General features: G+C 38.9%; 1 protein-coding gene across 1 annotated transcript; it reads right to left on the bottom strand.

Moving 5' to 3' along the window:
* Positions 1–59,000: 59,000 nt before the first annotated feature.
* Positions 59,001–272,119, bottom strand: CCDC192 (coiled-coil domain containing 192). Its single transcript, XM_043586830.1, has 7 exons — positions 271,925–272,119; positions 267,024–267,075; positions 237,141–237,248; positions 212,661–212,792; positions 211,494–211,550; positions 128,588–128,720; positions 59,001–59,328 (listed from the first exon to the last, which is right to left on the bottom strand). Exons 1-7 carry the CDS (start codon positions 271,984–271,986, stop codon positions 59,042–59,044), a joined length of 831 nt encoding a protein of 276 aa, XP_043442765.1. The 5' UTR covers positions 271,987–272,119; the 3' UTR covers positions 59,001–59,041.
* Between the last annotated feature and the right edge of the window lie 16,239 nt (positions 272,120–288,358).

The following is a 288,358-nucleotide window of genomic DNA, read 5'->3' as shown; positions in this document are numbered from 1 at the left end:
TGCCTCAAGCTCTAGGAGCCTGCCACCAGTCCTTGCAGCCTTGGAAGTTCAGTGGAGCACAGCTGGGGACAAATGGAAACTTGAAGAATGAACCTCTAGTTCAAGGTTAACTAGAGAGCCTGAAGCTGGGTAATGTTACATCTTGTAATTAAAAGGGTTTGCTGTGTGGTTACCTGACATAGTTATTAAATGGCTTGCATGAAATAACATGCAGCCTTCTGCAGTCACTGTGCAATTACCTTATATCATCACCATGCAGGCAAAAGACAAAGAAAATGCAGGGAGAAGCTTTTAACAGCAATTTGTAGCAAAGATGTTTGGAATAAGAACACATTGCTTGTTACCACTGGCTCTTATGTTAATCACCTAATTGCAAATTGGCTTTCATTAATGTCTGGATACTACTGAAATAATCTTAAACCTCCTCTAGTCTGATATCCTGCTATTTATATTTATATAGAACATGCCTGTACATACAGATTTTTTTCTTTGCATAGGCATTTAATGGCTCCATTTTTTTTCCCTATCTATGGGAAGACAGTAAAATAAGAGTAGTGAGCCCTGGGGCTGTATTCTGAACCCACAGTTGTCAGGAAAACCTACCACAAAGTCCAAAATTCCAGAGGAGGTATTTCCTGCCTTTGAATATTGCTCTCCTGTTACCATGATCCATCTTGGCATTGTGACCTTTTCTCCTTAAAGATAGCGTAAAGCCTGACACTTTGCTTGCTGTATTCTAAAGGTGACTGCCATTTTCTCAAATAAAAAGGACACTAAATCACCTGTTGCTTGTGGTACTTGTTAGTACACAAAAACGAGAGAACAGTCTGCTTGGTTAGCCAGCTCCTAGGTATATACCATACCATATCCTCCCATAGGGCATGCAGCATGGACACCCGATTAAGTAGAGCTCAGGTGAACCAGTCTTCAGTTAACTAGTCACTGCAGTGTTCTGCCAAACAATAGTGTTCTACCAAAGGAAAGCTACCAACGTACAAATGGGGTTGGGCCGGTGTTTTCCTCCTTTTCCTTCTCCTCCGTTTTTTAAAAACTCTGCTCTAATGTAAAATCTGTTTTTTTATAGAAAATCATAGAATGATGAAGTATAAAGAAGAAAACAATTACCCTTCCCCTACCCTGAAATAATTGGTAGGAATGTTGTACAATTTTAAACCCATTTTCCCCCAAGATTTATTATTTCTACTTTCTGACACTTCAAGATACATTTATTAATTCATTATCTAAACTGAATGTATATGTTCACCAGTCAGGAAATGCTCTAAGCCCATAAGGACTAATTTAAAAAACCAACTTTGAGGTGAATATAACATGCGAATTACAAACGGTCCTTTTATGAACTCCTGGAAAACAAAATGCAAAGTTGTCCTATTTTTCCATTTGTTGCTTAACACAGTGCTAAAATATATCTCTGGTTTTTATGTGTTTTTGTTTGTGTTTTTTGGCCAGCTGAAATTCCATGTTCACTTTGATTTTTGAATCTACCTACTCCCATAATTTTCTTTTTCATAGCTTTGGGTCATAAACTTTCATTATCTTAATGAATTAATCTTATCTTGAAGTATATTTAATTCAGCATGTATCTTTTAGGAAAAACAAATTTGTCTTATAAAAGGTTAACAAGGAAATAAACAGAACACACACAAGTAAAGAAGCAGGGTAAAAGCAAAAGCTGTGAATGTAATTTGACTTCGCAGTCTCTTTCTGTCTTTTTTTTTTCTCCACTTGAGTTCCCACTCTTAACTGTTTACTTAAAAACTTTTTTATTCTCTGAACCATAGAAAAGAAACTATATTTTGTTGTTTTAAAATGCTGGCTAGGGGCGCCTGGGTGGCGCAGTCGGTTAAGCATCCGACTTCAGCCAGGTCACGATCTCGCGGTCCGTGAGTTCGAGCCCCGCGTCAGGCTCTGGGCTGATGGCTCGGAGCCTGGAGCCTGCTTCTGATTCTGTGTCTCCCTCTCTCTCTGCCCCTCCCCCATTCATGCTCTCTCTCTGTCCCAAAAATAAATAAACGTTGAAAAAAAAATAAAATAAAATGCTGGCTAAACACAACACCAACTTAACTGTTTCTAAAAAAAAAATCAACTAAAAAATCGTTTCCTCTAAAACAAAGGCTTTGCTCTTTTTAATGGGCTGAACTTATCATGTATTTCAAAGGCTTTCTAAAAATTAGTCTACTGAGTAAGGTGATAAAATCCTTTAGTTCTGCTTCAAAACTTAACGACAACAATGAAAATGTTGAAGGCAGTAAACAGATTTTTGTCAAGAATTTAAGCAGAATTAGTCACTGAATTCAGTATTTAGTCTGTGTAGGTTTGCCAGTTTAGGTTTTCCAGGCTTTCTGATGACTTTGACAAGTAATGATGATTCTGGAAGTATACAGGTTAATCTGGCCCCCAAACTGGTTTTCCTAAAATTCCTTTAAATCACGGGTCTTAGATTAAGCCTAAACTAAGTTCACCCACCATTCAGGCTCATGTGAACAAGTCTGAAAAATCAGCAGAAAGGAGGTAGGGAATATGCTGTTAATAAGTGTCCTGAGCAAAACTTCATTTACAGAAAGAAAGGGTAACCGATACTAGAGAAAAAGGGTGACATTGTGGCTACCCCCTCAAAGGAATCCCTAGCACCCAGGCTCATCCCTGGTTCCTATGTTTTAGTTTCAGCAGCTTTGCCAGAAATGGGCCCAGCAGCTTCCAGAAGTAGCTCAGGGCTCTGCAGTCTCATCATGGGGTCTTGTGCCTTTAGATGGCATTGGTTGCAGCCACTGATTTTCATGTCCACAGTAAATCTAGTTGAGAAAAGGAGTGCCAGCCAGGGTCCACCCAAAGAGTGGTTTGCGCAACCCAGAAAAAGCTGCTTTTGAGAATTTTCATACTTCTTGGGAGGAACTGAGGCTGATTGGGGCAGAGTCAGGAAATAATATTTGTGGTCATTGTTTGAATAACATATTTATTTTTCTGGTCACAGTGACCTAGGAAACATGAGTTTTTCTCTAACTTAGCACTTGTGCTAGAATAAAGATGAGCCAAGGAGAGTGGAAAAATCACCTTAGGTATGTAAATAGAATTAGATATGCATTTGAGACTCTGCCGTCCAATTTTTATCTGAGTGAATTTGTTTTATGTAGCCCATCTGTATGGTCCAAGTGCAGTTGCATATTGGGCAGGAAATATCACATCCTAATGTCTATCGCGTAATAAAAGATGATTTATTAAAAACGTTGGGAGAAAGGAACACCGTTAAATGCCAAGGAACACCTACATTAGCAGGATGAAAGCAAAAGGTATATGTGTCAAATGCTTACCTGCAATGAATGTACCCATAACTATGTCTTGATTATGGGCTAAATGGCTACCAGTAATTGTTAAAAGTTGTTACCAGTGCTGCCTTTTGCAGAAGATATGTATCTTTCAGGCTTCCATAAGCTGTTTAGTCTTGGGTCCCCATAAGCAGGAGTTTAGATGGCGATTCTGAGCCCAGGTAGCTGGTAGAAAGGGTCAGAAGGACAGGTCTGTAGTCAAGGAGATAAAGCTTATCAGGGGAGTATGCTATATGTAAAGTCCTGAGGCTAGGAGCTTTAGTAGTTGTGTTCACTACTATGGCTCCAGCATCTAGAGTAGCAGTGCTCATTAGTTACTGAATGAATAGAAAGACATGGAATGGGGTCATGTCAGACAGCAGACTGACTAGCTTAAAGCAAACTGGATGGTCACAGCTCAGTTTCTATTGCAATTAGAAGTGGTCGAACAAAAAAGAAGATGGTTTTGGTCCCAGGGTAGCTAGATGGAAGTACTCAGATCAAGGGCCACTGGAAAAAAACAAAAAATGTTGTAATCCAATGGGACTTTTTCATTAGCTATTTATGTCCCCAGTTGCCTCCCTCATGCCTGTAGTCAAGATGAGTTTTGTGAAATATCTACTATGAGAAGGCATACAGGCTGTGTAGTTACCTTAGTTATCTGTCGCTGAGTAGCAAAGTTACCCTGAAATGTAGCAACTTAGTTTGGAATCCAGGTGCAGTTTACCTGTGTGGTTTTGGCTCCCAGTCTTTGATGATAATTCTGCCAAGCCGTTGGCTGGGGCTGCATTCATGTCAAGGCTCGACTGGGGTTAGTGAGTCCGCTTCCAAGTTCACTCACAGAATGTTTGGTGGATCTCCGTTCCTCACTGGCTGTTGGTACACCAGTAAGTTCTGGTCATGGGAACCTCTTGATAAGGCTGCTTAGACATGGCACAGTGCTTTCCCTGAGTGAGTGATAAAGCAGGAGCTGGCAGGTGGGGAATACCCCAAGGAAAGCCACAGTCTATTATAAACTAATCTCAGAAGTGACATTCTATTACTTGCGCTGTATTCAGTTGTTCCCACTTTGGAACAAAGTGTCAGAGAACTAGAAAGCTAGATTGTGAATATCAGGAGGCAGGGATCCTCAGGGGGCATTTTAGAGCCTGGCTACAGTATTAGTTACAGACATTGTTCCAAGAATGTGTGTGGCCCCACAGGGCAAAGAGTGGCCTAATCTCGCCCCTCAAGGAGCCAACAGTTGATGCTAGGCTACAGGAATAAACAGGAAAGTAAGCTATCTATGAAATCAAAATAAAATCTAAAGATTCCTCCTACCGGTTTCTGCTACTGTATTGGAAATGGAATTCTTCTCAAGCCATCTAATTTTGGGCCCAAGGTCAGAGATTTATTTTCGGTCTAGCATCTCTGGATCACTCTTATCTGGTCAAATGGTCAGAAGGGGCAGAAAGGAGTCCCCTTTTCAATTCAGTTTTTATTACTTAATTTTCTGGGCAGGCCAGGTAAATAATTTTGATCATGCCTAACCCTCCTTTTCCAGCTTGCACGACCTCTTTTTGATACTGGGATTACTGTCTTCCCTGTACTCTTCCCTCTACTTCCTCAAATTTCTAGTACAGTCTCAAAGAAAAGCTGTATCTCCATCTAGAGTGTTAAAGTCACGACAGTATCTCACTTCGTCTGCAAATAATTCAGAAGTCACCAGACAGGTTTAGACTTGCACCTGTATCCTGGTGCAGCTGGAGAGACTTCTAAGATCAAATATTCAGGGTGCTTCGATGGGCTGAACTCGGGGGGCTGTCCCCTGTCAGGAATGTTATGTATGGGCCTGGCTTGGTGAGGTGTTGCTCCTGCGCCTGCATTTCCAAAGGTGGGAAAGTTCTGCAAACTCGTGGCATGTCCTGTTTCAGATTCATGTTTGAGCACACACACGGACTAAGTCCCCGATTCCGCTTGCATCGTGTTTCCTCCCTCCTGCTGCCACCCCATCCCTACTGTCTGGATGGGCGCTGCCCCATCTCTCCCCACAGTAGGCCTGGCTACACCACAAGGAGTTAAAGCTGTCCCTCTGCATGCAGGAAAGCCACAACGGAGCAAGGGAGTCTCTAATTGCTTCTCTAGAACCGACAGGGGGATCAGTAGATGGAGTGATCTAATAGTTTTTTTCCACAGCTATTGTTCTGATCACATGAGAGCTATTGGTTGTCCTTATAATCCAAATTTTCCAAACCCTGGTAATTGTCATGGCTTGAGTTTGAATTAACCTTTGAACCATTTTGTTCCTTAGATCCTTGAGGCTGTTACACAATGGAAGCACAAATGGCTAAACTTTAGCTGTTCTGTAAAACCACATAGTAGATAATAATTACAATGGTCTTTTCCATTTGTTTAGATAAGCTCTGCTGGTATGGACTAATAAACTTTATCTCAGCGTTCTGATGAGGAAGTAGTTTTATTAAATCACTGAGTTTGACTCAAGCAATATAATTCTTCACAGTAAAGTTAATGTAGGAAAATCTGATTCTTGTTTAAAGGGATAGTGAGATCCCTCATCAAAGTTTACTGGGATCTAAATTCCAATGTACTTAATACTGACTCTTCAGTAAACCTTAATGTAAGGACATTGTCCAATTTGCAGCCTACTTCTAGAAGCCATTTCTGCCAACTGGAAGCAGAGAAAGTTTCAATTTTAAGGACTTTGTATGTAGGTCTCTGATGAGAGAAAATAGTGCCTTCATTTAATGGGAAGGAATACACATGAATATTTTCGGTGACGATATTCTTTTCTCTCTGTTCTTCTTTGTCTCTGAGAGTTTATTGCCTGGTTTTACCCCTTGGCATGAGGTGAAACTGCTTATCAAAAGCCAGTGTGTTTCGTATAATCCAGTTTTTAAGGAAATACACAGAGATGGCCCTACCTTTAACAAAAATTAAATAGCCTTTGCACATAATACTCTAAGAACTCTACTGGGAACATGACAGAAAGGAAGGCTCATTTGGTAGTACAGGAGCATACTATCCCTAACAGAGGATTTCTTGTCCTATGGACAGGACCCTCCACTCTAGCCACTTTGAAAAAATGACCTTTACAAAGGTTACTTTATTCATCTGCTAACATTGAATGAGCTGTTGGTGAATTTTACTTTGTGCCAGGCAGAGAGGTAGGCACAGTTAACAAGAGATGTATGGCACAGTGATTAAGAGCTCAGATTGTGGACACTAATTACATGAGTTAGGTTTTTATTTCAGACACGTTAATTGGGTAGCCTTGGGCAAGTTTCTCAACTTGTCTGTGCCTTGGTTTCTTTAGCTATAAATTGGGGATAGTAATACTATTTCACAGAGTTGATATGAGGATTCAATGACTTAACATTTAGAACAAGGTCTGTCATCTACTGTAGGTTTTAATTATTACTGATAATAGAAATATTATTAGAAAGAAACATAATCCTAATCAAATGTTTTCATCTAAATCTCTCCCCAACTGGGGCACCTGGATGGTTCAGTTGGTTAAGCGACTGACTCCTGGTTTTAGCTCAGGTCGTGATTTCATGGTTCATGAAATCAAGCCCCGTGTTGGGTTCTGTGCTGACAGTACAGAGCCTGCTTAGGATCTCTCTTTCTCTCTCTGCCCTTCTGCCACTCACTCTCTTTCACAAAATAAATACATAAAATGTAAAACATAAATCTCTCCCCAACCATGCTTCTCATAGTATTTCTTAGAGTTAATTTTTTAGTATGTTTAAAGCAAATTTTCATGAGAGCTTCAAGAATTACAGCACTCTACAGTGTGAAACCCTTATTATATAGATGCAGACCAGCCCTGGAGAGGCTATATGAGTGGCTCAAAGTAAAAAACTCACTTGGTTGCATTGCCAGGATTAACATCCTGTTTATGCTTCTAATACCTTAATTGTGGCTTAAAGGTCAGAACGGCATAGCTTTGGGGGGCCTGAGCTCAGGCCTAGGCCAGAGAACTTCAGGCTCACTGCCCTGTCCGCAAATCAGCACCGATCCCTTTTCTACTGTGCCTTTGAATGCCCCTTAGAAAAGAGTTGTGACCGCTTTTCCCAGCCCCAAGCATTCTTAGAGCTAGCATTTAATCCAAGCACCAAGACAATGTGAGTTCCTCAGCTTTTTTCTATGGATGAGCCATTGCCCTGGTGACAGAAACCAATCCAAATTAGCTTATGCAGAAATATGTATTAGAATTATAAGATGTGCCTTGAGAGGTCTCCAAAAGAGTAGACTAGAAGCACTTCACCTTTCATTAGAATTGTCTGTCTCTCATCTCTGATAGAGAAACATAGCATTGGCTTAATTCTCCAAACCATTCTCTAGGTGGTAGGGACATGGTTACCATAGCTCTAGACGAAGGATCTTACAGCTTTCTGGTTATGTGACACAATAAAGCTGGCTTCTACTGTGTGCCCATCACTGTCAAGGGGAGTGGGGAGGTATTACCAGAGCCTGTTGTGGGGTAGTAGAGCAAAGAGGAGGATGGAAAAACCAACCATCCCTTTCTATAACAAAATTTTCTCTGACATAGAAAAGCCCAACCAACACCCCCTTCTGGATGAAAAACATAGCAACCTGCCTAGTGTTTAACATCACTTAAAATTTTACAAGAGCTTATATTTGGCAATACAGGGGCAGTTGTTTACAAGCCATTTTACAAATGAGAACAGTTGGGATCTAGGTTGCCAGTGGTTACATATTTAACAGCTAATCAAACATAAACTAGTAGTGGGCCATTTTGTCTCATCAGAGATTATTTATACATATTTTTCTGAATCAAGGCAAGCAACAGTACTTACTGTTCTTCAGTTTATAGGGAAAAAAAGCATTAAATACAGTGTGCTAGGAACCTGGTTCCTTGAATGAATCAATACTTACTTGTCGAATGAATGAATGTCTTGCCCATGTCAGAGAGCAAAGCCTTAACGAGGTGACAAATAGAAATGAAGGTCCATGCAACAAAGAAGCCCCACTCTGTTCCCTTGACATGTGTCCACCAGCACTGGCAGTCTTGTTGAGTTGAATGCTGGCTGAGGGAAGTTTTTCCTTGTTTTCTTTCCTGATTCGGGTTGACAGATCCTTGTGTTTGACTTTAAATTGATTATGACAGCATGTCCTGTTTACTTGGATTAGTTCACAATTATTCTTTTTGTCTTCTGTTCTGTAACACAAGGGTTACTTTTTCATACCTGCTGGATGCTTAACATCTCCTTTCTGTGTTTGACTTTGTATAGTTCTCGCAAATATGTTTCATAACCATGTTTAATAACCCAATCAGTTCATAGGATTGGGAGGTGGGGGTAAGGATACTGAAGTTCTACAAGCTCTTTTGTTTGGCTGTTAAAGAAATGATTCATTCCATATTGTGTTACTCAAAACAGTTCTTAAAGAGATATAGTTTACTAAATAGATCAATCATGATGTCCTGAGAGTTTTGGTTTCCAAAATCCAAACTTGATGCAGTGAATAGGGACTGGAGAATACAGTTTTGCAAAGAAACTACTTCTGTTTCAAACCTGGGAAACTGCTGACCAAGTCACAGAGAAGTTAGAACATAAACCGTAGGCTCCATAATTATCAGTGAAACCATTTTTAAAAATAATACCTCACCACCAAATAGCCAACAATGGAAGGATTTCATAACTGGCAGCAACTGACCCTTTTCAACTTTAATTGCGATAAGAGCGGAGATCAAATCTGTAGTTTTTCCTTTGAAGCTCCATGCTCTTTGTAAAGAAATGAATTTACTTTTCATGGAAATGAGGACCTGGCCCTAACTATACACTGTGGAAAATTTCCATGTGCCATCTTGTGGAGCTGTTGAATTAGTGCTGAGAGAATTCAGTATATATTCTGACCAGATCTATGACTGCTTATGTGGTTGACTCACTGTGCCACATTCCATTTTACCTAATTATGAATGCACCAGTTGGCTATATAAATACTTGCCTTGTACCTAAATGGAAAACAATTAGCTCTACACTTAGGATCTTATTTCTAGACTCTCACTCATTATCTTTTACCATACTAAATACATTTACATCTCTTGGATTGAGGAGTTTCCCCTTAAAATAGTATAATATCAATAGTTTTCTCAATGCATGTGTCATGTTTGGGGTACCTTTTTCTTTCTACCTTCCTTGTTCTCCTATATAATATTACCTTGCATTTCTTTCCTTGTTTTTTGTCAGTCTTTTTGAAAATGTCTCCTTTTTCTTTTTTCTTTCTTTAAGATTTTATTTTTAAGTAATCTCCACCCTCAACATGGGGCTCAAATTCACAACCCCAAGATCAAGAGTTACATGCTCTACTGGCTGAGTCAGCCAGGTACCCCACATGTATCTTTTGTATAAATTTTCTAGTGCTCTTGGTTCCTATCCATTCTTTTTTTTTTAATTTAATTTTTTTATTTTTTAAAATTTACATACAAATTAGTTAGCATACAGTGCAACAATGGTTTCAGGAGTAGATTCCTTAGTGCCCCTTACCCATTTAGCCCATCCCACCTCCCACAACCCCTCCAGTAACCCTCAGTTTGTTCCCCATATTTATGAGTCTCTTCTGTTTTGTCCCCCTCCCTGTTTTTATATTATTTTTGTTTCCCTTCCCTTATGCTCATCTGTTTTGTCTCTTAAAGTCCTCATATGAGTGAAGTCATATCATTTTTGTCTTTCTCTGACTCATTTCACTTAGCATAATAACTTCTAGTTCCATCCACATAGTTGCAAATGGCAAGATTTCATTGTTTTTGATTGCTGAGTAATACTCCATTGTATGTATATACCACATCTTCTTTATCCATTCATCCATTGATGGACATTTGGGCTCTTTCCATACTTTGGGTATTGTTGATAGTGCTGCTATAAACGTGGGGTACATGTGGCCCTTCGAAACAGCACACCTGTATCCCGTGGATAACTGCCTAGTAGTGCAATTGCTGGGTCATAGGGTAGTTCTATTTTTAGTTTTTTGAGGAAGCTCCATACTGTTTTCCAGAGTGGCTGTGCCAGGTTACATTCCCACCAAGAATACAAAAGAGATCCCCTTTCTCCACATCCTTGCCAATATCTGTTGTTGCTTGAGTTGTTAACATTAGACATTCTGACAGGTGTGAGGTGTTATCTCATTGTGGTTTTGATTTGTATTTCCCTGGTGATGAGTGATGCTGAGCCTTTTTTCATGTGTCAGTTGGCCATCTGGATGTCTTCTTTGAAGAAGTGTCTATTCATGCCTTTTTCCCATTTCTTCACAGGATTTTTTGTTTTTTGGGTGTTGAGTTTGATAAGTTCTTTATAGATTTTGGATACTAACCCTTTATCTGATGTGTCATTTGCAAATATCTTCTTGCATTCTGTCGGTTGCCTTTTAGTTTTGCTGATTGTTTCCTTCGCTGTGCACAAGCTTTTTATTTTGATGAGGTCCCAGGAGTTCATTTTTACTTTTGTTTTCCTTGCCTCTGGGGACATGTTGAGTAAGAAGTTGCTGAGGGCAAGATCAAAGAAGTTTTTGTCTGCTTTCTCATCAAGGATTTTGATGACTTCCTGTCTTACATTGAGGTCTTTCATCCATTTTGAGTTTATTTTTGTGTATGGTGTAACAACGTGGTCCAGGTTCATTCTTCTTCATGTCGCTGTCCAGTTTTCCCAGCACCACTTGCTGAAGAGACTGTCTTTATTCCATTGGATATTCTTCCTGGTTTGTCAAAGATTAGTTGGGCATATGTTTGTGGGTCCATTTCTATGTTCTCTGTTCTGTTCCTCTATCCATTCTTTATAATCTTCTTCACTGAGTCTCCTGGTGTTTTTATTTTACATACTTATTTATTTTCACTCAGAGATTTTTCTTTTTAACTATTTTTTTAATGTTTATTTTTGAGAGAGAGAAAGAGTATGAGTGGGGGAGGGGCAGAGAGAAAGGGAGACAGAATCCACAGCAGGATCCAGGCTCTGAGCTGCCAGTACAGAGTACAACATGAGGCTCGAACTCATGAACCATGAGATCATGACCTGAACCACAGTCGGATGTTTAACTGACTGAGCCACCCAGGTGCCCCTCTCTTTGGAATGACAAGTGGTGAAAAAAAAGAGGCATTTATTTGCAGTGGCACTGTGAGGTTTGACTTTTGATCTTCAGAGTCTTAACTTTTCTGGTAGCCTTTTTGATAAGACCTCTGAGTGTAGAGAAAACTTCTCTGTTTCAGGTGGTCCTACAAACAATTCTAAGTTGTATAAATCATGCCATTGTCCTGAAACTTCTAAGAATTAATATTTCCCCGTCATCCTAGATTTCATCCTGGACAAAGGAAAGACTTCCCTCCAGTCTTTGTTATCAAGCCTAGAGCTAACTTAGAGTAAGTGCTTTAGAAGTGGAAGATCCTAGTCATGGCCTGACTTGGGACCAAATAGATCATGTGTCTATTTGACTGCAAGCCACTATGGGTCTTGAACAACTCCAGGTATGGATATTCTGTAATGAAGGCATCTTCTCAAAATACTACTTAAAATGGGTCACTATCATCTAGGTCCTTTTTTTTTTTTTTTTTTAATCCATGTTGGTTGAATTCTTCTGCATCTGGGTATTAAGTTAAAGCCATCTTTCCTTTATTCCTTGCAAACAATCTTTTGAACCCTTTCTGTGTTGTTTACCTCTTTTGTGTCTCCAAAAACACTGGGGAGCAAGGAAGAGGCAAGAATATGACTTTAATATCCTAGCAAGGAGAAAAAATGAGTCTGATCAGCCCACATTTCCTCTGTCACATGATGTCATCGTTGAAGACTGCTCCCAGGGGAGATGGTGTTGGTTGTACTTATGATGGCTCTGTGGTTCTGTTCTAATCTAGACCTTGCCTAGGACTCTGAGTCCTTAGAAAGAGTCCACCTCTCTGAGTACTAAGTTTCGCTCCCACAGGTACCCTTCAGGGTATTAGTAGGCCTCAGGTGTGCAGGCTTGGTCTGGTCTGACATCTTGCCACTTAAAGCCCCACAACTATAGCTCCCTACTCTCCTTTGGATTCACTGAAAGAGTTTGATTTCCTCATACTAAGAACAATGCTCAACCTCTCTTCTGAGGATACCTCATTAACTCAAAGGTGTTTTATCCTCTAACAAGTTTTTAGAGTGATTCCAAGGTATGCATAGCTGAGGGAGGATCATTGTCCCCAGGACACAATCTCCAGTGATATTAAAGTTGATTTTTATGGCACTTTTCTAGATGACTTTATAGTTTAATTGGTTTCCTAAACTGGGACATTTCTGAAAGGGTACTATTAATAATTACATCAAGTCTTCAGTCATAGACAAGGCAAACTGGAATGTTTGGTCACTATAAACTTCTTTGAATATTGAGGAAAAGGAAAAAAAATCAATCTATGGTGGTCATTCTACTACAATGGACAAGAGTGTACTAAATTGTAAACCTCCACAGAAAAATGAGGGTTTGTCTTCAAACAGGAGTGGGTATTATACTCCTCAGACAAAGTCCCACAACTAAGTCTTCTTTATTTATGTAATCAACATTTACTGAGCAACAACTACTGCTAGGTCATACCAGCCACAGTGTGTGTGTATGCGGGGGGGGGGGGGGGTGATACATATATGAATAGATACAGTTCCTGTCTGCTATTTTGAATAAAAAATCATGTCAACTTCTACATCTGCTGTTTGTCCTGTGAAATTGCTGGTGTTGCTTACATTATATTAAAATTATGTTTGGTGCCTTAGTGAATTCTTTTTTTCTTCTTATTTTAAATTTCTTTTCACATACACAGCAGTTGAAGTAACGGTTTGGACTGGGGATAGGCCAATGTTTTGTTCACCTTCAAAGAGAAGAATGTGAGGACACAGAAGAATGTGCCTCCTAGATAGCATAACCTCCAGTTATTGGTTATTGTGGTTGCATTCAATGTAAATCTTGCCTAACATTCCATCTTAGAAGACAAAGTGTTCCTAGTTATATGTGACAGGACCTGGAGACTTAAGTTGTACCTCAGGCTGCTTCTGAGTAACTTGTGAACTGATAACCTTGTTCACATTGTAGATTCAATTGAGTATAAGTAGATTCAATTGAGTATAAAAAAATGTCTGGATTTAATTAATGAATTAATTAATTTGAGAAGGAGCACCAGTGGGGGAGGGGCAGAGGGAAAGGGAGAGAGAGGATCTCAAACAGGCTCCATGCCCAACACGGGGCCTGAGGCAGGGCTGATCTCACAATCGTGGTCTCAGGACCTGAGCTGAAATCAAGATTAGGATGCGTAACTGACTGAGTCACCCAGGCACCCCCAAAATGTCTGGATTTATTATAACTCTTGTGAAGATTGATCAACAATGGAGGCCATTTTGTTGGCATTCCACAAAAGATGATTTTTTGTAAAGCTTGCTCTGCAGCAGAGATTTGGGGCTGCCTTCCAAGATGACACAGCTCGGTGAATCAGTTACCTGGAAAATAATGTAAATTATTCTTACAATGGTAAGGTACAAGTAGGGACAACTAGCAAACAGGTCATTAGCATGCAGAAAAAGCCCTATCTATTAAGGTAGGCATTTAGGTCAACAGGTCATGCTGTGGAGGCAGAGTTATGAGCTTATACTAGTATGCATGTGTGTGAGTGTGTCATGTTCCATACTCCTCACAATGCCTTGACCATAGGCGCTGACCACAACCTTAGCTCTGCTAGCTCTGGAGAGGGTGGAACAAGGTAAGTATAAATTTATGATCAATCCTAAAAAATAACTCCCAGCTCTCCAAATGCTAGGACATACCATGTGGCTAAACAGCTAAATTACATGCCGTGTCATGTTTTCCTTAACTTGTTCCACATAGGACAATATTTGGTTTCCAAATAGATAGTTAGAAGGCATCATTGGCGGCAAAACTTGGAATTGTGGGGAGCTCGTGTTACAGTCTTCCCTCCTCTCTCCTGGAATCCTCCACTATGCCCTGAGTCTCCCAGGCTTAATATCATTAGTTGCGTCCCCTTTCCTCTAGTAGGACACCAAACTCCGGCTTAGCCAGTATGACCTTTACAGTTAGGCACATCTGGTTAGAGTTTTACCTCAGTACGTACTGCATGACCGGTGGCAAGTTCGATGTCTCCTGTGTTTCCTCATCTGTATGAGGCTAAAATGACAGGGTGGTTGTGAGGATTAAGTCGAGTAAAGTATTGAAGTGTCTTATGCAACGCCTAGTGCAAGTTAACGGCAAAACAAATGCTACTCTCTTGTACCTCTCCTTCATGTAATGTTCTACCAGTAATTCTACCAGTAATATTCTACCAGCACAGCACGCTATACTCACTGGGGCTTTCCTTAGGCCAGCTGTCATAAATTTCATCTAGTAAATGAAAATGAAGTCTTCCTGGATATGAAAAGTCTTGAGACGACAAGTTTTCCAGGAGTATTCCACAGGGCCTCAAGTGCCTGGGGAGAAGCCTACAGCAATGCCCAAAAAGTAGCGGTGATGGGGCTCTCTGGCCCTTGACTTCCTTTGACCAGAGAAACCTTGTTTTCATCAGTTTTAAATAGTGACATTTTTGTAAGATTTCATTTTTTAGAAATTTTTTTTAATGTTGGTTTATTTTTGGCAGAGAGAGAGAGAGAGAGAGAGAGAAACAGAGAGTGAGTGTTGGAGGGGCAGAGAGGGAAGGAGACACAGAATCAGAAGCAGGCTCCAGGCTCTGAGCTGTCAGCACAGAGCCCGACACGGGGCTCAAACTCACGGACCGCGAGATCATGACCTGAGCCCAAGTCGGAGGATTAGTAGACTGAGCCACACAGACGCCATCATAAGTTTCATTTTTAGGATTTAAAAGTATTCAAGAGAAAGAAAGAGTTGACAAAGCTGCTTTGGCCAGTAACTTCATTTTGTAGGTAAGGAAAAGGGGACTCAGAGAGGCTAGAGATCACCACCCTGATCCGTGCACCCTGCGAAGTCACTGGACTCTCCCCCCTGGACTTCTTCCTTTGGGCTTCTTTGATGCCACTTGACCAGACTCTATGTTGAACTGCGTTCATGGAATCCTTGTTCAGTCACGATTGATGAAATTTAAATTCCCTCAAAAGTTTGACAACTATCTAGCATTAAAACCCATCTATGAGTGTTCACATAATTCTTTGTAAGACATTGAGGATTATACCAGGACTCTAAGTGTCATTGATCATTATATTGAAATTTAAAAAGGCAAATGGATCTTTAAAATATTTTAAGAGAATTGCTGAAGTAATACATAAGTATATGTTATGAAACATTCAGACAATGTAGACATGTATAGAGTTAAAAAGTAAAAGTGCTTCTTTACCTCCAAGTCCCTACCTCACTGTTGAACCATTATTAAACATTTAACATACAGCTTACCAGATAGTATTCTATGTATCTACATACGGTCACATATAGTTTTATTCTGCTCCGCATAAAAAAGCCAGACTCCTCATAATATTTTATGACTTGATTTTCTCCCTCCTAACAACATCATAGAGATGTGTTCAAGCAAGTACATATATATCAATGTCACTATTTATGTGCTCCTTATCTTTCTATTATATTTTATGATATGTCACTAAAAATGGGCAAGTAGATGGTTTCCTTTCTCCCCCCATTACAAATATTCTTGAAATGAATCTTATTTAAAATTTTTTAAGGAGTTTTTGTTTACTTTGAGAAAGACAGTGTGAGTGGGGGAGGGGCACCTAGAGGGAGAGAGAGAGGATCCCAAGTAAGCTCTGCACTGCCAGCACAGAGCTGGATGTGGGGCTTGAACCCTTGAAACCACCAGATCATGACCTGAGCAGAAACCAAGATTTGCACACCTAACTGACTGAGTCACCCAGGTGCCCTGAAATGAATCCTTTTTATCTCCATGTACACATTTGAAGGGGTATCTCTAAGAATTTTCCAGATACTTATTCAATTTACTTAATTAAGAAAATTAAAGCATGGATATGTTGCCCTCAAAATTTGCATATTTATTTATATTCCCACTTGTAGAGTATGAGAGTATGTATTTCCTCATAATCTCACCTATTACAGAAGAGATTTGCTTATTTTTCTTTTATTTTCAGTTTTACAACTTTACATTTTTTTCCAGTCAGAAAGACTAAAGTGATACTTTGTCTTTATTTATTTGTGGGGCTGAATATTTTGGCATATGTTATTACCCTTTCTAATTTACCCTATCTGTTTATAATGTAGCATATTTTTCTATTGGGTAGTTTATCTTTTTCTTACTGATGTATAGCTTCTTTATTTTGGATATTAATCTTTTTTATACACTCCAAATATATTTTATCTTAACCCTTTGTTGTATACGTTACACATATTTTCTCTTAACTTATCATTTAGCTTTTGATTTTGTGGATGGTCCCTTTGATATACAAGATTGACATTCTCATACAGCCACATCCATTGATCTTCTTCCCATGGATTCTTCTCCCAAATCCAAACCCTTCTCTTCATTTTTCTTTTTCCCATTCTTGCCTAAGACACTCTCCCCTCTTTCCAAACCAGGGAAGTAGTCCTGAGCAGCCAGCTTTCACTCTTGCCTCTCTGCAGCTCATTCTCCACACCTGTTCCATTTGAAAATGTGTGTCTGATATTACTCCTTTTCTTAAAATTCTTCAATTGCTTCACATTACATTTAGAATGAAACCCATGCTTAATACCACTCGTTACCTATAAGTCCATTCAACTACCTGTCCATTCATCTATTTACCTATCTGTTCACCTCTCTGTGTACTTATCCACTCATCCATCGCTCCATCTATCCATCCACCCTCCATCTGTCCACCTATCCCTCATTCCCTCTACCCCTCCATCTATCCATCCATTCATTTATTCATCCATCTCTTCTCTTGGACCATGTGACTAATATTTAAAAAATGTATTTACTGCAATTTAAGTGGGGTTTGGGGAAGGAGTAGAACCAAGTATATAGGATTCATTGTAGGATGGACAGATCATTCATCATTCAAACCGGGGCACTTTGAGAGTAAAATTATAATTACACTGGTACAAGAGATGTAACCTGCAACTGTGTTAAGTATATACTTATCTAATTAACAATGAGAAGTTATTTTATTTAAATTACTGAAACTTCATAACATTTTTTATATCTGGTATGCTTTTAATTCCTTTAGTCTTCATTTAATAAGGCTATTGTCTATTCTAACACTTACATTCTTCATTTTGAACTTTACATTAATATTGTTGAATTGATATAACTATGTTGAGCCTTTTTTAGTTGGAATTAAGTTAGATTTTTGGGAGAAAAAATATTGTTAAGAAACATGATGTATTGAATTTGCTCAGAAATGACACTATGAAGAACCACATTATATAGCTCCCTTTTATTTTAGCTATCAAGCACATTTCAGAATATTTAACATTATCCTCATATGAATACTATATAATTAATAACTTTTATTTTAACTGATCTAAATTTGCCATATTTTTTCCACTTAATGTTTTTACCTATTATAGTTGATATGTAGGAAAATTCTTAATATTTGCTTATTTGTTTCATAATTATTTAGAGCCCCACTTCAGATATATTTGTCTTTCATCTCATGTTATTTGTGTAGAGAATATATTTGTGGTGACTGTGGAAGACGTTAGTTTTCACAGATGGCTACAATAGCATCTCCCATTCTGTGTACTCTTAAGAATGTGACCTTACCACTCTAAGAGTCCCATTCTATTGAATCTAGGCTTAATGACTCAGTTGGAACTAACAAAAAACGCTGTGTACCATCTGAACCATTCAGCTTCTGACTAACTCTTTGACACACCCTTCTTCTGGATATTCCCTTTGGGGATGCTCATCAATGCATAGATGGTATGCTGTGAGGAAGCCAAACCACATGGAGAGGCCATGGTGTATAGATACTCTCATTTACAGTCTCAGGTGAGTGTTGTAGTTACGCTGCTAGCGTGAAGAAGCTTCTAGAGAATTCCAACCCCAGTGATTTTAGTCACTCCAGACATTCTTTCTAGTTGGGGCCCCAGACATTGAGGAGCAAAGACAGGTCATCCCCTGCTGTGCCCTGTCCATATTCCTGATGCTTTGAATCTATGAGCACTAAGTTTGGGGTTGTTTGTTATACAGCAATAAGTAAACAAAACACTCCTGAATCCGTGCATAGAATAAGAAGTTATAATACCTTTTTCACTTACTAGCCTTCAAACCTTCATCATATCAATTAAACTTTCTTGGAGTCCAGCATTCTTATCTGTAAACTAGGGACAGTGTTACCTGCCTTTCCAAAACCACAGAGAACTGGTGAGAATCAAGTGATAAAATGATGTCAAAGCACTCTGTAAAAATGGATGTGACAGTGTGAAGTGCTCTCCATAAACATGAAGAGATGCGTAAACATAAAGACTAACTTTGAGTCAACTATATAGATATTTTTTCTAAGCTCAAACAGGCTTACTGATTTCCCTGGGCACAGCTGGCCTAACAATATGGGACAGGAGACTTTGATCCCACGCAACTGCATGCTGTGTCTCCAAAACGTGAAAAGAGCTCTTCAGGGTATCAGTGAAACGCAGAAATTTCTTCCGAGAAAGTTAAGATTTGTGTGGGTCCACTGAGGATTGAAGAAATCCAGACATCTCAGACATGACCTGAGCTAAAACCAAAACTGCTAGAGAGACTGGAACCCGTGATGAGGTTTTTCTTGACAAACTAAGGTCACTGCATTAAAAAAAGGTCAAAACCACTTATCAGGTGAGCTGCTTACTGTTACTTCATGGCCAATCAAGGCCAGCCAGAATGGCTTGAATGTCTGACAGAAGTGCCAGACTGACGGAGCCATGCCCCCAAGGCGATCAGAGGTTCATAAAGAAAGCGTTTGACTTTTAGAAAAACAGTGAGAGAGGGATCTCCCACTTGGTTTGACTCCGTTTTCTTGTGAATCTAAGAAAGGACAGTGTTTACAAAAAGTACAAAGACTTGAACTTGCTGATTTTAATGCCTAGGTTGTTTTCAGGCCCCGATGTTAGTAACCCTCTTTTTGATGCTATTAACCGTGCTATACCTAAAACGAATGGAGCAGGGCACCTGGGTGGCTCAGTCACTTATGCATCCCACTCTTGATTCTGAGTCAGGTCTTGATGTCACAGTTCCTGAGATTGAGCCCCATATCCAGCTCCACAATAATAGCACAGAGGCGGCTTGGGATTCTCTCCCTCCCTATCTCTCTGCCCCTCCCCTATTCAAGTTCTCTCTCCCTCTCTCAAATGAATAAATAAATAAATAAGTACTTTAAACAAATACTTTTAAAAAATTAAAAGGGAAAATGAATGGAGCATCCTTGCTAGTTGCTGGTTCATTTTAGAAATTTTCCAGCTGTGAATAGGCAAATGAAAAGGATTTAAGGCTTATAGGTGGTGTCACATACTGGAAAGGACTTTTGCTTTTTAGCAAGACCTTGGTTCAGATCATATTGTACACACAGTAGCTTGAACTTCAGCTATCTGCCTAAACTCTTAGAAGCTCACAAATGTGGTAAACAGGGGTAATGTTTCCCTCCTTGTCCTACTGTGAGGATTAAATGGCGTCTTTCGTTTGGGGGCGCCAACTCATGTCAACATCTCTATTCCAACTTCACCGGATCAGGTCCTTTACAAACACTAGTGTTGAGTATTCTGATTGTCTCCTTCCTCTTTCTCGCTTAACTCTGGATATTTCTTGAATTTCTTGGGTGTTTGTACCTGTGCTCATGCATCGATGTCAGGCCTCATAAAGTTGAGAAAAAAACAGTCTCTCGGCTTCAGCCTCTCAGACCATAGGCTTAAGGCTTAAGACTAGACATAATTTCTCCTCCATAATCCTATTTTCCTTTTCCTTCCTTGTTTACCTACATCCTCGTATTCATAACTCCCTCTTACTTGTATGCAAATCAATTCATGATATAGACTTGAGAATCACCAGACTTGCCAGTTCCTGAGCACAACCAGACCCTGAATCCTGACCTGGGCTTACTGGGACACCTGACACACAGATTCTCCCACATTGTCTCTTTTCACCCCATGAAAGGCCAAGTGACCCATCTAATATCGCAGTAATAATTCAAACTCCGGTCTTGGGATAACCACAAAGCCTCATTGATAGGCAGGGTTGGCTCTGGAGCTAGATTGCCTGGCATCAAAGCTGGGATCAGCCCTTCTGTCATCTGTGACTTAGGAAGAGTGTACTCTGTGTCAGTAGATTCTGAGTCTATTTTGAGGCTTAGCCTTGTAGCTGCCCTCCGTGATACTGACCTCTAAAGGTCACCCTGAAAAACCTGTGACACCTTCTTGGTAGGAAAAAAAAAATCCCATCTTTATTTTTCAGTCTCGGCAAATATGTGAGTGTACTTTTCCTGAGTAAATAACCGTTCTTTGTGTTTGATTTCTATTGTGTATTCAGTTTCCGTTTATGGGCAGAGTCATGGCTTAAATTAAGCCGACCTCCTAGGATTTCATGTTCAATACTTTGCCTTTCCTCTTACGTGTTGTTAAAGTTGCTGGGGTATTTCTGGGGAACGCTGGCAGAGAAGCTAAGTAGTGCTGTCACACACATCCATATAAAACCATCTGGTGATTTTTTTGACCCTCCCCCCAACCAAAGGAGCAGACCAGCTGGCTCCCAGATTAAGGTGCCAATGACATGGAGTTAGTGTTTGTAGGAGTTAGCTAGGAAGCCGGCTGACTCTCATGAACACTGCCCTGTAACTGGGGAAACTGACAGGTTGCAAATCAATAGAGCATTCCTTTCTAGTAAAGAAATTAGTAACTGTCAAACTGTCATAAGAGATGCAGAGTCAGTTAAAATAATCCTTGCAAGCCCCTCTTAGGCGGGAGATCTGCAGGCCTCCCCAAGTCTCGGGCAGATACTTTCTACCTCTGGAGGGTGTGGACCACAGGCAGCAGAAAACGACATGAAGCTGTTGGCTCTGTCCTGGGGACTTCGGAGAACTTAGTAAAAAATCTCACTTGTACTACTTTGTGTAAGAAGAAAGAGGATTCGTGTGAATGGAAAGACCATATAACTATTAAGTTATAACCAGGATGTTTATTATTAGGAATATTTGGTAGGAAATGTCTTCTGAAGAATTTATTTATGCCCTTCCTCATTTATATTAAGATGTCACTTAGTTTTTGATTCTTTTTAGACTTTTGGGCAGGAATTTAAACCAAACTGAAACTTGCATCAAAAACCCTAACTTGTGGGGCCCCTGGGTGGCTCAGTTGGGTGTCCACCTTTGGATCGGGTCACGATCTCAGGGTTCATGGATTCAAGTCCCGCATCGGGCTCTCTGCTGTCAACACGGAGCCTGCTTCAGATCCTCTGCCACTCTCTCTCTCCATTCCTCCCCTGCTTGCATTCATTCTCTCTCAACAATAAATAAAATATTAAAAAAAAAAAAAAGACCCAACATGACTACCAACAAACTTGCTAACCCTGAACCAAAGATAGATCGGTCAATCAATATTTGCTTCAGATACAGGTGAAATGAAAGGGTTTGTTTTAATTTTTTCTTTTGTTCAAGAACATCAAAATATTTTCAGAAATTAACTGAACAAAACACAGGGAGTTTTAATTCCAAGGTCTGTAATCACAAGGACAGATTGGAATCCCTGCTTAGGCTTTCAGAAAGATACATCCTATTACTGGGGACGGGGGAAGATTAGTAAGTTTTTTGTTGCCATGGCTCATTTCTTGCTAGTGCCCCAATTTCAGGAAGTTGCTTATCTGAAATTTGGATTGACTTCTACAACTCTCCTTGTGCTGTCTTGACTAGAAAATCCTTGGAATGGCTAGGAAAGTGTTAACCAATGAAATCATTGTTCTAAGCATTCCTTTTAGCTCCTGAAGCTTATAAAGGAGATTAGGTACAGCTCCGGCTTTCTGAAAAAAAAGAAAAAAAAGTCTCATTTCAAAAGGTATTATAGAAAAGCTCTCCCTCTTAATGCTTGCATTATTTAAAATAATTACTGTAACACCTGCACTTTGCTTTCTCTAAGGAGACTTCAATTTTTTGTACTAGGTAAAAATAAATCCCAGGTCCACTTTATATGCTGAAATTTGCAGGGAAACGAGACTCTCCATTCAGCCTGACGTTTCCATTAGTGTTCAAATGAGTGATAGTCAAGCAGCTCACATTAGAGCCCTCCAGCCTCCACTAAATGTGATACGAAATTACCCCTGATACTTCAGGGGACAATTGTTCTCTACCCCCTACCCATCTCTATATACTGGAAGTCCCACTGTGTCATCACCTGTGTTGATTTTGGTTCAATTTGTGCCAGAGATAAGAATTTCCATTTTAAAATAACGAGAATGACATCAATTGAGTGCTTACTGTGTGCCTGTTATTATGGCAAATACTGTGTATATATATTAACTTACATAATCTTTCACAGAACCTCATGAGGGAGGTGACATTACTCCCATTTATTTCACACAAGGAGAAAATAGAGGTGTGTTTTAAATTCCTTGAGTATGCTAAGCTCTGTGAGAGCCTGACTTGTTTTGTTCCCTGCTGTACTCTTTCAACATCTAGAAGAATGCCTGCCTCATAGTAGATGTTCAATAAATATTGCAGAACATGTAGAGGAACAAATGAATGCACAAACTGCCCCAAGGTTGCATAGCTAACTAGGACCCAGATGCACCTGTCTGACCCAACACCTGTATCCTTTGCAGCCTCAGCACATGGTTTCAGGCAGTATGGCTGTCATGTGACCTTGTTCCGTTCAGAAGAAGAAAATGTGGCTACCTTCACACTGACATAGGCTTTTTGAAGTCACCAGCCAAAGCAAGAAGATTTAGGTCCTTAGGGCTGTCATTGCTACTTGTTTGGGTTTAATATAGCTAGGTGACCTGAAGAGATAACACCACATAGTGTGGTAGAATGAGATAGAACTCAACATCTCAATGTTACTGTCCCATCACCTGTAAAACAGAAATAAGTATATTTACTTCATATAGGTATTGTGAGGAATAAAAGGAAAAAAATGTAGACACAGTATCTAGCACCAATGTCCTGCACACAGCAAGCAGCCATAATAGTTTACTTCTTTCTTCTATGCAGTGTGAGACTATGTCACCCAGTTTTGTGAGTAGGCAAGAAAATTGTCCGCTCTCTTCTTTTCAAGGAGAATATGGAGGGCAAATCCTGAACAAGGACAAGGGCCTTAGCTTACAGAGGAGCAAATGTACTCAATTTGTACTGACTGTTCTCCTGCAGGTATGAATGTTCCTTTGCAGATATTTCAGCCTGTGTGTAAAATATTCTGAGATAATGCTGGCATTCGTGTAGATGGAAAAAAGGCCAAGCTGACTGAGGGGTTGTGGATGCTGGATTAGAGCCTAATTAAATAGGTTATGAAACTTTGTAGGTGATGTACGAAGGCCCTCGCTGTTTTGAGTTAAGGAAGGCAGCCTTTTCAGAATTTTTATTAAGAGGGGGGATTATAATTAAACATTACAAAGGATTTGCATTTTAAGGACCTGGATTTTAAAAACTGTATTTATGGAGCTAAAAATACTTACCTGAAAATATACCTTACAAAAAAAAAAAAGTGCTTCCTCAATTTAATGGAAAGGCTTTTGACCCTTTTCTTTGAAAACAACATGTAGCCTGTCTAGGACTGAAGAGGAAAGGAGAGGATTGTGGGGAAAAGAGTTAAGTGGGGAGTTCTTTGAAAGTGGGGTCACCTGTGTTGCCTAGTCCTGAGCCTGTCACCTGAGCTGAGCCCTGCAGTGGGAGCTGATTTGGGAAGTGATTTTGAAGACCTTAGTTGGGAAGAAAAGAAAAAGGATGCATGTGGAAGCGTAGACAGGGGCCCTGAAAGACCTGCTTATGAGCTGCTGCTCTGGCTCACGAGGGCGGTGCTCTGAGTTTGTATCGTGTTGCAGTCCAAATCCAGAAGAGAATGTTACATCCCCAAGAGGACACTCAGCCAGAACTGAAGCACACTTCCCCAGACTGGGAAACAAGCTATCCCCTCTTTTCCTGTTCCCTCCACTGTCGTCACCCAAAGACTCAGCACCGTTGTTGGATCTCTTTAACTGGCTTGGCGAATCCAACAGCTGAAAGAAGGCCTGTAGTGGAATGTTTTCCCCTTGAGATGACGGGTATTAAAGCCAGATTTAGGAATGGGATTTAGGAATGGGAAAAGGAAAGTAAACACAAAGTCCCATTTGTCTCCTATCTCCCACAGGATGACATCACGTAGCAGTATGAGGTGGGGGGGAATGTCTGCTGTGTTTGTGTCTCATTTCCATGGCTACTTTATGTGCTGTCCTTTTGGCTGCCATCTTCTTTTATTCTTTCCTTATCTCTGCCCCTTTTCCAGCTGTTTAAATTTCCATTCTTCTCTTTTTCCCTAATACATTCTTGCTAAACTTTCCAAGCTTGATAGTTTTAGTGATAGCCCTTTTCACCTCTCCCAAAGGGTTAAATGCAAGAGGTTTTTTTTTTTTTTAGAGGTAATTTAAAAGAATACTTCTCTGAAAACTTTTTTTTTTTCCATTGGAATCCTTTTTGAGATAACTTAATATGGATTGGGGTGTAGCAAAAGGAGGGCCTCTGCATCCGAACACTGGAGATCTTGGTAGATCCCAAGCAAGGTAAAGTAAGTTTGTCGTCAGTTGGTACTCTGATAGCCTTAGAGAAGATAGAAGTGTAACTTAGATGGGGCTGAACATGTTTTCTGTGAAGACAGCAGCTGAGTAAATTATCAACTCTGTGCCTTCATAATATAATTATCAAGTTTAATAAGAATTTGAAAGATCTCTATTCATGTCTTAGTCCCAGGTACCTAAAACGAACTTTAAATTATTCATGCATAGTTAAACCAAAGCATTTGGCATTCTCCTATCAGCAAGCCCTCATCTCCTTCTATGACATATTTAGGCAAAATCCTAATTATGTTGCCAAATCCATAATATAGTCTCCATAATACAACTGCACGTCTATTTATTATTTTATTGGCTGAGTAACTGTCTTTGGGGATTATACCCTTTTCTCTTTCCCAGTAACCTTGTTCACTTCTTTTTTCTACCCAACCTGACTTGTTCATTTATTTCACACATGCTAAATGCCTGCCAGCACATGGTGCTCTGTGCTGGGCATTAGTAATAGAGTGGTGAGCAGGCAGAAATGGCTAACATTGACGTGTTGCCTCCAGTGCATTGTTTCTTAAAGCATCTCACTGACTTCAAATTAAAAAAAGCTCATTCCTTGACTTGGATATCAAGACTTTCAGACAAAGCAATGCCATTCTGCCAAATTCAATGAATATTACTTGGAGGATGGAACAGTTTGGCTTGTGAGAATATACCTTGAAATCAATGATTTATCAAGCTTTGTAAAATATCTACAGAAAGGGTGCGAATCACTGATTATGGTAAGATACACCCCAAGTAAAATCCAGATACAATTTTAGGGGAATGTATGGCATATATATGTATGTATTTTTACTTTTTTTCTCCTTTTGAGTTAGTTTCATTTTGAAGTTTTTTTTTTAGAGATACAATTTACATACAACAAAATGGATAGATTTTAAGTTGTCATTTTGAATTTTGATAAATGCATATGGTTATGCAATGCCTACCTCTGTTAAGATAGAAAACATTTCCATCAACCCAGAAAGTTTCTTTCCTCAATCTAGTCAATCCTCTACCTTTTCCCAATCCTAGAAACTACCTCTGCTCCAAATTCTCTCACCATGGATTAGATTTATCTGTCCTTCAGCCTGATGTAAATAAAATCAAGATAGTATATACTTTTTTGGTTTCTGTTTTTTTCCTTTATATACTAAGTTTTTGAGATTCATCCATATCATTCAGTATATCAATATTTCTTTCTTCTGAGTAACTTTCCATTATTTGGATATACCACAGTTTGTTTATCCATCCAATTATTGATGGACATTGGTGTTGTCTTTAGTTATTACAGTAATGCTTCCTATCATATAAGTCTCTTTGTGGACTTTCTTTTTGTTTTGTTTTGTTTTAATTTTTCTTGGGTAAAGGTGTAAAATGGGACTCCTGGGTCATAGAATAGGTTTCTGTTTAACTTTTTAAGAACCTGCCAAACGGTTTTTCAAAATAGTTATTTCACATTACCATCAGCACTGTATGAACATTCTAGTTGCTCCACATCTTCACCACGAATTTGTATGTCAATCTTTTTATGGCTGTTTTTATGAACACTTACATACCATGATTTAAGTCCTAAGTTGGAAATACTTACATGAATATTTTTTCCCAGTCTGTGGCTTTTTCTCATTGGTGTTCTCCCGAATCTGTTGCTATGTGCTATTTATTTCTATGTTTCATCCTCAATTAATTTAGGTTTTTGAAATAGAGGAGCTAAGAATTCAATTTTTCTTTTTTGAAGATTGTTGTAACATCTGTCCTCTGAAGAAAATAAACGTAAGATGCCTTTGCTAATTAAAATGAGGAAAGGCCAGGGAGTATAGAGCAATTAGGAGTTAAAATTTTTAATGTTTTCGTATCACATGGGGTTAGAAATTATTTTTTTTAAAAAGAGAATGGAAAGACCTATACACGGTTGTAGACAGAGAACAAAAAGAGAGTGATGGGAAAGACTCTTGAGAGAGATTCATGAGAGGTGAATGACTGATGGAGCCACGTGGATGAAGAAGTGGGAGGAGATGATCCAGGAGATAGAGATGGGGTTTATTTAGGAAAGATACCTGGCACTTGACCAGAGAAAGAGGTAGAGAAGGGAAAAGTGAAAATACAGAAATACATCGAAAGAGAAAAGGGAATTTGTAGGATATCCTGTCAAATGGCTCTGTAGTAAGTATAGGATAAGCCTTTGTAGAGACAGAAAAAAGCATAGTTGGACTAGGAACTTGAAGATGAGGTATTGCAACCGTAAGTCTGAAAGAGATGAGGGAAAGCACTGTCCATCAGAAATTAAGGGCAGTAATTTAAAAGGTGACCCATGGGTTCACTGGCCAGACCATGCATAATACTTCTTTTCAGATAAGGAGAAGGAAGGGGGTTAGTGTAGATGTAAGCACTTAAACAGGTAGACAAAGTAGTATAGGACAAAATGGTGAGGAATATCAACTGTTGAAAAAAAAAAAACCAATAAAATGGCAGACAAAAAGTCTGACTGTATCCTGAGGAAAGAGAAGTTCAAGAGCAGAAGAAGTATACAAAGTTCCTAAGAGCAAATGTGTTAAATGATGTTAGAGTTAGTTTGATTATGGGCAACCATACGTCTTGAAGCCCTATTTCTTTTTTTATGGGAAATTTTATGTAGGTATGGCCGACTCAGACTTTATTATGGCATTGTGGACATTCTCTATTTCAAGAAGGGAATCAAAAATATATTTTTGGAAATAGAATAGAGAAATTTTGCTGCAGTCCTATGAGCTCCAAGTTTCTCTATAATCTTTTATATGTAGGTCTAATAATTATATAAAAATGCAGTCAAGTGAATCCAGAAAAGGACAAAAATCATTTTACACCATGACCCAATGGTACTTATCTCAGGTATGCAAGTCTGGTTCACCATTCAAAACTCAATTAATGTAATCCATCACATCAACAAACTAAAAAAAAAAAAAACTCACATGATTGTATTAATAGATGCAGAAAAATTAGATGAGTCCAACACCCATCATGATAGAAAGCTCTCAATAAACTAGAAATAGAGGTCTCTCAATCAAAAACTATCTACAAAAAAATGTAGATCACACTTACTGGTAAGAAATTCAAAGCTTTGCCACTAAGATCAGGTACAAGGCAAGTATATCTCCTTTTACAATTCCTTTTCAATTTGTGCTGGAAGTTACAGCTAATGCAAGAAGATAAGAAAATACAGACTGGGAAAAATGACACAAAATTGCCTTTGTAGATGACATGATGGTCTATGTAGGAAATCCCAAAGAACTGACCAAAAAGAAAGCAACAAAACAAAAACCTAGAGCTAGTAAGTGATTTTGGCAAGGTTGAAGGATATAAGGTTAATATGCAAAAGTCAATTGCCAATCCTATATACCAGCAACAAAAAAGTGGTGTTTGAAATGAAAAGTACAATACCATTTATTTTAGCACCCCAAAATATGAAATATTTGTGTATAAATGTCACAAAATACATATAAGGTATGATGTATGAAATCAAAGAAGAACTAAATTCATGAAGAGATACTCCATGTTTATGATAGGAAGATTTAATGTTGTCAAAATGTCACTTCTTTTCAACTTAATCTATAGATTCAAAGAAATCTTAATCAAAATTCCAGCAAGTTATTTTACAGGTATGGGTAAACTGATTCCAAAGTTTATGTGCAGAGGCGAAAGGCCCAGAACAATCAACACAGTTTTGAAGCTGGAGGTCTAATACATGGTACCTGACTTTAAGATTTAGTATAAAGCTACAGTAATCAAACCAGTGTGGTATTGATGAAAGAATAGACAAATACATACGTGGAATAGAACAGAGAGGTCATAAATAGACCCCTATAAATATAATCAGCTGGTCTGTGACAAAGGAGTAAAGACAATATAACGTAGCAAAGATAATCTCTTCAAGTGGTGCTAGAACAATTGGATATCCATATGCAAAGAAATGAATCTAAAAGACATCATACATTTCAAAAAAAAAAAAAAAAACCTCAAAATGGATCATAGACCTAAATGTAAGACATAAAACTGTAAAACTCTCAGAAGATAATATAGGGAAAAATCTAGATGATCTTGGGTACGGTAATGCCTTTTTTTTTTTTCAACGTTTATTTATTTTTGGGACAGAGAGAGACAGAGCATGAATGGGGAGGGGCAGAGAGAGAGGGAGACACAGAATCAGAAACAGGCTCCGACCTCTGAGCCATCAGCCCAGAGCCCGACGCTGGGCTCGAACTCACGGACCACGAGTTTGTGACCTGGCTGAAGTCGGACGCTTAACCGACTGCACCACCCAGGCGCCCCGCGGTAATGCCTTTTTAGATGCAATACCAAAGACACTATCCGTGAAGGAAATATTTAAAAGCTGGACTTAATTAAAATTAAAAACTTTTGCTCCACAAAAGACAATATGAAGAGAACTAGAAGATAAGCCGTGCTCTTGGGAGTTCAGGGGAATGTGTTTTCTTTATCGTTCCGGTATGTCACCCCTGTGTTCAAGCCTCCTCTTTTTAGAAACAGCTTTAGTGGGATGCCTGGGTGGCTCATCTGGTTCAGTGTCTGACTTTGGTTCAGGTCATGATCTCATGGTCCATGGGTTGGAGCCCTGCATTGGGCTCTGTGCTGACAGCTCAGAGCTTGGAGCCTGCTTTAGTTTCTTTCAAAAAATAAACAACCTGATTAAAAAAGGGGCTGAAGACGTTAATAGACCACCTCACTGAGGAAGATAAACAGATGGCAAGTAAACATGAAAAGATGCTCAATGTAATACATCATTAGGGAAATACAAATCAAAATAACAATAAGGTCCAACTACATACCTACTAAAATAGCCAAAATCCAGAATACTCACACCAACAAATGCTGATGAGAACGTGGGACACAGGAGCTCTCACACTTTGCTGGTGGGAATGCAAGATAGTACAACCACTGTGAAAGACAGTTTGACAGTTTATTAGAAAACCAAACATACTCTTAGACCATACAATCCAACAATCATGCTCTTTGGAATTTACCCAAAGAAGTTGCAAACATATGTTCACATAAAACCTGCATATGGCTGTTTATAGCAGCTTTATTTATAATTGCCAAAACTTGGAAGCAACCAAGATGTCATTTAGTAGGCAAAGGTATAAATAAACTGTGGTGTATCCAGAGAACGGAATCCTTTTTGGCATTAAAAGGAGATGATCTATCAAGCCATAAAAAGACATGGACAAATGTTAAATGCATATTACTAAATGAAAGAAGCCAGTCTGAAGAGGCTACATATTGTATGATTCCAACTATATGATAGGCTGGTACAGAGAAAACTATGGAGACAGTCAAAGATGAGAGGCTGCTGGTGTAGGGGGAGGGGCAGGGAGATGACTAATTGGAACACTAGGATTTTTAGGGCAGCAAAAAATACTCTGTATGATAATATAGTGGTGTTTGCATGTCCTTATATATATGTCCAAACCCATAGAATTTACAACACCAAGAGTAGACCCTAAAGTAGACTATGATAAATCAGTGCAGGCTCATCCTTGGTTAAAAAAAATAAGTAACGTACTAATGAATGATACTGTTGATAATTGTTGATAATGGGAGAGGCTATGCCTATGTGGGGGCAGTCAGTATATAGCAAATCTCTGTACCTCCTTATCAATTGAATTGTAAATCTATAAATAACTGCTCTAGAAAAAAATCGAGTCTTTAAAAAAGCCAAGTGTGCCTTCCTGAAAGTGGTTCTCTCTTGCTGGTCCTACCCTTTTGAACAATCTTTTCCCGCTGGTAATTCTGTTTTATATTTGGTGCTAGTGAGCTTGCATATTAAATTTCCTTTTGCTCAGCGGCACAGCTCCGTATGTCTTGTAGAAAATGAGATGCTAAAAATAGAGGGAGAAGAAGAGGGAAAGCAAGACATATGGGATCTTTATGGGGCTCTAGGTGAAACAACGTTGTTCATAATGAGGCCCTCCTGGAAGGTTGAGAAGGTTCCTTTAAAAACTTCTCATCTCTTGAACATTCTTCATGCATTCATGTCTTGAGTACAAATTTCTAACAGTCACTGAACAAATTTCATCATCTGCTTGCTGCTTTTAATTTTCTTCAATCTCACAGTAAATACACTTAATTATTTTGCCAAAACATAGTCCCCTGTGAAGATAAGAATAAAAGTGAAGGCAGGAAATTGAACGTACTTTAGCTCTGGCTTGGTTGCAGGAGAGCCTCAATCTGATTTTCCTCTAATACTAGCTGACTATGCTTATTCATTACAAAAAAATTAATAAACCTCTGAATCAGTGTTTGACATGATAATAACCCAGAAGATTCCTTGACTAAATGTTTCCATTCCTCAGTCAATGGTTATTGTTATATGAATCCATGTTTTCCATCCAATTTATGTTTGGCCTAGGAGAAGTGGCTTGTCAGTTGTGTCTAATTTGAGAATTTTAGCATCTTTCTGGAGTCTGGTATTATTATCTATCTGTTATCTATTATTACCCCTCTGGAGTCGATTATTATGCTTCCAGCTTTAATTATTCTTTCTTTAGATTGTTTCAGACCAATGGACAAGTCTCCTCATCTCAAGGGAAGGACTTGGTCTTGGGATTTGATCCAGGGAGGCAATAAATTGCACTGTTCCCATTTAATAGTGAGGAGACATGCAAAGTCTGAAAATCTCAGTCTTCAAAGATGCAAGCATCTAGTTGGGAAGGCAAAACGCATGTGTGTGGAAAAAACAGCTAACCCATTAGGTTGTTAAGGACCTCACATTGGCTTTTATATATGTGCTGTAGAAATTTAAAAGCAAGAGAACTCAGTGACGGTTGGAGCATTCAAGAAAGATTTTGTGAAGAGATGAAGACTGGAGGACTGCAGTTCAGGTGGAAGGCATTCCACAAGTACGGCACAGAGAGGGAAAGGCATATGAGTACTTGGGAAATGATGACTGGAACATAAAAGCTAGAGAGGAGCACCTGGGTGGCTCGGCCGGTTGGGTGTCTGGCTCTTGATTTTGGCTCAGGTCATGATCTTGGGTGCATGATTTCAAGCCCTGCATCAGGCTCTGTGCTGACTCTGTGGAGCCTGCCTGGGATTCTCTGTTTTCATCTCTCTTTGCCCTCCCTATGCTGTACTCTTTCTCACTCTCTCTCTCAATATAAATAAATAAATAATTTTTTTTTAAAAAAAAGAACAGAAAAGCTATATAGCAAGATCAGAAATTGGGAGGTGAGATTGAAAATCTGAAGTGAAATAAACAGTGGTGGATCTTGAATATTAATAGTCCAGGGGATTTGGAGTTTGTTGTGTGAGATGTAGGAGGCTATTTTTAAGCAGGAGAGAAAATGATAAACTTAAACCCACTTTCTGTAGCATTCTCAGTGGACAAAAAATTGCTCTTTTGTCTTCTGTGTACTAAAATCTTCATTTCCTGCAACGTATTATTAAATTTTGTTTATCTGTTCCTAGAATTAGATGCATCTCTGAATCCATCTCGACTATTATTTTAAGGGTACATTCACCGTAATGAGAGCCTTGAGAAGGCATTATATTTATTGTTGTGCAGCTGGAGGTGTTTATGTAAGAACATCTGAGTCAAAAGGCGCTTGGGTGGCTCAGTCGGTTAAGCGTCTGACTTCTGCTCAGGTCCTGATCTCGAGGTTCATGAGTTCACCCATCAGGCTCTGTGCTAATAGCTCAGAGCCTAGAGCCTGCTTTGAATTCTGGGTCTTCCTCTCTCTCTGCCCCTCCCCCACCCATGCTCTGTCTCTCTCTCAAACATTAAAAAATTTAAAAAAAAGAACATTTGACTCAACCGTCAATTATTAAGCTGATTCAATAAGTCAGTGTCCCTGAGGCATGAACCATAGGATCCTAATGCCTGGTATTTAGTTTTATTTTACTATTGTTTTGTTATAAAGAAAGCTTTTAAAAAAATTTTTTTGATGTTTATTTATTTCTGAGAGAGAGACAGCGTGAGTGAGGGAGTGGCAGAGAGAGAGGGAGACACAGAATCTGAGGCTCCAGGCTATGAGCTGTCAGCACAGAGCCCGATGCAGGGCTCAAACCCACGAACCTAGAGGTCATGACCTGAGCCTAAGTCGGATGCTCAACTGACTGATCCCCCATGGGAGCCTATTCTATAGAAAGCTTTTTAAGGGGGTGCCTGGGGGCTCAGTCTGTTGAGTGTTTGTCTTTGGCTCAGGTCATGATCTCACAGTTCCTGAGTTCAAGCCCCACATCAGGCTCTGTGCTGATAGCTTAGAAACTGGAGCTGCTTCAGTGTCTGTGACTTCCTCTGTCTCTGCCCCTCCCCCACTCACACTCTGTCTCTGTCTCTCAAAAAATAAATAGGCGTTAAAAAAATAAAATAGAAAAAGGAAAGCTTTTTGAAGATTTGGTGAACTCTTCATTGGAAAGTAACAAATCAGTTTTCTTTGGTTGCTGTGAAATCCTCCCATATTGATGATACTAGTGAATCTCAGATGGCCCAACTGAAAACTTCTTGTGTCTCAGAAGAACAGAATTGTCTGAAAGCAGTTGTTCATGGGAAGGGGGGCAGGGAAACAAGGGCATACACTCTTTTGGACCTGCTATCTTTTGCAGTGACTCAATACTGGCAGTCGCAGAGATAAGCAACCTCTTGGTCTTAGCTAGAGAAAACTTCCTTTTTATTTGACCAGCCCTGTACTAACCAGGTCACTGCATCCTGTATTCATGGCTTCACAAAGCCCTGCTTTCATTCTTACTGTCGGCTGATCTCTATTCAGGACCTTTGTTGTTGATGACCACCGAAAGAAAGAACAGAAATCTGATGTTGGCCAGGCCAGTACCATCAAGTGGAAGCCTCTTGGTTTCAAAATGTGCCCTCTCCCAGCCCAAGCATTGCCTCTTGCTTCTACATCTAGTTTCTCCTAAGCTTCAGGTTCTAGAATAATGTTAACCCTGCTCTGTTTGATAGTGAAGCTATAACCCATCTATGTAATTTTGTTTAACTGATGCTCAGTGATTTAAAAATGTCTTCTACATTGGGGTTGCCTGTGTGGCTCAGTCTGTTGAGCGTCTGAATTTGGCTTGACTCATTATCTGACGGTTTGTGAGTTTGAGCCCCACATCAGGCTCACTGATGTCAGTGCATAGCCTGTTTTGGATCCTCTGTCCCCCCTCTCTCTGCCCCTCCCCTGCTCACACTCTGTCTCAAAAATAAATAAAATATTAAAGTTTTAAAAAAAAGTGTTCTATGGCAGAGGCTGTATATTTGAATAGATTGCTCTTTTGCTGCAGGGAAGACTGTATCATGCAAGCAGCCTCCTTTTTTTGGGGCATGTATAATTTACCTGTCTTTTGACATTTTAGACCTGACAGACTTTATAGGTCATTGATTCTAGTCATCACAACTATTGTGGTGACCAACCAACCATTATGATTTGCCCTCAGCTGCAATGCATTCAAATGCCAAAACTGGGGAAGTCTCAGGCCAATGGGGAGAAGTTGGCTATCCCAACAACCAAGTAATGAACTTAAAATATCAGAGCAATTGTTGATACACTATAGAATAAAATCCATGATCTCTAACTTCTGATATACAGTCTTTCCCATGACAGCCTAATGCAATAAAAATACTTCCTCATTCATGAGAAACTTATTAAGATTCTGGAATATAATGATCAATTTTACTTCATGTTCTAGGATATTTAGGAAAGATTTCTCCCACTTCTGATTTGGACCATCTCATCCCTAAGAACTCAGCATTAGCACATACATTTTTAACCTAATTTAAATTTAATAAGGATAGTAGGCTATTTCTGTCTTTAGTGGATGGAGAAAAAAAAATCAATGAAGCATATTGAGGATAGCCAAAGGAAGCATTTGTCCTGGAAATTCATTTAGGCCTATAGTTATGGGATCTAAAATATACAAGGCTTGGATAAAAGGCAGAAGACAATAGATAAGAGTTCTTCATTAATAAAAATGAGGACAATTAACCCCAGTGCTGTTACTAACAATTCTTCCAGCTCAAATTCTTGTGGACGTAGATATAAGTAGTGAAGGTGGTTGATACATGCACCTTTCAGATCACCTCCTGCAACTCTTGTGGCTCTTTGTGATAAGGATGGATGAAATGCTTCAAAACCCTTTCATAAAATGGTTGTTAAAACTTGCTAACCTATGTGAACGCCTTCTTTCATTCCTACTTAACTATTGGTGATCCGTTGGAGTCCTCTTAACCACCATTTTCTTCTCATGCTATGTGCTGTCTGGGGCGCGACTCATCTTCACCCGTGACTTCAACTACCATTTATAACACGGTGAGTGAGTGCACAACCTGCTTGCTACCACACGTTTATCCTGTGCCCATGGCACCCATGGCTGATCGCTCCTCATACCCATTCCTGCTCAACCTTGACTTGGTCTCATCGTCCGTTCAAGCGTTTGCCTTCAGCCTGAAACACTACAGACTGCTCAGAATGGGCATTAAATAGAATCTTGGACCACAGTTAATCTTACACCCAGAATACACTAAACTTGTTTATCTAACTGAGACCTCCTCCACGCTGTGTATCTCAATGTTCAACAGCCCATCTCTGCCTGGATGACTCAAGAGTATCTCAATTCCAACATGCCCAAACATGAAATCCTCATTTTTACCGGCAAACCTGCTTCTCGTCTGTCTCCCTTACACCTACCTTCCAATTAGTCATCAAAGCCTGCACTTTATTCATTCTTGAATCTTTTGTGACTCCTGCTACTTTCTATCCCAATTGTCATTGCTTTATTCAGGTTCCTACAAAACTTGCTTGGCTGCCATCTCTGACTTCATTTTCATTTTCCTATTTTCTTTGCACATTGCTGTATGAGGGATTTCTCTCAAACCGCAAATCTGACCCAGTCATTCCTCTCCTTACAAATCCCTATAGTGACTCTCCCATTGCCTTCAAAATACATGTCAGACCTCTTAGGTCAGCATGAAGATTCTTGTCATTCATCGGTGCCTGTCTTTCCAGAGGTGTTGACATGTTACTCATTTTTGTATTTGCTGCGGTTTTCACTAATTGGCCTTTCAGAAAGACAACAGTGATTTATTTTACTACTCAAGTCTTCTTTTACTAATTTGCAGTTTTGTATTTTATAACTATCTTCTTACATTCCTAATTTATTTGTATTTTTCCTTTAATAATTTTCTAAACATGATACTTAGATAATTTATTTTCAGTTTTAATGTTATAAATATTTTCAAGGCTCTGGATTCTCTTGTGCACGTTGCTTTGGCCACATCCTACAGGTCATTGGCATTCAGCTCTGACTTGTTTATACCTTTGAGTTTTACTTTGGTTTTACTCAGGATTTTTTATAGAAAGATACTTTTTTTTTCCTTTTTTGCTCTTCTTTTGTTGTTCATTTGCTATGCGTTAGGGTTAAAAAATGCACCTGAAATTCTCCATTTTGAAATGTATTAAATAGTATATGTATGTATGTCAACTTAATACATGACCAATTTTTTAAAATATTCCATGAAACTTAAAAAGAATGTATTTTCTCTTACTGTTAAGGATATTGTTCTCTCCACCACACCTTTCTCCTGTGCCCATTCATGGTGATATTCAGATACTGTTTTAGAAAGAGTTTGTTCAATGGTACCTTTTCTGAGTAGGAATACAAGTGCATGCTTCCCAAAAATGTACCTTGTTCTTACCTTTCTGTGAGACCTAGGTTAGGTATGGACTTCTAGGGTCAGTTGGCTTTCAGAATTCTGATGATATTCTTCCTTTGTTTTCCAGCAACCCTATTTTCAGATAAATTCAGTATTAATCTGATTCTGTCATCTTACTGATATGCTTTACGTCTCTCTGAAGTGTTTCCAGATAATATCTTTATTTTTGGGTGCTGAAATTTGAGTAGGTTTGAGGCTAGTAAGTTTTGCCATTGTTTTAATTTGGGGCTTTTCCTCTGAAGATTTGGTAAGTATATTTTTATTCTTGTTATTTTTATTGTTTCTTCCCATCCATTCTCACTCTTCTGAGTTGGTTTGTAAATTTAGAATTACTACTAAATGGTTGATTGTTCTTCCAAATCTCTTCTTCTTCATGTTCCTTAGGTTTCCCTCCATGTTACCCACCTCTCTATTTTTTTCCACACTACATGGATGGGCAATCACTTGTCTCTACCACTGATTTTTGACTCTTGAGCTATGTACCTTTTACTATTTGGGCCATCCTATTTTGATCATATTTTCAGAGATACCCTTCATTGCTTTTTCAATTCAATCTATTCTTTTGAACATAATATCCCTTCCAACCAATTTGAGGAAATTAATTATGTTTATTTTGCAGTTTGATTTCCTGTGTATATATAATTATAGTTTAATTTGCTGCAATTCCATCATTTCCCCAAGGTTCATTCTCCTACTTGTTGAGTTCAGAACTTTGTGATTATTATTATTTTTAAAAATTATGTTTGATGTCTTTTCTGTTGGTCTTCCTCAAACATGTAGACATTCAGGCTGTCTGTTCCCAGCTGTAAAAGTGAGTCCTAACTAGAATGAAAATCACTGCTTATGTAGCAATGAAACAGGTTCTGATTACAGGAGCCTAGCTCCAGCAGTGTTGGTGGAATGGTGGGGAAGCGTGTGTGGGATCTTAGTGCCAGGAGCCCCCATCCCTCCAGTAACCACAGGCTGACTGGAGTATTGCTCTGCTTCTCCAGTCTCTGCTACTCTGGAATTTCCTATGCCTCAACTTGAATCTGCAGACCAGTCAAGAGTCTGTAGCTCTAAGAAGTAACCACTCCCTTCATGACAACAGGGACGTGGGTGGATACTGATGTAAATGTTTTGTCATTCTTAATTAGTCACCTTACCAACTGCCTTCATCCTGCTCTTTCCCCTAGTTCCCACTGTTACTGCTCTTTGGATTATTTTGGGGCACAGTTAGGAAAAACACATGGTGTTTGACCTTTTCTTCCATAGGAGGCTGTGACTTCCTTAATTCTCAAGTGTTACTTTCAACCTGATCTGAAGTGCTGGGTGGGGATCTTCCAAAAATAGAGATGATGGTATCTCTTTCAAATCTATCAATCGAAGAACTATTCTTTTTATATGTACACATGTTTTTCTGTCATTTTAATGAGATTTTTTTTTAATGAGAGTAAACCTAGCATTTAGTTAGCTGTCTTGAACCTGAAAGCCAACTCTGTTTAAGCCTTTAGTATGTAACCACGATTTTCCATTTTATTGTTCCCTCTGTAGAAGACTTTATAACAAATGTCTCAAGGTCATGTCAGAATTATTTTGGGTTTGCTCCTGAATCTCTTCCCTGGTCTTGATCACTCAGAGTCCCTTCTGAGGCACATTTTAGATGTCTTCCTCCTCAGGGTGAGAATTTGGAGACCTACATTATTTCACCATTTAAGGAATATGATTACAAAGGCTCAAATTCAGAAAATGTCTTTGAAAATCTACGTCACATTTATCTCAGGAAGTTTCAAGACCTTTATACAGCAAGGATTCCTGGTTATCTTTTCATCCCAGAGTTTCCGAGGAGGCTATACAGATCATGTCCCCTTACTTCACTTCTGCTTGTGGAACACTTGTCACTTTGTCTGGACTTCCACAATGATATGTCATTCAAGCATTTTGACACATTTTCTCCATAGACATGGAATATTATCATTTAGCACATAAGGAAATTGATTCAGGCAAGTTATTCCTTAAATTAGACAAAAATGAGGATTCTGTCCTCAAATTGAAATTCTTTTTAAAAACATTTTTTAATGTTTACTTATTTTTGATTGAGAGAGAGCAGGGGAGGGGCAGAGAGAGAGGAAGTCAAAGACTTCAAAGCAGGCTCCAGTCTCTGAGCTGTCAGCACAGAGCCTGACACAGGGCTCAATCTTGTTAAGTACGAGATCATGACCTGAGCCAAAGTCAGATGCTTAACTGACTGAGCCACCCAGGCACCCCAAACACTGAAATTCTTTGCTTGAGTCCTCCTCATGTTGATTTCTTTAATGACCAAGATGAGACCAGGGCCCTTAGACAAAAACTGATTTCAAGTCTAGATAAGTATTCTTTAGGCTAGATGGAAATTAAATTAGACTGTAGGGGTTGAATTCAATATTTATTGAGAGCAATGTGTCTGATTATGACAGATTAGGTTTTTATATTATTCTAAAGAATTATAGAACCAATTATTCCTTAAAAATCTCCCCTGAGAAAAACAATTTCAAGCATGACTATAGGAATTATTTTAAGATGTTCAATTAAGTCCATATTTCTGTTCTTTTTCCCTCTATTGAGTGTATCAGTTATTTATTGTTGTTTTTAAATGACTTTTTAAAGTTTATTTATTTATTTTGAGAGAGAGCACAAGCAGGGGAGGGGAGAGAGAGGGGGAGAGAGGGAGGGACAGAAGCCCAAGCAGGTGCCATGTGGGGCTTGATTTCACAAACTCAGACATCATGACCTGAGCCCAAATCAAGAGTCAGATGCTTAACACACTGAGCCACCCAGGTGTCCCTACTGTTGTTTTTAAAGCTTTTAAAGTTTTTAAACCCCTCAAGGTTTGTGGCTTAAGACAACCACCATTTACTCTTGCTCCGGAGCCTAACCGTTTCCGCGGGGCACTTCTGCTGACGTGTCTAAGCTCAGCTGATCTTAGCTGGGCTGGCTGTGGTGTCTTTGTTGAGCTTGAGTGTTGATTGTGAGCTGGCTGCTCCCCTCACGTGACTGGCGACGGGCTGGCAGGCTGTTGGCTGGAGCAGCGTCTTTAATTATTTGGGCCTTCACAGTCTTGTTCGCGAGGTGGCATCAGCATTGCTAGAGAGCCTGTGGAAGCTCACCGGGCTTCCTCAGCCTTACGATTAGAACTAGCGCAGTGTCACTTCCACTATATTTTGTTGGTCAAAATAAGCCCGAAAGCCAGTCCAGATAGACAGGGTGGAGAGCTGCAAAGTCATATTGAAAGGAGCGCGGACGCAGAAGCGCGGACGCAGAGAGGAAAGTAACTTCTTGCAAGCAAAAACAATAACATTTGTATGCAACCTGCTCTCCCCAGCCATGGTACCAGTGCCTCTGCTGCTGAAGGCCTGCAGATGCCTCTCCTTTTCTGGAGAATTGCCTTCGGCTGAGGGTCTGCCTCCTTCTACCGATTATGCCCCATTTTTCACGGGAGGGGAAGGAGATGTGGTCCTCAGCAAATGACTGATGGACATTGGAACACAAAAGGCCAACCCCTTCACCTCACGCTGCAAATACTCTGTAGTGTGATGTAAGCTTCAGAAGCTCCCTATAGAGGCAAGACTAGACTTGACCTGAGACCGTATTTTTGCTCTGCTTTTACCCTTTCCCTGTCGTACTTTCTTCATCCCTTGGCATATTTCTCATGAAGAGTACTCACTCGGTTTATCACAGTCTCCCAATTCCCTGACTCAGGCCCTGCATCTAGGGGTCCCTCCCAGGATAGATGTTAATAAAACATGATAATATTAATAAAATACAATAATAAAAGACAGCCAACCCTCACCATCAATACGTATTTTTTTTTCCAACGTTTTTATTTATTTTTGCGACAGAGAGAGACAGAGCATGAACGGGGGAGGGGCAGAGAGAGAGGGAGACACAGAATCGGAAACAGGCTCCAGGCTCCGAGCCATCAGCCCAGAGCCCAACGCAGGGCTCGAACTCACGGACCGCGAGATCGTGACCTGGCTGAAGTCGGACGCTCAACCGACTGCGCCACCCAGGCGCCCCAGATCAATACGTATTTATAAACGAAGGTGCATGCGTATTTTTAGTTTAGTGGCACTCTCGGGGAGAGATCAAAATGCCCTCTTACACTTTGGTGAAAGAGTAGCAGCTAATGTTTGTAGAGTGCTTATGATGTACTAGGCTTTGTGCTAGGTATGTAATATATATGATGTCATTTAATCTTTACCATGACCATATGAAAGGGCTGCTATTATCAGTTACTATACTTGGAGTTTTTTTGAAATCATTTCGTGTCTGAGATCGTGTTGTACTATTCTTTACTCTAGGAACAAAAGACTTCTGAGCCTGCATAAATATAGCCTTTGACACATGACATAAGGAAACACCTGATAACTGTCACAAACCAGAAAGACAAACTTGACTCTCCCTCACCTGGGAGTATCAGGCTTCTCTGGTTCATCATTGAACAGTATTGATAGGAAAACCTGATAGGCAAGGGAACATCCCCGTTCACAACACTAAATCATTTTGTTAAAATCATTTGATCATTTGCTGTGCAATATTGATGTTGCAGAGTATTTTGCTAAATCATGCATTTGTGGGTCCAAGAGTGTTCGTCTTAGTTTTAAAAAACTTACGTGCTGTCACATTTCCATTAAGTAAGTTCTGTTTACCAATAACAGGTATTTACTAAGTTTTCACCACGTTAAGTATTTTCTCTCTATTTACATTTGTCTATAGATATCTACATAGATAGGTACAGGTAAATATATACACAGGTACATATAACATATGTATAATATATATAACATGCAAGTAAAAATATTAAAAAATGTATAAATATATAAAATAAGTATTGTGGATGTCACAGGAAGATGAGAAATGAGTCAATAGTAACCATTCATGTCAGTGGACCGCTAATTTCAGCAGCTGCAGCAGGAAATAGGAAATCTTATAAAGGGAGGGTCAAGGAACAGGCATTAATTCTTTGCTAGTTGCGTGGCAATGCTTTGTCTTTCTCAGTTTGGGTGGAAATGGCCTCTGACTCCAAGGGAAAACCCAGAGAGGAAGACCAGATAAGACTGTTTGCCATGGTACTAAGCCAGAAACAAAGCCTCGGAGACGTAAAAAGAACCATCCCCTTAGTCACACAGGTAGCAAGTGGTGCCGTCGAGATTTGAACCTGGCTGCTCTGTTGTCTGCCGAAATAGCAGGAAATGAAAGAGTTGGGCTAGGTGCTGTTGTGTGGGGGCGCCTTCTGGAGAGCCACTCATGCGGTGTGGTTTCTTCTATAGTAGTAACAGCGAAGAAGACAGCAACAGGTACCATCCCACGTAGCTGTTGTCATTCCACCAACCCGAACCATGCCTCTGCAAGTTTCATTTTTGAGAGATTTCAACTGGATTTAAAAGTTAACCATAAAAAAAAAGTTAACCATACTAGTTACTCAGAAGCAGAACAGATACTCCAAGAGAAAGAGAGCTTGAGAGACAGAACTGAATAACGAATGTGTCTCTGAGTCTGGCTCATGTGAAACGTCTGTGAAAACTGACAAGAAACTTCTAAGAAGCTTACACTTTGGAACTTTGGTAAAGAAAGCTTCTCTGGAAAGTGCTGTGAGGACAAAACTCTTTCAGTGAAAACAGCAGAGCCTAATTGAGCAGGATCTTGCTTACCTTGCTCTGTAGGGGACCAGAGCTTAGAAGCTGCCACTGGGACTCCCTGGTGTTGAGCCCATGAGGGGCCCACTGGTTTGCGCACCACACAGGAAGGATCCACAGGAAGAACTCAAGTTTCCAAACACCAGTTGTTTCATCTAAGAGAAACACAGGTCTCTGTGCAGGTCGCTTCTATTACCTAACATGCAGGAGGAACCTGAAAGAGAAAAATGAGAAAAGAAGTGAGAGCATGAGGCAAAAGGACTGGAAAAGATCAAAAAAGAACAATAGGGGCCTGGTGAGCAATCCTTGGCAGGATGCCCAGAGCAGCTTCAGGAGAGGGACAGAGCTCAGAAAGAGCATTTCCTGCTCTGGGTTAAAAAAATAAACCCAACCATCCTCTAAGAGGTGGTCTATTCATCCTGGGCAGCATTAGGTCATGAATTTGAAAACTGCAGGTAGTAATAAAAACAGCAGTCGGTTTAACACCTCTGTGAATGGCTTTCTCCCTGTATCACCCTCTGCACACCTGGGTTATTTTAATATTACCTTGTGTGTGAGCAGTTTCCCCAGAAAGTTTCAGTCTTGGTGACAACCTGAACAGCCTGTTGCTTTCTCTAAAACCTCTCCTATGTTTCCTATCTTTTATTTTTCCCAGCCTACCCTTATCTTTGATAGAAAAGAAAGGGTAATCACTGCAAAGGCTAGGGAGCAGCAATTGTTTATGACCACGATTATTGCTGGATTTAGCAAAATCATAAGTCTGCTTTTGTCACAGAACCCAAAAATGACTTCATGTTTTCCCTGCTCTTTAAAGTTCATCAGTCTCTCTCATCAGCAGTACTTTGGAAGTTTACAAAAACGCTTCACCCTGTCAGTCTCAATGGCTTTCCTTCAGGAAGCTGGTAGGACTGGCTTTCTCTTTGCAGTTTGTCAGACCAAGAAAGAAAACTTGGACTTGGGGAGAGGATTTGCCTTCGACCTCCAAGTTTGTTACTATGAACCATTTTCCACGTAAAATTCCCCTGATGCTTATACAAACCTGTGTAAGACCACAGTCCTTTGAACTCTGAGCAGGTGTATGGTTTTACAGCGCAATATTTTAAGATAGAATTTGTTTTAATCTCCCAGTTAAGCCTCTTTATGCAAACAGAACTGCCAAGAGAACAAATACAATTCACTTACAAGTTGTTTGTCTAGTTAACAGTAAGTACGCAAATCAGTTTCCTGTTCAGACAAAGGATTTTCTTGTGTTTGAAATCTTTGACCAAGGGGACATTGGCTTGGATTTTTATAGGGAATTCGCAATGTTAATGATCTATAGTACTCTGTGCACCGGGATGTGAGGTGACTTAGCAAGCAGCTGGTTAGCACCAAACAAATATGTTGCTGGAACTTCTGAAAAGGACCTTTGTGTGTGTGGTGCAAAGGCATCACAAAGGGTCTACATGGAAATAGAGGTTCAGTGCACAGTGAAAGATGTCAGGAAGTTGGAGGACCGCACAGACGAAAGGAAAAGGAAAGTCTTACTGTCAAGATAAAATTAAGACAAGGGTTTGCAAATGGCCCATTTCCCTCAGGGTTTGTGTTCAAGGTTTTCCTCTTTTCTTTTTTTTTTTTTTTCCACATGTATTTCTTCCTTTCTCTTCAAGAAGCATGAAAACATTCACATTCATAGGTATTTCAAAGAGTCTCTTCTGTCTTGAGGTTCCTGGCAGGGTTAGATGATTCTTGAAAGACAAACTGTATACAGCATTCACAGCTGAAGACCTGCCTGCTTTCAGAGGGATGGTGTCTTGGGAGCGCTGCTGAGTTATACCCTTGATACGATACAGTGCTACTTTATTGGTGTGATCCTCACCCACCAATGCATTAATTGATGTACTTTGTCCTTTTTGCTAGGTTCTTTAAATCTCTTCACTTGTTGACTCAAACATATTCCCCTTCAGCCTAGATAAGTTAGAAATAAGGTGCCTATTGCCTTGGGGAAAGGAAGATATATAGAACCTGAAAAACAAAGGTAACATATTCTTATTTCTTATATTCAAAACTGCTGGTTTTGATGGAAAATGGAAAAATTTACAAGCATCCATGTAGAACCAGTTTCTCTTGAGACCAACTCTAGGTGGATACAGACATGAAGGAACCACTTATAAATGTGCAGTTTGGAAAATAGAGACTTACAACCAGGATTCGGACCAGGAAACAGAAATTGTCAGGGCAGTGACACTTTCCCCCAACCATGCCATTTTCATGTGACAGCTGGCAGGTATCGGTGAAAACTGGCAGCACAGCAGATCAGGGTAGGAGCGGGGGCATGGTGGGGACAGTTTCCTCAGTTTTAGGTGCACTTGAAGTTGTGGATGAAGATACTCAAAGTACCCCAAATCTCCAGAGGAGATCACTGTTGTAAGCTGAGGGGAGCCCTTAGGTTCTGTAGGTCTAATGGCAGGAATGAGAGGTCATTTCATTACCAGGAGATTGAGGCCACAGTTAGCAGATAGATTCCAGGTTGCTATGTGGGAGCCAGATCAACATTTGCAGCCCCTCTAAGCCCCATGGAAATAAGATAGGGTGAGCAGGAAGCCAGGCCGGATGGGCCTGACACAGAAGTAGAAGCCTATTGCCTCCTGCTGCTTACATCCTCTCAGGGCTCATTAGCATCTGCCCCAGGAGGAGGATAAAGAAGAAACCATCCAGAGCAGACTGAGGTTTTTTCCTGTTAAATTTTTTATCTGAGATAATTGAAGATTCACATGCGATTATAAAAAATAATACAGAGAGATCTTGTATATCTTCTACGCAATCTCTCCAGTGGTAACAGTTTGCAAAGCTAGTATAATGTCACAACCAGGATGTTGACATTGGTACAGCAAAGGTGCAGAACATTTCCGTCACCATAAGGATTTTCATGTTGCCTTTTTGTAACTATCCCGACTTTCCTGTCCCATCCTTAACATCTGGCAACTGCTAATCTGTTCTTCATTTCTATGATTTTGCTATTTTGTCACCTTTCAGAATAATATTGCTGATATAAAATGCTAGGTTGGAAACTTGTTTCTTTCAACAGTTTAAACATTGCACTCTACTCTCTTCTTGCTTGTGTGGTTTCTATTGAGGAGCCCAGTGTAATTCTACTTGTATCTCTGTAGGTAAGGTGTTTTTTTGTTTGTTTTTTTGTTTGTTTGTTTGTTTTTGTTTTTGTTTTTTTACTCTGGCTTCATTCAATGTTTTGTCTTTTTTTTTTTTTGCAGTTTGATATGACGTGTGTGTGTGTGCGCGCGCACGTGTGCATGCATGCACATGTGTATGTTTTACATTTATCTTGGTTGGCATACTCTGATCTTACTGAACTTGTGATATGGTGTCTCTTGTTAATTTTGGAAACTTCTTGCCCATTGTTACTTCAGTCATTTTCAAATGGTTCCAGTTCCTTTCCCTTTACATATTTTAGGACAATCTTTTCTTTCTTTCTTTCTTTCTTTCTTTCTTTCTTTCTTTCTTTCTTTCTTTCTTTCTTTCTTTCTTTCTATGTTTATTTATTTATTTTGAGAGAGATACTGCACATGCAAGCAGTGTAGGGGCCGAGAGAGAGAGAGAAGGAGATTCCCAAACAGACTCCATGCTTCCAGCACGGCATCCAACACGGGGCTCGATCTCATGAACCATGAGATCATGACCTGGGTCAAAATCAAGAGCTCAATGCTTAACTGACTGAGACACTCAGAGGCCCCTAAAACAATCTTTTCTATATATCCGAAAAATCTTGCTAAGTTTTGATCAAAATTGCATTAAACCTGTATATCATTTTGGGGAGAGTTGGTGTCTTTACTATGTTGAATCTTCCAATCCATAAGCACAGTGTATCTCTCCATTTATTTAGATCTTCTTTGATTTGTTTTCTCAGCATTTTGGTTTTCGCATATAAGTGTTATACATGTTTTGTTAGATTTACATGTAGAAATTTTAAAAAAATTAAGTAATTTTTTTCGATTTTTATCTTGTATCCTGAAACCTTGCTGAACCCAGGAATTAGTCATGGGACTTTTCTACACATCTGCACTAAGGACAGTTTTATTTATTTCTTTCCAGTCTATAGGTCTTATATTTCCTTTCCTTGCCTTATTATACTGGCTATAACTTCCAGCACTATGTTGAATAATATTGGTGAGACTGGACAGTCTTGTTCCCAATCTTAGGGGAAAAATGTCCAGTTTCTCATGACTAAGTATAAAGTTATCTATAAGTTTTTTTTGTAGATGCTCTTAATCAAGAGAATAAATTCTTCATAAGAGAACAAGTTGAAAAAGTTACCCTCTATCACTATATCTCTGAGAGTTTTTAATTGTGAATGGGTATTAAGTTTTACCAAATGTTTTTTCTACATTGGTTAATATGGTTGTGTAGTTTTGTCTTTGGCTTATTAATATGGTCGATTACACTGATGGAGTTTTCAATACTGTATCAGTTTTGAATCCTTGGAATAAATCTCACTAGGTCATGGCATAATTATCATTCATTATTGCTAAATACTGCATTGCCAATATTTTGTAAGAGTTTTCAAGTCATTATTTATAAAGGCTATTGGTCATAGTTTTCTTTGTCTGGTTTTGACGTTTTCATATAAGTATGAACTTTATAAAATGAATTGGAAAGTGTTCCTCCTTGTGATCATTAATTTCCTATGTCACTGTGGCTAGTCCACAGCACTCTGGTATTTGGTCAAATATTATCTGAGAAGTTTCAGTGGAAGTGTTTTAAAACTTAGATTAACATTAGGGTGCCTGGGTGGCTCAGTCAGTTGAGTGTCTGACTTCAGCTGAGGTCATGATCTCGCGGTTTGTGAGTTTGAGCCCCGCGTCGGGCTCTGTGCTGACAGTTCGGAGTCTGGAGCCTACTTCAGATTCTGTGTCTCCCTCTCTCTTTGCCCCTCCCTGCTTGCTCTTTCACTCTTTCAAAAATAAATAAACATTTAAAAAACTGAGATTAACATTTAAATCTATAGACTTTGAGAAAGCAGATTATTCTCCATAATATGGGTGGTGGGCCTCATTCAAACAGTTAAAGGCCTTAATGAAAGAATATTGACCGTCTTTAAAGGATGTGGAGTTTTGCCAGTAGACTGCCTTTGAACTTTAATTGCAACATTAACTCTTCCTGGGTCTCCTGATTGCCAGCCTACACTGCAGATTTTGGACTTGCCATCCTCTTTAGTCACATAACTGAGTTCCTTAGAATAAATCCCTCCACCTACACACACACACACACACACACACACACACACACACACACCCTGTGAGTTCTATTTCTCTGGAGAACTCTGATACACTCCTGTATTCTGGAAGAGATTGCATAAATTGGTATTGATACTTCTTTAAATATTTGATAGAATTTGCTGGTGAACACTTTGGCACTCCTCTGTTTTCTTTCTCTTGCTTTCCTTTGGGTTATTTGAACATTTTTTAGAATTCCATTTTGATTGATCTGTACGAATTTGAGTATACCTCTTTGCATAGCTTTTTTAGTGGTCACTCTACATATTACATTATATATATAACTTAACAAATTCTTTTGTTTGAAGGGGGGAAAGTATTGCACATTATCAAATGCATTTTAGATGATAGTTCTCTGAATCATGTGTGGATTATTTTCAAAGTGAGAAGTATGAGTGCCATTTCATTATTGAACCCATTGTGGGTTCAAAATTCTTTCAGGGAAATTTTATCCATTGTGATTCTCTAAAATTCTTTCGAAGAAATGAAACAGAATGAAGACTCTCTTACTTCAACTGGAAGGAAAGTTAAGTTGTTTATTTTATAAAGCTTCCATAATACTTTTTTAATTTCAATAAAACTGAGGTCACCAGGAAGAATGAAAAAGCATCTGTGATGACCTAATATATATAAGACATGTTCTTTCTCAAGTTGTCTCACTTTATGGAAAATTCTAATTCACTTTACTCTGGGGAAAAATTCCACCAAATTCTTCTTACAGCAAACCTCACTATTACTAGCGTTGGCTGCGAGTGATATAAAACATGAAGTTTTCTCTTTCCCTGTAAGTGGGGAAGGGCTAAGAAGTTCAGATTGGCAGTTGCCTGTCCAGTCTTTAGCTATCATGCTTAATTATGCATATTCAAGACACATATGAAAGACCCATAACTTAATCAAACATATAGATGGCTAACTATGGTAGTGCCATTGGCTCGGAATTGGGGGGACTTATATCTCAATTTGTCCTTTAGTAACCTAGAATTTCTCATTTCATCTAAGGACTTATTACTCCTACAGAATGTTCATTAAAGCAATAGAAAGTTTGTGGGGACTTAAAACTCTTACAGATTTGCCACACATTTTCTTGGGGGAAAAATAACACAAATACTCCAACCTGTTAACGGTTAACACTAGTACAAAAGAGAACAGGATTTTGGGGGAGGGGGTTCATCCTCTGAAAGGGCTTTCCATCCTTGGTTTGTAATTCAAGTATTTTTTTTTCCAATTTTCATTACTAAAGAAAAGAAATTTCAATATAGACACAGGCTTACTTTTTAAATCTAATTCTCTTTTCTTAGTATGTGTTGAGTTCTCCAATTCTTACTAAAAAAGTTAACAGATGGGAATTTGTTCCCTGAAGTTATACATCACTCCAGAGGCCTATTCAATTTCAATGTTTGATTAGGTCCCAAGGATCTGTCAATATTCTCTGATGCTTGAAACAGTTCCCACCATTACAGATACCCCCTTCTCTGAGCCTGAGCTCCTGATTCTGGTATTTTAGGAGATAACTGCTGTGTTCCAAAATTGTAAAGTGAATAACAAGATGGAAAAAAAATTTTTTTCTTTCTTAGGATATCCGTTTGTTACAGTTCTTAGCAAAAAGCAATCTAGAAAAACAACTGCATGGAATGGGTCTAAGTTTCTATGGTAAAATAGTAGGATTGATTATCCTCCCAGAGGATAATCAGATTAATTTAAATTCTTGGCATCTTTTTGAGGTTGGAGGTAAAGTGAACAAAGGGAACCACATCCCTTCTCCATCTGGAGACTTTCCTGTAAGCTTCTGAATCTGTAATCTAGTTCAGATTGCACATGGCCTGCCTCTCTGAAGGTCGTTCACTCCTGCAAAGGAGCATTCATCCGCTCAAGAAAGTCCATGGAGGGTTTAAAAAAATACCTCCCACGAATTTCAAATGTATTTAGAAAAGGAACTGTGGCATAGGAAACCTGCCCCTCTCCTGATTTCTTTTTACCAGCCATTTCTTGAACTTATTATTTAACAAACTTAACAGGTACAGCAAATGCCTCTGAAGCAGTAATAAGCTCTGTATTTTTCTGTATATATTTGGGCTAAATCTACACATCTGATATGACTGATCGAGCATACAACAAGGACAAGTTCATAAAAAGCATGCAGTAAGTGTCTGTTGAGGAAGGGAAAATATACTTTGGATATTAATCTATTAAAAAGTGGGGAATTTTACCAAAAATGAAATGTGGGGAGAAGATTTTGACAGAGCAGTGGTATTGCTCTGTATCGTCTTCTAAATGGGAGAAGATGGTATGGCAGAGAAAGAGACTTTGTTTTACTATAAAAAACCCCATCTAAATTAGCAGCTGCATTTCTAGTGTTAGAATTTTAGTTCATCTTCGGAGAATCCTTCCTGTATATTAGAAAAATCACAAAAAGGCCCTTTAATTATAGGAATGTAAAGCCAATACCCAGTCTTCTTTTTTGAGGATCAAGTCACTGTATCTATGACTATAGATGTGCAGGCTAAGATATGTAGCATTTTATGAAGTAGTGTATATATTTTTTTACATTTTTAATGTTTACTTATTTTTGAGAGAGAAACAGAGTGTGAAAAGGCAAGGGGCAGAAAGAGAGGGAGGCACAGAATTGTAAGTAGGCTCCAGGCTCTGAGTTGTCAGCACAGAACCTGATGCAGGGCTTGAATCCATGAGCCGTGAGATCATGATCTAAACTGAAGTCCGACGCTTAACCGACTGAGCCACTCAGGCGCCCCTGTAAAGTAGTGTACATTGAGAACATGTCCTCCTCAGGTATAGAAAGTTATAAGCCTGTCGGTATCCCACAGAGAGTGTTATTTAAGCTTGAATAACTCAGGTTCTAGGACATACGGTTGGAGTCCTTGGAGTCAGACCACACCTTGTAGGTGGATGGAGTTATGTCCAGAAGAAGAATATTGTCACAATTAATCATCCTGGGATTCCAAATGAACAGCTTTGGGTTGGGTGAACTGGTGACCTGCTCCTCTCCCTGAGGAAGGAACAGAATGTCTGTAGTAAAATGCCAACAGTAGTAGCAAAGCTGATGTCCACCACTTGGAAAGAACATAGCAAGAACTTGAACTAACAGTGTAGTATTTTGCACCATGTTTTGGTTATTCCCAAGAATTTAATGAAGTTTTGTTAAATACCCCAGCCTAATATATTTGTTTGTGTTTTGGAGAGTTGAGGAAGCTGCTTCTCTTTGAGGCCTGAGCCCAACCCGGTACCAGTGGAGGCCTGGGGGCAGGAGGCAGGCAGTCATAACATGGCAGGGGGTGACAGCCGTTCTCTGAAACAGCAGAGGTTCAGGGTGAGGATGACAGACTGAGGTGTTGAGAATGGTGGGATCTTCATAAATTGTTAGGGGAACAGAACTCAATGGAATGTTGACTCCAACAGGAATTTTTGGATAGATATATGGAGGCTTTGTGATTTGAATTTTTAATGGGGACTTTTAATAGTATGGCTCATGTGAATCTCAGTCTGCAAACTCATGTCTGGACTAGTTCCTTTTCTTTCTTTTCTATAAATTATTGGAATGTTGACTCTAAGTCCTTAACCCACTAGGGAGGCAGGAAGTTTAACCTCAGTCATTTTACTATTTTTTTTTAATGTTTATTTATTTTTGAGACAGAGAGTGGGGAAGGGGCAGAGAGAGAGGCAGATACAGAATCTGAAGCAGCCTCCAGGATCTAAACTGTGAACACAGAGCCTGTGCTTGAACTCATGAACCACGAGATCATGACCTGAGCCAAAGTCAGATGCTTAACCAACTGAGCCACCCAGGTGCCCCCCAACCTCAGTCATTTTGAATCTTCCATTTTCCTGGCCCTATGCCAGGATTCTTGGTTCTGAGATCATTCTCTGTCACCTGATGATATGAGTTCCCTGTCTTCTCAGTCAGCTTGGTCTCCTCAGGTCTACTGCTTGGTCATATCCAAGGCACACACTGGTATGGGCGCTTAGCAGGGCCTAGCATCCTGGGCCTTCAGAAACCAACCTCCTTGGTCCTTCTGAGATTCTGCTACATCCCTAAAGCAATGTCCCAGAGCAGGGTCAGGCTCCTGCTGCTGCTGAGACACACATAACTCTCTTGTTCTCCTTTCAGCAGTGACAAGAACTGCCTTCCCTGTCTCCCAACTTCCTGTCAGAGGCAAATTTTCAGTCATTCTTTCTTCAGTGGGCTTAGTCTTTGGAAAGAAAAATCTAGAAAGGAAGTATCTCAAGGTCAGCTTCTCCTTATACTCTGCTACTTTTACACAGAGCTTCTGGGTCTTAGGCAAGTTCACACAGAGCAAGCTACCTGTCTATTGTGGGAATAAAATAGATCCATACTTGGAGAAAAATGTATTAATAATCTGAAAAGGCTTTCTGCTACAGGACAATAAAAGACATATGAGCCTATATTTTTAGCCATAGTCTAGTGAGATTTGAGGACTCCTGGGTGCATACAGACACAGACACACACACACACACACACACACACATATATATACACTGTATGTGTGTATGTGTGTGTGTGTGTACACATTTTTTATAAAGCCAAGTTGAGAATGAATCTGTGTAAAAGCATTAGTACTCTGATCACAAAGAATACTCCAACTGGAGTGAGAAAATCAGACTCAAGCCTCATTCTGAAACTTACTAGCTATATGACTTGGAGTATTTATTTAAATTTACCTTATTTTTATTATAAAGTCTCAGATATTTAGGCTTGCTGGCCATAGGTCTCTATCGTAACTACTCAACTTTGCCACTATAGCAGAAAAAGAACCAAAACAATATTTAAATGAATGAACATGACTGTTTTCTAGTAAAATTTATGGACAGCAAAAATTGAACATCATAGAATTTTTGTTCCACAAATCTTACTCTTTGATTTTTTGTTGTTGTTCAATCATTGAAAGATACAAAAACTATTCTGAACTCACTGGCCCTGCTAACAAAGGTGGGAAACTGTATTAGGCATGCTGACTTCTGTTGTGGACTCTAAGATTGTAATTCTAAAGTCTAGAGTTGTGTTTCCCACTTGTAAATGAGAAACCCATAACTCACAGGGTTGTCAGGATAAACAGAAGCATAATTTTTTACTTTGATTTATAAATTTAAGGCATAATTGCTAAATATGCTAAATGTGCTGAGGAGACCTAAAGCCTACCTTTTTGTCGAAGAAGGAGACAAAAGCAGGTAGAGCTACAACCAATAATCTTTGCAGATGTCACTGAACTGATTTTCTTTCTTTCTCCATGTACCATAGAATCCATGCCAGTGAGTTGAAGGGAGAATTTTGTTGTTTTAAAGAGTAGACTGTCTAGGGGCACCTGGGTGCTTCAGTTGGTTAAGTGTCCACCTCTTGATTTCAGCTCAGGTCATGATCTCACAGTTTGTGAGTTTGAGCCCTGCATTGGGCTCTACACTGACATCACTGAACCTGCTTAGGATTCTCTCTTTCTTCCTCTCTCTCTATGTCTGTCTGCCTGTCTCTCTCTCAAAATGAAATAAACTTTAAAGAAAAAAAAGCAAGTAGACTGTCTATGTGTGGGATTCCTTCCTTTAGAAAATTTCAGTTCTGATAATCATTTACCTACTTACTTGTGTTGGTGGTGTGGACAAGGTGACTTTTTACCATCAGTATTTCCTTTATCTATACAGCACACACATCAAAACAGAAAGATTCAGAAACTGTCTTGACCTCATGAGGAAAATGCAGTGGACTCTGGGTTAGTTACTTTCTTTAGGTCTTTGTTGTGTTGTCTCTGTTATGCAGAGGAGAACAAGCCTTAACACTGGAAGTGGGATATAAAATACTTTGAATGTATATATTAGATTATAAATCAAAAGATCAAGATGCTGTAATTTTTGGTGGCAACCACAAATTACAAAATTCACCTGGTATACACACTGTAGTTTGGGTAGGAATTCTAAACCCATTTACTTATAGGCCAGGTAGGTAAGATAAAGATGTTAAGCAGCCTTAAGGTATGTGACAACTAGAAATGGTGAGGCCTAGTGGGATCTGTAGAAGGCAGCCTCATCTTCTTAAAAGCATTTACTTTAAAAGAAACAAAGAGGGACACTTGGGTGGCTCAGTCAGTTAAGCATCTGACTCTTGATCTCAGCTCAGGTCTTGATGTCATGCCCTGCGTTGGGCTCCATGTTGTGTGTGAAGCCTAATTAAAAAAAAAAAAATGGAAGGGAGGAAGGAAAGAAGGAAGGAAGAGAGAGAGAAAAAGAAAGAAAAAGAAAGAAAGGAAGAAAGAAAAAGAGAAACAAAGGAAGGAAGGAAGGGGGAGGGAGAGAAAGAAGGAAAGGAAATGAGCAAACAAAACTCAAAACCCTGTTCTGGCTAAACCCAGTAAGTAGGTCAGTTGAATACAGACAGCTTTTTGACTCTTTGTGTGGAATAAACCTGAGAAAGAAGGTACCTGTAGAAAATTCTTTTTCCTATAAATGGAAATGAAGACTGACCTGGGAAAGAGGTATAGATGGTGAATGTGTTTGTTTCTGTAACTACACAGAGATGGTGAGTGTTGGGAAAGTTCTGCGGTCCTGGGGGCCACAGGTCTTTGTTCTGACATCACCTAGTTGTAAATTTGAGATTATTTAGCTAAAACCTACCTCATTAAGATTAAATAAAATCATCCTTTTGAAGATACTTTAACTATAAATTGTAATGTAAATGTTAGGTATATTCCTATACACATAATGGATGGCTAGTAAATGCAGATCCCTAACAAGACAGTAGGGCTTCCACTGTTTGTGGTTTCTTTCATACCAATTTGATTTAAATAGCAGCTAGCTGTTAAGACATACCTTGTTATTATAAGATCAACACTTTTGTTAACAGCTTTTTTTTTCCTTTTCTTTCTTTTTTTTAAAGTTTATTTATTTTGAGAGAGAGAGAGTGTGCACATGTGCACACTCAGGGGTGAGTGAGCAAAGGAGGGGCAGAGAGAGAGAGAGAGAGAGAGAGAGAGAGAGAGAGAGAGAGAGAGGGAGGTAGAGAAAATCCCAAACAGGCTCCGGACTGTCAGTGCGGAGCCCCACCAGGGGCTGATCCCACGAGATCAAGAGTCTGACATTCAACTAAGTCAACTACCCAGGCACCCCAGCTTGTTTTCTTTTAACAAGAACTCACTGTTACCATTGTTTGCACCCCATGTGACAAAGAGTTAGTGCTAGGATAAGTCTTTCCTCTCCTATTCTATCATCCTTTGCCTATGCTAGCATCATACTGTGGAAAAGGTGATACCAGCTAATAAACTCTTGGCGAGACTTATTTGTGACATTTAGGAAAAGGGATTAAGGAGTTATTAGATAATATGTCATGTGATTTTCCCATCCAGGAATAAAGAATTGGGTGTTTTGGGATTTGAGTCCCAAAGGTCCTTCTTGGTTAAACAAAAAACAAATGAATATAAACCTTATAGGTGAAAATGATCAGACAATTAAATGTCGTTTTGCTGCAGGTTCATATTCCTTCTTGGTTAAACAAAAAGCAAATGAATATAAACCTTATAGGTGAAAATGATCAGACAATTAAGTGTCGTTTTGCTGCAGGTTCATGTTGGGAATGTATAGAGGATCTGACTCCAGATGTTCATTTTCTTTGGGAAGCTGGGAATAAGAACTGTTTTTGGTTTTGTTTTGTTTTACCATAAAAGTTCTCATTTCATTAGGTAAGGAAAATGTCATGGCCAGCCCTATCTTCGGCTGTGAACTTTATCCCAGTGTGCTAGTGCTTTTATTTTAAAAAGGTTATTTCCTACTTGAACTGGATTCTCCTCTGTTAAGCAAAAAGGTCTCTTGTGTCTGGGAAATCTTAATAAAAGATGTTTTTGTCCTAGCAGGGGAAATTGTTCATAAAGATTTACTCTTTACAATTTCCTTTTCCCTTTTTTTTTCCTCTAATTTTTTCAAATTTTAAGAGTCACACTTAATCAATCTCAGCTGGTTGATTTACCAAGTCCTTTAAAAATAGTTTTCTTATATCTTTTGGGATAGTTTTGTCCCTGAATCCCTATACTTGATAATTGCCAATAAATATTAATTTGACTTAATCTGCAACATTCATCAACACTTCTCTACTTGCTGCATTAAACCAAAAATTCTTTGAAGAAGAATTCTAGAAGAAAATGATTGGATTTGGGGATAAGCAGGGCAGAGTGTAAGAGACAATGAAAACTTGATTCAATTCATTCTTTGCCAGAAATACATTTAGGGAGAAAGCATTATCATTTCTTTGCTTTTGCTGAACTTCATTGAATCCAAGGGTCCCGCCTTCACATTTCTGGGCTGGTTTCTCCGATGGCTTGCCCTCTTGATAGTCCTTAACAAGTCCTTTGCTGTAACTGCAGCTGACCATGAAAGTATTGGGGAGCACACCCACATAATAATGACACTAAATTATGAAAGCCAACATTTATTTAAATTAGACATGCCACACATTCAGTTGTACTTTCTCTCTGAGAAAAGTTAATGACTGGTGGAAAAAAGAGCTAAAACTATGCATACATTTCCATGAATGTCTTTAGAATGTTAGAGAATGGCTTGAGTTACTTGTTAAATGTTTTAATTTTTTTGAAATCTAGAAAATTACTTTTTCAAGCAGGTATGTTACCTGATGATTCATCACATTTCCATTAAGGAAAAAGGTCCTCAGCATGCTACTTGTCTCATGATATTTACACCAGATATTTGAAAGATTATCAGGCTATTTCAGCAACTTAGCATGTTTGTAAGCAAATAGACTTTGCTCCAGTGTAGGGGTATAATCTGATACTTAGTTCATCTGAACCAGGGGTTGGCTATTTGGAGGAATGGCAGAAAATGGAAATGAACTCTGAGGGCATACACTGGTGTAAATATCCAGCTAGGAATATGAATTTTTTACTTAGGAATGCATCAGAAGCCAGCAATACCCCATCTTAAAACACCCCTTCCCCCAGCCATCCCCATACCACCCCATAAAATTTGGATATTTAAAGAATCCTTGTTACTAAGATGTCACTAGTAGAGATTAGTCTTTTCATCTTTGGGTGGAATCTTCTCCCCACTTCGGATTTGGAGATCCCCTGGATCTGAGTCTAGGTAACCCAGATCAGCTTCTTGAAAGGATGGTTTTGCCAGGGAATGGGAGCCTTGATGCTTTCTTCTTCATTGACTTGTCTTAGATATTTAGAGGGGACAGGCTCAATTAATTATTAACAGAAGTTCCAGTTCCATCTATTATTTTATCTCCACTATCAGTCTGCTTTCATACTGATGGCTAGCCAGGGCATTAGCCATGGGGAATTTACCTAGACGTTAATATCTGCCTATCTGGGATGTGATGGGATTTTCTTTTCTCTCTTTCCATATTTTCCTTCTATGTTACACCCCCACCCCACCCCCCATATCCCTTGGGATTAAGACAATCTCTGGTAAAATAAAGGGATGGAAACTTGATTATGATAACAGATCAAAATTATGGAGATAGTGGTTTACCTTCGAGACAGTCCACTCTTTAGAAACTGAAAGGTTTAAAGCTTTCTTACAGAAATACACAGTGAGGACTTGCCAACTGTCAGCCATGTTGTAAAAAACAATGGGCAAAACCTCAAGGCTGGAAAAGAGAGATCTAGTCAGGGCCAGATACATAGATCAAAGAGATCTTGGGGTGGAGGAGATGAAAAGGAGAAGGGAGCAGAGAAAAGGGATTTCTGAAATGAATTCGGTAAGGGCTGAAGCACACTCTCTGGAAAAAGTTCTTTTGGGACCATGGAAAAGTGCCTTGAGTCACTTTTTGGGGGAGGTGTGTATTCATGATCTGGGAGTTGTAAATTGCTTTTATTTCTGATCATGGAGTGCACCTGTACATACTTGCTGACCTTGCATGTGAAACTCTGAGATTACATACAAATATAGGAAGATTCTAGCTTTGTATGAATCTATGTTTGTTTTTTTTTCTTTTTTTTTTTTTCAGTGAACATCTAGAGTCAATACCATAAAGCTATTAGGAGCCCAAAACTCAATTACTTCCTTTTTCTTTTTTTGAAGTCACATTTGGAATCTTTGTTTTGTTGATAGTCAGATCCATAATTAGATTATGGGCTGGTTGCATTTGGTAAGAGACTCCTCCCACTGGTTTGCAAGGAAAAATCTCCTTCTGGGATTACCAAAGACTGGGAATATGAATTTTTAGTGATTACTCATTTTCAGTAAATTTGAGGACTTTTACTAAAGCAGTGCTAATCAGGTTTACTCTGTGTTCACCCACATTCCCTCTTCCATTTCATAACTCCCTTACATTTGAGGAGACTCTTGTGTGTCTATAAACTCTTGGATGATAAAGATGGTGATTCTCATATTTGCTATGATATTTCTAACATCTATTGTTGTCTCTTGTAGATAGAAGGGTTTCAGGGAGTATTTGTTGAACTGGTTGAATTAAATCAAGAAATAGTGATACAGTCAGATTCACGGGAGAGCTGGAGCTATTTATCTGAATCATACAGTTCCAGAACAGTAAGAATTAAGTACCAAAGTCTTCCCCAAAGTTAGTGCCTAGCTGCTCCCTTTGTGTGGGAAAGTTTATTTGAGGGGGCTGCATAAAAGAGGAATATGGTTTGATTTCTTGTAGCCCGTTAATTATAGGGTAGCTTTCCTTTGCCCATCCTCTATTTTTCCTGACATGATTTTGTTCTGTCCACACCTCCTTGTTATGATAATAACAGAACAGTATATTTTGCTTTGGTCTTAGTTTTGATCCAACAGGAAAAATCAGTGTTGTCTCTTTTCCCAAGGAGATGTCCCAGGACAATTTTCCCAAAGGACCACTGATTCATCCATTCTTTATTTATTTTTATTGCTTTGATTTTATGTCATTTCTACTCTTGCTAAATGTTAATAAATTACATGCCATGAAGAAATATATTCTAGAGGACATGAAAAAACAGACCTCATGGCTGTTTACTCTCTTGGCAATGATTCCACTCTTCGTTACCCTAACATTCCCCAGTTTCCCAGTTGCAAGCTTGCCTTCCATGACAGTTTTCTGTTCACGATGAGCCACTTACAGATACAGGATTGGTGGTACCTTGCAGTGTGACAAACCTCTGGTAAGAAAATGATAACTATGTTCTTTAGCCATCTGTCTACTTGTGTGTTTTTCTCTCTCTCCTACAGTTATCTGGGATGTCTAAAAATGTAGTATTCCACAACTATGTGGGTTACCTGACTGCTAATGTCTGAAGGGGAAACATTCAGGCATTGGTTCTGAAAAGTTCCCTTTGTTTTCCAATAGGCACATTATAGGATACATTCAAACCCATCATCTTGAAGTTGAGTTCGACAATGACGAGACTAGCTGGGTTCTGGACTTCACACACGTGACCCTTAATAAGCATTTATTATTTTCTTATTGGGAATCCTTACATATCCTCAGGAGAGACCACAGGGGTGACATTATTGTTAAAGAAAATTGGGGCTTCTTGTAAACATTCTGGAGACTCCTCAACTTCTTGGAAAGGATGGGATCCCCGCTCAGCTTCCAGCTGCTGAATCTTCCTTTCCTTCTCCTCTAAAACTTCTTCCAGCTGGGTGATCTTTTCAGTCTGAAGGGAAACCTGCATCGACAACTCCATAATCAGGTTAATTTTTTGATCACCTTCTTCCACAGGCGGGAGACCGCCACAGGACTCTTCCCGAGGGTTGTCTTCTAAAGCAAACAAGAAAAACAAAATCTGAGTAGTTTTAATTGGATTTCCCAGAACTCAAAGACAGGGAAGATGGAAAAGCTTTATTTCTCACGTTCTTAAAAGGGAACACAGATGTTGCGTCATCTGGTCAGATAGACCAAGAATGGAATCCGGGTCCGGTGAGGGAAAAGATTCTGGGTGCTCATGAAAAAAGAACTTGGAAACCTCTAGAGAGGGAGGAGAATCAGTCTTTGCCAACTCTTTTTTGTACACATTTAACTTTTAATTAACCATGGGAATGAAGCGTCCTTGAAAATCAAATCTGTAAACAACAGCATTCCAAGTTTCATGGTATCCTTTTGCCTAAGAATCTCACAAGAGTGACAATCAAGAAGAAATGGCCTTTAAATTGAATTTTAACTCAAATAGGAAAAAAAAAGTTGTCATTGCCCCTTCTGGGGGAAGTGATGAAAAAAGACATGTTACTTAACACAAGTCAGCTTTAAAGTTGGCAGAGGTATAATTTGAGGGGATCCAGGAAAATTTTTAGCCTAATATCTTCCATAGAGATTCATTCTCTCTCTCTCTCTCTTCTCTCTCTCTCTTTTTCTTTCTTTCTCTTTGTCTTTAGGTCTGAAGGGTTTATAGCATTTCTTTCATAAAATCTCAAATATCCCCTGTATATAAAAGTTTATGCTTTATAATTTCTGACCCTTCAGATAAGGATAAAAGCCTGAATAAGGAAAGAGAGAGGCTTCAACAAAGAGATAAAATATTAGTGGCTGAAAGCAGGGAATCCTTAAAAAAAATTCTGGTAGACCATCACAAAATTTACCTGCTCAAAGAAGCAGGTAAATCCTATTAGACTTAAGCAAGACCACCCTCCTTACCACTCTCACCCAGAGAGTGAGATTTCCACCATAAAATCATTTCTCTGAGTTATATAGAGGGAAGACATGAACTATAAAAGGGATGTCAACGACTTGGGTATCACTGTAGGAATACTCGAACTAATGGTGTATGAATTAATGGTATTGACAGTTAATCAGTATAATTAAAGGTTCAGCATTTACTCAGTCCTCAGTGTAAACCAACCCCACAGCTGCACCCAAAGGCAACATAACTGCCAGTCCAGGATACAAATGCCTGCTACTATTGTATACCTATACACCTGCTAAAGATAGGGCACCTGTGCTGTGATTTTCCATGTAGGTGGGGAATCACCCCCTTCTCAGCAAATAAAACTAATTTGCAGGGGGTTTTTTTTGTAATTTTCCCAAATGATCATGAGACAAAAGCTTGAGCATGTAATTACACAGTGGACAGGATAGTTTTGGCCTCACAAAAGTGATAAGAGGAAAGATGAGATGTTTTCTGCTCTTAGAAATTGTTATTAGCAATATACTACATTTCAAGATTCCATGGAGATGTTTTTGTTCTGAATATTTGAACTTTTACCATAATATTGACGGAGATGGTAGTTGATGTGCCTTTCTCTAAAAACAATGAAAAACATCTCCATGTCTCAAAGGAGCATTTAGTTTGTTGCCTCTGCAATAGGCTTGTGCTTTTAGGCCCAGGAGAGTTAGTCCATTTGGCAGGAGGCCTTCATTATCTGCCGTTACACCAGGGCCTCACCTTTCGTTTCATCTGACCAGAGCTATGCTGTCCGATACAGTAGTCACTAGCCACATGTGGCATTAAGCAATTAAATGTGGCTATATGAAATGAGATGTACTGGAAGTATAAAATACACATTTGAAGGGATCCTGGGTGGCTCAGTCAGTTAAACATCTGACTTTGGCTCAGGTTATGACCTCATGACTCATAGGTCAAGCCCCACATTGGGCTCTGTGCTGACGGCTTGGAGCCTGGATCCTGATTCAGATTCTGTGTCTCCCTCTCTCTCTCTGCCATCCCCTCTCACACTCTGTCTCTCTCTCTCTCACAAACAAAATAAACATGACAAAAAATAAAATGCACATTTGATTTTGAAGACTTAATTTGAAAGAAATGTGAAATATCCCATTATATTTTAAAAATTGGCTATATATTAAAGCAATAATATTTTGGGGATATATTGTGTTAAATAAATTTTATCTTATTTTTCAGAGAGAGAAAGAGCACAAGTGGGGGAGAGGAACTGAGAGACGGGGGAAAGAGAGGGAGAGAGAGAGAGAGAGAGAGAGAGAGAGAGAGAATGAGAGAATGAGAATGAGAATGAGAATGAATCTTAAGTATGTGAAGCCTGATGTGGAGCTCAATCCCATGACCCTGGGATCATGACCTCACCTGAAATCAAGAGTCACATGTTTAACTGACAGAGCTATGCAGGTGCCCTAATAAAATATATTTTAAAACAATATTCACTCATTTATTTTTACTTTTTAAAAAATGTGACTACTAGAGAATTTAAAATACCAGTATCAAATGTGGCAGGCATTTGTGGCTCTCATATTTCTGTTGATTAGTGTTGGGCTAGAGTTTCTTTTGGAGGAACACTTTCTAAAACCCACATAGATGGGTTCCTCATAGATGGTCCTGTTTAACATGTACAGTTGTTATTTGGGAGTGAGGGCTGTTGAGGCTTTCAACCATTAGCATACAGATCATTTCTCTGTTACCATTGAAGGTGGATGCATGGAAATCTGGGCTGGGAGAATACATTCTTAGGGGTTGAGGTGAGTTCCTACAGAACAGGAAAGAAAAGACAGGAAGCGGAAGTAATAGACAGTGAGAAGACAGGAAGGAAAGGAACAGTGAGCAGTATAGGGAAGGCTGGGCATTGGTGAGGCTCAGGGATGGAGAAGGTAATCAGGAGCCTCCCTCCCTGATATATGTGCCTGTCCCCTTTCTCTTTGACCTCTTCTTCATTCATTTCTTGCTCTAGTTGTTCCTCTGTTTTCCAGAAGAGTTATTTTCCACCAATTTGCATAATAAAGAAAGGAGTTTAGTGCCATTACAAAAGGCAAACTGGTCAAAAGTGCCTGTCTTGTTTTGTTTTGTTTTGTTTTTTAATAATGCAATATAGGTGGAATAATGTGTTCATCTAATTTCAGTGATAAAGGGGTAAAAATGCAACAGGATGCCATTACATAGGCCATCACTGTTACTAAGTCTATATCCTCTGTCTCTGCCCTCCCAGGAGAGAATAGTGTAGACAGAAGGTAGAAAGAGAAGCAGGGTGTCTTGGTCAGCCTAGGCTGCCATAACACAGAACCACACCATTAACTTGGTGGCTTAAATGACAGAGATTTATTTTCTCACAGTTCTGGAGGCTGATGGTTTGAGATCAGGGTGCCAGCATTGTTGGGTTCTGGTGAGAACTCTGCCTGGTTTACAAAGAGCCACCTTCCCACTGTGTTCTCACTTGGTACTGAGAGAGACCATAAGCACTCTGATGTTTTCTTTTAAAGGCACTAATCTCATGACCCCACCCTGATGACCTCATTGAAACCTATTTACTCCCAAAGGCACCATATCTCCAAATCCTATTACATTGAGGTTAGGGCTTCGACATATGAATTTTGTTGGGGATACAATTCATACTGTAGCACAGAGAAAAGACAACCGAAAAAAGAGAGAGAACCTGAGGGCTTTGATTCCCTCTGTATTGTTTTCATGCATTACGTGAAAATGCTGATAAGGAGATAAGCCAAAGTACATATATACACCAGCTCCTTTAGATTCCACATTTAAGTGATATCATGTAGTATTTGCCTTTCTCTATCTGACATATTTTACCAAGAATAATGTACATAAGAGCTGAACTCATAGAAAAAAAGTTGAGTGGGGGTTACTAACAGGATGGGGAGTGGAGGAAATGGAGAGGTGTTGGTTAAAGTGTGCAAATTTCTAGTTAGAAGCTTCTGAGTATCTATTGTGTTGTGTAATGATTATAATTAATAATACAGTATGGCATACTTGAAAGCTGCTGGGAGAATAGATCTCAAATATTCACTCCACACAATGGAAATGGTAATTATGTGATGGGTTGGTGTCCTTAGCTAACACTATGGTGGCAGTCATTTTGCAAAATACACATGTATCCAGTGAACACATGGTACATTTTAAACTACACAATGTTCTATGTCAATTATATCTCAATAAAACTGGGATGGGGGGGCGCCTGGGTGGCGCAGTCAGTTGAGCGTCCAACTTCAGCCAGGTCACGATCTCGCGGTCCGTGAGTTCGAGCCCCGAGTCGGGCTCTGGGCTGATGGCTCAGAGCCTGGAGCCTGTTTCCGACTCTGTGTCTCCCTCTCTCTCTGCCCCTCCCCCGTTCATGCTCTGTCTCTCTCTCTCTGTCCCAGAAATAAATAAACGTTGGAAAAAAAAAACTGGGATGGGGGGTAAGTATATATACCAAGAAGGGAATTTCTCATACAGCTGTATTTTACCATTCAGTATTTTATCATTTAATGACCTCTTCACACATAGAATAAAAATATTTTTGTTCCATTTTAAACACATTACAAATCACAAAAGTGTTTAAAACCTCTTCAGTAAAGTGGGGGTCTCCAGGAGTCTCACATCCTATTTGTAGTGGAAATAGCCCAAGACCACCAGTGATTTGTCCAGAGTCCACCACTAACCTTTGCATGATCTGACCTGCTCTGTTCTCCTGCAGTCCAGGCTCCCTTATCTGAAAGCTCCCCACAGCTCTACACGTCCCCACATCTCGAACACTGGTGGTCTTTCCAAGATTTTCACTAGCAGATCAGATAGTCTTGCCAAGGTTGGGTCTGCCTGAAGCATGGAAGGTTCTGTCACCTGACCAGATAATCGAAGGTTTATCCCCATACCCAAGGGTTCCATGAGACAGAGAGCAAAGATAAATTCTTCTGCCAAAGGGAGGGAACAAACCTGATTAGCCACAGTCAGGGTATGAAATCATAATTGCTATAGTTGTAGAGGTTTTTACCAGCACATGCCATTTTTCATGATTTCCCGTTTTTCTGCTTCAACTTAAAGTAAGTATGAATAAGGATGATGGCTTAGGGTCATGGCAAAGAGGAGGCCAGAGAAAAGATGGTGACAGTTGTGCGTGCTTAAAAAGGTTCAGAAAGAAGACCGACAACAGGAGCATTCTTCTTTCCAGAGCTGGGGCAGACTGTGCTCACTATTTTTTCTTTTTTTCTTAAAATTTGATATAAATCCAAGCTAGTTAAGATAGAGTGGAGTAATGGTTTCAGGAGTAGAATTTACTGATTCATCACTTACGTGTGACACCCAGTGCTCATCCCAACAAGTGCCCTCCTTCATGCCCATCACCCATTTAGCCCATCCCCCCACCTACCTCCCCTCCAGCAACGCTCAGTTTGTTCTCTGTACTTAAGAGTCTGTAATGGTTTGCCTCCCTCTGTGTTATCTTATTTTTCCATTCTTTCCCCTGTGTGGATCTGTTTTGTTTCTTAAATTCCACATATATATGTTCACTTTTCCACGTAGCCTTGAAAAGACAAAAGGCCCAGAAGAAAATGTGACATTTGCCTTTGGCTATTTCCAACTTCTCCTTTTTAATACCCTTAAAATTTTCATGTTCTTAGCAAAGTGCCACATGACAAGTTATGTCAAAAATACTAATAACTAGGGGCGCCTGGTTGGCTCAGTCAGTTAAGCATCTGACTTTGGCTCAGGTCATGATCTCACTGTTCATGGGTTCGAGCCTCACATCAGGATCTGTGCTGACATGACAGCTCGGAGCCTGGAGCCTGCTTGGGATTCTGGGTTTCCCTCTCACTCTCTGCCCTTCCCCCGCTCACACTCTGTCTCTTTGCTCTCAAAAATAAATAAACATTAAAAAAATTTTTTTAAATGCTAATAACTAAGTAGATAACAGCAGAGGTATTAATTCTGTAGTTTGGGTAGCTTAGAAACTTAGACTTCTCTTAGAATGTGTATTTTGGGTCCATCCGATCTCACCTGTATAGGAATTATATCTGCAGTATCCCTAATGTATGCTTTTCTAAGGGAGTGGCTCTCAGGCATTGGGGTCCCTCAAGCTCTTTGTAGGTCAGCTGCCACTTGTAATCAATGAGCAAAATTTGCATTTTACCTTCAGTGCAGCTGCACGTTGGTAGAGAAATATCTGGTGGGTAGAAAGCTGTAATGGACAGACTGGAGAAGAACAGGATACAGCTCATTAATTAGAGAAAGGACATGGGGTGTAACGCTAGGATGGAAGACCTCCATCATGTGAAAACGTGGCTTCGTGCGTCTGGGAAGTTAATAGTCTCATGTCAACAGTGATAAATTATTGAAGGTTGACCCAGTGAATGTCTGGGAGGCTGTTTTTAGATTTTCTAAATACTTGTATCTAAAAAGGGATGTTCGCCTTTCGATCCCTTTGCTAATGCCACCACCCAAAAGCATTCAATGAACACAGAAATGCTAAGAACCACTGATCTAGTTTCTTTTTTCTTTTTCTTTTCTTTATTTATTTTGAGACAGAGAAAGAGAGTGAGAGAGAATCCCAAGCGGGCTCGGTGCTGTTAGCACAGAGTCTGATGTAGGGTTCTATCTCACAAACCATGAGACCATTACCTAATCCAAAATCAGGAGTCAGGGGCGCCTGGGTGGCGCAGTCGGTTAAGCGTCCGACTTCAGCCAGGTCACGATCTCGCGGTCCGTGAGTTCGAGCCCCGCGTCGGGCTCTGGGCTGATGGCTCAGAGCCTGGAGCCTGTTTCCGATTCTGTGTCTCCCTCTCTCTCTGCCCCTCCCCCGTTCATGCTCTGTCTCTCTCTGTCCCAAAAGTAAATAAACGTTGAAAAAAAAAATTAAAAAAAAAAAAACAAACCAAAATCAGGAGTCAGACGCTCAACTGACTGAACCACCTAGGCACCCCTGATCTGGTTTCTGCTTCACATGCCTCGAACAATGGGAAGCACACTTCTCCCTGGTCGGATACCCATGGTCATTTTAAACATTAATTCACCTGTAATTAGTCTCTGGGACCCTGCACATAGAGAATGAGTCAGATGTGTTGTTGACTCCTGTAATCACCATTCCATGGCTGGGTAGGGGAGAGGCGGCTAGGAGTTAGGCCCAAAAGGACATTCAGGATTTAGGCTAAACAAACATCTCCGCTGGATACTACCACGTGAACGTTTACTTTTCTCTCTGCTTTTCAAGCTAATGACCAAAGCTGCCAAGTATTTACTCAATAAGAGAGACTCTTCCCAGTGAGGTGATTAAATACCTTATTTCATCAGAGCCACCCAGGATTACTGTTTGGCCTAAAAGACTATGTCAGCTTCCTCCTCTGTACAAATGCCCATCACTCTGACTCACCTTCATGTGGTTTTGGAAGCTGTATATATTTCTCAGTAACCACACGGGAGTCCAGTTTCATCTATTGCCATACTTGGACTTGCAAACTGGCTCATCCTTGTAAATATATTTCTATCATTACTTGAATAATAAACAAAACTTCAACCATAACCTTCATAGTTTTCTGTCCTTCTGTAGATGTTCACAGTTATCATCTGAGAATAGTAAGTCTCTAAAATAAAGGATTCCCGCCACCTTTTTTTTTTTTTTTTGCATTCTTATAGGACATGTTTTTATGTCTTAAAAATCAGATTAGTCTTGGGGCACCTGGGTGGCCCAGTCAGTTAAGCATCCAACTCTTGATTTCAGGTCATGATCCCAGGGTCCTGGGAACAAGCCCTGCATCAGAGTGAAGACTGCTTGGGATTCTAGCTCTCTCCCTCTGTCCCTCTCCCCTGCTTGCATGCTTTCTCTCTCTCTCTAAAATAAATAAAAAATAAATCAGGTTAGTCTTACTACTTGAAGTTTCCTCTCTTCAGTGTTTTTATTTATACATGAGATCATGATCTGAGCCTAAATCAAGAGTCAGATGCTTAACCAACTGAGCCACCCAGGCACCCCTGCCCATCTTAGTGTTTACTGAAATGGTTAATTCTCTCTTGCCCAGCACCATGTACTACAGTTTAAGTATTGCAATAGCTTTATGTCTGGTCAGACTGCCTCTGCTACTTGCCCTTTCAATTTGGTTTCTTCTCTGCTCAGAGAGGTCTCATTGAAATACAAGTTGGGTCTTAATAGTCTTTCGTCTAAAATCTTCCAATGATTTTTCATCTCATATAGACTCAAAACCCACCTGCTTATACACTATATAATCTGGTCCTCTTTTGCCTCACTGACACATCTGTCCTTCCTTTCATCGTTCCTAGCAGACCAGGCATGTTTCTACCCAGGGCCTTTATATTTGCTATTTCCTCAGTCTGGATAATTGTACCTTTGATGCATACATGACTAGCTTCCTCAATTCCTTCCAGTCTCTCTTCTCCAAAGTCAACTTCACCCAATAAAGCCAAATTCAAACCCAGCCCCCACTACTGGACAAGTCAAATCCCTGTTCCCTGCTTTGTTTTTTTCTGACATGCTAGATCTGTTTCATTTTTATCTTCTTGGTCATATCTCCCTACCTCACGAGAACAAGAGCTCCATGAAGGCAGAATTCTTTGACTGCTTTGTTTACTACTGTAATTTCTGTACCTAAAGCAGTGCCTGGCACATGTGTTAGGTCATTTGTTAAGTGAATAAATGAATGAAAGTTAAGTGTATATATGATATAAAACCATTGTAGGAATGGCCAGTCCAAATGTTTCCACTGGTGCATCACTAGGATGCTTCCTAGATTTCCTCCCCAGGTACCTATTTTCTTCACACAAAGCTTTTCACAACTGCATTTTCCCCAGATAATAAACTTTTGTCATTGGACAACATTGCACTTAACATCTATGAATTTAAGTTTTTGTTTAAATAGAAAGTTGGAAAAGTTAGAATAGATCTCTTCCAGATCTGACTTAGCTTCTATGAGCTATAAAAATGGTTCTCCATGCTGGCACCTAGGGACTTGCATCAATACAGAGAAGCCAAAGTCTCACTGCTGAAATTCTGCTTGAGCAAATCTAGGAGGGTGTCTGGGAATCTGTGGCTTTACAGGGCGCCCTAGGTGATTCTGATGATCGGCCAGGTTTTGACAGTTGAATTTCTGCTGACCTGTAATAGGCATGGCAAACTAAATTTTTGGCTAAATCCTAAAAGGTAAGTCGGAAATCTCCCAGGCATGCCTCTTCTTGACAAGGTTGCAGTACACACAACAGAAGAGCAATCACATCTTTTATACTCTCACTGCCTCTCCCTTGTTACCTGACAAGGCTCTGCCTGTGAATGTTACCAGCTGACAGGCTGTATCCGTGGTCCTCCCCTCCCTCCCCCCACAATTTGCTTAAATCTCAGCAACATCTTGCCAGTTCTCACTCAGCTGAGTCATCTCCAGAATCCAGAGAAAATGATGAATGTTTGGAAGTTTGTTTGTATTTGTTTTTGCTTTTGTTTCTGTTTCTCAGTGGATAGATGGATGTATTTCTTCAAAAATTGACCTGGAAAGGCAAAGTCTCTCTTAGGAGATTTCTCTGCTTGAGAGATCTTCCCTTGGGGGCAAGTAAAGTGAGTCACAAACTTTCATAAGAGTTTAACATTTGCAACCACCACAGAGGGGGGCAAGCGAAATCCCCTTCTCTAGATCTGAATCCAGGATTTTCTTCCTGGAACTTGATGGAGTCAATTGATAATGCCCAAGAAGACTTAGAGAGAGAGAGATGAAGGTACTAGCTTGGGAGGTGGGAGGAACTTGTTGGCGTGGAAAAGCAAGTGAGGACATCTCAAAGATGATGCCACAAAATGAACATAGGCTGCTACGTGATGGGAGATGGGGGAAACACCCAGTGGCCAGATGTTGGATGGTAGGCATAGTGCCGCTCTGTGTCTCACTTTCCGTCTATACCACTAGGGTAAATTGTTATATCCGGGTAAAGGTAGGACAATGTAGGACAACTTAGTCCATTGCTGCCTTTCAGGGCAGGTTGCCTTCCCACCCTCTTCAGGGTCTCAGATCATACCAGATTATTCTACAAGAAGGAGTTCTTCAACACGATTGGGGAAACAACAGAAACACTGTTAGCATCACAATGCATGTGAGTTATGCCAACAGGTAGTCAATCTAAGTAGAAGGAAGGTTTTTTTTGGAACCTCTTTTACCTTTTCCTACAAGTAGGATCTGAAGTTCCCTCCTATAAATCTGCCTCCTTTGAAGAGGATAGTGGGTTAAGCACAATGACCGGCAGCCTGGCTAGAGGCCCAAAAGTGAAAATGGATCCTGGTAGGAGAAAAGGAAATTCATAGGAGGGAGATATGTAGGAGAGTATGAGAAAAGAAGAAAAAGAAGAGATAATATTTGAAGGACTATTTCTGTGCTTATCTGCAGGATAATCAGTATGGGCTCGAAGTTAATTGGAGGAATCAGTGTAAAGATGATTATATATCATTTGGACTACATTGTTGCACTAGGGTCTAACAGTGAGACTCTTCCCTACTTTTCTTCTTGATGCACAGAGGTTATATGAGGCTAATTCTATAGAATGAAGAATGCCAATTTAGTAGTTTAAGTTGATTTTCAAATAGTTCTTTGTTATAGTTTCTGGTATTGCATGGTTTTGGAAATTATATGGTGACATAGTAAGGATAGTATTGGCAGTATTATTCTTGGAAAATGACAATAAAAATTGGTGATTTTTTATGGAGAAAGATAGGATAAATAATTCTTCATTTCTGCAGATCAGGATTTTGCTTGCATAAACTATGCAGAAGAATGGGTTTTGTGGACAGGAGGTGCAAGTCATTTTGATAGAGTTGACAGTGCCATTAAATGTCCCTCACAAAAGGACACTTGGATACAGTAATTTTTCTGTAAAATTTTGAGTAACATGGCAGCTAGACCTCATAACATAATGCCTTCTTCTCTTCCTTAAGTTTTATTGTGGCCCTCATTTTCTTCCTTTTTATTAGCCCTGGAATGATCATAATTGCATCACTGAATTTTACCAGCCTCCTAGGTCTAGACTCAGCCCTTGTTGGATGAAGGTAAGAAATGTATGCTTAAAAGGTAATAAATTGCAAAAAAATACTATAGTGACAAAGACTCTATTGACCAAACTTTGTTTAGGTTCTTCTGATCCCTTTTCTCTATTATTCCTCATCCTTAAACCTTGTCTTCAAGAGCCGGTGGCAGAGAGAATTCTGCTAAATCACTTTATCGAGAATCCCCACCCTTTGTGTCTGATCATCCTCCATATCTGATCAAATTCCTCATCCTTCACCACAGCCCAGGTGACATCCCGTTGCCTTGGCCTGCCTTCCCTCACATTCATTTCCTCTCAACACCATGCCACCCCTCTGCTATAAATCCCAACTTGTGCTTGTCATATTCAGCATCCTCTCTCCTCCTATTGTGTTATTCTCAACACTAATTTCAGTCTTCCTTATTTTTTTTAACAAATGTCAGGATAGTTTTTTTTTCCCCCTTAAAAAATACCAGTTGAAGGATCACACAGGATTGATTTAAATTGTTGATTTATTTCACCCTGGAACACTAAAAATGATAAAATCACCTGCTGCTGGTACTGGCCAGGTTGAATCTTTACATCATGCAGAATAGTTCTCCAAGTGGTGAATGTTCCTTCATTAGAGAATAACATTAATGAGTTTAATTACTGAGATTTTTAATTATGTAAAGCATCAACCAGAGGAAGCTCTTAGGGCTCCATCCATAATTCTCAGCAAGCTTGTCAGAGTACTTTAGAAATAGGGAGGTATGGTAGTCAGAATAGTGCCCTCCCCCCAACAAAGGTGTCCACAAAGTTATACAGAATAAGTGACCCCAAAGATGTCCCCCAAACTGTGAATATGGTATCTTACATGACAAAAGGGACTTTACAGATGTGTATAAGTCAAAGATTTTGAGATGGGAAAATTATTCTAGATTATCTGGAAGGATCTTACATAATCACAAAGTTCCTTAAAGGAAGGAGGTAGAAAGTCAGAGACAAAGAAATTCCTGAAGATGTTACTGCTGACTTTGAAGACAGAGAAAGGAACCACATGCTAAGGGATGCAAGTGGCCTATAGAAGCTGGAAAAGGCAAAGAAACAGGTTCTACCTTAGAGCTGCTGTAAAGAACACAGTCTGTTGATGCCTTGATTTTAACCTAGTAACATCTGTTTTGGACTTGTGATCTCCAGAATTATAAAATAATAAACTTGTGTTGTTATAAGATACTAAACTTGTGGTAGTTTGTTACAGCAGTAATAGGAAGCAAATATAGAAGGGAAAACTAACAAGTATCTGAGTAATGAGAAAAATCTATCCATTATAGGATTCCCAGAAAGCTGATTTAGGTGTAAAGTCACCAAAGACTTGGATGTCCACAAAGGGCAACTGAAGGTGTCCAAACACCCAGAGAGTTCTGGATTCCAGACCTTCTTGCATCCTCTGGAATCCTATACCATTGTTATTCTCTCTTCCTTACAAATGTCAACCTTCCTACTGGCTCCAAGCCATTATCGCTTAAATGTACTCATTTGGTACCATCTTAAAAAGGAAATAAAACCCTTTCACTGCTTAATGCCTTTTCATCTATTGCTCTATCACTATTGTCCCCTTTACTGTCAGAGAGTTGTCTATACTCTGACTCCCTTTCCGCATACCTTTCTCATTGTTAACCCAGTGCACTCTAGCTTTTGTTTTCCATTACATTATTCACTTTGGCCTTGCTGAGCCTACTGGTGTTACAGAATCCATCGGACTTGCTTTAATGTTCATCTTGAATGGCCTCTGAACATTTGCAATTGTTGACAGCCTCCCATAACACTCTTCCCTTGACTTCTGTAATAGGACACTCTGTTTTCCTCCAAACTTTCTGGCTACTCCTTTAGTCTCATTTTGTGGGTTCCTCTTCAGAGTAATTACTGCTTGGAGATCCTTGAACTCTTGGTCTTAAGCTTTATTCTTACTCTCTATGGGTGTTCTCTGTGGCCTTGGTTGCAATCTATTTGCATGAATGCTGCCCCAGTTTACAACACGAGGTGAGACCTGAGCTCTGAACCTGGGGCTCCCTCCATTGAACTCATTATGTTACTTCCAAAATTAATTTCCTTTCTGTATTCCCTAGCTGAGTAAAATGGCAACATCACACATCTTCCACTAAAATCAGAAATCTGAGCATTATTTTGGATTTCTCCCTTGCTCTTATCCTCTTCCATCTCTCTTGTCACTAAGTCCTCTTGATTCATATGTGTAAATAGCTCTTAACTTTGTCTAATTGTCTCCATACCCATTAGATCAGGCAATATATGCTTGTAACATCCTTCAGCTTGTCCTTGTCATTCAAAAACTGTGTTCTTAATTTCCATAGAGTACTATTTTATGAAGAACTTTCCTAGACTCCATTATTTCTTCATGTTAGTCACTTTATGGAAATATAATAGATGGCCATAAGGAAATAATGGTTGGTGGTACTCACTTTTCAGGTGATACAAATGGACTTTATAGTGACACACCTGAGAATTTGGACTTCTATTGTTGGGATCTCCAAGGTTCAGCTCAGAAGATATCAGGAAAAATGTGGGTTTTAGAGAAGAAGTCCTGTAGTTAGTTGAAGTGCATGAGAGACAATGGAAGAGTTGAAGTGGGTAGGAAAATATCAAAGTGCATCCTTGAGAGGAATAGTTCACAGAAACAGGCACTGCTTATCAATCTTACCTCCTGTACAAGTGTAACTTCTTTTTAATTGTTTTTTTACTTTCATGCAACTTGCCTTTGGTTTACATTTCACAGTAAGAAGATAGCAGTAAGAAATGGACTCAGGGAAGGGTGAATGCCCAGGGATGTCTCTGCTAAGGTAAATTAGAAGCATAAAAAAGCTCTGTTCTTGGGGCACCTGGGTGGCTCAGTCAATTAAGCATCTGCCTTCAGCTCAGGTCATGATCTCACAGTTCATGGGTTTGAGCCCTGCATTGGGCTTTTTGCTGGTATTTCTGTGCTGGCAGCTTGGGACCTGGAGCCTGCTTTGGTTTCTGTCTGTCTGTCTGTCTGTCTCTCTCTCTCTCTCTCTGCCCCCTCCTTGGCACTCTGTCTCTCTCTCAAAAATGAATAAACATTAAAAAAAAAAATCTCTGTTCTTGATGACAGTGTATGGAACGAGGTTCTTTCAATTCCTCCTAATGGAATGCCATTCCAATTTTATCAGCTTGATTTTATTTTTTGAAATGTCAAGATGTAATTTCATCTTCAAATTACAAAACATAATTCAAAAGTGATGGAGAAATTCCCCATGAGGGAATTCAAACAAACTTTTCTTTATTAGGAAATCTTTTGATATTTGGTACAAATGTTAATTTTCATAGATATTTTCCCCACTAGTTACCTCTTTCATCACATAATTTATATGCCTTCAAAACATTATCAAAGCTAATGGCAAAGGAGTTATTTTCAGGGCGGGCTTAAACTGAAAGCACTATAGAGAAGCACAAAAAGATGCCTAGGCAACTATTGAAATTCTTAGCAAAATGCTTCTATTCTGATACTGGAAAGTTTTGTAATATTTTTTAAATGTATTATATGTTAGTATTTGAAAAATAATATATATAATTTTTAGAGGTGTCAAATAACTTACATAACTATGATTTCACTTTGTCTCCTCTTTCCATATCACTCCATTTCATAATTGTAAGAAATGAGGGAAAGAGAGAGAAAAGGTAAGTGAGAAAGAAAATAAACATTTACATAGCACCTACTGTGTCACTTTACTAAGAACTTGCTCAGCAAATCACACAAAGCACAATAAATGTTTATATCTGGTGTTCATTATTACAACTAATACCGCCACAATTCTTGGATAGGCCATGGGTATGAAATACATTGGCCACTTTTTGTCCTCATCGACCCACCTACCCTTACCATCAGGTACCCAGGCAAGCCCAATGTAAGCCCTGTCCCATTGGCATCTCCTCCAGGTCTGGAGTCACAACTTATCCTTTGGGAAATATTCTGAGCATTTTTCAGTTGTTTATGGAATATTCCTGGCTTTGAAATAAGAAAGCAATAGGCTGGGTGTCTCATTCATTTTTGTTTCCATCTATTATTAATTTCTGATCCAGAAAAATGCTAAGATAATAGGAATGCTAGGAACCGGCAGCAGGATTACCATTAAGACTTGTGGGCATTTATTCTGGCTACTTTCCAAGATGGCCCTCCCAGTGTCTTCTGGTTCTAACCACCTGGATAAATAAAAGCTTAGGGGCACATTAGTTTTCATCAGGGTAAGTTCTCATTTTGTCTCTAGCTTAAGATATGTCATTTAATTATTACTTAAATTATTTAATGTGAACTAATTAGTCAGCTCTTTTCTTCACACCACTTGAAGTGAATCTTCAAGTGGCAAAGTATACCCAAAATTGTGAAAGTATTTGCTACTTTTTTCTTTTAATTTTTTTTCACTGTTAATTTATTTTTTGAGAAACAGAGCGAGACAGAACATGAACAGGGGCGGAGAGAGAGAGAGGAAGGCACAGAATCAGAAGCAAGCTCCAGGCTCTAAGCTGTCAGCACAGAGCCCGACGCGGGGCTTGAACTCATGAACCATGAGATCATGACCTGAGCCAAAGTGGTATGCTCAACTGACTGAGCCACTCAGTTGCCCCAAGTTATCTGTTACTTTTTAAGACTAAGTTTGGATTTAATCAATTATGCAAGATTATTTTTACTAGGAATTAGACTCAAGGAATTAATATTATATTATGAATACAGATAGTACTCAAGTTATAATGGCTCAACTTTAAGTTTTTGACTTTATGATGGTGTGAAAGTGATATACATTCAGTAGAAACCCTAGTTCAAATTCTGAATTTTGATCTTTTCTGGGGCTAGCAATATGGAGTATGATACTCTGTCATGATACTGGGCAAGGGACTGTGAGTCATAGCTTCCTGTGAGCCACATAATCATGAAGGTAAATATCTGATATGTTTACAATCACTCTTTACCCATGTAGCCATTCTGTTGTTCACTTTCAGTACAGTATTCAATATATTACATGAGATATTACAAACTTGGTCATAAAGTAGTCCTTGTGTTAAATGATGTTTCCCAGTTGTAGGCTAGTGCAAGTATTCTGAGCACATTTAAGGTTAGCTAGGCTAAATAAACTATGATGGATATTCTGTAGGTGAGTTCTATTAAATGCATTTCTGACTAACAATGTTTTTAACTTAGAGTGGATTTATCAGAACATCATATCATTATAAGCCAAGGAACATCTGTACATGAGTCAGGGTGATTTCAACTCCAAGTAACAGATCAGGTGACTATTACCAACTTAATGGAGAAAGGTGAAATCTGGGGAATTGCAGGGTTAGCTCACTTTGTGGCTCAGGAAAGCCAGGTTGGCTTCTCTTGTTTGTCCTTCCTATTTGCAAGATGGCTGTATTCTTCACAGGATGTTGTCTAAAAGTTGGAAGAGAAAGGAGTCTTGGTCTGCCCTTTTTAAGTATTAAACTTTCCATGATGCTCTGAGCAGAATTTACCTTATTCACTTTAGTCCATAGTTACATCATATTCCTAAAGAATCCCTTGACAAGGAAATAGAATGACTATGATTGGTTAAAACTAATAAACATACATGTTCCTTGAAGTACATTATCTGCCTAAATGATGAATAAAATTGGAGTTGTATTAAGAAGGATGACGAATAATGTCTTTTATACAAGTGACTAATAGCATCTACCACAGTTAACAAAATTGTTAAAAATGCCATAGAGGGGTTCCTGGCCGGCTCAGTCAGTAGAGCAAGTGACTCTTGATCGCAGGGTCATGAGTTCAAGCCCCACATTGTGCGTAGAGCTTACTTAAAGAAAAAAAAAAAAAAGCTAATAATAGTGTATTATTCAGTAGTTTGTATGTGTCCAAAAAGTTGAAAGCCTAAGTCTAAGTGGCTTAAGTAATAAAGAAAATGTATTCACTCCAGATATAGGGCTAGTTTCTGAAAAGAATTGAACTAGTAGTCCCAGTGATAGAACTGAAGATCATCTGGTCTTTCTGCTCTTTGTTTACAATGTCTGCTTCTTCCTATGCCTAGCACTACTCTGGTAGCCAGATGACTGCCACTGTCTTCCTGGGATGACTCTCCTTCTTCTGTCTAGGGTCTCTACCCTACCTACTAAAGAAAAACAGGAGGCTTTTTTCCCCCTTAATCTTAAGCAAATATCCCTCACATCCCATTGGCTTGGATTACTAGCTGATCTCTCAACCAGTGGATGGGCTAAGCAATTGGTGTTTAAGCTTATAACATTGTAGTACATTTAAAGCAATGCTATTTATAACAGTAATTTTCCTTCTTTATTTTTAAAAAAATATTTAGTTATTTTTGAGAGAGAGAGACAGAGCACGAGTGGAGGAGGCGCACAGAGAGGATCTGAAACAGGCTCCAGGCTCCAAGCTTTCAGCACAGAGCCCCACACAAGGCCCAAACTCACAAACTGCTAGATCATGACCTGAGCTGAAGTCAGACGCTCAACCAACTGAGCCACCCAGTTGCCCCATATAATATTAATTTTCTGACAGAAGTGGAAAAAAGTCAGGAAGGCAAAATGTATGAATGAACGATGAATAAAGAAAGACCTCTCTCAATTATTAGGAGTTTAATGTTGTAGCCATTTCCCTGGCAAGAGTTTCAATAAATTGAATAATTCTTGTCTGGAAGATAGCTTAAAATTAAACACATCATAAAAAATCAAATGGATAGGAAATATCTAGTAAAAGCACACCAGCATCTAAATTCTAGCAGAAGAAGAAGCTGGTTGTTCTGGATGCAGTTTGTTGGTTTTGAGAAAGATGATGTTACTCATTGTGACATTTTGATATTGAGGAAACTGAATTAATTACTTCTTGGCTAAAGAACACACACAGAATTCAGTTAGTTTAGGCTTAAATTTGCCTTGGATACTTACCATTTGAAGAGACTTTTTAAATCTAAATAATAAGAGATATTTTTAATAGCGTATATTTTTTAGTGTGCAGTGATGTTTAGTGCCCAGGATGTCAACATTTCTAAAATGGCAGCTATACACATCACAAAGTAAAAATACATATATATTTATAGTATATTATATTCATATATATATATGTATATATTTATACATTCTAAAATATACCCTTGGACAAATTAATAGTGTCCAAGAGCCAGGAAGTGAATTACATAACTCAGGAAGGGAAGGGAGAGTAGCTCCCAAAAGATGCAAGAGGAAGGTTTGGAGCCTACACCTACATAGATCATCACTGTAATAAGTACTTAAACTTCTGGACAAATCAGCCCCTCTTTGTATCAGCCTCATCATTTATAAAACAAAAATATTAATCTATATAATCAATGAAAATTTTGTTTTTTGATTCTAGAGTCCTCTGATTGTATTAGGGACTTTGAACTTCTGGGCGTAAATTCTAAACTATTTTGCATTGTTTACATGTTGTTAGTTTACATGTTGCCATTTAAGCTCCTTATGCCTGGTATAACAGCCCATACTACATCTGTATTGCCCAGTAGCGGGTACATGATAAGTGCCAGATTCTTGCTGAGTTAAATTGGAAACACTGATGGTGACTATGACTCTGTCTTCTTTAAAAATGGATGGGTAGGAGTGAAGGGCTTATTTAGTATTCTTCTAATGTCACGATGACCCCAAAACTTCTCGTCAGTCTTTTCTTATAGAAAAATAGCCAAAAGGACCAAAGTTGAGCAGAAAAAATACTTGTTAAGGTTTCCAGCTTCCTGGAAATTATGAGCCCTATTCATGGTCAACCACAAAGTTAGATATTTGCATATGAGCATTAGTCTCTCAAATGTGGAAAATAAGAATGCTGCCAAGTAAGAATTTCAATTAAAACTGTAACGGGCGCCTGGGTGGCGCGGTCGGTTAAGCGTCCGACTTCAGCAAGGTCACGATCTTGCGGTCCGTGAGTTCGAACCCCGTGTCAGGCTCTGGGCTGATGGCTCAGAGCCTGGAGCCTGTTTCTGATTCTGTGTCTCCCTCTCTCTCGATGCCCCTCCCCCGTTCATGCTCTGTCTCTCTCTGTCCCCAAAATAAATAAAAAACGTTGTAAAAAAAACATTTTTAAAATTGGTTCTATATTAATAACTGCTATAATAAATGTTATTAAGGGGCGCCTGGGTGGCGCAGTCGGTTAGGCATCCGACTTCAGCCAGGTCACAATCTCGCGGTACGTGAGTTCGAGCCCCGTGTCGGGCTCTGGGTTGATGGCTCAGAGCCTGGAGCCTGTTTCCGATTCTGTGTCTCCCTCTCTCTCTGCCCCTCCCCCGTTCATGCTCTGTCTCTCTCTGTCCCCAAAATAAATAAACGTTGAAAAAAAAATTAAAAAAAAAAAAAACAACTTAAATCTTCAGATTATCTTCTCTCTGCAAGGATGATACAGGGGTGCAGGTGTGTGTGTATCTGTGCTTGTATAAACAAATGTCTGTATGGTACAAAAATACCAAAGAGGAAGTAGATAACGTGACATGGGAAGTAATAGAGGGTAAGTGGCTGCTATCCAATGGGGAATCTTTCATCTGGAGTTAGCCCACCTGAAAGTCGAACTCTCTGTCTAAATAGCCCATGCTGCCTCTGTAGTACAGGGTATATAGAAGTATAGAGAGACAGAGAAATAGACAGAAAGAAGGAGAGAAGGAAAATGAGACCTAGAAAAGGAGCCTAGTAAAAGAAAAAGCTACAGGACTGAGCATTTGCTGGGCAAATTTTGCAGAGGATGCTTTGGAAAATAGTGACTCTTTCTGGGTGTTGTATGGAAACCAATTTGACAATAAATTTCATATTAAAAAAAAAAAAGAAAATAGTGACTGTTTAAAGTCCCTGCACAGTCTTGTGCAGTAAACAAAGTAGAATCTGCTATAAAACTTCAGTGACAAAAAGACTCTGTGCCTTGAGAGAGAACCTGGTACAACTGGAGATAGGGAGACTGGAAATTGTATGCTTTGTGCACAGAAGCTCTGATACGAGAGAGTGACTCTACCATGTACAGTCTGAAACTGGGACAGTGCAAGGGGTAGGAAAGAACAGGGAATCTTGCAGGTCAATGGTAATGGTGCAGAATATGGGCAGGAACAGGAAGGAGTTGTTTCCTTATCCACAAATTCCTTAAATTGGATTGGAAAGTAATACAAGAACTACATGGTTTGCCGGCGGGGGGGGGGGGGGGGGTGCGCCTGGTTGACTGATCAGTAGAGCCTGTGACTCTTGATCTCAGGGTTGTAAGTTCGAGCCCCACATTGGGTGTAGAGATTACTCAAAAATCTTTAAATAAAAAAAAAGAAGTACATGGTTTACTGAAAGTGACTTTAGAAAACTGTATATAGTGTGTCCCATACTTGGCTTTAGGCCTTCCCAATCTTTCATCTTGACAATGTTCTGAGTCAAAGAACCCTTTAGATGTTGTTAGAGATAGGCATGGGAACCAGGTGGAAGCATCTGACTCTAGCAATCAAGTATCTAGAGTGGTAGAACTGGATGAGCAGCATCATTTTCCAAGTGCTGGTGGAATCAGTTGTGATCCTATCTGGATGTGTCACACATTCCGTGTGTATACGTACATTCTATATACACATACAGATAAGCGTGGCCAGAAGTCTGTAGAGACCAGGAGAATAATACAATCCACCCAATGCAAGGTTGTTAACTGCCTTTCCATCAGTGCTATATACTTCTACCCAAAAATAAATTAACATAAAAGTTTGATTTCATAAAACATTGTAATGGATTAATATTGATGGGGAGAGAAGTGTAAACAAATGGAATAATATAAATTAGCATTTCTGAATGGGGCTTATTTGTTTTGGAGATTTGGACAAAGTTGTTGATCCTGAAAAGTGCCTCTTAGGCCTTAGGGATAAAACAGTCACTAGAAACTAGTCTACTCTCAGGGGAAAATACAAATAAATGCTCATTTCTCCTTCTGTTATGTGTAAGAAGTTTGTTTGTATCAACAATCTGTTAGTTGTCTAAGTTGCAAGACCAAGAATTGCAAATATTCTCTAACACCACATACACTCCATGATGAAAGCAAGCATTTTGAGAAGTATTAAAATAATTTTACATGTAGTATACCCACCTTTGTTTCCTATAGAGTTAAACAGGATTGTGGGTAGAATGATATGTAAGAATTGTTTTCTTTCTGTGGAACATAACACTATAGTGTGAGTATTTATGGAAAGGAGCAATCTTTCTTCAAACTGGGGCCCCTCCAATGAACTTGCTGTATGAGCTTGGCAGAATGACTAAAACTTACTGTGCTTCAGTTTCTTCATCTGTAAATAGGCCTATCAATACATCAGTATAGTACCTCATAGGGGCGCCTGGGTGGCTTGGTTGGTTAAGCGTCCGACTTCGGCTCAGGTCATGATCTCACGGTCCGTGAGTTCAAGCCCTGTGTCGGGCTCTGTGCTGACAGCTCAGAGCCTGGAGCCTGTTTCAGATTCTGTGTCTCTCTCTCTCTCTCTGCCCCTCCCCTGTTCATGCTCTGTCTCTCTCTGTCTCAAAAATAAATAAACGTTAAAAAAAATAAAGTACCTCATAGAACTGTAAGAGAATTATGTGGGTTAATAAATATTAAGCTCTTAAGGTAGTGCAGGCACTACATAATACTTGCTAAAGAAATGTTAACTGTGGTAGTATTATTGTATATCTGCAATTTCTAAGCACACCCTGAATGAAAGTTTCCTTGATTATTATCTTCCTATAAATTAGCTGATGTTTCCCTTTAATAGAACAGTCAAATAGAAGTTTCCATTTGTATAGGTTGACAATTCCATAGCTCTTTTCCCAAAATCCTAGAAGCTCTGGAAAAAGAAAGTTTTTCATAGCTCATCTGGTGGCAAAAATCTGACCTGACCTGATCTGAATTCATTTGGCAGCAAAATCTGATCTGAGCTGATGGAAAGCTATTTATAGTACTTAGATAACCCATTCAGTGTAAATATTGTATGAATATATTTGATTGTGGAATATTGTCCCTGTTGGGATTACCTTTCAAATTTGAAAAATTCTGCATTTTGAAACATATTTGGTCTCCCAGTTTCAGATAAGAGATTGTAGACCTATACTAGTCAGGATAGACAGTATAGAAGAAATTTCCATCTGTGGCTCTGCAAGGCAAGATTTATTAAACAAGGTTGTGAGTGTCTCCAATTATAAACATCCTGAACCAATCAGCCTTCCAGATCCAAAAAATGTGAAACTTATTTCCTCCATGACATTCATTATCACTAGATCAGTCTTCTCTCCTACTTGTCCTTTCTGCTGTAATTTCCAAGGGGCAGTTATTTTGGTATTGGAACATTTATTCTAATAATTCTACTCCTTCCAATTGTTTTCTTCTCTTCCTTACCTTCTCTAACCTCCCTCCATATTCATACAAACACACCAAAAAGTACAAGTCAAAATAAATTCAAATGTTGTGCAGTCACTAGGTTGTATACCTGAAACTAATATAACATTTTATGTCAACTATACTTCGCTAAAATAAAAAAAAAGAAAAAAAAAACACCTCAAATTGTTGGTGGTAGGTATATATTCCCTCAACCGTATTCTTGATTGCCTTTTCCACCTTCCTCAACTTGGGCTAAGTGAAGAATTTCAGACGGATGGGTCTTGCTAACCATATTAACTCCCATTTTGCCCTCTAGCAAATGTCCTATTAGTGTGAGCCATTGCTTGAAGAATTGTCTGGTCTTCAGGCAATTCATCTGGTTTTATCTCAGGAAGTTGACTGGCGATCTCAATCTAAAAGGCCTGTAGTTGTTAATGACTCCTAAAATCTTCAGAGACGTCTAGGAGAAAATTCTACACCTCCTTCCTCTGTGTCTCCAGGGGACCTAAAGTCATGTGACTTACAAGTCTCCAAAATAGACCATCTCCACATCGGATTTAACTACAGTAACTACAGCTAGGTTTCAAAATTTGATCTCATAGTTCTTATAGAAAGCAGCAGTCTAGGTGGAACTGAACCTGAAAATCTTTTTGTTCCAGTGTGCTTAGGAGGTGTTCTGTCTTTTGTGTTCAGAGAGGCCTCAGGATGTAGAACTACTTAGTTACCAACAGTAAAGAGGTAAATGCAGGCTTATAACAGATACTAATTCAAAATAGTGAAGCATTCAAGTCCCAGTGAAGTAAAGATTCAGTTTGGAAAGAAGTATGGTAAAGTGTTGTCTGTATCTGAATACTCCCTGGGCCATTTACTCATTATGTGTCCTGGAGTAAATGACTTCTTCGGACCTCATTTTCTTGGTCTATATAATAGGCATCATAATACTGGTTTTATAGAAACCTGCCCCCCCCATCACAACAAAAAATTACTCAGCTGGAATTCAAATTAGATCTGTTTTGACTCCAAAACTACTGATCTCATTCCTGCATCTTGCTATCTCTGGAAGGTTCACACATGAAACAGAACATTTCTTCTGCTGCTAAACACCATAGCTAGGTATTAATGTAGCATGAAAGAGCTTGTGGACAGTATAGCTTTTGATGATAGGACAAGGTATTTGATGAAGGCAGAACACGGCTTTACTAAAATTCAATTTGCTTTTAAATTTCAAAGACTACCTTGTCCTAAGTAACAAGCTGACAGGAGGGACAATCTGGAGCTGGTTGTGGTTCTTTCACGGTTAGGTGTCAACCTGGTTATGTGGTACCACAGAGCAAGCCTTAAGAAGTCTTCTAGGAAGCGTTGCGGAACTCAATGAGAACTGAACAGGGGAGAAGAAACCGTACCAGAGATTTTAGTTACTTATAAAAATCTAATCAGAGAGTGAAAAATCCTTCTTCCCGAAAATACCACGTATACTGGATATGACAGCTCCATTGAACGCCTTATTTATTACCCGAAGGGATCTGATCCAGATAAGAGGCTGCACCCATTATCAAGGAGACAGTTTTTTCCTGTGCTTTCTGTAAATGCACAAGCCGTTGGGTTCCTGGAAGACTTCAAGTTCCACAATCCCTCTATATAAAGTTTAGATATCATGCTTAAAAGAAAAAAAATGGGGAGTACAATTTTTTTTCCTATCCCCAGGAACTTGTTTCCATTGGTCATAACAGGAGAACAGCTATACAACCTGTTGGTAGACCCCGTCCATGAAAATGCACAACTTAGGCTTGATAGGGAGCCTACTGGAAGGGCAGCCTGAAGACACCACCTTATGTTAGTAGCATTTCCTTGCTTGATATTTTCTTGTTTCCTGACAAAAACTTTTTTTTGGTAGGAGGTGGTGGAGGGTGGGAGATAAGTGGGCATAGGGCTTAAAATAACTGGGTAAAGCACTTAAAATGAGGCAAGAATAGGGAATTGTGGTATTAATACACTCCCTCCTTCTCAGTTTTACCCTATGTAGTCATCCCCTCTGTGGTCCAAGAAGACAAAATTTCTCTATATGTGAATATCCGTCCATAAATATAAATCATGGAGCCTTCCAACTTAGGCTGAGAGGAATACCGTACATTCGTGCATTTTTAGCTTCCTACGATCAGTGTATGGGAGAAGGTGTAGGAAACGTCCATTTCAATTACAAGTAAGTGACAACCTCTGGAATCATGAAGAATTCCCAAGTTTAAATAATAGCAGCAGGCTTATTGTCCAGTTTTTCTTCAGGCATCGGAATGCAGTGGACAATCTTTAGTATTTGCACATCTACATCTGTGTCCTCTCCTCTGGCATGTAAGCTCCTTGGGGATAGAGATACAGTGTCACCTGGCTCCCTGTCTTCAGGGATTGCACACTTAGTGGCTCATACTGGTGTTTCACAAAGGTTGGTTGATGTCTTCACAATATTGTAGGGCTCAACGTATGCCTTGTGAAATTTAAGAAAGCGATCTCCGTTGTCGGATTTGATGATGGGACTAGTTGTAAAGGGGCATTGTTCAGAACTATTTTGTGTTCTTGTTGGATGATGTGCTATATATAGCTTGAAGGTCACATTTTGCATAAAAGTAAATATCTCAGCTGGCTCCTATAAGCCATTCAGAGCAAGTTTGTTTATGTCCAATAAAATTACACAATGCATGAAGCTACAGGAAACTCATATTCTATCTTCATTTTCCAGCTAAATTAGGCTCTAAGAAAGGAAATAGGCTTCTCTCTCACAGCCTACCACTTTTAAACAACCTCAAAGGCCTATTCCCCATGGGTTATACTTTGGCAGAACACTGATGTTAGCTTGTATATGGGGTCATGTGAAATAATGTGATCTGGACAGTCAATGGTCCACTGTTTACTACTGGATACTACCTTTCTTATGGCTCCTGCATAAGAACAGAAAATCCCATGTTTACCACAATGGGGAAACAATGGGAATGGTAGGGGGAGTTGTGTTACATACAACTATTTAAACTCCTGTATATTTATTCGGTTCTGAACAATTACTAGATCAATGCTGGGAGTTTACTGTTGTCTAGATTTCCCTATTACACTGAGAATCATTTAGAAGCACAAATGGAATGTTCCTTTTATGTTACATCGTTCTGCCCCACTCCCTTGCTAATAATAAAGATGGATACGTTAACCAGCAAATCTGAGAAAGGTACAGCACTGGTTCATTTGAACATGACTTCTTTGTAATGACTTAGGAAGCCAGTATCAAATGCTGGCACCCTTCTTGTCTTCTGAGCTTTTGAATTTTCTGTTAGGTGAGGTTGCCAAAGGCTTCTAGGGACCCAGTACATAAGGATCCAGTTTAAAGAGAAATCAACAGAGAATTATACTGCACATCATCTTGAAAGCCATACAGGCATATGTCATTTTGCAGATGGACAAGCAGGACAGAAAGGGTCTAGCCTCTAGCTTCAGGGAGCAGGTGCAGACCTGAAATCACCTTGGGGCTCTGGAGATGCAGGAAGGTCAGCTTGTCTTTGTAGCACATGCTGATTGTCTCCATCTTAGCCTCACTCCCTCTGTGTGATCTGTTTGACGTGTCTCTTTCACACAGGTGTTTGGCTTGGCAGACCCAGCGGAAGTAAGGAAACTGTGCCAAAATTAAAATGAGCACGTTTTGAAAATACTGAAATTTGATCCTTGTACAGATGTTCTTTAATAGGAGAGCTAATAAAAAACATGTCAGAGATGAATTGAGATTATGGTCTTCCGTAAGAAATGAAATAATATTTATAAGCCATTTTATCAAGGCTTGAGCTTTTCCATTTCTCTCTTGACCAGAAAAATAAAAATAAAAGAAACCATTTGTCATTAGTACAATAAAATTCAGTGTATCATCATCTTTGCACTTTATAACTAAAACTTAAAACCAAAACAAAACAGCCTCTCTTTATGAGAAGGCACCTTTGGACCTTCTGGTGTCAGAAAAATACAAGTGCTGCATCCAGTTCTTTCGTTAAGCAGCCATATGATGAGGGACAAATTGTTTAACTTTACAGCATGTACAGCTGTTGAGATTGGGCCCATCGAATACTAATGGCACAGAAGACTACAAAGAAGGCAGAAAATCAAAAAGTTGCAAACAGGTTCAAAAGGGAAAAAAGAAAACGTTTCTTATATGCAACCCATCTTGAAGAACATATTTATCCATGTCTAGTGTGGTATGCCTCAAAATTTAATTGATTTCTTGTTTTTTTATCCATCTCCCATTGTCACTTGGAAGCCAGGGGAAGATAATGAACCTGAACTTGCCCGCTCAGGGTTTTTACATCCCTGTAGTTGAAAACTGTCGCCTCTCTGTCCCCACAGCATTTAATTCAGTTCTGGGGTCTTCTCGCCATTTTATCTGATACTTTGCCATAGTAAACACCACACTGCTGAGGTTTGACAAAAAGGTGCCTGATACTTAGGTTGTCCTGCTGTGAGGTCACTGTTGTCCCCATGCTTTCTTGTATCCTTTGCTGATTGCTTTCGGTTGAGCTGGTTTCAGCTGCTTTTCAAATGTTGCAGTGGAACTGGTCATTGAGGACCCTGGTGTCTTCTCTACGTCTCAAACCAGTCTCCTTGCCCCAACCCTAGCTCTCATGGAGTTTCAGCTCTTTAGTCCCTCCCTCCTCACCCCAGATGGGGCATAAGAGAATGCCTGTATTTCCTGGACTAGTATCTGAGATATGGGGAATCAGAGATGCTGGCCGGTCAGTAAGGGATACCTAGGAGGACAGACTCATCAGGCTATGTAGTATAGCATTGAATTCACCACAGTTCAGTGGGGTGTTTATACTACTGCCCATTGCTTTCTCCCAGGGGTTTGGCCTTGTGTCTTTGTGCACACATCCTTCTCTCTCTTCTCTCTTTGGCATTTCCTTGTCAGGACAGTAAAGTAAGAATTATTTTTATGCCACATAACCTAATCTCCTTTTCTTTTCTTTGGTGCAATCTTGAGCCAGTTCTCCAAGCTTCTATTCTTAATATATGTTCTAGGATGAAAAATAATAGATTTCCTTTCTTATTGGTAAAAAATGATTGAATATTAGAGGTTCCAACCTTTGAAAAAATAGGATTTTGAGAGATTGAGAAAATTACTCTTCGTATTCAAAGCGTGATTTTCAAAACTACTATCTTCTTATGGAGCTTTCAAAAATCTCAGTTTGGGAGCACCTGGGTGGCTCAGTTGGTTAAGCATCTGACTTTGGCTCAGGTTGTGATCTCACAGCTTGTGAGTTCGAGCCATGTGCTGACAGCTCAGAGCCTGGAGTCTGCTTCATATTGATTCTGTGTCTCTCTCTCTCTTTGCCCCTTTTCTGCTCATGTTCTGTGTGTGTCTCTCTCAGAAATGAAGACTTTTTTTTTTTTTAATCTCAGTTTGAAAGCCAAAGTTAAACAATTACTCTTTGTACTATACAGTTGCCACTGCCTATTTTGTGGAATAAGTCTTAGTCTCAAGGTCTACAATTAATGGCAAAAGGAAATCCGAGGAGAAATAAAAGTAAATTACTAAAACTAGCACTTATATCAGGGTATTTCAAGCCCCTTTTTTAGTACTACAAAAATTCAAATCAGAAACCAGTGTGATATTTCTAAGTTTTCCTTGAGCAAGTGATATGATAGCACTAATGTACTTAAATTTTATCAGGGTGTAGTGATGTTAAAACTTACTTGTGATCTACTTGAAGTTTTTATTTTGTTTTGGGAAAGTGAAATGAAAGATGAGACAAGAATGACTGAAAATGTTTTAGGAATAATTCTCCTTTATACTTCTGTAAAAATTGAGTTTAGAAAACCTCTTCTTGTAAACTTTATTTCATTTAGTACTTAATAGAAATCCTTAGACCTTTAAGTTTCTTTTTTTTTTTATTTTTTTTTTTAAATTTTTTTTTCAACGTTTATTTATTTTGGGGACAGAGAGAGACAGAGCTTGAACGGGGGAGGGGCAGAGAGAGAGGGAGACACAGAATCGGAAACAGGCTCCAGGCTCCGAGCCATCAGCCCAGAGCCAGACGCGGGGCTCGAACTCACGGACCGCGAGATCGTGACCTGGCTGAAGTCGGACGCTTAACCGACTGCGCCACCCAGGTGCCCCTAGACCTTTAAGTTTCTAAGGGAAAACCTGACCTGGCCCAAATCAAAGAGTTCTCAAATTACATCACCAGGAGAAATGGTTGGGCTTAGAGTATTAGTATGTTTTAAGTATTTCCCTCTTTAAAATAATCGGTCCTGAGAAAGAACCATAAACTTTGCTGTTCTAGGGACGAACAAGCAGTGAGATGTGTATAGTCAGTGTGTGTGTAAGACGAGGCATCAGATGGCGTGACTCTTCTTCAGAAGAGCAAAATGATGGCATTAAGGCAACCTGAATTGTGAGTATATTCTTACAAAACACCTGAGTAGACAGGTGACAAGACAAGATGCTGAGTAGACAAGAAGCACCTATATTCCCTCCCAAATATACTTCCTAGTTATTACAATTTGATTGCCTTGTCTGCAGAGTTAAAATTTTTTTTAATGTTTATTATTATTTATTTTTGAGAAAGACAAAGTGTGAGCAGGGGAGGGGCAGAGAGAGAGGGAGGCACAGAATCCGAAGTAGGCTCCAGTCTCTGAGCTTTCAACACATAGCTCGACACAGGACTCAAACTCACGAACCGCGAGATCATGACCTGAGCTGAAATTGGAAGCATAACCAAACTGAGCCACCCAGGTGCCCCACTGCAGAGTTTATACACTGTTGCTATTATGTCTAGAAGCGCTGTGGACGATGAATCAAATATCTAGATTCTAACTTCATATTAACTCAACTGGTTAAACAAAAAAGGATAAGGATTATTATAGGTTTCCTTGGCCATGCTATTTAAAGAAGAGTCACCACAATACGAAAGATTTTGGTGACTTAGTTTTTTCCTGTTTTACCACTAGTAATAGATTTAACGGAAATTCAAAATCTCTTGAAGTAAAATTAAGGTTAAATATTTATTTGAGATAGCTAATTAATAGAGAGCCAATTTAAAGTAAAAACAAGGGGGCGCCTGGGTGGCTTGGTCGGTTAAGCGTCCGACTTCAGCTCGGGTCATGATCTCATGGTCCGTGGGTTCGAGCCCCGCGTCGGGCTCTGTGCTGACAGCTCAGAGCCTGGAACCTGTTTCAGATTCTGTGTCTCCCTCTCTCTCTGCCCCTCCCCTGTTCATGCTCTGTCTCTCTCTGTCTCAAAAATAAATAAACGTTAAAAAAAATTAAAAAAAAAAAGTAAAAACAAGAAATAGTTGAAAAAATGTTTTCAATGTAAATTACTTTAGATAAATTTATAATCTAAATCTAAGGTTTTAGGTTAGATGAAACAATTTGTTCTAAAAGAGAATATTTGAAAACGAATGTTGCCCCTATATAAATGAATTATTTATTTGTCTCATTTTAAAAAGATTAAAATGCTAACATGTACATTAGTTCAATATTGTTCATTGGTAGGATTCCTCTTGTAAGCAGCAAGTCAGACATTTTTAATTTCAGAAAAAAAATGGAACACACACGCACAGCCAGTGGTATGATTTCTCAATGGTAAAAAGATGTCATTTTTTCCAAAACCACACTGAGATAACATTTCATACATTAGGATGGCTGTTATGAAACAAAGAAAAAACACCCCCCAAAATACCAGAAAATGCCAAATGTTGGCAAGGATATGGAGAAACTGAACACTTGCACATGGTTGGTGGGGGTGCAAGATGGCACAACATCTGCAGAAAACAGTATGGCAATTCCTCAACAGGCAAAAAAGAAAATTACCATATGATCAGCAATTGTGATTTTAGATACTTCCCCCCCCCCCCAGATTGAGGGGGAAATTCCAACAGATATTTGTACACAAGTAGTCATGAGCAGTGTTACTCAAAACAGCCAAAACATGGAAACAACCCCAATGTTCACTGACTGATGAATGGCTAAACAAATATGGTAGATGCATACGATAGAATATTACTCAGCCTTCAAAATGAAGGAAATTTTGACACCTGCTCCAACATGGATGAGTCTTGAAGACACTGTGCTTAGAGAAACAAGTCAGTCACAAGAGGACTAATAGTGAATGCTTCCGTTTACAGGAAGTACCTAAAATAGTCAAATTTATAGAGACAGGAAATGGAATAGTGGTTACCGAGGGCTGGGGGAGAGGAGTGAGCAGTTAGTGGGCACAGAGTCTCAGTCTGGGATGAGGGAAAACTTCTGGGGCTGGATGGTGGGAATGTTGTCATACCACAATGCGAATGTATTGTGATGCTACCAAATTACACACATGAAAATGGTTAAAATGGTGAATCCTATATTGCGTATATCTTACCACAATTAAAAATATATGACTTTCGCTTACTCTTAACAACATAACTACTTTCTGACTGCCCTTAGATTTGCCCTCAGGTATAATCTCTGTTCCTGTTGGTTGCTGGCATATATTACCCAATAATCCTCAATTTTGTCTTCCATCTACTGAAGGAAAGGAATTGGGCAATCTTTCTCTAGCTCTTCTTAAGCTGTTATTATCACCCTGGATGATTAAATGGAAAATATTAAGTCATTACTCTATTTAAACTTGACTATATTTTGGGTTTACTTCTTTTTTTTTTTTTTTTTTTTTTTTTTTTTTTTTACATTCTGGTTCTCTTAGGATAGCATTTCAGATTGAGAGTTTACTTTTTCATGTCAGTTAAGACCTTTTGATGGCCATTAAGTGTGCAGTTTTCCTGAAATTCATTAATATCTTTGTAAATGTATTTTTTTAATTTTTAAAACGTTATTTAATTTTATCTGAGAGAGAGAGAGAGTGCTTGAGAGGGGGAAAAGGTCAGGGGAAGGGAGGGAGAGAGTGAGAGTGAGAGCAAGAGTGAGAGAGAGAGAGAGAGAGAGAGAGAGAATCTTAAGCAGGTTCCATGCTCAGAGCTCTCCAATGCCAAGTTCGATCCCACGACCCAAGTCAAAATCAAGAGTTAGATGTTCAACTGACTGAACCACCCCAGGTGCCCCTTGGCAAATGTCTTAAATGTAAAATTTTGGTAGAACAAAAGCAATTTTCATCATACAAATACAAATCATCATCGTATAAACTTACCGTGAAAGCATAGAATCTCCATTATCATTACCAGTCAATGACAGGAAAATGAGAATATTATTTCTCACTTAAAAAAAATACAAAACTTCTTTTTATTTTCTAAATTAAAATACATTATTGTATGATGAAAACAACACAAATAAGAGGAATATTTTCCCACATGCTATATAAAATTATATATCTCCTAATTGTATGTACAGAGAAATTGAAACATAAATGATACAGCTTAATAGGTTAATAAGAGAGAGGGAATTAGAAAGTAGTTTCCATAATAAACTTGATAGGTTGGATCCTCTGTTTCCTGAAATAGCATTATTCCAAGTAACTCTACCAGTCAAGATAGTCTTGATAAGTCTGCAGAAACAAACAAACCTGGAAATGCCGATAATTTAAAATACAGAACTTTATTTTTCAGTCGTGCAAAATGTTTTGCAAGTCTAGTGGTTCTCCAGGCAGCTCCTTTTTAGCAAAATGTCAGGTATCTGGGCATATGTTTGTGTCTTGGGGCACCACTGTTTAAACAAGAGCCTTCCAATTTGCCTGGGGAAGAGAACTAAAGAGCTGGGCAGGGGAAGAGCAGGGGCATTTCGTTGTCTCAGCCTAAGACGTGGAATATGTTACTTAAACTCAAAATCATATGACTCTCTCTGACTGCCCAGAGCCTGGAAAAGTTTGGTGACACATATGCATTCAGTGAGCATGAAATGTCTCTGCTAAAATGAGGTCTTCATTCTGAGCTATTCCAAGTGGTGTGAACTGACCACGTCCTGAGAATTTAGGCCACAGGATATGTCAGAGTGCCAAAATAATTGCCGTATTAGTTTTCTGTTCCTGCCTAACAAATTGTCACAAACAGCAGCTCAAACAACACAAAATTGCTGTCTTAACAGTTCAGAGGTCAGAAGACTAATAGAGGTTTCACTGAGCTCAAATCATGGTGATGGTAGGGCTATGTTCCTTCTGGAAGCTATAGAAGATTATCAGTTTCTTGCCTTTTCCATTTTCCAGGGGCTGTCCACATGCCTTGGCTCCTGATTGCTATTCTCTGTCTTCATCCTCAGTAATGTTACATCTCTCTGACCCTTCATGATGACATTTTTCTCTGACCACAGCCAGGCACGGTTCTGTGTTTTTAAGGAGTCATGTCCGTATGGCCCACCTGGATAATCTAGTATAATCGCCTCAAACTCCTTAATATTAATCACATCTGCAAAATTCCCTTTGCCATGCAAAGTAACATATTGACAAGATCCAGCGTTTAGGATTAGAATACAATTGGCAGGTGGTGGGGATGATTCATTATCTGTTCCGGCCACTTTTTGTCATGATGAAATTTACTCATTTGAATTTAATGTTAATAACTGGTTGCCATCTTAGAGCAAAACAGTTTTCAATAGAAGTTTCCATTCCTCTGGATTTTATTTCTTTTTAACAACGATCAGTTTAAATATGGTCCTGTAAATCAGGACTTGAGACCAAGTTTTTATCGTATCTGCTTGCACTGTCTAGCTATTGTGTGTTTGTCTGTTCCTGTTAGTGCTACTATTAGGAAAACCATTTCAACTTTGTTGGGGTAATTTCCCCTTTTCTGCTCTCAGGCTATATAACTTGGGTGCAGCTGACCTTGCTGAAGGGTCCACTGATGCCCACATAAACCAAGCATACCCACCTAAAAATTTGCATTATCCAATCATAACTGTTTATCCAAAAAAATTCCCTCCAGGGAGTGAATTGCAGGACTTAGGTGAGACGGCTCTGAAAAAGGAATTCTTGTCCGACTGGGGTTGCTGAACATAAATGTTGCAGGTATGGAGCTGCTGGTGTCCCCCTCAATCCAGCAAGTGGGGAACGAACCCACTGTAGAGGAAAGTAGGGTTGGAAGACAGAGACAGAATCCTGAATCCCATTGACATTATCCAAACATCTCGATCTAGCCACGCTTGAGATTTTTATTACAAAAATCTATGCTTGAACTCATGACCCTGAGATCAAGAGTTCCCCTGCTCTTCTGACTGAGCCCATCAGGTCCCCATTGACTCACCCCCTTAAAATAAGCCCTGAAGGACTGGGGTACTTCATAGCCTCTGCCTGCCCAGAATAACTAGTGTTACCATTTATAATTCTCTCTGTAATGCCACATAAACCCAATATTGCTAATAGTTCTGACAAGCAGCAATCTTTGTGGGTATTTACGTCTCACTTAATAGTCATGCCGGGTGTTGAATGCTCCGTAGACAACCAGTCCAACAATAGATACATCAGTTGGCTTTTACTGCCACATATGATCTGTGTTCCACAAAGGCATATAGAGGTATGTGAAAATGGGGGAATCATCAAGTAAGCAATGCTTATGAAAGTCATTTGAAAAGCATTTAATAAACTGAATGATGGCAGAAAGGTTTTTTTTTTTGTTTTGTTCTGCTTTTTGTTTTTTTTTTTTTTTTTTTTTTTCCCTTAGTGAGCATGTTGTCCCTGTCAGGATGCAGCTTCAATAATGGAAAAAAACTGTTATAGCTTCCTGCTGTTACTAGATTTTTAAGTTATTGTTAAAAGAAAGATTTATATTCCTCAACGATTATGCTCTTGTATGTACATTTTATTCACCATATTTGGGATCCCCATAGTACTAAAGTTGGAAAGATTTTATTAAAAGGGCACCTGGTGGGGCGCCTGGGTGGCGCAGTCGGTTAAGTGTCCGACTTCAGCCAGGTCACGATCTCGCGGTCCCGGAGTTCGAGTCCCGCGTCGGGCTCTGGGCTGATGGCTCAGAGCCTGGAGCCTGTTTCCGATTCTGTGTCTCCCTCTCTCTCTGCCCCTCCCCCGTTCATGCTCTGTCTCTCTCTGTTCCAAAAATAAATAAAACGTTCAAAAAAAAAATTAAAAAAAAAAAAATAAATAAAGGGGCACCTGGGTGGCTCAGTAAGTTAAGTGTCCAACTTTGGCTCCGGTCATGATCTCACAGTTTGTGGGTTCGAGCCGCACGTCAGGCTCTATGCTGACAGCTTGGAGCTTGGAACTTGGAACCTGGAGCCTGCTTTGGATTCTGTGTCTCCCTCTTCTCTCTGGGCCAACCCCCCCCCCCCCCCCGTGAGCTCGCTCAATCTCTCTCTCTCACTCAAAAAAATAAACAAACATTAAGAGCTTAAAAAAAGACCTTAATAGCAGAATACAAAATAGAGTATTTTGATTATAAAACTATATATGTATATAAGTGTATTTACTTAGAAAGGTATTATGAACAAATAATTTGGGACAATAAGATGGGTTATTTTTATCTTAAAAATTTAGTTAATATTATTAATGAAATAGTCATTAGGTACTGTATTTTTGGTAGAGGTAAGAATAAGCAGCTTATCTGTAGAATGCTTATCTAAATATGCTCTGATTGTGTGGATATAGGTAAGAGTTTCATGGGTAATTGATTTTAAGTGGACTATCATTAATTTTCAAGCAGTGTTGCCTTTCTCTTACTCCTATGACATTTTCTCCTGACCTCTGTTTCCCAAGGGTCAGAATTAACACGGTCTTGGGAAAGAATCCTAAGGTCACCTCTGATATTCCCTAATGACTTCTCTCTCAGCAGTTGTAGAAGTGACATAAAGATAGTTTATATTGATCCCCTTGTTCCAGCCATCAAAGGATAAGGCTCTGGGAGTCACTTCTTAGACAGCTTCCTGACAGCAGTTTGGTGTAGAGAGAAGGGTCATAAGCTTTCCCCAAGTCCCAAGAGGCTAAATGTAGCCATCTGTCATATTAGAGTCACTACGTTTCTAACTTTTTTTTTTTTTTCCTGAACTGAAGTAAATTGGGCAGAAGAAGTTTCCGGAAACATCTCTAGCAAGTCTGATTTATCAGAGGCTGCTGATCACGTACCTCTCATCACACAACCAGGAAGGCTTTCAACCATGGGTTGAAAATACAAACTCCTATATGGACCAGTCAGATAAATGTGAGTGAGTCAAAGGGGCCAGTGAGGATTGTAGTGAACTCTGGAACACAGACCCAAAGAAAGGGGGCTATCCAGCTATGCCTTGCTGTGCACGAAAGCAGCCTCGTGCATGAAAAAACACAAAATCTGAGAATTGCTCGGAAGCTTGTTGAACAGGTGGATTCCAGGCCCACCCCAGATATTCTAATTTAACTAGTCTGGGATAGGCCCAGGATTCCACATTTGTGTCTCTCATATCCAAAGTTACTTTGATGAACACGATCCCAGAATCATTCTTTGAAAGACACTCTTAAATGATACAGACGGCACGAATGAACAGGAGTTTTCAGGTTTTAACTCGTAGCTAGTGAACACTGCTTTGGCATGTTGGTTATTTGGAACTGAAGGAAGTTGAGAAACAGCAGATGGAGGAAGGGCTTTGTCCTCTCCCTCTTTCTCACTAAGAGCAGAGTGTAAATATCCCATGAGAAAGGTCCCTTCCTTGTACCAGCCTTATCACTGGGGAGGGAGTTGATGCTAAGCTGAATCTGTACAAAAAAAACTCACTACATGACCCTAATCCTTCATTAGTTTCCCATATATATTTACCTTCCCACAATTCACTGCTTCTAAAGGCCCAAACCCATTGTTCTTCGTCTCCAATGTATCAACCTTTGTTAAGATGATATCAAAGCTCTCAGGACTAACCACTTTCAGGTTTTCACTTCTTTCCTATGAAGCCCCGTATCACGTAAAAACATTAACATAAAATACATTTGTATGCTTTCCCCTATTAATCTGTCTTTCAGTTATTACTGATAAACTAATCAGTTTATTTTTTAATATTTTTTAACACTTACTTATTTTTGAGAAAGACAAACGCACAAATGGGGGAGGGGCAGAGAGAGGGAGACACAGAATCTGAAGCAGGCTCCAGGCTCTGAGCTGTCAGCACAGAGCCTGATGTGGCGCTCAAACTCACGGAGTCGAGATCATAACCTGAGCCGAAATCTGACGGTTAACTGACTGAGCCACCCAGGTGCCCCTATCTTGTTTCAGTTAAATTTACACCCTCCAGTTACAAAACCTAAGAGGGTCGAGATATAGCTTTTCCTCCCCTATGCTAATCTTCACGTAGTTAAGGAGTAAGCTATCTGCCAGCTCCTTGGCCACCTTGCCTAAACCATTTAAGACCATTGTCTACTTTTGGGGCAGCCCCGGGCCTCCAACTACCTGAGTAAGATGTGTGTAGGCAGGGAGGTCAGGCAAAACTGAATTTTCTTTATTTTTGCTGGTCTAAGGCTAGAGATGGTGCCGGTTGGGATTGTGCGTTTAAATCTATGGCTTTGGTGCAGGAATGTGCTCCAAGAATCTTTATACAGAACACCTTGAAGGAATTTCATGAAGCAGATTTCATCCTGCTTGCCCTGATACTCTCATTTGTAGCTCATTCCACTTGACACATTTCCATGTTTAGAAAACAAGGTTGCTCATCGCTCCTCTGACTGTGTGTGGTTGACCAACTAGTCCTAAAGATTGACTGCTTACTTTGGGCACTGGGGAGTTGGCACAAAGCTTGCAGATATGACAGTTATGGAATGATAGACAATGCAGCATAATCAAAGGCTAAATAGGAAGCATAGGATCAGGACTATAGGTCAATGAGGGACCAAGTTAAAATAGGATTGGAATGTTGGAATAGCTTCAGGGTGGTGGAGTTTGAGATGAGCCATCAAAATTGTGTGTGGTGGGGATACATGGAAGGTGAGGAGGGCCTGATTTAGAGGATGGAGGAAGATTCTTGGATGCCAGCCTCTTCTTGCCTTAGACTTTCTTTAAAACTGGTGTACAAACTCCCTCCTTCTCTTCTTTTATTCTTTCTGGTCTGGGACAAGTCAGGATTCCACATTTGTGTCTCTCATATCCAAAGTAATTTTGATGAAGGTGATTCCAGAATCATTCTTTGAAAGGCAGTCTTAAAAGGTACAGACTGAACGACTGAACAGAAGTTTTCATTATTTTTGGCTTTATTTTTAATCGTGTTTGCCTTTCATATCTAAACTAATGATTATGATTTCTCTGTTAATTTTCAGACTGTTTATATTTGTTTACTTTTCTAATCAAATTCAGTAGGGATGTCAATATAGTTTTACAAGATACGCAGCACCTCACACACATATTTTTTTCATCAGCAAAAACTTTTACAAATCATTAATAAAAATGCAAATGAGACATCAATCTGGCAACAACCTCCTAAGCACTCTTTATTTGGCCTAGGTCTAGCCAGAAGAATGACAAATCATGGATGATTATTCATGCCATTTCAGTTTTTGGAATGGTTGATTTTGCCATTTGGAATGGAGCGATTTTTCATGCCATTACCTATCAATGTTGTCATTTAACAAAACGGTTTAATTTCTTCAGGAATATTTCAGTGAAACAACACAGAATGAGTTTCACTACATAAGCTTCATGAAAGCACGGAACTTATTATCTGTGCTGTATGTGTTGTCTGGGGAAAAGTTTTATTCTGAACCCAGAAGTTAAAGTTTTTTCTCAAATCAGTCCTTATGCAGAAGAGATACCCATTGTTTAGTTAAGACTTGAGCCACACAGCAATATCAGCTTTTATATAGTACTGCTTTAATAAAAAGTAATTTGAAAGAAAACCTAATTAAATAAAAGTAAATGTTCTATCTCTTGTATTTGATACCTAAGTCTGTAGGAAGCCAAGGAATTATGTCCATGAAGTCATGGCTCAGAATCCGTATCAGTTTATCTGAGTCATAGGTCCATTTCTGAGAATGTTTTACAATATTTAATGTGCTTTTCTCTTTTGTCTTCCTGAATCCAAAATCCTTGTACTCATTCACTCTAAGTATTTATCTTCCTGAGGAGAAATTGGAATTTGTTAAAAAGAAAATGCCAACAGACTATACTCAGCTTTTGACCTTCACACTTTGGTTATGCAACAAGTCATGTACCACTGACCATATTTGCCAAAGATGGCCACATCAGTATGTCCCATCCCACATGCTCTTCTGAAACATAAGCTGACTGGGGTGCCTGGGTGGCTCAGTCGGTTAAGCGTCCAACTTTGGCTCAGGTCATGATCTCACAGTTTGTGGGTTCAAGCCCCTCATCGGGCTCTGTGCTGACAGCTCAGAGCCTGGAGCCTTTTTCAGATTCTGTGTCTCCTTCTCTCTCTGCCCCTACCCTGCTCATGCTCTGTCTCTCTCTGTCTCAAAAATAAATAAACATTAAAAGAAAAAAAAACATAAGCTGGCTACCCCCCTCAAGTAGAATCTCACTTTCCTCCCCTTGAAATTGTACTGGCCTTAGTGGCTCTTTTGTAGCTAGTAGAATAAACATAATTCCACTTGACCTGTACCACTGAGTTTGGGATGAGTTGAAATAAACCACACCACTGTATAGATGTAGCATCTCTAGGAGAAAGAGACACTTCCATGAAAAGGAAGTGGTGTGGAAGTTTCCATATTTTTTTTTCCCAACAAACTCGTAACAACACTATTGCAGTTTTAGAGCAATGAGGAACCTGAGGCACAACCAAAATACTAAGATTAGCACAGCTGGGATTCAGATCCCTGTTTTTCATTTTCTATTCGTCTCCTGAGAATTAGATATTCCAGGCAAGTGTTAAAATGTCTCTGGCAAATAACAGGTAAAATTTCACATCATATTAAACACTTGTGAATGCAGGTGCTTATTGGATCTGGATGGACAGTTTTCTCCGGGGATCTTAAGCCACTACTGATCATCAGTGGAAACATGAACTTAAGGGTAACCACTAAGGAGACCTGCTATCTCATCCAGAATTTAGAGCCCATGCCCCCTTGTTATGCCCATTGCCATCCCTTTGCGATGCACACACATCCATGGGATTTGGGTAAATATTCAAAGATAAACATGCAGGTTATTTTGAGAACTTACTATAATTTTGAAACCACTGCAAATAGTGAGTCTGCTCCTGCAAGATCACGATCAGAGCTGAGTCTTCAAGCTGGGTTATCACAAGCCCACAAGTGACACTTGAATCTGCAAATTCTCTGCTAGGTGATTGGCCTTGAATGGATAGTAGGTGAAGTCCCTTTTTTCTCATTGATCCTTTTTCTTTTCTCTTTCTTTCTTTCTTTCTTTCTTTCTTTCTTTCTTTCTTTCTTTCTGTGGGAGGGTGTGTAAGGCAACCTTTCATATTTATGGATGGCATTTGAGAAGCTGTGTATATGCCTTGTAAGTTCAGAAGCAGGCCTTATGCTCGTTGACATTGGAGCTTTATGACTAAGCCAGCCCTTTTTTGTTCCAGATACTCTCTCCAAACATTTCCTTTTCTACAAACATTGTGTGAGGTGATGGGGGCTCAGTCAGAAGCCTCAGAGCAGGGCCTGTGTTTCTGTTTCTGAAGGTATCTTAATCTTCCCACTGCTTGTCTTGTACATCTTTTCTTCTCAGGCAAATGTCTATTTAGAACGGTTGCTTGTTAGTCCTCTTTTAACCTCTGTCTGAAAGCATTTCATTTGTTTTAATGGAAAGAATTCTCCCCTACCCTACCTCCCTCCTCTAAAAAAATGCAGAACAGAAAAATAAAGACATAATTCTTTTACTCTGGTGTTTAAAATCACCAGCATTCTGTAACATTTGGAACTAAATTTCAAAACACATCTATGACTCATGACTCATTCATAAAATTTTTGCTTTCTTCCTAAAAAGCTAGCTGCCTCTATGAAACCCACTCTCTGGATGTTATCACTTCCCTGGAATCCAGAGCAGGCACCACCGAGAAGGCACAGCTGAGGTCAGGGACCCCTACTCACAGAGCGAGTCTGTCCTCCGTAAATATGACCCATGTGCCCGAGAACCCCAAGTCTTGTTTAGAAACCATAATTCTGATCTAAGTACTGAATTGCTATAGACTTACCCTGGAATCTTTTAAGCCACAATGACCTCCGTCGTTCTCCCTCCTTGCCCTCCCCAGTCAGCTGGTAGGACAATGCTGAGGATGAAGCTCTGAGAAGGGGGCTCCCCTGTAAGTCTGGTCCTTCTGTATCCTGGGTATTTCATGGGTCTAAGCTCTCATGCTTGCTGTGCTGTGTTAATGTCCATCTCCTTCCTGTCTATTCTACCTGTCCATTCTTCCCCCACTTCATCATTCAAAACAGGATTACTTATTGCTGCCTAAAGTAGAGCATATTTTTTTTTCTTTTCTTAAATTTCTGCACCTATAAGTAAGCCCTCTATTATATAGGGAACTCTGATTCTAGGAACTAACCCACCTCTCCTTCTCTATTAACTAATATTTTGGACCATATTAGGATTCTTTCAGGCCAGGAAAATATTTGCTAGCATGTTTTAAAGCTATCTGATTGCTAAGCTCCTATGTTAATGATAAAACTGAAATTATTACTTTTTTATTTTTTTTTAATTTTTTTAATAAGAAACTTATTGTCAAATTGGTTTCCATACAATACCCAGTGTTTATCCCAACAGGTGCCCTCCTAAATGCCAATCACCCACATTCCCCACCCTCCCACCCGCCATCAACCCTCAGTTTATTCTCAGTTTTAAAGAGTCTCTTATGGTTTGCCTCCTTCCCTCTCTGTAACTTTTTCCCCCGCTTCTCCTCCCCGCTGGTCTTCGGTTGAGTTTCTCAGGATGCACATATGAGTGAAAACATATGGTTATCTGTCTTTCTCTGTATGACTTATTTCACTTAGCATAATACTCTCCAGTTCCATCCACGTTGCTACAAATGGCCAGATTTCATTCTTTCTCATTGCCAAGTAGTATTCCATTGTATATATAAACCACATCTTCTTTATCCATTTGTCAGTTGATGGACATTTAGGCTCTTTCCATAATTTGCCTATTGTTGAAAGTGCTGCTATAAACATTGGGGTACAAGTGCCCCTATGCATCAGCACTTCTGTATCCCTTGGGTAAATTCCTAGCAGTGCTATTGCTGGGTCATAGGGTAGATCTATGTTTAATTTTTTGAGGAACCTCCACACTGTTTTCCAGAGTGGCTGCACCAGTTTGCATTCCCACCAACAGTGCAAGAGGGTTCCCGTTTCTCCACATCCTCGCCAGCATCTATAGTCTCCTGATTTGTTCATTTTGGCGACCCTGACTGGCGTGAGGTGATATCTCAGTGTGGTTTTGATTTGTATTTCCCTGATGAGGAGTGACGTTGAGCATCTTTTCATGTGCCCGTTGGCCATCTGGATGCCTTCTTTAGAGAAGTGTCTATTCATGTCTTCTGCCCATTCTACACTGGATTATTTGTTTTTCGGGTGTGGAGTTTGGTGAGTTCTTTATAGATTTTGGATACTAGAGCTTTGTCAGATATGTCATTTGCAAATATCTTTTCCCATTCTGTTGGTTGCCTTTTAGTTTTGTTGATTGTTTCCTTTGCAGTGCAGAAGATTTTTATCTTCATGAGGTCCCAATAGTTCATTTTTGCTTTTAATTCCCTTGCCTTGGAAATGTGTTGAGTAAGAAATTGCTGTGGCTGAGGTCAGAGAGGTCTTTTCCTGCTTTCTCCTCGAGGGTTTTGATGGTTTCCTGTCTCACATTCAGGTCCTTCATCCATTTTGAGTTTATTTTTATGAATGGTGTGAGAAAGTGGTCTAGTTTCATTCTTCTGCATGTTGCTGTCCAGTTCTCCCAGCACCATTTGTTAAAGAGACTGTCTTTTTTCCATTGGATATTCTTTCCTGCTTTGTCAAAGATTAGTTGGCCATACATTTGTGGGTCCAATTCTGGAGTCTCTATTCTTTCCATTGGTCTATGTGTCTGTTTTTGTGGGTTTTTTTAAACATTTATTCATTTTTGAGACACAGAGACAGAGTATAAGTGGGGAAGGGGCCAAGAGAAAGGAAGATACAGAATCTGAAGCAGGCTCCAGGCCCGAGCTATCAGCCCAGAGCTCAATGTGGGGCTCTAACTCACAAACCATGAGATCATGACCTGAGCGGAAGTCGCACACTTAACCGACTGAACCACCCAGGTGCCCCAATTTTTTTAACCTTTTTACAAAAGTATTACATACTACCCAGTACCTGAAGCTTCTCCTTTGACATTAGGGAGGGCTAAATTACTGGATAGAATCATGTCAGGTAATGAATTCTGAAGAACATTAACCTGTTTTAGTATTATTTTAAGTTTGTTTATTTTGAGAGAGAGAGAATGAGAGTGGGCAAGCAGGGGTGGGGTGGAGAGAGAGAAACTTAAGCAGGCTGTGTGTTATCAGCACAGACCCTGACTCAGAGCTTGATCCCAAGACCCTGGGACCGTGACCTGAGCCAAAAGCTAGTCGGAGGCTGAACTGACTGAGCCACCCAGGCACTCCCCTATATTTTAGTATTATAAAAGTTACATTTGAAGTAAAACACATTAGAAGTTGAAAGACTCAGTATTTTCATATTCTCAAAGAATTTCATAAAGGGCTTTCCTAAAGTAAAACATCTATTCTAATGCGAAAGTTTGAAAGGTAACATGGGAATGAGAAAATTCTCTAAAGTCAACACCTAGGATGAAAACTGAGAAAAGAAAACATTACATATGACCTTTTCTTAATACTCTATAATTCCATGCAGGCATAAGTTTGGTTTCCATTAAACGATATTAAAAAATCCTCCAAAGCCTTCCTCTCCTTAGAAGGGTGGCCTGATTAGATATGCCTGCCTTTACATCAAGAATTGCTCTGTTGTTAGCATTTAGAACCTGAGAACCCGAATTTACACTCAGAACTACCCTACTGGGAATTCAGCTTCGATGAAATTTTTCTTCTTCTCCTTATCTGCTTTAATGTGGTGTTCCTTCTGTGGAATTTCAGTGTGGATTAATTGGCGATGGATACTATATCCCTTTTTGGCAACCTCTTCCAAGAAACTAATTTTTTTATTTTCTTTTTCGTTCTTTACCTTTTTTTTTTGGACTGAATATAGAATTTTTCTCTTTAAAACTGCTTCAAATAAGATAAGCTTAAGTGGATTCTGCTATAATATAGCATATGAAATCTCGTGCAACTAGGTGGAATCAAATGCGAGAGAAGTACTGTATAGCAGTTTGTATTTTGCTTGTGTGGTTATATTAAAACTATTTATAAAAACTATTTTCTATTTATTAATTTATTTTTTATTGTTCCCATTTTTTTTAATATGAAATTTATTGTCAGTTTGGTTTCCATACAACACCCAGTGCTCCTCCCAACAGGTGCCCTCCTCAATGCCCATCACCCACTTTCCCCTCCCTTCCACCCCCATCAACCCTGTTTTTTCTCAGTTTTTAAGAGTCTCTTAGGGTTTGCCTCCCTCCCTCTCTAATGTTTTTTTTTTAATCTATTTAAGAGGTGTAGGAGACAAAGTATGAACCCTTTAAAGGACACAAATTTTAGGGAAGAAGCACAAAACAAGTTGACATGAAGTTTCAAAGCATAGTTTCAAAAAGTCATGGTCCGCTTGGTTCAGAAAGGATATTTTTTTTTTTCAACTCGAGTTGTATTTTTTCAATTCAAAGGAAGCATTCTTTAGAAAGAGGAGCCGAATCAGTAGAGTGGGTGGGAGATACTGTAATTATTAACCTAGTCACCATGGAAAAAAACATTCCAATTGAGCAATTACATTTAGGCAATTTTATTCAGATCCCTCATACTCTGTCAGTCATATCTTCTTTTGGTTTTTCTTTTATAAACCACCAGGCAGAGAACACAGAAAAAATAAGGAAAAGAATGTAGGGACCACAGTAAACTTCTTTTCTCTGAGTGAAGGGGACAGAGGCACGTGATGATGGTCTGGAGCTTGAGACTAGAACTGAATATGTGAAAGTGACCTCTTACTCTGATGAGTAAGTATAATAAATTACCTGTGATAGTCATCAAAAATGCAAATTCCTGCATTTCACCATAGACACACTAAGTCAGGGCCTCCTTGAAAAAGGGCCTAGGAATTAAAATTCCAGTAATTCTCCATGTGACTCCTAATGTATGTTGACATTTGACATCCAAATAAAGCCAGTTTAGAGATTAAAAAAAAATTATGGGAGCCAACTGCCTGATAATAATTAGGACTCCTTCTAAGAATATCTTTGTAACCTAAGATTAAGCTAAATTGCATCTGATAATCAATAGTATTTTTTCTCTGGTGCCATTACTTTTTACCAAGGTGTTTCTTAGGGTTACTGCTCTGGATAGTATTTTATATGATCTCTTAGGAAGTAGCCAACACACTAGTAGTCATGAAAGACTTTCTAAAAGGGGAAAATAGAAGATCTGGGTTCTGGAGCTCGCATCAGTCTTTTGATCTCTCTGAGCTTTGGTTTTTCTCATCTCTCAGATATGGTTTGGACTTTATCAGGAGCTGTGAAGGTAAAGTCAGCAGGTGGAACTGGCCTGGTGAAGCCCCTGAGGAGAAGTGGAGATGGGGACACTGGGGAAAACTCATTGCATTGAAGTGGGCCACCACTGTCCAATTCTCACCAAAGATTGGCAGGCAAGAATTGAGACCCAGGATTGCCACAGTGTCCAACTTTTCCAGAGAAGCCGGAGGTCCCGTTTATAATGTGAAATATCCTGATTGTGAAATGGCTGAAACTAACACAAAATATCTAACATATAGCACAGGCCCATACTTTAAGGGATAAATAGAGCACGTTGGTTCCCTTGATTTAGTCCATAGGCCTTAACATCCTTTCTAGTTATAAAATCCTTGGCATCTCATACCTTTCTCACCTCTCCCTAGATCTAAGTTATCATATTGGCAACTCTAGGCACATACATGGAGACAACCTAAATGGTAACTAGGAGAAACCAGTAACAGGGTATTTCCTTAAAGACTTAACCCTGTCTCAGCATAAAAGATTCCTATTCAGATTCCTATTCATTTTTTTAACATTTTATTTTATTTTTATTTTTTTAACTAATTAGTTTTTTGAGAGAGACAGCGAGTGAGCATGAGTTGTGGAGGGGCAGAGAGAGAGGAAGAGAGAGGATCCCAAGCAGGCTCTGCACTGTAAGTGCAGAACCTGAAATGGGGCTAGAACCCGCAAACTGCAAGATGATGACCTGAGCTGAAATCAAGAGTCGGATGCTTAACTGACGGGGCCACCCAGGTGCCCCAGATTCATATTCATTTTTAAAGGAATGATCCTAAGAGTGCATTCAACATGGCATAAGCCTGGCTGTAGAAACTTAAATTGTCCCTCCTCACTTAACATGTCATGGCTAATGACTCTGTCTGTACAGGTAAATTAGAATTAGGACTAAGGGGTCTCAGCAACCAGGTTGGCTGTGATTGATTAAGTCTATTGTGTCAGTGGTAGGGCCTATATTTCCACTTTATGTACACTTACAATGGAGATAGCTGAAGATCAATGTTTCAGCTGTGTCTCACTCTTTGGCAAATCATAAAGTCTTCAGGAATCTTCCTTTACCTCCCTATAAATTCATTCAATCTTTGAAGTTTTAGATTTTGTTTTTCTATCTTAAATGTTGTTGAATTAAAATCTTGTTGAATTTGGGGCACCTGGGTGGCTCAGTAGGTTAAGCAACTGACTGTGGCTCAGGTCATGATCTTCCAGTTTGCAAATTCAAGCCCCGCATAGGGCTCCATGCTGCTGGCTCAGAGCCTGGAGACTACTTTGGATTTTGTGTCTCCCTCCCTCTCTCTCTGTTCATTCCCCGCTGTACTCACTCTCTCTCTCAAAAATAAGGATAAAAAGATTTTTTTAAAGTCTTGTTGAATTAAAAAAAAAAAAGGCCATGTGGGGCCCCTGAGTGGCTCAGTCAGTTGAGCTTTCGACTTCGGCTCAGGTCATGATCTCACAGTTTGTGGGGTTGAGCCCCATGTCGGGCTCTGTGCTGACAGCAAAGAGCCTGAAGCCTGCTTCAGATTCTGTGCCTCCCTCTCTTTGCCCCTTCCCCATTCTCACTGTGTCTCTCTGTCTCTCAAAAATGAATAAGTGTTAAAAAAAAATTTAAAAAAAGGTTGTCCTGTACTTACAAAACCTAGTTTGACATCCATATATGCAACATTGACACTCCATCCCCACGCATATTTAAGTATGAAAGATTAAGTTCAGAAAGATTCCTTCAGTAGTATTTAGAATGTTTTCACCAAGTTATTCGATTTCTGCTCCTTGTATTCAACTATACTTTGCTATGTTGAAGAACTGGAAAAATTTGTAAGTTCCATTTGGCATTTTATACAATACTGACTCATTAAATATTTCCAGATTATTAAATGCCCAAGTGAATGAATGGTATCATTCTCACCTATTCTTTACTGGGGGGAGGAAACCTGACTGGGCATCTCTGAAGGTATATTGAACATACACTTAGATTGAGGTGATCCAGTAATCCTAGCATGGGGGTAGTAAGATTTAGCATTTGTTGGTTCTCTCTGTACCAGATATTTTATGAATTTTATTTCTGAATTCATCACCACCTTCCAAAATAGTTATTCCCATATTATAGTTGAGGAAAATGGGGCTCAGAGATAGTAAGGCCCAAAGAAAGTAAGTGACTTGTCTGAGTCACTAAGCCAGGATCCAAATCTAATTCTGTATGGCTCCAAAGTCCGTATTTTGTCCATTACTTGCTGGAGTCTCCCAGTGCTACAGAGTGGAAAGGGTTTTCTCGGCCCCATTTTTCTCACTGGTAAAACATGGGAGTTGGACAAGATGATCACTACCTTCTGTTTGACTTCTAACATCCTATACTGATGTTTTAGGGCTTTCTGCTGCAGAGAGTATGACTCATTCTTAGGCGAAACCCCCTTTGGATGTTTTCAGATACCTCTGATCCTGGCTAAGATTTTCAAACAGGATGTTGACAGATGTACTTAGTATTAATCTTGTCTCCCGTGGCATTTGGATGTCTGCCAATTCTTTGTCACTCTGAACAATGGAGAGCATTATTTTCTCTGTTGGTTTATTTTCACGTCAACCTACTCTCTACTGTTTCTTTTCCTAACCCTGAGCCATGGGTTTATATTTAACTAGACGCTTGAGTTTGTTTTTTATTTTTTTTAATGTTTATGTGCCCGTTTGACCAACTCTAACAAAGATTTCTAATTTTTTTAAACAAAATCCATAATTATCTAGGTTCTCTTTAGAACATCATGTAAGACAATGCCACATCTTCATAAAACTGGACACAAATGATAACATGATGTCAGAGGACCACTGCTAGTTGTCAATGAACTGTTAGATTAATGAAGATTAAGTTCTCTATATATCACAGACATAACTGAAATCTACATACACACTTGGAAGTACTTCTCATTATAATAGGAACACATTTTAAGTTCCCATAGATTATTTTAAGGCATTTGGAAATCTAAACTGCATCTTCAACTAATGTAAGCAGCTTAGATACTAAACCAATTTTGATAAAAGTTAGAAATGACTACATCAATAATTTTCTTTACTGCTAGTTTCATTTCAGGAATTGTTCTTTGTGATGATTATATTTACATGGTCACAAAACTAAACAATGGACATAGGAAAAAAAAAACAACCCCTTAATTATTTCAGTATTGTCTACCTTTTCTTTTGATGTAATAAGTTCCTATGATGTTTACTCTGTCACTTGGGGGCTGTCTCCACTGCTCCAAAACTGTAATAACATCAGATAATTATTTAATTCTGATATAAAGAACTCAAAAACTTCAAATTGGGTTGCCTGGGTGTTTCAGTCAGTTGAGCATCTGATTCTTGATTTTGGCTCAGGTCATGATCCCAGGGTCATGAGATCTAGCCCTGCATTGGGTTCTGCAGTGAACATGGAGCCTTCCTGGGATTCTCTCACTCCCTCTCTGCCCCTCTACCCTGCTCACACACACTCTGTCTCTAAAATAAAAATTTTAAAATCTTCAAATAATAATTTTTGGAACCCATCCTTTATAGCCTCTTGCCTTGTTTTAGGCTTAGTGATTGGCATAACCATTTTTATTCCTTTTCTTAACAATAATATTCTGCTAAAACCAACACATGTTGACCATCTTCTTTATGCAGGGTGACAATACTGGGTATGGTGGGAGGATACAAATATACTAAAGATGTAATACATGCCTTCAAAGGGCTTATGGTAAATAGGTAAAAAATGGGCAAAAACTGTTATATAAGCCAAAGGAGGGTAAATGCTATTAAAAGAACATAAGTAAGTGCCTAAGGAACTTTGAAGAGTTGGCATTTCACCTGAGACTTGAAGATCAGGACAATTTTAGACAGGGAAATGAGGAATTAGGGAAGGATGTTCCTGGTAAAAGAAATAAAGCAAAAAAATATCATGAATTTTACCATTTGATCCTTTCTTTGAATTTTCTTCTGTATCCAACCTCTTCCCATGCATTGCTCTCTACGTGGTTAATTCACATTTAGCGTTTCAGACTCAATGGAGACCTCATCCTTCTGGAATCCTCCTCCATCCGGTAGGTTATGAATTCAGTTTGGGATTAAGGAATGTCTTTCTCAAGTGTTTTCCATTTCCATAAATTAGTCTTCTACAACTTAATTTCACAAGCTAGAATCCTAGGAATCATCCTTTTTACCTTCATCTCCATCCCTACATCCAGTTCAACATATGTCTCACTAATTCTATTTCCAAAATAAAGATTAAATGGGGCGCCTGGGTGGCTCAGTTGGTTAAGCGTCCAACTTTGGCTCAGGTCACGATCTCACGTTTTGTGAGTTTGAGCCCCAGGTCAGGCTCTGTGCTAATAGCTCAGAGCCTGGAGCCTGCTTCAGATTCTATGTCTCCCTTCCCTCTGCCCCTCCCTTGCTCATGCTCTCTCTCTTTCTCTCTCAAAAATAAAAATAAACATTAAAAATATCAAAATAAAGATTAAATAAATTTTAGATAAAGTATGTGTCAGATACATACAATGGAATATTATTCAACCATAAAAAAGAATTTTATTTTAATGTTTTCTATGACATGGATTGACCTTGAAAACATTATGCTTAGTGAAATAAGCCAGACACAGAAGGATAAATATCACATGATTCTACTTATATGAGTACTAATAATAGGCAAATTCATAGAAACAGAAAGTAGAGGAGAGATTACCAGGGGCTGGAAGGAAAGGGCAGCTATGGTGTAATAGGTAAAGAATTTTTGTTGGACACAATGAATTTTTATAGTAGTGATGGTTACACGACATTGTGAATGTACTAAATGCTACTGACTTGTGCACCTATAAATAGTTAAGATGACAAATATTTTATGTATATTATATCACAATCAAAACATTTTTTAAAAGTTAATTAAAATCCTTTCTCTGAAATTCTACTTGTTTTGTCCCAGTCACCACTACCTCTCACCTGGACTACCAAAATGCTCACATTGGATCTAGTCTCCACCTATCTGTACACACTCATTGTCTTCTACCTTTCCCTTCATTTACTTCTCTCTAGGGATACTCAATTTGTTACTATTATGAAAATACACAAAACTGTTATTCTGAAACAGTTGTAAACTTGCCATTTCCTTTTGGAGTATGCTTTTCCTCTGCCTCTCTGTTTGCTTGACTCTTTAGCATAATTTGTATTTCAATTGAAACATCCTTTCTTTCTTAAGGAGGTTTTTGCTGATCTACCTCATCAATGTGTTCTCTACTTCTTTTCCAACCTTTATTTTATATCACAGAACTCCATTTACTACTGCAGTGATCTCATTCTGTAGCTTTTCTTTTTACCAATGTATTTAGCTTGAGTAACCAAAAAGGTGGTGATGCCATTGCCTAACATGGGAGGAGATAGGGAAAGACCATGTTTGATGCACAGTTAAGTTGGAAGGTTAGATAAACAAAAGGAAGGATAAAGTTCACCTGCATATATATGAATCTGGAGTTCAAAGAGCAAAAGATGGATTGGAGATACAAATGTGAAAATTATTAAACTCTCCGTGATATTTAAGGCCACGAGAATGTACAAAATAATCCAGAGAAAAACTGAAGATTCAGAAGAAGAGGAGGCCTTGAACTAGGTCTTGAAGATCTTTAGAGATTTTATAAAGCAGAATTCAACAAATTAGAGAAGTAACTATTAAGAACAAAACCCAGAACTCTGTGGTTTGATGTAGGCCAAGAATGGAAATGTGTCAAGAAGAAAGGAGTGGTCCTTTGTGTTGTATGAAGCTCTGGATTCAATTAAGGTGAACACAGCAAACTTTACACTCAGTCTAGTGTCATGAAGATTGTTGTGGACCTTGATTAGAGTGCTTTCAGTGGAACACCATCATCTGAATAGGGTGGACAGAATAAGACCATGGTGGAGTATAAAGCAAATCAGAAGGAGGTAAGGAAAGGAAGACTGTGTGGAATTGTTTACCTTAGAATAAGAGTAGGGAAAAGTGAGTGATGAGAAATCACAGGTTTTTGCACAGGTGTGAGACACCAACCTGTTCCTATGAGAGGAAGGAGCTGCAAGTGTGAGGTAAGGTAAATAAGTGACATACCTAGAAAGGTGACAGCCACAGACTTGGGAGCACTAGTAGGAGAAAAGAGCCTTGAATGGGAGGAAGCATGCTTTTTCCACTGATACAGAAGGCAACCAGCAGAACATGTGACAATATGAAGCAAGAATTTAGATTTGATAGTGGAAAGAGGAGGGAGTCCCCATTTGACGACCTGTGTCATCAGTGAATTGTAGGCGAGGTCATCAGCTGGGTTTACATGTGGAGGAGGGGAGTGAAGTTTGAGAAGAGATATGAGGATACAGAATAGTTGTCTTGGAGAGTGAGAAAACCATCTCCTGGAAAAAGAATTGTGGCTGTTTTGCTGGGTAGAGTTAAATGCTCAAGTAAGGTCTATAATCAGATGAAGTGAAACCAATCAGGCAGGTTTTGCTACTTTGTAGGCAGGAGTGGAAACCAGAGATGGAGGGCTTCGATCCCAAGTTTTGTCAGGCAAGTGATGGAGAGAGGGAATACGAGTACGTAAAAGAAAATGTTAAGAAATAAATCTAGAAAGATGAGCTGAGGCCAGTTCATGGAGTGCTCTGAATGTCAGGCTAAAAACATGAATTTTATTTCATAGGCAATGGGAAGCCATTGATGTTATTTCTGACTATGGAAGTGACATTACCCAAACTGTACTTCTTTATAATTAAATCTTCTTTTAATGTAAAGTGCTGAGATGGTTGAAGGACAGGAATAAATAAGACCATTTGTGAAGGACCAAAGATTAGATAATCATGATCTAAATGAAAGTAAGCAAGAGTTGACTTGAGCCAGACCACTGAAGGATAAATTCCTAAGAGATCTTGGTATCTATCTTACATTTTGGTATCTAAGACCAGCTTTATGGGAGCATTAGGTCACTGGGGAGAGAATCATAAGGGCTAGGGTAGGATTAGGCAGGATATTATCTAAATATCTGTCTGGAATCTGTCTATTAACTAAACAAATGTGTGGAAGCACATAGGCATCAAATGGTATACTGATCAATCACTAAATGAATGAGAGCCCAAGATGTCATCTGGAGTATTGAAACAAAATAAAAAATCATACAGTTGTTGACCAGTAATGAAGCCACAGGATGTCAGGAAGAATTCAGGTAATGATATGCAGGATGGGCAGGGTCAGGGTGGCTCAAGGCATAGAGTATGGCTAATACAGAAATGCTGGGTACTGGTCCAAAGTGCTAAGTGGAGCAGGGAGACGAGCCAGGTTAAAGAGTAGATGTAAGGGACTTTGGAACTAACGTTCAGTTCAGTTGTACAGGATTGGCCAATTTAATGACAAACTTCTGACGTGAACCATGAGTGTGCCAGATTTTAAACCATCTAAGTATATGTACATGCTAGCGTTAACAGTTGAAATGCTAAAATGAAAAGTCACAAAAGAGCACAGTTGGAGATACGTCAGAATCAACTGGCTATGATACAGAGTTCAACAATCAGTAATACTTCAAATCAGTCCTAGGATTTGACACTCTATTTCAACCTTGAATCCAGAAGCTGAGCTAGTGTCCGCATGGGTATCACTGGCAATCTGAAAGTACAACTGATTTTCTGGCAAATCTGTGATGCAGGTTGGTTTTGAATTTTTCATTTAATAAGCAAACTCATTCCATAACCTAGCAATTCATGAACATACTAAACAATAGAACACCAGGACAGACTCCCATTAAGTTTTATTCAGGATCCATTCATCCATCCAACATTTCATGACTATCAGGCATCAGGCACTGTGCTAGGCTATGGATACAAAGAAAAATAACTATCTCTTGTTTCTCTTCGAGAAAGCTCTAGTCTGTTAGTTAAAAAAAAAAAAAGAATAAGCAAAGAGATGTTTATAATAGATGTTATGACTTTGGTGTACACAAGTTTTATTGGTTACGTAATTCATGGGAAGGCCAAGGAGTGGTTGGGGAGATAGTAATGGTGATGGAAATAGTTGCAAAAGACTTTGTGAAGAAGGATCAGAAGAAAAAGGGAGCAAGGGTAGGGATTTGGGTAAAAGGTTATGACATCTTATGAAAAGGATATAGCTGGTGCAAAGCCTTTAGGTACAAGCACAATGGTAATTTGTGGGGAGGGAGGGAAATTCCTAGTAGTTGTATATGGCTATAGTATTTCAATTATGTTCAAATTTGGCTCATTCCATGTAGATTTTATTTTTCTAGTGTAATCTTTTTATTATGTTTTTTCCCTTCCTTGATTTGAAGTTCAATCAAGATTTTTTTCACTCTTTCTTAACTTCCATAAGCACCAAATAATGTTTAAAATAATGGATGCATAGGGGCACCTGGGTGACGCAGTCGGTTAAGCGTCCGACTTCAGCCAGGTCACGATCTTGCGGTCCACGAGTTCGAGCCCCGCGTCGGGCTGTGGGCTGATGGCTCAGAGCATGGAGCCTGCTTCCGATTCTGTCTCCCTCTCTCTCTGCCCCTCCCCCGTTCATGCTCTGTCTCTCTCTGTCCCGAAAATAAATAAACGTTGAAAAAAATTATAAAATAATGGATGCATATAATAAATCCAGGAATAATATAAATAAAATTTCACCAAAATAGAAATATACATGTGAAACCAGTCATTAGAAACGGTAAGAGTATTTATTTATTACTTTAAATTAACCAGAAGGGAAGCTCATGTAATTGAGGCAATAAAAGACTGTAGGTCTATCACTTTTCTTTGGGAATGTTTTCAAAGAACCAAAGCCTTTGATATAACATAAATAAGAGTGTTCATCAGCATGTGCTCATGGGGAAGGAAAAAATAAAACCTCAAACCAGTTTCTATTTCCTTAAGAATTTATTCTGAACTGAATTCTTACCATCTTGGTACTGCTTTATTGACAAATAAATGAAGGCACTTTATTTTGTTTGCCAATATTCCCACATATACATCATTGTTTAGAGGCCACAGCTTCTGCTAAATAAGTTACTTCCCTTTGGCTTTAGATCAAAAGCAACTTCAAAAGAAGGACATCTTTTCTCAAATTCAATTACTGGCTCTTGGGACTTATATGGAAAAGTTATGATTATAAAAAAGAAAAGATAATTTGCTTGCATCTGGAAATGTTTATAGTATTAAGATAGATGGATTGTATAAGGTCTGATTCTAATATCTTCTTAGGATACAATTAATGAAAGAAAAGCCCAAGCCTCACTTGTAGAGTAGGGAACTCTGTATTTCTCTCAATGTCTCCTGACATTCTCCTGGATTTGTGGTGTTAATTACATTCCACTAACTTTGTCTTCTAAGACCCCACTACTGTTAGCTGAGAAGGTCCTCAAGTAAAATCAATTAGATAAATGTGGCTTCCACTATCTCATGAAATCCTTTTTGAACCCTAGGTATAGTGATCATATACCTGGGATTCCATAGCATAATCCTGATTTCGCATATTTTTTGAGGATGAATGTAAATTTATATACTAGATCTTATGTCAGTCAGTATCTTGATTTTTAGTTCTAGTAATACGATCATTATAGATAGGTGAGATCTTACAACTTTGAAGTTAAAAGTTTATTTTAAAACTCTAGGTAATCTTTGAAAGATAGTAAACAAAATTAATATATGGATTAATATTATATGTAGTCTTTAAATGAAACTAGTGTCTGGTTGTGGCATATCTTATAAAAAATAAAAGCATATTGAAAATTATCTACCTTTTTATCAGAAATTTACCTAGCAACCTAGGATAAGACTGAAGATTTTGGCACTCATCCAGAGTCATAAAGACGTTTTTACTATACAGTGCCATCAAAATTGTTTCTCTGTAGAGCTGGGATAAAGAGACTGGAAGGGCCTGTTTGTCAAATAGTTTGTTGACCTACTGGGATTGGCTTAGAGGATGAGACTTTTACTTGAAGTCAGAATCCTATTATACATAGCTCAGTGTGATAAAACTTTTATTACCTATTGTGTTATAAACGTAGGAATATTAGAGTTAAAGAAATGTTACGATTTTATACAACTGAGAAAATTTTATCCTATTGACCTGATTCTTTTAAGCACTTTTGCTGCTCTTGAGGACTCATAATAATTCTTGTTTTTGTCCATACATGGTGTCTGTGTGTCTCTGCACCATCTCTCTTGCATCCTTTTATTTCCTTGGCCTCAGAAATTGACCTTTTTGAATTCTCATCAGTTTATAACAGTACAAGTTCAGTTTGTGACTGAGGGATCTTCCCACCTTTGTTTGCCAGGTTCTTTTCAGAATCCCCTGGAATGGGAACAGAGCTCTTTCCTTATTCAATAGGGATGGCCAATTAAAAAATGGGCCCTTGGACCATGTTTAGACCATCTTTGTGGAGCAGATGTTCTTTTCTTTTTTTTTTCATTATATGAAAGTTATTGTCAAATTGGTTTCCATACAGCACCCAGTGCTCATCCCAAAAGGTGCCCTCCTCAATACCCATCACCCACCCTCTCCTCCCTCCCACCCACCATCAACCCTCAGTTTGTCCTAATTTTTAAGAGTCTCTTATGCTTTGGCTCTCTCCCTCTCTAACCTCTTTTTTTTTCTTCCCCTCCCCCAGGGTCTTCTGTTAAGTTTCTCAGGACCACATAAGAGTGAAAACATATGGTATCTGTCTTTTTCTGTATGGCTTATTTCATTTAGCATCACACTCTCCAGTTCCATCCACGTTGCTACAAAGGACCACATTTCATTCTTTCTCATTATCACGTAGTACTCCATTGTGTATACAAACCACAATTTCTTTATCTATTCATCAGTTGATGGAGATTTAGCCTCTTTCCATAATTTGGCTATTGTTGAGAGTGCTGCTATAAACATTGGGGTACAGTGCCCCTATGCATCAGTACTCCTGTATCCCTTGGGTAAATTCCTAGCAGTGCTATCGCTTGGTCATAGGGTAGGTCTATTTTTAATTTTTTGAGGAACCTCCACACTGTTTTCCAGAGTGGCTGCACCAGTTTGCATTCCCACCACCAATGCAAGAGGGTTCCCATTTCTCCACATCCTCTCCAGCATCTATAGTCTCCTGATTTGTTCATTTTGGCCACTTTGACTGGTGTGGGATGATATCTCAGTGTGGTTTTGATTTGTATTTCCCTGATAAGGAGCGACATTGAGCATCTTTTCATGTGCCTGCTGGCCATCCGGATGTCTTCTTCATAGAAGTGTCTATTCATGTTTTCTGCCCATTTCTTCGCTGGGTTATTTGTTTTTTGGGTGTGGAGTTTGGTGAGCTCTTTATAGATTTTGGGTACTAGAGCTTTGTCTGATATGTCATTTGCAAATATCTTTTCCCATTCTGTTGGTTGCCTTTTAGTTTTGTTGATTGTTTCCTTTGCTGTGCAGAAGCTGTTTATCTTCATAAGGTCCCAGTAGTTCATTTTTGCTTTTAATTCCCTTGCCTTTGGGGGTGTGTCAAGTAAGAAATTGCTACGGCTGAGGTCAGAGAGGTCTTTTCCTGCTTTCTCCTCGAGGGTTTTGATGGTTTCCTGTCTCACATTCAGGTCCTTTATCCATTTTGAGTTTATTTTTATGAATGGTGTGAGAAAGTGGTCTAGTTTCAATCTTCTGCATGTTGCTGTCCAGTTCTCCCAGCACCATTTGTTAAAGAGACTGTATTTTTTCCATTGGATGTTCTTTCCTGCTTCGTTAAAGATTAGTTGGCCATACGTTTGTGGGTCTAGTTCTGGGGTTTCTATTCTATTCCATTGGTCTATGTGTCTGTTTTTAGGCCAATACCATGCTGTCTTGATGATTATTACAGCTTTATAGTAGAGACTAAAGTCTGCGATTGTGATGCCTCCCTTGGTCTTCTTCTTCAAAATTACTTTGGCTATTCGGGGCCTTTTGTGGTTCCATACAAATTTTAGGATTGCTTCTTCTAGCTTTGAGAAGAATGCTGATTCCATTTTGATTGGGATTGCATTGAACGTGTAGATAGCTTTGGGTACTATTGACATTTTAACAGTATTTATTCTTCCAATCCATGAGCACGGAATGTTTTTCCATTTCGTTATATGTTCTTCAATTTCCTTCATAAGCTTTCTATAGTTTTCAGCATACAGATCATTGACATCTTTGGTTAGGTTTATTCCTAGGTATTTTATGCTTCTTGGTGTAATTGTGAATGAGATCAGTTTCTTTATTTGTCTTTGTGTTGCTTCATTATTAGTGTATAAGAGTGCAACTGATTTCTGTACATTGATTTTGTATCCTGCGACTTTGCTGAATTCATGTATCAGTTCTAGCAGACTTTTGGTGGAGTCTGTCAGATTTACAATGTATAATATCATGTCATCTGCAAAAAGTGAAAGCTTGACTTCATCTTTGCCAATTTTGATGCCTTTGATTTCCTTTTGTTGTCTGATTGCTGAGGCTAGAACTTCCAACACTATGCTAAACAACAGCGGTGAGAGTGGACATCCCTGTCGTGTTCTTGATCTCAGGGAGAAAGCTCTTAGTTTTTCCCCATTGAGGATGATATTAGCTGTGGACTTTTCATAAATGGCTTTTATGATGTTTAAGTATGTTCCTTCTATCCCGACTTTCTCGAGGCTTTTTATTAAGAAAGGTTGCTGAAGTTTGTGAAATGCTTTTTCTGCATCGATTGACAGGATCATATGGTTCTTATCTTTTCTTTTATTAATGTGATGTATCACGTTGATCGATTTACAAATGTTGAACCAACCCTGCATCCCAGGAATGAATCCCACTTGATCATGGTGAATAATTATTTTTGTATGCTGTTGATTTCGATTTGCTAGTATCTTACTGAGAATTTTTGCATCCATATTCATCGGGGATATTGGCCTGTAGTTCTCTTTTGTTACTGGGTCTCTGTCTGGTTTAGGAATCAAAGTAATGCTGGCTTCATAGAATGAGTCTGGAAGTTTTCCTTCCCTTTCTATTTTTTGGAATGGCTTGAGAAGGATAGGTATTATCTCTGCTTTAAACGTCTGGTAGAACTCCCTTGGTAAGCCATCTGGTCCTGGACTCTTATTTGTTGGGAGATTTTTGGTAACTGATCCAATTTCTCCACTGGTTATGGGTCTGTTCTAGCTTTCTATTTCCTCCTGATTGAGTTTTGGAAGCGTATGGGTGTTTAGGAATTTGTCCATTTCTTCCAGGTTGTCCAATTTGTTGGCATATAATTTTTCATAGTATTCCCTGATAATTGCTTGTATCTCTGAGGGATTGGTTGTAATAATTCCATTTTCATTCATGATTTTATCTATTTTGGTCATCTCCCTTTTCTTTTTGAGAAGCCTGGCTAGAGGTTTATCAATCTTGTTTATTTTTTCAAAAAACCACCTCTTGGTTTCATTGATCTGCTCTACAGTTTTGTTTTGTTTTTTGATTCTATATTGTTTATTTCTGCTCTGATCTTTATTATTTCTCTTCTTCTGCTGGGTTTAGGCTGCCTTTGCTGTTCTGCTTCTATTTCCTTTAGGTGTGCTGTTAGATTTTGTATTTGGGATTTTTCTTGTTTCTGGAGATAGGCCTGGATTGCAATGTATTTTCCTCTCAGGGCTGCCTTCACTGAATCCCAAAGTGCTTGGATTATTGTATTTTCATTTTCGTTTGTTTCCATATATTTTTAAATTTCTTCTCTAATTGACTGGTTGACCCATTCACTCTTTAGTATGGTGTTCTTTAACCTCCATGCTTTTGGAGGTTTTCCAGACTTTTTCCTGTGATTGATTTCAAGCTTCATAGCATTGTGGTCTGAAAGTATGCATGGTAAGATCTCAATTCTTGTATACTTATGAAGGGCTGTTTTGTGACCCAGTATATGATCTCTCTTGGAGAATGTTCCATGTGCACTTGAGAAGAAAGTATATTCTGTTGCTTTGGGATACAGACTTCTAAATATATCTGTCAAGTCCATCTGATCCAATGTATTATTCAGGGCCCTTGTTTTTTTTGTGTGTTTTTTTTAAATTTTTTTTCAACGTTTTTTATTTATTTTTGGGACAGAGAGAGACAGAGCATGAACTGGGGAGGGGCAGAGAGAGAGGGAGACACAGAATCGGAAACAGGCTCCAGGCTCCGAGCCATCAGCCCAGAGCGTGACGCGGGGCTTGAACTCACGGACCATGAGATCGTGACCTGGCTGAAGTCGAATGCCTAACCAACTGCGCCACCCAAGCGCCCCAGGGCCCTTGTTTCTTTATTGACCGTGTGTCTAGATGATCCCTCCATTTCTGTAAGTGGAGTGTTAAAGTCCCCTGCAATTACCACATTCTTATCAATAAGGTTGCTTATGTTTGTAATTGTTTTATATATTTGGGGGTTCCGTATTTGGCACATAGACATTTATAATTGTTAGCTCTTCCTGTTGGATAGACCCTGTAATTATTATATAATGCCCTTCTTCATCTCTTGTTACAGCCTTTAATTTAAAGTCTAGTTTTTCTGATATAAGTATGGCTACTCCAGCTTTTTTTGACTTCCAGCAGCATGATAAATAGTTCTCCATCCCCTCACTTTCAATCTGAAGGTGTCCTCAGGTCTAAAATGAGTCTCTTGTAGACAGCAAATAGATGGATCTTGTTTTTTTATTCATTCTGATGCCCTGTGTCTTTTGGTTGGCACATTTAGTCCATTTACATTTAGTGTTATTATGGAAAGATATGGGTTTAGAGTCATTGTATGTCCGTAGGTTTCATGCTTGTAGCGATGTCTCTGGTACTTTGTCTCACAGGATCCCCCTTAGGATCTCTTGTAGGGCTGGTTTAGTGCTGATGAATTCCTTCAGTTTTTGTTTGTTTGGGAAGACCTTTATCGCTCCTTCTGTTCTAAATGACAGACTTGCTGGATAAAGGATTCTTGGCTGCATATTTTTTCTGTTCATCACATTGAAGATTTCCTGCCATTCCTTTCTGGCCTGCCAAGTGTCAGTAGAGAGATAGGTCACGAGTCTTATAGGTCTCCCTTTATATGTTAGAGTGTGTTTATCCCTAGCTGCTTTCAGAATATTCTCTTTTTCCTTGTATTTTGCCAGTTTCACTATGATATGTCGTGCAGAAGATTGATTCAAGTTACGTCTGAAGGGAGTTCTCTGTGCCTCTTGGATTTCAATGCCTTTTTCCTTCACCAGATCAGGGAAGTTTTCAGCTATTATTTCTTCAAGTACACCTTCACCTCTCTCTTCCTCTTCTGAAATACCAATTATGCGTAGATTATTTCTCTTTAGTGCATCACTTAGTTCTCTAATTTTCCCCTCATGCTCCTGGATTTTTTTATTTCTCTTTTCTCAGATTCCTCTTTTTCCATAATTTTATCTTCTAGTTCACCTATTCTCTCCTCTGCCTCTTCAATTCGAGCCGTGGTTGTTTCCATTATATTTTGCAGCTCGTTTATAGCATTTTTAGCTCCTCCTGACTGTTCCTTAGTCCCTTGATCTCTGTAGGAATAGATTCTCTGCTGTCCTCTATACTGTTTTCAAGCCCAGCGATTAATTTTATGACTATTATTCTAAATTTACTTTCTGTTATATTGTTTAAATTATTTTTGATCAGTTCATTAGCTATTGTTATTTCCTGGACATTGTTTTGAGGGGAATTCTTCCTTTTCGTCATTTTGGGTAGTCCCTGGAGTGGTGCGGAACTGCAGGGCACTTCCCCTGTGCTGTCTTGAATAACTTGAGTTGATGGGCAGGGCCACAATCAGACCTGATGTCTGCCTCCAGCCCACCGCTGGGGCCACAGTCAGACTGGTGTGTACCTTCTCTTCTCCTCTCCTAGGGGCGGAATTCACTGTGGGGTGGTGTGCCCCATCTGGGCTACTTGCACACTGCCAGGCTTGTGGTGTTGGGGATCCGGCGTATTAGCTGGAGTGGATCGGCAAGGTGCACAGGGGTGGGAGGGGCAGGCTCAGCTCACTTATCCTTCAGTGATCTGCTTTGGAAGGGGCCCTGCGGCACCGGGAGGGAGTCAGACCCACCGCCGGAGGGATGGATCCGCAGAAGCACGGCATTGGGTGTTTGTAAGGTGCAAGCAAGTGCCCTGGCAGGAACCAGTTCCCTTTGGGATTTTGGCTGGGGGATGGGTGAGGGAGATGGCACTGTCCAGCACCTTTGTTCCCTGTCAGGCTGAGCTGTGTCATCCAGGGCTCAACAACTCTCCCTCCAGTTGTCCTCCACCTTCCCACTCTCTGAGCAGAGCTGTTAACGTATAACCTTCCAGATGTTAAGTCCCGCTTGCTGTCAGAACATACTCCCTCTGGCCCCTCGGCTTTTGCAAGCCAGACTCGGGGGCTCTGCTTTGCTGGTGGGCTGCCCCTCCGCCCCGGCTCCCTCCCGCCAGTCCGTGTAGCGTGCACCACCTCTCCACCCTTCCTACCTTCTTCCATGGCCCTCTCGTCTGTGCTTGGCTCCAGAGAATCCATTCTGCTAGTGTTCTGGTGGTTTTCTGGGTTATTTAGGCAGGTGTAGGTGGAATCTAAGTGAGCCGCAGGACGCAGTAAGCCCAGCGTCCTCCTGCGCCGCCATCTTCTTTTAATCCCTCTGGAGCAGATGTTCTAACAGCGGGCCTCGGTCAAGATGGCAGCTTGACGTTGCAGGACTTCCGGGTCTTACCAGAAAAGCAGAGCAACATTCTCAGCTCTTATTTCTGGGATGAAGGAAAGCACCTATAGAAGAGCTATAATGTTTTCAGATCTTATAGGCACCAATTATTATGCCAGCATAATTAACACACTTCTCCTGGTTCCAGTTGCATATTAAGCAAATCAGGACTGATGCTGTTCCTCTTACATTCACTGTTTATTTCTTCTCAGTTATATGGGTTTTTTTGTTGTTGCTGCTGTTGTTTTTGTCTAGCACCAAATTGTGATTATATTTGATTGAGGATTTAGTAGGATAATCTGGTACAAGGCAGTATATCTTTAAAAATAAATATTCTTACAGACCACCACAATATGCATAGGGGTATATATCTAATACATACCCAAGCGTATATATCTAACACTATCCTACTACCAGAAATCAATCCTGTGCCTTCAAAGAGAAAGACACCCACTTTGTTCAGCAGACTCTTGTTCTATGCATTCTTTCTAGAGTATTCATTCATTCCTCCAAAGTTATTCATATTACCAATATAGTTATTCTCTAACTTCAGCCTTGTATCAGGAAATACTGAGTCATCAAAAGAAATAATATTGAGGTTTCTGGGGAATGCAGGAGAGAACATCATTCACTTTTTCTACTTTGGCATCAAGATGTTTGTACCAGGAACAGCTCCAGTGGTGTTCCAACTCTCTGACAATTGTAACCCACAGATTCTCCCATTTATCTTATGTTGACAAATATCCATCTGCCAGTGTTTGATAAGGGTTCAACTACTTCTCTGCAAATTTCTAGGAGGAAACACCTTTCTTCTCAGCTCTAGTCTGGGTTCTTTAACAGCATTGCCAAACAGCACATGCCCTTCTGGTGATCATAGCAGTCTCCATGGTTAAGTAGGAAAACTTTGAAGTTGATCAAGTTCCAATTCCCATGTGCCTTGTTTGACATTAGCTGGCGTTTGCACTATTATCCCACCTCTCAGGATACAGAAGCCAGGAGACTTAAAAAAAAATCCTAAGGGATGGATAGAAGGAAGGATACCATTTCCTGATAATAGTATAATTCCAAAATTAGTCTTACAAACAAAGGAGGGAGGGGACCTTAACATCATTGAATTCCCACAGCTGGTATAGCTACAAAGGTCCAAATTTTGGACCCCTACCAAAAATTTCAGAATGGATCTTCTTACCCTTTGTTAATTATAAAATAAATATATTTCCAGACCTTTTGCAAAGGAAGGGCCTAAATACGCAGTTGGGAAATGATACAGAGAGAAAGAAGATACATTTTGTACTTCACTGACAAGATAGACCTTATCTTCATCTCCTGGGTATTTTCTACAAGTTTGTAAGCGTAACTAAGGTAGATTAAAGAGGACAATGAGAGGTTTTTTTGGTCTTCTGTCCAGAATGTTTTCCCATCTTTTTTTCTGATACCATTTCCTAACCCTTGACCTCTGGCATGTGACACACTTGTGGTCCATGAAAAGATCCCACTGTCTTGGCCATAGCCATCAATCCATGGGTAAGAATATGATATAAGTAGGGTCGATAAAATTCCTGTGTCAGATTCTGAATAGATTCTGTGAGAAAGAAGTTCTGTTCCCTGGAGTTGGAAATAAATTTAGGTTCTTTAGCTGCAAGTATTATAAGCCAATACTGACTACTTAAAGCAAAAAAGCAAAAAAAAAAAAAAATGCTCATTAGGAGAGTAAGATGGCAAGTCACAAGGATCTTCCTGGGCAGGAGGAAAGGGACATTGTGATTAAACAGTCCCATAGGACTTCAGAGAATGGGAGAGGAACACATCTCCCAAGGAAAATCATGCTTCTACCAAAGACAGAAGGAAGTGGCTGTGAGCAGGCAGAAACAGATGTTCACTATAGACCAGGGCAGCCAGGTCGTCTCCGGATCTGTGCCTGCAGTAGCTCAAGTAGAGCTAGTATCAAAGAAGAGCCGAATGAGCAGTCCACGAACCCTGTGCTTCAGCCTGCTGAAAATAGTTACATTTTGGTTTTTGTCACTTGAGCCCAACAGAGTCTGGAGGAACACCTAGTTTTCGTGGGAGTGATTTTCAGGACTAGAGGTTTCTAGAATGTCCTTTTGAAAATTAGAACCACCCTAAATTTGCACATAGTTAATAAGTCACATTTCTTGGGATCTTCATGATGCATCCCCAAGCTTTTCAGACTCCTGGCGCAGTTGCTTTTCCTTGAGGGGACTTCTGAAATCAGACTTCGGCTGTGGAGTTCTATTTAAGGAAGCCAGCCTATTTCAGGAAGACTTCAGTGGACAAAGGAAGAGACAAACTGACAGGCAATCTCTGAATGAGACCTAGAGATTATAAAGATGAATATAAGCTATTCTCTGCCATAAATATTAAAACTCCTTAGGAACTTCTTAGAAAGTACATCTCGAAGTTACCACTCCTACACTCTCTCGCTGTCCCTATTATGACTTGCTAGTGTTTCCTGGTCTACATGTAAAATATCTCACCTTGGAATAGCTTCTGGTATTTGAGGATTCAGTGGGAGTGCTTAACAGAATACTCTTTTCTGCAGATGCTGGGATAATCATGTGTATGTTTGAGGGGGAAGATATCTACTTTTTGTTTTCCCAAGTTCTTGTCAGTTTCTGTGATGGCAGTAACACCCTTGACAGCAGTAGGGAAGTACAGGCAGTCTGTTTATGCTTTGACCAAATATCAGACTGAACCCCATGCAGTCTGATGAAATGGGTGGTGAACAGTGCATTTCAACAATGTTCGAGCATTTGCAACAGTGAGATCCCAGGGCCTTCCTTGTTACATTCTTCGAAAACTCTGGTAAGATAAACATCTGTGTTCAGTAGTGAATGGATGTTGGTGTAGAACTATCGATCAAGTAATTTGTTCTTAATATGAAGAAGGACAAGCTTATGAAGAGCTGTGCTGAGAGAAAGTCAAAAAGGGCAGGATGGCCTTGTTGAAAAAAATCTGGACACAAATGGACAGCTACTCAAGATTGGCCTTACTCCAGCAAATCGGATTATAACCTCTCTCTAAATGCTTGGAACTCCACCAAGTCAAGATTTTATTTGGGCCCAAAGCACTCATTAAAATACACTTAAACTTGACAGGGTGTTAGTCATTACATCCCAGTGAGGATTGTTTTAATCACTGTTTTTTTTTTCCCAGTTGAGATTTCATAGAACATGAAATACACCACATTAACCACCTTAAAGTATAAAATTCATTCATTTTCCTATATTAAAAATGTTTTATAACCACTGTTACTATTTAATTCCGTAATGTTCTTATCACCCTCAAATCCCAGGGGTTTTTTGTGTGTGTGTTGTGTTGTTGTTATTTTGTTTTGTTTTTAACACCAAGTTTCTATAGGAGCTTTGATCCTAAGGAAGTTTACAGGAAGAGAGAGAATAAGAGGGTTGAGTCCTTGGGGTGGACATCATGATAAAAGATACTCTTGAAAATTTTGGTCCCAGTTGACTGATAGAGTTGGTTGATAAAGACATAAATCTCTTAAATTTTATTTGAACAATATAGAACAGCAATAGTCTAATCCTTAAAATGACTAGTGTTTAAAAACAGTCTTGTGCCAAGTGGGTGATGGGCATTGTGGAGGGCACCATTGGGATGAGCACTGGGTATTGTATGGAAACCAATTTGACAATAAATTTCCTGTATAAAAAAACAAACAAAAACATCTTTGTGTCACCGAATATCACTGAAATGTCATTCCTTTTCCATGCCTCCTTGAACACAATGGCTAGCTCTATTCAGACACTGAGTCCTGGACAAGCTTGTCCTGGGATCTACCTGCACTAACTGGGAGAATCTTCTGAACAGGAGTAAAATTGAGAGATGACTTAGAATTGATATTGCCGTCACTGGGGCAATGGCAACTTGTATGTGTAAGCTAGATACCTTACTTGGTATACTAGCTGTGCATATTAGGAGAAAAGAATGAAAAGGAAAAAAAAAATCCAGAACAGTACATTTGTACACTGGCTTGAAATCTCTGAACCAGGTCTCTGATGTTCTGTTAAAAGATAGGTGTTCCATCACAGCAAGTGATTTCGTGCTCATGTACCAACAAGGGGACTTAGTCACCAATGTCTTTTGCATAGGAGCTTTGTCCTTTTAAGCAAAGGAAGCAAAGGACACAAAGATTGTTTCTGAAACTTAACTTTAGGTTCTTGTGTACTAAGGTTTACCCAAAGGCGAGTCTTAAGGGGTACAGTAGGCATTTTAGTGAATTATGGTGGTAAATAAAGCTGTAAGCACTTCAGATGCAGGCTGTGGAAATGACGGAAGGAATCTGCCTTGGGCTGTGATTATTTGCACAAAGTAAAATCCACAAACAACGCTCAGGCTGTAAGTTTCCTGCTGTGCCAGTTTTATAAGAAAGGTGTTTTTCTTTTCGGTTGAACTTTCCATTGACTTAAATCATTTATTTCCTTGGAGGTAATTTAAGTACATAGCCAATGAAATAGTTTACTGTGTTGATGTAAAACGAAAAGGAAAAAGTTTGGTAACTCACTGTTTGATCCGTGAGAATATGCTTAAAGGTATTCCTAATATTCTGATCAGGAACATCCCTCTGATCAGAAGAGCTGAATGCCAACCTACTATAGATACAGATTTATTTAGAAAATGAACCAAACGAGGAAAAAAATTGCACACTTGGGTAAAAAATATTCTAATTTATTTGGAAATATCTCCATCTGCTTGTTAGAACTACAGACATAATCTGTAATTATAACAGAGAAGTAGGTTTACGTCAATCCAAGTAGCATGTCATTTAGAATAAAAACTGTTTTGCCCTCTTGCAATTTCAGTTGTTACAATAAGGCAGGCCTTTAGAGTAGGCACCCATGATGACACTTGGTGGAGGATGGAAGGGGATTCCTTTCCCATAGTAGTTTGGTTCACTCTCCATTTTTATGGGGTCTGAAATTGTACCATTGGGCATTTATTTCTTGGATCATGAAGTCCTTTTGTTCATCAAGAAGAATCTACTTAAAAATTGCCACTACTCATGGGTGGGTGACTCATGAGGCAAGCATTGCATTATATTTTAACTTGACCACTAGTTGAGACTCTATTGGACACGTTGGTTTTGTCCCTTACTCTTTCTTTCTAGTAATGGGTTATCCCTTCCTTTAAGGGAGTGCTTCTCTCCCAGACCAGCCCAGTGCTTCTGTTGGGAGTTGCCAGTCAGAACATTCTTCTTTTCCACCCTGATTTCCCTCTATCATGCCACCCAGTGGCAGGGTGCATGACCGGAACCTTGCCCAACCGTAGTACCCCACCCTTGGCCACAAAGATTGGGTCATGTCCCTGCATGGGTATCCAACTCAAGCTAGGAAAGAATGCTTTATTGTACTTTTTCTAACTGGGAGTTGGTGGAAAAATGCTTTCTTTTCTCTCTGGAGGAAAGATGGGGACAGCCTCTAGTTGCTTATGGCCACGTTTCCAGTCTCTCCTGACATCCCACTTGAGAGAGTGAAGTCTCAATGGAGACAGAAGCAGAGATGAGTGTTGTCAGAATGTTTTGATAGTGTCTGAGACTCTGTATCCATTGGACTATAAGGCTAATGGCATGCCCTTTCTTAGTTTGTTTATGCCAATAAATCACCCTTTCTCCTTAAGCTATTATGACTGGGACATCTGTCATTTGCAAACAGAGGTCTGAGAACTGAAAACAAACATTTTATAAAAGGATACAAGATAACTAGAGGAGGGCTATTGTTCTGGTCTAGACATGTGTGTGGGAGGTGGGTCAACCCTAACTGGTGTGTGTTTAAATGGAGGGCATTGTGTGTTAAAGCTACCGACATCTTTGCAGACTTTACTTTCAAGTGTGTTAAGACGTAGGACAAGGTGACCACAGTCTCTGCGAATGAAAGCCAATATGACTCTGGGGCCATAAGTGCTTTGACAGTCTCCTGGACTATTGAATTCAGGTTGAGGAACATGGGAGTAGTGGGAGAGCAAGAAAGTGCAAATATTTGATTTAAGTCAGTCCACTGACTCACTTTTTCGGCCAAAAAAGGAAGCAACATATAGGTCCAAAATGAGTCACTCTTTTCATCCCTGATTGACCTTGGAACATCTGCCCTTATTTAAATTTGTAGCTGTTCATAATGCATTCAGGTTTTGTGGATTTTTCTTCTAGTAGCTTAAAAAAAACAAATACAGAGAAAAAAATGGGCACAGAAGGTGGGACTTAATGTTTTCTATCCTCTTTGAACCGTGAGAGTCCCAGTACCTCAGGATAATTTAATTTTGACCTACTCAAATATCAAAAGGACAAAATTAGACAGGATTTTTCATTAGACAGGATTTGTCATTAGACAGCAAATGATATTTTTGTCAACGATGAGAATTATATACCCTGCAGTATTATCTCTTTCACTAGATGAAAAATATAGTCGGTAAGTTGAAAGCTTCTCTCAGGTGAATTGGAGAACTTTCTCCAATGTGCTGTACAATTATTATCAGTTTCTTATTACACAACTAACCTGAAATCTGGCTATGGTGCCCTAGGATAAAGACCTTTAAATGGATAATATCGTTGAGTGGATTTTATTCCCTAGGTTTTCATGGTGGCAAAGCAAATTCGTAAGCTATCATTATGTTTTGTGGAAAGAGAAAAACAAATTGACCTTCAGCATTTTTTTTCAAGATGACTGTGTTCCATGCCATTTCATCCCCAGGATAGCACTTTTCAAAATAGAAAATTAAATCCAAACTCATATTAAAAGCTTTACCACATGGCCGGGATGCTGATGTGTCTCCCTTTCTGAAGCCACCACATCGCCTACTTTCCCCTCCTCCATTTATTTCCACGGTCCTCCTCTTTTTCCAGAATTATTTATGAATAATAAAGGAAACCAGAGGAAGAATAAGGGCATGTTTCTGGTTTTACAAGAATGCCACACACGAGAGGAAGACATTTATCCAGGGGCCCACGGTTTTGCAAGAGATCCACCAGCAGAATGAGGATGGATAGCCCTTCTGTAGAACAGAGACAAAATAGCCTTCTGTTCAGAGGTGCATAGGCACACTGGGTAGTGTAAGTGGCTGTCTGGAGGCTCATGGCCTTAGGTGTTGCTCACACTAATCTAGGGCAACGTAACCAACATCCCTAAGCCTCTGTTTATTCTTTGGGGATCCATAAACGTACTTACTTCAGAGCTTATTCTGAGACTTAAATTCATGTGAAGTGCTTAGCAAAATGCCTGGCACAAAGTATTAAATGGTAACTCATATCATGGCTAAAGATGACGGTCTGAGGGGTCTTTTTCCCCAATGTGTGTTTATAGTTTTTTAGAGAAGACTTGTTAAAGGTCTACACCAAAGCGGCTATTAAAATCTTTCTAAACCACCCAGATTTCCTCCTCTCCCAGCCTTGCCTGCTTGGTTCTGGCTCATTCACCTATTGTTTAAACGCTTTTTTTTTTTTTAACTTCCCTGGGCCTGCCTTAGCCTACAGGCCTGTCCACACTCATCTCCTCGCTCCACTCAAGAGCTTCATCCGTCGGGTCCTCCTTTGGCTCACCTCCCTCACTGCCGCCCAGCTTGTGCAGAGATGCTTATCAGTTCTACCAAGTCCAGCTCTTCAGCCTCAGAGACTTTGCTTTAAGGAACTGCTTATTCATTCTCTGCCTCACTTACAGTGAAAGTGAACCCAGCCTGGAGTCAGTAGTTTGTGTAATGTCACTATTCATGTGGAAAGGAGGTCAGGCCAGGCCAGACCTGCATGCTGTTGGGCCAGTATGCTGCCTGGCACTGTGGCCCTGCTTTTAGCTCTGTTGCCAATATAACCATATATCTCGCAGGATAGAGGGCTGGCGTGCAACTGTCACGTGGTAATACTGACCTCTAGGGGCTGGCTTTCCTTCACACAGAGTCTTTATCTTCTCATTCAGTTCCAGGACTGTGATGGCAGCCTCTTGCTTAGCTGTTGCCAAATCAGTTTGCAGCTTTTTCAGTTTCCTTTTGTGCTTTAGTTTCTTTTAAAAAAAAAAAGAGTTTCCATCACTAGAGACCGATGCATCAAAGGAATAAAAAGAACTGATGAAGTCAGGACAAATATGGCCTCGAAACCCAGCTTACATGAACTGCTCTTGGATTATCTAGCTGAAGCCCTTTCTGAGGTCTGTGACGTGGAGTGCTTGTGACCCTGTTGAAGTATTGCGGTAATAAAAGCCACTCTCTACATTCGAGTATCTTTTACCCTCTTGAAAGGTTTTCATGTGCATCCGAACCTTGTATTTTGGTCATTTGTAATAGAGGCAATTGGAGATCAACTTTAGTTGGCGGTTGGCATTTTACCACTGAGGTGCCAGTGCCTAAAAGGGTCTGACTTTTTTTCCCAGTCTGCAAGTAAACTCCCGTGAGATAGAGCCTTGTTTCTGTGTCATGTTCCACCCTAACACCATAATGGTTTGCATTCAAATAAACTCTGAAGAGTGTGATGCTAGCATGAAATCCTGATGTTTGCAGATATTTACCATGGTATCTATACAGGGAAAGTGATCAGGGGTACAAATGGTTAAGCAGTAGAAGACAGGAATTGCTTGCTATGAAATAATCTGATTGATGACATCTAAACCTTTGAAAGAACTACTTCAGGAAGGTGTTACATAACCCAAGGGTTCACCTTGAGACTTTATGACAACTCCTTTTATGGGTGGCAGAATGAATTTGATTTGTCAAAACCAGATGTAGCTGTCACTACAGAGAAGCCATCTATTGTGAAAAGTTTCGTATTTGCACTTGGGTGATGCTATCTTTCCACTGATGGGCTCACTTTGCAAGTCTGTATGGACTGGTAATTAGGAATCCCAGAAAATAAATGACTAACATTTCTTATCAGACCTAAATCTTGAGATAGAGGAAAAGAATGGCTTTTGCAGACCAAGGAAAACTTCACATAGAAAACATCAGGTGGTAGGGAATGGCTCCCTTTTTTTTTTTTTTTTTTTTTGAGAGTGAAGCCAGTAAAATCAGTTTTTCAAATATGGGATTAGATAGTCATGGACATCCCATTTCATTCATTCATTCATTCATTCATTCATTCATTTTTTTAGAGAGTGAGCTGGGGAGAGGGGCAAAGAGATAAAAAAAGAGAGAAAGAATCTCAAGCAGGCCCCACGCTGAGCCTGGAACCCAACACAGAGCTTGATCCCACAACCCTATGATCATGACCTGGGCTGAAATCAAGAGGTGGACACTCAATGGACTGAGCCACCCAGGCCCCCCTAAGCCCCCCATTTTAAAGACAGATCGTCTTTTAGACTGAAGCAGGATTAGGATTTCACGAAAGCTGAATTAACGACATACATATGGCTAAGACAGAATGTGTTATTCAAATGAGCATGGTAGTCATGGAACTTCTAGGGAGTTGTAAGGGTAGAATCTGGCGTGGTTCCCCAGCACGGTTCAGTTGAGAGGTGCCCTGATCCACAACGTGAGTTCCTGGCTGGTTCAGCAGTTCTCCTAGAGTGTAGTTAGTAATCACAGACTCATTCCATTATGCTAATTATGAAGCACCCTTGTGGTGTCAGTCATGATGCTGTCCAGTTGTTGAAACATCATTGCTGATAAGGCTCCATGGCACTCACAGCTTCTAACTACTTCCATGCCTCTGAGTCTGTTCATCGAAAGCCTTCACCATCTGGCCCACCCTTAGGGTTAGTTCAGGGAGAAACTGAGCTGATCAAGAAATGCCTGGGTTATTTGATAGCTTTGTTTCCCAAAGTAAGTTATTAGATTGGCATGTTCATTGTTACCTCCCTATCTTATCAGTTGGTTTCTCTTTGTTCATGAGGACCTCATCCATTGCAGGTCTGGGGTGATAATGCCTCTGAGGCCCTGTGTGATTTTCCATGTCCTGTCCTGATGCTGCTTCAGGACTGTTCCATGCTCAGATTTTTCACCCTTTGTTTTTATCATTTAGAACTTAGGGGTAGAAAGTGGGAGGAATGATGTTGAAAGTGAGAAAGTAAAGGAAATGAGGGAAAGAATGGCAAAGTGATTCTTAAGACAGTATTAACTGAAAGAGTCAGAAAAAGGGGCACATGGGTGGCTCAGTTGTTTAGGCATCTGACTCTTGATTTTGGCTCAGGTCATGATCTCTTGTTTCGTGGGACCAAGCCCCACATCCAGCTCTGTGCTAACAGTGGGGAGCCTGCTTGGAATTCTCTCTAACCTCTCTTTCCTCCCCTCCCCCGCACTCTTTCACAGCTCACATGCTCTCTCTCTCAAAATAAATAAACTTAAAAAAAAGTGTCAGAAAAGAACCAATAATGGCATGCGTGCTGACACATTAGAGATTAAGTGTGAGGGTGAATGTACCTTACACTGACCTATATAAAAAAGTTAGGGTGATGGATAGAAAGAGTAACCAATAGACAAGTGACAAATCAGAGTTAGCAAAACAGTAATTTAATCTAGTTATTAAGTATATAGATGTTTACTGTAAAAGTCCTTCAACTTTTCCATGCTTGGAATTTTCTATAAGGAAATACTGAGAGGAGTAAGAAGAAAAGATTTCATTTCATCACATTGCTTCTCCCTTAATTCTTTTTTTTTTTTTATCACTTTAGGTTGTTTTATTTTGTGCCCCCTCCTCGCTCCCTCCCCACCAAAGGAAAAAAAAAAACCACCCCACAAATCCTCTAATAAGAATTGCAGGTGGTTTTCTTGGGAGGTAATGAGAAGCTACACTTTGAAGATATATAACATAGAAAGAAAGTAAAGGTTGTGCTAATGAATGGATTTCCACTGTTGTCAAATTGGTCTCTGTCCTACTGGAAAACTTCTTTTTTTTTAATTCAAGTTAGTTAACATATAACGTAGTATTGGCTTCAGGAGTAGAATTTAGGCATTCATCAGTTAGATACAACACTCAGTGCTTATCCCAACAAGTGCCCAAACCATTGCCCATTTAGTCCATTCCCCACCCACCTCCCCTCCAGCAACCCTCAGCTTGTTCTCTATTGTTAAGACTCTGTTATGGTTTGCCTCCCTGTTTTTATCTTATTTTACTTTTTCTTCCCTTCCCCTATTTTCACATTTTGCTTCTTAAATTCCACCTTTGAGTGAAATCATAGCATACTTGTCTTTCTCCTACTTAATTCACTTAGCATAATATACTCTTGTTCCATCCACATTATTGCAAATGGCAAGATTTCATTCTTTTTGATTACTAGTAATATTCCTGTGTGTGTGTGTGTGTGTGTGTATGTGTGTGTGTCTATCATATCTTTATCCGTTCATCAGTTGATGGACATTTGGGCTCTTTCCATAGTTTGGCTGTTGTTGGTAATGCTGCTATAAACATTGGGGTGCACGTTCCCCTTCAAATCAGCATTTTTGTTTTCTTTGGATAAATACCTAGTAGTACAGTTGCTGGGTCATAGGGTGGTTATATTTTTATCTTTTGGAGAACCTCCATCCTCTCTGCCAAAGGGACTGCACCAGTTTGCATTCCTACCAACAGGGTAAAAACAGTTCCTCACCAACATCTGTTGTTTCCTGAGTTGTTAATTTTAGTCATTCTGACAGGTGTGAGATGGTATCTCATTATGGTTTTGATCTATATTTCCCTGATGATGAGTGATCTTGAGTATCTTTTCATGGGTCTGTTAGCCACCATGTCTTCTTTGGAAAAGTATCTATTCACGTCCTCTGCCCATTTCTTCACTGGATTTTTTTTTGTGTGTGTGTGTTGAGTTTGATAAGTTCTTTATAGATTTTGGATATTAAGCCATTATCCAGTATTTCATTGCAAATATTTTCTCCCATTCTTTTGGTTGCCTTTTAGTTTTGTTAATTGTTTCCTTCACTGTACAGAAGCTTCTTATCTTGATGAGGTCCCAATAGTTCATTTTTGCTTTTGTTTCCCTTGCCTCTGGAGACATGTTGAGTAAGAAGTTGCTGTGGTCAAAGTCAAAGAGCTTGCTTCCTGTGTTCTCCTCTAGGATTCTGATGGTTTGCTGGCTTCTCCCTTAATTCTTAATAGATGGTATTCACATTCTGAAATTCATTTTGCAATGATTCATATGCAGATAATTATTATTTTTTGAAACTTTTCTCAAAGTAGGCATTGATAGTAAATAAACCTAAGCAAAAACTAAATGTAACTTGGAAAGACTCGGTGAGGTGGCCAACAGGGGCTGGCATGGTGTCACCAAGAAAAAGTCTTTATCAAACTACATTTCTGTTTTGACAGGATGAATTGGTGGATAGAGTGACTTGATGAATATGTGTCAGTGGAAAGACATAATGCTTCTCAGTATCAGTTCAACATTTCACCTTTTCAGTTAAAAGAACTTCATTCCTTAAAAAAAATCAAATTTCCAGACCACCTTTTTATCTTCCTCTTATGGTGATTGTATGTTTTGCCTTTATTATTGTTATGATATTTGTATATTTGCCTTATGATCTGAAAAAGTAAGTGAGGATATTTAGTTTGGAGAAGACAGTATACAGGAGAGTCATGACATGTGACTTCAGTGATCTAAGGTACTATTCAAGAGGAGAGGAAGTTGAGTTAAACAGTATTATTTTAGAGATACCTGGGGAACAATGAGTAAAGAAGTCAAGAGGAGGCAGATTTTGGCACAACGTGAGAAAGCACCCTCCAATAATCAGGGCTGCATTCATAACAAGGTAGGATGGGTCCTGGCAAAGGCCTCCTGCTCTGGGAATGATCAAGCAGAGACTGGATGAACATCTTCAGGCAGGCCCATGGTAAACTCTGGGACTTGGGTCGGGAGGTAATTAGAGGTCTGGCTTACCCCCAATTCTTTCCACCTCTGGCTTCCTCCAGTCTCTTAGGGGCACAGCACATTTATGAATGGACACCTCAGCCCTCAAAGTCTCTAAGATGGGTACAGGTTTCAGGGATCCCTTAAAAACAGCTCTGGAATTTGTGAGATGTTCTGTAGGACGGCCAAAAAAGGCCTGTGGGGCCCTTATTCAAGGATATTATCCTTATTCAAGGATATCCTTATTCAGGATAATGTGACCCAAAATGCGCAAACTTCATTATTTAGCTATAATGGAAAGGGGAAGGGAAGTTTAGATTTAAACAAAAAATTGAAAAAGAACCTTGATTTGTTCTATTGGGATCTTTTGGTTGTTCAAACCAGTTGTTAAGAGTTTAACAACTTTGTCTTTTCTTTTTTTTTCTTTTCTCCAGACAGAACTGCTGTATGCTATTAATTCATAGATCTAACCAAGCCCTTTGGGCATTTCTAAAAATTCAGTTTGCCAACATGTTTTTTATTAGTCATAGACATCAAATGATTTCAGCAATGATAATATTTTCCTTTGCTTTTTTGGCATTCTTTAGCCAGGCAACCCAAGTGTTGTACTTGAACGTAATTGAGTCTGTTATTGTCTCCTTAGTAACTAGGAACTCCTGTCCATGATTACTGAAAGGACAGGAAGGCTTTATAGCTTGGAGGTAAATTCCTATTACCTTGCTCTTTTCCTACTTCTCCTACAGGGCGGACAGAAGGAGGAAATCATGTATTTGTGCAATGTTTTGAAAAGGAAATATCTGTCCATATCACATTGCTGAATAGCTTGCATTATACCAAGTCATCGGGAATTAGAAATCGTCAGGGAACTATTTATAGATGAGTTTCATCACAAAGTTGCCAGCATTGTTTAAAACTTCTTGGTCTTTGCACATACTTTGAACTGTGGCCTCAGATTCCAAGCCCAGGCTTTGTCAACTACTGGCCATGAGAAATTGGGCTGGGCTTATGACATTTCCAGGTCCCTAATCCCATGTCACATAGCTGGTGGAGAGTCATTGACATAGCATACAAATGACAGTATCCAGTTCTATAGTTGCAAAGTAGTAGATAGGTCTTTCTCTTTTGTCGTTATTCCTTGAAACACATCAGGGAAACTCTCGACCCTCCACTAAAAAACACTAAGGTCTCCTTTCTAAAGATGTCTTTGTCACGCTTTAGAAAATGAAATTTGTTCTTTAACAAGAGCAAGATTTGTCTTCTTTTCTTTCAAGATTTGTCTTGTTTTCTTTCTCCTTCCCCATCTTCCTCCACTTCCTCCTCTTTCTTCTTCTAAAGCAAGCTTTCTGCATAATTGCAGTGATCTTCTCCTCACTTTGGATGGGTAGACAAAACTTAATGTCCTGAAAACAGATATGCAAATAACCTTGATCCATTCCGCTGCCAGAGCTGGCCGGATGCCTGGCAGAGTAGGTGGCTGCCTTGGTGGAATGATGTGAGCAGCTTTCTAAAGCCCTGCCTCTTGCTGCCTGTGGCATCTCTGTCAGGCTTGCCGGAGCATAGCTTCTTCCCACCTTGTCTGAAATCCACCCCATTCAGTCCCCTTCGTTACTTAGCAGAGATAACAAAGACACGTTTTGTCTCCAGAGGCCACTGATAAAATGCTCACTACCAAGAACATAAAAGAGAATTTGGTTTGAATACAGAACATAGAAGCAGATTTCCCCTTTCATGCCTTTTCTGTAATAGCCCGTTGTTAATAACAAAACTAAAGTGATGATAGTAGCTTTTGGGTACAACTCGGCTTAAAAAAATCAATTTTACATCTCTTGTTTTGTGTTTATGCCATCCTTAGGTAAATATTTTAGAAGTCTAGGAATGGCAAATAGGTGCCTTGTAGTTTCCTTTCTACTCCATGGCAGGCCCTCACTTTGGGGATTTTTTCACCCCAGTTTGCATCAGTGACTTCACAATCCTTAATCCACAGTCCCAGCAGCCACTACTCATTGATGAAACCTAATTGTTATTTACGATCTTGTCTCTGTTTTGTAGGTAAGAGAGTTGAGGGCCCAGGAGAACTTGAGTAGATCATGGTAACCATAATCTCTTAGTAAGTAGCTAATTTGACTTGAACTGAGTTCTTTTGATTCCAAAGACTGATTTTTCTTCTCAGTGGTAGCATAAAGGTTCACTAATCAATAGCACCATTAATTTTTAAGTTACTTAAAGCTAACTTTGTTAGTGACACTGAGTGTGAGTGGCTCTGCTTAGTGGAAGTAGAAAGGCAACAAAACAGACTTGGTTATAGAAGAGTGATGCTGAAGTGTGATGGTGAGGCACTTACAACATGGATTGCTATGATATCACTAGAGAACCTAAGAAATAAAGGAAAGATGTAATGAACCCAACTAAGGGCTGTCTGTGCCAGGTGTTGCTCTGAGCTCTCTTAGTGTCTTTCAAAAAAGGATCTTGGATTGATCCTGGTGATTGTGACCATTTTGTTAGGTCATCTGAAGTGACAAAGAGTAGATCAGATGAAACTTACTCACAAAACACCTTGAATGAAAGACCAATCACAAATGCAAAACAGAGCATAGTCTCCATTCATTTAACAAGGTTAAGGGGATTAGTTAATACACAGACCTTTAGGCCTCATCTCAGCCTTGACCAAGAGTCCGGCCCCACGTAACCACTGTTGATGTTTCATGACCAATAGTCAGACTTGGGAAATCATAGCTGACACTTTACAGTTCTCTAAAGTATTCCTCCCATCTGAATAGCTTATTTTGTGTTAAAGCATGCTATAGAAATAAATTTTATTTCTGTTTCCTACTCCCAGAGGATTTGGAAGTTGTAATAAAAAGAAAAAAAAATCCCAGTAATTAATTAGACAAACATCTTGAGTCACTACAGAAGAGTTTACCTATAGTTGGAGCCAAGTCTCAGTTCTTTCCCTCTATGGGATAAATAATTCTTAGAGACAGAGGCAAAGTTTGCCAGTAGATGTCCTAGTTTACAGAAATGCCTGTGCACGTGTTTATGTAAGACAAGTAACAAATTAATACAAGATAAAGAGAGAACTTAGAATTGAAATGAAATCCAATGATAAGGTAGACATGTCTAACAATAGAACTGTCCAAAAGTTGAAATCATTTTGCCAAGGACCATAAGCTACCCTTCCTTGCATGTAGTACACAGACTTATTGAGAATGTTCAAGAGAGAAGCTAATGCCTACCATGTATAATAAGCCAGGCACAGTTCTGAGAAGTTGGTACATTTATATGTTACTACTTAATTTCTTTTTTTGTAGCAAACCAGTGAAGTAGAACTATTATCAATTCCATGTTTAGAGGCAAACGCTGAAGTACATAGATCTTTAAGTAACTTTCCCAAAGTCAAATGGTGACTCACAGTTCAAATCTGAGCAGTCCAGCTTTAGACTGTCCCTTCCATTCCTATGCCATGCCTGCCTCAATATCCTACTCAGGGTCCTACATTGTGAACTGTGTAAATGAGATGGCATTTTATATTCTATAAGTCCATTTCTTAAAGCAAGAAGTGTTCAGTTTCTGATCATGAAGCTTTGAGACATGGGCTGACCCCTTAGCACAATTTAGGAAATCAGATAGAATCACTGAATCCTACGTGACACAGAATTGAGTACAATCTTTGAAACCAAATTGCCCAACCCTAGCATTTTAAAGATGTGGGAGTATAAGCAGAGAAAAATGACATGATTTGGCCAGTATCATAGCTAATAAAACTGCAAGAGGCAAGACTCAAAGTCAGATTCTCTGACTCCTCATTTCAGTGTGTGTGTGTGTGTGTGTGTGTGTGTGTGTGTGTGTGTGTTTACCCACTATATCATGTTGCTCCTTGGCCATACAAGCTGAAGGGCAGTGAAATGAGTATATGATTGAAACTTGGAGCAGTAACTAAAACCCCCAAGGTGTAAGATCCCAGCGTCAAAAATAGCAGTTATTTAGGCAGGTACTTTACCTTAAGTCTCTTGTCACACAGGGAGCTATAAAGGACTGGATTCAGGTCACTCTATACAGTACATATTGGGGTTACATTTGACAGAAAGCAGAATTGTTAGGGGTGCCTGGGTGGCTCAGTCGGTTGGGCATCCAACTTGAGCTCAGATCATGATCTCACGGTTTGTGAGTTTGAGCCCCACATAGGGCTCTGTGCTGACAGCTCAGAACCGAGCCCACTTTGGTTTCTGTCTCTCTCTCTCTCTCTCTCTCTCTCTCTCTCTCTCTCTTTCCCTCCCCAACTTGTGCTCTGTCTCTCTCTCTCAAAAATAAATAAACATTAAATATTTTTTTAAAAAAGAAAAGAAAGCAGAGTTGTTAGACAATTGAGATCCCTTTCACTTCAAAGAAACAAGCTGGACCCATAAGAGAAACTTGCCCTCATATAGCATTAGAATATCTGTACTCAGTCAAACAAACTCACTCCTAAGATTAAGGGGTGCTGCCTGCCTGTAAGCTCTTTTTTGTGTGAGTGTAACCCTGCCTTATCATTCTTACCCAGTAAACATTAATCAGGCTGACAACCAAGAGTTTTGAGAAAGAAAGAACCTACAGTGCAATAATTCAATAAACAAATTTTCATACTGGCTGAGCACAGCACAAAATAAAACTGAGTGTTCACAAGGTCTTTCTCAAAAAGAAAGTGTAGCCGGTGCTTGGTAAAGCCCAAATCCGATTTTTGGTCTTACAGTCTCAAATCACACCCTGAGAACAGAGAGAGAGAAGTGCCTTGTCACACCTAACAGAGCCTCCTAGGAAGCTGTTTTCCAGTCCAATCTTCCCCGGGGACAGAGAGAACCCAAAGGGCCAAAGCTGTACATGAAGCAATTTGACTTTCTCAGCCCCACCTCTACAGGTATTGGTATCATTGGCAAACTGCTATAGAAAGTGACGTGGGTGGAAGAGAACAGAAGCCAGAGTACAGAATATAAAGGTGGGGGAAAAAGAATTCCCATGTCTGCCTTGTGAAACTGCTGCCAAGCTCTTCCAACATGATTATAAAAATTATGAAAAGGTTTTTCTCTGCAATGACTTTATAACGGGGCACATGCTTTTTTTTGTTTTCTTTTGTTCTGTTCTGTGCCCAGAACTCCTTTCGAACTTGACTAAGGCAGCCTTCTGAGCGGAAATTGGCAGCTATTGGCCATATATGACTTACCCTGAATCATAAAGCAAAGACATGTGTTTGAAGACTGGAAAATTGAGATGCTGAAGCACCAAGGTGCTTAAATCACCTTGAAGGGTTTTCTGGTGTGGTAAAGAGAACCTAATTAAGTTAACCTTCTCAGTAAATCTCTCCTTCAGAAATCCCGCTCTGCCTGGAAAGCAGAGAAATGACAGGGGATACAAGCTCAGTGAGTGTAAGAGTTGGCCTTAAGATAACTGACAAAAATGATAAGGAACTCTAAATAGAGGAAAGGAGAATAGTCATAAGAGGAGAAATGATTCTCATATAGCATGATCAAGCTTTGTACAGTGTATAAGAAAATAGAGAAAGCAGCAAAGTGGGAAGCTTTCTGCAATATGTATTTTTCCCATGAAATACCATATTCAAAAAACTGCTCTCTGAATGCAGAATTAACACATTTTACATCATAAACTTGTAAGGTTAAAGTTAAATGGACTTGATTTCATGTAAAACAATGTTAAAACTAATAAAGTGAGTGCATGGCTGAGTGTTTTGTACATTGTTGAGTGGCATGACATTAGTTAATATTGTTACTGCTATTATTATCTTAGAATCTTTACTCTGAGAACTTCTGAGCTAGTGGTTCTTAAAAAATTAATTATTGAACATAAGTCCTTACAGTAATATCTGTTAGTTGAGTATTATATAGCTGCAATTAAATAAGTAATTTGTCTATTCTTTAATTTTTTTCTTTTCTTTTTTATACTTTTATTTTATTTTTAATGAGTAATTTGTCTATTTCTAATTTTTATTTTTCTTTTCTTTTTTTTATTTTATATTTCAGCAGCAGAAAAGGGCAAAAGGAGAGAGAGAGAGAGAGAGAGAGAGAGAGAGAGAGAGAGAGAGTGAGAGTGAGTGATAGAACCTCAAGCAGGCTCCATGCTCAGCATGGAGACCAACACAGGGCTTGATCCCATGACCCTGGAATCGTGACCTGAACCAAAACCCAGAGTCATCCACTCAATGCACTGAGCCACCCAGATGCCCCTCTTTTCTTTCTCTCTTTTTCTTTCTCTTTCTTTCTTTCTTTCTTTCTTTCTTTCTTTCTTTCTTTCTTTCTTTCTTTCTTTCGAGAGAATGTGAGCATGAGCAGGGAAGGGGCAGAGGGAGAGAGGGAGAGAGAATCCTAAGCAGGTTCCATGCTCAGCACAGAGCCCAATGCAGGGCTCAATCATATGACCACAAGATCACAACTTGAGCTGATAATGAGTTGGACACTCAACTGACTGAGCCACCAGGCACCCCTATTCTTCAACTTTTCAGTTGCTTTAATGTGGTGTATGTCTAGAAACAAAAGTGGTTTCATAAGAGTCAAAAATCTCAAGCCACGTTTTCCCCTAAGAAACTTTGAAGCGTCCAATTAGGTTTGTTGTTAACAATGTTTGACACTTAGTTTGATCAAGGACATTTAAATATGTGTGGAGAAATCACCAGAAATTAAAGCATTGAACTTGGCTCCTTGCTCAAGATGTGATTTACCTTTCTGACTCTTTCATTAAAAAAAAAAAGGATTCGCTTGAATATTAGACTAATTGGGCAATATAAATTCAAGTGAATGGAATAAATTCATGAAGCAGATGGTGGGAAGTCACACATATCTAGCGCTACTGACCCACAGACCAGAACCAATGATAGAAAGTCTTGCCTATGTTGACACCAACTACTTTTATCTAGAACATAAGATAGTGTTTAGCAGTTCAGTTGATACTGCTACTCTAAAAATTCTCTTTTCTTGATTTTCCTTGTCTCCGTTTCTTCTCACCCAGTCACTGTTATAAAGAGGAGGTCATATTATAAGAAAGACTCCGACAGCATAGCAAGGATCACTAAAACAGTGTCTTGGCCTTCAGTTAGAAAAATCAAGTTCCTCAAGATGCTGGAGATACAAGGCAAAGAAAACAGTTGGTAATATATAAATTACAAACATATAGTCTTGACAACACCTATAACTATAACCCAGTGACTAAAACTGAACTATCTTGAAGTTCCTTTGCCCATGATTTGCAGGGCAAGGTCACTCTGGTAGTCTGACTGCAAAGACATTTTGTAGTCTCCTCTCCAATTCTGTTCACATTCATGCTATCTGATGAATGTCTACTGAGGAGGCATGCATAATAGGTGACATTTTATCTAGTAATGGTAACATTGTGGACTGTGTCCATTTGATCCCACGCACACAAAACTCATTTCCAACAGTGCAACAAAATCTCTATTTTCTTTTCTCAGAGAAAACCTTTCAATCTGACAATGTTAGCTTAGTATTTCTTTCAGGGTTTTCCTGCAATTCCTGCCCCTTCACCACTGAGGCAATGCACCATAAACCTTTAAAGATGAAAGAAGAAATAGCAGTGGTTTGCCACATCCGAAGACTTCCATACTGAAAAGTGTCAGTCCTGTTCTGTGGAGGGATCTTTTCACAGACCGGGGGAAATGGTCTCAACATTAAGCAGTATTTGCAACCTAAATCTAGTTTCATTCCTCATACACAATGTTCCAGCTGTGACTTTAGTTAAATATTTTTATCTTGTCCTTCACTATTTAGAGAAGCTGTCTCGTCTATGTCATGAAACCATATCTCACAGGTAGAGAGACAAAGATATTTAGATTTATTTATGGTTCTTTTCAATATTCCTTAGAACAAAAGATTAATTTCAGAATCTGACCTTATGTGTGAATTGGGTTATATGTGTGCAAGACAGGGTTGTAAAGGCATAATCCAGTAAAGGAAATATTAGATGCTTGTGAATCATATGTAGAAAGTCAGAGAGGGAGGCAAAGGTGTGGTGATTATGTAAACTCTTGCTATGTAGATATTAGCAAGTTTCATATTGCATATTTTAACAAGTCTAGACAAACGTCCTTGTCATAAAACAAGTCATCAAATATAGATTGTTGCTTGGTTTTGTTGGACTCAAGAATCTGTTACTCTCATTTCACTCTTTAGCAAAATACTTTCTCTGCTTCCATTAAGAAAGCTAGCAGTGAAAAGACAGCACCTGAATCTGAACTCTCAAACAGAAATCTTTGATTAGATTTCAGAGTCCTATCTGGTAGACCTCCAAGCCTGTTCCCATCAACATACCTGCATCTCAGATATGCAAGGATAATGGGTAGGGAGGGGAATATGTGGACTGGGCTTAAAGCCACTTTGCCTCATGTCTTGCTAGTGACTAGTGGTGTCACAACTTCCCAGAGTCTAAGATTGTAAGATTTAGGAGTAATCAGATGAGTTGTTAATCAGGAACAGGTTGAAGGTGTCCCAAGGTAGACAAATGGTGAGTTGTCTATTCTAGTCCTGACCCAGAAAACGTTCAGGAGCCATATTTGATCAGTTCTGCTTTAGAGAGGAACTTTCAGGTCATTGTTAGTGATAATAGGAACAACGTTGTACTGATAGGAAACCATTCAGATTTGAAAATGTCAGGACCCCAGAAAAATATATACTTGGGACACCTTGGACTGAATCTGATCCCCACCCCCAGGTAAGAATGAGGCTGACCTGGAGCCAGACAAACTTCTATAAAACTAAAGTTCAGGAGATACACAAGAAATAAATCTTTTTGACAGTCTGAAAGAATGAATAGATAAATAATATGCTTCCTAATTTTGCTCACATACCATGTATCAGAGTCTAAGCTGACTTCTCCTTCCTTTAATTTCAATTCTATAGTGCCTTATGTCAACTGACAATATCAATTACTGAGTCTAGGCTTTTCCACTGAAGATATTTTTTTAAAAATTTTTAATTAGTGCAAAAAAAAATGCATGGCATGAAATTTACCATAAAACTATTTCTAAATGTACTGTTCAGTAGTGCATGTACCTTGTTGTGCAACCAACTCATAGAAATTTTTTTCTGGAAAAATTGAGACTCTGCACCTATTAAATAACAGCTCACCATCTTTTCAGACCCTGGAAACCACCATTATACTTTCCTTTTTGTAAATTTGACTACTCTCATACCTCATATAAATGGAAACATATAATATATATCTTTTGGTGACTTGTATCACTTAGTCTAGTGTCCTCAAGGTTCGTCCATGTTTTAGCATGTGACAGGATTTCCTCCCCCCTTTTTTTGTCTTTTAAGTAGGCTCCATGACCAATGTGGGACTCCTTCCTTTTTAGGGCTGAATAATAGTCCATTGTATGTCAATATCAAATTTGGCTTGTCCATTCATCTCTTGATGAACACATGGGTTGCTTACACTTCTTGGGTCTTGTATGGAAGACATTTCTTGAAATAGTGATCATAGCTATACAATAATTATAATACTTGCCTTTCCTAGGTGACTGAAACTTTTCATCTTTTCATTACAGATTGCATTTTTGTCTCCAAAAAAATGTTTACTTTTGTTTTTATTGTCAACAAACTACAGTGGTTCTAAAGTGAGAAGACATTGAGAAGCCATCTCAGGTCTTACAAAGTATTTTGGTAAGACAATTTCTATAATAGATCTCTAAAATTAGAAATCGAATCCTTTCCAATCCTAAAATCACTCCTTTTATGTCTGACATTGGGTCTTTTTTTTTTTTTTTATGAAGGAAAGGTCTATACTAGTATCATTATGACTTACAATTCTTTTACTAGGAAATGGAAAATTCCCCTGGCAGACAAACAGGCCTGGAGTCACTAGCATACATAATTCAAGAAAGCAATAGCCTAAGAAATGGGTAAAAGTTGATACATATCATTTGTTGTTAGAAAAGAAACACATAGGGGCGCCTGGGTGGCTCAGTCGGTTAAGTGTCTGACTTCAGCTCAGGTCATGATCTCATAGTTTGTGGGTTTGAGCCCCGTGTTGGGGTCTGTGCTGACAGCTCAGATCCTGGAGACTTACTCTGATTCTCTGTCTCCCTGTCTCACTCTGCCCCTCACCTGCTCACACACACACTCTCTCTCTCTGTCTCTCAAAAATAAACATTAAAAAATAAAAAAGAAAAGAAACACACAGGAGAAGGTTATTATCAGAGAAGCCAAGTCAGTGATGAGCTGCTCTTTTTCCTTCACTGACCTTGCAGAAGGGGGCTGTTAAGACTTCACCTCCTGTTTTATACTTTGACATCTGCACATCAAATCCACCTGAGAAGTTCTTGAGCTCAGCTCAAGTTTCTTTCCAGGTCTACTCAATCAAAATTTGAGAGAATTTGGAACTGGCTGGGTAATCCAGCTTTTAAGCTTTTTGGTTGGTTCTGATGTGCACATCTATAAAGGTCAACTAGAGGAATATCTACAGATAAGAGCCAGGTGCTGTTTACAAAGACAGTATGAGTGTCCTAAGGACATATGTGTGTTGTATGCATGACGCAGGCATGAGTGTGAGTTGGGAAAAAGGGGAAAACAGCAGAAAAACTCCAGAAAGATGGAGAAAACTCCAGAAAGTTGCACATGTGGAGGCTTGGTCTATGTAACATGTCTGCTATTTTTTTCGTAGATGACTAATTTCAGCTGTAGAAAGAAAGGAATTAATTGGAGCAAAAGAGTATCAGGTTCTGGGAATAATACTATGATATGGCAATGCAGTTAAAGAATTTGTGGAGTATATCAGCTTCCTTCCTTAGGGTACATGTGAAGAGATTGTAATCACAATGCCACACTTCAACCAAGCCATTCGAAGTTCCAGCACTCCTTCTCTCTCTGATTTGGAAAAAAAACCTCAGTCTTTCTGATCCTTATTTCTTACCCCTGAGTCCTTTAGAACTCTTTTCAGGTCACAAAACTAAGGAAAGTTCCCATCTCTGCTTTCACACTCATTGCATTATTCAAAGTTATTTCAATGACTTTCATAAGCTTCAAAGAGTTCTAGCAGGAACATTCTAAGTCCTGTTCTCAATTCTGTCAACAACACAGTAATGTGAGGCGAGTGCCTGGTGTTCACTTTCTTTAATGACAAATGGAAATTTTTAAACTACCTCAGGGTTTACATATGGATGAATTAACTCATCCTGATTAAAACCTCTGAGCCTCAAATGTTCAAAATGAGATGGGGAACAGAGACAATAAAAAGGATACTTCAAGAAAACCTTTTTTTTATCTTTAAAGTCATATTTTATATTTCGTGTATAAAAGTAACTCAAGATGTTTAAAAAAGGTAACTCGTGCTTATTAAATGCTTTAAGTTCCTTGATAATCCCTGTGAGCACTTAACACACACACACACACACACAGAGCTGAAAAGGAAAAGAATTGTCATTTTTACAGCATAAAATATCTCAAAGATTTTTAAGAGGTAGCCTAATTTTGTCCATTATGGGTGGAAAATTTTATAGGACCTCAAAGTACTCCAAGGTATTCCAGTATATGAAAAAGAGGAATGTAACGTAGTCTAAAAAGGTTTGATGTGGAATGTAGTTATTATCAAGTCTTGGCTCATTTGTGTTATTTCAAGTTTTTTTTTCTATAATATCACAAACTGGAGTCACACTGTGCATATTTTTAAGGAGATAAAATATCTATTGTATCTAATTATTTCTTTATTACTTTCCTCAATTGCTTTATTTTTCAATAGGACTGTTATTACTATTTTCTATGATAGAGTAAATGGGGAAAAAAACTGTAAATTAGATAAGGAATTATACTAGAAATGCTATTTCTATAAACCTGGCAGAGCCAAGAGAGCATATCAACAAGAGTTGAAAATTTCTACTGGCCTGATCCCAATTTTCCAAGCACATAATCTACTAAAAAACTTCTTAGATGAAGACTTTTGAGGCTATGTTTTTCTGACCAGGTTAAACATTCCAAATCAGATAAAAATTTAAGAGAGAATCCAGCTCATTAGAAAGAGCTGTTTTTCTGTGATTCTCAATAATTTAGTTTTGTTCAATAAACACTGTATTAGGTGCCAGCCTCTGAGGAAGATTTTGGGAATGGATAAAACATAATCCCTTCTCTTTGGAAGCTCTTTGTCTTGTGAGAGAGACAAGTACATTAACTTCTAGTGTAATATTTGGTCGCAGAGCATGTATAGAGTCGGAGGGGGTCCTTAGCCCTCCCTGGGGGGAGGGGGTCAAAGACAGTTTCCTAGGCGAAATATTGCATGACCTGAATCTTAATACATGTATTGGATAGATTAGAAAGAAAGAGGTACAGGACAAGGTCATTCCAGTATGCATAAGACTAGTATTCATAAATATTGTCTATATAGGAAACCTCATGAGGTCATGTTCAAGATAAAAAGCAGTAGACATATAGCCTAGAAAATAGAAGATCTTTTATATGGTTCTAGGAAGTTTGGCCTTTATCTTGCAGGAAATGGAAGAATTTTAGGCTTGGAGAAATACATGCTATAGATAGATCACCCTGGTCATATGAGGTGGGTACAGTTTCACGAGAGAATATTTAGATGCAGGAATTTCAGTTATAAAAGCATTTCAGTTTGTTCCAGTAAATTGGGGACTGAAAGACAAGAATATTTAGGAAGTAAATTGAATCTGAGTGATTGGTTACGTATTTGTGAAGTGGGGAGGGTGGGAGAGTGGGGAAAAGGAAAGTTTTGGATTCCATAATGTGATTTTTAAGCTCTAGTGTGTGTAAGATTTACCTAGTGTTAAAAATGTGAGTCGAGACTGTTGATCAAGATGACAGATTGGATTGATTTGGGGAGACACCCTTCCCACACAAACTGTATGGTAACACAAAACAATATATTACAGATCCAAACACATATGTAAAAGCCCCAAAGGAGAAATGTGAACTATCTGGATATTAAAAATGCAATGGAAACTCAAAGCAAGTAATCTTGAATAAGAGTGGGAAATGAAGCAGATTACAGGGGTATTGTAAGCAGACCTCAGCCTTAGGGGTAGCAGTTTTCATGGTCATTTAGGAATGGGAGTCAACCCTATAGGCCTTCTGCCTAAAAGGGGCTGGGATAGGGTTGCCCTTCTCCTGCATGCAAACCGAGCTAGGAAGAGGCTTTTCATTTGGCAAAAATGGGTAAAAATGCATCCCTCATCAACTCAGGGACATCTCAAGAATGCAGGAAAGACATCCTGGAGAAATTTACATCTCAAATCCATGTTGTGTATGGCTTGTGGTTCTGATTCGTATTTATCTTGTCGTACAGAAACCATTAGCCAAAAATATATTTTAAAAATGGTTCAGAATTAATGAAGCATGAAGAGAGGCAAACTTGGAACAGTGTATTAGGAACTCCCATGGAAACAATCCCCACTAAAGATAAGCTCACAGTCTAAAATTACAAAGCACAGAAGTTGAATCCCTGCAGTGAGAAAGAAGGAGAGTGTCAGCATACACAACCAACAGAAGAACCATACCTAGAAACTCTTAATAATGGAGGAATCTAAAAGGGTTTTAATGTCCAAAAATAATTTTAAAAATCAAGAATAAGTCATTATGGGGAAAAAAGAACAAGTACGAAAAAAAACAAGTAAAAATTTGGAAATAAAAATCATCAAAAAATATATGGGTTAAACCAGAGAATAGATAAAGCAGATAAAAGATCTAGGACATTTGTGGACAATCTAAGGGAAAATCATGAGAATCTACAGAAGTGAAGAGATAGAACATATGGAAGGCTTTTAAGAGACATAGAGTACAGAGAGGAATCTCTAAGTCTAAGATGGTTTCCAAAAGAAGGACAAGAGAGGTAATAAATTTTATATTTGAGGTCATTGTTGAAATATGTGAGGTATTTGAGGTAAAATGTGGAGAAATTTCCAGAAATGAAGGAAGACATAATTCTCCAGACTTACAAATTACATTGAGTTCTGGAAGAAAAAGTTTAAAATGGGCATCTTGGTTCCTACTCTTAGAGATTCTAATTTACAAACAAGTATTATCACAAATCTTTGTAACCTTCAATATCTCATGGCACACCGGGAACCCATTCTTGGAACACCTAGTATTCTGGCACTCCAGTGGGTAAATTGTGGGTAAATAGATCGTTAGCTCAGTCATGTGGGCTCAAGGCAAATCATTTTATTTAACCAGGAGCTTTGTGGTCATATGCAAATGTTGAAAGAAAGGATGTAGTTGAGAGGCGTGGTTTAAATTTACCAGAAAATAATGAATAGTTGAATTTCTAAGATTCCTGAGATGGTGGGTGAGGATTAGCTCCCAAACCAGGTAAGTGTTGGCCCAGAAGAAGCAGGGATGCCTATGTGTGTGCTGGTAGAAAGGTAGAGTCCTGCCTGATAACATTTCTAGGATATATTTTTAAAATGTTTTAATGTTTACGTGTGTGTGTGTGTGTGTGTGTGTGTGTGTGTGTGTGTGTGTGTGACAGAGAGAGAGAAGGAAAGAGAGAGAAGGAGGGAGGGAGGGACAGGGAGACACAGAATCCAAAGCAGGCTCCAGGCTCTGAGCTGTCAGTACAGAGCCCGACACGGGGCTCAGACTCGTGAACCACGAGATCATGATCTGAGCTAAAATCGGATTCTTAACCAACTGAGCCACCCAAGCGCCCCATCTAGTATAATTTTTAGTTCGATATGATGGATGTACCAGCATCAAAGCACTCCCCATCCTGATCCCCGCTCAACAATCTTATTTGTAAACCATTGAGAACCAATGTAAATACAAAAAGCTTACTACTGAGAAACTTAGAGGAAATCAGACTGTGAAACAGCGTGGACACTAGGGATCCTGGCTTTGCAGCAGCCAGCACAACAACCAAACTCACTGGCAGTACTAGGCTAGAGTTGTAGGCAGCGCCCCTCTTACAGAGCGTTTACTGTGGCACTGGGTGTTGAATGCATCCTACAGCTCCTGCTACTTTTGCTTCTGCTTCTTTGGAAACTGGATTTTGCTCCTGCTCTGAGGAATTCTCCCTGCCCTTTTCTGTGCATCTCCAATCCCCAGTTCACAGTACAGGAAATGTGCATGTGATTTGTCATATTACTTCACCCAGGCTGCAGGGGGGCCTGGAAAGTTATCTGGCCTGCTGTGCTTGGTGGGCTCCATTTCTCTTGAAGATCTATGTACTGGAGAATTCCCCCATTGTAGGTAAGGGGATCAGAATTCTGAGCAGTGCAAAATGTCCCCCAAGGTTGCTGCTACGTCCCATGGAGTACCTACCTGTGTGGGAGATACATAAAGATGCCTACAGAGGGAGATGCATCTTTGTGCATCAGCTGATGGAGTATCTTTGAATGGATTTTTAAAACTTTTTTAGTGTTGATTTATTTTTGAGAGAGAGAGACACAGAGTGAGCAGGGGCAGGACAGGGAGGGAGGGAGACACAGAACCCGAAGCAGGCTCCAAGCTCTGAGCTGTCAGCACAGAGCCTGACACAGGGCTTGAACTCACGGATCACGAGATCATGACCCAAACTGAAGTTGGATGTTAAAATGACTGAGCCACCCAGGCGCCCCTGAATGAATTTTTTTAAAGTATGCTTTCCTCTAGAAGGGTCCTTTCCTGAGCCAAGGTGCTCAGATAAGCAGAATATAACTGGAAGTTAGTCCCCACATGCCCTTCAGCTCAGCGTCCTTGTTCACAGCATAACCTCCCCGACTGTATATGATGTTCTTCAAGGCTCCACAAGTGCCAAAGACAAAGAGATTAAATGTGATCACAAAACCACATGCACAGAAGTGGCAAGTTTAGGTGACAGCACTGATCCCAAACTGTATAATCAATAAGCCCTTTATTTTACAACTGTCCTTACAGCCATAAACAACTGCTCACAGTCACTTGGCAGATGTAATCACAAAAGGCAGATAAACTCTCCTCCCTTTGTTTTTCCTTTTGTTGTTGCTGTTTCCCAGGTCCTGATCTGAGTAAGTGCAGAAATCTGGCCAAGTATGATAAATCCAAGTGGTCTTGTTTTCACTCAAGATTTGAACGGTCTTATTTGAATTTTCTGAGTCTGTGTTGACAGTGTCTTCTTCACAAGCAATTTCTTTAGCCTAGAAAACCCTGAGCTATCAACTGATTGAGTCTGGGAAACAGGACTGGCTTTAGGAAAATGTATGCTGAGAACCTGAAGATTTGTTTCCACTCGCTCCACTTTCTATGTCTCCCCGCCCCTCATGAGTCTTATGTGTATATAAACCAAGTCGAGTGTAAATTAATTGTATACCATGGGCTGGCTGGACTCTTTGTGACTGCCCTAGATCAGAGTGGGCCCCCCAGCAGTGAGCCTGATTCAGTCAGTATCCAGCCACTACGGGCTGTGGCTGAACTGGAAGGGCATGCAGGTGAAATTGTAGCTAGAAATTCTGTCTATAGCACTAGGGCACAGTAGGGTAATGTATACTTAACTGATTTCAACTCAATTCAATGCAAGATGTCGAGAAGGGTTTCTAATGTTTATCCAGAAGCCTTTATCTCTGGGTAGGTGGTAAATTGCCCCTATTGTATATTCCATGTGAAAGTTACATAACTGGAGTTACTGCAGTTTAAATAACTGCCTTTCCTCCCAGGATGAACTAAGTGTCTCTGAAGTAATAATGAGAGTTGACATCTCTTCATTATTTTCTCTGTCAGGTACTATCCTAAGCCTTTTACATATATTAACTCATGAGAACCTCCTAAGAATTCTCCATGGTAGAGACATTTCTGTAATCATCCTTTTTTTTTTTTGCACTTGAGGAACCTGAGGCACAGAAGACTGTCTAAAGTGAGTGGCAGAGTTTAGGTTTAAGAGTCATACCTACTAAGTGGCAGGGATGGGTTTTCAACCCCAGAAGGCTAGCTCAAGGTCTAGACTTTTAGTTGCTATGCCAGATTGACTCCAGGAAAGAAAGCACCTGAGGTTTTTCAGGAAGAAAGGATGAAGGCTAACGGAGGTGAGTTCAGGTGCTGGATAGCCAAAAGATGTGTGGTAAATGTGGACAAAGAAAAGGAGAGTCTTGAAATGGAAACCCCCTCTGGGAGCTAGGGGATTTAGAGTTCACTGTCAAGTTCACTGTCCACTTGGATGATGACTGAACTCCTCTACAGCCCACCTGTTGTGAAGTTGTGTGATGAGCCTCAAAACAAAAGACTGGGAGTGTGCAGCCATGTTGAGGGTTTACTACAGGACCATTCTACAGGACCTAGAAATGTTTTCTGGTCTGTAATCACAAGAAAGAATCAGGTCTGTGCTCAGGAGAAGCCAGGGTGAGGTGACTGAGCAATCACTGAGCACTTGAGCCATCAAATGTATGAGAAGACGATCCACTTAGAATAGAAAAGAATAAAAGAGATTTGTTTTATTTTACAGTCAAGTTAGTAAAGGAAAACCAATTACACTGATACATGTTTTCCTTCTAAGTGAAAGCCCCTGTGTTCTGTGCAAGTCAAGTTAAAAATAAAACACAACCAAAAAGGTCAGACTTCCCTTTGTCGCTTCTCTTACTTCCTATGATTTGACCCTTTGGTGAAGATGTCAAACTCAGGTCCTGATAAGCCTTAGTACTGGCTCCAGAATTTCTAGTTTAGAGACTTTGGGGACAGTAATCCAGATGATGTGTTTGGCCAGGACACTGGTCTAAGCCTGTTTGTATAGAAAGCACACTCTTTTAGCTCATGTATTTTTCATGGAGGATTTGAGGGGTGAGGAAACTACTCCCCAAACTACCCTTTGGTGCTTCCACTGAAAAGCATACCGTGGAAGGAACGTCTTTAGTTTCCCCCTGGCTTCTAATAAATCTTCACAAATATGGTCAGCACATATGTATTCACGCAGGTTGCCTGAAGACAAATCCTGTTTCATGTTTCCTGACCAGCCACTACAAATGTTCTGGCTGTGGATAACTTATTCACTTGAACCCTTAATGGGCCTTTTACCTTTTTTTTTTTCCTTGAATCATAAACCACATTGTCCAGAAGCAACAAATCCACGGCACACAACCAAGATTTATTTACTGAAGCACCTACCATTCCCATTCATATCCCATTAAGAGCCCATTCCTGTCTGAATCTCAATTTCTAATAAGGAAAACATGGGGACAATTGAGGAGTTAGACACTTGGGGCCCATCAAGGGGCAATTTCATAAATGGAGTCGATATCTGCATCAAAACATTTTAAGGGTGTTAATTTTCCTTTCTCCAAGCATATGCCAACTTACATTCTTGCAAGCTATTTAAGAGTGCCCATCTCCTAGCCTATCTTGTTTTTTATTATTTTTTTTTAAGTTTGAGTTTCTTCATTTAAGTAATCTCTGCACCCATTGTGGGGCTCGAACTCATGACTGTGTGATCAAGAGTCACATGCTCTTCTGACTGAGCCAGCTAGGCACCCCATCCTGTTTTTTAATTCAAACTTGTATATTTTGCCAACAGGAAATGTATGAAAGAGTTTTTTGTCTTATTGAAATCTAATTATAAAGTCAAATATCCTATCTGCTAATATTTTATGTCCATTATTCTGGGTTTAAATATTAATTTTAATTTTGATTTGCCATTTTCTCTTAATCTTTTATGACTGCTATTGTTATATAGCTTTTAAAAGTAGGGTTGTTGTTTTTTTTTTTTTTTTGAGCAATACCATCAGCCATAAAACATTATCTAATTAGTTACTGCATGAAATTCAAGTGACAAAGTTTGTTGGAAGATGAATTAATAATGGTTGGAAACTGTGAAGAATAATTATGATTTTATCATACGGGGTAGAAGGCAAAGAATTCTCAACAGAGCAAGCCGTACAAGAAAAGGCATACAATTATGAAAATATGGGTCAGTTCTGTACCGCACAAGTGCAAAATGGAAAGAGACAAAACCCAAAGTGCAGCAACGGGTTAGAGTTTGAAAACTCTTAAAGGCCACACTAAGGAAATGTATTCTGTAGAAAATAATGGGTCCTATTTTTAGTCAGTGAATGGTTATTTGGAAATTACACTGGACCAGCAGGGGGGAAAATTTGGGTCAGTGAACCTAAATATAGGAGCAATGCAATAATCAAATTGAGAAATGATGAAGGCCTGCACAGAACAGGACTGTGGGAATGCCAGAAGGGGAAAGTGTTGATCAAACTTTTTCCAAGATAACATTGACAGGACATAGGAACCAGCTAGTCCTAGAAATGAGGCTTCGCAGACGGGGTGGTTCACTGGTCTTTCGCTGTTTTGTCACTTTTGTTGACTAGGTAGATGGCAACATCATTACTTGAAATAACTAACACAGAGAAATAGCAGATTCTTTTGTGGGGGTGGAAGTGTGGGGAGGTGAGAATGAGTACAAAGTGAGACCCATTTTGACTTGAAGGTATCTATAGGAGGTCACGGGGAAGACTCAGCTTTATTTAATGTATTTGCTCATTCAACAGATATTGGAATGCCTACTCATCCAGGTTCGGTTCCAGGTTCTGGGATACCATTGTAGAAAAGACAAAGTCTTGGCCTGTACAGAGGCTATATCCTAGTGAAAGTAGCTAGAGTATTAATTTCAGATGCACAGTGTACTCCCTATGTACATGGAGGTACATGGAAGCCTTTTGTATAGGTAATATGTATACCACATATATGTCCCTCTTGACTTAGCATATTTTTTTGTATATTAAAATGTTTAGGAAGATTCATAGTTTTATCTCCTTTTGTTACATGCTGCTTCTCCGTATCTGTTGATGTCTTTGAAGCCACGGTTTTACTCAGCAATGAAATCCTCATGTATTACAAAGTTCATATAGGAAACTGGGAAATGCATTATAACGATTTGATGACAATCTTCAGAAAATCAGAGGTTACACATAACCTCCCTAAGCCTCAGTTTCCTTATTTGTTAAGTAAGGGGATTGAGTGCACAGATGATTGCAAATCCTACCTCCCTGAGCTCAGATGAGTGTGGCTTCATGTCCTGTCACTTTACCTGTCTTCTCAGTATCCTCCACACGTTTCCTCCATCATCCCATGCTTCCCTTGGTCCTTGTCCCTCTGGGACCAACATTCGTGCTGCTGAGTTCTGTGGGAGAAGAACCTCCCCACCTTGCATTTTAATGACACTCCATAGTCTTGGTTTCTAGTATCAGTGAGTTCTCAAAATAGCCTAACGATCCTTCAGAGCCCTATCTGCAGCTTGCTCTCATTTCCAACAGTGGCTAGGTTAGGCCCTCATTACTAGTCACAAATCTCCTAAACAGATTGACCTACTCTCACTCTCCACAGATGACTTTGCTCATCTGTTACACAGAGAAAAGAAAAAACTCACTTAGGGAAACAACTGAGACAGGAGGTGCCTCAAATTCAGGTCCCAAAGTCCACGGTTACTTGCTTTGGCATCCTTCCCTCCCACTTGCTGTGGCATCCGTCACAGAGGAAGAGGTGCCCTCCATCTGTACATAGCTCATCCCTCCTATTGCCTTTATATGCTCTGGATCCCATCTCCTCCCACCTTCACAGGGACTCTTGCTGTCTCCCATGCTCCTTCTCCCACATCTTCAGACAATCCCTCTGTAGGGTCATCCTTAACAGCTATAAATATGGATAGTATTTCCCTTTCTTAAAAACAAATTAACAAATGAACCATCTTATTCATTCCACATCTCCCTCCACCTGTCACCTTCTATTTTCTTCCACAATCAAATTTCTTGACAGGCCCACACTTACTGTTTGTACTTGACATCTCCCACTCAGTCCTCAACCCTCTCCAGAATGGTGCCACAATCCATGACCCATCCATAGGTGTTGAGTGCATGAAGATATGTTTGACTGATTGAATGAAATTAAATATCCCTGGTTACTTTCCAATTAAAAGAAATGACGAGATTCTAAGTTAACAAGCTTGTTCCATATAAAGTATACAAGAACATCGTTCTTCCTTGGGGACAATTTACATTGGGTAAGTTGTCCCAAATACTCCATTGCATTCTTTTATCTAAACCATTTCTTCTCTCTGAACTGTTCATTTGATGAAATTCAAATGGGGTGAGGGAGACTATCCTTTGATAGAGCAGGTTTTGACTGAAAATTGACTCCATTCCATAGACCCAGTATTTTGAAGTAAGTATGGATATGGAGTTAAACTGTGGATGGTTAAAATTGCTTTCAACCTCAAGCGATTACCTCTCTAGTAGAAGTCACAGATAAGCCCACAGGATGCTCCTATTTTGCACTGTGGTGTTTTCCACCAACAGAACAAGGCTGAAACATGTAGGTAGATAGGAAGAGTCTGCTGGTCATATACACAATGACTTCCATATCCTTATCGCAGCCGGATGCTGAATGCAATCTTTCTTACGATCTGTGTGCGAACACCACACTTCCCTGAAGAATAACACACTTGCTACACCAAGAGGTCCTAGACAGGTGCCATAGTGAAGATAGTGGCTGTTCCTTACAGTGAAAACTTCTTCTTTTCTGCTTTGCTTGGATGTTGACGTTCACTTGTTTTATTCCAAAAGTGGTCTTTTCAAGTCAGTCCAGCTCCCTCTTAGTATCTTGGGGTTATTTACCTTCTACACATAACCCTTAAGAACAGAGAAAAGCAGTGGAATCTTGCTGTCTTCAAAGAACCACGAAGAATAGGGTGGCACCCTTTGGTTTAAAAATAATAAACAAATAACAAAAGCCAATGCCCTGTGAAATGATGGCATGAGGCCCTATGTGACCGCAAACATTACTTCCTCCTGTCTTCCCAAGCCTACTTGGTATTTTAGGGGCACCTGCTGACGGTATCAGCTGGCAGAATATTGCTGGCACTGCATGGTACGAAACAACAAAGGAGCAAACATAGGGCACTGTTGGCCTGGTGGCCCGGCAGTCTGCCACCATGAATGCACAAAGAGTAGCCACGCCATCCACATCCTGCTGTGTTCCCAAACATCTCACTTGTCTGCCACACAGCCTTTCCTCCCCAACCTTTGTCTCTGTAAGAAGGAAATCCAGTCTAGCACTGGGCATAAAAAATCCACTGGCTTGCTTAGAATGACCTGGGGAAGAACAGACACCCTTACAGGGTAGGGTGAACATACCAAAAAATAAAACAAAACAAAACGACCCCCCCCCCCACCAAAAAACAAAAACAACACCTGCTTAAATTAAATCAAACCCTTAATCTGGCTGGTACTAGGCCTCCATTATATTTAAAGCACAGGTTGCTTGTTTTTGAGAGTGTGCTTGGTAGTCTGTGACACCTGTTCCTAAAAACACCTTTCTTATCCACCACAACCTTTAAATTTCTACTACTCCATTAAGTTGTTTAATCTGTTTTGAAAATAAGACTTTGAGGTATACAGGGATGACCTGGTTATGCTAGTGGCTTCACATATAAAATTTCACTATTAGAAATGTAATCATTGCCTGTTGCAGGATCTGTCCAAGTACATATGCAATTGCTAATAGTCCACCAGAGTTCTTGTAGGCCATAGAACAACACAGAACAGGACAGGGAGAAAGATCTAGTAATGGGGGCATGAAAGCAAAGAAATAGAAACTGGGGAACTCTTGAAAAGAGAGGACGTTGTTTATTTCACATTCTTAAAAAATAAGTCTAGATCCCCACACAATGAAAATTCCTAAAAATAGTCAGTCTCTTTACTGTCTGGCAACCTAGGAATGCATTCTTTTCTAATGTACTGATGATAACGGAGATTAAACGTCAGGGTGGAAAATGATTATACATTTTCGCATGCTATTTTCCCTGCCTCTTACATCACATAGAGTGTTACCAAAACTGGTGGCGTGAAAAAAAAAGAGGAAAACAAGAAATTGCCCACATAAAAGTCTGCAGCCTTTGGGTAGGATCTGGTGGTGTTCATCCTGCAGTAGACTGGGTCCTAGAAGTATACAGACTAGGGCTTGGACTTGACTTGGCTAAGTCAAGAGGTATTACTTGGAAAAATGAGTATGTAAATCATAATAAAATTGATGGTGGCTTAAAATCACTTAGGAAAAAGTATAAGTCACCCAAAGATGAAACAAACTTTCTTGGCAGATCCACCATCCAAGAAACCGAAGTTCCAAAGCAGAAAGTATACACTCTTACAGATGCCAGAAAACTCACATTTCTTGAGTATGGGAAGTATGTCCAGGAAAAGCTCCCAACAGACCTAGTAGAGTGGGTGTTCTATATGACAGCCTGTGTTTCTATTTTCAGTCCTTGGGACTATTCATCATCCGGAGGATAAGGGGATTGACCAGGTTGCATCAAAGATCTCACAGCTGCAAGTGCTAAAAGTCTAGGATAATCCCTGAGGTGAGGATCTACAGGATTAAAGTCTGTTGCCCACTCCTAGGAGCAGTTAGTTTGCAAATGTGTACCATTCACTACATTTTGAAATTTCAGTTGCCAGTGTTTAAATACTGGAATGTATTATAGAAAACTACAGATGCACACACTGATTTTCTTGGAAACAGGACATGCTACATCATTTTGGAAATCCAGAGCAAAAGCAAAATTCTTATTCAAACGAATAAGAACATACTCTTATTCAAAAATTATTACAAAATTCATGACCGGGACAAACAGAGTGTGAAAGCAGGTGTGGGCCCTTCTAAGAGCAGGCCCGGGGTGACCGCACAGGTTGCATGCCCTGGAAGCTGGCATCAGTTGAGAATTCAGAGGAGCCCACAACAGGTGCACACTCCTCAGGCAGCAACCAGGAAGAGCCAAGGGGTGGCTGCCCCTTTAAAATGGAGCCTGCCCTCTCCCAGCCACCATAGCCTCCTTCAGCCTCTTCATCTTCTCCATTGAGGCCACGTGTTAGTTAACGTTTGTCATTTCCCTTGCCCGATTGAATTTTTAACCATGACTTCACTGAGCTCATTTGTACAACCGGCCTAGGCACTGTAGAAATAATGAGTTTGCATCCTCTGGTCCAAAGGTTAAAACTGCCCACACAAAGTCATGCTTACTGATCACCCAGTGGGGGCAGTGACCCACTACAAGGCTTGTATTGCTAATTGAGAATGGGAGTCACCCACATACAGGTTGGACAACTCTTTTTGTTGTCAGACAGTGCAGTCGAGGGAGGAGGGTGAGAATATACCTTAAGAAGGAGCTCAGCATGACCCACAGTGGCCTCCCACCTCCATGACCTCAACATGCCTTTCTCCCTCTAGGAGAATCACAGGGAACAATGTAAGACTAGAAGATGGGTGAAGCCCCTTTCACTCTCAGATTTGCAAAAATCTCTCATTTTATGAAGACCCTCAAGATTGTTCTGAAAAGAGAAAAAGAAAAAAGAAAAAAAAAGCCAAGCACAAATACTTGATTTAAACATTACCCTTTTGGGATCAATAGCCATGCAAAGTGTTGAATACTAGTCATTCCCATTGACCCCATCTGATGTACTTCGATGAATCTTTCTCCTTCTGAAAAGAAGAAATCATGCTCTTTGGGAACTTGGAGGATAGATGTAAGGCTTAGCTCTTCCCAAATGGTAATATATACCAAAATGATGTGATTGGATCTCTTGAGCCTCAAAATTCACCCCAAGCTTGAAGTTTGTTATGGATCCCACTATAGCTGCTGTTCTGCACTCTAAAACTCACGTGACTGCTAAATGCACACAAAAACTGAAGGAATATCTTTCTATCAGCAGTTTGTTTTTCCCTTTGTTTGACCTCGATATGATTCCTGGCACCACAGAGTATTTCATTTTTCTGGACCGTTTCCAGGCCAGGCCTTGTTTCTATACAAAACCTGAGAAGGTTCAGTGGTCAGGGTTCTGGTTGACTCATTCTGCCAGATTTCTCCCACTTGGTCAACATTCTTTCTTTCCTGGCAGTAGCTTTTGCCTGCACTTTTGCACTCATGTAACTTAAGCGTTTGCATTGTAAATATTTGCTAAGTACTTTATATGTGAGTAAATAAAAACAAATAGGTTTATCCTTCAAGTGACCAAAATGATGAAACATATTGGTGTTTAATGTGTTTAATAATTCTCTTTTGTTACTCTTGCTCTTAGGCCAAGATCATTATGAATGCTCTTTACGTTAAGTCACTATAGGTTCTTTTAAGAAATATTTGAAGAAAAGCGTTAATTTCCTAGAGCTTTGTTGCTCCAGAAATGTGTGACAATTTAATAAAAACTTATTTTCACCCTATCTCTGTTTTTGCATTTGTCTTTATTCAGTACTACTGTAATATACACAGCTAGGCATGTAAATTCCAAGTATTGCTACATGCATAGTTTAATTTTGTTCGTTTGTTTGGAAGGTCTCTAGGAATAGAGACCATGAACATACTTTTTTCTTGTGGCTTTCTGTCCACTATACCCATGCAACTGCAAGGCTCTCTGTGTCCTGTGGTGACTTAATAAATATTAGGGATGAATAAAACAATTTGATGACTGCAGTACTTAAAGCCATTCAACCTCAAATTTTCTGCCTCTTCCTTGTCCCCCTTTTCTCTCTTCAAACCTCAACTTCTTACACAGTTATTTGAGAGATTCAAGTTTTAGGACCCTATGTAATATTGCTTTCTAAAACAATGGCTCTATTTTCTACTGGTGGCTTTCACACCTACTTAAGCAACAGTAAGGCACCTGGCTTCTGGTCTTCATGACTAGGGTCACTCTCCCCTAGTGTTCAGCTACCTGCACCCTTTTCTCCATGTCAGTGTACTTGCCATCCTCAGACCTCTCAAACTAAAATCTCTGCCTTCCCTCTCAGGGTCTGTCTTGGCTATCTTAAGTGAGTCTGCCATCATGGCTTACATTTGTTAAGCATTTATTAAGTGTCATTGACTTTTTTAAAGAACTTTATGTAGATGGTATTCAATCCTAACAAAGGTATAGGGAGTAGGTACAAATAATACTTTCATCGGCGCTCTGACACATTTGTTTCACACTCTTTTCTTTTCTTTCTTTCTTTTTTTTAGAGAGAGAGAGAGAGAGAGAGAGCGCACAAATGGAGGAGAGGGGCAGAGGGAGGGAGAGACAGACAGACAGCCAGACAGGCTGTCCACGCTCAGCCTGACATGGGGCTTGATTCCACAACCCTGGGATCATGACCTGAGCTGAAATCAAGAGTCGGATGCTCGCCCAACTATTTGAAATTTCCTACATAGGAGTATGGCTTAAAAATGGAGTATTGGCAGCATTTTAAAACCTAATATTGGCACATAAAATGGTGGCGTATGTGTCTCAGAATCCATGGAATCTTAAATTTGATGAAATATAGTATCCTCATTCAACTGACAAGGAAACACAAATTCAGGGAAGTTAATCTAAGGTAATGAAGCTGTAGGGTGTTACTGCAGAGCCCAATCTCTTGACCACTTCTCTGTAACTAGGGCAATGATCCTTTGTTTTGTTTTGTTTTTTCCTTTTCTCTCTAATTTCCTTTTCATAATCAGATTCAAATGTATAATGTTATAAACCAGTGATTATTTTCATTTTGTGATTTAAAAGTGAGCATACATTCATTGTAAACATTTAAAAAGCAGAAATTTAAGGAAGAACTACAAATCGCCTTGAATCCTACTAAGATAGTGCTATTGCCAACTCTGGTGTATATCTCTCTGGCTTTTTTTTAATATATATAGCATTGGTAACATACCAGCGATGCAATTTTGTGTCCCTCTCTTTTCATTTAGGATTATATGGTGAGCATTACATGGTGAGCATGTTATTACATGTCCAATGAGCACATGACTTTGGCCATCTATCTTACTATTATACGGTTGTACTATAATTGAACACTTATATTGTTGCCAAGTTGCACTGTAATACATGTGGTGGGCAGCCTTATTATTGCCCTAGGGTTTCAAGAACTGTTGACACTTCCTGTTAAGTTATCATGTTATCCTTAGCTTATCAGTAGAATTAAGGAAGGATATCTGCCTTCTATACAGAAGAAGAGATGGGAGCCTGAAGTACCTGAAAACACCAGAGCTCAGTGGGAAACATTTCCCTAAAGAGAACACCGCTGGCTTCTTGTAGAGCTACTACTTGGCATTGTTTGGCCTCTTTGGGAGGGGACTTCATCAGTACTAGAAAACGCCCAGGTGGTCGGTGTGTTTGAGGTTGAGTTACCATAGCAAAAGGGTCTTTGCTCTATCCAAGTTCTGGTCGTATCCCTGAGGTGGAGGCTACAAATGACACTGCTTTTACAGCATTGGGATCTAGAAACTAGATATGGGAACTAGTGACTAGGCAGTCTGCTGTAAATATTTTTAGGGTTCTTCATTTTCTTAGCCTCATTTCCTTTTTCCCTCTTCTCAGTACTGACAAGAGAGAAGGAAGATCAGCAATAAATCATCATAGCCAAGCTTGGTCTTGAGAAAGGTCATAGTGAAATGAACAAAGAGAGGTGTTAAAAGGCCCACGGGAGGACTGAGCCTTCCTGACAGCACATCCACTAATCCCCAGAAAGACATTTTGTACATAGTCCCACCTTCAGAAAATAACCACTTCAATTGTGGCTTTTATTTCCTGGGTACATTCACGTTTACTCCCGTGATTACAGTGTATCTTGAAAATTAATGTCTCTTGAAGACTTCGGTATTTTCTCAGTATCCCTAATTGAAAGTCTTCAGTAACAACTTTTATTTTTCAACTGAATTATCTGTACGCAGTTAAGTAGCCCTAAATTCCTCTAAATGAAAGTAAAGCACTGCATTATCTCTAACTATTCTTTTCTGGTCAACATTTGTTACGTGTCACCTCTGTGTGTGACCCTGTGCTAGGTGGCCTATGGACTAACAAGTACAGATACTTCTTCCCCAGAGGCTGTCATGTGAGGCGAAGTTTGAGAGTGTGTTAGGTATCAGAGAGATGAACCAGAAGAGTGAATGGAGTTGCTTACCTAAGTCGGGGTGACAGTCAGATAACATGAATTTGTGTACGAAATGCTTTCTAGAGTTCACATTTCAGAAGCCTCAGTAGGGATTCTGGCCTAATTCTTCTTCTTCAGTATCAAATAATGAATTTGTTGTGCGACGTGGATGCCATTTTCCAAGGTGACTCTTAAACCCAAACAAAAGTGTAATCCCTATGCGCAAGGTATTTACATTCTAATAAGGGGAGAAAGATTTGTTCAGAAGCACCATAATCCAAGGTGTTATCTGAATTTTCTCTTTAATATTTTAATTTAAGTAAGTGTACCACCTATTTGGAAATCCCTCTGAATTTCCTGTGGAATGATTTGGGGGTGTATGTTTACCTAATAAGGATCATAGGACCAAATAAAAAGAAGTAAGGTTTTGTGTGCATGTATGATTTTTTTTATTTGTTTGTTTTATTATGTCTGTTAGCTTAAAGAGGATTTAAAGGCATGATCACTATTTATAATCTCTCCTTTCAAGTTGCAGATGCTTATTGAGACAGCTGGTAGACTGGCTGGAGAGAGAAAATGTTTTGGAACTATGTAGTTTTAAATTTTTTATAGCAAGTTCACCAGTAATTTAAAATCTGCTTTTCTCTGCTTTGTGAAAGAAAATTGTACTTGGGCTCCTTTAGGCTACTGGGATGCTGAACAACACGTTTACCTGCATTTTATTATTATGCAATCACATTTTCTTCACTCATTAGATGATGATGTTTTTATGGGTTCAAGACACTCACAGCTGTTTTACTAGCACTGGAGACTCAAGCAATTAGCTGCTGACCCTCAGGGTTGGGATTGTTTGACTCTACCCAGGAGAGGGAGTTGTTTGCACAAAACAGTAGATCCCTTTAAAAAATTCTTGTGCTAATGATTTTGTATTGTTTTTCAATTTGAAATCCTTGCTGGCAAAGATGCTGTGGTTACAAAAGGGAACATGTTTGTATGGTTTATAAAGTTTGAGCAGTGTAATAGTTCGCTGAAATTAAAGTTTCATTTTTTTGTTACGGTGACTTCCATTTCTTGGTTTCTAATTAATTTTCTCTTAATTTTGACTGCATATTAAAATACGTGTAAGTTTTTTGGTTTGTGACAGAAGAGACACTTTCTATCTAAAAAAATGTTTATTTGTTTTGAGAGAGAGAAAGAGAGAAAGCGCTTGTGCATGGGCAGGGAAGGGCAGAAAGTGAGAGAGAGACAGAGAGAGAGACAGAGAGAGAGACAGAGAGAGGGAGAGAGGATCCCAAGCAGGTTCTGTGCGAACAGTGAAGAGCCCACATGGGGCTCAATCTCACAAACTGTGAGATCATGACCTGAGCAGAAATCAAGAGCTAGATGCTTAACCGATTGAGCCACAGAAGACCCTTTCAAGGTCTCTATCTTGTTTGGAAATTAAGACATTTCCTGACAAAGAATTCAATTTGTTTTTACACAGTTTTATTCTAACACTATTATGTAGCTAAGTATAGTGATTTGATCTTACATGGCTAAAATATCAGCTTTTTAAAACAGGTTTATTAATTTTAGGAGTACAAACAATAGATCATCTGCAAAACAACGTACTGGTTTTAAGCACCAGAACTCTCTGAAGGCCCGTAGATAGAGAGCTTTGCTTTGGTGGAGAAAAAAAATAAAAATGCTCTTCTGCCTAAGCAATCATTCAAGCAATATGAAGCAATTGCTCTATGTAGATATAGTAAAATGTGGGAGCAGAGTACAAAGAAGATAATATCCCTGCCCTCCAACAGCTTGCTATTCTGTATTTATAATGTAGTATAAACAGAGACCTGAAGAAATAAATCAAAGAATCTCAAATCATTATGTATTTATTGAACACCTAATGTGCATAATATTGGATTCTAGGACAGTGAATTAGAAGCTTAAATCATTTTGAAAGAGATGACCACTTTAACAAAATAAAATTTTAATGAAATAATCCAAATAATAAAAGTACTAGAGTACAGGGATAAATTAGGTGCTATGGAAGAATTAATTAGCTGAATCATCTACTACCAATTTATCAGTGAAAGAGAACAAGGCAGGAATGTGCAACGAGAAAGAAGGGGCAAATGAGAATGTTGACACTTGAATTTTGCTCTAAGCCATATTTTCTCACTAAGAAGTACAGGGGGTGGGGGTGGAGAAGGAACAACCGAAGAATAAGATTATCACTTAAGAAAAGGGCAAAGCTTACAGAGAAAGACAGGTACCATATGTTTTCACTCTTATGTGGATCCTGAGAAACTTAACAGAAGCCCATGGGGGAGGGGAAGAAAAAAAACAGGTTAGAGAGGGAGGGAGCCAAACCATCCGAGACTCTTAAAAACTGAGAACAAACTGAGGGTAGATGGGGTGTGTGAGAGAGGGGAGGGTGGGTGATGTGTATTGAGGAGGACACCTGTTGGGATGAGCACTGGGTGTTGTATGGAAACCAATTTGACAATAAATTTCATTTAAAAAAATAAAAATAAAAAATAAATAAAATAAAAAGAAAAGGGCAAGCCTTTTAATGAGGCCATAATTAAATTTTTCCCTCAAATTCTATCTGCCTGCAGAATAACCCCTTTCTTTGTCTGATTGAGAATCATCGCTTGAAAAGGGTAGCTATTTGGCCTCCATTTCAGCAGTCAGAAGGTTCAAGCCCTAAGAGGGCCCACAGTGGCTTGGGGTTTGGACAGAACATGCTGGCACATTTGAGATAACACATGTGGTCTCTAAGATAATTCAAAGATGCCTAGACTCTGAAGAACCCTGGGTTGGCTTGGAACCCCAGCCTTGGCCTGGCTTGGCTCTGGTGTTCAGCTAGATATGAACAAGACATAAATATGTAGCTTGGTTTTTTGTGATTTGGTTCAGAGGCAATATAAATTACCATCAAGATGGATGTATCATTTATGAATATTACCAACAAGTTTGAAATCTACCATGTTCCAATCCCCTAGTTATAAGTTCCAAATTCCTCTTTTCCCCAGATGCAACTACTACTTGGAATATCTTAGTGATTCTTTCAGATTAAAATTTTTTTATTGTGTTATTTTATTCTTTTACATGTACTTTTACTGTAAGCATTTTTATGCCACTGTTTTATGTGGTTTTTTAAATTCCACATTAATGCTGTGATACTATCTGTAAAAGCATATGTATAGCTCTATCTTTGTGAATCTCCTATATCTTCAGTGATTTTCCTGGTGCAAGACATTCTTTAAGAAATATATCCGGAGGGGGCGCCTGGGTGGCTCAGTCGGTTAAGCCTCCGAGTTCGGCTCAGGTCATGATCTGATGGTTTGTGAGTTTGAGCCCCACATTTGACTCTGTGCTGACAGCTGGGAGCCTGGAGCCTGCTTCGGATTCTGGGTTTCCTTGTCTCTCTGCCCCTCCCCAACTTGTGCCCTGTCTCTATCAAAAATAAATAAAAATTTAAAAATTTAAAAAAAAAAGAAATATACCTGGAGGAGCCACTTGGGTGGCTCAGTTACGCATCTGACTCTTGATACCTATTCAGGTCATGATCTTACATTCAGGCATGAGATAGAGCCCCCATAGGGCTCTGCACTAGGCATGGAGTCTGCTTGGGATTCTCTCTCTGCCCTCTTCTCACTCTCCCCTCTCTACCCCTCCCCACCTCAAAATAAATAAATAAACTTTTTTTTTTTAAAAGAAATATACCCGGAAGTGTAATGGAAGGGATTTGGACATAGGCATTTTCATCTGTATTAGGTATTGCCTGATGCTTCTAGCATGAATACACCAGTGTAAACTCTTGCCAGCATTTTGTGAGATGTTGGGTTTGTCACAACCTCTCCAATATCTGATGCTTTTTCTATTTTATCCAATCACATGAGTATGAAATTGTATCTTATTGTATTAATTTTTATTTTCCTAATTACTAGTGAGATTAAAGATATTTTCATATATTTATTGGCCATTCAGTTTTACTTGTAATTTTTTTCATACCTTTGCTGATTTTGTTGCCTTTTATTGACATGTAGGAGTTCATATTTTTTTCTATTTTTTATTTGATTCCTTCTCTTTACTGGAATTTACAATTTTATTCTTTATCTAACCTTTTAATATTAAAAGTTAACTGATATTATTTTTAGTTTTTAAGAAATAAATGGAGTTAAAGTTATGATTTTCCTTCTAAATATCACTTTAAGTTATATTCATGGGTTGTTAAGTATACTATTCTTACATTAATAATTTTCCAAGTGTTTTGTGTCTTCTGTGATTTATTTTAATCTCCTATGTTGATGAGGAGGAAGTGAGTGTGTGATGTCAATGTGCATGTGTGTGTATGGTTAGTTTTCAAATGTGTTTTTAACTTTTTTCATTAATATATTTGAATTTAATTCCATTTCAGTGAGATCATAGCCTACAGGATAACTGAATCATTGGAACATTAGCCACTTTTTCAAAATGTTTTGTGCATGTTTGAAATAATATACTTTTGCTAATTTATAGATGCAGAGTTCTACATATTAGAAAAAGTGTGTCGGGGCGCCTGGGTGGCTCAGTTGGTTAAGCATCCGACTTCGGCTCAGGTCAGGATCTCGTGGTTGGTGGGTTTGAGCCCATCAGGATCTATGCTGACAGCTCAGAGCCTGGAGCCTGCTTTAGATTCAGTGTCTCCTTCTCTCTCTACCCATCCCCTGCTTGGGCTCTGTCTTTCTCTGTCTCTTGAAAATAAAAATAAACATTAAAAAAGAAAAAGAAATAAAAATTGTGTCAGTCATATTTTTGAAATGTTTTATACTCTTTGTAACATTTTTTTCTGATTTACCCATTGTTTCTGAAAGAAGTGTATTGAAATACCCAGCTGTAATAGTGAATTTATCTCTTTTTCTTTGTAATTCTATCAGTATACACATTCATATTCTCTCTCTCTCTCTCTCTCTCTCTCTCTCTCTCTCTCTCGGTCACAGTGAAAGACTGTTCGTGTTCATTGGGTGTTAAGATCTTCTTGGAAGATGGTTTACCATTCCTAGTATTTCTTTATATAAATCTTTATATTTACTTATTCAATGCTATTTTGCTTTAAGTGTGTATCAGGTGAGCTGTACAGAGCTGGGTTTTATATTTTTTAATCCAGTCTGTTCATCTCTGATATTTAGTACTGATGTTAATATGTTTGCCATTTATTGTGATTTATATTTGGACTTGTTTCTGTCATCTTATTTGATATTTTCTACTACTTTATCTTTGCTTCTCTTTTTTCCTGTTGTCATTTCAGGCCTTATGCTGGATTGGCTGAGTTTATTTATTTCTTTTTTCTCCCTCTTTTTTTTCCTGTCAGAATTCTCTCATGAGATTCTCTCTCATCTCTCACTTTTTTTGTCTTATTACTAGTTCAGCAGTTCCTCTATTTTCTTTTTAACTCTTATTTTTTAAAACACATTTACCTAAGCTAACAAAGTCTATTGCTTTCTTTATGTCACATTCCAAATGTTATGAGCACATTAGGATTCTTGAACCCAAATCTCACCCCAGCGCCTACAACCTTTCGTGTTCAGATTGTATAAAATGATAGTACATCTTGGTTCACTACGTCCCCAACTTTTTATTTTGACCGATGTCAAACCTGCAGAAAAGTTCAAAGAAAAGTACCATAACCACCATATACTCTTCACATAGATTCAGAAGTTAGCATTTTGCCACCTAGACTTTCTCTCTCAAGAATGTTGCTCACATCATGGAATACTCCTCACACAAACTTCAGCAAGCATCTCCTCAGAAAACAACCTTCTTCTGTATGATCACAAAGCTTCCCTCACATCCAGGAAATTCATAGCGATGTAGGAATATCATCCACTATCCAGTCCATATTCTAATTTCTCCCCTGGCTCTGGAAATAGCCATTATAACATTTTCTTTTCTAAACCCAGCATCATTTCGAGGATCATACCCTGGATTTTGTTGTCATATTTCCTTGTTTTTAATGTTGGTTTATTTTGAGAGAGAGCACTTGTGAGCATGTGGGAGGGGCAGCAAGAGAGGGAGAGAGAAAGAGGGAGAGAGAGAGAGAGAGAGAGAGAGAGAGAGAGAGAGAATCCCAAGCAGGCTCCATGCCATCAGTGCAGAGCACGATGCGGGGCTTGATCTCAACAACCATAAGATCATGACCTGAGCCAAAATCAGGTGTCTGATGCTTAACCAACTGAGCCACCCAGGTGCCCTGTCATATTTCTTTAGTTTGCTTTAATCTGGAGCAGTCCCTGTTTTATTTTTTTTCATAATCTTGACATTTTTCAAGAGTTTGAGATAATTGGCTTGAATAATGTCAGTCAGGACTCATTTATTTTTCCTCATGATTAGATTAAGCATTTTGGACAAGAAGACTATATACATAAAGTTTTGTATTTTCTATCAGGAGGCACATAATAACATATAGTCCAATTAGTCATATTGCTAGGCTGGATCATGTACGTGGCCAAAGTGGTGTTTTCCAGATATAGCATTATTGTAAATGTCTTTTTTCCCCATTTGAAATAAGTAAGTCATCTGTAAGAGCTCCTATCCTTTTATTTATTTTTTTTATTGCAGAAAACTGTGTGGAAGAAAAGTATGTATTTTATTAGTATGTTGCCTAGTGGTTTCACAAACTGAGTGCAACTGTGCAACTCATTGGACTCCACCCTGAGTTGTAGAATATCTCCATTATTCTAGAAGCCCCCCTCATACCCTCTTTCAGATATTTCTTCCTTCAAGTAGAACTACTGTCTGAACTAATATCAGAAGTTGATTTTGCCTGATTTTACATTTGACTAAATGTAATCACACAGGATGTATGTTTTTGTGTCTGACTTCTTTTGCTCAGCATTATATTTGTGAGGCTCTTGGGTATTGTTGCATGCTGGCTATATTTTTGTTCATTCTTACTACTGTTTAATATTCCATCATATGGAGATAGAAATTATTTATCCATTATCCTGTTAAATGTTTTTGTGAAGTTCCAGTAGGGATATTATAAATAGAGCTTCTGTGAACATTCTAGGACATTCCTTCTGGTTAAAATTCCTTCTCTTGATATATTCTAGCACAATGGATTTGCTGGGTCACAAGGAATGCTTAAGTTCAGTTTTCAAAGTGATGGTTTTAATTTACTTGCCTACTGGAGTGTTTAAGAGTCTTAGTTACTTTTTATTTTTGGTCAATACTTGATGTTGATCTCTTTAATTTTAGCCATTCTGGGGGGGGGGGAGTATAAAAAGGAGTAGTAGCTCGCTGTTAAAGCTCTCTAAATTAGTCTATTGAAAAACATTTTTAGAGGTGTCTGGGTGGCTCAGTTGGTTAAGTATCTGACTCTTGATTTCAGCTCAGGTCATGATCTCAGGATCATGAGATCAAGCCCCATGTTGGGATCTGCACTAAGTTTGGAGCCTACTTGGAATTCTCTCTCTTCCTTTCTCTCTGCCCCTTCCCCACTCCCTCTCTCTGAAAATAAATAAAAAAGCAAAAAAAACCATTTTTCAACAGTCAGTACTAAATTGTATATGCCAAAATCATGTCTGTCACCATTCATGTTTTCATTCAGCTACTGCTTTCTTGATTTAGTTTTCTTCTTGATGTGGAACTTGAGAAGTTCTTTCCATGGGAAAATTACATAATCTTTCTGATTCCATTTATCTTGCTTATTTCACTTTCACTTGAGTGATAATTTAGTTGTGTCTGGAATTTGGAGATGACAATTATTTTCTCTTGGCCCTTTAAGGATTTTTTCCCATTGTTTTCTTACAATAGTCATTGATGAATAGTCTGCTATCAGTTTGTTTCTTTGCAGACAATATATCTTTTCTTTCTGGTGGCTTTTGAGATTTTCTCTTTTTGACATTGATATGTTAAAAGATCACCTTATTATCTTTTGCCATGCCACTACAATGGGGACTTTCATTTTTTCTGGCCAAAAACTTGACGAAATCTTTTAATTTGGAGATGTACACATTTCTTATATGCTAAGATATTCCCATGCATTATTACTTTGAATATTGTGTCTCTACTCTCTTTAAATGCTGTGAGCTCTTTCATTCTTTTTGCCTTATATCTTAAATTCTCTTTTATATTTTTTCATTTACTTATTCCTCTGTGAAGGATTTTGCATGATTCTCCTGGATTTCTTTCTAATTCACTTAATCTAATTATATTACTCTACTATTAAATTTGCCCTTTCGAACTTTAGAAATTATAATAACTGTTTTTACTTCTAGATTTTCTGTTGTTTCAAGTCTTCCTCTTCTTTTTTATACCACCCTGTTTTTGTCGTACAGCTTTCTTTCTTTCTGAACATTGTAAATACTTGGAAGTCCCTTTAAAATTGTTTCATTTTCTCCATTACCAATGTATTATATAAATCTTTCATTTGTTTGTCAACTCATTCTTATATGGTTAATTTATTCAGAGAGGTGGTCATTTTTTTTTCAATTATAAACTCTTCTTCCATGGGGTTCAGCCCAGGGCAGTCCTATTTGCACTGATCTCTGGTAAATTTTTTATGTTAATTTCTCAGTTTGAAGATTTAGTACCTTCTGTATCACATGAATTCAGACCTCTATCCTTGAACTCTGTTAGGCTTAGGTTTTCAATTTCTTGTGGTTGGTTATATTTCAACACACAGCAGTGGGTAAATAGCAAACTTCCTTCTAGTTATTCCAGGAATTCCTTGTTTCCATTTCATTTATGAAACAGTATTACTTGACTTCTAGCTTTATGCAGGAAGCTTAGTTACAGGTCCCTGCTCCCAGGATTCCGCGGTCTAGTGTCCCTTCCCCATGTAATCCAAGTCCTTAGCCATTAATCGATAACTTATTCCTCATTTCCCTTAAGCCTCTTGGCATTGACTCCAACTTAGCATTCTTATTTTGAGGCACTCAGCATGTCTGGTATCTGAGAATTTCCCTCTTTTGGTTTCAATCTAGACTATGTATTTAAACTCTTTTGCGGGGGTGGGGAGATTGTTAAATATTACCCAATATTTCAACTTCTGTACAGCAGCTTGGGAGATTTCCTTATCCAGTATGTCATCTACAAATGCTGAAAGCCCTGGGTCATTGTGGTCGACAGACTACGTCTTTGCCTTAGAATCTGCTAGGAGAGTTACTACTAAGATAGGTGGACTAAGTATCTACTTATTTCATAATGCCCATCTTTACTAATTCAATATCCTTTTGTAATGAAGGGAAATCTTTGGAGCACTAGGAAACTTGAAGCTTTGACAGGTGTCACTGACAGAGGGAGGACACCAAAGATAGAATTTCCTCCAGTATGCCATAATATTTGAAATTCTACCACTAGGAAGTACTTTTACGTAGTTATTTTTTTATTTCCAAGATTCTTAAAAATCATTATGTCATAATCAGTGATTAATACTCACTAAATATTTTCCTTATTGGCATTATCTGATTATTTTCTAGTAACTGTCCAAAAACCATGCACATGCATACAATATAGGAGTGTTGATTTTGATGAGAAGAAAGGTATGTGAGAAAGCTCTTACTGTTAAAAATGCCTCACATGCAACATTATTTGCTCATTCCATGATTGAAGACATACACGCACACACATACACAAATGCATGCACAATATTTTTTAATTTGAAAGCATGATTTCTTATATAATTACAGATTTTATTTTAAAATTATTTCCTATTTAACTGCATTTAGTGCTAAACACTTGTGAACTTGAAAAAAATAGCATTTCTTAATATTTGACAGGACAAGAAATAAAAAAAACTTTGGGACATAAGAAATAATAGAAGTTTTAGGTGAAAAATATTTATTTTGCTGTTAGGACTTACCTTCCAAACTGTCAATGAGATTTAGAAAGTTTTTAGTGCTTTTACAAAAAACATGAGGTACAGTTTGTACAATTTTAGAAGTGACATCCCTCATTACTAAATGTAAACAACTCACCAGCCCTGGAGGTTTTGCCTCTTTGCTAAGTTTGCTTGGTGAGTTTGCTGAAAACCGTACATTAACAGATACTCTATTATGATTTCCATAGGTTGCCAAACAATGTCCTTAAGCTGTCATTTAGCATTCTGTATTTAGATAAATTTAAAGTTTTACTTTTCCATAAAGACGAATGTTTTTATGGGAGACTGAGTGGCTTAGTTGGTTAAGTGTCTGACTTTGGCTTAGGTCTTGATCTCATGGTACATGCGTTGGAGTCCTACACTGGGCTCTGTGCTGACAGCTCAGAGCCTGGAACCTGCTCTGAATTCTGTGTCTCCCTCTCTCTCTGCCCCTCCCCCACTTTCTCTCTCCCTCTCTGTCTCTCTCTGTCTCTCAAAAATAAATAAATAATATTAACAAAAGTTTTAAAAAGAATCTTTTTAGTTAATTTTTGGATTGTAAAGTTACAGGCATAGGAGGAAACAGTGTTCATTTCTTCTTGCCTGTTGGTGTTCTTACTCCTCTGCCTGAGAATTGGAGGCAAACAAGGTATTATGGGCTCAAATGTATCTTCCCAAAATTCTTATGTTGAAGTCCTAATCTTCTCAGTATCTCAGAATGTAACTGGATTGAAGCTTAAAATGAGATCTTCAAAGAGGTAATTGAGCTAAATGAGACCATTAGGGTAGACCCCAACCCAGTCTGCCTGGTGTTCTTATAAGAACATGCATTTGTGAAAAAGAAAGACAATGTGAGGACACAGTGAGAAGGTGACCAATGCAAGACAAAGAGAGAGACCTCAGGAGAAACCAATTGTATGCCACCTTGATCTTGGACTTTTAACCTCCAGAACCATGGGAAAATAAACTTCTGTTGTCTAAGCCACCCAGTCTGTGGCATCTTTTTTTAAATGGGAGCCTTAGCAAAGTATTACTCAAACTCATCACCCCTTTTGTTCAGTCTCTGTAGTAATAAATGAAAACCCTTGCCAGATGTCACTTTCTTTAGTGGCATTAGCGGCCTGGTCAAGACAAGAATGTATCTACCAAATTCTTGGGGAAAAAAAAAAATTCAAGACTAAACACACAAGCGCACTAAAAGAATCCTTTATTTTCTTGAGAATGCAGAAGGCACCTGTGTATCTTTTGCATATGAGTAGTTTTTTGGTTTTTGTTTCTTTGCTATATAGAATATATTACTGATCTGACATTGTAAACTGCTTTAAAAACCGTTTGAGTCTCAGAAATAAATTTGGAGTGAATCAAAGGTAAATGAGACATACAAATTCATAGTTTATTTTTCATTCCACTTCACAATGTAAATTTAAAATTTTTCAAGGAAATGAGTAATGCCCTGAGAAGAAAGTCCATTTTTTCATGATTCTAGTCAAGCCACCAATATGTTATTCTCCGTTGCCAAAGATCCCCGTTTGTGTCTGAGTTATCATTAGTAAACAGTTGTGAGGGCTACAGAAAGGCTACTGCTACCCTCCTTAAGTAGGTTAAGTGGCCACCACAGAAATGGACAAAGATACAAAGCACTGATTCTGAAAATTATTAATCTGAGAAGTAGAGTAACCTTTAAAAAACTGAAGAATAAAAACCCAGTAAAATATTGTACTTCTTTCATGCATATAATTTTTATTGCAAATATTTTATGAAATTGGAAATATTTCATTTTTTATATGTTTAAAATACATCTCACAGGGTAGCTGTTTTTCACCTAATTCTCCTATAACAGTCTCTCTTGTTCCCTGCTGTTTTTTCTCTTTGGTTACAGCAGTAATGTTAAAAATAAACAAATAAACTCACAAGAAATTATAGTGCTGTCACAGATATTTGAAGGACAAAGGTGGGAGATTGTTTTCTTCTTTGCAGATTCAGAAGTTTATAAAGTTAACTACCATAAGACAATTCTAAAAATACATATAAAAAGGGGATCTAAATTTCTCATTTTGATTACTAGCACTTAAAACTGTTTCCAGGCCTGTTCTCATTTTTCACCTTAGACCTGCTTTCTCAACTTCAATCTTAACCATGTGCATTTTACATGTCCCACAGGAAAATCAAAGGCAGTGTGTTTAAAATCAAGTTAATCATCTTGCCCCCAACCTGTTCATCAACAGCTTCCTCCTCCAGTGACTGTTACCAGCTGCTAGTTCCTTGCCCAAGCTCTCACTTTGTACCATTTTCTCCTGTGTGCCTTCTGTACATTTCCAGTCTCTCACGGTCCAACCTATGTTGCCTCCATTTTTGATCCCCATGGCTCCTGTCCGAGGAAGACCATTAGCTTCCATCTTTGGGCCGTATTCTCCAGTTCACTTTCTACACTGCCCCTAGTTTGACATTTTTAAAATATTGGTCTGATTATGTCTAAAGCCATTCAGTAGCTACCAATGGTTCTTGCCAGCCTTTGGCCTTATTTCTGGACACCTTTCTATTCCAGAAAATGACCATTGTCCTTTTTGAAGAAATGAACATCATACCTATCTGCATGATAGTCTGTCTCACCTATATTTCTATGTACACTTTGGATCTCAATTGTTAGGACATTTCTTCCGGGAAAACTCTCACCTGCCCTCAGCCTCAGTTAAGGGTTCTTCTCAGGTGTTGTCACAAAGATGCATATTTACCCTATCTTACCGTTTTTCACTGCATTGAAAATGTCTTAATTGTGTCTTCCACCAGTCTGAAAGTGCCAGAAAACCAAGGCAGTTTTTATGTTGTTCATTGTTGTATGTGCACAGAGCCTCCACATAATAGATGATTAGTATTTATGAAATGAAGAGATAAAAATTAATCAATAAACAGAGATTACACTCTTTCTGATGGACCTATTATTTTCACTTTTTGTTTGAATGTTTTACTAATTAATATAAGCGATTATTCAAATATGCTTAAAAATCCAAAAGTTACCTTAAGTGAACCTTTATCCAATTCCTCCTACAACTCTCAAGGATAGTATGATGATAGGGAAGGAAAGTTAAATGGCACTGACTCCAAATGCATCAAAACGTTGACTCATTAGGCCATTTCTGTTACTTAATAATAGAGCAAATAAATAAGTGCCTTGACTCATTGTTCTTCTCCAGTGTAATGTGTTTTTCCCAGTGGTTTCTAATTACCCAAGAGAAGTCAAGCCTTTTCCAAAGTTCATGTATAGAAGGTGAAGGATACTTTAAATTTCTCGAAAAAGGAATGGATAGAGATTTTAAAATGACTTGATTATAAAGGTATATACACACCTCTTGTTTTTCTGTCTGGAGCAGTGGGAATTACTCCGAAGAAGTAAGAAGTTACAATCTGAGAGAAAGATCAAGTTGGAGGCAAGAATCCCTTTATCCTTTATTGTGTTGACATTTGTATGTTGGTCCAGTATTTTAAGACAGGCCTTGTGTCTTGCACAGCTGTGTCCAGTGCAGGGAAACTTGCCAGCATTAATGACAATTACCAGCACAAGGCTCTCTTCTGCTGACCACACCTAATTCTTTTACCCTGATTAAATATTTAAGAACAGAAAGGTTCTGCATTTAAAAACACAGTAAACTATGCCAGTCTAAATCAAAGTTTTAAACCGTCGGACAACTCCAAGACTTGAGGCTAATCATTCACCAGTAGAAAGATAAAATTTTCCTAAACTGAAACTGAGTTTGTAGATGCTGCGTTAACAACATCTGAAGTGGAAAGAACTTGAGGGCAACATTTTCTTCTTTCAGGATTTATTCCCAAAGGACACAGTGGCTATTATGTTGGGCCTCAAAAACTGAAAGCACTAAAAATTACTCTTTGAAGTTTACTACCAGAATCCAGCGTCTTGACAGACTAAATCGGTAGGTGGTACCTGGTACCTTCTTTCTTAGAAGAAATGAAGGAAAAAATTTACTTTTCTGGAAAAGGCTTTGTACCTGAGGAAATTTTATGGCTTACTTTGTGGAGCTTCCCAGCCTGACACATATCTTGGCTCTACCCTTGCCAACATCTTGGAACACAGGCCTTGGAGAGACTGCATAGGTGACTCTGTTCATCCACCTCACTAATAATGATGTGTTCAGCCTTTCTATTTTACCTTGATTCACCATATCTTAAAAATGAATATAAATATTTTAATATTTGATTTCAAATTATCTTTACAAAAGTACACTGATCATATTTCTTTAAAAATATTACTTCCTTAAAGTTGTCACTGAGATGTCATCAGGATGTAAAAGGTAAAAAAAAACCTGAGAAGCAGTCTTTATTCTTGTTCTCTAGTAAAAGGAACTTATCTCGAAGGTCATTAAAAAATTAAGTTCATGGGGCTCCTGGGTGGCTCATTCTCTTGGGCATCTGACTTCAGCTCTTGTGTTTGGGCCCCACGTGGGGCTCTGTGCTGACAGCTCAGAGCCTGGACCCTGCTTCAGATTCTCCGTCTCTCTCTCTCTCTCTCTCTCTCTCTCTCTCTCTCTCTCTCTCTCTCTCTGCCCTTACCCTGTTCAGTCTCTCTCTCCTTCAAAAACAAATAAATGCCAGAAAATTTTAAAAACAAAATTCAGTTCATGATTACTGTGGGCCAATTTTTGTTCAACATAGTATTGGAAACCCTAGACACAGCAGTCAGACAAGAAAAATAAATTCGAGGCATCCATATTGGTAAAGAACAAGTTAACCTGTCACTATTTGCAGATGACATGATACTATACATAGAAAACTCTAAAGATGCCACCAAAAAACCACGAGCAATGATAAATGAATTCAGTAAAGTTGTAGGATGCAAAATTAACACCCAGAGATTGGTAATGTTTCTATATACTAATTATGAAGTAGCAGAAAGAGAAATTAGAGTAACAATTGTATTGATAATTGCACCAAAAAGAATAAAAATACCTAGGAATAAACTTAACCAAAGAGGTAAAAGACTTGTACTCTGAAAACTATAAAGCCCTGAGGAAAGAAACTGAAGATTGCACAAACAAATGGAAAAATATTCCATGTTTGTAGATTACAAGGATTAATATTGCTAAAATGTCCATATTACCCAAATCAATCTATAGATTCAATACAATCCCTGTCAAAATAACACCACCATTTTTCACAAACTAGAACATATAATAATAAAATTTGTATGCAACCACAAAAACCCCAAATAGCCAAAGAACTCTTGAGAAGGAAAAACAAAGCTGGAGATATCAGTCTTAGATTTCAAGACATACTGCAAAGCTGTAGTAAAGCAGCGTGGGACTAACACAAAAATAGACACATAGAATAAAGAGCCCCAAAATAAACCCACTATTACATAGTCAATTAATTTATGACAAAGGAAGCAAGATACACACTGGGGAAAAGACAGTCTCTTCAATAAACTGTGCTGGGAAAACTGTACAGCTACATGTAAAAGAATAAAAGTAGACCACTCTCTAACACCCCCCCACACATCCTCAAAATGGATTAAAGACCAATATGTGAGACCTGAATCCATAAAAATCCTAGAAAAGAACAAACAGTAATTTCTCTGACATTGACCATAGCCACATTTTTCTAAATATGTCCCCTATGGCAAGGGAAACAAAAGCAAAAATAAGCTATTGGGGTACATCAAAATAAAAAGCTTTTGCACAGTGATGGAAACCATCAATAAACAAACAGGCAACCTTCTGAATGGATAAGGTATTTGCAAATAATATATCCAATAATGGGTTAATATCCGAAATATATGAAGACTTTATACAACTCAACACCAAAAGAAATAAACAACTTGATTAAAAAATGGGAAAAGGCCCTAAATAGACATATTTCCAAAGAAGATATACAGATGGCCAACAGACAAGAAAAGGTGCTCAACATCACTAATCATCAGGAAACACAAATCAAAACAACAATGAGATATCTGTCTTATACTTGCCAGAATGGCTAGAATCAAAAAAGACAAGAAATAACAGGCATTGGGGAAGATGCGGAGGAAAAGGAATGTTCACACACTGTTGGTGGAAATGTAAATTGGTACAGCCAATGTGGAAAACAATATGGAGTTTCCTCAACAAAACTGAAAATAGAACTACCATATGATTCAATAATTCTCCTTAATATTTATCAAAGAAAGTGAAATACTAGTTTGAAATGATATATGCACACCTCTGTCTATTGCAGCATTGCATACAATAGCCAAGCTATGGAAGCAGCCTAATAGTCCATCAATAGGTGAATGGATAAGGAAGACACACACACACACACACACACACACACACACACACACACACACACACTGGAGTCTTACACAGCCATAAAAAAGATGTAATCTTGCCATTTACAACAACAGGGCGGACCTAGAGGGTATTATACCGAGTGAAATAAGTCAGAGTGAGAAAAACAAATACTATATGATTTTACCCATATGTGGAATCTAAAAAAAGAACATAACAAATGAATAAACAAAAAGAATCAGACCTGTAAACACAGAACAAACTGATGGTTGCCAGAGGTGATGGTGGTAGGAGGGTGGGCAAAAAGAAGTGAAGGGGAGTGGCAGTTTCAGGCTTCTAGGTATGGAATGGGTAAGTCACAGGCATAAAAGACACAGCATAGACAATATAGTCAGTAATATCGTAGTAGCAATGGATGGTGACATATGGGAAGTATACTTGTGGTGAGCATAGCATAGCATAATGTTTAAACTTGTTGGACAAATATGTTGTATGCCTTAAACGAATGTCACATTGTGTGTCACCTGTGCTAAAAAAATGATTACTATGGGCCAAAACTCCCCAAGGAGAATGACTTTCAGAAGACACACAGGTTGGGCACAGGGCAACCAAAAGAAGAGAAGAATTTTGCAACTTATTTGATTTCACCTATGCTAAAATGCTCTTTGGCAATCTGATGATGTCCCTGATAAAAAAGGAAAAGGCTCATGGTTACACGTCTGTGATTTTAATACATTTCAGGGTGTGCTGTGGTTGAAAGAAGTGATTCAGAAAAGTGGTTCTTCCACTTTTTTTTTTTTTTTAATCATGGCCCACTTTAATGATGGAGGATAGAGAGAAGCTAAAATTTCTAGTCCATCTACCTCGTTGCTTCCTCCTTTTCAAATGAAAATAACTCCTTGATAACAAAAAAAGAACAATTTTCAGCTTGAGCTTATATATGTGTGCTATAAAACAATGCCCCCTAAACAAAACAAAAAATCCATTTTATCACATTTATCTTGATAGTATATCGAAACTCACTCATCTGTATAAATTCAATTAGCGCATCTACCAAACAATGTGTATGTTATTAGCCATTTGGTGAATGTTGGCTAAAGTGGTGGTGTGCGGGTTATATCCATCTTCTTTAGCATTAGTGACCTGGATGATTCTTATTTAAACCTTAACTTGCACATATTTTAGTACCTATCTCTTTAAAAGATATTGTAAGCCAAAAATACCACTAATGCAAATACTTGTTATCAAATAATAAGCAAATTATCTCCAACCAAATGATCTTCAATAACCAAAAAAATGTTCAGTAAATTGAAAATGATAAAGATAAATCAATATCAATTTCTAAGTACAAAGCAAAAAAAAAAAAAGCAACCATCAAAAACCAAAAATCAGCCACAAGATTAGCAAAGTTCTGAGGACAAAGCATCCTGACTGTTTTCATGCATACCAGTAGCTTTCCAGTAACAAACTACTTATAAAGTACCTCCTTTCTTAAATTATTTTATTTATTTATTTTATTTCATTTTCTAGAGAGGTAGGAGAGAGGGGCAGAGAGAGAGAGAGAGAGAGAGAGAGAGAGAGAATCTTAAGCAGGTTCCACGCACGCTCAGCGCAAAACCGGCCGGGCTCCATTTCACGCCCTGGGATCATGACCTGAGCCAAAGTCAAGAGTTGGATGCTCAACAAACTGAGCCACCCAGGTGCCTCACCTCCTTTCTTAAATTATACCAATGTGCTGAGTTGAGTTTATGGACTGCTAATATTAGTTATCTATACTAACTCATTTTTTATTTAACTAGTGAAAAATCATAGTTCTATGTAAAGGTGAATATATATAGAATTACACATTTTGCAAATGAAAGAAAGGATTTGCATTTTTGGATCACTTGGAAGCCCACCAGAAGGTCCTCCCCAAAGCACCTGGGGGTGTGAGCCATTCCTTTGGGCAACAGCTGTAGCTTCTTTGACTTTGAGTTGAAGGGCTGCTGAGCTGCTGAGCACCAGCCTATTGAATAGAGACAAGCCTATTGAATCATATCTGGTCATCCTTCAAGGACTGGAATGGGATCCTTCAAGAGCATGGACTTTGTACCGTATGGCCTCTAAGTGTCCTGCTGACCCTGGAAATCACCGTTTATGACTGATGACGAGGTGATGACGTGTGTTTCTGCTCAGAGTTTCAGGTACACATTTTATTTCAAAGACAGTACTCTTTATGTTTTAGAAAGAGTTACCACTAATATGACTTGTTGGCTTCTGGGCTGTGTCTCTTAACTGTTACTCTGTTGCCAATGAGGGTTTTTATATTCGTTCTGAACTGGGAATGAGTTTTAGTAGATAAAATAGAGGTAAGTGCTATTAGCAATACCTTTCCGAGTGACTAACATTTTTAGTCAATCCTCCATAAGGCTTTTCAAGCTAATGAAGAGCTCAAAATGAAGGTACTTTGATTTTTAGGTTTTTTTTTTTAAAGTCTGCTTATTTGTTTATTTGGAGTACATTCAAGCGAGGGAAGGGCACAGAGAGAGAGAAAAGAACCCCAAGCAGGTTCTACACTATTAGTGTGGAGCCTGACATGGGGTTGGATCCCATGATTATGCGATTATGACCTGAGGCGAAATCAAGAGTTGGATGCGTGGGGAGACTGGTTGGCCAGCGTGGTCAGGCTGAGCATGAAGTCTTCTTGGGATTCTCTCTCTCTCTCCTTCTGCCCCTTCTTCCTGTGTGTGTGTGCTCTCTCTCTCTCTCTCTCTCTCTCTCTCTCTCTCTTTCTCTCAAACATTAAAAAAAAGTCAGATGCTTAACCAAGTGAGCCACCCAGGCACCCCATTTTTAGTTTTATAAGAGTATCAAAATCTGGTCAAAGAGCTGGACAGCTCTGTTGTGGTGTTCCTGTCTAGATCTCCAGATTATCTGAAAGAACCCCCTCACGTGCTTGAAAACTACCAAACTTATCCTCTCCCATATTAAAACCTTCTCATGAAAACATTCATTGTTTCTCTGGAAACGAGTGTTTGGCTTCAGAGATTTGGCATTAACACAACCTCATTTATCTCAACATAGGTGGTGAAAAAATAGGCTATTTCATAAGGACCTCTGTGACTTCCTGAACATTCTCTTTTCATTGAGGAAGTGACCCTAACTGGAGGACAGCATCTCCCATGGCAGCAGGAGGAGAGAAGGCAGGTGAGTAATGAGGTGACCCCTTATTCTACAGAGCGCACAAGGGTTCTGTCTCCATGAATCACAATAGATTTCCTAACGCAGACTTGGATATCATCTTAATCGATCTAAGACAGTGGTGAAATTAAATGGTGTCCAAAATCTTGGCAACAGTATTTTTGTCCTAGGGTCTGTGAAATTCCATGAGAAAAGTGTTCAGAAAGAGCTGCATTGAGTGAAGGATTTGGGAAGTTGGGGAATTATTCAAACAAAACCAGTTTAATTTATATGAACCCCCCAGTGAGGAAAGCATTGAGAATGGGAATTTTGAAATAAAAATTTTCCACATTACTTCACAGGTTCTGCTTCCTTACTGAATGTTGCTTGTTTGCTTTTATAAATAATATCTCCTCCAGCTGGCACCCTTAGACAGGATCCATTCAGATGAATGTCATGGGGCATTGAGCAATTCCAGTACCTTTCTCAATGAAAACTTAAAGGTTATGTTATTCTCCCTATCCTTTCCTTTTGAGTGGCTATGAAGGAAGTTGTTGATATTATTGTTAATGTTTCAAAGAAAACTATAGCTGCTAGTTATTTTCTTAAGTGAAGCAGAGCTCCTGGCCTTGGAAATGCCCTTGAAGATAGGCTTTTTTAGGTGTTACTACTACTTCTCAAAGAGTAAAGGATGGGAATAGAAGTCTTTAGTCTTCCATTAGTTTGCTCTCATTTCTTTCCGGAGTGTGATTATGGTTAGGTATCTTGCTCTTGGGTGGAGGTATACACAGCTAGTTTGACAACCTGGTTGGCCTGAGGTGCTGAGGGGTACAAGGAGTCAGAATTTTGGAAATGCCCATGATTTCCATCAGCAAAGAAAATATTGGCTAGTTGGCAACTGAGGGTCAAATCAATAATGATTCTTTTGTGTGGGCACAGTTGGAAAGGAATGCCTTTCACCAATTTTAATAAAACCTCTGAAATGTAATTGTAAAGGGGCATTGGGGAAAATCCTGTGACCTATTTGGAATGTATAAGAAGGACTCTCAGGGTGACCCTGGTGGTCGGAGAGAGAATGGAGCTCTTCGGATAGATCTAATGAGAGCAATCCTACAAGCTCATTGACTGAGAAATAAAGCAGAGACTTAAAGAATTAAAAGAATTTATTGGCTAACATGGGGCAAAGTTAGACAAATATAGGCTTGTAGCCTTTAATCCATGTAGTGCAAAGAGGCTGGTTCATTAGGAAAATCATATTTCGTATGGGATTGGGAAAATAAGGAGAGAGAAGAAGAATATGTTAAGAACACAGTAGAATGTGAATTTCAATACTAAGGTGGCCTAATGGAGACTTCTCGACTATCCCAAGGGCATATGGATCAACCAACCTGGCACTCAGTAATAAAAAACAAAGGGACTCTTTCTGACCAAAGACCTTGGCAGATGGTAGGGGGAAAGAGGTGTGGTTGCAAACAGCCCAAGGCTTTTTCAACATCAACTGTATCCACAGACTTGAAAAGACTGACTTTGCCCAAACAAAATGTGAGAGAGACATCTGTATGATCAGATTACCATCTACTATTGCTGTCAGGAACTACCCAGAGGACAAGTATAAACCAACCAAACACCATAATAGACACCTTTTGGGGAGGGCGGGTGTGGGGGTTTTTCTATGGCCATGCAGAGCCGATAGGCAAGGGGTTTTGCTGGATTCGGGAACTTATTGAGGAATATTGACGGACACTGGTTCCCTCTCTCCTTGGAAATTTTACCTTCCAGCCCAGCACCAAGGAAAGCATCCAGTATGCACCACAGACATAGTCTAAACCTGAAACTGTCATTCACTGTGCTTGGAGACCTAAGGGAGTTTGAACATTCTCTGACTCTGCAGGAGCACTTCACACTTGAGGGCCATTTTATCTGTCACGCTTCAGAACTTTTCATCTGTAGAGGTCTGTGCTCTGAAACCAGGCATGTGGCCTTGTCACTTCCTGGAGCCTCTAGTAGAGTGTCCTTTCCCACACAGTCCCAGAGCTCATCACCTGCTGTCTCTGCCCTGATGACATCTTACCAAGTAAGGCCTTCTCCTGTCACTCTGCATAAAATAAAACCTCTCTCCTAGGATCCCTATCCCCTTTTCATATTCTGTTTGACTCTTTAGCCTTTTTCACCCTCTGTTACTTTATATATTGGCTAGTTTATCTGCTTGGCGTTTTTCCTGCCCCACTAGAATATAAGTTCCACGAGGGCAGGATGTTGTCTGTTTTGTTTACTGCTTCGTCCCACCACAGGTATCCTGTAAATATTTTGGAAATAAATGAATTAGGCCTTAAGCAGAGGTTTTAAGTTTATCTGGTCTCTTTCAATTTCTTCAGCCCTGTGGGCTGTTTGGGCCCCATAGGGGAGTAACAGATGGAAAGGGCTTTTTGCAAAGGGTGTAACCGAAACTAATTAATGTACCCAAGCACAAAATGAAAGTTCTTCACTCTGAGAAGGACAAACAGTTGTCAGTCATTGTTTCTTGATTATCTTTCCAAGGCAGGGTCCTACCAAGTCCAGAATGTTGTCTTTGGAGTGGCCATGACAAGTTTCTGGTCTTTAAGGAAAAAGTAACAAGACAATTGTTTCACAGGTGCCTCTGGCACATGCCAGCACCTAGTAATGATTGACTTGTCTCTGGATTTTAATGCCTTTAAATCATCCTGTTACTGTCCTTTGAAACCAAGGCAGCCAAGAGAGCTTAGGAAATACTTATTATCTTAAAATTAAGTTAACAGAAAGATTCATAATTGACTGTTAGCCCTTCAGTTCCATGGTTTCTGAGTATCATCTTGTATCTGAAGGCTTTTCTGGCAGTTGCATTCTGCCATGGAGAAAACTTGTCACCCATTAGAAAAGCTTCTTCAGACATCAGTGGGCTTGAGGACCACTTGAGTAGGTATTTGATCTCTCGCGTTCTTTCTTCTCGGTAACTCCAAATTCCAGATGTCAGGGACAATCGATTTGAGCTGGGTTTTATGACCTACTGTGGGATTCTTGGACAAACTTAGATTCAACACTAATAAAATGGAGATAAACACATCAAGTCTGTGAAAACCTGTTTGCCAACTCCACATTAATTGCAAAATTTAGAAGAGACTCATGGGATCATTAGAAAAATGAGTTCTCCAATCTTTTGTCAACTGTGGATCAAGAAAAGGAGTTAAGATAACTTTTTGGATTTCTTAAAAAAGAGGCTGGTCTTTAAATGAATCTCTCTATCAGCCCCAGGATGCCCTATACAAGCCACAGCCCTTTCTTCTCTCAGTACCATAGCCTCCGTCTGTGACATTGTGGAGGCAGCTCATAGAGGCATGTGAGAGCAAGTTGTCAGAATTTCAGGAAAGTTGGGAGCTGGTTGATCTAACAGCAGTAGCTTAAAAAGGGCCATGGCGGGAGGAAGTAAACCACTGAAATAGGCCAACACTGGGAATCAGGGTTTCTCCAGAACTCCAGGGAGCTGGTTGTTAAACATTCACTAGCAAACCACTAGCCCTCAGTATCCTTCAACACTGCAAGAAGTCCTTTGCCTGCCTGACGTGTGTGTGTGTGTGTGTGTGTGTGTGTATGTGTGTGTGTACATATACACATGAAATAAAAAATATTTAAAATATTTTGTAAAAACAAAAAAGGATAAAAGTTTCCCAGAAAATGGAGATGAAAGTTGCCCGACTGAGTACAAACACCTCATAGACAATGGACTATTCATCTGTGCTGAGGAACTGGAGCCTAACCATCGTTCCGCATACTCCAGGTGTGACACCAGTGACTTTTCAATCTTAGACCAGCTGTTGAATCTCCCTATAAGTTCTGGGGATCCAAGCAGAGAGTAACGTCTTTGTGAAAACGTATCAGCAGGCATGAGGCCGTATACAATATACATATACTATGAATATATCTAAAAAAGAAACAACCATCAGAAGGCCTGGATCCTTTGCTAACTTTCACTCTAGAGTTAAATATTTGCCAAGAAGTAAGCTTCTTCCACTTCAGATCTTTAAAGTTACGTTATAGAAGTGACCACCCAGCCTCAATAAAAGAGAATATGGATTATCATACCAATGACTACACCACGTGAGATAAAGGCAATCTCCCTGCAACTTCAGATATTCCTCTGGAAATAACACGCGCATTGTTTACCCTACCTGAGAACCACCTGTATTTGTATAGCAATCACAGTTGAAAGATACTAAGAGTACAGGGCCGAGCCCCAAAGGCAGGGTCTGTTGACATAATTAGGTGGTAACTCTCCAACTCCCAAAGTTCTTTTGACGATAAGAAAGAAAGAGACACCTCTTGCTCTGTAGGAAACTCCTTTTCAGTTTGTTTTCTAGTAATTGCCTAGTTTATTCCCTTCCTGCTGTTCAGTGGTTACTTTATTTAGGGACAGTAGAGGATTTTTACCTGGTGCCATAGGCTTAAACACTTCTGGAAAAGTGGCTGAGCACCTGCACCCGAGACGAGTAGATGCGTATTAACTATTTTATAAAACAAATGACTCCAGGATGGCTTGCAACTGCTAATAACCTCCCTGGAACAGCCCAGCACTGCTGGATTGTCCCTTTCCACTGTTAGTTCATATGCAAAGTGGTAGGATATTGCCACCTTTGCTCAAATGCAAGAAAATCAGAAGATGCTGTGACCTGAAAGTGCTGGTACTTCCAGCTCCAGTTGGTTTCAGAGGAAACTTCCGGTGGCTTTCACCGGCTACAAAATAGATGACATGTGTCTTGTACTGTTTGACTTATTCCTTTCCTCAAGATAACACTCAGGATCTTTCACTTCTCCTTGCCTCTGAATAGGCTGCTCCTTCTGCTTAGATCTCTCTCGTGCTCACCTCCATTTTCACTTGGCCATATTGGAATCGTCATTCACTTCCCCATATTGGAATCATCAACTCAGCTATCATGCCATGCCTGAAGGCTTCCCTGAGGAATCCTCATCTCCAGCCTGGGTAAGGGATGGTTCCTCTGAGTTCTTACAGTAATTTTTGATGATTGCCATCATCCCATATGGCATAATGTGCAATATATCCTAGGTATGGTTAGCCTCTTTCTTAAAGCAGTGGTTCTGAATTTGGGTTATATGTTAGGATGATGTCAGTACATAGCCCTTCACATTATGTTGGACTCACCACACATGTAACTACCATCTGCTCCACCCAAGACTATGACAATGTCATTGAGTACATTCTTTATGCTGTGCCTTTTATTCCCATGACTTACCCATTCCAGAGTGGGAAGTCAGTATCTCCAACTCTCCTGCAGCTATTTTGCCCATCACCCTGTTTCCCTTCTCTCTTGACACTTATCAGTTTGTTCTCTGTGTTTATAGGTCTGATTCTGCTTTTTCTTTGTTTACTCATTTGTTTTGCTTTTTAGATTACACATGTAAGTAAAATCACATGGTAGTTGTCTCGGTCTGACTTATTTCACTTAGCACAACACCTGTCCATCCATCATCCTTTCTTATGGCTGTGTAATATTCCATTGTGTGTATGTGCGTGTGTGTGTGAGAGAGAGAGAGAGACACACACAGAGACAGAGAGAGGGAGGGAGAGAGAGAGAGAGAGAAAGACTTATATCAGTGGACACTTAGGTCGTCTCTATATCTTAGCTATCATGAACAATGCTGTAATAAACATTGGCATGCATAAATCTTTTTGAATTACTGTTTTTGTTTTCTTTGAGTAAATACTCATTAGTAGAATTATTGGGTTATATGGTATTTCTATTTTTAGTTTTTCAAGGAATCTCCATATTGTTTTCCACAGTGGCTATGCTAATTTATATTACCACCAACAGTGTATGAGCGTTCGTTTTCCTCCACATCCTCACCAACACTTGTTATTTCTTGCCTTTTTGATTTTAGCCAGTCTGACAAGTATAAGGTGATATCTCTTGGTTTTTATTTGGATTTCCCTCATGATTGGTGATGTTGTGCATCTTTTCATGTGTCTCTTGGCCATCTCTAGGTGTTCTCTGGAAAAATGTGTGTTTAGGGCCTCTGCCCAGGTTTTTTTGCTTGTTTGTTTGTTTTTTGGTTGTTTGTTTGTTTTTGAGAAAATCAGAATAAAGCACTTTTATAGTGGTAATTAAAACTTGAAACTCATGTGTAGTTCAGGGAGGTGGGTGTGGGAGGTAGGCAGCAAAAATTTTCCTCACCACATCATTACAAGGGAGAGCAAAGTGTTGAGAGGGGGAGGAAAAGCCAAGAAACACTGAAATCAGCAGGGGGAGCTGAATATCAAAAACCAGGAGATACTGAAGCTGTGATGACCAGCATCATTTCCTCAAGACAACACTCAAGGGTGTGTCAGGATGGCTGGGCTTTCATCGGGTGTTAAGTGTCTACAAACAGCACCTTCAATTTAAACTTTCGATTAAAGTTCTTAAAATTTAGGAAGCAGAGCTTGGATAGCTACGAGATTACAATAGTCCTGAATATCCATTAGAAAAACCACAAGGTGGGAGAGAAAACAAAAAGTGAGGCCACAAAGGCGGCTTCAGAGGTCCCTGCAGGCCAGGGTGCAGATCCGTGTAGTTTCCAACACTGCAGTGAGAACTATCTGTCTTCAAAAGGCAGAGGGTTTGGGGCACTTAGGTGGCTCAGTCAGTTAAGCATCTGACTCTTGATGTAGGCTCAGGTCATGATCTCATGGTCCGTGAGATTGAGCTCCATGACCAGCTCCAAGCTGAGAGTACAGAGCTTGCTTGGAATTCTCTCATTCCTTCTTTTTGGCCCTCCCTGCCTCCGTCTCTCTCTCTCTATCAAAATGAATAAATAAACTTTAAAGAAAAAAAGGCAGAGGGTTTAAGGGGAGGCTCGGGTGGGGCAATGGAGGCAAAGGCTCTCCCCCTCTCTGCTTCAGTTTTGGGTAGGGCTTTTAATTCAACCTATGTACATCTGTCAACTTAAAGAGGAATTTGTCCCTCAACAGCATCTCAAAATCTCTTACAGCTTTGTATGGCAGCAGCAAGAATGTTTAATGAATAATAGATAAAAATTTCACCCAGAAAAACAAAATAAAATAAAGATTCTTGCATCCTCCTTCCCCCACCAATTCCTATTCTGAAGTTAACCCATTACTTGTGCTGTTAATACTTGACTAATACTTAAATGGAAACCTAGATCTAAAAGATTGAAACTGAAACTTCACCCCAACAAGAAAATGAAAGAAAATGAATAACTTGAGGTTTATGGCATATAGTTTAGGTCAACACACGTATGAGGAGAAAGAGAAAGAGCAAAGCCATGGGGACAGAACACTTTCATTCGGTATCAATGCTTATCTAAAGAATGTAGTGGATGGGGCTCCTGAGTGGCTCAGTCGGTTAAGCATCTGACTTTGGCTCAGGTCATGATCTCACAGTTCGTGAGTTCGAGCCCCACATCAGGCTCTGTGCTGACAGCTCCGAGCCTGGAGCCTGCTTCGGATTCTGTGTCTCCCTCTCTCTCTGCCCCTCCCCTGCTCATGCTCTCTCTCTGTCTCAAAAATAAACATACATTAAAAAAATTTAAAAAAAGAAAGAAAGAAAGAAAGAAAGAAAGAAAGAAAGAAAGAAAGAAAGAAAGAAAGAAAGAAAGAAAGAAAGAAATGTAGTGGAACAATCAGGAAAAGCTCCACACGACTGGCAGATTCGTGTGTGCACCTCTGGAGGCACCACATCCTTCCATGGCACATCCAAGAATGGAGTACTCAGGGAAGATGCCATTCCTGTCATTCCAATTTCAGAAGCTCCATGTCAAGGACAAAAACAAGAGTGGCATTTGGTGGGGTGATGCCTGGGTGCCTAGGAGCACTGTAGTCATAGTCTGGGGAGATATTTTGGCTCTCTGACCCATACTTATGGGGGCAACGCCTTCTTTCTAGCCTCAGATCATCTCCTGCTTCCCTAGCATAAACTTAAAGCGCTTCTTTCTGTTCTGGAATGGATCAAATTTCTTTCTATCTTCAAGAATCCCTGTGTCGTGCACCACACAGGTCTGGCCATGCTTTGGGACAGTAGCCCATCTCTGGGGGAGATAGTCTCCACCTGCACGTTCTAAGACTGCAGTGGTGAGGGATGCTGGGAGGGCAGGCGAGCCACATGGACAGACAGCAGACCTGGAGGTGATTCCTGGCCTCATGACCCATGCTCGCTTTTTAATCATCTAGTTGTTTATTTTTTCACTGTTGAGTTGTATACATTCTTTATATATTTTAGATATTAACCCCTTACAGGATAGATTATTTGCAAATGATTTTGCAAACCTTCATTCAGTAGGTTGCCATTTTGTTTCATTGATGGTTTCCTTTGCTGTACAAAAAAAATTTTATTTTGATGTAGCCTTTGCTTTTGTTTCCTTGCCTTAGGAGACATATCTACAAAAATGTTGCTGTGGCCAATGTCGGAGGAATTACTGCCTGTGTCCTCTTCTAGGATTTTTACGAATTCCAGGTCTCTCAGGAATTTAGGTCTTGAATCCATTTTGAGTTTTTTTGTGTAGGTATGGTGTTAGAAAGTGGTCCAGTTTCATTCTTTTACATGTAGTTGTCCATCTTTCCCAGCACCATTGTTTGAAGAAACTGTCTTTTCCTGCAGTGTATATTCTTGGCTCATTTGTCATTGAGCATAGTGTTTTCAAAGTTCATCTTTCTTGTAGCATGAATCAGTACCTCATCTCTTTTTAGGGCTGTTACCAAACTGGTAACTACTAAATTAGTATAAATAACTGATAATATCACACTGTTGCCTTTCTTTAACAGATTAAATTCAGGCATAGCAAAGGACAAGATTTTTTTTTAATTTTTTTTTAACGTTTATTTATTTTTGAGACAGAGAGAGACAGAGCATGAACAGGGGAGGGTCAGAGAGAGGGAGACACAGAATCTGAAACAGGCTCCAGGCCTTGAGCTGTCAGCACAGAGCCCGACGCGGGGCTCGAACTCATGGACTGCGAGATCATGACCTGAGCCGAAGTCGGCCGCTTAACCGACTGAGCCACCCAGGTGCCCCGCAAAGGACAAGATTTAAAGAAACAAATAGCAAGGAGTAACTCAATCACTTTTCCCAGGCTATGGTTGAATCTCCCTCAATTTTTTGTGTCTCAGAACCCACAGCTGACCTAGTTAAGCCCGCCGAAGGACCCAGATTCTGGGTTTGGCAGGTGTTGTGCTATTCTTTTTGCCTTCCAGGCATTTTGAACAATTTCCTTAGGGTAGAAGTTTCCCAACTTTATGGGTCCTCACCTCAAGCTGGAAATCTAAAATTCTCTTGCCACTTTCCTTGCACCCTCAGGTCAGACTTGAGACCTCCTCTTCACCAGTTAGAAGCATCCATGCCACAATTCATGTCAGAACCATTTCAGATGCCCTCCACTCACAGCAGAAATATCCTGTACAGAAGGAGGTTCTACTGGAAGCTTCCAGGGCTGGCCTCAGAGTTACTAGGTGGGGTGATGCAGTGGTGGACACTTCCACTGGGAAGTTCTGTGGTACGATTAGAGCATCATCCCCAACTTTAGTTTCCAAGCCTGGTCCTCTGGAGAGAACCTTCTGGAGAGTCTTGGGAGTTACTCCTGATCTTCAGTTAATTCTTTTTTTGCTTAAATTCATTAGAATGTGTTTCTGTTAAATGAGAGTAGGATTGCTATCACAGGACTCTACCTTAGAAACCCTGTTGGTGTTGAACTGTGAGGAGAAGATTGCCCCCTAATTCACTGATTAGCTTTAGGGCCATGACAGACCTCTTTTGCAGAAAAGCCCTTGTTTGCATGGCTTAAGTTGACAAATACTCTTTATCTCTCAGAATGTAAAAAATTTCACAGGTGCAGTCTGAATGATTGTGATGTTTGACACTAGTAAAGTATTAATCCACACAACAGTATATTGGTTTCTGAGATACTCTCAGCTGACCACTAACTCTGAATCATAATTTCTTTGCCAAGTCCATCAGGCTTATAAGTTCAGGTAGTCTTATCTCTTAATCACCCTCCTCAACCCACTACCTTTGTCAAACACATATGGAATGTACCACAATGGCCTTAAAATGCATTGTCTAATTGCTATATCTGAGCATCAATGATGGATGGAAAGTTTTGAGAAAAAATATAAATCTGTAATTTTTGAACTTTGTATGGACATGTTTTGTAGTTAATAACATCTGATAAGAATATACTGAACCATTGATTTTGACAAATTCCTTCTTATACTTTTCTATATGAAGACACTCCCCAGACTCCAATGGGCAATGTAGAAGGCCTATAAGGACATAGTTTTTGTGATGCTAAAGGTAAATTCCATGCAGGAACCTGTCAGTATATGGAAATTATGTTAAACCTCATTATCTCTCCACCCCCCTCCAACCTCAAATGGACTACTGCACTGATCTAGCCTTATGTACCACCTTTGGAGTCTCTTAGAGCATTCAGAAATGAAATCCAGGAGGAGGAAGGTAGTATTTCAGTTGATGTTCTGGTATTTTCCCTTTATCTACCTTAGGTTTATTTTGCTTTGGCATGTGTGACAGTCCACAGAAAATGTCAAAAATATCAATCAGCTCTCCCTAAAATATATTGAAGATGATGATACAATAGCTTCCAAGGCACATGGCATATGCATATACCAGAGGAGCCTAAGAATACACCTGTGAACATACCATTTCAGAGTGAGAAACACTTGCCTGAAGTCTTACTACCATGCATTTTTAGGGTGACATGTGGGCATTGCGAGAAGAGAGACCCTGTTGTCATAATATTTATTCATAAGGCTGTAGGAAATTATGTTTTTAGGTTAAAAGTTTTCTCAGATCATGGTCTCAGACATAAAAATAAAACAAATAAAAACCCATCCATGAAGAGGAATCAAAATGAAAGCATCTTAATAAAATGAATTTGCCATACTTAAAGAAGATTTTGAATATGGTTGTTTATCCTTAATACTGTTTGAGGGCACACAGATACATAAGACATAAATGGGAGAGCAGTGGGAGCCAAGTAGCATGTGATCTCATTGGCATGAATTTCCAAAGGGGTCAGACTTCAAACCGACCAGCAAAAGATCAATTTGCTAGGAAGTCATTTTGAAGACTAAGTTCTTACTTATCCTAAGATCTATGGCCAAATGGCAAATTAATGCCCCAGGGAACACACTTTTGGAGAGGTCATAGAAGCATCCTCTGAGTCCCTCATCAACTAAACTTTGACCTTGTCCAAATCATACATGTCTGAGCATTTAACATGCTAGTTGGTCAGGCTAAAATCCACTTCAATCCTAGGTTTCCATCCAGGGTAACTTTTATCTACAACTGTGACTAGCTAAACATAGCGGCCCTTTAAGGGTTACCGTGATCCAGCTCTTTAATTACTTTGGTTACTGCATGAGCTCTATCTCTGGGGATGAGTGTGTTTCAGGCATGGAATATTGTTGAGGGGGAAACATTCCCATGAGCTCAAGCTGGACATAACTTGTTTTTAACACTTAATGTAAACATCTAGTTGTATTCTCATTAGCAATTCTGCAAAGCAGAATAATGCCTCCCATTCTCATTTCCACCTATTCCCTCCTCAGAGCTTCCAGTCTGACTGTATGCATTGTTCTGGCCCCCACTTCTACCCTGGTGTATAATGCATTTTCCCCAAGGCCAGCAAGAGCCTCCCTGTTTGATCGCCAAGCCTCCTCCTCCTGCTTCTCTGAATCCTTCCTCTTAACCAGTTCTTCCATGAGGACAAACCATAACAATTTGCACCCAGGGCTCCCTGCACCCACGAAGCCTGAAGCATATGAGACTGGCTTGTACGATTAACAAAAATAGTTGAAGAATGAACAATTAATAACTATTTCTTATGGTTTTATATCCCCTAACCTCTTCTTGAAGTCTTGTGACTTACTTGTATCCTTTCTATGAGAAGCTCAAGTCCTCCTTAGATCCTGTAACACAATATAGCCATACATTTTTAATGAAAAAAGTTTAAAAGGTGTGGAGTTATTATTTTAGGTTTCATTTTTGAAATGACTCATACCTAAACCATTTAGCAACTCTGTGGCCTGTTATCCTTCTTGGAGAAATCACACCCATTTAGATGAGTCTGTGTAAATCATTTATTTATATGGTTGCTAATTGTTGTTACAGGTTCCTAGGCTATGACAATACCTTTTCATTTATAAAGGCTAAAGAGAACTCTCCTGGACATTTTTTCCTCCCTGCAATCTCCCAGTGGGGTTTATGTCAGCTCTCAATTAATGACATTTAAAACAAAGGGAAGAGATTGGGCAAAAGATAAAATTATTTATATTTGAAACATTACGAATGATAAACATCTGCACATAAGCAGTTACTTTAATTACCATTTAAAATTAGAAACAACTTCCCTTTTTTATTTTTCAAAATAGGCTATTGACATCATCAGTAATTTTTAGGAAACTATATTAAAATTTATGTTTAAAAAGTAAATTCTTAATAATTCTGAGGTTTCTCATTCAACTCAATTGTGGCTGCTTCTGTTCTAGCGGAATTCTTGGCAGTTTCTGAGAAAGGGAAGGCTAAACAGAATAAGGACAGACTAAAACAAGGCAAACTGGTGAAATCAGGAAAGTAAAGAATATAACATCAAAAAGGTGTGTGCTCACTGACTCTCCTCTCCCCTCCACTGGTTTTCCCACTAGATTTACATTAATGTTTCCAGAAATGTGCATCCAAAAATGAATGTCAAAGAAACTTTGGCTAAACCAGTTGCATTTCATTTAGCACTACACAGGAGGAATATGCATACTCAAAACTCCCAGTTGGGATTTTTTCCTTAAGGGGTCAAGCAAGCATTGGACAGAATCAGGTAGGATGGCATTTCCTTGGGGCTGAGAAAGTAAAGGTTAGAAAGTCAAAGGTGGAGGGACAAGAGTGTGGTCAGAATCACCTCTAAGCTTCATAGATGATCTTTTCCAGTTGCAAAATTTCTCAGCAGTAGTTTTCCATTCCCTGTGGCATTGACATCTGCCTAACACAATCACTGTGTTCTTGCTCAAGCAATGGTGAACAGAAATGCCTGTATTAGTTCCTCTGGGCTTCTCTAGGCACATGAAGAGGGTCTCCTACATGCCCTCCTCATGCACAAAGAATAAGTTCTCACAAGTCCTTGTAAGAATAAGTTCTTTTTTTTCATGGACATGCGCACACACACACACACACACACACACACACACGTGTGCATGTGCGGAGGTGGGGCACAGGGGGAGAGAGCATCTTAAGCAGGCTCCATGCTCAGCACAGAGTCTGACACAGGGCTCCATCCCATGACCCTGGGATCATGACCTGAGCCAAAATCAAGAGTTGGCCACTCAGCCAACCAAATGAGCCACCCTAGCACTCCAAGAAAAAGTTCTTATATGCATTAACACTTCTTTGGGTCAACAGAGACATGTATTTATTGTGAATACCATGAAGTACTTAAGACTTAAACTCAACAAAATGGATTCTGGTACTGTTAGATAAATGTCAAAAGCATATATTGCAAGTAATGATAGGGTAATCAAGAAGAGCAGGTACAGTAATTAACGTCAACCTTAATGAGGGTGGCCTATGCCATAGGCACAATTCTAAGTCCTTTTCTTTTATAAACTTACTTTGTCCTCTCAATAATCCTATTAAGTTGGGTTCTGTGATTATTCCATTTTATAGATAAACAGGGTGTTGAATTTTCCCACCAAGAATGCCTTTAAAATTTAGCACTGAAGAAGCCAGAAGAATGTTCGCTGGGTTTTGTTTTTTGTTTTCATTTTTTGATGCTGGTGTTGTTTTTGTTGTGTTTTGTTAGTTAGCAAGCACTTATATAAAATTTACAGCATGGCAGTTACTGATCTAAGAATTTTCTAAATATGACACTAACTCTGTTAATCCTGATGACAATTTCATGAGCTAGGTTCATTTATTATAACCCTTTTTAAGTGGTAGGAGTTGAGACTCACGGAGATCAAGCAACTTACCCAAGGTAACATGACTAGAAAGCTAATAGCGTGGTGTCCTAATCCCAGGTAATCTGTTCTGAGTGTGCAGTGGGAAAAAGTCCTTACAGAAACAGGTGATGCTTAAGCATTTCTTGAATATTTAACCAACATACCCAATTTATTGGAGGGAGGAGGAGTGTGTGGGTCATGTAAAGGAGAAGTTGAGGAGAGAAGCGTGAATGCTTATCCTCTCTCTCTCTCTCTCTCTCTCTCTCAAACCTTGCTGGTGACTCTATCACACCTCATGATTGGTGTGAGAGCTCACATTTTCTCTTTTAGATGTTAATGCCTAGTATACCTAGGAATGTTGAAAGACTAATCTCTGGGGATTAGAAACATCTGAGATATGAATGAACAGTCAAAATCAATCTCAATGCTAACAGCTACAGTTAACAGTTCAGATTTTATTTTAATCAGTAATCATCATACTTCTTCACATTTAGCAACAAAATAAACTACACAATTCATGACTTTTCTACTTAACTATCCAAATATACATTTCCCTAGAACTCTTTAGGTAGTCTATAAATTTCAATAAATCCAAACTGAAAACTCATTCAGTCTCATAAAGAGAAGTCACCACTATGCCAACACCGACAATACCTTTGATCACTATAGAAAGAGAGGAAGTTGACATTCATTGATGAAGTTTTGAGCATCTGGAAAGCTTTTGGTTGAGAAGCCTGGTCTCATTAATAAAAGAACCTAAAAATAACTCAAGTAGAAAAGGAGTAGAATCTGGTGCTTTGAAATGGAAAAGAAAATAAACAAACCTGAGAGCAGGAAGTTGATTCATCCAAAACAAAGAGGGTGAGGTATTGGGTGTTCTTCAGATGGCAGGGAGAGTACTCCACTTCTACCTAGGTCCTTTGGGTAATATGACCTCAAATAGGCAGGTGTGCCAAGGGAGACTTGGCCCTGAGTGCTATATATAGCACAAGAGTTCCCACAAATCTTCTGTTAAAACTTAGCACTGAACGACAAGAACCATAAGTCTTTGAATGGGTCCATAGGCATTCAGAACAGAAAAATAGCAGCCACAATGAACTAGAATATAGTGTTTGTCCCCTCTCCACTTTGGATAGTAAAATCCTTGGGGTACCTATGCAAACCTCAGGGAGGAAAGAAGACCATTCTTCCTAACAATAATGGAGACCAAATTTCTGGCTAACAATCACAGTAGGGGCCTGAATCAGACTTGATTTTACTTAAGCAAAAAAAAAAAAAAAAAGTTATATTTTGTACATTGAACATCGTGAAATTAGACATGGAGGCAAATTGTACATTCTTTTCAGACCTTTTGATTGTCTGGTATTTAATGCATAAACTTTAATCTCAACTTTTACCCGGTTTGGTGATAGTAGTGGTAGTAATAATAATGAACCAATTTCTGATTCCTCTGGGGTCCAATTGTAAATACTTACAGATCCAGGTGAAGACAAATGACTTAAACACTGGTGTGGCAGAATCTGATCCATACTTCCCACTTCTTCCTGGGTGTAGAGCCAGACTACCTTTCCTGGCATTCCCTGCCATTACTGTGGCCTCACAACTAAGCGTTAGCCAATGAACGTGAGCAGAAGTGAGGTACACCACTTGCAGTTTTGTAGTTCCCCCGTATCTGTGGTTTTGTTTTCCATGGTTTCGGTCACCTGTGGCCACCCATGGTCTCAAAGCAGCTGATCCTCCTTCTGACATATTGTCAGAAGGTCAGGAGTAACCTGACGTTACATCACAATGCCCATGTCCATTTACTTCACTTCATCTCATCATGCAGGCATTTTATCAGCTCACATCATTACAAGAAGAGGGAGTACAGTACCATAAGGCATTTTGAGAGAGAGAGGGGGAAAGAGAAACCATATTTACATAACTTTTATTATATTATTGCTCTTGTTCTTACTATTAGTTATTGTTGTTTATCTCTTTCTATGCCTAATTTATAAATTAAATTTTACCATAGGTATGTACGTATTAGAAAAAAACGTGGTATATATAGAGTTCATTACTATCTGTGATTTCAGGCATCTACGGCGGGGAGGGGGGTGGTCTTTAAACATATCCTCCACAAGATAGGGGCGGGGTGGGGGTGGGATTACTCTGTAGACCATTATAAGCTTCTGAAGCACACACCTGCATGATCTCCTCCCTTCTGGCCCGCTAGAATAGAGACGATCCCAAATCGGAATCAGAATCTACATGTGGAAGATGTCAGGGGCTTCATCAGTCTCTCAACAAGTGACCCTGAAGAACAATGAATGAGCAGAGCCTACATACCAAAAAGAGTACTCACAATAGAATGTAACTTGAATAGGCAAGAAATTTCTCTTGTGCTAAGCCACTGAAATTCTGGGGTCTATTTGTGACAACAGGTAGCATTGTTGTAATAAAATTTGAGTAGTTAAAACAACAACTACAAAAACAAACTAACTCCTTCCCACCTACAGTCACCACACAATCACGTCCTCTGTAGGGAACATCTTTCAAATTATAGAAAAGATGTAAGAAAAGAGTTGTTTAAAGTCAAAATTCAAGGTAAGGTTCATACTTAGGATACCTATAAATCTGTTTCATTTGCCACACAAAGTAGTCTATTTTATTTTAATTAGTTGCCAACATTTATAAGTGGAAAAATTCCCCACAAAAATCTAGACTTTCATCTTCTGAAAAACTTGGTAAGGTGAGCTTTATTCTCCTTCTTATGTATGATAGGCACCCTGCAGACCCACATGACTTGTTCTGGCCATACTCTCTCTTTTGCATTACTTATTTGGCCTTTGAATGTAGTTGTATGTTACTGCTGGATTATCAGAAATAGCTGGGGATTTAGAAAACACACAATACCAACTAGACTATAACTACAATGAGGAGAGCCTACTTGAACCATTTACATGTTATATCCTTGGCTTCTTTTGATGGGAGTCCTAAAACAGTCACATAAAATTTATAACTGCATTTGTTGATTTGAGATTACTGATTTTTTTGCCTCATAACTATCTCTCTCAGTATTCCCTATATGAAATCCAACATAAAGTCTCGTTTCAGAATTAGCTCACTAGAAAATAATTAGTAATATCTCCTCCACCAATACAATAAGAACTACTCATCTGTTATTTTCTCCATTTTGCCTTTACCATTAAGACCATCATAGTTATATTTCTTTCAAGTATACTCTATGGAAAGTTATGACTTAAACTTGCAGGTTCTACTTTTTCTCCTTTCATTGCTATTTTATTTCAATATGTTTGTTCTCACTTATAGTTATTTATGTACTTAAAATTCATCTGTTTCATACATACATTTATTATAAGCCACCTCAAATTCTTTGTGAAGTTAAATAGAGTATAAATAAATAAGTATAGTTAAATTAAACATTATTGTTAATGTTTAATAACAGTATAAAATTATATCAGGAGAACATAAAATTTAATATTCGTATCCATTTGAGATATATTTTTTGTTTTTGTTTCTTGCCTTTTGAAAATAGGGGAATATTATTAATAAATAATTTCTTAGAATCTTTTCTAGATGATTTGCTGCCAACTAGAGGAGCATACTTAATTTGCTGTTGTTTCATTTGTTTTCTAAAATGCACATAGAGAAGCAACTATCATATACACATAGATAGGTTCTCTTATTTACTTGGTCATTTGTTTAACAAGGCATTTACTGAACACTTACTTTGTATCAAGAACTATGTGAGACTAAAGCCAAGTCTCGGAACTTGGGGACTCAACTATTACGGTGGAATAAAGAGTAAAGAAAAGATCGGTAGAATATGCACTGGAAGAAAAGACAGTTTCTGCCTCAGGAGTCAAGAGAAGCATGTCACTTGAGGGAGATGCACCTCAGGTTTTGAAAGGCATGCAGTGGGTGAAGCACAGGGAAGGGTCCACCTTGGGAAGGGATGGAACCTAGAACCTAGGAGAATCTTGAGTGAATCCCGGATCCTCAAAGCATGTCCCTGCTGAATGTCAATTGTCAGTAGAAGGCAGGGGACAAGGTCAGGAGGTTAAACCATCAAAAGAAAAGTGGTAGGGATCTGGTCAAGGTCCTTTCTTGACATGATGGCCAATACCCTGTTATTGTTAATAAGCAGTCATTGAGAGATTTAAGTAAAATACTTATATTATTGGATCGGTGTAGTCAATGGAACAAACTCTGGAATCAGTCTGATTACTTCCTTTATGATCCATTGATTTAACTTGGCAATTATGCATATCAGAAAAAACTTAGAATAGCTTGAAAAGGTAAATATATTAAATTAGAGGCCACTAAAATAAATTTGAAAGATGTAGTTAAATGAATTTAACGGCGAGAAAATAAGATGGGGCAAGTGAGAAGTTTGGTTCACATTGTTCATGTCCTGACATCCTACCTAAATACTTGTTAGAGATGAGGCACAAATAACTTGACCCTGGACTTTCTTGGTAGTTAAAATAACCATTATGGAAACAAGATCCATGGAGTAAAAGCAAGCCCAGTGCTTAGTGAAGATACCAATATTCATACAGCAGAAGGCATCCTCTCTGATATAATAATAAATGTCCTCAATAACAGTCTGACACCAAGTAATAATAAACTTGATAGGACAATTTTCTTCATTTTTCTTTTTTTTTAATTTAAATTTTATTTGGTTAACGTCTAGTGCAATATTGGTTTAAGGAGTAGAATTCAGTGATTCATCACTTACATACAATACCCACTGCTCATCACAACAGGTGCCCTCCTTTGTACCCATCACTCATTTATCCCATCTCCCACCCACCTCCTTCTGTCAACCTGTAGTTTGTTCTCTATCATTAAAAGTCTCTTGGGATTTGTTTTCCTCTATTCTCTTCCTCCCCCACCCTTCCCATATGTTCATCTGTTTTATTTCTTAAATTCCACATATGACTGAAATTGTATGGTATTTGCCTTTCTCTGATTGACTTGTTCACTTAGCACAATACATTCTAGCTCTATCCACATCATTGTAAATAGAAAGATTTCACTCTTTTTGACTGCCAAGTAATACTTTACACACACACACACACACACACACACACACACATCTTCTTTCTACACTTACTGTTTATGGATATTTGGGCTCTCTCCATAGTTTGGCTGTTGTTGATAATGCTTCTATAAACATTGGGGTGCATGTATCCCTTTAAATCTATATTCTTGTATCCTTTGAGTAAATACCTAATAGTGCAATTGCTGGATCACAGGGTAGTTACATTTTTAGTTTTTTGAGGAGGTTCCATACTGTTTTACAGAGTTACTGCATCAGTTTGCATCTCCACCAACAGTGCAAGAGGGTTCCTGTTTCTCTGCATCCTTGCCAACACCTGTTGTTTCTTGTGTTGTTAATTTTAGCCATTCTGACAGGTGTGAGGAGGTATCTCATCATGGTCTTGATCTGTATTCCCTTGATGATGAGTGATGTTGAGCATCTTTTCATGTGTCTGTTAGCCATCTGGATGTCTTCTTTGGAAAAGTGTCTATTCATGTCTTCTGCCCATTTATTCACTGGGCTATTTGTTTTTGTCTTTTGGGTGTTGAGTTTGATAAGTTCTTTATAGATTTTGGATACTAACCCTTTATCAGATATGTCATTTGCAAATATCTTCTCCCATTCTATAGTCTGCCTTTTAGTTGTGTTGATTGTTTCCTTCCCTGTGCAGAAGATTTTATCTTGATGAAGTCCTAATAGTTCATGTTTGCTTTTGTTTCCCTTGCCTTTGGTGATGTGTCTAATAAGAGGTTGCTGTGGCTGAGGTCAAAAGGTTGCTGCCTTTGTTCTCTAGGATTTTGATGGTTTCCTGTCTCACATTTAGTTCTTTCATCCATCTTGAATTTATTTTTGTGTATGGGGCATTGTGTCATTCAAAGCCATTATTTTCTTGTTGATGTTCTGCTTAGATGACCTGTCCGTTGCTGTAAGTGGGGAGTAAAAGTCCCCTACTATTATTGTATTATTATCAATGAGTTTGTTTATGTTTGTTAGTAATTAATTTATGTATTTGGGTGTTTCAGGTTGGGGGCATAAATATATACAATTGTTAGATCTTCTTGATGGATATACCTCTTAATTATGATATAATGCCCTTCTTCGTCTCTACCTACAGTCCTTGTTTTAAAATCTAGTTTGTCTGGGGCACCCAAGTGGCTCAGTCGGTTAAGTGCCCAACTTCAGCACAGGTCATGATCTTGTGGTTCATTAGTTTGAGCCCTGCATTGGGCTCTGTGCTAAAAACTCAGAGCCTGGAGCCTACTTCAGATTCTGTGTTTCCTTCTCTCTCTGACCCTCTCCTGCTCATACTCTTTCTCTCTGTCTCTCAAAAATAAATAAAACATTAAAAAATAAAAATAAATAAAAGCTAGTTTGTCTGATAGAAGTATGGCTACTCCAGCTTTCTTTTAATGTCCGTTAGCATCATAGATGGTGTTCCAACCCCTCACCTTCAATCTGCAGGTGTCTTTAGGTCTAAAATGAGTCTCTTATAGTCAGCATATAGATGCATCTTGTTTTTTTATCCATTCTGACAACCTATATCTTTTTATTAGAGCATTTAGTCCATTTACATTCATAGCGATTAATGAAAGATATGAATTTAGTGCCATTGTGTTACCTGTGTTTCTGGTGATACTCTATGGAATGGGACATTTTATAAATATTCCAAAACTAAGTCATTAACATCATATCAAACCACTTCTCCCACATTCAATGAAAGCAATTCTAGAGCAACTTGATACAGTCTGGGAATTGGCTCTCTGCTGACCTCATTTACTTGAAGAATTTTAGGGTAGCTCTGTAAAAGAAAACATGAACTATATTTCAGGTACTACCCTGTGATATACTTTCTCTCATCCAAGCTTTTTAAAGCGAAATATCAAGTGACACTCCAGGTTAGACCCTAGAGTACAGTTAAGCACAGAGCTCTCTGGTAGAAATGCCCAGGTAGGCTGGGGCTAGAACTGATATCTGCTTTTGGAAATTGTGGGCCCTGAAATGATACTTTTTGAATTGAAAGAAGTATCTGCCACTTTCATTCATCCATTCAGTCATTGACTGACTGACTGAGTCATTTAACACATACTTATTGAGAACATACTATGAGGAAGACACCATGAATTAGATGCAGGCTCTACTATTAAGAAATTTATCATGTTGGATAAAGACAGAGAAACAGAAAAATTACAAGGAGATGTTTCTACCAAAGGCTTAAAAAGACATTCACCAGGAGAAGAAATGAGCTGAATAAATGTTGATAGGATATAAGATTGTCTTCAGAAAGTAATTTTCTCTTTAACTTCCTATAAAATAAACTGAATGTAGTCTAATATGAGGTACTTTATTCCATAAGTTTATTAACCACAACCCTATAAAAATTGTGGATCAGTTTTACTGAAACAGTTCATTTTGTAATAACTTTTAATAAGTTTTTTGAACCTTTGTGTCAGGCACGTTGCTATTTCTTGTGTATCACCCCACTTCACACATTTGTATACCTTCTTAAAGCACCCTGTGAAGCTAAGTAATGTTATTAGCTTCTTACCACAAATAAGAAGAACAGAACTTGCGGAACCTTTGTCAGGTCCTTCAAGCCCAGTGCCTAGTTCTCCATTACTACCCTTGTCTCTGGCAGGAAACAGATAATAGGACCTTTTAAACTGCCCTCATGATCTATAACAATAGCTTATCTTTCTTTTCTCTACAGTGGGAGGGCATGATACTCATCTTAAATCTTAAGTGGTTTTAATTCTTAAGAAAAAAATGATTAAAATATTACTTGTATTAGATTCTTTTAGCAATAGTATAGGATGAGTTCTGTGTGAGCATTAATGGCTAGGTTAATGCAGCTCAGAATCAAAAGGGGGAAAATGCTGTGAATAATCTTGCACTATTCTCATTTGATTTTTTTAAAGTTTTTAAAATGTGTATTTATTTGTTTTGAGAGAGAGAGAGAGAGAGAGAGAGAGTTGGGAAAGGGCAGAGAGAGAGGGAGAAAGAGAATCCTAAGCAGGCTCCACACTCTGAGTGGAGCCTGACACAGGGCTTGATCCCATGACCCTGGGATCATGACCTGAGCTGAAATCAGGAGTCAGACACTTAACTTTCTGAGCCACCCAGGTGCCACTCTAATTTGATTTTTTTGACAAGCAGATGGAGATTATAATAAAGATCTGTACTAGAATATTTGGGACTCTAAAATTTGTACATTCCTTTAATAAAATGTTGGTGTGAGAAGCCTGTGATTATCAAGTAAGGCACCAAAATAAGTACTTGAAGAAATGCATAGGTAACTAATAAATATTCACAAAAAAGTGAAAGGACTATACTCTGTGTCCAGTTAGGTGGCTAGACAAAGATCAGGCACATGCAATGGTCCTAAAGAGCGAGGGTGGTTTGGGTGTTTATTCAGCTTAAACTTAGTCATCATCTATAGAAAATGAAGAAACAGCATGAAAATCTGGTTGAGGAGAAAGTGAACCTCCTGGGTGTTGGCCAGAATCTAGGCTTGGAAGATGTGATTGACCAAATTCATGCCATAGGTCTATGTGCCTGCATCTGCCCTCACTAGGAGATCCAACAGCTAAGATTAGTGCCTCCCACAGTAATTTATTGTGCCTTGGATTTCTAGGCAAAAATTAAAAAAAGAGAGAGATAAGTTTAATAACATCCTGATAGAGTTCCAAAGTTTTATTTTGAATATTGCTTTGTCAGTATGCTGGAAATTAGCTATTTAGCCACGTCTTACTGGGCCAGGTCTGCTAAATGGCTCACAGTTCAGAGAGCACCAATTCTAAGTTATGAGCAACTTGCTGGTATGAAATGAGAGCTCAAACCCTTTCCTCTTCCAAGTCCTCAGAGAAGTTTGGCAGTAACACTCACCAATGGGATTTGAAAGCCTCTGTTATTCTTCTCTTTTAACCTCTCCAGATCAAGCATATAGGAGATGAACCATGGAATAACCACATACAGGGTTCAAATGAGGGGCCAAATAGTCATCCATTCCAGACAAACTAACCAAAGAAGGTAGACTGTAGGGAGGGGTTGAGTAAAATATAATCAACTAATGCAGTAAAAATATTCCTGAGACTTATCACACACGGAGCCATGTTGTGTTCATAAATAATCACTGAGGGATCTTCCATTTTGATAAACATGTCTGCCTCTAAAAGAATGGCTCATAGGACAATAATTTCCCCATTCCTCATTGGCTTCAGGTAGGGCACCATTAGATCCTACTACCAAAGTCCCTCAGGGTGATTAACAGCCACGAGGTCGATAGAATACAATAAAGTTAAAAGATCGTAAAAACCAGTTGTTGACACACTGGCTTATGTGTATGTGCATACGTATTCAGCAAAAATTCTGAATTAAAAGTGAAAAAAAGTGAAATTAGGGCTGCCTGGGTGGCTCAGTCAGTTAAGTATCTGACTCTTGATTTCAGCTCAAGTCATGACCTTACAGTTCATGATATTGAGCCCTGCGTGGGCTCCGTACTGAGAGCATGGAACCTGCTTGGGATTCTCCGTCTCCCTCTCCCTCTGGCCTTTCTCTGCTCATGTACTTATGTGTGTGTGCTCGCTCTCTCTCTCTGTCTCTCTCTCTCTCTCTCTCAATCAATTGATCAATCAATCAATAGTGAAATCAAACTTATGAAACAGGGGTCCTAGAGTCAAAATATCTATAATTCGAGTGTTTGCTTTGCTACCTACTAACTGTTGGCTGTGAGCAGGCTTCTTACTGTCTTTGACTCTCACTTTCTTCATCTGATAGAAGAGTAGTAATGCCTGCTTCACAGGATTGTTGTGAAAAATAAATGACATAGTGTGGTGGGAGCATTTAGGAAACTATAAATTGTTAAATGACTCGAAGCTGTTATTCATTACTGTCACTTTATCGTAGCATTAGTCATGACAAACTTCAGGAATGAAATGATACTTTTAGAGTACATGGAAGTCTGGGCTTTGGTTGAGAAGAGCAGGGAGACTGTTTCTGTTTGGCTCATCATTTGAACAAACATGTCCAGTGTGCCACATTCCCAGCTTGCTGTACTAAGAATCAGGCCTGGAGATGTTTCTTAGAATCAGGAACATGAGGACAGAGAAGCTGACCCCCAACAGCAAGATGCTAGTCAGGACCCATGGTTTTGGTAAGAACAGAGGGTCTAGGCTGGAAGTGGGGGTTTTACTGGACAATACAGCACTTCTCAGACATCAGCCATCATCACAATTACTGGTAAGACTTTAAAAATACATACTGCTGGATCACACTCCCATTGCTTCCGGTTCTGGCGGTATGAGATGAGGCCACAAAATTCGCAATTCAAACAAGTACCAGGGACCAGATGAATCTAGTCCAGGGACCACTCTTTGAGAACTACATGGACAGCATAAGAATTACAGCTTCTCGCCTCTAAAACCCTGATCTGATTCTCACAAGTTTAAAGGAAAAGGGAATTTCCTTTAAGCTAATTAGGATTGTTGGACGGTTCCTAAAATGGACAGGAATCAGATTCATAAGTAGACTGGAACTAGAACAATTCTGGTCCCAAAGGCACAAACCCCTTCATCATGATGCCTGGGCATCTCTGGTAGGATCTATCAGTTCCAAATGTTCTTCGTCTCTTGCTTCACCTGAATTAATATTCAGAATCCAATTGGCTTAGAGAACATGCCCACTCCTCAGCTACTAGATGATAGGGTACTTTGAATTACAGTTCCAAGACGGTGCATCATGGAAGAGACACAGCTGAAAAGGATATCAGGGTACTGTTTCCAAAGATGTTAATGTATGCTCATGTAGCCAAGAAACAACATTAATAATGAAAACAGTCCATGTCTTCTATCACAGTAGGAAAAGATCAATTAACAGAGGGCCTGGAATTCTAGGGAAGAGGAGTTTGCACTTGATCTAACCTGAGGAATCCTGTAGATTCTTAGAAAGTAGTTGATAGCTTCCTTACTGGAGGAAAGGAAGAAATGAAATAAAGTCTTCAGGAAAATTATCTTAAGCACTCATGTTGGCACCCCCCCCACCCCATGCTTTTATTTTCCTGACTCTGAGCTTCACGACCATTGCTTCCAGGTTTAAGTATGTCCTCAGGAACTATAGATCAGGAGCTTCTGTTTTCAAAGACACACTCATCTAACCTACAGCTTGAATCATGCTGTACAGTTCATTGGAATGGTTCCTTCTTCTAGATATTCTTAACTCTTTTACTTTATTGGAAATATTTCAAGCATACAAGATAGTATTAAAAATAACACCCCAGTGTCTATTTCCCAGTTAGCCAGATTTCTCTTTTTGAAATAATCCCATTGAATGTTGTAGAACTTTTAGCCATGGTCGGGTCTGGGGAGTAACCAGATCAGGAGATGGGCGGGCCATTGAGATGGAAGTAAGGCAAAGGGACAAACCTCTGGGTTACTGCAGATATTCAGGGCGTCAATGACAGAGTGGATAGACAAGGATGACTACTTATACTCTCAAATACTAAAAATAGTGAAGCAATGGATTCAACAATTTGGAAGACATTCATTTTAAAAGGATATTTTTCCTTAAGATACCTAGTCCTGGCTCAAATTGCCCTAACATGAACAAGTACCTTTGAGCAGTTATAAACATTTGCTTCAAATATTTGTTAATCCTATGTAGGTTTCTAAATAGATAAGTAATCGTGTGGGAAGGATTGATAAAAACACCTTGGGCAGACTAGCCCTGTGGGTGCCTCTGAGTAGGTACCTATGTGTGCACTCATGACCGTTTGTAATCTTTGAGAAGTATAAGCTGTAACTACATAAAGTTAACAAGATGAGATTTTAATCTTCAAAATATTAGCAGTGATAACTCAGTCTGAAATGTTTAGGCTTCTGTCTTCTCTCCATTTTATAGCTATGAATTTAATTGTACAAAAATATACTTCAATTCTTGGGTTTTAGACAAGTGAACTCTGAATAAAAGGAGGCCTCAAGGTTGTTACTTTTCATGTAAAGATCATCATTTCCTTTAGGTGTTCTTTTTACTTCTTTTGAAATAGGGGTTTCCCAGAATGGTGTTTACTTTTGCTGCTGCTTTTTCATTCTATTTTCATTCTAAGATATCATTACCTTTTGTCCCATCCATGTTACACCTTGAAAGTATCAATTTCAGATTACAGTAGCACCTTATGTAACTGGCATTTTTTTAAGAAATACAATTTCAAAGCAGGCTCTTATCAATGCCAAAATCACTTTATTTTTAATTTAGCCATTTCAGTAATTCACTTCAGTGAAATATGAACAAGGCATTGAACCAGACACTATGCAAAGCATAAAGATAAACAGACTTGCTCCCTGTTCTCCAGGAGCTCACAGTCTTGGGGAAGAGCTAGCTCATCACTCAATTCTCTTGTGGGCCATAGTGTGACAAGTAACAAAAAAGAAGTGTAGAGATGTGCTGTGAAAGTGCCAAAGAAAGGGAGATTACTTCTGGTTTGATGGTCAGGAGAAACTTCCTGAAAGGAAAAATTTTGATAAAGAATGGGGGAAATATGTCATTCTTCATTAAAATTGTTGGTGGGGACAGACATTCCAGGCAGAGAGAAACCATGAGCAGAACCCCTAGGGCAGGAATGCATGGGCATTCCTGGGAGTCATAGATGTGTGATACAGAGCAGGATGGAAAAGGGGACACGCTCTCATTTTCAGTGTGATAAATGCCACGGTCAGGAGGATGGACTTTATTCTGGAGTAATGGGTGACCATTGTCTTACTCTAGGCTTTGGAATAGGGGAAATTACACGATTAGAGAAAAATTCAATTCACTTTAGCAAATGTATTGAGTGGCTGCAATGTGCCTGGCCCTCTACTTGAGATAATGGATGCAGAGAACCATTCTTGATGGTGCCCTCAGTGACCTTCAAGTCTAGTAGGAGACAGAAATATCAACAGATAATGTCAATAAAAAGTAGTATTTTGAGCTAAAATAGATGTAGATACAAGAGGCTGTCAGAGCCCAGAGAAGGTTTTCTGGGGGCTAAGGGAGAGCTTAATCCCTGATATCAGTCTTGCAAGAAGAGTAAGAATTATTTGGATAAAGAGCAGAGGGAAGGATAGTCCAAAACCAAGACAACACAGAGAGCAAACTCACAGGGCACCAACTGACATGGGATGTGTAAAGAGAGACAGCAGTGTCATTGTGTTGGCTCATTCAGTGGGAGGCAGAGAGAGGTTGGGGAAAGAAAGAGGGAGACGAGGGGGTAGGGATGGTCCTTTGGAAACCTCTTTCAGAGTAGAGGCAGGGAAGCCAGTGGACTACTACACGATCATATCCTACAGTAGTGTTACATTTAGGAGGTATGGTCTGAACAGACATTCCACACTTTACACATGACTCCCGAACAGGGCGATTCAAGTTCATACTTGAATAATGTATTCCTAGTATTAATAATACTGTATTCTCAATATTAAAACTTCCAAGAAACTTCCAGTGTCCTATTCCAGAAGGACCCTTCCCCATCTACAGAGTTCCATTCTACCACCTTGGTCCTTCACTCCCTGTTCTCTTCTCTGGTACTCCAAACGGTTTCATCCTCCCTTTCAGTGTTACTCTTTGGCTCTGTTTGGTTTTCTGCCCCCACCCCGCAGACTCACACATGGATTTTATCCTTTCTCTCCTCTGCAAACAGAACTTGATGGTGTGAAAGCAAGAGGGCTACGTGGTGATTTGGGTTGTGGTGAGGAACAGTGGGAGGTCCTGAACTCGAATATGTTAATAATGTGGGGTCAGTAGCAGTAAGATATAAGATGATCGTGAAGAGTTAGAGATAGGGCAGTTTGATGGCAGAGCAGACACAAAAGTGAGATAACTTTTAGAAACATACTCACAGCCTGACGACTAACTTAACGTGGAATGAAGACAGAGAAAGGTAGGATTTTAATACTGTTTGGTAGTTTGGATCTAGAATAAATTACAGTCGTGCAATATTATTTGCCATGACCAGGTTTTCAAAAAGAGGGGCACATTTAAGAGATAGGATTAGAAGATGATAAATTTGACTTTGTATATGCTGAGCCTGGGGTGTCAGCAAGATATTCAAGTCATATTTAGCAAGCACAGTGCTTTAATTTGATGCAATATGCTAGCAGTCTCCAAACTTGTGTGATTAAAACAGCATTTATGGTCATTGGAAAACAACATACTATTGCCCTTTCTTTAAGATTGATTATACACTGGTAAGTCTTACAGCCACTAAACCCATCTAATTTAACTTCATTTCCAATGTCTCTCCCATTTATTTTCCAGAATACCTCTTAACATCATTTGGAATGTTATTTTCAGGAACACTGTCTTAAGAAATGCTCATTACAGCACTAAGGAGGTGTAATTAGGGGATGATTAAGATAGAAAGAATTTGATGGGGGTGGTGGGGGTTGTTTATTTGCATGGAAGTGAGAGTTTAAGCATTATGAACTGATGAATCACTCAGAGTGAATGGAGAGAGAAGGAAGATTGCAGAAAGAACCTCTATAAACACCATTTGATACGTGAAATGGCATGTGGAGAACATAATTTGGAAAGACAGCAAACTGTAATAGCAAAAGCATGGGTTTCAGAATTGACATGTGTGACAAGTGATCTAAGCTTGATTATTCAGTTTTATTACCTGAAAATAATGCCCACCTTGTTGGGTTGTGTCAAGATTTAAAAGAGAAAATAGGTGAAGCATGTACCACACAGTTAGACACATAATCTACTCTCATAAACACTATTAACTAATATTTTCATTTAAATCTTCTTGATGAGTTGAAGCAAAGCTTCTGTGATCACACTGCTCTATTAAAATCTGAACATGGAGCACTTACACAGAAGAGATCTCAGTTGTTGATGTTAATACCCTAATACAAGAAAGAAATCCCAGCTCAGACAAACCTGGGCCAGGAACAGCATGGTACAGGAATAGAATCTGCAGAAGCTAGGCAATGGAGGAAGACACCACAGGAATTTCCTGAAGGCGTCTGTGACTGTTTCTTTAATCAGCTTTTCATGAAGAGATGCTGGAAGCTAATATCAGAACCTTACTGAACAATCTGCTCTCCTTAAAAAATTTCTGAACTCAACCCACCCTGGGCGAATGGCTGTAGGTATCAATCTGGCATGAGGAGACATCCTCTGGCAATAGTAATTATCTGTCACCCTCAGGGTCAGCTGGGGGAGGCATCTGCCACAGAACACTGAGCTAATGAGATATACTTGTGTTTGAATACGTCACCATGTCACAAATGCAGGCTTTAATCATTTTTACTATTGGTCAGTTGGACATACAAGGCCGAAAGACATTCTGAGGTCAGAGCTAAAAGCAGATTAGCTTTTGTCTATCCCAGAAAAAAAAAAAAAAAAAAAAAAGGCATTTACCGTGATTTTATCCTGATTAGCTCATTTCAAATTTCAAAGGGATGGTGACCAGAATTTGTTATTTTGCAGTCTTTTTCTGCAGGACTTCTGGACTGTAGCCCCTCAGGTCTCAAATGGGTCTGAAAAGTTTATTGTTCAAATTGGCCATTTAACATGACTGGCCATTGTTTTTTTTTTTCTTTTAATGTTTATTTATTTTTGGGAAAGAGAGAGACAGAGTGTGAGTGGGGCAGGGGCAGAGAGAGAGGGAGACACAGAATCCAAAGGAGACTCCAGGGTCTGAGCTGTCAGCACAGAGCTCAATGCAGGGTCCGAACCCATGAACCGTGAGATCATGACCTGAGCCAAAGTCAGAAGCTTAACCGACTGAACCACCCAGGCGCCCCTGGCTGGCCAATGTTCTTGATCAAGAAGTCATCCCCCCTGGGACGCCTGGGTGACTCAGTCTGTTAAGCATCTGACTCTTGATTTCAGCTCAGATCATGATCTCACAGTTCGTGAGTTGGAGCCCAGTGACAGGTTCTGTGCACTGACCCCTGAGGACCCTGCTTGGGATTTTCTCTCTCCCTCTCTCTCTGCCCCATCCTCACTTGTACTCTCTCTGTCTCTCTCAAAATAAGTCATCTCTTAGCACCCAAGATAAATAGAGGAGATTGCTGAAAAGAAGGTGAGCAAGTCTTTGAGGAAAGGTGTAAGGCATCGGGATTGTTCAGATCCTTGGGAAAGGAAAGAGGCAGGATGACAGGTGGTTTATGTGTGTGTGAACACACAAGGGTGTTGTGGCAGATGTTCCTTAGTTGCTCTCTGCATGAAGATAGGCTAAAATATCAGTGAAATATACCCTAGGAGTTCATAGAGTCTCCCTCAGGGGAGTACTTGCAAGGAAAATGAACAGTTGTGTACCTGATTTGTTTATATGGTCATTTGCCTAAAAATCACAAGACTTGGGCAGAATGAATACATGTAACGCAGTGCTGCTTGTAATATGGTCCAAAATTGGCAGCATCAGCATTACCTGAATGTGGCATCGTCTAGAATTGTCAATTCTCAGGTCATATCCTAGGCATGCAGAAAACAGAATGTCCAGGCAATTTGTTTCCAAGTGTTTTTTAAGTAATTCTTGATATACTGAAGTTTAAGAAGCACTCTTCTAGGCGTGTATTCGATGTGCCAGTCATTTCCACTTCTATTCACTCACTCCACTAGCCTGGTTTCCACGTCTTTCTACCCTTAGTTTCTGGTTCTCTTATCCTGATGGTACCTGATTAGACCATCTGGTTGTATGTGAGAGATAAGTTTTGTAATTTTTATCCTGAGCATAAATCAGAATTCTACTTATGGAAAGCAACTTTGTAGAGGCAATAACAATACTGATTTTTAGCCTGGTGATTTGGTTATCAGCAAGAAGACCATGGTTTTAACTTCTGAGGAATTACCCTTCATTCCCAGGGTAACAGTGGTATAAATTAAGGGATTAAAAAAAAAAGGAGAAAAACACTTACATGGGCTGTAAGTTGCTCCTGGGAAGCTTTCACTTCAGCTTGTAATTTCTCAATGCACTGAAAAGGAGACACGTTTAGAAACAAAATGTATAACTCTTCGTCTAATATAAAGTATTTCAGATATATGCCGGTTCTCAAATCCTGTGAATGGCAGCACTGTCTCAGCTAGGTGCTTTGGAAATCATCATTGAGAAATCTTCGCTCCCATCCCTATCTCACTTTGATTCTATGAAGAGCCCACCAACAAAGAACACAAAGATGTTAAGACTTAGGAAATGAGTAGGAAAATTATGTTTCCTTGATGTACGGAAGGTAATGCCAACCTATCTTATGACATATATACATATCTATATGGTATCAGATGGGTCTGATACTGTTTTTGTAACATATACATGTGTTTTTATGTGAATATATATAGGGATAGATAGATAGATAGATAGATAGATAGATAGATAGATAGATATCTCAAAGGTAGTTACAAACCCATTTGAGTTGACCAAGAAAAAAATTTATGTAAATGCCCAGAGATTCAGAGATTAATAACTTTTTATAAAATCATTGATTAAAGCATATGCCAAGTTTTTGATCCGCTCGTTTGACTACACTGAAAGAAACTATTCCTGGACTAAGTTCGACCTTAAAAACGAAGAGACATTTGGGGGCACCTGGGTGGCTCAGTCAGTTAAGCGTCTGACTTTGGCTCAGGTCATGATTTCCTGTTTGTGGGTTCGAGCCCCCTGTCAGGCTCTGTGCTGAGCGCTAGGAGCCTGGAGCCTGCTTCGGGTTCTGTGTCTCCCTCTCTCTGCCTCTCCCCGCTCACCCTCTGTCTCTCTCTGTCTCTCAAAAATAAATAAACATTGAAATATTTTTTTTTAATGAGGAGACATTTGCATAGTTAATACCACTTACAAAATAAATAGCATATTCATATAATATGATTCAAAGGATACATATCAAACAAACTTTTAAGATGTTACTAACAAAATTAATTATTGTATGTGAATATTCATCAGGGAGTAGTTATATTTAGCCGACACAAATATTATTTACCATCTTGAACTTAAATTTGAATTTCCAACCTAGCCAGAAATGACTGCAGAATTCTCATTTCATAGAAGTTTAGGTAACTTTTTGAGATAAACATTATTTTTTTCTTCTCCAACCTACCTGGTCTTTTGCAAGAACCATTTTTTCGTATGGCTCACCACTGTCTTCCTTATGATCCAGAGCCCCTAGTTTTTCCTCCAGCCAGGAAACTTGCTCAAGCAGTTTTGATTTTGTTCCTTCAGAGGCTGCAAGCTAAAGACATTTCTTGTAAGGGCATGTAAGTACAGTGATTTTTTCAAAGCTCCTTTCAGAAGTCTAATTGATACATGAATTACCTGCCACCAATATCTATTAAACATGAAAATGGCTTCTGGAATATTCCTCATAGCTGGAAAAGATTAGTGTAGAGAGAAAATGAAATAATGTTGACTTTATATTCAGTAATAAAGATCTTTCTGGGCAAGAGATGAGACTACATAATTACAACAGGCAGAGAGATTTCTAATGCAACAACCTCAATGCTCACCCTTTTATGTTTCAAGAATGTACTTTGTTTTTACATGTGAAATCTGTACTGTTTTTTTGTATATAGTTCTTGGAACTTAACTCTTGGGGGACCTACAGCTCTTGAGAAAAAATAGGAATACCGACACCCTTGAATGTTCACCCTTTAAGCAGCTGAAGGGAAATGCAGGAATTTCAAATTAAAGTCTGATTGGAGGCAGATCTAAGCTAAACCATCACTAGAAAATGTCTAAGGATGATGAGCTTTGTTTTACTGTTTGTAGATTCCTCTTGAGGAAAGGGGAGTTTGATAGTGTCTCATTCTTGAATTCCCTTGGAGAGCCCCTGGACTAGCATTTCCTTTCATTCAGACAGCTTATTGTGCATTTTTTCTATAGCTCAGCAACAATTCTGAGAGTCTCTGGAAAGGGACACACACCTTGTATTCATTCCAGTTCCCAGTGTGTCCTTGGAGGCATGAATTACCTTTAAGTATCTCTTTCATACTATTCCAAAAATTCTTGCGAAGCATGCTGTCTCATCTTGAAAAGCGCAGTAAGTTTTTAAAGCTAATTTACCAAATGGGGAAGCCTAAAGAAGTTGCTCCGTCACGGAAATAAAGTGGGAACGTCATATATAAAGTGGCATTGATCTACACAATCATTCGCTTGCAATTATTTGTTTAGTTGGTGCTTCGCAGCCATTCTGTTATGTTCTGGAGATTATAAAAGCACAATGTGAGAGCCAGAGGGAACACATATGTCATGAACTGTTGGCTGTGCCTCTCAGCTCTCAGTGACCTTGGAGACCTGTTGGGCTCCTCATGGACAGTGACAAATTTCAACCGAGTACATGATAGCTGGGAGATATAGCCTGGTTGTTCCAGGCACCCTTCTATTTTATAACACAGTACAGAGTGTAATGGCTAAACACTATGTGATTGAGGCAAGTTTCTCAGTTTCTACAGGCTTGATTTTCCAATCTGTAAATGGGAACGGGGATGAAAAGAATAGTACTTAACTCACAGGTTTGTTTTGAGGATTATATGAGTTTATGTAGAATAATGCTTGAAATATTTCCTGTACTTAGTAGCTATTATTATTATTATTATTATTATTATTATTATTATTATTTCTTCTACCTCCTCTAGATTACAGTATTGATAAAAGTCTTATTCAAATATTTATCAAACTATAAAACACAGTGTCTGAAGACATCACAGCACCTTTGAGCTGGTTACCCTAAACTCAAACTGTATTCGGTTCACTTACTTCCTACAACCACTCTAGTGTTTAGGGAAAAGACCTCTCTACATCTGGCATTTTCTTTCTCTCAAATACAGTCCTTCTCAGATTGGTCAATTTTGTTCCCATATTCTACCTGACTTATAACTCATCCAGTTCCCATCTGGTTGTCTTTCTTTTATATCTGCCTTCTATTATTTTCAAGCTTTTATTCATTCATTCAACACTCATTTATTCACTCATTTGTTATAGAAATATGTTGGGCATTTATTAAAAGTAAGCCTTCAAAGGTAAAAAATGAGAGTGGCATTGCTTATATGTTCAAAAAGCTTGCACTTTACCCAGAAAGGCAAAGAATTTTAAAACTATTATGTAATATGAAAGTATACAGTTGAATAATAGTAATGACCCTAACAATTTACTGGGTATTTACTATACACCAAGCCTTCTGCAGAGCCTTTTGTTTTCATTATTATTTGTGTATCTGAATTCATCTTCATTCCCCTTTTGCAGATAAAGGAATTCACTAAGTTTAGTAAAGTTGTGTAACTTGCCCAAGCACAGAGCGAGTTATGTGTTACAGCCCAGGTTTTCACTAGTGGGCACTGGGTCTGATTCCCTAAAGCCCAAATTTGACCCCAGCTCCCGAAGCAGGACCTGAGAATCATGAAAATCCCATCCTGTTTTCTGCTGATTGGTTCAAGAATCAAAGTCTTAAATAATCAGAGTCTGGTTTTTCTTTGGCCACAGTTAATAAATGCGGATATGTGATCCACTCGTACTGCTCAGCAGGAATTTTGATGATTTGGGGAAGCATTCTCTCTCACCTACCAGATATGAATGCTGATGTAGCCATCCTACAAACATCCAGGAAACCTGTATGCAATGAAGCTACACTCTGAATGGAAGAGTGACCAACATTATTGAAATACTGTATCAACAAATCTTGAAGCACATCCTACCTTGGACTCACACATAGTGAGCTAATAAGTTTCCTTATTATCTAGAAATTGAATTTTCTGTTACTTACTACCATAAGCATTCTACTGATACACTGTCACATTCCAAAGCCCCATGCTCTCGACCACAAATAAGTAAATTCTATGGAAAAACAGCAGTAATTAACATTTATTTGGTAGTTACACCATACCACTCATTCTGGGTGCTGTCTGTACACAAGCTACCTTAGTCCAATGCTCAAAACTCTATAAGGAGTTTTGGTTCATATTTTTTATTAATTATAACCATTTTAAAGAATAAGAAACTAGATGCTTTTAGGAGTGAATTAGCTTGCCCATAGCTAATAAGAAGAGGTTGGTTTTGGATCTTCAATGGACTGCCTCCAACTCTGGGTCTTACATTATTTCCAACCCTAATTCTAAGGCTGCCTATAAAGATGAGGCCTGTGGTTTTTCTCTCCAATAACTACATGGCCTTCAGCATTATTTCTCACATGTTTACCTATTTACCTGAAAGAAAATTTTTGTCTTTTTTTCCTAAAACTCAAGAATTCTGTCCTAACATCTTGCTTCCTTTTTATATAGACATCAACCCCATCTCTTTCTTGCCCTCTTATAAAAGGTCTTTGTCTCAATATCCCTTTGATTCAGATATATTTACCTCAGGCTTAGCTTTCCTCTAATAAATCTTGACTTGGAGTCAGGGATCTATGTGTTAGTCTCAATTCTACAACTCACGGACCCTAGGACCTTGGTACCCATAATAGGATTTTATATGCTATGTTGCTATGTTTTTACAGAGTATTTCTCCAGCCGTATGTGTTCAAACTGGACTGTAAATTCCCCAGAAGGAGGAATGGAGAATTCTGTCAAAACTTACAAGACACACTCAAACTGGTCCGGAGCAATCTTTGCTAAGATCATTCCACTTATTAATTTTATAAACTTAATTCTCATATGTATGTATCATCACCTCACAGCAGCCTGATACAGGGATCGTATTCTTTCTTCCATATATGGATACATTAGGGGCAAGATCTAGTAATTTCTTGTTGCATTTTATTTTATAATGATGAAACTATTTATTTGCATAAGGTGATACTGAGTCCCCTTTGAAAATAACCCATCAAATAGGACTCATAATCCAAAAGGGTAGAAGAGAAAAGAGATGAGAAGAAAATAAAATAAAATGAAAATCATACATCAGTTTTTTTTTATTCTATTTTAGCACCGTCTGAAAGATTGTGCTCTATTGCTGAGTCACAAGATGTTAGTTGCCATTTTTTTCACTCCATTGTTTTGATGGATGTTTTAGGACTTTTTAATATCTAATTTTCAATTCAGGAAGCCTTTAGGAATGCTGCCTAAATCCAAATTCAAATTATGAGATGAAAAAAAAGGCATCAAAGTAAAAGGAAATCCAAGTTAGCCTGAAAAATACCATAATTGAATTTTAAAACTCTGGGGACCTTGGTCATTGCTTCTTCTTCTTGTTTTTTTTTTTTTTCTTTTTTTTCTTTTTTCGTAAGAATGGCTTGGTTTTATAGAGTAGAACCTTGTTTGGGGACGGATAGAAAAAAAGTTTAGCCCAACTTAGTATCTACTCACAAAAAGAGATTAGAAATACTGGACATCTGTTCTTGAAATGACTAATCTTCATATATCCTAACTAGCCACTTTTAAAAAAATTTTTTTTCAGTGTTTATTTATTTTTGAGTGACAGAGAGAGACAGAGTGTGAGTAGGGAAGGGGCAAAGTGAGAGGGAGACACAGAATCCGAAGCAGGCTCCAGGCTCTGAGCTGTCAGCACAGAGCCCGACGTGGGGCTCGAATCCATGAACCATGAGATCGTGACCTGGGCTGAAGTCGGACGTCCAACCGATTGAGCCACCCAGGTGCCCCCTAGTTAGCCACTTTTGCTGGAACATAGGTTCACAGGATGCTGGAAGGTTCATTTTCTACCTCTGACTCTTTTTGTCAAGCAGATCCCCTTCTCTTCTTCCAATAGTGTCAAAAAGTTTGGAGGGAAGAAATGACTTACAAAATATGAACAACAACATTTGTCTTCAGAATTAGGTAAAACAAAGAAGCAACTTCCATGTCATATCTTCAAGGCTGTGTAAATCCACTAAAAAAAAAAATTCAACTTTCAATATTTACCCCAAAGTTAAATAAAAAATCATTATAAAAGTATTGTAATATAGCTAAAAGTGAAAGAAAGGTAAAATTTTATCCATTGTACAGTTTATTGATGGAGTCAAGAAAGGGTACTGATATATTTTAGAATTGTATTCAAGATTGTGGTTAAAGCAAAATGACTTGGACTTCACAGAAGATGGCATGGTGGTCCTTCCATGTAAATAACTACTAAGCTGGCAAGAACTGTCAGAGCCAATCAGTTCAGAACTCTGGAGTCTAGTAGGACACCTGCATCCAGGAAAATACTGGAGGAAGAAAGAGACTGGCATTGAAAGAAATCTCTGTCAGGTCACTGGCTAACTGCAGAGATAATGGCACAGGAGACTTTGGTAACCACATGTGAAAAGAAATATAATCTTTGGAAAATTAATTAGGAAAACTAAGTAAACATACAACTGCAGTCTTCAACAAGCAACAATGGCAATTCTTAGAGAGGAGTGGGTGGAGAATCCGATTTCTAGAGTTACCACATTACAATACTTGTCTAGTTCTCAATGAAAAATTACAAACCTCACATAGTTAAGTATGGTGCATTTATTTAAAAATGATTAAAACTGTACCTGAAGAAACTCGGACATTGAAATTTTGGACTTACTGGACAAATATTTTAATCTTTTTAATGTTTATTTTATTTTTTGAGAGAGAGACAGAGCATGAGTAGGGGAATGATAGAGAGAGAGGGAGAGACAGGATCCAAAATAGGCTCCAGGCTCTAAACTGTCAGCACAGAACCCAACAGTGGGCTCGAATCCATGGTCTGCGAGATCATGACATTAGCTGAACTCGGTCCCTCAACAAACTGAGCCACCCAGGTGCTCCTGGTCAAATATTTTAAATTAACTGTGTTAAATATGCTCAAACAGCTGAAAGAAAAAATGAGGAGAAAAAGTAAAGAAAATCAGAAGAGTGATGTATGAGCAGATAGAAGATATGAATAAAAGGGATAGAAATTATAAAAAGAAACTAATTAGAAACTCTGAAGTTGAAAAGAAAAATAGTTAAAATGAAAAATTCACTGGAAGAGTTTAACAGGAGATAGAAGCGGCAGATGATAGAATCAATAAACTTGAAGGTAGACCAACTGAAATTTCCCAGTCTGTGGAGCAGGAAAAGAAAAGTAGGAAGATAAATGAACAGATCTAAGGGACCTGTGGGATACTACCAGGCACATTAACACACACATTATAGGAGCAAATAAAAAGATACAAAATAAAGTGAATCAAAATGGTATAAAAGGGGGGCATCCGGGTGGCTCAGTCAGTTGAGTGTATGACTTCATTTCAGGTCATGATCTCGCAGTTCATGAGTTCAAGCCCGGCATTGGGCACACTGCCTTCAGTGCAGAACATGCTTTGGATCCTCTGTTCCCCCCCCACCTCCCCCACTTGCACTGTCTCAAAAATGAACATTTAAAAATAAAAAACAACAACCAAAAAAATGATATACTAGGAAAAATCAAACACAGAAGAAGGCATCATTGGAGTAATTAAGAGTAAGAAAGAAGTAAGATACATAGAAAACAAATAGTAAAGTGGCAGAAGTGCATCCTTCATTATCAGTAGTACTTTAAAAGTAAATGGGTTACAAGGGATACAGGAGTACTGATGCATAGGGGCACTTGTACCCCAATGTTTATAGCAGCACTCTCAACAATAGCCAAATTATGGAAAGAGCCTAAATGTCCATCAACTGATGAATGGATAAAAAAATTGTGGTTTATATACACGATGGAGTACTACGTGGCAATGAGAAAGAATGAAATATGGCCCTTTGTAGCAACGTGGATGGAACTGGAGAGTGTGATGCTAAGTGAAATAAGCCATACAGAGAAAGACAGATACCATATGGTTTCACTCTTTCGTGGATCCTGAGAAACTTAACAGAAAACCATGGGGGAGGGGAAGGGAAAAAAAAAGAGGTTAGAGTGGAAGAGAGCCAAAGCATAAGAGACTTAAAAAACTGAGAACAAACTGAGGGTTGATGGGGGGTGGGAGGGAGGGGAGGGTGGCTGATGAGTATTGAGGAGGGCACCTTTTGGGATGAGCACTGGGTGTTGTATGGAAACCAATTTGACAATAAACTTCATATATTGAAAAAAAAATAAAAGTAAATGGGTTAGACCCCCCAATTAAAAGAGATTTGTGGAATGGATAATAAACATGATCCATCTATACAGTGCTTACAAGAGACTAACTTCAGACTTGAAGAAACAAATAGGTTCTAAGTGAAAGGATGAAAAAAGATATTCCATGCAGATATTAGCCAGAAGAGAGCTGGGGTGGCAGACAAAATAAATGCTGAATCAAAATTATTACCAAATGCAAGGAAGGGTATTGTATATTGGTAAGTGCCACTTAATCAAAATTATATACATACATTCACCAAACAGCAGATCTCCCAAATATATGAAAAAAACATTAACAAAATTTAAGGGAAAATATTAGTAATAAACAGTAATAGAGTAGTTCAAGACTTCACTACCCCACTTTTAATAATGGATAGAATGTCTAGACAGAAGATCTAAGGAAATCAAATTGAACAACACTACAATCTAAGTAGACCTAATAGACATATACACGAGAATTCACCCAACAACAACAGAATACACATTCTTCCCAAGTGCAAATGGAACATTCTCTGGGATAGACCACATTTAGACCATAAAATAATTCACAGTACATTTAAAAGGATTCAAATTATACAAAGTACCTTCTCCAACCAGAATGGAATGAAGCTAGAAATCACTAACAAGAGGAACACTGGAAACCTTGAAAGGAAATAAACAACACATTCTTAAAGAATAAACAGGTCAAAGAAGAAATCAAAAGACGAATTAGAAAATACTTAGAGACCAATGAAAAGAAAAGCACAACATACCAAAACTTGGGGGGTGCAGCAAAGTCAGTACCAGAGGGAAATGTATAGCTGAAAACAGCTGCATTAAAACAAAACAAAACAAAACAAAGAAAACACATCCAATCACCAAATTAACTTCACACCTGAAAGAAAAAGAGCAGACCAAACCCAAAGCCAGTAGAAGGAGCAAATGATAAAGACTAAGAAGAGATAAACAAAACAGAGAATTGAAAAATAATAGAATTGATGAAACCAAAAGTTCGTTCTTGGAAATGATCCACAAAGTTGACAAATCTTTACCTATATTGACTTTTTTAAAAAGAGAGAAAAGGCAAAAATAACTAAAAAGAGAAGTAAAAGTAGGGACATCTCTACCAACCTTACAGAAATTTAAAAGTTTAGGAGAACGTACTGTGAACAGTTGGATGCCAACAAATTAGATTATCTAGATGAAATGGGAAAATTCTTAAAAAGACACAAATTAGCAAAACTGAGTCAAGAAAGAGTGGGAAATCTCAACTGATGAACAAGAGAGTGGATCATTCTAACAAATATAAGGAAGAACTTATTGAGAAAATGCAGGAATGAATATAGCTTGTTGTGCAACCACAGTTCACCTGTAGAGTTTTAGCCAGTGGAAATTTTCAAGATGTCATACGTTTCATTTCCTTCCTTTTTTGTTATTGATATGTGACTTTATACATATGCTTTTGTAATTTTGGTTAATAATTGTGTGGGAAAACATGGAAATGTTTCCTAATTCCAAAAAAGAAAAGAAAAGAAAGAAAAGGAAAAAGTTCAAGAGCATGGCATTGTTCAATGCAAGTCAAAACTGCAATGAGATTCCACTTCAAAGCCACTGTGATGGCTATAATTTAAAAAAATGGAAAGTACTGGTGAAGATGTGGGGAAACAGGGACCTTGTACATTGCTTTTGGGAACACAAAATAATACAGCTGTGGTGGGAACCAGTTTGGTGGTTTACCAAAAAGTTAGAGAATTACCAATATGACCTAACAATTACACTTCTAGATACGCACCTGAGAGAAGTGGGAACATCCATCTACCCATAAACTTGTATACAAACGCTTACAGCAACATCATTCATACTAGCTTAATGATGGAAACCAAATGTCCATTAACAGATGAAGGAATAGAGAAACTGTGTTGTAGACATATAACGAATATTATTCAGTCATAAAAGAAATTAGGTACTGATACTTGCTATACCTTGGATGAACTGCACAAGCATTAGGCTAGATGAGAGAGGCCAGACACAAAAGGTCACCTACTGTATGATCCTTTTCATACAAAATATCAAGAATATCCATATCCATAGAGGTATATCCTTAGAGACAGAAAGGAAATTTATGGTTGTGAGGGGATAGGATGAGGGTTTGTGGGGAGCAGTTATTTAAAAGGTACAAAGTGTTCTCGGGGATGAAGAAAAAGTGTTGAGACTTGAGAGAGGTAGTGTTTGCACAACATTGTGAATCCATTAAATGCCACTGAATTGCATCCTTCAAAATGGTTAATTGTATGTTATCTGATTTTCACAAAATAAAATGACTTTCTAGTTAGCTGTCAGTGGTTAAGAAAATTATTAGCATTATGTCATTTCCTTGAATGCTATTAGAGAAAACTAACAAAATTGGATTGACCGTTTTCATTTTAAAGTAGTGAACATAAACCTCGGTGTTGAGTACCCCTCCCCTGAAATAAAAATATCATTCTATTTTTCTTTTAGTAAATTTTCTTTCCTCTTTTCCGAGATAGTATGATTCTGTATGCTTTCCTCAAATATCATTTCTTACTTTCTCTCTCTTCAAAATTCCACTCTCCCCCCTCACCCCAAATGGCTACCTCATCAATAATTTACTGAAGAACTAGAAGCTGCCAGATGGCTACTTCCTCACCTTCCCACCAGCCTTACTCTATGAACCTTACTGCAGCAGGCACTGCTAATCTGTTTCCCGACAGTTGTTTACCCATTTATCCCCTGCTACCAGGCACCCAATTTGGATTAGCTAGCAGCCATGTGTTAAGGGAAGCTTGGCCTTGTCCAGCTCCAAGGAATGAATCACAATTAAACTAAACCAGCCATGTTGGTCTCATTCCCAGGTATGAAAGATTATTTTAAGCATGAGCCTGCCATCCAGGAGAGGCCCTTGGAGCCCCAGGAAAAGGGTTTTACCAGATTTTTTTAAAGACCCATGGGAGGAAGTATGTCTCTTTTTTTCAGTATCTTTTAACTGCATTTAATTCTTGAATTAGGACACAGTTAACACTGAGGATGATGGGGCAAAGGGTAGCACCCCTGTTCTTGGTGACTTTCTTGAGCCACTGAATTAACCAACTTGGAACTGTTCTACCTCAAAACCTATGTTTTGCACATAAACTTATGTTTTGCACGGCTCTTCTGTGCTGGCCTTATTATAAGACTTTAACTGGGAAAAGCAACCTTATTAAACAAATGGAAAAGATATTCTTTTGTCAAAGCCCAGCCCTTTCACTTGGCTTTGAAGCCCATCTTCTAGATCACAAAGCCTTGACCCCTGTAATTTCTGAACTGCGCACCACTCCCCACCCCCATTCATTTCTGCATTATCTATCTCACCCTTTCTGGTCGATCCTTTTTAGCATATAAACATGTTAATAGTAATTCTCGTGAACAAAAGATGTCCATTGATAGCTTAAAATAATGACTTTTCTTAAAATAGTTGCCTACCTACCCTGTTGTCACTTTCTTAGAATATTCCAACGATTTTTGTAAGGAAAAAAAACTATTGGCTTATATAACTGGGGACACAGAAGTAGATTTTTGTTTCACTCACAACTAGATCCACAAACTCAGATGAGGTAATCATACTCTGTCTCTTTTACCTCTGTATCTTGGTGCTGTGCCTTTATGTTGGTCTCATTATTTCCCAGTGCAGACAATCTTTCTTCACACAGTGGGAAGAAATGTTACCTAAAGCCTTCCAGGTTCATGACCTCAATAGTAAGACAATTTTTCCTCTAGTAACAGACTGAAAAAGGACTCTGTTTAGCCCATCTTAGTTCATGTGACCTCCCCTGGGTCAGTCTTTAAGGCCAGGAAAATGGAGTGCCATAATTGATTAGAACGTAGGTCATGTGCTTAATGATCATTTCCTGTAGGTAAGAATACTATGATTGACAACCACAGAATTATGATAAGATTGGAGCCAGGAAAAACATTTCTCCAGAAAAGGTAGACATAAAAACAGAGGCCAGTTAGAGTCCATGCTGTAGGTGTTAAGTAAGCACAATTATACCATTATGCTCAGAAGCATATGCATTTCCCAAAATGTACCTGCATAATATGATGCATCTGTTCTACATGAATCCTAAAATGCACTCACCTCTCCACCAAAAGGAGATAACCCAGAGTCATATCAAGTTACTTCATTTGTTCCACATTTAGATCTCCAAATTACATGCATTTTCCCTCAATCGCATGCAGATGAGACACATCATAATATGATACCTAAAGATTAAATAGAAAACATACCCTCCCTAAAAACAGGGTATTTACAATATAATTCTCCTTTTTAAAAAAATGGAAAAGGAGAAACAACGTCTAGTTGTCACTGGCCACTGCAAACACCACCTTGTACTGGCTAGAGGTAACAAGGCCTGTCCTGGCCGTGCAGTGAGTGAACGTTTCTGATGTGTTTGTGTCTGCTTCTGACCCCTGGGAATGTTCATTGTCCTTTTCTTCCGTGACCACAATCAAGAAAACATCTAGAGGATGTTGCTTTGGTGGGGAGTGGTACTGAGTGTGTGTTTCGAGTATGTCACCAAATTCCTGTATTTGTCAGAACCTTTTTGGTTAACGTTACAGAAACCCAATGCAAATTGGCTTAAAAAGAGAACTAATTGGTTTTTTAACTAGAAAGTAGAGGCACTTCTTGAGTCTTACGTTAGATTCTCAGAATTCTCTCACTTCACTATCCTTGGCGCGCCTTCTCTTTCTCTCTTTCTTTTTCTCTCTGTCTCAAACTACAGGGAAAAAATTTCCCCAGGGGCTGGGAAGAAGACTACTCTGAATTACATTTCTCTCCTAATCTCTTTTTAAATTGCCTTCTGCCCTCCATATGCTATTGACACTGATCTTGACCAGATTGCCTAGATCCTCATTTTACCAAACATAATGCACAGATTTCTAGCCATGTCATTCAATCTCCCAGTAAAATATTACACATCTTAGTACTCCATCTAAGTACTTCTTGAAACACTCTCCTCTTTCTGTTTCCCGGACATGATTCTCTGGATTTATTCCTGATTCTCAGTTTCCTTGGCAACATTTTTTTTTCCTTTCAATTCTTTAAATATTGCAACCTAAGGGTTTGGTGTTGGGCCCAACTCCCTCCTTTATCTATGCTCATTCTCCAGCTGATCTCATTGGATGCTATGGTTTAAACACTAGCCATTAGGTGCCATAGTTTAATATTTTTAATGTTTATTTATGAGAGAGACAGAGTGCAAGTGGGGGAGGGACGAGAGAGAGAAGGAGACACAGGATCCAAAGCAGGTGCCAGGCTCTGCACAGTCAGCACAGAGCCCGACGTGGGGCTCAAACTCACGAACCGCAAGATCAAGATCTGAGCCAAAGTTGGCTGCTTAACTGACCAAGCAACTGAGCCACCCAGGCACCCCTAGGTGCCATAGTTTAAACATGTTGGTTACTCCCCCCCCCCCTTTTTTTTTTTACATACAACCACTTAGCTTCAGGCTAAAGTATATGTATATCCACAACCTACTTAATATTGTCACCTGAATGTACACTAGTCATCTAAAAATTAATGTATTCAAAATGAAGTCCACATATTTTATATGTTCCCCAGACTTCTGTCTTGAATCACCCATCTATATGTGTAAGCCACAAATATATTCCAGACTTCCCTTTCTCTCATCATCCACCCAATTCATCAGAGAGTGCAATTAGGGAAACCACCTCATTAATTAATTTGAATTCTCATCTTTATCTCTTCTCATTGTCTTTTCTCCTAGATCTCCGACACAACCCACACACAGACACACAGCAAATAATACTGCAGGAGAGGTTTCCAGGGTCATTCAAAAACAAACTGAGTCTCAACAAATCTTGCAGAGCTCATACTACAGAGAACGGAGTGATTTCATTTAAAAACAAAGGCTTCCCTTGTGCTAAATGCTCTGTAAGCTGACTTGGACTAGTACTAAAAACTATGAAATTCTTTGGCAATAAATAACAGATGCAAGCACTTTATAAATTACCTCTTCTACCTGTGGAATGGGCAGGAACCCCTATGTCTGAAGACACACTTAGTTCACAAAACTGGTTTTGTCTCGTTTCAGTTTTATAGCTGAAAACAAACAACACATTCCTCATCCTACCTCCATCCTGGACAAAACAGACTTTTACATTTATTAATATTTCTGCCTTTAAAAATCTATTTCCAGCCATTTCTAGGTTCAAGCACATCTTAAAATAGATCTGCAAAGGCCTATAATTTAGAAGCATAGTTACCCCTATATAAATTTGCTAGGGTTGTTGTAAAAGAGTACCACAAACTGTGTGGCTTAAACATCATAAATTTATTATCTCAGATTTCTAGAGGCTAGAAGCCCAAGATTAAAAAGTCAGTAGGGTTGGTTCCTTCTAAGGAACCTTCCGAGGAACTTCTTGTACACCTCTCCTTCAGTTGCTGGTGATTTGCTAGCAATCATTGGTATTCTTTGGCTTGTAGATGCATCACCCTGGTCTCTGCCTTTGTCTTCCTGTGACTTTCTGCCGGTATGTCTGTGTCTAAATTTCTACTTTTTCTAAAGATACCAGGCATATTGGATTCGGGGCCCATCTTACTCCACTATGTTCTCATCTTAACAAATTACATCTGCAACAACGCTACTTTCAAATAAGGTCATGTTCTGAGGTACTGGGAGTTAGAACTTCAACAGTTGAATCTGGAGGGGACATAATTCAACCTTTAACACCCCCAAGTTTGGGGAGGAAAGAAACTCTGAATAATAGAGGAAAGTTTAAGCTCTGAGTGAAAATAGAAATATTTACCAAAGATCAATCAATAATTGAAATATAAAGTTAGGGTTGCAGGCACAGAGATTCCTAAGATTTCTTTAATCTCCAAAAAAACTCTCTGGGTCTTATGAATGGATAAGAATATCAGAGAGAAATGAGACATGGGAAAAAGTGAGGCAATTAATCATTGACTTGGGTATAAAGGTCAAATGTTTGGATGTAAAAGTCAAAAAACAATAATATCAGGTTCTGAGAAATTAAAGTCAACAGCTGTAGTGGCCTAGGACTGACTCATTCCTAGGATACCCCCAGTCTGTCCAAGTTCCAGCACATTCTTAGAGCTCTTTCATGGAACAGAGCTCAGACTCCCCCTGCTGGTCGGACTCAGAGTTGACTCAGCTCTCTGGCTTGGGGGAAATGCATTCTGCCATTATTGAGTTTCTCTCAGGAGTTTCCCTTTCTTCCCTGACCTCCTCAATGTCTAGTTTAATACAGGGCAGCTGGTTTCACATACCTGCTCTGCGTTCAATCTTTTCTTGTAACATCTGGGAAACATCTAGTTGTTAAAGAATGATAATGGAAAATGCCAATAATCTGTTAGTATTATTATGCTCATAGTTTTGATTTTGAACATCCTCTAAGGAATGTCCAGAACTGCCCTGTGACTATACATCCATTCAATGATGGCAAGAGACTTGCATTTATACAACTTGAAGTTTAAACGTTAAACTGTTCCTGAGGTTAATAAATAAGATCTTCATACACAAACCACATGGCCATCTGATATTTTCACCTTAAAACCCCAGAAACTGACAAATGAGAAGAAAAACCTAGTTCAAAGACATAGATCCAGGGTCTGATGTAATATTAAAGGACTACAACATTCATAAGACCTAAGTGAGGAAATCCAAATTACAAAGCTTTGAGAAGAATCCAGAACATACGTGGGGCAAATTGAGCTTACATAGACCCTTCCAAAGGAAATGAATCATCTTTAATATTTAATGATTCAAATATTAAGGTAGTTGGGGTAACGGTTGATCACCCAGTCACCTAAAGCTTGAGATTTGTCTTGGGTACTACTTTTCCATTAGTTAACCACTAAATCCAACTCTTAAGTATTTCTTGAGTCTATCTTCTCTTCACCACTGATGGGCACTTACCATTTCCAAATTGAATTTTTTCAAGAGCTACACACCGATGTGCCTGGCTCTGGTCTCCTCACAAATTTGTCCTTATGAGTACCCTCAGAATTTTTAAGTGCAAATATGAATATGCCCTATTTAAAGGTTCCCCATTGCCTATCAGTCAACTCAAATTGCTATATTGGGAAGGGCATGAGCTTTGACATCAGAGAGATAAAGTGGATGGATTGTAACTTGATTTGAGACTTCAGGGAAGTCACTGTCGGGACTTCTTCCATGAGGCATATGGTAAAGTAAGGTAATTATAATTGGTGGTGGTGGGGAAGTGGGTGATGGATTATGAAAGAATCTATGAAGGACATCTAACCCAAACTTGAAGGAAGAAGAAAAGCATTTTTGAGGAAGGAGCATCTAATTGAAGATCTTAAAATAGGAGTTTGTTGGGATTTTGTGGATAATGGGAAAGAGGGTAAGAGGAAGTAGCAGGAGCAATTATAGGTAGAAGCAGAGGGAAAAGAATATATTAAATAAAACTTGGCTCTGAGGAACAAAGCCTTTTGTTTCTTCTTAAATGAGAAAAGTAAGGGAGAATACGGCATGTACAAGGAATCAAACGTGGTATGCAGGGAGTGGTGTAAGATTAAACTGGAGAAACAAGTAGGGAGTATCTGACTACTAATGATGGAAGGATCTGTTAAGGAATATAGATTTGCCCCTGATGGTGTAAGGGGACTAATTTAAGATTTAAGCCAAGGAGAAATATACATTGTGGAATCTTCCCTCTGGGTGTGGTATTGAGGACCATAATGAAACAAGGACCATAACGAAAGTTTCTGCAGTTGGTGGCCTGAACCAGGACGATGATGGGAGAGATAGAGAAAAGAAGATGTATTCAAGAACTATTTGAGAGGCATCATTCATAATGCTTAGCAGTTGACTGGATGTGTGGAATGAGGAAAAGGAAAGAATCAAAGCTGTCTAGATTTCTAATATGAACCACAGGGTGGCTGGGGGCACCTGTCCCAGCTTAGGGACAAGGAGGAACAAATTTGAGAGAAGGAACAAATTTGAAGCAGGAAGCTAATTAACAGGTAGATTTTGAGTTGAATGAGAACTTGGATGGCACTATGCAGTAGGCAGTTGGATAGTCAGGTCTGGGATCATGAAGAAGATCAGGACTAATGATGAGGAGGTGGCTCTTCTTGGCACATTGTGTGCTTTAGGGCAAGTCACCAAGGAAGAAATGTATAGAAAGAGCAGATAAGGGACTGCAGTCCCACAAAAGAGCTTTCGTCATTTGCAAAATGGGGATAAGACTTTCCAGGGCCTTTGGCTAACATACATAGGAGTACCTAGAAGAATGCTTTGCTCACAGTACAGGCTTAGTAAACATTAAATGAATAATTTACCAAAATCATATACCTGATTTACTAATTTTCTTATAAAGATTAAGGAAAGTAAAAGTTTACCATCTCTGCGAAACCTTATAAAGAAAATGTCCACACAAAAAACACCTGTTCTTATCAGCAGAGCCATGACTCATAAGGGATAAGGCATTTTGCTTTTTCTTAGACAAGAAAGTCACATTTATTAGTGCCCGGTCAGCTATTTAAAACTGACCTCTATTTGATCTTGACATTTATAAGCAAAAGGAAGTCTTTAGTTATGTAACAGGCCAGCAGTCCATGTGTCCCTCCTTAACAACAATAGTAACAGAAGCCCATTTTTCATTGTGCCTGACTCTATTCAAAACAACACATCTCTTCACCAGCTCATATTTTTTCCCTTACATTCTCTGAAGCTCTCACTTAATGCCCAACAATCCAATAAGCAGGCAGTGGCGGGGGGGGGGGGGGGAATTGGCATCTGCTTCAGTAAGAGGGAATGTGGTTGTGTGTTAAGAGGGAATTCTGCTGTAAAATCAACCAGAAGCAAAGTGTTAAATGAAATTTCCAGTAACTAGGTTTCATGGTGTAAAGAAACCCATTCCAGGTTAAACAGACTGCTTGTGACTTTATGGCATTAAAGTAGACTTCTAAATAGATTGGAAAACAAAAACTCATTCACAAAAACTCATGATTTCAGATTGGCACATCAAGCATAATTTCTGAGCATTTGCAGAAATGAATACTCCTACCAAGGGCACATTACTTATTTCAAATAAACTTGACATCAAGGGATCTACTGTTGCATTTCAACAATGAAAAAAGAACCAGAATATTTTGGGAGAGCAGTCTCAGTATGTATTGAATCACTTTTAGCCATTCAAACACATATCTAGCCTCTAAAAACTTGCTGAAGATCTCTATTCTTTTTCTATTCCCAAAGTTAAAGAAAATATAGATTGAATACTAAGAAGCAAATAATGGGAGTTTATTTTAGAGTCTTAGGTATAAAATGATGAATTATTTTGGGTTATTAGAGTGAAACATACTAGTCTTTTGTCTTTGCTTGCCTGCTTGCTATACTAAATGCTTAAGGTGAAGGATCACTTAGACGATTCATTCTATCTCCAGCTATTGCATAAATAAGAGAGGTCCACTACCTTCTCACAATAAGCAAGTATCTTGGTAAAGTACCCAGAAGACCGAATCTAAGTTTCCACTCAAAAATTTACCTGGGGTTTCCATCCAGAGAGTCCCTGTTGAAAGTCACAGAGGTACAGAGCAGTGGAACAGAACTGAGAGTCTACAGACTCATACATCTATGAACAATTGATTTTGACAAGGCTATCAAGGCCACTCAGAGGAGAAAGAATCAGCTCTTCAACAAACGGCACTGGAAAACCTGATATCCAGATGTAGAACATTGAAGTTACCAGGACAAAGCACTATGTGCAACAGAATGGTTAAGGGGTTGGATGAGCAAGGCAGAGATCTCCATTTGCCAGCCTAATCTCCAATACTCCCATTCTTAGTAAAAGAATCCTCATACTCCTAGGGTGGCAATGCACCTAGCTAAATATTCATATTTCTTAGCCCCCAGGTAAATAGCAGTGGTTAGGGATATAAGAATTTTTTAACTGAGTTTTTGAGAAAAGTTCTTAAAAGGGGTTGCACAGGTGGCACTTGTCTGCCCTATTTTGCATTTGCTTTTTCCTTCTTCGTATTGCCTGACCTGTGTATAGAATGGCTGCCTCTGCAAGTACGTCTTGGATGTTGGAAGCCGTGTTTGTGAATGCATGAAGAGACTAAGCCCAGGCTTTCGAGGGTTGTGAAGCTACCAGGCCTGTCCTGGGCTGCTTGTGTCTAGACTTATATTCTATGAGTCTTGTTTAGGCCACTCTTTTGGGGGGTTGTTTGTTTTATGTACCCAAGATTAATCCTAATTGATTAAATCAGTCTCTTTGCTGCTGGGACATGGGACAGGGATGAAGAGAACCCTTTGCCTGCAGATTTGGATGAGGCCTGGAACTTCAACTTAGAGTGGGAATTTGTAAAAAGGAAAATCCTTGGGGCGCCTGGGTGGCGCAGTCGGTTAAGCGTCCGACTTCAGCCAGGTCACGAACTCGCGGTCAGTGAGTTCGAGCCCCGCGTCAGGCTCTGGGCTGATGGCTCAGAGTCTGGAGCCTGTTTCTGATTCTGTGTCTCCCTCTCTCTCTGCCCCTCCCCCGTTCATGCTCTGTCTCTCTCTGTCCCAAAAATAAATAAACGTTGGAAAAAATAATTTAAAAAAAAAAAAAAAAAGGAAAATCCTTGGCCCCACCCCAGATCTACTGAATCAGAAACTCTGGGGGGTAGTGCCCACCAATTGGCTAGAGCGCTCCAGGTTCCAGTTTGGGAACTGAGATAAGTTTTTGTTCAGTGCTGCTTGAACAGGAAACTTCTTTTATTTTCTAATTTTTTTTTTATTTTTTAGGGAGAGAGAGAGAGAGAGAGAGAGTGTGTGTGTGTGTGTGTGTGTGTGTGTGTGTGTGCGCGCGCAAGTGGGGAAGAGAGGCAGAGAGAGAGAGACAATCTTAAGCCCACTCACACTCAGTGCAGAGCCCAACTTGGGGCTGGATCCCACAAACCTGGGGTTGTGACCTGAGCCCACATCAAGAGTCAGACGCTCAACCAACTGAGGCACCCCAGGAAATGTCTTTTAAACGGTTTTGGCTTATGACCATATGTTCTTACGAATAGGAACCATGATGGGGTGCCTGGGTAGCAGAGTCAGTTGAGTTTCTAATTCCTGATTTTGGCTCAGGTCATGAACCTCCTAGCTCTTGCATCAAATCACATCTCTTTACTAGCTAGAGTGTATGGCACACTTCATATGCAACCAATATTTTTTAAGTATGGTATCCCTAAGACACATGAAGCTAATTCTGACTATGTAGTTGTTAGTGGGTTCACCTCCCTGGTGAAGGAATGATCACAGATTTCCCCCATTCCTCAGTTTCCCCATAAAACCCTGCAATGGCCACATACCACCACTGCCCATTCAGCTCCCACTCTGAGCAAAATCAGAGAATGGGCAGAAATAAAAGACCCAAGAGATGAAGCAGAAAGGATGGAAAAGGTTAAAGGACTGAAGTCCCTTTACCACAAGAATACCTTGAAAAGAGTGGAAGAGAAAGCTCGATCCTGAGAGAGCCAAGCTAGGACAAGGGAACTAGGGTGGGAGGGGAGGTTTCCTGCTTGAGAGACTCTAAGAGGGTGAATGCTGAAGAACTGCTATGTTGCAACTTGGGTGTCTTTCGAACTTTTTGAGAAACACCAGTAAAAAAAGAAGCTCCTTATACACACACACACACACACACACACACACGTTAGCCCATGACATGTGACACAGAGAACCACCCAGTTTTGTTTTCTTTTGAGAGGTAGCGGGGAGGTGCGGAGGGAAAAGGAGAGAGATCATCACCTGAACCAAAATCAGGAGTCAAGAGTTAGAGGAGGCTTAACCAACTGAGCCACCCAGGAGCCCCTATATAGTTTTGTTATGACCACTAAAAGTGGAGATAAATGAATCTTTATTGAGAAACTACTAAGAGCCAGATACACTTGTCTCATTTCCTCTTCACAAGTGCCCTATGATACCAGTTTGTTTACCCCCTTTTAGATAAGATAGCTGCGACTCAGAGAGATTATATAAATTGCCCAAGGTCATTAATCTAGCAAGTAGTGGAGCCTGGGCTCTTCTGGGTCTGCTGCTAGGAGCTGGGAACTAGAAGCTGCTGATGAATGGGAGAGACATGGGCCAAAACTGTTGCCTGAGGAAGTGTCTCAGGAACTGCCCTGCCGAGTCGCTCTGCACTGGGAGACCTCTGGATCTGGGTTCCATTGTGAAACTGTGGCTTTTCCTGACATTTCCTTTGCACAGGAAACAGTTGGATCTCAGCACAAAAGTTGTGGGATCTATTTGTTTGTGTGTGGTCACAAATTGCAGCCCACCCAAGCCCCTTTGTTCATCCCTCCCATCTGCACTGCCGATAGAAACCAGCACACATGCAAAAACTGCTTTTTATGGTCCTCCAGAAGCGTTTTTACTCCTTTGTCTCTAGTCCCTAACACTTTCCCTTGCTTCTACTTGGTCCTCTTGGTCCTTTATCTACTACCCAATTTCCAGGCATTTCCTCCCACTGATCTCAACCTACTGGAAATATAATCAAGTATTTTCTTCAGCAAAACTTGGTAATGTTGAGTTATTTACTGTATTACCTAGGACAAACGTTTGATTCTCATGCCCCTTTCTCACTCTGGCCAACTGAGTTGCTGCAAACTTCTTACAGCTCTAAATAGCTCAGATTATAAATCTCAATCGCCAATTATCCTGATCTCATATTGCTTTTATTTTTATAACAGAGACATGACTGCAGAGAAATAAAGAAAAATTGTTAGCTAGAGGGAAACCAACAAGGAATTCTGTTTACTGTGTGATGTCACAGAGGAAGTGGACACAATCTTCTCATTTTGTCACTGTTTGTAGGTTTCTTCTTCATAGTGAACCAGTAGAAACTCTGCTGGAAGGGACCTTAGAAAGTTTCACTATAAGTAAACTGAGGCACAGGACCAAAAGATGCTTTCGTGTACATGAAGCCCTAGGCATCTATACTTTCCATTCTCAGTAAATTCTATGTTCTTCTCTAAGAGGCAAAGCCAGGAGGTAACACTTTGGCTAACGGTGAAATTTACCCTTTTCTCAAAGGCAGGATCTATTAGTTGACAATACCATGAGCTTCCACTCCTTGGTTCCAGCACAAATCTTTGTCCTCTCCATTACCTCTGCTTCCTCAACCTGTTTCTGGGCCACCAGACCAGCCTGTCTGGCCAATATTCAGCCATAGGACTGACAAAAATAATTTGGACTACCAGTGAAAGCCGGCTAGTATTTTCCACTATCCTTATGACAAGTCCTAAATTAATGATATTTAAAAGAAGCTTTAACAGGCATACTTGAATATAGGAGAAAATAGCCACCCCCCCCCCAACACACACACATCATTGTCTTGAATACTAATGACAACTTCTGTTTTTGTAATCACTCAGTGGCATAGCCTGGTAAGGAAGACAGTGGCACCCAGTGGACAAATGTTTGATTGTTTGACACAGGTGTTCGATTCTGAAATATTTTCCTATCTCAGCCTCACGGAAGGTCTTTTACTTCCCTTGCCTTTCCCTATTCTTCTGTCATCACATTTTAAAACTATCTACTGATTTTAAATATGGGGGGAGGGGAATATTCTCATATTTTTTATGTTTTCAAGAATAAGACTAAAAACTAAAGTACTGGAGGAAGCAAAATTTTCAGGATTGAATCCTCTCAGCAGTGTCTCTATTTGATTAACTCTTCAACTCTAATAGTAGAGACAGCCAAATCTAATAAAATACTCAATTAAAAATGTAATGTTGAAAATGCCTGTAATATGGTTATTTTTTTTTTCAATGAAATTCACTTGGTTATACAAATTTGGCAACTCCAAAGGCAATTCAGGAAAGGAATACACACAGACCCTGCAATTTAGTGCTATTGTAGAGTTTATCTGGAGCTATACAAGTACGTATTTTCACTCACTTGCTCTTTCTTTTTCTTTTTTTTTTAACGTTTATTCATTTTTGGAAAAACAAAATTTATTTTTGAGAGACACAGTGCAAGTGGAGGAGGGACAGAGAGAGAGGGAGACACAGTATCTGAAGCAGACTCCAGACTCTGAGCTGTCAGCACAGAGCCCGACACGGGGCTCAAAATCACGAACCAAGAGATCATGATCTGAGCCAAAGTCTGACGCTTAACCAACTGAGCCACCCGGGCACCCCTTACTTCCTCTTTCAATGATTCTTTTGGTTGTGAGCTATTTGGGTACAGAAGCCCTGTTTATATATCTTTCTTCCCCAAACATCTAAGTAGCATCTTACTTACTGTAGGTACAGAGAAGTTGAGTAACATCCAGTTAGCATTTTATATACTTAATCTGCAAATACTTTAAAAAATGGAACTAATTGTTTGATATTACAGAAAGGATCATGGAGCTAAGAATCTTCAGTGTTAGGGGCTGGTTGTTTTTATTGTAAAATCAAAATATTTTATAAAGAACAAACGGAATGATTACTTTTATGGGCGAATCAAATTTTATTGGTTTAAATGTGAAGACATTAAAAGGCCTTCAGTTACAAAATAAACATATATATCTTCTCCGTGCAACCTAATACTGGCCAGGGTGCCCTCTTTTCATTAGTCATTCAAAATCTCTTCCAGGTTTGGAAGCTCTTGTCCATCACTATATTCTTTATAACTCATAATTTTGCTACAGTTTGAGACTTGTTTTTACTTGTTTTAGAAGCAAGACCCATTGGCAAGCCAGGGTTATGGCATGTGGCTGACATAGAAACTTTTCCAAATGGGTCTGGGCCTAAGGCAACACCCTTTCATTAACTGACACAAGTTTTTACATCAACCACACTTAGTAAATAATAAACACATCCCTAAGGAAGAGATGCACTTTTTCGGTAAATTGGAAAAAGAAATGGAGGCCATTTGTGTGTGTCATTACATTACATGTTAATTATACTTCTTGTAATATATAACACAAGCACCCTAGTCTCTCCAAAAAATCTTATTTATTTATTTATTTGTTTTGAGAGAGAAAAAAGAAAGAATGAGAGAAAGAGAGAATGTGTGCATGCGGGCGCGTGAGCAGGGGAGGGGCAGAGAGAGAGGGAGAGAAAGAATCCCAAGCAGGCTCTGCACTGTCAGCGAGGAGCCTGATGTGGGGCTCGAACTCCCAAACTGTGAGATCATGACCTGAGCCGAAACCAGGAGTCAGACGCTTAACCTACTGAGCCACCCAGGTGCCCCTCCACAAAAATTCTTATAAAATTCTGATGTAAGCAAACTTTGCTAGACAGACCTTAGTACGCAAAAAAAAATGAAAACTTCTTCAAAAGTTTCTAAAAATATATAATAAAATGTATCAATTCACAATAAATCAATAAATGTTTATAACATTTCTGTCCTTTTTCCTCTACTCACTATCTCCAGGAGTGACTTTGCTCTCAAGGGCCAAACCCCACTGCCCAGGAGGAGAGGCAACAATTAACATTGGGGTTTGTGCTGTGCACTACACTGTTTACAAAGTATAATATTGGGAAACGGGCCAGTCCCTGGTCTGAGCTTTGCTGATTCCCACAGTCACCATGTCTGACATGAAAGCCCTGCTAGGTCATCTCTAGAGCGTCGAGTACAGCCCACTACTGGTTGGGCTCCACCGCTCCTATGAGTTTTAAAGACCCAAGAGGGAAGCCAAATCTCTGTTTCCTCCAACAGTTTGAGAAAATTGCTCCTCTGTGCTCCCTGGAGGTTTTATCTGACCTCTGGTCTTATCTGATGTTTGCAATGCAAATACACTTCACTGATTCAGGAGAACTACTTGCTTAAAGATGGCTTGCCTAACTCATGGGCTAGGGTGAATGGAAATCAAAATACAAACGTAAAAGGAGTTTTAAAGGCCGGAAAGATCCATGAAGACTGAAGTAATTATTGTTATACCTAAAATGAAGCCCTCTGTGTGCGTGTGTTGGTGTGTGTATGCATGCATGTATGTGCATCAATAGGGGCAGAGGTCAAAAGACAGACTTATTTAGGGGCACCTGGGTGGCTCTGTCGGTTAAGCATCCGACTTCAGCTCAGGTCATGATCTCCCAATTCGTGAGTTCGAGCCCCGCGTCGGGCTCTGTGCTGACAGCTCGGAGCCTGGAGCCTGCTTCAGATTCGGTGTCTCCCTCTCTGCCCTTCCCCTGCTCACGCTCTTTCTCTTTCTCTCTCAGATACAAAATAAAATATAAAAAAAATTTTTTAACAGATTTATTTATTTATTTACTTTGAGTATAGTTGACACACAATGTTCCATTAGTTTCAGGTGTACAACATAGTGATTCACCATCTCTATATACTGTGCTGTGCTCACTATAAGTATGGCTAGCTTCTGTCACCATACCACACTATTACCATATCACTGACTTTATTTCCTATGCTGTGTCTTTTCTTTCCATGACATATTTGTTCTATAACTGGAAGCTTGTACCATTTTGTAACACCCCCCCAACTTTATTTTGGGAATTAACAGTTTGTTCTCCTTCTGTTTTTTTTTTAAACAAGTATTTAGATTTACATTTGTTCTCCTGCACCCTTAAGGAACATACATTTCCATTGTGAACGACAGGTATTACCTGTTCAGATAAGGTTTTAGCCTTTTCTTCTGCTTCCTTCAGGCAAATCTCCAAGGCCTCAAGTTGTGCCAAAGTAAACGCCATCTGTCCAGTTTCCAGGGACTCTTTCTTTAAAACAATAATCAAATATTATTTTGTGATACGGATAGCTTCCTGAGTGCATCTCAAACAACTTTATGGGCTAAGGATAGAGTTAATAAACTCACACAAATCATCTCTTTTTCTTCAACACAGTAATTTAAAAGAGTGAAATGTTATAAAAACAATGGTCTCACTCAAGAGTTTAGTGTCTAAAAGGAGGGTAAAAAAATGCTTATTAAATTGTGACAATGAACAGCTTTAGAAAGTTAGACTAAAATTATCCACACTGGAGTTTGGTTAGTTTGCAGCTTTTTTTTTTTCTTGATACAAACAGAACTTTCCTTCAAGAGGCTAAGACCAAAATTTCACATTCCTAGTGAGAGATGTCACCTAGAGTGCCTCTATTTTTAGCCTTCACCTCTCCTGAGGAATAGAACCATGTAAACTCAGAGAAACCTGCTTCCTCTGATTGCCACCTTCCCATCCCAAGGTTCATTCAAGCAAAGATACCACAGGGTTTGGAATCGGCTCATTCTTGCCCAGAATATGGCTAATAGGATTCAAGTCAGCAGAGGTATATGTAGACTTTGCCTCTCCAAGTTGTTCTGAAGTTGCCCTTTCTTATCCACAAGCAGGAGAGTATACACAATTGGTAAGGAAGTATCAGTCACAGGCCCTCCCCAGACAAAAGCACTTCCTAACTACTCTGGCTATCCCGACAATTAATAATTACACAGCAATATGGAAACTTGAAAGGGGAGACCTCATATGTGCTAGGATTGTGACCTTCCTTGTGAATTCCTTATGAATGTGCAGGCTCCTCTAACTGCCTCCAATTAACCCCATAAAAAGAAAGAACTTTGTTCTTTTTTTTTTTTTTTTTTTTTTGACTGGTGCTTTGTATTTTTCCTTTGGTCTAGGATCCCACCATTTTTATACATGTGTGCATTTCCTAATGATACAATAGAGCCATCTGGTGGTAAATGGAACCAGCCATAAAGATCGTACAATTCAACCCTAGGACCCTGCCATGGGCCTTTGATAAAATGAAACTCCATAGGATGCAGGGCAAAGAAATGGTGCTATGTTCCAAAACAGCCTGGTTCCTAGATCACACACGGCTGCGTAATCCCCCTCTCACACACCCCCTGCACCAATCAGACTTTGGGGGATGAACATCTTGGGCTAGAACAATGATATTTGGAATGAATCATTAATCCTCAGCATCCCATAATGATTCCAATACATTTCAAAAGTCAGTCCAGAAAAAAAATCTTAAAAAATTAGCCTCAAAACAATATTCTTATATATCTACACCTGTAGATAATTCATGCTGTGAAACATTTTATGCAGAAAGGGGAAATTTCAAGAGGCCCAAATATTCCAAAAAGATTGGGATTTCCAGATCTAGTTGCCATTTCCAGGGAAACTCTTCCTGTCTAACATTTGATCTCAAAAGGTAGTTTCTTAAATTTTTTGTGAGTAGATCAAGTAAGATCAAACTAATCTGTTTCTCTGGGTCTTTCTCTCCAAACACCCCAAATTTCCCTAGCCAAAAAGGACAATCATTTCCAGTAAGATAAAAGCATTGTAAGTCAAGGCCAAATGAAACAGAATTGATTGAAGACTGTTATTAAGTATCATAGGACTTTTTATGCAGATAGATTTAAGAAATTGCCATGTGTTGTGAAGTAGGGACAGTCCTGAGCAAACTGTGAAGAAGGCAGTCTATCGTCTGCATCCGTACTCCAGTGTAAGCTGTCACTCTCCTGCCTTCCTATTCTCCTTCCCCCTTAAGGGAAAGAGCCATACGTGTATCTACACAGAGGTAAAAATGGTTTATATAAAGGTAAGCAGTCTTTAATGGAAGGCAACCCCCACTTACCAAACAAAGGAATACAAATTCAATCAAGAATAATTTCAGGAATAAGCACATACGTAGGGTTAGATGTTTTAGAGGTGTGTGTGTCATTTCAAGGACCCTAAAGAAGTTAGGTGTCATTAGTCCTTATCCTAGTTTTGCAGGATACAAGGGCAGAATACCAGCAGATGAGATTTCTACCATTAAGTTTATTCTTCAGGCACTTCTGGGCACACCCCATCTAAAGCCATTTGTGTTTATTATGAATGCAATCTGTCTTGGTAGTTAAAGTAATTGATGAGTGAATTATACAAGTCAAAAGTCTGTTAAATGCTGTCACATGTATGATTTATACAGGTGTTTGGGTTTTGAACCTGTCTGTGGATTTTCAAGTGGTGAATTCCAGCAATTCAATGGGAGTTCCAGTTTTTAACTTCTGCTTTTGCCTTAAAAATGTCTACCTAAATATCAAACCAGTCATTTCAGTACATGGACCTAAGATAACCAAGATGATTAAACTAAAAGAATGGGACAGATTAAAAATCCAGTAAACTTTGGGGGCACCTGGGTGGCTCAGTCGGTTAAGCGTCTGACTTCAGCTCAGGTCATGATCTCACGGTCCCTGAGTTTGAGCCCCACGTCAGGCTCTGTGCTGATGGCCCTGAGCCTGGAGCCTGCTTCAGATTCTGTGTCTCCCTCTCTCTTGGCCCCTCCCCTGCCCATGCTCTGTCTCTCTGTCTCTGAAAAATGAGTAAACTTTAAAAAAAATTTTAAATAAAAAATAAATTTAAAAATCCACTAAACTGTGATTACAGTAAAGACACTAGAGCATTATGCATGTGTGTTCAAGTTAACAGTCTTCTAATTGACAAATCTTATACAAAATTATAACAGCTAATTCTTGTTTAGTTGTAGAGTTTCCTCACTTGAGGATCTAGAGGAAAATCTATACTTTTTTTTCTACTTTAAATTTTCTCGATGTCACTAAGCCATCTCAGTATCTTTTCATCATCCCCTTCCTTACTTTTAAGTACGTCAGTATTTCTTTATCTTCGGATGACCTCCCTCTTCTTCCTCAGCCATACACACTCCTTCCCCTCCTCAGGACTGGTTCAAGGTCTCTGACCCAAATCCTTCCCCTGCCTCTGAATCCATATGCAATATGTAGAAAGGCCCATGCCTGCAGAAACCAGACTAAACAGCACTGAGCATTTAGTAGGAGCCCAGTAAGTAGTCATTGATGAAGCTGCAGCAGGCAAAGTTGGTGGTTACACCAAGGGGCACTGGTTACACCAGTGGTTACACTGTTACCCTCTCTGCTAACAGTGGCTTCTTTGGGGAATATTCTCCATGTATCTGGTCTGGGACGCTGACAGGGATCAGAGCACTGGGGAAATTCTGTTTGCCAAAGACCAGGTACAAGTTAGGGTAGCAGAATGCAAGGAGATGGCCATGGAATTGGGTGATGCTTTTTGTGCAGACTAAATATGGTAAAGCAGGTAACTTAGACAGATGAAACGCTCACTTAATGTGATTATTGGTCATTCCACTGCCCCAACTCCTTTAAAGAGAATCATGTGCTATTAAAACTTTCTAGCTTATTTTTAAACCCTAATAAAGAGAATGTCCTCAGAGAGACACTTAAGTAAGAGTAAATGATGGAATGATAACAGTGGGAAATTCAAGTATGCAGCGAGAACAAAGTTAATAGGTTAAATATGTACATGTGTGTTTATTTAAAAGTAACATGGCTGATTAAAGGTGTGATTATAGCAAATAGCACTTTCACAGAAGAGCTTTTTGACATGGGTCCAGTTAAGAAGATTAAATATTTCCAGCAGTCTAAAAGTTGTAATGTCCAGGGTTCCAACAGCGGCCTCTCCTCAGTGACGCAGTAACTTCATGCCCGATAAACCATGCTTTCAACACATTTCGCAGTGGTCAAGCTTCAGCTCAACGTCTCTTCTATTTACTACTGCTTTCCCCCCTGCTTAACAGGCCCTGGAGGCTCTAAACTTCTTTACACTTCTACAACCTGCTCGTATCTCTCATGCTGATGAAACTTTTTCCCTAGGCTCCCACCTCAGCCCCTTACTCTGGACAGTTTATGTCATCCCAACCCCATCTTTGGTGATCAGCCTTCATTTTACAGTGGAAATTTCATCATCCTTGTGTCCTTTTGTGCTTAGCTTTTGCAATAGTTTCTTAGTCTCGTTTGCCAATTTCTACTTAAGCAGCAATTTAAAAAACTCAGTTTTTCCTGATTCCAATCCATTCTAATGGAAACAGTATTCCTCTGTTTTCGAGTTGCTGAAATAGTCTGCTAATACGAGGTTTTTTTATTTAAAACTTGAACAAACTACAGTTATTGCCAAAGTCCAGTGAAAAGATGGTTCCAGAAAGTGCCTATCAGTATGACTGGGAAGAAAATAGCCATCGGGAGGATGACAGATGAGCACTGACTAAGGACAACACTGTTTGTAATCTGGAAGGCCATATTCTGGACCTGACCACATGACCTGAGCTGTGTGACATCTGGGCTTTACTTCTTGGGGCCTCAGCTTTTCATTTTTAAATGAAAAATGTGTTGGGCACATCTCAGCAGGAAACAGAAAGTCATTCCAAAGGAGCGATTAAGGGGAGTTTAATGAAGGGACTATTTACAAAGATGTGGGCACAGTTAAGGGCATGAAGAAAGGATGGTGAGACACTCCCAAGAAGTGCCAAAGATTACCTTTGCCTCATCTTGACCTGAAGGGAGTCAAGAGCCTGAAGAGATAATGGCAGAAAATTATTAGAGAAGCTAGAAAGAGAGCTTGAGGAGGGGGCCATGTCTATGAGCTGACGGCCTGGGTAGAGAAATAGAACCACAGCCAACCTGTGCTTAGTCATAATGGTAGATGGACCAGTGGAATAAATAGCCTGACCTCCCCTTCTCTCACCCTGTGCTCTTCTCTGTCTCCGTTGGGCTGAGTCTACCATAAAACCAGAGGGCAAGAGCTCCTGAATGACAAGTTCAGAGAGACCAGCTTCCCCAGAAAAGAGCAGAGTGGGGGGAGGGTGGAGAGTAGATCTGGAAGTGGAAACGAAGAAACCTCAGACCACATGAGTTTAATTGCATTAGCGCTTCCCAAATGCTAGCCCATTGATCAGTATTGGTTTGTGATAACATTTCCACCAGGAGCAAGAAAAAGACGGAAGTAAAATTCTTTTAAAAATATGAATTTTTCATGAAGCCAAATGTATTCCATTTAAAGAACTGTCCTTTATTCTGAGATTTTGATCATTCTATATATTTTGGTGTTAAGAGCATGTTTCTTTAACAAATGATGGTGATAATATATGGAAATTATTCTTTTAGTGTTTTTTTCTTCAGAAAAATTGAAAAGTTGGCAGTGCTATGAGAACTAATCCCAATTATGTTGGAGGTGGAAATTTGTGTGGGTTTAGGAAATCTAAAAGTATAGAGACCCTCTGTCTAAGTCATCTTTGTTAAATTATGAATTGAATGTTTTATAAGGCAGCCTTTCCTGAACTTTGGTCTCTGAATTCCCCAGGTCTAAGTCCAACATGGACCTGTACGGTCTATCAAGTTGCCATCGCAAAGTTCCAGGATACTACTTTTCTAGAAAAAACACACATTTCTAAAGGTCAACCTTTCTTCCTGTGTAAGGTTTCACTACTTTTTCATTTCTATAGCATCACTGATAGAAAAAAGAATAAAAGAAGAGGGATTCAAAAGGAATTTTTCACTCAGATATTAACTTATAAAAAGAGTGTTGCCTTGGAAGTTAAAGAGAAATGACCATGTGACATTTGATAGCTTCATAAATAACTAAATAATGGCTTACCTGAAACTCTTAACAAGCTAAAGTGTCATTTTAGTTCAGTTCAAAGCATTTCAATCATTAAATTCAAAAAATATTTATTAAAGACTCACTATTTGCTGGATACTATGCTAAGCAATGGAGAAACTGGTAGTAACAAGACCGACAGGATTAATACCCTCACCAGATTTCTTAGGCTTAGAATTTCTCTCCAATACAAAAATTGAAGGATTTTAGTTTTAATGTAAAAATCAAAGAATGTCAAAAGTTTGGTAGTTAATTCAATATTTTTGTGCTCACTCATAATATAAAGTTCTTTGCTTTGGGGACTTGCTCTTTTCTCTTTGATGAGGACTCTGATAGATGTTAGAAGGAGGTGAGTGGCAGTCCTAACCTTTTTCAAAGATTCTAGATCCATCAGAAATCACATTGCTTTATAGCTTCTTACCATCAGAGGAGAAAAGGTCCCTAGTAAACAGTGTATCTACCATTGTTTAAGGGAAAATTAGCCGGAAAGCAGGGACTGGGTATGAGGATACCTAAATTTGGGTTCATATTATGTTACAGAATTTGTTCTGTGACCTCCACCATTTTGATTTTATGGGACAATTTCTTAGAAATGAGAGCATCACAAATCTCTTTTAGAACCTAATAATATCTATGAATTCTCTTATTAGAAAGAAAAGTGTACATGCATGTTTTGCATGCATGTGCACACAAACACACACGCACACACACACACACACACACACACACACACACACACACAGCACACATGACCACCATTTTGCATGTAATTGTAGACTGTTGAAGCCACATTCTCAATGCTATCCCTATAGCCCAAATTAGGGATTCCTTGTTTAGGAATTGATTTATATTCTAGCTACCTTTAATTTTTATTCTAAAATAAAATACCAAATTTTAATGAATGAGAATATCACTATGTTCTTGCTGCCTCTACTGTACATCACACAGGTGAATAAAAAAATAATCTTTTTTTTTTATGGGGCACCTGGGTGGCTCAGTCGGTTAAGCAGCCGACTTCGGCTCAGGTCATGATCTCGCGGTTCTGTGCTGACAGCTCAGAGCCTGGAGCCTGCTTCAGATTCTGTGTCTCCCTCTCTCTCTCTGACCCTCCCCCGTTCATGCTCTGTCTCTCCCTGTCTCAAAAATAAACGTTAAAAAAAAAAATAAAAAAAAAATAATAATCTTTTTTTCCTAGGGCTAGGGAAATGCCCCAAACTCAAAACCTAGTTTGTCTTTCTGGAAGGTAGAGCAGGAAGCATACCTTCCCCGGAGGCCTGGTTCTGGCAACTGCCGACTCACAGCAGCCAGTGTTCACCTATCCTACCGAACATTTTAAGTTTAATAATGACATCGTATTTCACTCACAATAAAAAATTTTAAAGAACATAGGTAATTTGCTATTAAAAACGGATTTTGATTTCTTAAAAAAAAATGAGTGAGAGAAAAAATAGAGACATATTTAATGGATATAGAGTTTCAGCTTTGCAAAATGAAAACGTTCTGGAGATTGGTTGCACAAAAATCTCAACATGCTTTGCACTACTGCCCTGCACACTTTACACATCATTAAAATGGTCCGTTTTATGTCATACATATTTTACCACAGTTAAAAATAACTTAGTATAAAACAAATGTATAAACAGATAAATAATGGAGTAAAGAAATTAGTTGATGTTAAAAGTGGTTCAAGTGTTGTTTCCCTACTTCACAGGATTGTTGGGAGAACAAAATGAAAAAATTTGGATGTTTATTTCTTTAAGAAAAAATGCTCAGAGGATACTGTTTGTTTCTCAATAAAATTTTTGTTAAGTGGGACATGATACAAATACCTTTCCCAACAGTAAAGATAGTGTTTTGAATCATTGAGTCTTTCTGGACAGGATTATTTAATTTTTTCGCACATCAGATGTAGGTTTAGACTTTGATTACTTTGAAATATTAACCAACAACGTTTTCATGTCCCCACTCTATCCCAGTGTTTTAGGAAATGCACTTGCATTTTCTGGTTAGGATTTTTGGGTTAGCTTATAGGGGAGGTGATAGCCTTTTACTGCCCAAGTTAATTGTGGCTTTTCACACTGTTTGGTGAATAAATTATTGCTATACCATGTAAAACAAACAACAACTGTCTCACAATTGAAAGTGTTGGGTGTGAAGGTAGTTTTTTTTCCACCAGTGAATTTTAGGTTCTAAATAAGTAAACTTTAAAAAAAATTCAAGAAAAGTAACTGTAATGATCAGAACTACAGTACTCTAATGATATTGTTCCAGAACCTAGCTAGAACATCCTCAGCTGTACTTGATGTTCCATGAGAAACCTTTTCCATGAGAAGCCTTCCCCTGCCCCCAACATTTGTACACACTCCTCTCTTTACCAAGATCTAAAGGAGAAATGTCTCACGGATCCTTTTAGATCAGATAAAAGTTCAGTAACAGTTTCCATAGTACATTCCAACATGATAAGGTAAGCAGAGGACAGATGGCAGAGCTCTCTTTTGCTGTGAATTTCCACTTCTTTTAAGGCCTCTCAGTCAAAATATGACTAAGGAGCATGGCCAGAATATCTAAGAAGAGGGCACAGCATGGCCAACATTAGCTACCCAGTAGGCTCCAGCTTCCTCATCTATGAAATGAGAAGACCATTATAGCTAATTCATCTTGCACCCTGAGGTAGCCATTTATCATGCTGTCTCGATGGCCTAGTGTCCTTCTGTTTTTGGAAAATTTCCCATCTCACGAATCCCATCTCTCCAAAGTGAAAAAGCCAGGAATGCCCTCCCAAACATCCTTTGCATCCAAGATGTAGGCGTGTGACTTAGGCTCCACCAATTAGACGCACCAGCCTGAGCCTTCAACGTAAAGGAGAGTGGTATGAAAAAGGTGCCAAATAGAACAGAGTCTGGGCAGGTAGACAGGGTCATCCTGTTTTCAGAGGCTGAAGTGACAGAAGACTTAGAAGTAATATCTCATATTCAGGGGAAATGACAGGTGAGGTGGGGTCTGTGCCCAGTGGCAGCAATAGTAGGTACCTCAGCAGAATCTGGTGTGATTAACTGACCATGGTTTCCACACCTAGTTCTCTGACTCTCCTGGACAACCTGTTGAAATACCTAATATCCTTCAGTAATTCATTTTCCACTTAACACTAACTAGAATGGATTTTGTTGATTTGAGATGTGGATCTGACTGATTATTACTTACCGTGCGCATGACTTTAAGTGAGCAAGTTAATTATTCTGAGCCTCCATTTCCTCATCCATAAAAGTGGAGAAAATGATAACTTGGTGGAGGCTGCTGTGATAATTAAATGTGGTAATTCAGAAAAATACCTAGTGTAACCCCTGAGCCATAGAAGAAGGTTTTTTCAAAAATCTTCCCCTTTTTAATCTCTGGGTTTTTGTTTTGTTTTATTTTGTTTGTTTGTTTTATGTTTCTTTTGTGTAGCTTCTGGGAGCTTGCAGCCTAGGTAAGATGCTGAGGTTTGATTATGAAGGCCAGAAAGTCTTAGAAACTTGACTGGTCTTCCTATTATATGACTGTACCTAGCCTGATTACTCCTCATTAGAAAAAATAAGTCAGTATGCATACTGTAAGAGCAAAAATTCAAAATGCAGTAGAGGAAGGCTCTGCCTCTATACCCTCTTCCACCTGCTAAAGCAGGTTTTTACTTGGCTGTCTCCATTTCTTCTCTTTTTTGACTTTCTTGCTAGCCTTTTCTCTTTTGAGATGAAAAGCAGAGAGAAGAAGAGCAAGAATGTGGACTAGGACTATGCAAAAAAGTTTTCCAAGGATTATTTTTAAGTTTATCTTTTGTAGTAATCTCTACACCCAATGTGGGTCTTGAACTCATAACCCAAGATCAGGAGTCACATGCTCTTTTGACTGAGCCAGCCCAGGCACCCCTCAAGGAATTTTGGGGGCAAAAACTTGAGACAAGCTGTCTTGTGAGATAGAAACTTATGGAAAAAGATTTAAAAAATATATTTATCTGTGAAATTTCTCCATATATACTAATTAATGCAATTTCATTTTCAATATACCATCAGAATTCATTAGACCCAATAGTAGTTTTGAGTTTCTTTTTTTGAGCTCTTCTATTCTTAAAAAATCTATACTTCATGGTTTTTATCCTATTTTAGAGATTTTTACAAAGAACAAAGGGAACAGGTACACTAATTTTTAAAATAATAAAACTCATTATATCTGGCAATTATCAACACATCCACTGGAGCCTTTTATAAAGCTAACATATATTGTGTGATCTTAGCGATCTTGTTTTTCCTGCATTTTAAACATATTGCTACTGAATCATTGTGGGAGTTATTTCTTATCATCACTGATCAATTATTTCCAACTATGATTTAAAAAAAGAAAAGGCTAAAAAATGAAGCCAAAGAATTGTGGAATTAACTGGAGGTACAATGCAATGGTAGAATTAATAATCATCCTTCAATTTCTTACTGTGATGCCGAAATCACGGCATCATCTCTCAAGGTATGAAAGGGGAGATGCTATTTCTATATTTTTGGCTTTCAACTAAACATGGTTGAGAATGCTGAATTTTTCATTTTCCATTCATAATGCCCAAACAAAAGAAAATTGACAGAGGAGTGCATTTCCTAGTTCTGAGACAAGTTAGAAGATGAAATAAAGAAAGGCACTCTTGATCAGCACTGTCCATTGCGCTAGCTACTAACACTATGTGGTTTTTGAGTACTTGAAATGCGGTTAGTTTGAAATGAGATGTAAGTGTGAAATATACCTAAGACGTTGAAGACCCAGCCCAATATATGAGAATGTAAGATATCTCAATACATTTTTAAAATAATTTTTTAATGTTCATTTATTTTTGAGAGACAGAAAGAGAGCAGGGTAGAGGCATGGAGAGAGGGAGACACAGAATCCGAAGCAGGCTTCAAGCCGTCAGCATGGAACCAGACGCGGGGCTTGAACTCGCAAACAGCGAGATCATGACCCGAGTCGAAGTTGGACGCTTAACTGACTGAGCCACCCAGGTGCCCCTCGTAATACAGTTTTTAATTAAGTACGTGTTAAAATGACAGTATTTTGGATATGTTAGGTTAAATGAAATATTACTAAAATTTACTTTCACCTATTTAAGTTTTTAATGTAGCCCTTAGAAAATGTAAAATACATAGATAACTTGCACTATATTTCTATTGGACAATGTAGCTCTGGACACTAATGTTGACAATGGAATTAATCATGTAAGTGAAATAGACTGTACATTGTCTGATCGTGACTTCTAGAGACTCAGATGAATATCCTCCAATTCATGAATCAGTGAACTATAAACCACATTTCTAAGGACAAAATAGGAAATAGAGTATTGTCATAAAAGACAGAGTAATATCACACAATGTCTTGTGACAACTTGGACTTTCCTTTTTTGTTAACAGGGTGTGCAACCATATTTTTCTTTTATGATTTTTACATGCCAAAATGTTTTCTGGATAACAAAGGTATTGACTATGTTCAAATTTTTATCAAAAATTTTAATGAGTTTTTTAAGTATTTCTTTATTCTTCAGTAAATTATTCAAAAAATGACTTTAGGGGCACCTGGGTGGCTCAGTCAGTTGGGCCTCAGATTTTGGTTCAGGTCATGATCTCTCAGTTGGTGAGTTTGAACTCAGGTTCTGTGCTGACAGTTCAAAGCCTGGAGCCTGCTTCAGATTCTGTGTCTCCCTCTCTCTTTGCCCCTCCCTAGCTTGTACTCTGTCTCTCTCTCTCAAAAAGTAAATAAATATTAAAAAATGACTTTAAAAGTAAAAAAATTTAGTTGGGTTTATTTGATCCAGATGGTAAATGATGATGACTATTTTCCTTGTATACTAAGGGTTAGGAACCTGAATAATTTGAAAGTTACCTTGTGGGTACTAGACTGTTTCTTTTAAACCACAAATTAGTTTTGAGATTGGACCATTTGGATCTCAGCATTACACGTTAAGCAGTCACAAAGAAAGTTATTATGGGAGGCTTTTTTTCTGGATTTTCAGAGACATGATCATCAGAAAAGAATGTCAGAATACATCTGAAAGCAAAAATCCCAAATGCTGTTTTATTCAGAAGGAGAAAAATTAATAGGATTCAGAATATAGTCACCGTGGACCTAGATATTTCTATTTTAAGGAAGATTCCAAGTAGAAATAGCCCCTAGGGAAAGCGGGCTGTTCTAGAATTTATAGCATTTTCCTTAGGCATTTGAGGGAAGCAAAACAGAGCTTACTCCTTTCCAAAGAATGTTTCTGAACCACATTTAGTTTAAAAATATCTTACAATTTAATTTTCCTTTGCATTGAGTGTATGATTCAGGAACATTTTCTTCCCTAAATGAAAAAGAAACTATATGTCCAGTTTTTCAATAACAAACACATGAGAATCATTCACATATTTATTGAGCTCCTTTTATGTAGAACCCAGAGCTCAACCCCAGGGGATAAAGATAAGTTAATCAAATTCCCTACCCTGCAGGAGCTCATCATGTGATAGAGGGTGAGAAAAGGAGGAGAGAGAAGGTGGAGTTCAATTTTATGGAATAAGAAAGGAGAAAGGAGAAAAGACATGTATTGAGATCATCTCTGCCATGGATTTTTTATATATTATGTCCTAAAACTTCAGACATTAGAAAAGTATAAAAATAAAGTGAAAATTATCCAGATTCTTACAACCCAGAGATTGCTGCATGTTGTGGATTGAAAGCGTCCCCTGCCCAGTCAAATTCATAAGTGGAAGTACTCACTTCCAGTGTGATAGTGTTAATAGGTGGGGCCTCTGGGAAGTCAAAGGATTTAGACATAGTCATCAGGGTGAAGTCCTCATGATGGGATTAGTCTCCTTAAAAGAAGAAAGCAGAATACTCTGTCCCTCTTGTACCTTTTCTCTCTCACTCTCCTCTCCTTCCTTCCTTTCTCTCCCCCTGCCCTCTTCCCTCTCCCCACCCCAACAGTAGGAGAATACAGCCACGAGGCCATGATCTTCAAAGCCAGGATCTAACCATGCTGGCACCTGTCTCTGACTTCTCAGCCTCCACAACACTGAGATGAATGTTGTTTAAGCCACCCAGCCTGTGGTATTTTGTTATGACAGCCCAAGCAGATGAAGACCACATTTGGCACATTCCTTTCCTTTTTTTTTTTTTTTTTTTTTTTGGTGCATTACTTTCTGGACTTGTGTGTGTATACCTGTAATATGCACAATGTGTAAAATATCGATTCACACTATACACGGTTAGACATGATTAACTTGGAATCTTTTGCAATTAACACTATGTCCTAGGTATAATCTATACTTGAATGATGATAGATGTTATATTCCATATATTTTTTAAGTAAGCTCTACAGCCAACATGTGGCTTGAACTCATGACCCTGTGAACAAGAGTCACATGCTCTATTGACTGAGCCAGCCAGGTGACCCATATTCCATAATTTCTAATATTTAAAAAGACCACATATTTCAAGGTCACAATAAATTTTACTGTGTGCATATAGTTTTCCCTGCTATTAGAAAACCCTGTACTAAGCATATTTATACATCTTTATGGATTTGTTTTTTATTTTCTTAATATAACTGATAGAAGTGGTACTGGGTTTTAAGGAGTATATACTTGATACATATTTCTGATTACATCTCCAAAATTAACACTCCCCCCAAGAGTATATGAGAATCATAGTCTTCTTACAACTTTGCCAATAATGACATCTTCAATACTTTTTTTGAGGTATAATTGACATATGATATTAATTTCATGTGTACAATAAAGTGATTTGACATTTATATACATTGTCAGCTGGTCAGCACAATAAATCTAGTCACCATCTGTCACCTTACAAAGTTAATACAATGTTATTGACTGTATTCCCCATGCTGTACATTACATCCCCATAACTTATCTATTTTGTAACTGGAATCTCGTACTTAATAATCTTCATCACCCATTTTACCTACCACCCAGCCCTCATCCCCTATGGCAACCACCAATCTGTTCTCTTTATCTACGAGTCTGGGTCCTGTTTTGATTGTTTTTTAGGTCCCATAGATAAGTGAAATCAAATGGTACTTGTCTTTCTCTGCCTGACTTACTTCACTTAGAATAATGGCCCTGAGATCCATCCGCATTGCCCAAATGGCAAGATTTCATTCTTTTTAATGGCTCAGTAATATTCCATTGGATATATGTACCACATTTTCTTTATCCATTCATCTGTTGATAGACACTTAGGTTGTTTCCATATCTTGGCTATTACAAATAATGCTGCATTGAACATGGAGGTGGTATATATCTTTTTGATTTAGTGTTTTCATTTTCTGTGGATAGATACCCAGTAGTAGAATTGTTGGATCATATGGCACCTCTGTTTGTAATTTTTTGAAGACCTTCATACTATTTTCTATAGTAGCCGCACCTATTTACATTCCCATACACAGAGCACAAGAGTTCCCTTTTCTCCACATCATTTGCAACAGATGTTTTTATTTTTTTTTATAATAACTATTCTAACAGGTATTAGATGATATTGCATTGTGGTTTTGATTTGCATTTCCCTGATGATTAATGATCATCATGTGCCTATTGGACGTTTCTGTTCTTCTTTGGAGAAATATTTATTCACATTCTCTGTCCATTTATTAATCAGTTATTTTGTAATTGAGTCTTATGAGTTCTTTACATATTTTGGATATTAAAACCTTATCAGATATACACTTCACAAATATCTTTTCCTCCTCAGTAGGTTGTCTTTTTATTTTGTCTTCTTGTGCAGATTTCTAGTTTGATGTAATCCCATTTATTTATTTTTTGCTTTTATTTCCTTTCCCTTTGGAGTCAGATCCCCAAAAAATCACTAAGAATGATAGCAAGGAGCTTACCCGCTTTATTTCTCCTAGAAGTTTTAAGGTTTTAGGTCTTAGATTTAAATCTTTAATCTACCTTGAGTTGATTTTTGTATTTTGTGTAAGATAAGAGCCCAGTTTCATTCTTTTGCATATAGCTGTCCACTTTTCCCAATACCATATATTGAAGTCTTTCCCCCATTTTATATTCTGGCTTCTTTGTTATAAATAAACTGACCATATTTATATGGATTATTTCAGGGCTTGCTCTTCTGTTCCATTCATCTCTGTGTCTGTTTTTATGCCATTACCATACTGTTTTGATTACTGTATTTTTGTGGAACAGTGTAAAATCAGGGAGCATGATACCTCCAGCTTTGTTCTGCTTTCTTAATATGGTTTTGGCCTTTTGGGGTCTTTTGTGGTTCCATACAAATTTTAGAATTTTTTGTTCTAGTTCTGTGAAAAAAGTCATTGTAATTTTGATTGCATTGAGTCTATAGATTGCTTTGAGTAGTAGGAACATTTTAACAATATTAACTCTTCCAATCCGTGAGCGTGAAATATGTCCATTTTTTTGTGTCATATTCAATTTCTTTCATCAGTGTCTTACAGCTTTTAGTGTAAAAATCTTTCACTTCTTCGGTTAAATTTATTCCTAGCTATTTTACCCTTTTTGATATGATTGTAAATCAGATTGTTTTCTTGATTTCTCTGTCTGATATTTCATTATTAGTATGTAGAAATGCAGCATATTTCTATATATTAACTTTGTATCCTGCAACTTTACTAAATTCATTTACTGGTTCTAACAGTTTTTTGGTTGACTCTTTGGGTGTATCATGTCATCCACAAATAGTTTTACTTAGTCCTTTCCAATCTGCATAGCTTTTATTTCTTTTTTGTGCCTAATTATTGTGGCTAAGACTTTCAATATTCTGTGAGTAACTTTGGGAATGTGTCCATCCTTGTCTTGTTCCTAATCTTAAAGGAAAAGCTTTCAGCTTTTTACTGTTGAGTATGATGTGAGCTATGGGTTTGTCATAAATGACCTTTATTATGTTAAGGTACATCCTCCATATCCACTTCATAGAGAATTTTTATCATAAATGAATGTTGAATTTTGTCAAATGCTTTTTCTGCATCTATTGAGATGATCATATGATTTTTATCTTTCATTTTGTTATCTTTTATTCAAATTGGTTTGTGGATTGGAACCATTCTTGCATCCCTAGCTAGAATAAATCTCACTTGATTATGATGTATGATACTTTTAATGTATAGCTGAATTTGCTTTGCTAAAATTTTGCTAAGGATTTTTGTATCTATGTTTATCAGGGATAGTGGCCTATAATGTGTGTGTGTGTGTGTGTGTGTGTGTGTGTAATCTCTGGTTTGGGTATTGGGGTGATCCTGGCCTGCTAAAAGGAGTTTGGAGGCTCTCCCACCTCTTCAATTTTTTGGAGAGTTTGAGAACGGATAGGTATTAAATCTTTGAATGATCAGTAGAACTCACTAGTGACGCCCTCTGGTCCTGGACTTTTGTTTTGGGGAGGTTTTTGATTATGGATTCACTCTTCTTACTAGTAATTGGCCTCTTCACATTTTCTATTTCTTTATGATTCAGTCTCGAAAGATTATAAATTTCTAGGAATTTATCCATTTGTTCTAGGTTGTCTAATTTGTTGGCATTTAATTGTTCATAGTAGTCTCTTTATGTTCTTTGTATTTCTGTGATATCAGTTGTAACTTCTCATTTATCTCTTATTTTATGTATTTGAGCCATCTCTCAATTTTTCTTGGTGAGTCTAGGTAGATTGTCATTTTTGTTTGTCTTTTCAGAGAACTAGCTCTTAGTTTAGTCTTTTCTATTATCATTTTAGTATCCATTTCATTTATTTCCACTCTGGTCTTTATTATTTTCTTCCTTCTACTAACTTTGGAGTTTGTTTCTTCTTCTTTTCCTAGTTGTTTTAGGTATAAAGTTAAATTGTTAATTTGAGATTTCTTTTGTTTCTTGAGGTAGGCCTGTATTGTATTGCTATGCACTTCCCTCTTAGAACTGCTTTTGCTTTATCCCACAGATTTTGGTGTTAATTTGTCTGTAGGTAGTTTTTTTATTTATCCTTTGATTTTTTTCTATGACCTGGTAGTTGTTCAGTAACATGTTGTTTAATACCTGTGTATTTGTAGTTATTCCAGTTTTCTTATAATTGATTTCTAGGTTCATGCCATTGTGGTATGAAAAAAAAATTCTTGATATGATTTCAGTCCTTTTGAATTTATTGAGAATTATTTTATGGCCTAAAATGTGATCTATCCTGAAAACGTTCCTTGTACACTTGAGAAAAATGTGTATCCTGTTACTTTTGGATGGACTGTTTTATACATTTATATATTAAGTCTATCTGGTCTAATGTGCCATTTAAGGCTGATGTTTATTGTTGATTTTCTGTCTGGATGGTCCATCCATTGATGTAAGTGGGGTGTTAAAACCCCCTACTCTTGGGGCGCCTGGGTGGCGCAGTTGGTTGAGCGTCCGACTTCAGCCAGGTCACGATCTCGCGGTCTGTGAGTTCGAGCCCCGTGTCAGGCTCTGGGCTGATGGCTCAGAGCCTGGAGCCTGTTTCCGATTCTGAGTCTCCCTCTCTCTCTGCCCCTCCCCCGTTCATGCTCTGTCTCTCTCTGTCCCAAAAATAAATAAACGTTAAAAAAAAAAAAACAACCCTACTCTTATTGTGTTGCTGGAAATTTTTCCTTTTAGATCTGTTAATATTTGCTTTATATTTTTTGGTGTTTCTATGTTGGGTGTATATATATATTCATAAATGTTATATGTTCTTACTGAATTGACCCATTTATCATTATGTAGTGCCTGTCTTTGTCTTTTATTACAGTCTTTTAAAAAGTCTCCTTAGTCTGATATTTGTATAGCTACACCTGATTTCCTTCTTTTTTTATTAACACAACATATATTTTTTCATCCTTTCATTTTCAGTTTCTCTGTGTCTGAAGTGAATCTCTTGTAGGCAGTACACAGATGTGTCTTGTTATTTGCCCATTCAACCCCTCTATGTCTTTTGATTAGAGAATTTAGTCCATTTACATTTAAAGTAATTATTGATAGATATGTACTTACTGCCATTTTGTCAGTTGTTTTCTGGATGTTTTTGTAGTTCCTCTGTGTTCCTTTCTTCTTTCTCTCTCTCTTCCCTTCTGGTTTGATAACATTTTTAGTGTTATTTTAGATTCTGTTTTCATTTTCTTTCGTGGATTTACAAATAAGTTTTTGCTTTTTGGTTACTGTGAGTGTCGCATATGTCATCCTATGTATCTAACAGTGTATTTTAAATTAGTAGCAATTTAATTTTAAGCACATCCCAAAACTTTATATTATTGCTTCCTCCACATTTTATGTTTTTGATGTCATTTTTCATAGCTTTTTATGTAATGCCTAACTAATTATAATTTTCATTAATTTTACTACTTTTGTTTTAATCTTCTTAGCAGCTTTATAAGTGGTTAGTCTACTACCTTGACACTATATTACCTTTTCTAGTGAGATTTTTCACTGTTGTATGTTTTCTTGTTTTTAATTAATGCCTTTTCTTTTTAGCTTATGGTAGACCCTTGAATACTTCTTGCAAGGCCAATTTAATAATGATGAACTCCTTTGCCTTTTGCCTGTTGGAAAAAACTATTTCTTCTTCAGATATGAATAATAGCTTTGCTGGGTAGAATATTTTTGGTGAGGAGTTTTTTTGTTTGTTTGTTTGTTTGCCCATCACTTTGATATCATAAGCCATTTCCTTCTGGCTTGCAAAGTTTCTGCTGAGAAAATTGCTGATAGCCTTATAGGGTTTTCCTTTTCTCTTGACACTTTTTCAGATTCTGTCTTCATCTTTAACTGTTGACATTTTTATTTTAATGTGTTTTGGTGTGGCTCTCTTTGGGTTCATTTCATCTGAAACTCTCTGGAATTCCTGGACCTGGATGTCTGTTTCCTTCCTTAGCTTAAGGAAGTTTTCATCTATCATTTATTTCTTCAAATAAGTTTTCTGTCCCTTTCTCTCTTCTCCTTCTGGGACCTCTATAATGGAATGCTATTCTTTATGTTGTTGTGAAGGTACCTTAAATTATTTTAATTTTTTAAAATTCTTTTGTCTTTTTGGTGCTTTGTTTAGGTGAGGTCCACTACCCTCTCTTATAGCTTACTAATCCATTCTTCTCCTTTATCCAGTCTGCTATCAAATTCCTCTAGTGTATTTTCCCATTCAATTATTGTGTTCTTCAGGTCTGTGACTTCTATTTGGTACTCTATGTTTTCTATTTCTTTGTTGAAGCTCTCACTGCATTCATCCATTCTTTTCCTGAGTTCATTGAGCATCTTTATGACCATTACTTTGGATTCCTTATCAGGTGGATTACTTCTCATTAAGGTCTTTTTCTTTTGTTTGGAACATATTTCCCTGTTTCTTCATTTTGTTTGACCCTTTTGTTTCTTTTTTTAATGTTTATTTATTTATTTATTTTGAGAGATAGCGTGAGCAGGGGAGGGGCAGAGATAGAAGATGAGAGAGAATCCCAAGCAGGCTCTGCACTGTCAGCATGGAGCCCAACATCAGGCTCGAACCCCATGAGATCATGATCCTGAGCTGAAACCAAGATTCTGATGCTTAACTAACTGAGCTACCCAATCACTCCTACTCTTTGTGTTTATTTCTACGTATGACGCAAATCAGCTACATGTCTCAGCCTTGAAGGGGTGACCCTGTGAAGGTGATGATCCTTCTCCTTCAACCTTGTCGAGCTCTTGGTTGTCTCTTGAACCTTTTGATTCTCTTAACTGCCTGATTTATTCTTGACACACCCCCAATGTTAGGTGTGTATGAAGACCTGTCAGTGATCCAAGGGGAAGAATCTTATTTAGCACCTAGTTTCGGGTTGATTGGAAGTCAGACCCTTCAGCAGCAGGTTTTAAAGTATGCGAGTATATACAGTCCTGTGGGACTGCAATTGTAAACTCTGCTGGCTTCCAGACCAGGAGGTCTAAAGGTGTCCCCTGGACAAGAGTTGCAAAACTCAGGCCTCCAGACAACCATTTAAGTCCCTTTCTGAGAAGTCTTATCAAGCTGTAGTGAGGCTAAGGGGATACCCAAGGATGGTGTCCCCTTGCTTAAATTCCCTGGATATACCTCCTTAGCTCTAGATGAGAAACTCGAAGCCTATTCTTCAGGCTGAAGCTCCAGAGTAAGAAAATAGGCATTTTTCAGGGACGACTGGGGCTGTCTTTCAACCTGCTGTTTGTACAGTGCCCTGAGGATGGTGTCTGACCAGCACTGTCTTTCTGATTGTTACAGTCCCTTGGAGCTCTGGAGCATCAGTCTTCATGTGCCCCAGGTGATCAAGAGGTGTCCCCTGTCTGAACTGCACATACTCTCTGGCTTTAGCATGGCTGCTCAAAAGTGTAGTAGACAGGGCTTCAGAAGGGCAATGGGAAAATGTCTTAACTGCATGCATTTATGGGCTTCAGCAATACAGCAAGAGAGTTCCTTGTCTATGAGAGTGTGCTAGCTTTAGGCTGGGAGTAAGAGAACGGTACAACTGTTTGTGCTTACCTACTCCAGCTAGAGGTCAGGGAGCCTGCAACCACCTGTGCTTTCCGGCCTCAGCAAATGTCCCAACTGCTCACCCTTGCCTATACCACTGGGCATAGGAGAATAAACCTGCAGTAGCGGGCCATGTGGTAAGTGCAACAATGGTGTCCCCAGTGCCTCCATCGCTGAGGGACATCCCAGCCATCCCCTACCCCTCCAGCCAGTGCCCCTAGGTCAGCAAGTGAATCTGTCTCAGATAGAGGTTAGGTACTTTTCAAGACTTTTCATTGGGTCTTGGGGTGAGTAAGACCACATGTGAGCTCTCCAAAAGCAGAACCTCAGTTTCCCATGGCGCTTTGGGACTCCTGGACGTCTGCCCTGTTGGTTTTCCAAGCCACATATACTGGGAGCTCATCTTACAGTGCAGATCCCAGGGGCTGGGGTGCTCAATGTGGGGCACCAATACCTTGCTCTTCTAGGAGATGTTCCTGTCTGGTGAGATTCTTCCCTATTGTGTTTGTGGCTAGGGGTGCGGGGCTTACGAGACTGTTTCTGCCTCTCCTACCCACATCATGTGGTCCTTTGATGCTTTGTTATAGAAAGCAGTGCATCTAGTTTTCACATCTTTTCAGAGAGAAATGATCCATATGTAGCTATAGATTGGGTGTCTTTGGGAGGGCCTGAATTCAGGATATTCCTATGCCTCCATCTTGGACCCCTTCCTCCTAAATACTCTTTGTATCTGTCACACTTAGAGATAAAATGTGATATCTAAGTTTTAAAATTTTTACTTTGTTTGCCTTCTATTATTTGGACATACTATTTGACATTTGTAAGTTTGGACAGCTTATTATATATCTGTATGTCTTAAGACTTTTGTAAATTTTGATGTGTCCTTTGTCCAATTTCTTTTTAAAGGCTAATTTTTTCCTCATTGATTTATATGTGACCTTAATATTTTAAGGATGTTGTAATAGATGTGACAAATATTTTCTATTACTTACTCTGAATATTTATAAATGCTTCATAAATGGATTGAAATAGTGGTAAGTGGTAAGTTTTCTTACAAGGTAAAGAATTTTCAGAGTCTAAATTAGCTTCTCATTTTTGCATATTATGCATAAATTTGTCCAAGGAGAGTCAACTTTTTGAAGAAACGAACTCTAATCAAAACTTGGAGAAATATTTGATTTCTCCAAGCCTCATTAAGTACAGATAACACATCACATTGGTTCACATTATTAGACATATTTTCAAAGAACCAATTGACTCTGATACTTGATCTAACACAAACAGCTCTGCTATTGACATGACGCCCTGGGGCTATTATTCCCAGCCGCAAATGTCAGTTATCAAAACAAATTAAACCAATGTTATCTAATCTGCCTGACGAGATTGAGGGCAGCCAGAGGCCAAGCTTAATCCCCAAGATCCTGAATCCTTTGTGCTTCTTCCTCCCGGATCCCTCTCCTTGTCCCAAGGAGACTTACTTCTTTGGGAAAGGCTAGATTGAGTAGCTGTCCTAGCCCTTTGGGAGGATATTCTCTCTTGGGGAAAATCTGAAGTTTTGAGAAGTATTTTTCTTCAGACTGCAGCAACTGAAGTGTGTTCTCAAAGTCAGACTCATTGATTAGATGGTCCCAAAATACACTTCCCCTTGCCTGTCTTCCTTTGATCTAAACATTCAGGTTTTGGAAGTTGAGCAAATTTTACGTGAAACTTGAGTTTATTCAGAATATTAATTCAGAGTAAACCTGGAAGCAAATTAAGTATATGTACTTAATTTGTATCTATTTAAATATATATATACATTTAACTTCTGTCCCCTTTTGGTATTTCACAACGTCCTTCTTGCCACACATACAAACTTCTCAACATTTCCACCCTCACAGAAAATAAAATGTGTCAGCACTACACAGCACAAATTGGCGTGCTTTCCCCAAATAATGCCTGTTGTTTGAAAGTTTTTGCCATTTAAAGGAGCCAAGTGGAGGGGAAAAAAAAATGTCATGGGCATTTGATGAAACAAATTTGCAGACATTCAAATGCTTTAGTTTATAGAGGCCCTTTGCGCCACTGATGCCTCTTGGGGAAATTCTGAAAAACATCCTATCTGTAAACAATCTGTTTCAGTGCCACATGTTTTCTGAATTTCTTTGCCTGCTGACATTTATAAAAACCAAAGGAGCACATTTGCATGTGAAAACAGGACCTTTTGTTTCTTATACGTTTACTCTATCATAGAAATTAAAATGAAATAGATCATCCTGCCCAATTGCTTGTGAAGGATCATTTTCTAAAGAACACTTCCTAGTTCTTTGGCCAACCTCATTTTGAACTGCTAACATCTTTTTTGTGGCCTCTGTTCTCAAGTTAAATAGAGCTTATTATTAAAATAAGAAATTCTAGAACTAATGTTTTCTTTTGCATCTATCTCTAGCATTTCTTTTTATTTTCCTTAGGTTTAATTCTTTTTTTTTTATTTTTTTATTTTTTAATGTTTATTCATTTTTGAGAGACAGACAGAGACAGAGTGCGAGTTGGGGAGGGGCAGAGAGAGGGAGACACAGAATCCGAAGCAGGCTCCAGGCTCTGAGCTGTCAGCACAGGGCCCGAGGTGGAGCTCGAACCCATGAACTGCTAGATCATGACCTGAGCCGAAGTCAGATGCTTAACTCACTGAGCCACCCAGGCTCCCATATTCTTTTTTCTTTCACATCTGGTTTTATAGTGCTGTAATTTTTGTCCATCAAAAAACGTTTTTGAAACTTCTTCTAGGCTCATGATGTGATTTTACTTCCTCAGCTTTTGAAGCTGTTTTAAGCCTTGTGTCTTCTTTGACTTAATGGCATAGGAGTGGAAGTAGTGCATCTAAACTCCAATTTACCCCTTCTTCCATTGCTGCCCGCCCAGACCAAAGAAATGCATTCCGAGGGAAGCTTCCATCCAGAGGGTCTCTTAATAACTATGACAAATAGAGTGTTGTGAAGAAGTAAATTCTTCAGCTAAACAAAATAATAAGCCATTTGCCCACTGCAACTGATAACATGCATAAATTTTAATGATCATCAAATAAAATGAAGTTTTGATCTTTCTTGATAATAACCAAAGGAAAAAATACCTTTTTCACCAGTTATAGGTCTATGATGATTACCATCATTCTATGCACTGCTAGACCCAAAATCTCTGTTGAAGTTGCTTCTGTGATAGAATTTAGGCTATAGATCTAGGTTAGATGAACTAGAGTTGATTGCCCAGGGACAGAGTGGGGATGGGAGCAGGAGAGCATGATACGGATCAGCCCCTCATTTATTGCAAGATGTCAACATGAAAGAAGCTATACGAGAGGTTGAACAATGGCTAAACACTCCAACTAACATCTCACATCCCAGCATCTGGGAGATAGCATCACTCTTCCAGAGTCATGTTAGATACCATCTAGATAACTAGCAGATATTGCTAGAAGTAAACATTCAATTTCTTTACTATTTGTGTTCTTTTGTGGGAAAAAGCCAATTTTGTAGATGGACTAAATAGACAGCATCGTACTTTATTAAATACAAACTTTTGCTTCCTTAAAGTCTGCAAACATACATTCATTAAATCTTTTATATGAAGAAAGACTTCTCTGAAAGGGTATCAGAGTCACAGTGACAGTTTCTCTTCACATCTTTTGCCGTGCCCTTAGTGACAGCACAGTAGCTGTTTTGCATTTCTTATGAGTTTCCATTTGCAAAACCTTATTCGTTCCCTTAGACCTATTTTGACTTTTTAGGTTAGGGCCCCTGGGGAGCAGCTTACTGGAGGTGGCTCTTGGGAGCAACACCTCTAAAGGAAAAGAGATGCAGAATGCAACAGCAGCCTCAGAAATTCTATGGGGGCTGTGGATGGGGTCTGGCCTTTCAGAATTGTCCTCTGTCTAAAGAAGGGGACCTGGTCCTGAGTCCCTGCCACAACCATTCATTGGATAATGGTTGATCCCATGAAGATGGATGGCCTTAGAGCCTTGGAGCTCCTTTAGCTGAGGGAGATTCCTTGAGAGAGACTCAAGCTTTGAGTCATCATCAAGCATGATGAACTCAAAATAAAGCCTAGATCTAAATGTAAAACCTAAAACTTTAAGACTGTAGGAAGAAAACAGGAGAAAATGTTTGTGACCTCGGGCAAAGAATTTTTAGATAGCAAACGCATGAGCCATGAGAATACCAAGTGATAAGTTAGACTTCATAAAAATTAATAACTCCTGCCCTTCTAAAGACACGTAAGATTAAGAGTAACCACAAGCTGGAGAAAATAGTTTCAAAACATATATCTGAAAAATTTCTTATCTCTAGAATACATCAAGAGCTCTAATCCAATAATAAGAAACAAAACAACTTAAACACAAACTAAAGATTTCAGTAGATCCTTCACCAAACAAGACATAAAGATGGCAAATAAGTACATGAAAAGGTACTCGACACCATTAGCTATTAAGGAAATGCAAATTAAAACCACACTGAGATACTACTACTACATTAGAAAGGCTAAGACTTAAAAGACTGACCCTACCAAGGTTGGAGAGAATGTGGGTCAACTAAAACTCTCACACACTGCTGGTGGAAATGTAAAATGATGCTATCACTTTGGAAAAACTGTTTGACAGTTTTTAAGAAAGTTAAATTATCATATGATTCAATCACTTCACTCTTAGGTATTCACCCAAGAGAAAAGAAAGCATAGGTCCACACAAAGAAACCTTGTTCGTGAAGGTTTAAAGCAGCTTTGTTTGTAAGAGTCAAACACTGGAAATAACCTAAATGTCAGTCAACAGGTAGAGGGATAGACAAACTGATGGGTTCAATACAGTGGGGTCCTATTCAATAAAAATGAATTATTGATACAGACTACAACATGGATGAATCTCAAAATAATTTTGCTAAGTAAAAGAAGCCAGTAAAAGGGGGTACATACTGTATGATATGTTAATATATCACTCATGCTTTAAATCAACATTTCAAGTGCTTTAAAGGAAATCTTCCTATTTATTCTTATCATGAGACCAATATAGAACTGCATTAATATATCACATACTCCATTTATATAAAGCTCAAGGAAATGCAAAATTATAGACAGTGGCATAAGGCATATCAGTGCTTCCTTGAGAATGGTATATAGGCAGGTGTGGAGAAGTGGGTGGTAGGGATTAGAGAGGAGCCTGAGAAACTCCTGGGGGTGATGGGTAGTTTCATTCTCTTGACTGGTTTGTATGTGTATGTCAAATTCAACTTGTACATTTCAAATTTGTCAAGTTGGCTTCAGTAAAAGACTAGAGAGAAAGAAAGAAAGAAAGAAAGAAAGAAAGAAAGAAAGAAAGAAAGAAAGAAAAGGAAGCAAGAAAGAAAAGGAAGCAAGCAAAGGAAGAGAGAAGGAAAAAAGAGAGGAAGAGGAAAGAAAGAAATCCAAAACAAAAATTTTGGCACATCATTTCTCACTTATTAAAGTGGGAAAAATAAATACCTAAATACTCCATTTTCTAGAACATCCACAAATCTTTATCTTTAAATATGCATAGAGATGCAGTTCTATATTGATCTTATTCTCAGAATAAATAGGAAGATTTCCTTTAAATAACTTGAAAGGTTCATTGCAAACACACGTGATATATTAACAAATAATTTGAAAGTTTTCTCCGCAATGGGAAGGATTTTCTGAAAGCCATTTTAGAATATAAAAATTTAGAAATATCATAATGAGACCAAATACATGCTTCCTGCGAACATAATACCATATCATACCAAGTACTAAAAGAAAAACAGAATTTATACAGTTTGGCACAATTTAAGGCATTGCTTGTCTTTCCCCATTTATCAGATGCAAAATATTTCAGCTCCTTTAAGTTAGTTTTGGAAAGCTGACGTTCCTTGTAGTGTGCTATGAATTTGACCTCACCAATTACAAATAAAAAAGTGCTTTCATAGTTTCGGCACCTAGAATAATGATTCTTTAATGAAGTCATCACTAAATTATGACTTGAAAGCCAAATAGTTTCTGAGGTTTTCTAATAAGCTTAGTTTTGCACAATGAGTGAAATACTTCATACATATTCTAGCATTAATGAATTCATACCCACACCATCACTTGTGGATGTGCCCCTCCACATAACCACTGACATCATGTGTTTTACATAATTCATTTCTGTGTGTCACAGTGGGTCAGGAATAGTTCAGAGGGAGAAATTCGGAGCCAGGTATCTGGCGCAGGTCAAGCCTCCTTTCAATATAATTTCTGTTTCCTAAACAGTTTCAAATGAGGTTATTTATATGCACTAGCTGTTCTCTGCCAGAAGATCTTAAAATGCAGCAAGGCAACAGTTTAAATAACATTCTAATCCTCCAATGGGCCCAAAAGAATAAGGTGCAGATAAACAGGGACAGCCTCGCACCTGAGATGTGGATCTAAAGAAAGTAACACTGCATTATCCCATAATGTTCCCGCGATCTGGTGAACACAGATTCATTAGTCATTCAACATCTGAAAACTTTCTCAACCTCCCCAAATCTCAATTTCTTAATTTCTCCAGTGTTAATAATAAGAAGAAGGGTATCAATATGATAGTGATGATTCTGAAAACCATGGCCATCTGGTGCTGTAGGAATTGGAGGGATAGCATCTGTCCATCACCTAATACCATGCCTGGGGCTCAGTCCATTTGTTCAGTCCAATGGACTCAGACAGTAATGACTGAGTGCTATTTTGGCAGCAGAGACTCTATCCTGGGGACACAGAGATGAATAAACAAAGGCCAGTTGATACTCTAAGGATGCAGTTTACCAGAAGAGTTCAAAAATTAAAGGCGCAGAGAACAGTGTAGTAAAGGCGAATAGGGAACCACCATTTTCAGATAGGTAGCACAGGTTTCATTGCGTTTGGGTGGTCAAGATATCTTCACAGAATTAAACAGGTTTCATCCTTCAATTTCCTTCTCTTCTGTTACAGCAAACTGCAGCTATTTTAAAACAGGCTTCTGATGGGGTACCCAGCTAGCTCAGTCGGTTAAGCATCCAGCTTCAGCTCAGGCCATGATCTCACAGTTTGTGAGTTCAAGCCCCGCATCTGGCTCTGTGCTGACAGCTCAGAGCCTGGTTCAGCCTGCTTCTGATTCTGTGTCTCCCTCTCTCTCTGCCCCTCCCCCACTTGTGCTCTGTCTGTCTGTCTGTCTTTCTCTCTCAAAAATAAACATCAAAATAAATTTTAAAGAGGCATCTGAGATCTACTTGCAGTTTGGTTCCTCATGATACATAGCAGAATCAGTTCTGCTGAGTGACCGTCCAAGAGTTCCGAGATTCGAAAGGGATTGTCTGATGAGGAGACATCCCTAACTGCGGATATCTTATGGCCTTGAGGTCCCTAATTCTAACCTCCTTCAGCTGAATGTATTCTTTTAGAAATGTAAAAACACAGCAGAACACAGCAGAACCAACTACTTCCAACCCTGGGGATCCCAACTGTATTAAATGTAAATTGAAAGAAGTAAGATTCTGAACTCCAGGAAGCTAATTGGGAGCCCTGAACAGAAATCCTAACTGTGGTAATTGGCACCTTGTCCTTTTCAGTGTCATAGGCAGCCAACTAGAGGGTTACCTCTAGGGTGCTAATTGATTAGCCTTGTTAGAGGGAAAGGCAGTAAACAGAGATTGGTGAGCTGAAGTCTCTCCAAAACTGCAATTTAACTGCTAACCCAAGGGTTCCAAGCAGAGAAAAAAATGTTTTTATACGGTGCCAGTGAGGGATACTTTCTCTATGGGCAACAGAATTATAAATGGTTCCAATATATACATTTAAAAACCTTCATTATTAGGCTTTTTTTTTTTTTTTGCTAGCTGAAAACACACAATATAAGATTAAATAACAACTACACTCAGAAAGAAGATTTTTAATAAAGTTCATATTCTACCACTCTAGATTGGTCTCCCTTGACTTCTATTTCTTTAACAAAACCCCTCCTGCTGAAAATAATTATGGATTTGAGAGACAAGTTCAGTCTGTCGGGAGTCAGGTTAAATGAACGTGACTTAGAAAAGAGATGTTAAGGGGCGCCTGGGTGGCGCAGTCGGTTAAGCGTCCGACTTCAGCCAGGTCACGATCTCGCGGTCTGTGAGTTCGAGCCCCGCGTCAGGCTCTGGGCTGATGGCTCAGAGCCTGGAGCCTGTTTCCGATTCTGTGTCTCCCTCTCTCTCTGCCCCTCCCCCGTTCATGCTCTGTCTCTCTCTGTCCCAAAAATAAATAAAAACATTGAAAAAAAAAATTAAAAAAAAAAAAAGAAAAGAGATGTTAAAAATAATATAAAAAACGGAGGGACAAAACAGAAGAGACTCATAAATATGGAGAACAAACTGAGGGTTGCTGGAGGGGTTGTGGGAGGAGGGATGGGATGGGCTAAATGCGTAAGGGGCATTAAGGAATCTACTCCTGAAATCGTTGTTTCGCTATATGCTAACTAATTTGGACGTAAATTTTAAAAAATAAAAAATAAAATTAAAAAAAAAGAGATGTTGATGTTTTGGAACAAAAATAACTGCAGGAGTGAGATTCTGGATATACAGTTCACTAGATCATTTGTTCTTAGCTGGGGATGCTGAGATGGGATGGGAGTGGTAGAGTGGAACTGGTGAATCCGGAAAGAAATAGAGAAACCAAAGAGTGAGGTCCCTAGCCCATAGGGGAGCCCATTTGAATGCTGTCATTACCGAATAACTCTATTTCCATTTACTTGTGTGACTTCACCCACCATTTTCATATCCCAAATGTCTTATTTGAGGTAGACTATTAAAGTTCATCATCCTCATTTCATGGATGAAAAATAAGATCCTGAGACTTTAAATGACTTGGTCATTATGACTGGGTTCTTGTCTGGGTTTCAGGATTGTTCTAGAAACATCTATGGTAGAGTCTGGGGGATCCCCTTACTAAAACTGAATCAGGAGTACACAGATAGCTTATTTTTTCTTTAGGGGAAATCCTCAAATTAACATAAAAGTGGAGGACTAGTGTAATGAACTCCCATGTCCCCATCACCCAACCTCAACATTTCTCAACAGCCTGTAATTTGGCTACCTGAGGCTTGGGCAGGTACTAACTGAGGCTCAGGTAAAAAGGACCTGACTATCCCAGGGTATAACAGAGCTCGTAGAAGAGACAGGACCTCAAGGGTCAGAGCTAGGTCTGTCATTTGCTGATTTGTAAGGGTGTGAATTAGAAATATCTGGAAAAGACTGTGATTTAACCCTTAGCCTAAATAAACCAAATAATGTGATTTACCCAATCTGTACCTTTTTTGAATACCAGAATTTCCTCCTGTATAAGCGAATACTTTGAGGTAACCATGATGTTCATGATATTGGGGGGGCCACACCATTGCTCACCTAACTTCCCTACTGCCCAGTAATATCACTTAGCTGGCACTCTACCCACTTTGCCTCATTCTGCAAGATAAAGAACACTCCATGTTTTGTTTTTAAGATCTTTACTAATGAAATGTGAAAACAAAACTATGTCAGGAAAATCTCAACATTCATTAGGGAAGTTAAAGTTTTGTTAACTGTAATGCTTAAAACAAAGAAACAAGAAAGAATTTCTGCAAACTTCATTTCTTACCAGTGTCCTGTGTCTTTGTTGTGTATTTGACTCTGAACTTGCAGATGTGGTGCTGAAATAAAATAAGAGTTTAGAATTCCAAAATTTTATTTCAGAAGTGCACACAGTTGTACACACACATACACACCCCACATCAAATAGATCCCTACACTGTGACATTGAAGATAATTGTTCTAAAGTATTTCCTCCAAATGTCAATTTCTGAACATTTCTAAAGGAAATCAAAACTATGGAATGTAAACTTCACTCAAAGAAGATAAAATAGCCTTTAAAGGTTCTCTTGAGAATAAGCAGTCTGAACAGTACAGTCTGTTCTGAAAACCTGCAAAATCTCTTCTTTCAACTAAAAAAAGAAAAAGAAAAAGTGGAAGAAAGCATACCGTCCTGTGGAAACAGCAGACTTGGGGAATTCTTTGTCTCCTACACTGTTCCTCAATCAATCTCTCTTTCTGGGATCATTCCCAGTAGTTTACAAACATGCTGTTATTTATTGCATCTTGAGGTCTCTTAACCCTTTTCTTTCTGCTTGATTACTCTGACCCCCTTTATAACGAAGCTATATCCTCATTGTCTCTAATTCCTTCCCTCCTTGCAGCTCCATTCACATTCTCCTAAGTACCACCCATATAAATTGCACTTAGTTCATCAGCGATCTCCACATCACTGTTACTGCTATGATCATTTGTCACATTTCACATTACATGACAGCTTTTGACATGATTCATCACTTCCTCCTTGACATGCTCTTTTCACTTGGCTTCCTAAGGTCCCGGGTTTTCTTCCTGTCCCACTTGCTGCTCCTTCTCAGTTTGCTTCAGTGGTTCTTTGTCTCTCTCTGAGCTCTCACTTTTGGCATGTTCCCAGGCTTCCTCTCTCCCCTACCCATATCCGCTCCATTGTCGATGTCACCCATCCTCATGGCTTTAAGTTCATCAATATGCCGATCACTGCCAAGGACACATTTCCACACTTCTCCCTCAAATTCCAGATTCATTCATGCAATTGCCTTCTTGACATCTCCACTGGATGCCTAATAGATATCTCAAGTTTCAACATTTTCTAACGTACCTCCTAATTCTTACCCCCAATCTTCTGCTCACACTCTTCCCCATCTTAGTTGATGATGACAATATCCTTCCACTTGCTCAGGCTGACACCTTGACTCTCTTTCTGTGTCCGATCCCATAAGCAATTTTAACAGGACACTCTTGGCTCTACAATCAAACTATATCCAGTATCTGACCAACTCTTACCATCTTCTCTTAACACCCTAGTTCAAGCCTCAAGCTACTATCAGCTCTTGCTTGGATTATTGCATGAACCTCCAAGATGGTACTGTCTACATTCTATTTTCAGTACACCTACAATAACGAATATCATTTCACTCCTCTGCTCAAAGTACGGGATCTCATTTCACTCAGAATAAAAGCCAAAACCTGTACAATGGCGTATGAGGCCCTACAGGTCTCACCAAACCACCCTTCCCATGTACTGTAGGACTTCCTACTCCCTCCTTCCCCTTCCCATACAAGTCCACCTTTGCCCCTCTGAATTCATCTGATACTCTCCTCAGTCAGTCATGCTGGCTTCCTTGCTGTTCCTCAACCTTCTCATCTAGGCTCCCATTTCAAGTCCTTCTGCCAGGAACAGGTACTCCATACTTGCCTGCTTGGCTCTTTTCCACTCCCTTCTTGTCTTTGTGCAAATATGCTTTCTCGCTGAGGCCTCCCATATGTGCCTCCTTTAAAATTGACCTCTCCACCTTCTCTCCATCCTCATCACCTTGTTTAATTTTTCTTTGCTGTACTTACCACCTTCTAGCATCCTGTGGAACTTGTTTGTTTATTATATTTATTGTGCCTCCTCCCACTTGAAAGTACAAAGTTCTTGAAGATAGAGAATTTTTTTCTAGTTTGTTACCCTTTCTCTAGCATCTTGAAGAAGACTAGAATGGTCCATAAATACTTATTTATGAATGAATGAATCCATGGATGATTTAGTAAATATCTAGTCTTAATAAGTCTTGTTCTTCTGCTGTCAACCAATAAGCCTTACTCTAAAATCCTAGGGTACTTTTATTATTTTCTGTCCTACTATCTCCCTCGCGAATGTGTTATTTTTTTTCCATGTTATTGTGCACGTCTCTCACTTTTCAAAACCATATAAAACCATTTAAAATGTTCGCCAAGTAATCAGTGACAATTGAGAAAAGTTAATTAGATTCCCACTCAGTGGAAGGACACACTGGGGTTTTGAGAGATGTAATTGCTCTTCTCACATCATATCAAATCAGCAAAAACCAGTATTTTGGTGCTTTGTACTTGACAGTATCTCTTTATCGCGAAATGGAAAACAAAGTTTTGCCATCATATTGCCGGGCAAACCAACAAATGGTTTTGAAGGACCTTAATAAACTGCCCCCTCTTACCATCTAATTTTATCATCTATCAGTGGATCTTGCAAAAATGCCACTTTCATCAAACCGTACTCCTCAATACTTCCAGAATATATGTTTATCCTTTTCGTTGGTTGTTTCCTCAGACAAGAATGCTCTTACTGTCTTCTCTGTTTGTGAAAATCTTACCTATTCTTCATTCCATGACTCAAATTCTGGCTCTTCCTGACGCTTCTTTGATCCTACCAATCAAAACTGTTTCTTGCCCCTGTGTCCACAAGCAGTATTTGGATATCTGTCTCTTCAAACCCTGATGCCATTTAATCATGTAAATAATTATTTGTCTACCTATGTTTTTGTACATCTCAGTGACATCTCCTAGAGGACAAGGAATATCCTTGTTTATTTTTCATTCACCCAATGATATACCAAGCAAGAAATTAATAGTTGGTCACTGAATGAAGCCAAAAAAATAACAAAAACAAAAACAAACAAACAAAACATTGTGGGTACAGTACCCTTAAGTGCATCTTCAGATGTACAACAAATGTTCAACTGAAACCACCTTCTTTTAATAATGCCTGAAGCAAAACTACTGATTTAAAAGTGAAGGAGCTTTGGCTGCCTGACAATAATATTTAAAGGTCATGAGTCATGGCCTCAGAGTAACCATAGCTACTCGGCATACACAGCACAAGTCATGTTTATAACATAATTCGGGAGAAAAAAGCTTTAGAAAGCCTATTAGCCTTGAGAGAAAACAAATTAGAATTAACAAATGTATTTATGAAGCTTGTTTTTATTGCACTGGTTTTGTTTTACTTCAGGGTTCATGGAAAAACTGAGAAAATTCTTTAAATTTCTATCAGCAGGGAGTATTAATATGACGTTTCGGCTTTACAGTAATTTTTTTTCTTAGTAATTGATAAGAAGTTAAGTATTTCCTTCCTTTAAGTGAAATATCTATCTGTTGTCCAAACTTTGTACACTGTTTGTTTGTTTGTGTTGGAGTAGTGATCAGTTACCACTTAGTCCGTGTGATGAACAGATGTTGATAAAACTGGTTTGGAAACAGCTACTGAGCAGCCGAATCTTATGGGGAAGAATTTCCTGGGAAAATGCCTTTTTTTAGTCCCTGGGTTAATTGCATCCAAGGCCTAACCTTCTTTTCTCAGACAAGCAGAGGAGCAAATTCCCATTTGATGTCTATAAACTATAGACAGGATTTCCCCCAAGGGCCTGAGAAGAAGAGGGGAGAGAGAAGTAGGGCAGACGACCAGGCACATGTGACCATTTTGCTCCTGCTTAGAAGTGAAGAAGCTGGACTGAACCCATCTAAGGGTTAACCAAGGTAGCATGTCCTCAGCTGTGTCCTACATCAAAGCCCTGCTCTCTATTTGCACAGAACACTCAGTTCCATATACCAGAAGAACAAAAACACCAGTGATAATTTGCAGTGAGAGCAAAGTCCTGCTTTTCACTTGGTTTCCCTGCTGGTTGTACACTTGGCTGTTCATTTCAAAGTTGTTAATCACAGGGCATTTTCTCTTCAGTTGGTAACATTATGTTCACCTCTCCTATTGTCAGCACATTGACATATTATCTCTTTAGGTGCTGTGTTCAGGGAAATTAAAAGAACATAGGTGTTTGATAAATTTCATTTTCTTTAGCAGACAAAAGACTCCCTCCTCCCAAAGATTGTTCATCTTTTGAAGGTCACAGAACTTCTGCACCTAGAAAAAACATTTCACATAAAGTTTGGGGGGATTTGTGAATATCCCACAGCATCTGTGGTCCATAGACCCAAGGTTAAAAACAAATAAAAACAAGACCCACACCTTTCATGCAATAAAAATACGTTTTAAAGCCTAAGCAGTACTACAGTTACATGTGTACATATCACAGGACACCATCCTCCACGGTCCACCTCTTTCTACAGAGGAGGTGTGGTCATCTCCTATGCTAGGCTTAAAAGAAAATGCTAATTGACAAGGTATTTCTATATTTGAAGGGAAAATGAGTAATGTCCCAACATGCAGATTTTCCAGTGATTAACTGTAGATCAGTTATAAAGGTAAATTTTACTTCCATATGTGTAGCCAGAGTTGGTTTGGGTTTTTATCTGAGGAGCATTGGAATGACCTAGCTTCTTTTGTGGATATCTCCTGGCAAGGGAGCAATGAAGGTGACATTTCATTACAGTGGTTCTCAGCCTTCCCCTTCAATGCCAATAAAATGGTTGGGGTGAGTATGTGATTCTGAGAAGAGCAAGTAAGGGACATTTTATTCATTCAACAAATATTTATTGAATACCTATTGTGTGTCAGACCCTGCCCTATGAAAGCACCATTCAAAGAAAGGGGTCATTTCCCTGGAACAGGTGAAAAGACTGTTTGATATTTTTCCCCAGGCTTTAAAGAAAGGTTTCCTTTGAAGCACTGAGTAAAGTCCACTCTATCTAGAAATTTCCAAGAATTCTTTGGGACAGAAGGACCTGGGAACTCACCTGCTTCTCCCTGGGGTTTCATACCCTGGGGCCACAGATTTCTTGCTGTAACATTCTCCCATCTCGTCAGGACCACTGGGATACCCTGTCCATGGGACAGACGTCAACTATCTACATGCCTTAGTTTCAGAATCCCTGTTACTGCTCTACTGTTTCCTGTTGCTAGGCAACCACAATGGCTGTGGGAAGAACAGTTAACTTCCCAAAGGAAAAAAAAAAACAAAAACTCAATTACAAAGCCACAGTAACCCCTCACAACATTTCACAAATCAGATCCAGGCATGAGTATTCATGAGGAATCACCACATATTCATCATTTCTGGAAAACGCATTCAAAGTGGGCCAGAAGCAGTGGTTTTGTGCTCAAGCCATGGCCTGTTTGCATCTAGAATCAGCGCTAACGGTCACACTGCTTGTCTAAGAGGGGTGCATACACAGAAATGGATGGGTTTACAGGCTAGCAGTAGTTTGGCACAGACTACCCCCAGCTTGTGATGATATTCGTTACCTGGGATCCATAGACCCCAGACAGAAGATCCCACCTGGCCACCTCCTAACTAAGGCTTCTTTCCTGATGCAGGATTGCAGAGGTGGTAAATTGTGCCTGCTTAGCTGGCATTCTGCTCACTGTCACAGCTCGTCTGCACCACTCCTCCTTCTTTCCTTTGCTTGTCTGAAGGCAAGAGCCATTTTCTCCCAGACAGTTGTTACAACTCTCCTTGGACGTATTTGTGGACCCTGGTTAGCCCGTATTCTTACTTACTCCTCTTACTGCTCTGGCAGGAAGTACATGTAGGACTTCGGCAGTCTAATGATCAGAATCACTCCAGGGTTTGGATCCCTTATGTCCTAGGCTTACCCAAACCTCATCACACAGCCCATCTCAAAATAACAGACTGCGGTTTTTCCAATCACAGAATTTGTTTCTAGAGATAGAGCAAATTAGATCAAATAATTGCAATAGTAGTGAAGATAGTTGGACTTAACTAGCTACAAAGTGTAACTATGAGCAAAATTATAAACTATGGAGCTATGGGTGCTCTGGGTGGAAAAATCACCACTAACTAGGTAGGCGTGGAAATACAAAGATTGGGTATTGGCTTTGTATGCAGTGTATAGCCTCTGTGGAATATAGAAAATCTTACCTTTCTCTTTACACCTTGGGGTTTTTATTTACAGAGGACTTACGTGAGTTGTGTCTGTCATCCCTTCCAACTCTAATATCCTGTTATGTTCCCTTAGCCTATCTTATTAAAAAAAAAAACCACAAGGTGGATTATATTTAAGTGCACCTTAGAGGAATGTGCAGATGTTCAACATGTAGTCGGTTCATACCAATTTATGAAAAGAAGGTCATCTCAGTGATGGCTGGTGAAAGGCAGTGTAAGCACTAATTATTTATAATGGTTATTAATCTTATCTTACATCTCACTGATCAAAAAGAGAGGTGGGGAGATATGGCTGGTACAAAAACAGTCTTTCGAAAAGTCCTTGAAAAACAAAGTGACTTTTCCACTGTTAATCCTCCGTAAATGAATATTATCAGAGAAGGATTTCAGAAGGAGGTGGTGAAGAACTTAGCAGGTTTATTGAAGACATATCGGTCTGCAGAATTCTTGTGAACAAGCTAAATATCAACAACAACAAAATGATCCTGGTTTTTATGATTAAGTTAAGGAAAAGTCCCTATGTATGCAAGTCCTTGAAATGGTCTCATTTTTAAAAGCTGGACTGAATTTTTAGAAAAACCATGATTTGCCCTCTAGTTTCAAGGAAAAAAAGGAGTGTTTTAACAAAACTTCTAGAAATGTATATAAATCATTCGTGCTCCCACCAGCAACAATATTTTAAACTAAAAAAAACTAGAAGCTCCTCAGGGCTCTTATAGACTACTACAGACCTTTTTCAAAGTCACTTTGTGATCCGTCAAAAATGCATCTTTCCCTAGAATCAGAAATCATATATACACATACAACAAGAAGGCATCTTAATGCTTATACATACTTTATGTGCTCTTGTGCTACCGCTTATCAGGAAGCCTTCTACAGCTTTGATGAGTAAGTGCCAGTAAGACCAGAAAGGAGGGCAGAAGAGGAAACATAGCAATGAGGAAAGAGCTCGAACAGATAGTGATACAGAAGTGGTGCAGCTGTAGAGCGGAAAGAAAGCCACCATGGAGGTCTTTACAGGCCCTGCTGGGGATATAGCCCTTTGGCCTTCATCAGTCCACTCACTTTTAACTGTTTATTCACTTGTTTGCCACATATTTTTTTTGAAAACCCATAGTCTGCTAGGAATGGTGCTAGGCATAAATGAAACTGATACTGTCCATGTTCTCATGGAGCTGATCATTCTATCAAGGTTATGGTTCTAGTAGGCATGAATGTCCTATTGGGAAAAGAGTAAAGGAAGCAGATCTTAGATTTCCAAAGGGTTCTTCTGACTGAACAGATCCCAGGCATCCAAGTGAATAAACAAAGGAAAGCAAACAGGAAAACCTCATAGTTATTCCTCTTCCAGTGATACAATCCTGTGGAGATAAATGACTGCTTTCACAGAGCTGACCCAGGGAGGTTCACTAAGCTTTCACCTTGGGTGTTGGACTCAAGGTGACTGTGCCGATGTCTGAGAGTCTGGGTGTGTCTTTGTTAGGAGAGGACAAGGGGAGAGGGAGAAGATGAGACAGAAACCAAAGGAACATCACAGAAACAAGTACACATCAATCCATGAACCAGAACAACCAAAGCATCTTTCTACTGATTGCAAAGGCTTTCCTTTGTTTCTCTCAAGAATTATCCAGCTCTCTTGTCATTGTTTTTTGTGACCTCTTCACTGTTTGCTGATTGCTTGACACAGTGGGTCTAATTATCTCTAGGCGTCCAACCTGTTTTAATGGAGGGGAAAGTTTATCTGTGTGAACGGAAAGACTCACCTACCAGTTGGTCCTAAAGTCTTTCCTCAGGAAACACAGGAATAAATTTGAAAGCTGTTCAATGGTGAGTAGGAGTGTAAACTTTTCATTTATGGCTTTTTTTTTTTATGGCAGGAAGTAAACGTTCCTTTTTCTTCCTTACAGTTAGGTACTGCAGTAAGCATTTGTCATTTGGGGATCCCAAATAGTGTCAGGTTTCCCTGTGGAATTGCCTTTCCCCTCTCACATTCAGTTGTAAAAAGACAGTAAATTCAGGCAATCAGCCCCCAACATAGAACCCAAGACAAGGCAGGCCCTGTCCAGGCAAAGGGTCTGCAATTGGCTCTTTGGCAACTTGATCCTGAGACTTTGAATCTCAAACAGGTGATACCAGAATGAAAGAAACCACTGAATTTCTAGTTATCCATTTACTTATTTATCCCACAAAGATGTCCTGAGAGTATGCTCTGTGACAGGCATTTTTCTAGATGCTGGTGGTACAGTACTAAGAAAGACAAAGTTGCTGTTCTTCTTAGTTTCGTATTGCAGTTGGTGAAGGTAACCAAACAAATGAAGAAGATATTTTCAGATAGGGACAAGCAGTGTAGAGAAGATGAAACAAGAAAATATGACCAAGAGCAGGAAGTAATGTAAGAATGAGATAGAAAGGAGGAAAAGGAACCAGCCTAGGGACACTTGCAGGGTAGAGTGTTCTAGCCAATGGTTTAGTCCCATCATCATAGAAATTTACTAAGTAGTAACATTAAAAAATAAGAAAACCTCTCTTGATCTAATATCTTTCTGTGCTTCCCTTCATAGAAAAATTCATCAAAAACAGTCACTTATTTTTCTATCCCTCTCTAATGTCCTCCAACCAAAGGTTCATAGTCTCTGCTGAAATGACTTTCATTCAGGTCACCACCCACCTCCATCTTGTCACCTCCCTTAAATAGCTACATTCTGACTTGGATTGTCCCTACTGTGAGTCCTGCTTCCTAGTGTCTGGAATGGCCCTTTATTGCTACCCATTCCTAACCCTAACTGCAGCCTCGGCTGATTTCATGAGCCCTAGTAAAACACCAGTTAATTCCCTTTCTCTTTTCTTAGCCAGAATTGGCTTCTATTGCTTCCAACCAATAAAAACCTAATCTTTGCATTTACATTTTTCTTTTCTTTTTTTTTTTTTTTGGATTTTTACCTAGGAAACCCAATTGTTTAACTTACAGCACAATCCTCATTTATTCTTTTGCTTACATTCATTGCTTTCCTTTCAATCCTTCATGTTTTTCTCATGCTTTGCTATTTTGGGCTCTGTAGAATCCATGACCTTTGTGTCTGTATTAAAATTTGTTAGAGATTTGTTAGCACTAAAAGTAAATATAATGTATCCAAACATTATATTTTCTTTAGTTAATAATTTTCTTATACTTCCCATAAAAAATTTAGTCACGAGTCAGTAAAAGCAAACAAGGTGACAGTAGGGAAACGTAAGAAGGCTTGTATCAGAAAAGCCATGTTCATCAGGATTTTCTCCTGGCTCACAGTCAAATGGATAGCCATGTTTTGGTGGATATTGTACTCTGAAGGATACTTTGAGCTACACGTACCGGAAGAGGGAACTCATAGGAGTTAACTCATAAGGGAATTTGCACACTCATGTGACTAGAAAGTCCAGAGGTTAAATGTTCTTCAAGATCAATCAGTGATGTTATCAGCACACAGTATGTTTCCATCTCACCAGTCTTTTATTAACTGCCTTGGCCTCTTCTGAGGGCTTGTTTTCTTCTTGGGCAGAGAATGGCCTCTAGTAGTGACTGGGACTTGAGGTGACTTTGTGTCCACTGCTGAGGTGACAAAAGTCCAATATTTTGTTCTCACTGGGAAATTTGAAATAGCTGGATCACTATGGCTGGGGAAATGTTTGGGGGGTTTGTTTGTTTTCCCCAGGTGCCACTGTGAAAATATTGATTAGCTTAAATACAAACTCTGTGTTCTCCCCCAAACTAAGCACTGTCGCGGTGGGAAAAAGATCTCTTAGAACCCATCCTTAGAACTGGGAGTAGGATCAGTGCCTTTCAGATTCCATGAGTACTACATAGTAGGGAATTGTGGTAGATTTTTGAGGGCCTCTAACACTACTCAATGCAGGTGTACCTTTGCCTATAATTGATATATAATTCAGATATGCATTTCTTATTTTATGATGGATTAATAATCACATCTTATTAATATAGGGTATTTCCATATAAGTGCTTTTTCACATATTGTTTTTCATATGATCTAGACTAGGAAAATATTCAGCAAGATTGATTTAGTATTATAACACTTAAGATCATTATTTCTGTATAGTTTTACTATTTCTTGGTAAAGTATATACCAGCAAGGGAAACAAAATGTTAAAGAAAAGGTAAGGAAAATACTTAAAACTCTGATATGAAATATAATTGGAGAATCACAGTCTTAAAACTATGAAGTTCAGCAGTAATCACCTACTGGTGATTTATATATAATTTATATATATATTAACTGGTGATTTATATATAATGTATATATATATAATTTTTATATATAATTTATATATAATTATATACAAACTGGTGGTTTACATATAATTTATTTTTAGAATATATTTATATTTAAAATACTTTGTACTCACTAATCTAAGTACATTCACAGAATTACAAATCACCTTGTAGCTATGGCTTAGAAATTATTTTGAAATTTTTGTATGTAATAATGTGTTTATTTAACTTAGAAGAGACATCCATCTTAGTCTCTCTATCCCAAAGAATGATGAACATTCATATTTACCTTCATAAACCAATAACAAATCAAAACATCTTGATCAGCCTGAAAATTCACTGAAATCTTCCTTCATATTCTTTCATACTTCAGTGTAGTTCATTTCATTAGTTATTCCTTTATTTTTTCAAGTATTCACTGAATTCATTCACTTGAGTATTTCCTCTGCACCAGGCTCTCCACCCAGCACTAAATATGTATTTGTGTGTGTGTGTGTGTTTGTGTGTGTATTTGGGTGTGTGTGTGTGTGTGTGTGTTGCTTGCACAAATGGACAAGGATTTTGAAAGGTTTCTATAACCTTTCTGAAGTACATAGAACATTGAAGGAGAGGTCAGAAGATTCAGTTGGGATAAAGACAGGAGACAACAGACGTGTGATAAAAGTTCACCTATTTCCTTTACCAAAGTGCTAATACTAGGCCACTGAATAACAGGAAAGAGTTCTCAACTCCATATACCAGAGTCTGAACTTGACAAACAAGTCACATCTTTAACCCGTAGGTCATATCTTCATCATTGTCCTTCACTAAGAAGACAGCACTTTGGAACTTGATGTGAACGGGAGTTGAAAGCAAATGACAGGTAGGAAAGACAGTCAGCTCCATTGGTACTTGTTCAATGCAGGGGACAGAAGATTTTGCTGTCCTAGAAGTAGGAATCAGCATGAGACATCAGTGTGGTGTGTGGGGAATAAGCTTAGAAATTCCCTGAGTTTATACCAATGGATTAACAAGGCATGAAGAAATTCAAAGCCATAGGATGCTCACACCTGAGTTTGGGTAAACAAGATTGGCACCCCAAGAACACTGAGGTGCAAAGGCACCAAAAATAGAAAGGTGCAGAGCCCCCACAATAGAGAGGGAGGGGCAAAGGCCCCAAAATAAGGGTGCAAAGCTGCCCAATACATAGGTATGTGAAACAAACAAGATTAGATATTCAGGGTGGAATCACCCCCAATTTAGTACTATAGCAGAAAGCTGCTTTCAACAGGAAGAAAGGACCAAATTAGGTAAACAGGTAAATTGGGCTATAGACCACTGAGTTGCAGGTGAAGCAGCCCAGAGCTGGGATGATTAACAAAAGAAAGGTGCCTTGTTAACTCTGAGGTTACTTCCCCTACCTGTTTCATCCCGTAGGCTAGCTAAGATAAACAGGTGTGGTGCCTCATGTCTTCTGTAAACAACCTTCTGTCAGACTGCCCAGCATCAGGATTTTGTTCTGTATTAACCCAAACCCCGAACCCCGAATATCTTTAAGACCGTCTTTCCCTCATGTCCACAGGTTAATGTTCACAGATTCATTGTCTCTTTGTGCATATCCATTGCCATGTTTGTAAGGCTTCTGATCCTAACAAAAACGGGCAAGTACCCGTATTTGGAGCTCTCGTCTTTTCCCAGACATTAACCATCTCTCGTTTCTCATCCTGAGTCCCGTTCTTTTGCTACACAAGAGAGAACTTTAGACCCAAAGTCTATGACAGTGGTGGAGAAATGATTCCTCTTAGAATCTGTTCATTTTAGTCAGCATCAGGCAGTATTTGATTCATAGACAACTTGGGAAAATTTTCAAAAGTTCAGGTAATCCTGAATGACTGAAAAGTCTTGAGAAATGTATTGATGGTTTTAATTTGGGGGAAGAAAAGAATTATTAACTGCAATCTAAGCCGAAGAGAAAAAATTTGAAACTCAAGATGTTGAATGTGTGACAGTTCAGAAACAAGAAAAGAATTTTTTAAATAGTCCAACTCAAAAAAATCAGTTTTGTCATTGTTCTTAGCATTAAGTAGGAGCACTCAACCTATACCACACAGGGGAAAAAAAGCTCACAGTCTGCCAGACACATCTCAACCAGTGAATTATTGCTTGTCCTTGTAAGACATTGATGATTATTTTATTATTCTATGAGAAGGTTTGTGAGATACTTGCTAAATCTAAAAGCAATTCAGCAATTTAGAAGTGGGTAAGATAGAGCTACCTACCCACCTTCAATATGTTGAAGGATTATTTGGGCCATTCTGACTTGCATTAGCAAAAGAACTTACATGAATAGTAAATCTGAAGATTGGGTAGAAATTATAAATAAGAGAAAGAAGATAATTTAAGAGAAGTGAAGATGAAAAGCATAATTAAGTGCATTCTTTTTTAAAAAAAAATTTAGGTATTTATTAGAGAGAGAGAGCGTGCGTGCACAAGTGGGGGAGGGGACAGAGAGAGAAGGGTACAGAAGATCTGAAGCAGGCTCTGCACAGACAACAGAGAGCTTGGTGTGAGGCTCAAACTCACAAACCATGAGATCAAGACCTGAGCTGAAGGCAGACACTTAACCAACTGAGTCACCTAGGTGCCACATAGTCTTAATTTTTATCTACAATTAACATTATTTGCTTTCATGTAAATGCTCTGGTAAAAACACAGTATCTTCTGAATTAATTTCTATATTCTAGTTACTAAATAAATTTTGGCAAACTATACTACAAGTATAATGATCACAAATAAATATGTAGAGAAATAGCAGTTATATTGCCAAGCATCCTTCTGCAGAAGCGTATTGTAGGGGAGCCTGGGTGGCTCAGTTGGTTAAGCACTGGACTCTTGATCATGGCTCAGATCATGATCTCATGATTCCTGAGTTCGAGCCCATGTCCAGTTCTGTGCTAACAGTAAAGAGCCTGCCTGGGATTCTCTCTCCTTCTGTCTATGCCCCTCACCTGCTCATGCTCTCTCTCTTTCTCTCTCAAAATAAATAAATAAGCTTTTTAAATAAAAGAAGCATATTGTTTACAAATAAAAATGCCATATACATTATTACAAAGATTTACTATTTAAAATTTATCAGTTGACTATGCCCAGCCTTCCAGGAAGCATCTTGCAAGCTGTGCTGGTGGAAACAGACAACAATCAAATATTTAACAGTAAAGTATCTTCTTTACAATAGAAAACATTGACAATAATAAAACAGCATTGTTGACTGAAGACCCCTCTCTATGTAGCAGACATTAGCTGTCCCTTTAATCAAAACACAGTGTGATAAGAGGGAGGCTTTCTGGAGACTACTCCAAGAACAAAAGTACCCTCATGATAGAATGGTTCCCAAAATAAGCTGTCATGTTTGGCTGCTCTCTGCGGGTGTATCGAATTTCCTGAATGATCTTGCTGTCATTTCACCATGGCAGATGCAAAATGTCAGCAACCAAACAAACTTCCTGCCAGTGCAGTTATTTCTCTGCTGCTGCGGAACTGCTTGTATTTGCCTCTTGATTTAGCTAATGCCATTAAAAGCAAAAAATCAAAAACACCGTAAATATCATATGGATTATCTAAGTCCTATCGCTTATGAAAAAAGAAATGGGGGCACCTTGGTGGCTCAGTGGGTTAAGCGTCTGACTTCAGCTCAGGTCATGATCTCACAGTTTGTGGGCTCCAGCCCCATGTTGGGCTCTGTGCTGACAGCTCAGAGCCTGGAACCTGCTTTGAATTCTGTGTCTCCTTCTGTCTCTGCCCCTCCCCTGCTTGCTCTCTGTCTCTTTCTGTCTCTCAAAAAGAAATAAATGTAAAAAAAAAATTTTTTTAATGAAGCTAACAATCAGACTCCATTAGTTGACGTTTGGAGATGTAGAGGAGATCAAAATCACAAATGAGACGATAACTCAGGTTATCCTAGGGTGAGAACCTCTCCTTAAATTACTTCCCTGGCTAATTTAAGATTTCAAAAATGAAAATTTTAAAGTTGCCTCATAGCTAAACTCTATCGCCTCAAGATTTTTTTTATGTCTTGCAGAACATAGCTTTGGACATATATTCAAAGGTATCATTGTGATTTGTTTTTATTAGCAGGAGTATCAAATTTTGCTGGCAGGGAAGTCTTTAGAGTCTATTAACCATTTGTTATTTTCAAATATTGAACCACCAGATTACATTAACTTTAATATGATATCCAGTCCAGGAGCGAAGCCAAGTATTTAGTGGTAAACTTGTCACCTTACTGATTGATTTTAAGATCCAAATGTTCAATTACTCCCAGTAGATACTGATATGCTAGGAGAATAAATACCTTATTGTAATTCTGGAAGATACTTACTGAAAATATAAAGTTAAAAAAAAACTCTTCTGAGAGAAAAACTTCACGGTGTTTTGTGCTTTTTTAGCATAGAAAACGCATTAACCGAAAGTATTAATCAACTTGTGTGTTTCAATCGTAGCCCCTGACAGTAACACTGACAGTATACCAGTGAGTATTCACTGGATAAAAATCTGCTCCGTACAGCATGAATAATAAGCCTGGGTTTAAGATCATTTTATCTAGCAAACGTTGTGACATTAACTTCGCTTCAGACCCCATTAAACAGCAATAGTGTATATAAGGTACTTCACTAAAATTCACTTTTTGAAAATTTGAGTTTATACAACAGAAAAATTAAAGGTTGACTTATTTGCAATATTGAATGTTTATTCATTTCATTACAAATCTCAACTTTGCTAGGGGAGGTCCATGTGTCCCTTTAATTATACACAAAGTTTTGTGCACATAAGGACTTGTGCTTTGGGTCGGAAAGAGGACACATAGCTATCATGAGATTTTCAAAAGACTCTATGTTTCAATAAAGTTGAAAAATTCTATTTCTTTAATGTAATGCTCAGCCTTCATTATCAAAATGATTTGTTTTGCAAGAGAGAATATATCCACAAAAGAGGAAAATGCTGCCATAAAATGAGAAATATGTATGTGTCTTAATTATGAAAATGAATGGAATCAGAACTTTAGAAATATCATTAAAATGTATTCCACGATTTCTATTTTTAAACAATTAAAGGTGCATCAAAATTAGCAATATAAGCAGAGCCATGATTTATTGAGATCTTACACTGTGCCAGACTTAGTTCTTTTTATTATTACTTCATTTGAAGTCTTAAAACTCTGTGGTTGACAATCATTATGATTATTGCCCTTTCACATATGAAGAAACCAAGACTTGCGCGAATCTTTTACCCAAGATCTCACAACTAGGAAATAAAGATCCTGCAGCAAACGTGTACATTTCTGGAACTAAAATCCATACTTTTCACCAAAAATCTATAGTGCATTTCCTTTAGCCCACCACACACTCAAAATAATGTGCACATCGTAGGTCATGAAGTAGATAGAGTACTCAAATTCATCCACTGAGTGTTTATAAGAAGGTCTAACTGTCTCAGTATATACTTCGGGAAACTGACAAGATTCTCCTCCCCCCCCATCCGACTGCCTCACATCTTTCCCAGAACAAATATTAGTTAGTCTCCCCTCATACTTAACCTTTTTTTACGATTACTTTCTGTAGAATGCAAAAAACTTGGTCACTTAATTCAAAGGTTGGTTTCTCCTAAGACTCATGTCATCAGAAAGGATTGTCATTTATGTAAACATCTAGCCAGGCTTATTTTAGTTGTGTGTGTGGTAAGTGAAAAAACTTTGCAAGGCTCTTCTGTGCCAGGCATATCTTTAGATGTATCCTAAGGGAATGGAATGGAGATTCAAATCCTTCCTGCTGCCTATGAGTGGCAGAGTTACAGTTCTGTCACGGCATCTGTGTTTGGACAACTGAGTCATGCTGCTTCTCTTAAAATGTTCTGGAATTTATACACACGTAGCAATAAAAACTGCAAGTGTAATGTAGAGAACAAGATAGTTCACACTTTTTATCTCCATGGATTTCAAAACAACATGGTGACATTATTACTGGTGAGGAAACTGAGGTGTCAAGAGATTTAATGAGCTGCTCACAGAGGTGGAAATACTGGGTGAAATGTAAGTGTTCGATTCCAAATTATGTCTTCTGTCTCCATCATCCTGTGTGATGTATCTGTTCATTCTGAAAGTCCTCAAAAGAAGAAAGTAGAGGTAAAACCCTGACTTGTCCCTTCTTAGATATTAATGATGCCTCAGGGAAATTGCCAGAAAGCCCATCCTTTACTCTGTAAGTGCTCTATGAATGAGGACCTCAGCCTCTCTTAGTGGATCATTCCCTGTCTTCCTTCTGAGATGTGTATTCTGTTGAGCTTTCCTATGACACCAGTCTTTCCCCTTGTACTTATGGCGTATCTGCAAGTAGACTAATCTCTTCATTCTTCCATGGGAAGCATCATAGGTTTTATTTCTTCTGACTTGCCAAGGCTGAGAGCTCTTTTAGCCTTTAACACCGGCTTTTGGACTTCTCTTAATAGAATAAGATGTTAAACCAAAAAAAGATGGTACAAGTTGGTAAGAAGAAGAAGGACTCTGACTTTGGCAGAAAGGAAGCAACCACTCTGTTTTGTTTAAAACACAGTCGGGCTCCTGGGTGACTCAGTCGGTTGAACATCGGACTCTCGATTTGGGCTCAGATCACTATCCCAGCGTCACGGGTTCGAGCCCAGCATCGAGCTGTGCACTGACAGAATACAGCCTGCTTGGGATTCTCTCTCCCTCCCTCGGCCCTTTCCCCCATCATGCTCTCTCTCTCTCTCTCTAAAATATAAATAAATTAATTAATTAAAAATAAAATAAAATAAAATAAAATAAAATAAAATAAAATAAAATAAAACAGAATGTATAGTGGTCACTCAGACATGGCTTGATTGGGGTTAAAATTGTGAATGAGGTTGAGGCACCTGGGTGGCTCAGTAGGTTGAGTGTCCGAGTTCGGCTGAGGTCATGATCTCACGGTTCATGAGTTCAAGCCCCGTGTGGTGCTCTTTGCTGACAGCTCAGAGCGTGGAGCCGGGATTCTGTGTCTCCCTCTCTCTCTTTCTCTGCCTCTCCGCTGCTTGCACTCTGTCTCTGTCTCTCTCTCTCTCTCTCAAAAAAAAAAAAATGAATAAACTTAAAAAATCTTTTAAAAATAAATACATAAATAAAAATTGTGAATGAGGTGATATGTTCCCCCTTCATCCCTCTCCCTTCTGAACTCTTCTCTTGGCCCACATCAGTCCACCTGTAGCTCTCACCTTTCAAATTCATGTGTTGTCCCCTTCCTTTGTATGAGAAAAAAATACTTGGCAGATAAAAACTTACACTTGTTTGGTTCACTGCTGAATTTGCCATTTTGTGATTTTCACTTAGTGAATGTGTGAATATAGTTCGTATAAGGTGTTATTAAAATTTTCCTCTAACTCTCATAATTAATAGACATTTAACGGAGTAGAAAAAAATAGTTACCCTTCCCCATGACAAAGGAATCCCTTGAAGTGGCATTTTAACGTGGTGAAGGCAGAAGTCAAGGAGTCAAGAGAGGTGGAAACAGTGTGGAAGGGGAGGACAGTCTTTCTCTTTCCCCGCCTAAGTTACAATTTCAAGATCCCTTACTGTGCCTCATAGACAGAGGGCCAAATGAGACATTAATACATTCCTTACATTAATTCCTTACATTAATAAAACTCTTTAAGTTTTTAAACACTTTCACACACATTAACATAGAAATGTTGAGGGATAAGTATTGTTATTCTATAGGAGAAAACAGACATGCCCTCAAAATCTTTGGAGACAGAATGGGTATGTCTTTATACAATCTAGTTGCTCCAACAAACATTTCCCAGAGGAATTATCACCCCAGGATCAAGAAGTAAGATATTTACCTTTTTTATCTTTCACAAAATCTAGACAAGTCTGGACGTATATAAGTCCATGTTCAAACCTATATGAATACAAGTACATGCGGATATATTTGGTATAGAATTTCCAATCTTTGTTGTGAAATCAAAGCAGAAGAGGGTCATTAAGAATCCCAGCGACAGCTGAAAAGCAAAATGTTGAGAGGGTATCCAGTAAGTCCTGTAACAAAAATAACAGGCACAAACACAAGATTTGTTGTGAAAAGTAAATAAATCTCAGACCACATTTCCTTTTGGCTATTCTAAAATCGCCGTATTGTTATAATAGTCTATGATAACGTGTTTATATAGGAATTTCAAAATAAATATTTGATCCTGATACTGTAAGATACAATATGTTAAAGTCACATTTCTGTACACCAGAAAGTCCACATTATAAACTTGGGAGATAAAACGTGCCACGGAGGGAAGCTCATTGTGAGACAGTATGATAGAAGGCACGGGTATAGCTGTGGCTGGAATCAAAAGCGTTGGCCAAGCCTCAGGTCGCATCTGAAGATGTATCTGGGAAAAGATCCACTTTCCAGCCTGCGTGATTGTTGGTAGGAGTCACTTCCTCCAGGGCTGTTGGACCGAGAGCATCAGTTCTTTGCTGGCCTTGGCCAGAGCCTCCTGTTGGTTCCTTGTCACACTGCCTCTCCAGCATGCAGCTGCTTCATCAAAGCAAGCAGCCAGGGGAGGGAGAAACTGCTCACGAGACAGAAGTCACGTTAGCTCATAACCTAATCACAGACGTGACGTCTACTCCCCTTTGCCACACTGTACTGGCAATACAAAGAAGGGAGTCACAAGGCCAGCTCACCCTTAAGGGGAGGGATTTCAGAAAGTTGTGAATACCAGAGGGCTGAGATCAGTGGGAGCCACGCTGCTTACCGTACTAATGTATTTTGGAAATTGTTTAGATAATGACTTAAATATTTATGAGGTCAAAAATACACTTTCTGGCAAAAGAATAAGAGATAATGATGTCTAAGAGCCAGCTTTAAATTTTTTTAAGCTGAACAGAAAAATAAAGATGTTAAAAACACAGGCAAATTAAAACAACATATTATTTTTTTACGTGTCAAGTTGGAAAAGCTTAAATATTGAATTGTTAATACCCATTGTTGGTGAGGATCAATAGGTACTTTATAATCATTCTGCTTGTGGGTTAACTATTTCTGAGGAGAATCTGGTAATATCAAGTTTGGCATGCTTTTTCATTTATCACTAGTACTTGGACATACTTATTTTACAGAAATAAGACAGAATGCAAAGATTTATGTAGAGGTGGGACTGGAGGTGGTGGTATTACAATGAAAGGTATACTTCTAGAAAAATGGAGATGATTTAAAAGTCCACCAGGAAGGGCTGACTAAATAACATATGTTATTACAACCACATAAAAAACTATATTACAGCTATTAAAAATAATGGTTCGTATGTACATTTATAGTCCTAGAACTCTGTCCATGGCATACTTTTAAACAACAGAGACAGTGCAAAAACTCTATATAAAATTATCTGTGAGGAACTGTACCTGTATGTGCTGGTATATTGTTACCCAGGGCTGCAGAGGAAAAAAATCTGAAAGGATATATATCAAAAATATTAACAGTGATTATCTTTGAGTTGTGGGATTATGGGTGATATTTATTTTCTTTTTCCTACTCTTCTGTATTTTTCATTTTTTGTATTTTGAGCATATTCACATTTTATAATAATAACAATAAAAGTATTTCCAAAATATTCTTTAATATAATTTCCTCCTATACTCCTATGTGGGAATGTTTTCAGCTTTCATCATAATATACATTAACTGAAACATAGCATCGTAAGATTTTTTTCAATCTGACTGCATTAGCTGGTTTTATTGATCAATGAATGGATTCCAAGTCTTCTTGGCAAATTATACTCACTTAAAAAAAAAGAAGTCTGGACTTTTATATACACACAAATATCATCAATCAAAAGGGAACTGAATATTAACTGTCAGGTTTCCCCTTAACAAGGCTATTCTGGAAGAACACGTCACTGAGGGAGCAGCACTGAAGACTTTGATTAGTTAAATAAGAAAATAAATCTTTGGTTGTCAAAGCTAATCATTCACTTATTGCTTATTCTTCATACCCTCAACATTTCTGATTATCTACTATGTGCCAGGAATTAAGGTGAGTGCTGGGAATGCAACAGTAAATCAGAAACACACAGTACCTGTTTTCACAGCCTAATAAAGACAAATCAAAGCATTTCACTGCTGACGATGTTTCAAATATTTTAGTCCAGAATTCCCCAACCCCCAATTCACACGCTCGAGAGGCACATTCTTACCCTTCCTTCTTTACCCATATTGTTTGACAGTGACTCTACATATTTCTCTCTTCCATCCTGTGCCAGGCAGAGTTCTAAGATGGCCCCACAATCTCCCCATCCCCCGCCCCATTATTATTCCCCTGATTGTGTTATGGTGAAAGCGATTTTGCAGAAGTGAAGATCACCAATCAAGTGATCTTAAGATAGAGAAATGATAAGGGTGGCCTGACATAGTCACATGAACCCTTTAAAAGGAGAATGTTTTCTCTAGATGGTAACACAAGAGGAAGCCAAAGAGATTCAAACTGTGAGAGGGAGTCCATGTGCAGAAGTCTCTTTCTCCATTGGTGAGACAGAGGGGGCCCACAGGACAGGAAGCTGAGAACATTCTCTAGCAGCTGAGAGCAATTCCCAGCCAGAAAGTGGCAACGTCAGTCCTGTAACCTCCAGGAACTGAATTCTGCCAGTAACAGGAGTGAGCTTGGAAGAGGACACCCCAAGAGGACACACTGAGAATTTGGAGAGCTGCCATCTGGATTTCAGCCTTCGGCAGAGAATCCCACCATGCCATTCTGGACTTCGGGATTTCAGAACCGTGAGATAATGAATGAGTACTTTTAAGCCACCAAGTTTGTGGTAATTTGTTACACAACAATAGAAAACTAATACATACTCTTTTTCTTTTGTATGTCATTTTGGGAGACTAGGTAGCACACTGTAGTATAAATGGAGCTGAATGAAATATATGGGTTTCAAATACCTTCCCTATTGTTCGGGTGGTGAAATTGAGGGCCAGGGTTTCTA

Source organism: Prionailurus bengalensis, chromosome A1, assembly GCF_016509475.1.
Source record: "Prionailurus bengalensis isolate Pbe53 chromosome A1, Fcat_Pben_1.1_paternal_pri, whole genome shotgun sequence".
NCBI classification, from domain to species: domain Eukaryota; kingdom Metazoa; phylum Chordata; class Mammalia; order Carnivora; family Felidae; genus Prionailurus; species Prionailurus bengalensis.
The sequence above is the reverse complement of the archived record's forward strand: the minus strand, read 5'-3'. Positions and strand labels throughout refer to the sequence as shown.

What these genes read in the sequence shown, in the direction of transcription:
- CCDC192 (XM_043586830.1), bottom strand. Translation starts at nt 271,986, where the DNA reads ATGGGAGAATGTTACAGCAAGAAATCTGTGGCCCCAGGGTATGAAACC. An exon ending in AACAAAGACACAGGACACTG is followed by an intron (nt 237,249 to 267,023) that starts GTAAGAAATGAA and finishes ATTGTTTTAAAG; the next exon opens with AAAGAGTCCCTGGAAACTGG. An exon ending in CTAAAACCTTATCTGAACAG is followed by an intron (nt 212,793 to 237,140) that starts GTAATACCTGTC and finishes AAATGTCTTTAG; the next exon opens with CTTGCAGCCTCTGAAGGAAC.